The sequence below is a fragment of the Canis lupus genome, chromosome 18, assembly GCF_003254725.2.
Source record: "Canis lupus dingo isolate Sandy chromosome 18, ASM325472v2, whole genome shotgun sequence".
In the NCBI taxonomy this organism is placed as follows: Eukaryota; Metazoa; Chordata; class Mammalia; order Carnivora; family Canidae; genus Canis; species Canis lupus.
Window position 1 is genome coordinate 44,813,045 of NC_064260.1, and position 251,547 is coordinate 45,064,591.

The 251,547-nt window shown below is 46.6% G+C and overlaps 3 protein-coding genes across 4 annotated transcripts; 1 reads left to right on the forward strand and 2 right to left on the reverse strand.

Moving 5' to 3' along the window:
• Positions 1–14,440: 14,440 nt before the first annotated feature.
• ALX4 (ALX homeobox 4) lies at positions 14,441–59,941 on the forward strand. Its single transcript, XM_025451940.3, has 4 exons — positions 14,441–14,968; positions 46,984–47,294; positions 53,082–53,210; positions 55,445–59,941. The coding sequence occupies exons 1-4, from the start codon at positions 14,494–14,496 to the stop codon at positions 55,772–55,774; spliced, it is 1,245 nt and encodes a 414-aa protein (XP_025307725.1). The 5' UTR covers positions 14,441–14,493; the 3' UTR covers positions 55,775–59,941.
• A 5,294-nt stretch (positions 59,942–65,235) lies between these two features.
• EXT2 (exostosin glycosyltransferase 2) lies at positions 65,236–221,874 on the reverse strand. 2 transcript variants are annotated; one of them, XM_049096248.1, is made up of 14 exons: positions 221,699–221,874; positions 212,250–212,815; positions 211,032–211,121; positions 205,895–206,011; positions 192,214–192,409; positions 190,216–190,355; positions 187,437–187,530; positions 151,550–151,681; positions 126,729–126,918; positions 117,549–117,715; positions 89,976–90,119; positions 87,819–87,947; positions 85,334–85,416; positions 65,236–65,543 (listed from the first exon to the last, which is right to left on the reverse strand). In XM_049096248.1, exons 2-14 carry the CDS (start codon positions 212,783–212,785, stop codon positions 65,375–65,377), a joined length of 2,187 nt encoding a protein of 728 aa, XP_048952205.1. In that variant the 5' UTR covers positions 212,786–212,815; positions 221,699–221,874; the 3' UTR covers positions 65,236–65,374. The 2 variants fall into 2 exon arrangements, with proteins under 2 accessions (XP_048952205.1, XP_025307724.1); XM_025451939.3 differs by lacking the exon at positions 65,236–65,543 and adding an exon at positions 78,392–79,147 and having other exon boundaries at positions 221,699–221,872.
• A 10,411-nt stretch (positions 221,875–232,285) lies between these two features.
• ACCS (1-aminocyclopropane-1-carboxylate synthase homolog (inactive)) lies at positions 232,286–249,895 on the reverse strand. Its single transcript, XM_035701260.2, has 15 exons — positions 249,575–249,895; positions 248,636–248,920; positions 246,495–246,554; positions 243,875–243,945; positions 242,662–242,731; positions 242,090–242,156; positions 240,049–240,146; positions 239,446–239,523; positions 238,603–238,703; positions 238,114–238,203; positions 236,349–236,394; positions 236,095–236,236; positions 233,728–233,870; positions 233,467–233,620; positions 232,286–233,335 (listed from the first exon to the last, which is right to left on the reverse strand). Exons 2-15 carry the CDS (start codon positions 248,918–248,920, stop codon positions 233,238–233,240), a joined length of 1,503 nt encoding a protein of 500 aa, XP_035557153.2. The 5' UTR covers positions 249,575–249,895; the 3' UTR covers positions 232,286–233,237.
• Positions 249,896–251,547: the final 1,652 nt, after the last annotated feature.

Below are 251,547 nucleotides of genomic sequence, written 5' to 3' on the forward strand. Positions count from 1 at the left end.
CTCCCTCTCCCTCTGCCCCTCCCCCCACTCACATGCACAATAAATAAATACATAAATAAATAAAATCTTCTTTTTAAAAAAAAGGAAAGATGGAGCCAGGATGAGTGAGGTATCTCCCTGAGAGCTCCCCAGTATGGGCAATGTAGCTCCCACTCGTCCATCCACCTGTGGCAGCTAATAGGCATCATCTGTGTGTAGGCCCTGGAGAGGCACCCAGAACAGCAGGTATAAGGTATCCACTTGTCATCTACTTGGGGTAAGGGAGGAAAGAAAACATATTTATCAAGTGACCCTGACCCTCTGTGTACCACACCTTCCCATCATCTCCTTTCGTCCTCAGAGGCATGTATGAAGGCCAGCATAATCATCCTCATTCATCAGATAGGAACACAGAGGCCCAGAGAGGTTAAGTAACTCACCTGAGGTTGACCAGTGAATAAGTGGCAGAGGCAGGATTCAAACCTTGATGAAAGAACAGTTTTCCTCCACAGAGAAAGTGAAATAAAGCAGCCTGGAAGAGACTACTTCTCCCTTCTGGGGAGGGGTGTGGAGTAGAGGTAGGAGAGGAGGAACAGGACCCCTGCCCAAATTGCCGACCATGCCCAGAGATCTGGGAGTGGCAGGTCGACAGCCAGATCATGTCTCATCCTAAAGAATGAAGATAGAGTACTTACCTATGCCAATCACCCCCAGGAACTTTCTCAAGTAATCCTCTCTCCTCCTCCCCAGGACCCAATTACTAAAGTTACTGCCAGTTTGCAGATGAGAAAACTGAGGTCTCATGCCAGTAGGTGACACAGTGGCAGGGACTCCAGGGTCTGACCCGCTCACTACCCATGTGACTCTCAACCACTGAACTGTGTTAAGTGCCCCTCCACGGCATTGTGGCACTCTGCCATTCACAAGCATGTTTTCCATTCATTATCTCCACTGAGAATCTGAGCAAGCCCTGGGGATGGGTCATCCTGGAAACCCAGGCTTTCTTTGACCAGTGGCCCCATGGGAAGACAAGCAGAGGGTGCCGTGAGGTGCTGAGAAAGAGAGGCTGGAGGCAGGAGACTCCTGAGGAGGCCCCACAGCTAAAGCATCAGGTATCATCAGGACCCCTAGTCTCAACCTCCAGGAAGCAGTCACCACGTCTTTGGCATTTTGGAGTGGCACCTCACCTTTCATTTCCACCTGGAGGCAAAGTAAGGGACCAGAAGGCCTAACTGACCTCTCTTCTGACCTGTGTCTGGGCATAAGACGGTTGGAATACAGCAACTTGGAATGAAAAGGAGGCCAGAGCTGGTTTCCATATGATGCTCAACTATTCAGATCTCTTTTTAAAGCAGTAAATAATTAACTGCTCCCAAAACAGCTGGTTTTGTGAAGGTAGCTCAGATGTAGTGAAACAGAATTCTCTGGCCGGGGCTACTAAGTTCATGGGTCCATTCATTCATTCATTCGCTCAACATTTTTGCCTGATTGCCTTCCAGCCCCAGATTGAAGTGGATAGAATGAATACTTTTCAGGGAGAGTTGTCCAGTGGAGAACAGGTGTGGAGGAAATTCCAGAAAATGAAGCTTCTGTGCCTCAGAAGCTGCTAGAGGGAAGAGAGAAGAGCATTTCAGACAGAACATATGGCATGGGCAGAGGAGACATTCCAGAAAACCCTCTGGGGACCCAGATTGGACCGACCCCGCCAGGGCCTCACCCCAGCTCTCCCTAGAGCTAAGGCCACTGGTGCTTCCTGATAAGGTGTCATGATTTCCCTCCTTCCTTTCCAAGTGTCAGCTCCCCAATTTGCGGGGATTTTATTAAAAACACACAGTGAATGGCTAGGAAGGAGGAGGCATTTCTGCATTCTCTCTTTCCCCACCCTGAGCCCCTATGCTGGCTGGAATGTTGCCATCAAAATAAACATTAAATACGAAATGCTAGAGCTGAGTTATGACTTTTGAGGGTGCTGGGAGAAAAATTTATAGCAACATTACAGTGTTTTGTTAGAAATCTCTTAATGCACCAAAATGGGAAGGTGTGTGTGTTTTTTATTAAAATGTTACACTCTATAAATCCGATCTGCAGGAAGGACACAGGTGACGGCCCAGGGACTCAGCTGAGGGAGCTGTCACTTCTATCTTTGGGGCCGTCCTGTTGCCTAGCTCTGAGAATAACTCTCCCCAGCCCTGCCTGATTCCTCTCCACACTGCTCCCCTTGGGGGCGGGTAGGGGAGGGAGGGAGAGAAGCTTGTTTCTTCTGTCACCACCCCAGGAGAAGCCACAAAGGAGTGTGAAGATCTTTGTGAGATTTCCCTCAGGGTTTGACTAAAAGTTGCAATTTTCTTAAAAGGCGTCTCTGAGCCAGAGAGCCCCTACAGGGTCTTTATGAAGCTTGTCTGACAGGGCAAAATTTCCTGTTGGTCCATTTTCACAAATTTAGATTCCGGCTGATGCTGCATTTTTCAAGGGCTTCTTTGTCAAAAGGCAAAACCAGTTTCTGTCTCTAGCCTTCTGTTCTGGAATGTTCTCCCTCAAAAGGGTAGATGATATCAAGGGGGCAGAAGAGTGGGTCCGTTTTCTTCTTTTAACCGCGTGTGTAGGGAGGGGGGTCCTTAAGGGAAACCATGGACACAAGTGTGGCCTCTTTCCCCTTTGCCTTCCTGACAGCAACATCGCAGGATTCCCTTGCGATGAAAGGAATTAAATCAGAGACTCCTGGCCTAAACAGCAGTCTGGGAGGCCCTGACATTGTATGCAAAATTGGGTGCGCTGAGTGAAATGGTAGCCCCCAGAAGGTATCTCCAGGTCCTAACCTCTGGTACCTGTGAGTATGACTGTTTTGGGGGGACAAAAAAAAAAGATGTTTGAGATAATCCTGGATTCTCCAGGGGGACCCTTATTCCAGTGGCAAGTGTACTTATAAGACACAGAAGAAAAGACACAGGAAAGGTCATGTGAAGATAGAGGTGGAAATGGGAGTTGTGAAGCCACAGGGACCCTGGAGCCATCTGGAGCTGAAAAAGGCAAGGAAGTGTCCTCCCCAGAACATGGCCCTCATGACTCATTGATTTCAAACGTCTTGCCTCTAGAGTTGTGAGAGAATAAATTTCTGTTCTTCTAAGGCACCAAGTCTGTGGTCATTTGTTATGACAGCCCCAGGAAACCAATGTAACATCTATCTGCATCTTTCTAGAAAGAGGATCCTTTGCTTTCATGCGATTACCACAGCGGCTGCCCTCAAACGGTTAAAAGACACCGCTGTGAAATGTTTGCATGAAACTGTAAATGCAGAGTCCCTAATCCTGCAGAATGACGATGGCACCTGTAATTTGGATGAGCAGGACCAGCAAGCACCTGTTACCTGGGCCTGGTTCTCCAGTGCCCTGTTTCATAATCTCTTACACACACACACACACACACACACACACACACTGGTTCCCTGGGTTCTAAAAAAACACCCTATTCCCACCTCCTTGGCTCCGCAGTCCCCTGAGATCAACCTTGCAAATCATTTGAGAAACTGAATTTCTTTGAAAGGCATTGAAAAGGGAAGTCATGGAGGTACAAGGTATGGACTCCTGGCATCTAGTTTGTCTGCCTACTTACAGCTCCATTCTGGTGACAGAACTGAGAAAAGGAAAATATAGGTCCTTTTAAAGTGATGAAAAGGTTTTGGAACTAGACAGAGGTGGTGGTTGTACAACACTTCGAATGTACTATATGCCACTGCAGTTCACTTTAAAACGGCAAATGTAAAAAAAATAAATTAATTAAATGGCTAATTTTAGGTTATGTGAACTTCACCTTTTAAAAAAAAGAGGGAAATAGGCATCCATGTCTACTCTAGGTGCAATAATTAGCAAAGCTCGTTTGGTTCCCCAACTTTATCTCCCAGAAACGGAAACCATGCCAGCTTGGCCAGCGAAAGGGTGAGTCCTGCCAATTATTTTAATTTTTTTAAGATTTTATTTATTATTTATGATAGACATAGAGAGAGAGAGGCAGAGACACAGGCAGGGGGAGAGGCAGGTTCCATGCCGCACCGCATGCAGGACCGTGCCCTGGGCCAAAGGCAGGCGCCAAACCGCTGAGCCGCCCAGGGATCCTCCAGCCGATTATTTTAAAGGAGACAAATCCTCAAAGGATTTGACTGGCCACACTTGGGGACCAGAAGAGTCCCTAAAGGGCGAGGCACGTGGTCCCAGGACCGGACCGGGGGAGGATGAAGAGCCCCGGGAACCTGGCGACCGGGTCATCTGAACGCGATTGCACACGAGGTCACGGCGAGCACCGCGTGTTCCTCCAAGCCGGGCAAATCCTGCCACTGTCCCAACTACGAGTAAGAGCTGGAGTGGAGGGAGCCCCCACCCTCGTGGCGTCTTCCCCAGGAAACAGCAAAGAGCACGCCCATTTCACAGCTGGGGACACTGAGGCGCGGAGACAAGTGACCCAAGGCTCCAAGATCGCGCGTCTGCGCGCAGATCGGGGATTAGCAACCAGTTCTGCCCCGGCCCGAGAGCCCGCGCGTTTTCAACCAGCCCCTGAACAACTCGACCCCAGCCTGGAAACGAATTCCACTTAGAGAAAGTAGCCGACGGGTGCGGCGCCCGCGGGGATGGCAGGGCGGGCGGAGAGCGAGCTCGGAGCCTCACTGCGCAGACGCGGCCGGGACTCTGGCTCCAGGCGGTGCGGCCGCCCCCTCCGCGGGCTCGCAGCTCCCCGGCGTTTGGGGGGGGCGGGGGGCTCCTCTTCCAGCCCGCTCGGCCTCCTTCAGCTCCAGCCCTGGGGCGAGGACCCAGGGAGGGCGCGTTGCACGCATCCGCGGCTGCGCCCCCGGGGGCCTGAACCGGCATCCAAGAAACTCCGGGAAGGTGCCACCACCGCAGGGCCTCGCCTCCGTCCCCTGGTGGCGGCCCGAACCCGGCGCAACGCCCTAGATGTGCTGTGTCTTTTATCCTGACGCCTGCCCTTTGGGTTTTCCAAGTCCATTCACTCCAGTACCGGGGGCGCGGAGTCGGTGCCGCGCTAGGTTCCCCCGAGGGCTAGGTGTTGGGGAGCCACCCGGCCGCGCTGCAGTTGGGCCCTGTGCTCGCGGCGGTGAAAGCCCCCACATCCCCCTCCCCCACCCCCTCCCTCCTCCCTGGGCTAGGGGAGGAGAGGTCAACTGGAAGAGAAGTAGTCCCAGTTTGCCCACAGCTGTGCGCGCCCGTTGGGGTGTGCCCGGGGGAGTGCGGTGGCGGCGAGGCCAGCTGTGCGCCCCCAGGTCCCAGGGAGGGAAGGACCGCAGGCTGAGTGGGAATGAGAGGGTCCAGGTCAGACCTCGGGCGTCCTCAGATACCACCCGACCGCTGGAGGACGTAGGGAGGTGGAGAGGCAGCTAGTGAGCGCAGGAGGCAAGAGAAATAGAATAACCACCACGGCCTAAGCACCTACTATGTGCCAGGCACTGTGCCAAGCTCTGTAACTGTCTCTCCTCCTTCTCTGGTTTCTGGGGTTCCTCAAATACTTCTCTCGGCATTCTCCACTGCCCTGCCCTCCCCTCAACCCTTCCTCCCCCTCCTCCCTGCCAATCACAAGCCTCGGGATTATGCGGATCAGAATGTGCGCCCTGGCTGCCTCTTATGACAGGTGCTAGGGCCAGGATCCCTCCCTCTGGAGAGGCCCGAGGCCTGGGGCTGGCCAGTCAGCGGGGGAGGGGTGCAGGGGAGGCATGTAAATGCCAGCTTCCCACCCCCACCCCAGGACGGTGAGGCCTCCGCCCACTCTAATTGCTGGGACAAAGATACCAGGCCAGGGAGCCCAAGGCACTGAGCTTGGGGGTCAGCCTGACCTGTTGTGGGCAATATGACCTTGGGCAAAGGGTGTGACCTCTCTGGGCTTCCACTTCCCTGGCAGTAAACAGGGGCTTACACCCTACCTTACAGGACAGGGGGGAGCTTACAAAAAGAATCAAAGGGTGTGAGGGAGCTGCTGCTTGAAGGACAGGGTGGGAGGAGCTTGCACTCCCCTTAACTCCCCTTTCACACACACACACACACACACACACACTACATAACTTCCACCAACCACTGGCACCAACTTCGGAATGGCAGGACTCTGGAAGCTGTGAACTCCTTTGGCCTTTTCACTCTCGGTGCTTTGAGAAGAACCTGACCCATCCATGGAGGAGCTGTGGCCAGAGACGAGGATGAATATGGCCCATTTCCCCAAAGGTAGAAGGACAGAAACCCCAAATGGCCATTTCTGCTTCTGTAAGGCTGAGCTATGATGTTAAAATAGCAGATTCTCCAATATGGAAAGGAGACGATTACTGTTGTTACTAGAAAATACCTTAACTGAACATGATCTCATTTACTCTGTACAGCCATCCTGTGACGTGGCTGCTGTGATCACCCCCATTATGCAGAAGAGGAAACCGAGACTTCCAAAGGCAGTCACTTGGCCCACATTACGCAGCCAAAAAGTGGCAGAACTGGGATTCAAACTTGAATCCGAAGCTGGGCTCTGAACCCCTGATGGAATTGCTGTCCTAGCTCCCTCCTCCCTCCACCTCCCCCTTCTCCAGCCCCCGAGACCTCTCCATCACTACCCGCAGACTCCCCAGCCCAGCTCTGTCCCAGAGAACATCCAGAAGCCTTCTCCCACCATCCTTGAGCATAACACTGGGGGAAGTGGGAAGTGTTGGAATTGGAGTCAACACAGTTACCACTGGCTGCCCCACAAACTCTTGGGGCTGGCGGAGGGGGTAAGTGGACAAATGAAACCATAGAGGAGGACTTTGGAGGCCAGGGCCCTGGAAGTTGAGGAGAAGGAGAAATGGAGTTAGGGACCCTGCTTCCCCTAGTGATAGGAGCAGAGTGAGGCAGGTGGGTGAGGGACTGGGGATGTGCCAGGAGGTTTTGGCAATGGTGGGGAACCAAGGGAAAAGGGAGGGTGGCCCAGGGTGGAACTCCAGGATCCCCAGTGGGAGAGAATCAATACGCCAGCTCTTTCCTGCCCCCATAAAAGCCTGCCCCTTTGCCTCTTCTGGCTCCAGCTTGGTTGTCTGTGATGGGGGAGGTAAAGACCACCCTCACTGGACAGGAATCAGTCCGATGCTCCCAGGAGGAGCATGTGGGCCTCTCTGGTGCAGAGTACAGGTCTGAGGACCAGAGAGGACTTTGGGGAAAGCCCAGTTTGGTCCCAGGAGTCAGCTCTGCCCAGACCAGTGGAGTTTAACCTGCTGGGGTTAAGGACTCCTCTGAGACTCTGCTGAAAGTTTTGAACCCTCTCCCCAGAGACAGGTAAGGTACACACAGTGTAAGGGCAGCCTCAGATTCCTCTGGCCATCACCATTGCCACCTCTTTCCCTACATTGCTGAAGCCTCCATTTTCCCATCAGAGAAATGGGCACAGAGTTCCTAGTGCTTTCCCAGAACTCAGGCTGAGCAGGACAGATCCTCTCCTCCCAACAAGCACCTCAAGAAACTGAGGTTTCTGCCTATGAGGTGCCTCAGGATCCCTGTGAATGTGAGGGGGAGTGTTTGGGTCTCTGTCTTCCCAGGACCAGTCTTTTCCAGCCACTTTTTGAAACCTTATGGACTGACTTCCAGGAGAGAAAGGACAGGGAGAAAACAAGGGCCAGGGGGCTTAATCCAAACACCTGGTTGGGGGGTTGGCTAATAATGATGCTTGAGAGAAGTGATTGCAGGTATAAATTAGCCAGGGGTGCATCTTGGGCTGTGCCGGGAGCCCAGAGGAAGCCTTCTGGTTCTGACAAGGTCCCCTCCGGATGGGGAATGAAGGCGGTCGCCCCGGCAGAGTGCAGACCCCCTCTCACCAGCTTTCGAGCCCTATTTTCCGCCTTCTCTGGCCCTCAGAGCTCTCCCCGCGCCTTGCGCTTGGGAGGAGGAGGGCAGGGAACCCGGCTGCGTCGCGGGGCCTGCGCCTTTCGCCTTTCGACGACTGGGAACCCAGCCCGCGGGGGCGACGTCGGGGCGCGGGCGCGGAGAGCGCGGGAGCGCATCTGGGTGGGCAAAGGTGCGCGTCCCGGCTGGAGCAGGCGGCGGGGTGGGTCCTTTGAGAAAACCTCCATCCTTCCCCCTGTTACTTCTTCGACGCCCAAGACCAAGTGTGAGCGACGAGAATTCTAGAACGCCTCGCTTATCCGGCAGCTCGGGAGGGAGCTCGCGCCATTCTCAGATTAATGCAGGACAAGCCCCTGAACGCGGGCTTCCTTTCCACCCCTTGCTCTCCGACCTTATTAAACAAAGTGCAGGAGGTGGGGGAGGCGGTTGCTCTCCAAGACCTCTTCCCGCACCGAATTCCGGCGCGTCCCCAGCCGGGGGTGGAAGGGGGCCCGGGGACATGGGAAAAAGCGAAGCACTGAAACTCGGGGTACAAAGCCCTGCAGGAAGGAAGGGCAGGCGGGGACCTGGTCCCGCGCCCCTCGGACTAGGTCCTCCCGCGAGCTCAACGCTCCTAGGCCACCCCGCTCCTTCCGCAGGGCAGCCGGTGCACCTGGGCGCGGACCTGCGGCGTCCTGCGTCCTGCGCCCCGCGGCCTGGAGAACCTGGGCGGGCAGTGCCACCCTCCCTGCCGCCGTCCGACAGGGGGCGCGGCAGGCCCGAGGGCAGCGCGGGAGCGGGCGCACAGGGTGCAGGTGCCTCCGCGTCCCTCCGCCCTCGGGGAGACCGGGGCGGGGTCTGGGACCCTGGAGGCTCGTGGGTCCGCGCGCGCCGTCGGGCTGCGGATCGCTGCGAGTCCCTCCCGGCCGGGTCCACTCCTATCGCGCACCTTCAGCCCTGGAGAAGTGAGAGCCTCTCTGCGCGCGCGCCCTGGAGCCCGGGGGGATCAAGAACCATTCGACCCGCCGGTCCCCAGAAATCTCTGAGAACCAGACTTTGGTTACAGAGGTCTCCGATGACAACGAAAAGTGATCAGGAGCATGCGTTCTTTTTTTTTTTTAATTTTTATTATTTTTTAAGATTGTATTTATTTGACAGAGAGAGAGAGAAAGAGAGCACAAGCAGGGGGAGGAGCAGGCAAAGGGAGAGGGAGAAGCAGGCTCCCCGCGAGGCAGAAAGCCCCAAGCCGGGCTTCATCCCAGGACCCTGGGATCACCACCTGCTGAAGGCAGACACTTAACTGACTGAGCACCCAAATGCCCCAGGGGCATGGGTTCCGATGTAAGATGACCTAGGTTAGAATCAAGTCCCCTGCTTTGCTGTTGACACTAAGCAATTGCTCCACTTCTCTGTGCTTGGATGTTTTAATCACTGTAAAATAAGAATAATAGTACCACCATGGGGCTATTGTGAGGACTGCAAAGATCTCAATGTGCAAGAACTTACTTAAAACAGTTGTCCAATACATTATTGCCAATACTATGTTATTTCCAGCGTGTGAGGCTTGTGAGCAGGTGTCTGCAGGGACAGGAAGGGATCCTGTGCAAAATTCATAAGATTCTTGCCCTCCCCAATTTATATATTGACTCTTCCTGCCCATTCTCCAGGTGTCCAAAACATCCTTTCATCAGCCCCAAACTTCTGAGCAGTCTTTGTTGCCTCTTGCAATCTGAAGAGGGGCAACTTGGAGCCAAGTAGTCTACACACTGGCTGAGGTGGGTATGCTCCCTATTTTCCTCAAGCTGGAAGTTGAGGCTAGGGGCAGTCAGGAGAAGTCAAGTAGAAGATAAGCTAGTCGGCCACCCAGGGCTAGAGTGCCCAAGCCCTGAGCTCCACTGTAGGGGTGAGAGTAGGGGGTGAGAGTGCAAGGAGGGGGGCGAGCACGGAGGAAAGCTTAGACCAAAGGGGAAGCCTCCACATCTGTCCTTCCCTTTATTTTTTTATTGAAAGGTTGTATTTATTTATTTATTTATTGACACGGAAAGAGAACACAAATGAGCAGAGGGAGTCCAGGCAGAGGGAGACGAGAATTAGGCTCCCCCTGAGCAGGGAGCCCCAATGACTACAAAGACAACAACCCAACAACCCGTTATTGTCAGGCAGGCTGGATCCCAGGACTCTGGGATCAAGACCTGAGCAGAAGGCAGACGCTCGACTGAGCATTCCAGAAGTCCCTGTCCTTCCCTTTGAAAGAAAGGTGTGTCTGCGGTGATTTTCCCCAATCCAAGACCTTCTAACCAACTCAGTCTTACATGCCTGATCTCCAGATTTCCAGCCCTGAGCCACAAGGACTGAGTAGTTGCCCTCTAATGCTGGAGCATGCTCCCCTGCTATTCATTCATTCACTCCTTCAGGCATTCATTCAACAGATATTACTGAGCAGTACTGTGTGCCAGGCACTGTACTTCCTACTGGGGAGAGAGTAGCCATGAACTCACATTCTAGTAGGAAGACAGACAACAAACCAAGTCGATCAACAAATGTGAAAATCATGTCGGATCAGCATAGATATCATGGGAAAAAATAAACGGGCAGATGTGACCGAGCAGTAGCTGGGGTAGTGAAGGAAGGTCTCCCAGAGGAGGTGGCCCTAGGCACTTGGGCTTGACAAAGAAAGGCTTTTCTTTAGCATTTCCCCTTCCCCAGCTGTGTGTGGAGCCCTCCAAAGGGGGAAGCTGCTTGCAGCCCTCAGAGGAGGAGTTTCAAAAGGTAGACTAGAATAAAGGGGACAGGTGAAATGTGCCTGCCAAGGGGTGGGTATGCAGGACTTAAAACAGAGAGCGCTGATGATCGGCATCCTTCCTGGTGCGTAGTGAAATAACTGGAAGCGCAGAGATGTGGCCAAGCCAGGCAAGTTAAGGCAGTCTTCAGAGCTTCAAGACAAAGAGCAAGCAGAAGGAGCATTAGCTGCAGGAGAAATAACCCACCTAGAAGGCAGAGGCTAGGGCCAAAACCTGGCTTCAGTGCCCTCGGAGTTGCCAGATGGCTGGTAACCCTCATAGGGGGAAGTGGGTGGTAGTGGCTTAGCTTTTAGCAATGGAGCGAGGGAGGGAGGGAGGGAGGGATGGACAGATGGATGGACTGACTGGATGAACAAATGACTGAACGCACGCAGAAATAACGAGCTACGCTTATCACTGTTCCCTCCTGAAAGGTGTGTTTTCGGAGGGACTTAGGAGAGGGGGTCTGTGGTGGTTTTCAGGAGGCAAACAACACACCCAGCATGTTTTCATCCCGACACAGGCAAACCCACATGCAAGTACATGCTTCCTCACTCGCACGCCGGCAAGTACTAACTTCTTCTGAGTCCATCCATAAGATAAGATACAGTGTAGAAAGGTAGAAGGCTCTCATCATGGTTCCAAGGACGCAGGACCTTGGTGCACCAAAGGGATTCTAGTTGAAGGCATCAAATGCTGTGCCCAAGTGCCCAGGGTTTGAGATTCCCCAGGTAGCTGGGGAAAAGGCTGATTAATAAGGCACTAATGAAACAGGTGATAAAAGTGCGGATGGGTAGGTGGTGAGAGGCAGTGCTCAAAGAAAGCTTCCTGGAACTGGGTAGGTTTTTTGCATTGAGAGCTGGCAGCAGCGCAAAGGTTACTGGAGAATATTGTATAATTGCAAGGGCACCTGTCTTATACCCATGCATTTCAATGCTCATGGTCTTCCCCTCATGTCTAGGCCTGGAATTGAAGGCGTGGGGGAGAAGTAGAGGGAGGGTTTGCTGCCAGCATGTAAGGTGCTTGCAGGCAGCTTCCGGGGGCATGGAACGGATAGCCTGCTTGCTTGGCACTCCTTGGCAAAAATTCACCCCTAAGCCTCTGGGCCACATGCCGTTTTCGTTCATTCATTCAACACACATTTCATGAGGACCTATGCTCTATCAAGTCCCGTAGGGAACAAAACAGGCGAGGTCACTATTCTTGGGCAGCCCCAGAGAGGTTGGCAGCTCTTAATTTTGTCGCTTGATTCCTGAAGGGGGAAGGGAGAGTAACTAGTTGCCAACAGCTCTGGCTTTAATATTTTATTTCACAAATATCTGTGAGGCACCAGGCATGGCATATGCTGCCCTCTAGGAACCTCTGAGTAGTGAGGTCAAGATTCGCCCTGACATGCGCAACCAAGAAAACAACATGGTCCAAGATAGAGACTCAGCAAATGGGAGCACTAAATACCACCAGGAGACACGAGAAGGCTTTTGGGAGAAAGGGACCCTAAGCTGGACCCCAAATCATTAACAAGACAAAAGCCCCCGAGAATGAGATTGGGAAATTCCAGGTAGAGGTAACCCCTAAGCTACAGGCAGAACTTGGCAGGTTCTAAGAACTGAAAGAAGTTGGGTGGACAGGAGCATTTGGAATGATGGGAGGCTTATCCACTTTTTACTATCTGAGGTTGGAAAATCAGATGATTTCTTCAAGTTTCAGTCTATCCATCTGCAGAATGGGTAGGACAAGATGAGCGTTGTCATGTTGTTCTGGGGTGGCAGGCAGAATGATGTGAGGATGGCTTCTGGCACAATGGGTGCTCAATAAATACAAAATTACTTATATCTGTGTGGCTGATGTCTGCGGGCCAGAAAGCCCGGGTCCCAATGGGCGGAGGGGGAGGGGTTCGGATCTGCGCACCCCTGGCCTAGGTTTTCGGAATATCTTTATTAACGAGCACTTCAAGGTAAGCCACGATAGAAACCAGATGTGGGATAGAGCAGTCGGCGGCAGAGCAAGGAGCAGAGATACCAAGGGAGTGGGGTGGGAATGAGGATTAGCCTGGCTGAAGTTCGGGGTAGAAGCACGACCCTCCTGGTATTTTTTTCTTTGGGGGGAACTTAGGCACAGAAGATTAATTTCCGACCCACATCCCTGGGTCCGTAATGCTCAGGCCCTCTCTCATTTTACTCTGCCCCTCCACCTCTCACCCCATCCGGCTGCCTCGGAGGTGAGTCCTCAATCCGCAGACTTCCCCTGCAGTTTATCAAAAGCTGCTCTAAGTGGTCTCCTTGGAAGGAGTCATTCCCCAGTGGGAGACCCGCTTCCTCCCTTCTTTGCGTTTTCGCTGTCTCCATCCCCACTGGCATCCCAGGACCGCGGAGGGACTAGCCCCAGCATGGGTTCCCAGGCAGCCCCTGCCAGGTGACCGACCCCTCTGAGCCTCAGTTTGTTCACCTAAAACTGAGGATCCCAACCTCCACCCCTCACAGTTGTTGTGGGACAGCGCAGTGGATGACCAACCCTGGGGAAAGGGTGGACGCACCCTAAAAGTTCTACTCCCTTGCTGTGGCTGGCCGCACTGCCCCGAGGCGCGCGTTGCCGACGGAAACCACAGCCCATCAAATCCAAGCCATTGGTTTTACAGTCGGAGACAGTGAGTCTAGAGAGAGAAGAGGCTGCCTCACCCTTACCCCAAGCTGTGTGCAGGTGACAGCGCGACGACAAGGCGTGGCCAGCAGGTCTCCAAACTCCTTGCTCTCAACCCCGTCGGTGGAGAATCCCCTGGGCTGGGTGCAGACGTGAGGAAATCGTGGCTCTGTCCAAGGAGGGGAGGGAGGGGACCGAGCTCTACAGCTTCCGTAACCTGGCCCATCACGGTTTTCTCCGGTATTTGAGTGCACACAGGCCCCTCGACACCCTGACCGACCGCCCTTATAGAGGAGGGAAATAGTTAATAAGACAGAAAAGTGGTGGCGCCCAGAACTCCCGCTTCTGAAGTATGCTAAGTTCCTAAAGGGACCGAGAATGGGGACAAGGATTTGGAAGCAGAAGAAGAGGCACCAGTGGGAAGGCCCAAAGCTGTGCCGACAAATTCGAAGGGAAGTGTCCAAAGGACCCACCGGCAAGGGGAGGCTAGCAACCCTTCTGACTTTGAAAGTGAAAACTTGTTAGGTGTTGTTTTTTATTTGTTTGTTTCTTCTCTCTTTTCTTTTCTAATTTCTTTTCATCTGTCGCTAAAGTCTTGCATGCCCTCCTCCCCTAAGGCGAAAGCTTGGACCCGCCAGTTCTCAGCCTGGTCTCAGGAATCCTGGTGGTGGTGGTGGGGGGGGGGGGTCGGGTGACCTCTCCCTGGGGCCTAGAATCTAGAATCGGAAAGGCCCTCCGGCGCCTCCGGGTTTAATCCCCAGCGAGCGAGTTAGTAGCATCTCCTTAAGAGAGAGGGAGGGAGGAGCAGAGGGCGTTAGGAGAGGAGGGAGAGGGGAGCGGGTGGAGGGGAAGAAGGAGAGAAGGAAGGAGAGAGTGGGGGGGGGGCGGGTGAAAAATTCACTCTCCCTCTTTTCCCCCCTCCCACTTTAAAATCTTAAGAGGGTTTGGGAGATCTGGTCAACTTTCTGAAACATCTGAATCTTCTTACAGCCCTCGGTTCTTTCCCTGGGCCAGCTGCGGGGAGGGAGAAGGAAGAGAGAGGAGGAGGAGAGGAGAGAGGGAGAGAGGGAGAGAGAGGAGGAGGAGAGAGAGAGAGGAGAGAGAGAGAGAGAGAGAGAGAGAGAGAGAGAGAGACGTGGAGGGGAGGAGGAGGCAGCGGAGCAGGCCCGCGCGGCGCGCAAGGCCACCGCCTCCTCGCCTCTCCAAACTCCCGGCCGAGGCGCGCGGTGGCGTCCTCGCGCTCTCGCTCGCGCCCGCGCAGGCCAGGCATGAATGCTGAGACTTGTGTCTCTTACTGCGAGTCGCCGGCTGCTGCCATGGACGCCTACTACAGCCCGGTGTCGCAGAGCCGGGAGGGCTCATCGCCTTTTAGGGCATACCCCGGCGGCGATAAGTTCGGCACAACTTTCCTCTCGGCCGCCACCAAAGGGCAGGGCTTCGGAGACGCCAAGAGCCGGGCCCGCTACGGCGGCGCGGGGCAGCAGGACCTGGCGGCCCCCCTGGAGAGCGGCGCCGGGGCGCGGGGCTCCTTTAACAAGTTCCCGCCGCAGCCGCAGCCGCAGCCGCAGCCGCCGGCCCCGCAGCAGCCGCAGCCGCAGCAGCCGCAGCCGCCGCCGCAGCCGCCCGCGCAGCCACCGCATCTCTACTTGCAGCGCGGCGCTTGCAAGACTCCCCCGGACGGCAGCCTCAAACTCCAGGAGGGCAGCGGCGGACACAACGCGGCCTTGCAGGTCCCCTGCTACGGTGAGTGCACGTGCGGCGCGCTCAGGGCCGGGGAGCCCGGGCCCGGGGCTTCGGAGCGCCGCGAGCCCCCTCGGCTTGCGGGAGGCCGGACGCTGCGCGCCGGGGAGGCGCGGGGCCGCGCTGGGTGGCTCCGGGTCGGAAAATAGGAACCGACTGTTCCGAGGGGACCCTGGGGTCCGTCCCGCCGCCGTCATCTCCCTACGCCGGGGCCTCGGAGCGTACGGGCTGCTCAGCTCGACCCCGACCTCGCCGGCTCCCCAGCCCGCTGGCTTAGCGCTGCTCACGGGGCCGCCTCCGAAGCGGATGCTTCGTCCGGCTCGCGGCGTGCGGCGGCCTACAGGGGCGGCGCGGGGCTCCGGGGCTGCCGAGGCCTCGCTCCCCGAAGGCCCCGGGGCTCCCCCGGCCGTGCTGCAGGTGGGAGCGTCGCAGGTGCCCAGCCCGCTGGGAGCCCGGGGCGCAGTCGGCAGAGCGCGCCCCGGATGCCGCCCGGGCGCGGGGCCCTAGACGCCTGGAGCCGCCGAAGACCCGAGTTCTTCCCTTACGCACACCCCCTACAAGCCCCGCTCGCCGTGGAGAGCAGGCCCGCGGGCGCTCCCGGCGCGTTTCTCCTCGCGAACCTGGCTGGCCTCGCAACAATGGTTAAGGACCGACCCGCAGCGAGGCAGGGAGCCGCAGAGCTGCAGGCAGCGCGATACTGGGGAAAGAGGGAAGCTTCTGGGTCCTGACTTGGGCCCACAGGGAGCCCGCGGCCTAAATGACCTCCAGGCCCCCTTGAGCTTGCAGGCGGGACGTAGGCCTGCGCCCCTGGAGCTTAGCAACCATGATGGAGGAAAGGGCAGCCTGAGGCCGGAGCAGCTCGGGAGCCTGGGCCTTCTTGCCCATTGAATCAGGATTGACAAGCCCCAAGCTGGCAGACAGAAACCCAGAAAGGAGTAAAATATCTTCTCTGGGCTAGGAGCCCTGCGTACACACTCTCCCTGAGGCCTTGGCATTCAGGCAGGGCCCTGGAGATGAGCTGGTCCTGACACAGCAGTGGCTTTGGCTGTTCTAGTCCAGGAAGGATGGAGAGACACCAAGACTGGGGACAGACATGGGACATGGGACATGGTGGAGGCCTTGGTGGCTGGAATAGGAAAACAGCCCATGGCAGACACTTGCTAATATTCACACTAGCTTTGCGGAGGCTCAGAACTAGTTCATTAGTGGCTGTTGACACAAATACTTACACAATCATACACTTGACTACTACACACACACACACAAGCACACACACAACCTCTTCCTCGTGAACCAACATAGTCACACACCAAATACACTCACTCATGTGGCCTCACACAAAGTCACACACTTCCAAAGCCACAGGACAGGCCTGAGAGCAGATTTAGAAAGATCCAGTGGCCTTTCCCCATTTCCTCCACCTTTCCTCCCCACCTTCCCGTTGGAATGAGATCAGGCACTCAGATCACAGACATTCGCGGCTCCACACAGGTGCTCCTTCCACACTGGCGCAGGAAGGGGTTGTCAGCTCCTGTCAGCAGGCACCTGCCTGCCCATGCTACAGACACAGGCTCCCTCCTCCCTGCTTTACCCAGGCCCCTCCTGGTCCCTGTCACTGGAGACTATTAGGTGGGAGCAATTCTCGGCCTGGAGGACTCATGGAGGTCTATTGTGCAAAGCCCAGGGCCTCATAGGCTTTCTCTCCTACTATGATGGATTTTCACGTTTGAAAGAAATTCCCCAGTGAGGCTTCTGAAGAGGAAGAGACATTACAGAAGAAGAGGTCTCTAGCTGCTTCCAAACCTCTTGTTTGGAAAATGTTTTCAGGTCTAGGAGGAAGAGGAAAGGGATGGCCCCCTCTGGGCACCCTCTCAGAGCCCTCCTGGGCTCCCACACACCAGCCTGGCCCTTCCTCCACTTGCATTGACCAGTTGAACCAGTGACTCCTCTAAAACTCCTTTCCTCATAGAGATAACTGGGTAGTCAGTGCCCCCCACCCCCCACACTGTGAGAGCCATCGGCTAGTCTCCTCCAGGTTTCCCCTAAAAGCCCCTGTGCTGTTGGGGACCTGCGGATGCTCTGAGGACAAGCTCTGGGCAAAGCCACAGGCTGCAGGACAAAAGGCAGCCCAGAATCAGCAACAGGACCCCCAACTCCCCTGCTGCCTGAGATGGAGGCACTGCTCAGGGCAAAGCCACAAACAACAAACAGCTCTGTTTATTCTTCTCCTAGCAGCCGAGCTTCCCTGGCCAGGAGGAGATTTCTGTCCCCTGCAGAAAGATTAGGCACATGAAGTCCAAGCTGAGAAACCAAGACACCCAGGGGTTGGGCTGCGCCCTTTACAGAGGCAGGGAGGAGGGCCTCTGGAGTTGGCTTTGTCCAAGGCCAGCAAGCAGGGAAACTGAGGCACACTTTGGTGGCAGATCTCCGCCACACTTGGAGAGTGTGGGGTCAAAAGGGGGTAAATGGAGTTCAACGAGAAAACCTTAGGGTGTTCCCAGGAGCTCAGGGAACGGGCGGGCGGAAGCAGACAAGGCCTCAGCAATAGGCTCGACTGAGGCTGCTGCGGTCTGACGGCAGGTAGCTTGGACCCTGCAACTTCCCTCGGGACTCTGTTGGTTCCCGGGGCTGGGAATCCCAGTTCTCGATCTGCCAAACTGCATCAGCGGGAGGCGAGGCTCCGGAGAGCTCCTCGGGGAGCCACTCTCCGCGTGTCCAAGCGCCCCTGGCCCAGCGAGGTGTAGGCCTGGGGGCAGCGCCAGGGCCACGCTGAGAGCGCGCGGGGCGGAGAAGCCGCCTCTCGTCCCCCAGGGCCCGGCCTCCTGCTTCTCGGAGCTCCCCGAAGTGGAGGTGAGAACCCCTCTAAGTCCGCTGGCGTCCCTACTGCTTCCTGGGCCTCCGTTGCCCCATCAGTACTAAAGTGCCGGGAGCCAGCCGAGCCCGCAGTCCGCGCCGGGTGCGGAGATCATTGCAAGTCTACGAATGCGACCCACGGGTGCGCGCGCGGCAATCTCGGCCTCGCTGGGCTCCGGCCGGTGCGCACTTCAGCCTTGCGAAGTCCTTGCTGGTCCCTGGCCAGTCCTTGGGCCCGTGGGCCCCCAGCAGACACGCCAGGTTGGAGACCCGACTTTTCTCAGTCGCACAAGGAGCCTCCTCGTCGCGGGGTGAGAAGTCCCGCCCTCGCCCCCAGTCCCGGTCGCCGCTGCCGCAGCAGCCGCAGCCCCAGGCCCCAGCCCTGCGCCCCGGGAAGCTTCGGGGAGCAGCCCCGCGCCCTCCTCTTTCGCTTTCGTTTCGGTGCACGCAGGTTTTCGTTGCTAGCTAGCAGCTGGCTACCTTGCCATCCATCGCGCCCCCCGCCCCCAAGAAAGAAGCGCTCACAGCTCAAAGGTCTGGAGACCCGGGCCAGGCCGGAGACCCCTGGGGCGCCGCCGAGGGCCTCGTCCCGGTTTGCCGAATTAGACGCAGTGTGTGAACGCTAAGGGTATTTCTGTCCCCGCACCGGCAGGATCCACACACCACCAAATGTGTCAACGCCGCCGGGGTCGTAGTCAAAGCCAGTCCAAGAATCAGCGTGCGGTTTCGTAGGAGAGAAAGCCGAAAATAAGACAGCGAGGAAGGGACAGGGGAGAAGCAGGCAAGAACCCGGGGGCGAGAGAAAACTTCAGCCTGGGGAGCTGTGCGGTGGCCGACCCTGGTCAACTTTGGAGGAGGGAGCAGAGAAGGAAAATGCTTTTAATGTAGTCCTTTGTTGATTTCCATAGCAGTCAGCAACGCGAAAAGTCCGCCGCAAATGACCTTAACTACGAAAAACCAAAGGCCTGGATGAAAGGTTTAGTATTTTAAATCAATCGATTTGTAGTTTTCTTTATTATAATTCACGTTCAGCACAGTACACAGCTAAGTGGAAAGTTCGAAGAATTGTTCCGTATGTGTACACCCGTGTAACTACCACCGGGATCACGATACAGACACGTATGTGCGGACGAAAATTTTGGGGGAAATTTTTTTGGGGGAGTTGTTTTAAGAAATTTTCAGAAAAGACTTCAGAGAGCTGGAGACACCCACCCCCCACCCCCCGCCCGGGGCGGCGGGCGGGGGGTGGGGGGTGTTTCTTGAATAGGGTGACCCCATCTGCCGGGACATTTGCACTACCCGGACTGCAAAACGCAAAACGAGGTGGCCTCGCTGCAGCGGTCGGGCTGCCCCGGATTCGCCCAAGCCCTGGGCTGCGCAGGCTGCAAAACCGAGCCCAGGTAGGAAAACGCGTTAAAATACTGTGCATAACATTTCGCCAAAGTCCCTAAGGACTTTCGTTTTGGAGAGCAGCTGGGCACACTTTTCCGGGGACATACCTTTATCTGGGCCTCAGCCGCTTTCTTCCAGCCGCTCCGCTTACGGGGCTTTGTTTTGATGGAAAATTGAAATACTTAATGGAAGTACGGTGGCCTTTGCACCAGTGGAGGTGAGGGGAGGCTGGAGTCCGGAGCGAGAGCGCTCCATCTGGGTTCGGGCTCATCCGCAGCCCAGGGTGCCCAAAGCAGCAGGCAGGCAGGCGGCGGGGAAAACTGCCTGCCAGGAGCGCCCCCGAGGCCCCCAAGTGCAGGGGTCCGGGAAGGGGGAATGCCAGGCTTGGTGGTACGAGGCATTTTGTTGCAAGGAAATGGGAGTAGGGGAGAGATTCTGTGACAGAGTACTTGGCTCCCCACACCCTAAGCCCGCTCCCACGCCCCCCTACCCCCCACCGAGGCCCAGGCACTGTTTTGGGTGGGGCGGTGGGAGCCGGGTTTTGGGTCTGGACGCAGCCTGCCAGGCGCCATCTGGCCACGTGCTCCTCCCGAAGCTACGGGTTCTCCGGCGTCGCTAAAGTGACAAGCCGGGCCATCAGATTAGGAAACCAAGACAGCTCCGTGCTGATACTGCTCAGTGAATTCAGGGTTTAAGACACCGGGTCCCCTTGCTCAGCGGCCCTGGGCACCACGCCCTTGGGACTGGTCTGGATTAGACCAGTGAGAAGAGGTCCCTCTTCCAAACTGTGCCCTTTTGCGGAAAGAGGAGGCACCTCTCTCCAGCCAGCAATCCCTCCCAGCCCCAGGCGGGTGCTTATCTGGGATCACAGTTATTCGTGGCCGCCAGGGACCTCCCCTCCTGAGCGGCAGCCCCCTAGAGCCATCTCTGGCTAACAAATGTGCAAATGGGCCACACCCCCACGTCCTTGCAAGATTCTCCTTCCTCATCCAGTCAGGGGTCCAGGGAGCCTGGATCGGCAAATGCTCTGTTGCCTGACAGCCGGTCTCCCTACAAAGGCTGACTCAGTGGTGCGATAGAAGCCTCCCCAGTGTCCAGCGAAGTGTCCTGGGGACCCCAGGCCCGCCCACCGCCCCCCATCATGCCTAGTGCATTCATTACTTTACCAAAGATCATTTTTCTATCCCCATCCAACCCCGCAGGCGCCACTGCCGGCACCGAGGAGGAGAGGGAGCGGTGGGAAGAGAGTTGAGGTTTGGCGGAGGGGAGGTTCAGAGGAGCAAAGCCTGGGGACTTGGGTGGTGATCCGCGGCAGCGAGCAGTTTCAGATTTTGGCTGGAGAGACAGATAGAAAGATCACCACGGAGCTCCACTGCACCCGAAGCGCCTTTTTGGAAAGGAAGGTTTTACTGGGAAATACTAGTGGGGTGTGTGTGTGTGTGTGTGTGTGAGAGAGAGAGAGAGAGAGAGAGAGAGAGAGAGACTGAGGCGCTACCACCCGCCCAAATACCTGTCTTACCGGGCCACCTCACTGCCAGGGCTCCAGTACGCACCTAGGCTCTGAGCTGCTGGATTCCGGCGCTGCTGCATGTTCCAGAAAGAGGGAGAGTTGCGCGGGCTTCTTTGGATTCTGGAAGCAGATTGCCTTAGAGCGGATTCTCCCTCCAAACTGGGGGCTGCGGAGCGTGGGCGGCAGCCCCAAGGCCCTTGCAGATGGACTGCTGGCGACTCAGGCTGGGGCAAAGCAGCTGGTTCTCTGCGTGCTCCGAGGGCCCTGGCGGAGAAGATTGAGAGTCTGTGGAAGGCTTGGGGTTTGGGCGAGGATGCTGAGATCCAGCGTGGCACCCGTGCACAGGGCAGGGCGCACAATCGGGTGTAGACCGCCTATGGTCTCCACTGCTGTGCTCTCTACTCCCTGCGTGGCCTTGGGAAAGCCCCTTCCCCAGGCCCTCCCAGGGTCCAAATTTGTGAAACGCAGGAGTTTGGGCAATTTCCAAAGGCCCTCTAGGGGTTTCTGGGACAGTACCAGTCCGGGGTGGCCTTCACCCCATTTCCCTACCCTCCCCTCCCCTTTACATACTTTCTCACAGGGAGAGATTGGATAGAATGGACAGAAAAGGCTTCCCTGGAAGCAGAAACGGGTCTTGAGGGTTCCCGGAGGTGAGCTAAAGGGCGCAGGGGCAAAGTGAGCTGCAGTCCAGGATAAGTGGGCAGGTGGCCCTGAAGGGCCCTGGTTCAATGCAGGTTCTAGACTCCAGGCTTGGGCTAAAAATATGGAGAGGAGCCAACTGGGGAGCGGCTTGGCCCCACAATGGCCAGGCTGCAGCAGAGGCCCTGGGCTCCCCAGCCCCTCCTCCAGCCTGCTCACGTCCCCTATCTCCACTCATCTTCCCTGTCTCCACACTTACTGAGCACCTACTACGTGCCAGACTTTCTCCTAGAACAGAGTGCCTGCCTGTTGTCCTATAGCTTAGGTCCTATCTTTGGGCGTAATCAATGTTTACTGGCTGGAGGGATGATGGGGAACTGGTGTCTCATTCAGAGTGTGCTGGAGCACAGCTATGGGTTTTATGAGACTGTGCCCAGCGTGACCTCAGCTGGCATGTGTCCCGCCCATAGTCGCTGGGTCTGGGTCCTGCCGTCCACATGTGCTTCAAGGTATGGCCATGTGGACTAACTTATGTGCCCTCCTGTGTGAAAGACGTGCCTGTGCCCGCTGTACCCTGTGCGGGGGAGCTGCATTCATGTTAGGGGGAGCACCTGTGCCAGTTAGGGGCACCCCTCTAGGCCTCCTGTGGCAGGCATAGAGTCAGCTGCCAGAGTCACTTGTGGGAACACAGCAACTGAGCGCCTGTGCTTCAAGGCCTGTGGCCTGCCCAGCCACCGATCGCACCCACCCCCCCCCCCCGAAGGCTGACTCACTGAGTGGCAGGAGAGTCCCCGTGTGGCCGGTAGATGCAGAGCCCTGGAGTCTTCCTGGGTCCCTGGCAGGGTCCACGAAGCCCACCCACACCACCAAGAGGCCTCCTCCAACCCCTCGCTCTCAAATATACCTTCTGTGTAGCTCACTGTGGAAGAGAAACCACCGTGGATGCCATCTTCATGCACATTGCAGGTCCTATTTAGCAGATGAGCAAACTGAGACCCAGAGAGAAGTGGAGCCCTGTAGGCAGGTTAGTGGGAAGGCAGAAAGCACAACTGGGTTTCCTTCCTTCTGCTGCTGGGGTTGGATGAGGAAGGGGTTGAGGGAATATCTGCAGGGCTCAGCCCACCCTCTCCCTTTGCCGTAACCCCTTCAGTAAGTCACACACTCACTGTGTGAGTCACACACTCACCCCTCAAATAGGGCAGGTGCTTGCAGCCCCACTCCCCTGAGAGAAAAAGGCGGACTCCACCGTGAGAGCCTGGGGAATCAGGGCAACAGTAGAGTACTGTGGAGGTCCCGTGGGATTACAGGGACTCATCCCACCTGTGACTTGGCTGGGACTCCGGATCAATGCAAGGCTCTGTAGGACAAGTTTTCTTCCCCGAATGGTGGAAACCATGCGTGTGCATGCCTGAAGGAGTTTGGTGAGGCCACATGACCAATGTCCCTCTCTCTCGAAGGGCCACCTGCCCGGCCCGGGGCATTGGTCATGTCCAGGAGCCTTGGTTCCCCCCCGACCATATACAGCGGATCGCATTGTTGGGGAGGGTGTCCCACCCAGTGTTGGAAGAGACACCAGATGTCTGCTGGCTCAAATGTCCTGTTTCAAAGACAGGGGGACTGAGATGCTGATTCTACTTATTCATTGCTCTTCAAACTTTGCCGTCACTGCACCAGGCCTTGTGGGGGATTCTGAGAAGCACAGGACGTGGCCCCTGCCTGCAGGTCTAGAGTGGGAGGAACTGGGGCAAGTCCAGTTCACTGGAGCTGGTACTGGGATGGGGAAGCCCCAACTCAGGCAGTGGGGCATGCATGGCAGGAGGGGCTGTACACAGTGAGAAGTCCTGCCACCCCTACTCCCAGGTGAGCCTAACCTTGCCCAGTTAAGGGAAGGCTCAGAGATGTTGGGGGAAGTCAGAAGTTGTCATGGACTCTCTGGATCTTCTCTGGTAGCTGAACAGCTCCAGGCTGCCTCGTCCTCCTTTTCTCCCTCCAAGCCTTCTCTGGAGAGCAAGAGATCTGAGTTCAAGTCTTGGCTTTGCCCAGAAATGTGCCTTTGGAACTGTCCCCTATCTCCATGGTTCCACTCAATCTTCTCATTTATAAATTGAGGCCTTTGGGCCTGTCTTTCCTGGGAGGGAGGAGAATGTGGGGATGTGAGGGTGCAGAGAGGTAGTGTCCCTGCAGGTACATCCTGCATGGTCAAGTTCTCTGCTGGGAAGGGTTGAGAGCCCCACCCCCTCACACTATCCACCCTGGAGGGCACTAGGGTATGGCAAATAATGGCAGGGAAGTGGGGGGTTCTAATCAGGTTTCAGAATGGGGATGGAAATTCTGGGGCCTCCCAGGTGTATGGACCCCTCAGTGTCCATGGATCTCCCTGGTCTGCTCTGTGGCCCCACCATCCAGCCTCATGGGTGGACAACTGAGCTGGAACAACTTCACGCCCCCACTGTCGAGAAGGAGCAGGGAAGACAGGCGAACAGCTTCCCTACATAGGTCCCCATTCGGGGCCTCAGTCTCCCATCTGTAAAACCCCCACATGACACTAGACGATTTCTGAGGCCCTGGCCTTCTGTGCTAGTCCGGGCCTGGGATTGAGGCACCGGGAGAGAGGTGAATGGTTCCTCCAGGATCCTCAGATGGCCTCGGGGCCCCACCACTCTGGCCGATTCATTGTACTGAGAGAGGCCCCTCTGGAAGCAGAAGGGTAGTCCGACCCGCCAAAGGGCAAGTCTGGGGCGCCTGGCCTGGCTCCCTGCCTCAGTTTTCTCATCTGCAGGACAGGGACAAGAATGAGGTGAGTCTGGTGGATTGTGAGGCAAAAAGAGGGGCCTGAGTGGTCAGGACAGAACCTCTGTGCTGCTGATACGGTGTGACAACCCACGAGTCCTGAGTGCTCCTGTCCATGCAACAGGCCATGTACCAAATCTTGTGTGTGATTTCGTTGAACCCCAGTCGATTGCTGCCCCCATCAGATAGATCCTCCTGCCATCCTTACTTCACGGGTGCAAACAGACTCGGAGGGATCGAGGACCTTGCCCTACGTGAGACTACTAGGAAGGGAGAAAGAAAGTTCTGATGGCCAGAGGCCCCGAGAGCCTGAAAAGCATCCTTTTGTAGGATGATCCTGATTAGAGTTGAGGCTACTTTAACCCTATGAGATTGGAAGACTGGGTTTTACAGATGTGGCCTCCAAAGAGCTCTTCCCTTCTCCACATAGGAGGATGCAGCGGGTGGGGAGGTCAAGGGTGGGCTTGGTGCTCAGCAGGTCAGAGTTCCAGACCTGACTCTGACCATGGGCACAGCTTCTTCACCTGTTCATGTGTCCTGCTAAGCTTCGGTGAGAACAGGGGCGGCTGGGGGTTGGGGGGTGGGTAGGGCAGCAGGACACAGGTACACAGGTGCTCCAAACCAGCATTAGGGATTTCTCATTGAGTTTCCAGAGGCCCCAGGAACGTACCAGAAACTCTGGTCAGGGCAGGGTGGCGCTGAAGACCTTGCAAGGAACCAACAGTGAGCCAGTCTTTCTAATTCTCTCTTCATTCCTCCTGCCTTTGAATCCAGACCTGGGTTGAAAATCCAACTTCCAGTTCTCTGGCACCCTGGTGGAAAATAGCCTTTTCCCCACAGGGATCCCTGCAGAGCGCGGGGTGTGGGAGCAGAGAGGCCTTGGGTAGCCCTATTTTGTAGGAGCCTGGAGTTCTCTCAGACTCCGCAGTTGGAGGGACACCCCTTTGCCCCACTGTTTCCCCTTGGCTGTCACCTCAGGGGTCACAAGCCAGGGTCCAGGTCTAGAGAGATGAGTACCCTCCCTCCCCACCTGACTCTTGTCCCCAGGTCTCCCCATTCTCTGCAGTGAGTGCTAGGGCCCTCCTACCTGCGGCCCCACTCCCACCTGCCCCCCATTCTGGGCCCCTTGTCCTCCTGGCCTACACCCCTGCGGTCCTGAGACCCATCCCCCAAACACACACACACACACACACACACACACACACATAAGGGATACAGTGCTCTATTCTGGCCAGGACGCCCTCTTGAGCTCACAGCCCAGACAAGAAAAAGCATTTAGACCTGAGCCTGGGGTGTGGTGTAGTCAGCACTGGGGGGACAGCCATGATCACAGTGCACCAGGCTCTGTGGGGGGGGGGGGGGGCGGATGGTGTGGACAGAGAGGCCTAGGGCTCCCTCCTCCCCCTTTGTAGAGAGAACTGGGCATAAACACACCGCTGTGGGAAGTGTGCTGGCCGCCCCAGGCCTCTCCTGTCCACAAATGCCCACAGGCCTGAGCCTGCGTCAGGGAGGTGTGGGGCATCTGGCAGTGAGTGAGCTGACCCCTGACCTCAGGGACCCGGAGGAGCAGGAGCCAGAGTCCCCGGGGAAAGTGTGGAGGGACTGGGACTCTGTGGGTCTGGACATTTGAAGTGGCCTTGGGGAGGTCGAAGAGGCGCTCACGCTGAAGGAGCTGGAACTGGCAGCCTCGGCTCAGCAGGCGCAGGGCTTTAGCTGGGAGAGGACCCGAGGTGTTTGGGAAGGAGCGAGCCTGGCCCGTTGAGGCCTCTGGGCATCGCAGGGAGAGGCCCAGAGCCCAGGCTGAGTGTTCTCTGTGCTACTCACATGGCCGTTATAAAAATGCCAAATCTCCCTAATTAAGGGATAGTTTTTTATTGTGGCAGAATAGCACATAAAATTTACCATTGTAACCATTTTAAGCGAACCATTCCGTGATGAGTAGGTGCCTCATGGAAGCGGAATCACACAGTAGCTGTCCTTTTGTGTCTGGCCAGCTGTAGATCTTCGCTGAGGAAATGAGGATTCGGGTCTGTTGCCCATTTTTGGGGTTGAGTTGTTTGTTTATATGTTGTTGAACTGTAGGAGTTCTTTACAGGTTCTGGAGAATAATCCCTCATCAGATACATGATTCGCAAATATTCTCTCTCATTCTGGGGGTTGTCTCTCACTCTCTGGATAGTGTCCTTCGGATGCACAGAAGATTTTAATTGGATGAAATCCAGTCTATCAATTTTTGTCTTTTGTTGCTTGTGCTTTTGATGTCACATCCAAGAAATCATCGCTAACTCACGTGTCGTGAAGAATTTCCCTGGCGTTTTCTTCTAGGAGCTTTATCGTTTCCGCTCTTACGTTGAGGTCCATTCTGAGTAAGGATCCAACTCTTTATTCTTTCGCAGTTAGATATCCAGTTTCCCCAGCACCATTTGTTGAAAAGACTGTCCTTTCTCTGTGAATGGTCTTGTTGTCCCCTTTGTCATAAATCCTTTAGCCATATATCTGAGGGTTTGTTGCTAGGCTTTCCATTCTGTTCCATTGGTTTGTCTGTCTGTCCCTGGCATGGCCTTCTGAGGTGAAGTCCGGAATCCCAGAATATGGGGAACCTTAAAAGTCATCCTGTTCACCCCCTTTCCTTCAAGCTAATGACTAACCAGCCAAAGAGATCCAGCTCAGGGACACATTTGTTTTCCAGGAACCAGAGTGGGTAAGAAGGGGTGGAGGGCAGAGCCATTGGCAAGAGTGCCAGAATTATGACTTTGGCCTCTGGCTAGGCCCCTGGAAGTTTAGAAGTACCAAGTATGTCAGCTGACCCTCCTGTGAGGACGTGGCCTGAGAAAACTCTCATGTGCTCTTAGGGTCTACACTCCATTTGGACTCCTGAGAGCCCCAATCTGGTACCTCTTCATTCAGTAAGAGGATCCCAGTGCCCCCTTCTGGTGGAGCAGGGATGAACTCCCAGAGGGAAGCCAAGCCCCCATCCACCCCAAACCAGCTCCATGCTGTTGGCCCTGTATCTTTAATTATTTTCTGTTTGATTCCCATGAGAGGGATTTGCTAAGGGGGCTCCCTTGTGAGGCCGGGGCCTCTTACCTTGCAGTGCCCCAGCCCTGGTGACTAGACATAGACCTGCTCAAGCCTGGTGTCCCAACTGGGTGCCCCAAGACGGAGAACAGGCACACTCCCTGGTATTCTTGGAATCATGTAGCAACTGTGTGCGGCCCACGACTAGGTTCACAGGCAGCCCGAAGCTTTAGATGCCGTTGGTTTGGGGAAGCTGGTGTGTCAGGACCTGGGAACAGATGTCAGCCTGTACAGCTGAGGGGCCTTGGGCAAATAAGTTGACCTCTCTGCCTCAACTTCTTTATATGTAAAGTGAGGCTAAGTCTACTACCTACCTTTTAGGAGTACCATGAAAATTAAATAAGATAATATAGGTAAAGAGCTTAGAACAGTCCTTAGAACAGAGTAAGTGCTCAATAAATATGAGCTGTTATTATTGCAAGGATTTTGCTGGAACCCTGACTATGCAAGGCTGATCAGAAACCTTGATAGGTAGTTACAGTTGACTTGGATAAATCAGATTGGAAATTGAACAAATGATTACTGAATCTACACTGGGTGGTTGACAAAATCCTTTAAAATATGGATGAGTGATACAAGGAGTAGAGGCTGGCCGACAGCCTTAGCATGGGGACAGGACAGGGAAGGGTCAAGGAGGGAGAAGGAGGGCACCCCCCACCTCTCAGAACCTACAGCTTGCATCTCCCCAGGTTGCTGTACCTTGTACTCAGGCATCAGGAGCTGGAACATAACTTTCTTTCTTCCGCTTCTGAAAGTCTGTTCTCTGTGTTCGTCTGACAGCATCAGACCAGGAGGTCCCCAAGGGTGGGATTCGAGTGCATTCATTTCTGCGTGGGCTCGGGGCTGAACACAGAGAATGTCAGGCTCAGGGCCTGTCAGGGAGGTTCTGCACCTGCTCTGGGCCCCAGCTCACCCATCTGTGAGTAGGGGAGTGGTGGTGAGCATCACCCATGGGCCAAGCCTGTACTGGGCTCTAGCACTCAAACCCCTCAGGAGGTATTAGTACTCCTAATTTACAGATGAAGAGGTGGAGAACCAGCGAGGGCCAGGTGCACAAGCAGCTCTGCTTGAATTGAACCCAGATGTCCTGAAGCCATAGGGACTTTTTCCTCCTCCACTCCTTTGCCCATAAGGTTAATGCTTATGGCCTTGGCGACCTCATGCCCAGGAGCCCATCGGGCACGATCAGTCATGGGGGAGAGCTCAGTAAGTTGTGGAGTGGGGTGTGCCAGGGGCAGGTTTTCAGTATGCAGCACAGTCTTCCCCTCACCCACTACAATGATGACCACTGTAGCAGGTGCACAGACCCCATCTCCCTCCTGCTTCCAGAGTCATCCTCAGAACCAGGCCAGCCCAGCTCAAGGCCCCATCTGTGGTAGCAGCTCCATGGGTGAGGAAGGAGCCAAGCAAACTCCACCCCCAAACTCATGATAACTGACCACATGTGGACCAGCCTCCTTGTTGGTTCAGCATCAGTGCCTGGACCAGGGTTGAAGGGAACTGCTAACCTGGAAAAAAGTTTCCTGAGCTGGGGCAGGTGGGTGGACAGTGAGGGCCAGGCTTCCTCCCTGAAGACAGGCAGCTGACTCTGGCTTTACCTAATGAGCCCCATGGGACTCAGCCCCTCGGAAAAGATCTACAGAAGTCAGCTTTACGCTACACAAAGTACATTCTCACTGTTTTATGGGATGTTTCATCTCCCAAGAAGTGGTAACAGGTAGAAAAGAGATGAGCTCATCACATATCCTCTGCAGATTAAGGTTTTCTTGGTAGAAGATGCATGCTATGCATTTTATTTTATTTTTTATTATTTTTAAAAAGATTTTATGTATTTATTGGAGAGAGAGAGAAAGCATGTGAGCACACAAGCAGGGAAGGGCCAGAGAGACAAGCAGACTCCCCGTTGAGCCCAAGGCAGGACTCCATCCCAGGACCCCGAGATCATGACCTGAGCCAAAGGTGGCCCCTTAACCACTGAGCCACCCAGGCGCCCCCACGCCATCCATTTTATTTTATTTTATTTTTAATATTTTATTTATTCATGAGAGACACAGAGAGAGAGAGGCAGAGACACGGGCAGAGGGAGAAGCAGGCTCCACACAGGGAGCCCGATGTGGGACTCGATCCCGGGACTCCAGGATCACGCCCTGGACCGAAGGCAGGCACCAAATCACTGAGCCACTCAGGGATCCCTCACACCATCCATTTTAAAGCAGAGACATCTTTGAAAACTTTTTTTCAGTCCCGATGAGCAGAGGTCAATGAAAGGACCATTCTTCAACCAACACATAAATATTGGAATATTGAGGATTATTGATACTTACCTACTTCCAAATTCCAGCCATTTAGATGGAAACGCTTATCAACAGCTTAGACACCAGTATGTTCTAGAAATTTTGAAATCTTAACCATCTGATAGTTATAAAGGTGGAACTTTTTTTTTTAAGATTTTATTTATTTATTCATGAGAGACATAGAGAGAGAGAGAGAGAGGCAGAGACACATGCAGAAGGAGAAGCAGGCTCCATGCAGGGAGCCTGACATGGGACTCGATCCCAGGTCTCCAGGATCAGGCCCTGAGCCGAAAGCAGCCCTAAACCGCTGAGCCACCCAGGCTGCCCAAAGGTGGAACTTTTTGAAGCTGAAATAGAATAATCTTATCCATCTTTATCAACCTCAGAACACTAACTGGCAGGCTTACAATGAATTCAGCCATTAGTTTTCCTTTCTTGCCCAAGGGGAGAAAAATCTTCTTGCTTTTTCAGTTTATAAATGATTCTTTAGGTTTGAATAAACACACTTGGAGAAAGAAAACCCTTGATTTTGGTGGAAGAAGCAGTCTCTGCAGGCCCACATGGTCCTTCCGCTGAGACGTTCATTTGTTTAACAAGATTAATTCAGTGCAACAGGTATTCGCTGGGGGCAGCATGGGTGACGGAGCACAGCCAGATGCCTTCCCTGCCTCTGGTGAGGGTCCCATCCAATGACAGAGGCTGCCCTTCTTCTCTTGCGATGCTTTGTGATGAGCGATTTGATTGGTAGGGGCCCTTAGGGAAGCTCAAAGAAGAGTATGGCAGGGAATTCATGGGGAGGTGGTGATACCAGCCTGGGAAGGTGACTTGGGGCTCACCCAGCTCAAGGGGCCCGACCCCGCCCTGAATCAGCGAGCTCAGTTCTCTGTGACAGCAGCTAGTGGTACATTTCTGGAATGGCCCCTCTTGCCACTGCCCACCCCGGATGCCTTTCGGATGATACAGCTGGTGGAAGGCACTGGATGTTCCCACTGACAAATTCTTGAGCAGTTAAACATTGGGGTGCCCGCCTAGGCAAGTTGTCCAGATGTCACCAAGAGCGTACGGGGGAGTGAGGATTTTATAAGTAGTTTACAACTGACCCGAACGTTGTCATCAAAGCAGTGGTTAAAATTACAATTCTCCTTTCTCCGTTGTGCCTTCACGTTGCAATGTACCTTAGGCTAAAACGTATTTATGGAAGGTCTTTCTTTAAAAAACAAACTATAGGGGGATCCCTGGGTGGCGCAGCGGTTTAGCGCCTGCCTTTGGCCCAGGGCGCGATCCTGGAGACCCGGGATCGAATGCCACGTCGGGCTCCCGGTGCATGGAGCCTGCTTCTCCCTCTGCCTGTGTCTCTGCCTCTCTCTCTCTCTCTCTCTCTGTGTGTGTGACTATCGTAGATAAATAAAAAAATTTAAAAAAAACTATAGTTTTAAGTAAGTATTGAACAAAATAAATCTAACATCTCGTTTTTACTGTGGTTTCAAGCATCTCAGCCCATGGACAGTCTTTGTTATAGATGTGGGAAGTGGGCCCTGATCACAAGGGGACATGTGCAGGTGGGGTGACTTGGCATGGCTCCTGCAGCTGCCCTGGCCTGACTTGGCCCCAAATAGCCACTGTATTAATTTCTCCTGGAGGACTCCCTCTGGTAGAGAGCATGCTGTGTCTCCGGCAGGGATATGCATTCTTGCACTCTGCTTCATTCAAAACTCACAAACGTTCTGGGGTGTGGACAGTATTAGCCTCACTTTACAGGTGAGGAGACCCAGGCACACAGAGGCCAAGTCACACCCTTCAGCAGCAGAGCCACAGCTGGCTTGGGAGCCTTCCCCATAACCTACTAAATTTAGAACTCCCTCCACTTCTTGGGTAGGGAAAACCGACATTTCCTCATCTTTTGTTAAGTGCTAGCAAAGCGTGGCTTCAGGCCATCAAATTGTTGCCTCAAAGCCCCTGCTTTATAGAGATCTGGATTGGCCCCTAAAAATATCCCCCTCCCCTGAGGGCTGCCTAGGTGCCCCAGCTCTGTCCAGCACCCTACACTGTAATCAGTGCCTCCCTCACGACCGTGGGCCTTTTGAAGGAAGGAGTTCTTAATCAGGCTTTGTATTTCCACCACCGGGAACTTTGCGCAGAGCTGGTCCTCCAGAAATGTTGCTGAGTGAATGAATGAATGAATGAATGAATGAACGAACGAACAAATGAATGAGTGCGTGAGTGAGTGAAGTAAATGAATGGCAAAATCAGAAATCAAGTCTGTCTGACTCCAAAGATTTCTCATTCATTTCATTTCGCCTGGGGCAGGATTTAAGCTTCTCCATTTGGCCTGCCTTGGGTCTGAAAAGTGCTATTTCAGTGTCTCCGTGGGGGTGGCTGGGGATGCAGACTTTCTCCCTATTGGTCAGGAGGGATGGAGGAGGGATGGAGGCTCAGAAGGGCTCTGTGGGAGATGTTGAGGGACAAGCCCCAGGCTGTATGGTTTGGTGGAGGTGGAGAGGAGCAAAACGCAGACAGACCACAGGGCTGATTTGAAGTCGGGAGACGGAGATCTTCCCCTAACAGGCTGTGGGATGGCCCAGAGTCTCCACATCCTCCCTGTAAGGTGTTGGGGGGGGGGCGGGGCGTGTGGTCCCCAAGCTCTGGGGCTTCTAGCTGGGGTGAGGGGAGGGCTTGGGAGGCTCCTTCTGCTTCTCTGGCAGTGACTCGACCAGCCAGGCCAGCTCCCTGTAAGGTGCCAGGGTCTCCTCCAGCCATGGGAGGCCGAGCTTGGGGTTGAGACTAGGGCTGGGCTGGAAGGGAGGAGCCAGGAAACTTCAATGTCCTTGGGGAACAGCTAATGGGGCAGGGGGTGAGTTCTGGCTAAGGTCAAGACCCCCACCCCACCATACCAAACATCAAGAGTGTTCAATCATAATTGGGCTTTTCATGAAATTAGTGGATGGGTTGGTACCACTCAGAGGAATTATGTGATTGTTTTTATTATTGTCCCCAGCCCTGGGGGGAGACTCCCGTCTCAGACTCCTCCATGGTAATTAATTAGGACCTGCCTGGCCTGAGAGTTAGAGGTGTCCTGTTTTACCATAAAATGTAGCATGTCTTTGGTTTTCAACATTCAGTTCAAGGCCACACCATCACTGAAGCCTCCCTGGACCTTTTCAAGCAAAACTGACCATCCTTCTTATAGACCCTGCTGTGTGCAGGATGCAGGGCTCTTGCCCTTGGGCCCCAGGACAATTAGCCACTGTTACCCATCTGTCCTCTCCATAAGGCCACGACCAAGGGGAAATGGTCCATAAATGGACACCTGAGTGGACCGAGTGATGAGGGCGTGAAGAGATGCAAACCCAGACACGGTATCAAGAGATGATGAGAAAAGGAACTTGGGGGTGGAAGCTGAGAGGTGGAGGGGACCTAGCCCTGGGTAGAGTGAGCCGAAACCAGCACACAGACCCTAAGGAACACTAGCTAGGGAACTTACTTTTTTTTTTTTTTCCAATTTTTTGATTGTGATGAAAGAGACCTGTAACATAAAATAGTTCTTAAAACTATTTTTTTAATATTTTTTAAATTTATTTATTCATGAGAGACACACAGAGAGAAGCAGAGACACAGGCAGGGGAGAAGCAGGCTCCCTGTGAGGGCCTGATGTGGGACTTGATCCCAGCACCCCAGGATCACGACCTGAGCCAAAGGTAGACACTGAGCCACCCGGGTGCCCCATTTTAAAACCATTTTTTAATTGGGGAATAATTAGCACCTGAACTATTTTTAAGTACACAGTTCAGTGGTATTAAATATGTGAATAATGTTGTACAACCATCACCGCCATTTATCTCCAGAGCTCTTCTCATCCTGGAAAAGCAAAACTCTATACCCACTAACCACTAACTTGCCACCCCCTCCCAGCCCCTGGCAACCACCATTTTCTCTTTGTGAACTTTTTTTTTTAAGATTGTATTTATTTATTCATGAGAGACACACAGAGAGAGAGAGGCAGAGACATAGACAGAGGGAAAAGCAGGCTTCCTGTGGGGAGCCTGATGCAGGACTCAATCCCAGGACCCCAGGATCACGCCCCGAGCCAAGGGCAGACGCTCAACCACTGAGCCACCCAGGGGCCCCCTCTCTGTGAACTTGACCACTCCAGGTACCTCACAGGAGCAGAGGCTTTTCTGTGACTGGCTTATTTCATGTATCAGCCTGTCCTCAAGGTTCATCCATGTTGTGGCATAGATCAGAACTCCCTTCCTTTTTAAGGCTGAATAATATTCCATTGTAGGGAGAGACCACAGTTTGCTTATCCATTCATCTGCCATGCACGTATTTTAGCTATTGTCAGAGGCTTTCTTATAATTCCCTTTTCTTCCTTTTTTTTTTTTTTTTTTTTTTTGAGACAAGGAAACCTCACTCATTCATATCAGTTGTAAGCAAGGTGAAATTATAATGGCCTCAAAAAATAAAGTACTTCTTTTACTTTTAAGTTCCAACGGTAGCTTGACCCCGGCTAACAAAATATGCCTCCTACAGGTCTTAGAAATGCTGCTAGAAAAATCATGTGCTCCGATTGGGTCACCAGGCGCTTCCGTGGAAGTGAGGGTTTTCAGAGGGCTGGAGAAGCAAGGTTCATTCCCAGAGCTGACATCTGCCTTGGGATTTTGCTGTCGGTGTGCAGGCCCATTTGTGAAGGCGGGGATGGCAGTGGCTGCCAAGGACACTCCTTCACACGCCCTGTTCAAATCCCTACTGATGCTGCCTTCAGAAAGGTGATTCCTGTGTAAGGTGGTTTCTTCCCATTCACACCCACATCCTTTTTTTTTTTTTTTTTTTTTGTAGTCCTAATCTTTTTTTTTAATTTAAATTTTAAATAGAGGTATAATTAACATAGAACATTATATCATTTTCAGGTTTACAACATAATGATTTGATATTTGGATATGTCAAGAAATGATCGCCACAGTAAGTCTAGCTAACACCTGTCACCTTCCGTAGTTGCAATACAGTTTTTTCCTTGGGATGAGAACTCTCGAGATCTACTCTCTTAGCAATTTTCAAATATATAATACAGCATGATCCACATACTTCTTTCTTTAAAAAAACTTTTTCTTTGGCCACAGTTTCAGACTAAGAGAAAAGTTAGAAGCAGAGGACAAAGAATTGCGGGTCCTTATTGCACCAAGTCTTTCTGTATTTGTGTGATCCCCAACCCCTCTTGCAGGCTCTCTGCATATACATGCATGTAGTGATTTACACGCACACACACATACATGTTGTTTCCTTGCACACTGCTTAAGAGGGAGCTGCACACACATAACCCCTTCCTCTGAATCCTTCCGTTTTTAGAGGAGAACAAATGCAAAACAAGACAGTGTGCTGGGGAGAGGATTGATGGGGTGCAGGCTGGGGGATGGAGGAGACCCCGAAGCTGAGGTCCCAAGAGAAAAGCATGGGTCCCCATTTGAGATCCCAGATGTTCGAAGGAGTTGTCTTGGGGCTGGCACTGAAGGTGGGACGGTTGGTGAGAAAAGCATCTGAGAGGAGCCGCTTCCTGGGACTCTTGATCTTGTTCTTTCCTCTTGACCTCATCTCCTGGCTGCCCCATCCCAGCCTTGCATGGAGCCTCTGCCCCCCAGAGGCTCTTCTCTGTCCTGCAGAGAAGATGCCCCAGGCAGGAGGTTAGAGCCCTAGCTCTGCCTCTGACCACTTGTAGGTTCTTGGATGAGCCACTAACTCCCACAGGCTGCAGGTTCTGGATGCATTTCACATGGTGGCTGCGTGGTGGTGGCCTGATGGATGATGTCCCGGTCGTGGGTCCAGCACAAGGCCAAGTCACTGGTTTTTCGGGAAAGCGCGCTGCTAGTTCCTTTTCCTTCTTGGGCCCTGGGCAGCCCCCTTCAGCCTCTGGGCCCCAAGAAGACCACCCCCCAGCCAGTGTGAAAAGGACGAAGAGAGCTTCTGTGTGCGGGTGGCGCAGCGGTTGGGGGCTGCTTCCCCTGCCCCTGTGATGCCCCCCGCCCCCATCCAGGAGAACCCACAGACGAGTTGGCAACAGATCTGCCCACAACGTAGAAAGCCAGCTGGGTGAGAAACCACCAGGCGTGTTGGGGGGGCCTTTGCATGGCTCCTTCGCCAGCAGCTGGAGGACCCAGATTCCCCAGGGTCCCCACCAAGGGAGGTGGCTTTAGGAAATAAGCCACCACTCAGTTGCTGGTGACATTCAAGGAGTCCTGTCTCTCTGTGTCTCTGTGGAGTGAGGACTCTCATGAGAGCCCCCGTGTGGGAGTTTTGAGGGGGTTGATTTCAGTCGAGAACGTGAGAACCCCCAGAACTGGAGGGGAAATGTGCTCTGTGGGGAAGGGCAGGGACGCATCTCGTTCATCTCCGCTGTGACCCCCTTGTGGTGCCAGGATAGTGGCAGACACATAGTAGGGCCAGAGAGCTGCTTGTTTGGCAAACCCTCTCAGGTGGGGCGTTGGTCTTGGAGCAAACTTCCAGAAACCTCCGCAAGGCTTGGGGGCCCTGGGGACCACCTTCTGCCCCCAAGGAACTTAGTTGGGACTGCAGTGCCTCCTGGTGGCAGGAGGAGCAACTGCAACCTTGATCCTGGCCAGCTGGGAGTGGGGCTCTGGAACCTTCCAGCAGGCAGGGGACCAGGAAACTCGCCTTGTGGTTGAGCATCGTGTCCCAGGGCCTGGGGACCCCTCCTCAGCTGTGACTTCCCAAGGAGAAGTGCCCCCTCCATAACTCCGTCCCCACTCCCTGGCAGGGAGCCAGGCAATATTTGTTGAAATGAGGACACAGAGAAGCCAAAAGGTCTGTGCAGGGCCATAGTGGCAGCAGGGTCACCTTTGGTCCTTTGTGCCCTGCCCTGTGGCTGGGTGGGTTTTTCATCCCACTCTCCTGCCCCCATGCCACAGCCACCCCATACAGCAGTGTGCGCTGACGGATCAAGGCCCTCCTGGGTCTGCAGCCCAGCCCTGTGGCCTGGATCCCTCCCCTATGAGTGCCCTTGGTCACCCCCCAGCAGGACGTACAGAACGAGCAAAGGCAGCAGGAGCCCAGGCCTGGGTCAAGACCCAGCGGTGCTTCAGGGAGGCCCTGCTCTGGACTGCTCACACTCGAGTGGAGGGTTGGGAGGGCGGGTACATACACAAGCACTGGAAAGCAAGGAATTAGTATTCAAGAGATAAGTCCAGTCCAGGGGTTATCCTTGCCCTGAATCTTGGGAGTCCGGTAAAAGCAACCCACAAAAGAAGGAATCTAACAGAGGAAAGATTTAACTTTGCTAGTAATAAAAATGTAAATTCAAACAAGAGCTCACTTTTTTTTTTAAGAGCTCACTTTCATTTATCACACTGGCAAAGATTTTTGAAACCCGATGACCGCCACTAGCCCTGAAGCAGGCAGGCATGCAAGTAGCTGAGGAACCGCCGTGGCTCCGAAAGACAGTTTGGCCGTGTTTATCAGAGACCTTCCAATGTGAATAGGCTCCAGTTGAGTTTTTCTAGTTCTTGGAGCTTCTTCTAACTTATTCACCATGAGGCACGCAAGATTTAACTATGACGATGTTCATCGCAGGCCTGTTATAATTTCAAACAATCAGAAACCCGGTTACCCAGCAGTAGGGGATTGGCTAAATAGAGCTTGTCCTTCTGGCGGAATAATATGCAGCCGTTAAAAATGATGTGATGGTAGAAGAATAGAGAACAGCATGGAAAGATGTCCTGGATATTGTGTTAGGTTAAAAAAAAGGCGTAGGAAAAACTGTGTCCCCTGGGTGTGTGTTTATGTGTGTGTGTTATACGGTTTTTTTTTTTTCTTGGTTTATCTTCACTTAGCTTATTGATTTTTAACATTTTTCCATATGGAACATGGATAATGATTATATTTGTGTGGTGTTCTGGGGGAGTGAAAGTGGGTCTGTGGGACTAGAATCGAGGTGGCGGGTGAGAGGAGATAAGTCTATACAGCAGGCAGACGTTAGTCCTGTCTGGGCAATCATAAATACCACAGTAAGTCTGATTTGTAAGGTTGGCATATTTAGCAAACAAACAAAAAAAAACTAAACAAGATTTTTTTTAAAAAAAAGCCCTAACAATAAAACCAAAATGCTCCGTTAAATTTGAATTTCAAAGTAACAAGGAAAAATTTTTACTTTCAGTATTTCCCAAGCAGTATTTAGGACATATGTATATTAAAAATAATTCACTGTTTCTCTGAAATTCTAATTTAACTGAACACCCTGTGTTTTATCTGGCAATCCCAGTGAGAGCTCTGGGGGCTAGGGAAAGCCTTTAGAGAAGGTCACGTTATAATCAGATGTGCGTGTCTGGTTGTATTTGAGGGTGGTGGGCCTGACAGCAGAGAAACTCATTGGGAGGTGAACGTAAGCCTGTGGTCTGGAAGCCTCCAGTGCCCAAGAAAACTCAGAGGTATGGGGCACCCAGTTTGTGAGGACAGCGCCCAATCCCCACCACAAAAGTGGCCTTTCTCTGAAGCATCCCTACCCTTCTCTTCTTCCACCCACCCTTATTGGTGCTCATCTCTCACCTCCCAAAATTTCACGGCAGAGTCCAGCACCCTATGAAAGCAATCATGATTTGGGATTCTTCTTGGGGGTTTTTTAGAGATCTTATTTATTTATTTGACAGAGAGAGAGGGAGAAAGAGAGAGAGAGAGAGAGAGAGAGAACAGACCTCCTGCCAAGCGGGGACCCTGGAATCATGACCTGAGCCAAAGGCAGATGCTTAACCAACTGAGCCACCCAGGCACCCCTATCATTTGGGATTTTAATTGCTGCTTTCAAATAGTGTTTTAAAATGATAAAAGCAATTCTTGTTCATGGTGGGACAAATAGAAAATTAATTCAGACCAGAAAAGATAAAAGGAACATCAACCCATATATCTATATTCCCACCTCAGGAAACTTCTAGAATTTTCTAAGGATAGATACTCCATTCTCCTTTTTTTAAAGATGAGACTTACTTACTATAACAGGAACATCCTGCCAGATGCTAAAATGCTGTTCTTTTAGAACATCGGTTTCATTCATTGGCTCATCAAATGTTTATTGAACACCTACTGCCTACCAGCCACAATTAGTAGGCACTGGACAGGGGTAGACAAAGCAAATATATTCAGATATACTTCCCGTTTTATGGAAGGCAGAGAGAGACAATAAACAAAGGGGAAATATCCCAAATAAATACACAATAATGTGTGCTAGATGCCAAGAAAGAAACAATTTGCAGAATAAATATCAGGAAGGATCTTCTATTTATGAAAATAACATCCTTTGTTTAACCAATCTCCTATTACTGGGCATTTTGGTTATTTTTGGTTTTTCCATATAATGAACCTTCTCTCCAGCTAATTCTTTGTGCCCATCCGTAATTCTTTCTTTAGGATAAATTCTGGAAGTGGGATTTCTGGGTGAAGACATGCAAACTTTTCGTTCATTAGGTTTGTTTCGGTTTGGTTTGAGTTTTTCTCTGATATACTGAAACACAATTGCATATTTTTCTGTATAGTGTACATGCCTTTCATTTTTACAATAACGTGCTGCAAAATTAAAATCCGGGGGGTGTATAGTTTTTCGAATCTTCACAGATTCCTGTGCAGATTCACGTACTCCCCACCGCAGCTGGGGTGCAGGATGGGTCCCCATCCTGGCCCTGTGTGGTCAAGCCCTCCTCCCCCCCAGCCCCTGGCAACCAGTGATCTGTTCTCCATCCTCAGGCTGTTGTCTTTCCCAGGATGTCATATGATAAATAAGTGGAGTCATACATATGTAAATTTTGAGTCTGGCTTCTTTTACAGACCATAATGCTGCTTTTGAGAGTTACTTCATGCCTTTGTCTGGATAATACCTCACTCCTTCTATCTCTGAGTCCTATCCTCTTGCACAGAGGTTCCAAGTTTGCTTATCCATTCACCTGTTAGGGGACATTTAGGTTGTTTCCCGTTTGGGATGATTCTGAGCAAAACTGCTGTAAATATTTGCAGGCAGGTTTGGTGTTTTTCCTCTGAAAATAAGTCTTCGTGTCTCCCGGGCCAATGCCTCGCAGTGGAGCTGCTGGGTCACATGGGGAGCGTGTGTCTAATCGTGTAACTGCTGCTCGGTTTTCCCACCAGTGACATGGGAGTTTCCCTTGCTCCTCGGCCCCGTCATCACCTGGTGCCATCGGGTTTTCCACCTCCTTTGCAGTAGGTGCGTGGTGCTCTCTCCCTGTAGCTTGCATTTCCAGGCTGGATGATAGGTGGAGAGTCTTTTCATGCTTTTTTGCCACCTGTATGTCTTCCCGGGTGAAGTGTCTATGTAGATGTTTCATCCACTTTTTTGTGTGTCTTTTCCCTTTTCTCTTTTCTGTTAACTAAACCCCACACTTTATTCAGAGGTCACTGGTTTTTTCCTGATGTCCCTTTCCTGGGACCCAATCCAGGACACACAAGTAGGCCACAAGTCTCCTTACCCTCCCGTGGTCTGTGACAGTCTCTCAGACCTCCTGTGTTTTAAGAGACATTTTTGGAGCTTGTGTTGGGGAGCAGGGGTTCAGCTACATCACCTGCGGGTGGCTGGCCTGAGCACCTGAGCTTCCACCTCCTGCCGTCCTCCGCAGATGGGCAGCTCCCCAAGGGCAGGGACGCCGGCTGCCTCTACCCGGTGAGACCACGTTCCCTGAAATGTCTCCTCAGTTACTGCTGCCCCTTCGGCATTATTTATTGGGCCCGGAGCTAAACCAGGGACGGCCAGGCTGAGCTCCGGATGGAGCCCAGTGGCAGATGAGGTGGGCTGGGGACGTGATCAATGGCTCACCTTTAACCTTCGCCCCTACCCCCACACGACTGTTTGGACAGCAGTGGGTTTAGTCGGTGCCCTTTAAATAGCATGAAAGGGCCTCATGCTGGCCTGTTTTGTTTAAGGAGATTACATCGGCGCTGTGCACTCTGCCACAGGGTGTGCGAGGCCAGCTCACCCGAGAACAGAGCGAGCCGCATGTCCCCCACAAAGCAGATGTTTGGAGGAAAAATAGATGTAATCAAAACCATGGAGGATAAAATTACTCAGACCCCTTAGACATACACTCCATATGCATGGGCCTGTGCACAACTACACACACACACATACACACACACACACACACACACACACACACTGCTCCTATGTCCATACTCACCTATGCGTGTCTGCAGAGTAACGCTCACTTGCACAAATCCCCGTACACAGCAGCACACATCCTACTTGTGGGCCTGCTCACTGCACAGACCCATCCGCAGGCAACCACACATGTGTTCCCCACACCCATTCACAACTGCAGAGTGGTGCCACATGCCCGAGGGCACCCATCCGCGCACACAGAACCAAATACACACAAAGAGGCCTCCAGCACCCTCCCCGCTTCAGAAGTACCCTCTCTTGAAATCACAGTCATGAAGAATTCTAAAAATTTAAAAATCACAGTCACTTTCAGAAATCTCTCAAGGGCTTCTGTATCAAAAAAAAAAAAAAAATGGTTAGGGGGCTAGTGTGACATCACCGGGCTGAACCAGGACAAGCAGCAGAGGGTAAGGGAAGGAAGAGAGGTTTTCCATCTCTTGTATTTCTCGGAATTCCGGCAGAGGTTGGAGGGACCTTCCGGGGCTCCTGACTAGGACTATATCCTTGAGCCAAATGCTTCTACTTCATCAGAAGTGGCTGATGGGAATATGTACCTAGGGCTGTTCGAAGGGCTTGCCGCACCATCGTGGCTGCCATTGCATGCAGACCTTGGGCGGGGCAGCCGTGGATTCTTCTTGATGTTTTGTGTATGCACATGACTCGATTCCTCTGGGCCGTCTGGGGTTTATATCCACATCGGGACATTCCATTGGGAAGCTGCAGATCGGAATTACATGGTCTTGGGCCCCAGAACGAGGACAGAGCCCTCTCAGGAGAGGGGCACCAACATGGTGCCAGGGCTGAGTGCATATGGAAGGAAGGAAGGGGGAAGCCAGGACCTGCAGGCAGGTGGCCTGGACCCCGGGGGCTCAGTTACTGCTCAGCCTCGTGCGGCACGGTGCTCTCGTCCCTGAAGAAGCCTGGCCCTGAAGCAGGGCAAGCTGAGGGTCTCCCAGGGGCCTTTATCCCACTGTGGCCACGTGGTGGGGATGGAGCTGGCTCCCGGCAGATCTGGGAGCCACTTTGGGACTGGCTTCCCTGGATGTTTAAATTCTAGAGCCTCTTCTGTGAATGCCACCTCTTGCTTCTCCCCCTGTCCCCTGACACCCTTCAGTGTCTGTTGGCCGTCTCCCCCTCCCCTTCGGCCAGTCATCCCCTCCTGCTCCTTCCGCTGCCAGCTGTCCGTGGAGGCATTCGTGATTGCAAGCCTCTTTCTCACGTATCCTACCCACCTATCTCCTCCTCGTCTGACAGGATGAATTGGCTCATTCATTTGTTCCACAAACCCTTTCTGCGTGCAGCTGGCTCACAGTAGCACATGAAGGTAGCTGGACAGAGTGAGAGCCCGTAGTATTTGGTTGCTAGAAGTCGTTCACTTATTCTTCAGCAACTTCTCGCTGTACATCTGCCATCAGCCCCATCCTGGGCTCAGCCCAGAGTCAGCGACATGAGTTTCCAACCCTTGGGGAACTGAGGTTCTCTAGCAGGAAACGGACACTCGGGGCTTGATTAGATACTAGTCAGAAACCCAGGCAGGAACTGGAGAGGCTGAGCAGAGGATAAAGGGATCCATAGGGTTGTCGCAGTCTGGGAGGACTTCCTGGAGGAGCTGGCTCTTGCCTGGATCTTGGAGGTCAGCTGGCAAGGAGGGCATTCCAGGCAGATGGCCAGGGGTGCAGGGGAGAGAGACCAATGGGGTCCGTGGTGACCTTTGATCGAGGGTACTTCCTTGTGAGTTGTGGGGTCGTCTGTTTTCAGCGGCTGCCTTGTTGAGGAGGGCGCTGCAGGGCGACTGGATCCTGACCAAGCACCCAGGCCTGGGGCCACCCGCCTGACTCTCCACCCAGCTCCTCAGGATCATATGATTGGGGAGCAAAGTGCTGGCTTTGCCCGGGGCCCAGCACCACCCCGCAGCCCATCCCTGGCACCTCCTGTGTCAGTCTTGTTAAATGTGGGGCCACCTGAGAACAGGAGTCAAAACCACAGCTGTTTAGTCAGGACAGAGGACTCGGGGAGGTGTGGTGGCCATCCCGGGAAGGGCCCTGCAGAGCTGGAGCCGGGACCAGTGAGCCACACTGTCTGAGAGACAGACATGGGCTGGACCTCAGGATGAAAGGCCTGGCTGTCCTGATGGCAGCGAGCTGGCCGTCACCGCAGCCCGCGCGGCAGCACCTGCTGGAGATGCTGCAGGTTGGAAAGAGTTTGCAATAGACCCCCCTCTTCACCCTGAGTCTGGGATCTTCGAAATGAGCCCCTGAGAGGGCCTTGGCTTGTCATTCTGACCCATTGGGTGGGCCATGGAACCTTGGGGAATTGTTCTTTGTCATTGAAACTAGAGACCCGGCCTCCAGATTTAAAGCAAAATGATCAGTAGTGAAGACTGAGGTGAGGAGGCTTTCTTCCCTCTTCTTTGAGGAGCCGAAGCATCTGTTTGCCAGAATTCCTTCCATCCCTAAGCCTTCCCAATTGGCCGACGTTTGCCTGGATGCAGACAGGTCCGCATCCCTGTCCCCTCTTCTCACCACCCCACACCCTCAGGGAAGGCCCCGGTGGTGACTTGGGCAGGAGGGACACTCCACTGGGCTGAGGCGGTGCCACAGCCCTGCCACCCCCCCCTCCGCCCCCGGCTCCAGATGGGGCACAGCCGCTGCATATGCAGAGGAGACTCTGTGATGTGAGAAGAGTCATCCGAGGTGACGGGCACCTCATGGTAGAGCGGGGGCCAAGAGCGGACCTCCAGCTCCTGGTCCGGTGGCCTTTGTGCACACTGTGCTGTCTCCCCGTTTCTCCCCCACTCCTTGGGTCTCAGTGGTACGAGAAACTGGATTCTTACTTCTCGCCATAGAAGACTGGAGGCTCTGCTGTCTGCCCACTGGCTAAGACCAGACCTAGGTCAACACGGAGGGGCTCCTCTCAGGGGCCGTGTCTTCCCCTCCTCATCCTCAGGCTGGTCCTTCTGCCCCCCAGGAGGAGCAGAGCAGGACTCCTCGATTATGGGAGCTCCCTGCATTCCTCTGGCCCTACCCCGTCTCCCCGGGAAAAGGCCCCAAGCCACAGGGTAGGAATAGAGGACAGATCCAGGACCTAGAGGCCGTGCTTTGTCACTTATTAGCACACATTCCCTGCTCTCTCTGGCATGAGCTTCCCACCAGTTAAAACTAGGAGTTTAAGCTGCTCCCTGCAACCCTCGGTTTCTGTAACATGCAGCTCCCCGTGCAGCCCGGGCAGCCCGGGCCCCTGTTGCTGTGCGGGGTGGTCCCCGTCCCAGGCCGGATGCCAGAGGACACTCTGAGGGTCTGTGGGGTCATGGGATGGGGCCTGGAGATCAGTGCAGGAGGGGCAGGGCCTGCCCCCCAGTCTGGCCTCCAGGAAATTGCATAACAGAGATGTTTATTTTTGGTGAGGCTGGGTGGGATTTCTTCTCTTAAAAAAAAAAAAAAAAAACCCAAAACATAAAACTTGTTTGTCTGCCAGCAAGATAAATATCTTCGCTGAAAGCTCTTGGCCCCACTGCCAGCTGCAGTTTGCATAATGTTGTCACTGAAGCCGTGGCGGTCTGCGTGTGCCCGGGCTCGCGTGGGTGTCCCCCGCAGGAGGCCTGGGGGCCGTCACCCTCCCCCTTTGCATCAGCGTGGTTGGTGGCCTCCAGCAGTGGGCTCCAGGCACTCACCTCCACTCCCTTCCTCGGTGCCCTGGAGAGAGAGGTGGGGATGCCAGGCCGATGTCCCTCCCACCTCCCCAGCATCGAGAGAGCCCCCAGGGCACACAGAAAGCTACGAGGAGAGCCAGCCCGAACCCTCAGCCCCCAGGATGTGGACGCTGTCAGGGGACCTGAGCGGGAGGCACTGTCCTGATCCTTCGTGCCCACCGCTTAGACCCCTGCCCTGCAGAGGGGCTCACACCAAACACACGTGCTGGTGTCAATCGGAGCCGGTACTTGTGCTTCTCAGAGGCTCCCCGGAGGCCTTACTACTCTGTGCTTGCGCCCCGCACACGACCGCGCTCCACGGGAGTCACGGCCCCGAGAAGGGCTCCCACGCGTCTCCCAGGCCAGCACCTGCACCCGTCTCTGCACGCGGATGCTCTGGGGAGGGCCTGCCTGCTGGGAAGGCGTCTCCAGGGCCAGAGCCCCCTGCTGCTCGGAAGTCCATCCCAGAACTGGGGATACCATGACGGGCAGCAACCTACGCAGCCCGCACCGCCGTGCTAAGGGCTTTGCTTGGTGGCCTCCTTAATCCCACACCACCCCAGGAGGGAGATCCCACAGGTATCTTCATCCCCATTTTATAGGTGGGGAAACTGAGGCACGAAGCTGATAAGGGAACTGTCCTAGTACACAGCTGGAGTGCAGTATGTGTGGGATTCATATCCTTCACCGGCTCCAGAGACCGTGCTCTAACCTTGATTCTTTTTTTTTTTTTTTTAATTCATGAGAGACACAGAGAGAGGCAGAGACACAGGCAGAGGGAGAAGCAGGCTCCCTTTAGGAGCCCGATGCAGGACTCGATCCCAGGACCCCAGGATCACGACCTGAGCCGAAGGCAGACGCTCAACCACTGAGCTCCCCAGGTGTCCCTCTAACCTTGATTCTGAGGCCAGTGCGTCTGCCCAGGGGGCTCACTGGGCCATTTGGACGCGGACAAGTTACTCCCGCCCCCGCCCCGGCACCCCCGCTGGCCTCCACGTCCTCACCCCTGACTTCCGTAGATCCACCGCTCCTTTCCAGCGCTGGGCGACTGGGAATCAGCCCGCGTAGCCGCGTCCTGGCAGATGGCAGTGGCCATGCACCCAGGCCGCCAGTTTAGTGTGAATCTGCCGGGGCACTCGTGTCAGCGTCCCCGGGGATGCAGGTGGGGACGCAGGTGCCGCCCGGGCTCCTTAATAAATGCACCACTTACCTGGAGGAGGCAGGACCCTGCGTGGGCGGTAGGTGAAGCCCTGGGAGGGGGCGGGGCGTGACCCCTGGCGCTGGATCCTTTGGGGGCAGGGGGTTCTCCACACTCCTGCTGAGCCTAAGCGGGACCAGGCCAGGACAGGACAGGAGGGGCATTCCCGTCTGCCTCGACACTGCCTTCCTCCTCGCCGCCACCCCACTGGGCCAGATGCGGATGCTGAATTAGTTTTCCCTTCTCCGGGAGTCTGAGGCACTGGGTTGGCATTCCCCATATCCAAAGCAAAAGTCCTGGCAAAGGGAATACTTCTAGAAGGAGGAGCCTAGAGTCAGTGGGGGTGGGGATTCAAGGTCTGAGAGATCAGATTGGCTGAGCCAGAGTCATATTATGTTGGTGCTGAAGGGGGTCCACTCTGAGATGATGGCAAAGAGGCTCAGAGATGGAAATGGATCTGCCCAAAGTCACACAGCATGGTAATGGCAAGCCGGGATTATGTATTTTTTTATTGGAGTTCGATTTGCCAACCTATAGCATAACACCCAGTGCTCATCCCGTCAAGTGCCCCCCTCAGTGCCCGTCGCCCAGTCACCCCATCCCCCCGCCCACCTCCCCTCCACCACCCCTTGTTCGTTTCCCAGAGTTAGGAGTCTCTCATGTTCTGTCTCCCTCTCTGATATTCCCCACTCATTTTCTCTCCTTTCCCCTTTATTCCCTTTCACTATTTTTTATATTCCCCAAATGAACAAGACCGTATAATGTTTGTTCTTCTCAGATTGACTTACTTCACTCAGCATGATACCCTCCAGTTCCACCCACGTCGAAGTAAATGGTGGGTATTTGTCGTTTCTAATGGCTGAGGAATATTCCACTGTATATATAGACCACATCTTCTTCATCCGTTCATCTTTCGATGGACACCGAGGCCCCTTCCACAGTTTGGCTATTGTGGACATTGCTGCTATAAACATCGGGGTGCAGGTGTCCTGGTGTTTCACTGCATCTGTATCTTTGGGGTAAATGCCCAGCAGTGCAATTGCTGGGTCGTAGGGCAGTTCTACTGTTAACCCTTTGAGGAACCTCCACACAGTCTTCCAGAGTGGCTGCACCAGTTCACATTCCCACCAACAGTGCAGGAGGGTTCCCCTTTCTCCACATCCTCTCCAACATTTGTGGTTTCCTGCCTTGTTAATTTTCCCCATTCTCACTGGTGTGAGGTGGTATCTCATTGTGGTTTTGATTTGTATTTCCCTGATGGCAAGTGATGCGGAGCAAGCCGAGATTAGAACCCGGGCCTCCTGACCTCGAATCCAGTGGGACGCTGAGAGGGGACTGGCTGAGGGAGGGCCCTTCTCTCTTGCTCAGTTCAGCCACTGGTTTCTGACCTCATTTCTTCCCCCCCTCCTCACCCCCAGCCAAAGAGAGCTCCCTGGGTGAGCCAGAGTTGCCGCCCGACTCTGACACCGTGGGGATGGACAGCAGCTACCTCAGTGTGAAGGAGGCTGGAGTGAAGGGACCCCAGGACCGGGCCAGCGCCGACCTCCCCAGCCCGCTGGAGAAGGCCGACTCTGAGAGCAACAAGGGCAAGAAGCGGAGGAACCGAACGACTTTCACCAGCTACCAGCTGGAGGAGCTGGAGAAGGTCTTCCAGAAGACCCACTACCCCGACGTGTACGCCCGGGAGCAGCTGGCCATGAGGACAGACCTCACCGAGGCCCGCGTGCAGGTCAGTGACGGCGCCCGGGGGTGGTGGTGGGAGAGGTGAGGGCCTGCCATCGGGCCGGTGGCCAAAGCTGGGACCACCTGACCATCCCTCAACTGCACCAGGGCTTTCTTTACCCCAGTCCCTGCTCCAACCAGAGCAAGTCTGCTTTTATCCGCCTGAATACCAGGCCTCTTGCTCTGGCAGGAGCAGGGACAGAAGAAGGAGGGCCCCGGGGGAGGTGCAGGAAGCCTATTAGTGTATTTCTGGGCTCTCTGTGGTATGGGTGTTCAGGCCCTTTCACAGAGGAGAAGATAACTCATCTATGCCCTCAAAAGCCTATCTCTTAGGAAGGAAGCAGGATAAACCTAAAGACATCCACTGCAGTCCAATGGGCAGAAGCAGAGAACAACCCAGCTCTTCATTTTGCCCAGGATGGCTGCCTCCTCCTCCACCATCATAGCTAAACCAGTAGCCCCCTACCACCATCCAGCCATCGAAACACCCAACACAACACAACCCAAACACCACAGTCAACCCAGCCTGACATGGTTCAATACAATCCAACAGAACCCAACACAACACAACCCAAACAATGCAGTCAACCCAACCCAACACAGCTCAACACAACCCAACAGAACCCAACCCAACACAACATAACCCAAGCCAACACATTCAACCTAACACAACCCAACTCATCTCAAACCAACACGATACAACACAAGCAAATCAGGTCACCTTCTACCACACTGTCCTGTTTTGTCTTCTTTATAGAATTTATGACTGGCTTAAATTGTGTTTGTCTCCTCTCACTACAATGTGAGCTGCTTGAGGACAAGTACTGTCTGATTGTTCATCACTGTATCCCTACCAATTAGAGAAGGCTGAATTCAGAGTAACAAGGGCAAAAGATAAATATCTGTAGATTGGTGGACCTCCTTTGTCCAGAGAGGTGTGTCCTCGCATGAAGCTACAGCAAGAAAAGAACCAGAAAGGAAGCAAAGACCTCTGAGAACCCAAAACTCGGGAGACAAACCCATGCTTTAAAGCTCGGGCTTCAGCTTCACATAAATAAATGCCATGCTCAGTCTACTTTTCCAACCAAGAGCATGTTAGAAATGGCAAATAAAGTGTTTTCAGATAGCAGCTTTTCCCCTCCAGGAGGCTGGGTAAGTCAACAGCTTGAGAGCAAAGAGCAGTTGTTGGTTTTTTTTTTTTTTTTTTTTTTTTTTTTTTTTTTTTTTTTTAAAGCAACACATCTCAGCTGGGCTGGCCTCAGCTCAGAAGTGGGTTCGGTGCCAGGACAGAGCCTTCCGTTATCCGCAGGCCCCAAGGGCGCCCCCTGCTGCCTCAGTTCACTAGAGAACCTTCAGCAGAGCGTCCCGAAGGGCATCAGTAAAAGGCTCCTCAGTCTCAACCATGTTCTCTGTAACAAGGCAGAGCAACTGTAACATAGTCCAGAGCCGTTTTCTTTCAAAATGGATCATGCAGAAAAGGACCAGCAATAACCATACATACGTGGCCATCCAGAAACTGCAGGTACTACCCAAAGCGAACCGAAGTCGGCTTGTTTAGCCAGCCACAAGTTCCTGGGGTCGGGCTACCCCCTTCTTAGTCCTGTCCAGTGCCTGCTGAGTGGTTGGGGAAGAAAGGCAGAGCATCTGAGGCTCAACTGTCATTCCAGAAGCTTCCACACACCAACTCTGTTACTTGCATCAGGATAAGCCACCATGTGACCTCATGTGCCTCAGAGTCTGGACAGGAACCCCAGAACCTGGCCTCAGCCCAGCCTGTGAATTGGGAGGAACCGAAGGAGACGGTGAAGAAGGGGGAGGCCAGTTGTGGGACATTCCTGTAGGCTCCGGGTTGGCGTGGGATAGACCTCTGCACATCCTCTGCACAGTGTGTGTTCCTTACAAGGGGATGGGAGTGCCCAGGAGTAGAATTTACTTAGTATCAAGAGAAGGATGGCTCTTCTAGTACAAAGCATGGAAACAACAGTCATATAAAACATTTCTGAGGTGCCATCACACAGCCAAAGCAGAGTGTCCCCTCTGCGTGCATGCACACATACCCATTTATGCCAACTTCCATAAAGGCATTGAGGCAGCTACGATTAAAGACTTAGTTGCATCTGAAAACAAGAACAGTGTCATGAAATAGGAAGGTTATTACCTCAGACGTCTAGGCTAAGAATCATCGTTGCCACTGAGCACGAATTTCAACCCCGAGCTTCCCGGCAGCCAAGGCAGAAAGGGAGATGCTGACATGTCGCCTCTCTTATCATCCAAGGGGAGGATCATGAGAGTATAGAGTGTTAGTGCTGGAAAGGATCATTGGGTCTTCTCATTTGATGGCAAGGAGGAAGAAGCCCACAGGTGGGACGTGATCACCTGTGGCCAGGTAACTCAAGAACGGTGACTCCGTGGAGGTGCTGAGACTAGAATCCAGGACTCTTGAGTTCCTGCACGGTGTTTCTTTTCTTTAGTTTGCTGTGCCAGAACATGGGCCATATTGTTCTGAGACTTTTCTTTGTATAAAGGCAGCAGGGTGGGTGGGATCTCCATGTGCGTCAGACCTCTGGATCGAGCCTGGCAGTGCCCTGAGGTTTGGGGGGAGTGATGGTGGAACCCCCTGCCTGCCTCTGCCGAGTTTGTTCGGGGCCCGTGCTCAGCTGGTGGGAAGCCAGGTGCCTGGCGTAGAGTGGCGGTGGGGACAGGGAGGGGGTGGGCGGCTCCAAGATGGACCTTTCCTGGGAAGAAGCTCGGGGTTTGGCCCTGCTCCAGGGGCTGCAGGGGCCTCTCTCTCTGCTGTCTGGGATTCCAATCTCCGCAGCTGGTGTCTGAAGACAATAAGACAGAGGCCTCCCCGCCCTGGGCCACCCCGCCCTGGCCCCAGATGGGCTGCGGTTACTGAGGCCCCCGCCAAGACGGTTGGTTCCTTGGGGAGAGGCCTGTGCTGAGCAGGCCCAGGCCAGGGTGGGCCGGGAGCGGGGTGGTCCTGGGGCGCGACATGCAGACGGGAAGGCTGGACCTTGTGCTCCCCTCTCCCCCTTAAGGGTGTCCCGTGGAGCCAGGCTGGGGCCGCAGAGCCCCGAGGCACAGAGCATCTGTGGGCAGCTCTCAGAGCGCCAGGCTCCAGGGCCCAGGGATGGAAGGACGGCCGCGCCTGACCCCCGAGCCTCCAGCGTGAGCTCAGAGGGGCCTGAGGATGCCCGGCCGCCACGCGGTGGATGGGCTGATGCCCCAGGAGGCCGCAGAGCCACGGGGCTAACGGGGCTAACGAAGCTCAGGCCCCGGGGCAGGAGAGCTCCAGGCCTGCGCAGGGAGCAGGGCCCAGGGCTGCAGGCTCAGGAGGAGGGGTTGGGCACTTCTGCTGCCCCCCACCTCCCCATCTCTCTGGGTCTTTAACCCTCCTCCACTCCCATCCCAAAGACAGCGCTATCTCTGCGGCCCTCCCCCGCCACTGTCCGCCCAGATAACCCAGCACCCCCACCGCCGCTCCCCCACATTCCATCTCCCCCCACTCTGCCCTTCCTCCCACTTCGGGACCGCTGAACATCCCCCCCCCACCCCCAGCCTGTCCAGAGCCTGAGTGACACCTCCAAGGTCACCCCTCCACCTGCCGCTCTGCCCTCCCCCCGATGGGGCTCCCTGCAAACTCCCCACACTGGCGGCCACTGCGACTTTTCCTCACCCTCTCTCCACACCCCCTTACCCCCCGGAGAAAGACCGGAGCCATATATCTTGATGCCTCCCGTGGGCTTCACCCCTCCCCCTGGCGTCCCCCCCAGCAAACCCTGGGAGGCTGAGGAAGGAGCGGAAAGACGGAGCTAAGCCTGCAGGAAATTAAACATGAAATGAAAACAAGCTCCTCTGATTCATTCTCTCATCCTGCCCCCTGCCCCCCATTCCAGGCCACTGATAAAGGGGGATCCCGTTTCAGCGGCGCAGAGAGGAGACCCGATCCGCCCTTGGCTCTCGGCAGGCAGCCGGGGGCCCGACCCCAGGAGCCCCTGGAGGGGACGGGCCGGCAGGCTCTGGAGCAGGGGCCGAGTGCTCCTCCTGCGCCCGACTCAAGACGGGGAGGCGCAATGACTCTCAAAGCCATGCCAGCTTCTGTGTGTGTGTGCGCACGCGCGCGTGTGTGGGTGTGCGCACGTGACACTTGTGCCCGCACACATGTACCGCCGGGACTAGGGAGGGAAACTGAGGTGCCGCCCCACGCTCTCCCCACCCCCACCCTCCCCACACTAACACGAGACACACACACCCCAGCTTTGATGTCTTTTAGCAAAAGACAGCAAGAAAGGTCAGGAGCTATAAACAAGTGTGAAGTCCTCTTAAAAGCTCTCGGACAGCATTTCTTACCTCTCACCTGCTGCTCTGTGAGGCACCACCCCTGTGAGGACCCCCTTACAGATATTGGCCCCATTTCCCAGATACAGAAACTGAGGCCAGCGGCCATGCGGGAGCTAGGACGGGGCTCTGCTGCCCAGCACAGCAGAAGCCAGACCAGGCGGAGCCAGCTCCTTCTCCCTCTTCTGAGGATGCTCCGTGCTCTCGGCAAGGCTGCTGGCGGGGAGCCTTTGGGGTGGGCCCGCTTGCACCTGAGTCCACCAGCAGGTGCACTTCCAGCTGATAGAAGCCCCCATCTGGGGATCTGAGGCCTGCCCTTGACTCAGCCTGAAGCCACTTCTGGTCTGGAAGCTGATCCCTTCCCTTCTCACACCCCAGATCCCAAATCATGGGCAGGGGTGGCAGGCCCCAAGTCCAGCTCTTGCCCACAAAGCTCGGGAAAGTTCTCACCTGCCGGAAATGTTCTTGCACAGGGAAAGGACCCAATGACCCCCACTCCCCATCAAAGACCACAGCTCATACGCCTGGATCAGGGACCACCGTCCCCCTCCCAGGTCCCCAATTAAGGCAACGCCACATCTGTCCCTGCTCAGGGACAGGTGGGTCTTCACTCCTCCTCAGTCAGGCCAGATCTCGCTGTGGCCACCCCTACCGAGCACACCAAGGGCAAGCCCCTCACCCGGGCATCAAGGCCCTCCACAATCTGACCTCTGCGTCCATCATTCTTCCTCTCCCACCACCCACCAGCAGGGCAGCGCGGCCTCCTGGGGTCTCCTGAGTGGGCCCTGCTATTTCTGCAGTCAGGCCCGGCCCAGCCCCCTCCACGAAGTCATCCCTGAGGTCCTCTGCTGCTCGGCTAAACCCCTGTTCCCCACGGGACCTTTAGCACAGGGGGCTTGAGGGGGGAGGCTTGCCAACACGAAGGCTGCAGAGAGGACTCAGGCAGGTAGGAATTCTTATTCTGGGCCAATGGACTGGCCCCCCAGGGAGCTTGTGGAAGATGATACCAGGTGTGTGTGTGTGTGTGTGCACGCACACGTATGCATGAATATCCAGAAAATGACTTTCCAGAGGAGCCATAACAGCTTTTCTCAGGTTCCCCTCAGGTTCCCCTTGGGAGTCTGCAGCCCGAGGCAGGTTGGGCCACACTGTTCCAGGGTCGGTTAGGTGACTGCTAGGATGGCCAGCGTCACGTTGTGTGGGTGTGACACTCGCCTGCTCCGTATTCTGAAGCCTGGAAAGGTGAAGTCTGGCCCAGGGTCCCACTGTGGTTAGTTGGGGGTGAGCTGCCTTCCAGACTCTGCACTGATGATTCCGGATTGTGAGGCTGGAGGCTCAAGGCTGAGGTGGACCCTTTCTGCAGCCCCACGGCCCAGCCCGCGCGGTGGAGGGCAGAGGGCTCCAGGAAGTGACATGTGCTGCCGACCTCTGTGACGACTGCTTTGTCTTGCAGGTCTGGTTCCAGAACCGGAGGGCCAAGTGGAGGAAGAGGGAACGTTTCGGGCAGATGCAGCAGGTTCGGACCCACTTCTCCACGGCCTACGAGCTGCCCCTCCTCACCCGAGCGGAGAACTATGCCCAGGTGAGGCCCTGCCCCAGCTGCCGCCGCCAGCCCCCAGGCCCTGGGAATGGGCACCTCTGGGCCTAGCCCCCCACCCCTCACCCCGAGATGGGACTCTCCAAGCCTGGAACAGGTGTGCGCATGTTCGTACCAGAAGGTGGGGTGCTGGGATCGTTTCTACCTAGCCTAAGTGTTGGCCCAGGCTTGGCTGAGCTTCAGGAGGGACATGCTGGGACAGAGAGGGTGGCTTTCTCCTCTGCCATTTTTACCACTTTTGCTGTGGGCCTCAGAACCCAGGCTGGATGAAGACCGGGGCCTCAGGAGCCATTTGGAGTGTCTCCTAGGAAAGCAAAGTCTGGAAAGCTGGGGGGCACAGGGCAAGGCTGTAGTGGCCATGGAGGTCTGGGTCCCCGACGGGCTGGCCTCCGGCCCTTTCTCACTGCAGGCCAGCCACGCACCCTCTGAGCCTCGGTTTCTTCCCTGGAAAACTGAACACGATACAATACCCACCCAGCTCTTTCGTGAGGTGGTCAAAAGGCCGAAATTAGACAACGCAGGAGTACTTTAGGGACCAGACAGCTGGATAAAGGTCGCTCTGCGGCTCTCAGCTTTCTGAAAAGGCGACCGTGTCCCGTCCTGTCAGCCTGTCCACATTCTAGTGGCATTGGGGTCTTCAGTGGGGATGAGAAGTAGTGTGAGGAGCGGCCGATACCCGGGGCACTTGCAGAGATGTCTTTCTAGCTAAGTCAGCTCCTCACACCCACAACCTGCTTGGCAGAGGTGACCGTTCCGTCTGCTCAGGCCTCTCGGGGGCAGTGGCAGCGTGGCGTCAGCCTTCAGCTGCAAGCCCGGCTGCGCCCAGCACTCAGCCAGCCGCACAGGCCTCCCTGCTTCCTTTAGACCCACTGCCCCAGGGCCCTGCTGTCCCGCGGCTCCTGGGCGCCCCACTCAGACCAGCTCTGTCCCACCCCCTGCCAGGATTCATGGGGCAGGGGCAGGGGTCAGGCCTGGGGTGAGGCTGAGGAATGTGGGGTGTCACGCTCATGCACATACACACGCACACACACCTGGTCCTCAGCTCCTGCTGCATATTTTCATCTTTCTTCTGGCTCCAGAGGATGGGCCTCCAGCCTGGCTCCTGGGTCTGAATCTCTGCTGCCCGAGAGGAGGGAGGGGGGCAGAGGACCAACACAGGGTGCGCTCATACCTCCCGCCTGCAGCACCACCTATCATACATGCTGGTCCTCTTGATGGAGGGAAAGGGAAAGGCCTCTGATTCCCCAGCACCCCAACTGGGAAAAAGGTGGCCAGGCCAACCCGTGGTGACAATGCCCTGTGGGAACTGGGGGCAGAGTTCCCGCCTCATTGGGCCTCCAAATGCCTTCCCTGAGTGGACTACAAACTCTGGGTGGGGAGAGGGGGAGCAGGCCAGCAGGAGCTGCTTGAGCACCACCAGTAATCACGGCTGAGAGGTCCTGCCCGCCTCAGGTGTGCCTCCAGTCCACCCCCACCTGCTGCCTAAGCATCTCCCTCCCTCCCTCTCTCTCTCTCTCTCTCTCACACACACACACACACACACACACACACATGCACAGGCCTGTGGATATCCAGGCTGGCTCCATCCACCCACTCACGGGCACTCGGCTCACGGCCTCCTGAGGTGGCCCGTGAGCCCCTTCCATTCTGAATAAGTTCTGAAGCCTCAGGCACACAGGCCTTGGAACCTCGGCCACTGGGTCTCACAGCTGGGAGATCAGGCCCCACGGCCCAGCCCTGCCCCCTCCACGCCTCCACCCACAAGCCCAGAACTCTCTGAGTTCGGGTCGGTTCCCATTTCTCAGGTACCTGGGATGCCCCAGGCCCAGTGGGGAGCCACAGGTCAGTAAGACACAGCTGCTGACGTTAAGGGGGCCATGGAGGGGGAGACAGAGTCTGCCCCCCGCACCTGAAATTCGGAAGCCAGCTGGCTGGGGCGGGCCTGCCCTCAGCTGCCGGACCCTTGATGGAGTTTGGAGTTCAGTCCTGAAAACAGAAATTCTAACATCTGGGAACAGAGGAGCCAAAGCCTAGAACCCCAACCGTCCCAGGTCTGGACGGCCACGAAGATTTTGAGATGCTCCCAGGTGAACAGTCCAGAAGGACTCCCTCCGTCATGATGAGGGGCTGGTGAGCGGGGCGAGGTCATCCGGGGTGAGCGCCCCCCTCTGCGCCCCACCCCCGCCAGCCTGTGACAGCTCTCCCTTCGCTCTCTGCAGATTCAGAACCCGTCCTGGATCGGCAACAACGGGGCTGCCTCGCCGGTGCCAGCCTGCGTGGTGCCCTGTGACCCGGTGCCCGCCTGCATGTCCCCTCACACCCACCCCCCTGGCTCGGGGGCCGGCGGCGTCACCGACTTCCTGAGCGTCTCCGGGGCGGGCGGCCACGTGGGCCAGACGCACATGGGAGGCCTGTTTGGAGCAGCGGGCCTCAGCCCCGGCCTCAACGGCTACGAGCTCAACGGGGAGCCGGACCGCAAGACGTCGAGCATCGCGGCCCTCCGCATGAAGGCCAAGGAGCACAGTGCGGCCATCTCCTGGGCCACATGACAGGGCAGCCCCCGGCCCATCCCCACGCCCTCCCCCACCTCGGGGCACCGGCCACGCCCACGCTTTCCAGGCCCCCAGCCTCCCGTCGGACTCTCCTCTTAGGAACCTGGCCTGGGCCAGGGGCCTGGCCCTCAGCACTTTCAGCCACCCCAAGTGTGAGGCCCCGCCGGCCGCTGGGAGGGAGGGGACAGCCGGTCCCGCCCTCCCCGGTACTGAGGCCGAGGCCCCTGCTCCCGGCCCAAGGCGGTGGAGGAGGCCAGGTGGCCGAGGTTTACAGCTTTGCATCCATTATAAGCTGAAGACCCCCTCTCCCCACTGCTGCTCCTCCGCCCCGCCCGGCTTGAGGGTCGAGGCAAGGATCGATCCCCACCCAGGCCCAGCAGCGGCCACGTGCAGCCACGTCCGTCCTTCCCTCTGCTGTGTGGTCCCCTGGTCACCAGGCCAGTGACCTGTTCTTCAGAGTCCTGCAGAGTTGGCCTCCTACCCCTCCCACCCCCTTTCGTCCTAAAAGCCCCCCAGAATCCAACCTCCTGGACCCAAGACACCTGCCTCAGCCTCACCCACCGTGCCTGTGCCCAACCCACCTGGAGGGATGGACAGAAAGGACAGGAGCTGGAGCTGAAGAATCCTGCTGTCACCCAGCGATGCTGGCACCTAGGAGAGCGGACAGTCCCCGAGGGGGCGTGTTTGAGCTCCCTTGCACCCCGAGATTCTGCATCTTGGCAAACGCCGCAAGGGGAGGACACACCGCCCACTGTAACCACAGTGTTGGGAGAAGAGAAGCTTCGAGAGAGAGGAAGAACTTCAGGGAGGTGTCTGGGAAGGGACAGGGGCTCAGGCACACACTTCCACTCTCCTGACCGCCCGACACCCCACAACCAGCAGGATAGCCTGTTACAGCAGGCAGGTCTGGGCAGCTTTGTTCTCCAGCCAGCCAGGCCCCTGGAGGAGGACCTGGAGACGCTTGTCCCGTCCCCCATCCACTCTGGTCACTTGCCAGGGCTGCTGAGCAGTGTCCTGGTGTGGAAGGACGTAAACACGTCGGAACACACAAGCGGGGCCTGAAGTCGTGTTGGCAGAGGGGGCAAGAGCAGCGTGCAGAATTTGCTGACAGAGGGGGGCCCACTCTTGGCCCCTCGGCCCTTACACTGCCTCAGACTGCCTGTCCCTCGTCAGCCATCCCAGGAGCGGCACCAGATCTGCCCAGAGCCTTCCTCGGTGGGTGCGGGCTCCTGATCTCCCAGGCAAGGCCAGAGACAGCCTGCTCTTGCACTCCTTCCCTAGGGAATCCCAAAGCTCAGCTCCCCCTCCAGCCTCGAGAAGGGCTCTTGGGCTACACACCCCTGGTCACTCGCCCTGTTCCAGGTGGGGACACGGGGCAGGATGCCGTCCAGAAGCAGTTTCCCTGCCTGCAGGAAGGGGCCTCCTTCCAGGGTGGAACTGCACATCTGTCCCATCTGAGATGTGAGGCTTGAGTTTTGGCACCAGATCCACCTAAGCCTGTGGCACAAGTACGTGCCCTCTGGGGAAGCCTTCAGAGGCTGAGAGGCCCCTCCAGGCAGCCGCTGGGGAGAAGTCCTCCCCCTTCCCTACCTTCTCCCTTGATCCTGTCCGGGGAAGAGGGCGGAGGCCAGCAGCCTTGGGGGCCTGCACTCAGGACAGCCCGTTGGCTTGGGTGGAGGGTGGGACGCTCAAGGTTTAGGAGGAATCCCAGTCCTCGCCTCTGCCTCGTGTTCTCATGTGCCCTGGAGGCAGGACTGGGGAAGGATCTGGCTTTGGGCGCCCTTGGTCAGAGTCCGACCCCTCTGTGAACCGTAGCTCTAACATCGATCTTCTAGAAGTGAAAAGCATCTTGGACATGGAGTTAAATGTTGGTTTTTAAATGTTCCCTATATCTGAGGATCTTGGAAGGGTGCTTAGGAAGCCTCTTCCAGTTCTGAGGTTCACTGAAATAACTCAGGCTCCCCAAATCTAGGAAGGGGAAGAGAGAAGCATTTAAGGCTGGGAATAGTTCCCAGTCTTCCCCTTCAGGGCGCTGGTGGCTGGCAAGGACAGGGGAGGAACCCTCACCATACGTTGTGCTCACCCAGGGGGGGTCAGCACAGTGAGGTGGAGACCCCAGGAGAGCCCCAGAGGAGGAGGGGACCGAGAGAGCAGGCTCTAGGCGGATTCTCTGGAAAGGACCCTGGGTGCTCAGTTCCCCTGTCTGACTGCTTTCTGGCTGGGCTAGACCCAAGTCGGATAAATTTCGACAAAAAAGCCTCTAACAGAGGGAAGCCCTGTGGCCCACCACACAGCCAGGTATTTATGATTCAAATGTCGGCATGAACCGTGCTGGATCACCCCCCACGGGGAACTGCCTGCCCCAGCCCCCCAGGGCCTGCCCAGTCCTCTGAGAATCCTTGAACCTAGGGGTGGGAGGGACTTGGAGACCCTGTACTTAATAGGATCCCTTCACAATGAAGATGAGCAGGTGCCCGCCCGGGGAGGCCGGAGCGGGGAGGACCACCCGAGGAGTGGGGCGCACAGGTGGTGGGGCCTCACGCAGCATCTCAGCTCTCCGCTCGAGGTCCTCCCTCTCCTCAGCCTTCCCTCGGGTTCCTTCCCGGTGGGTGGCTAGGCCCAGGCCCGGGATGGCAAGAGGCGTCCCCGGAGCACCCCACAGGCTGTGGGGGCCCCTCCAGGGCCAGCTGGCTTCCTGGGGAGCGAGGTCTCAGGAAGGCGGGCAGGGAGGGGAACCAGGTAGGCCCGTGGCTCAGTGCTAAGCAGATAAGCTACAAGAGGTGAGGCTTCCCTTGGGCTACTCGCCCCAGATCTGCACCGAGACGGAGGTGCGAGCCTGAGGGAGCCAGCCACCCAAGGGCAGCCTCCTCGACCCGGGAGAGCCTTGACCCCGGCTGCGAACTAGGCCGCGCGGCCAGGGCCTGACCCCAAGGTGCTGCTACCGCCCTCAGCTGCCCTCAGTGCTCCCAGGGCATGGGAGGAGAGGGCTCTGGGGGCCACAGAGAGGCTTGTCCCCACGTCTCCAAAGGCACCTGAGGGGACAGGGGCTCTGTAACCTTTCTTGAATCCTTTCGACTATACTTGATTCTTGGCTCTCACCACCGTGCCTCCAGCTCCAAGAAGCACGGTGGCCCAGGTCGGTTCAGAGACGCTGCAAGGGGATGGGGACAAAAATCGCGAGGTGGGTCCCCAGCATCCACTGCAGTAGCCACATGGGGCCCAGCTCCAGCGCCACCCCACCCCCCACCCTCTTTCTGGTGGGGCAGCCAAGAGGAGCTTTTCCATGAAAGCTACCGAGTACCATCCCCAGGTGGCCGCTCTGTCTCCGGGGCCTGGTTGAGGGGAGACCATCTCACAGGACGCTCTGGGCCCCTGGTCTCCCCGGTGTGTCAGGGGCAAAGGCAAACAAGACTAGCTGGGGGAGGATGGTTGGCAGACTGGCCCCCAGGATAATAATCCACGCCCCTGAAAGAGAAAAATGAGAAGACAACGAGAACCCTACTTGCAAAGTCACAACAGCCCCCCTTCGCCGAGGATGCTGGAAGGAGGAAAGGCATTCAGGCGAACCACACGTGGCCTGATCTCGCCCTCCCCTCACCCCCCACCCCCCCCACACACACTTACACACATAGAGCTAGGCCTTTATACTACTGATTTTGAAGGACAGCTTTCAGTGCCTAATAATCTGTTTGGATGTGCAGTGGTTGAAAAGAGAGCTGAGCACTACAAGGAACGTGAACCTCAGCCAACAATGACTGTTCTCATTGTAAGATATTTTAACCCTGTATAAACGCAACTTTTCCTTTAGCTTAACGGCCTGGGGTGGAATATTAAAAATATATATTAAAAATACGTTAAAATTTCAGAAAAATGTATAAAAAAATGAGGTCAGTTCCATAAAGTTTTACTGCCTATACCACCATGTAACTACATTATAGCAAAATATTAAAAGAATCGTTTCTTGCCTTTTTAAAGTAAGTTATTGCACTTACATCTTCTTTGGGAGGGGAGGAATCTTGGCGAGAAGGGGACCTAGGGCCTAGGCATGGGGCCAAACGGCGAGCGGGAGCAACCGGGCACTCCGGAGCACCCTTTGCTGGGCACAGCCCAAACTGTCTGTTTGGTTGGTGTTTGCAATAAACTCCTTCTCCTTCCTCCTCTCAACTGGAACCTGTCTGTTTTGTTCCTGACTTGTGACAGATGAAATGTGATCAGAGGGGCCTCTGAAATCTCACATTAATTGAAGTCGGCAAAAAATACTAACAGTGCCCTTTTGAACTGCTGACACAGAACAGAATGGATTACCAGGGCTAGATTAACAACAGGTGGCCAGGGCTCCTGCACGGAGAGGGGGGTGCATGGCCTGCGAGGGTCTGGGACAGCCCCCCTTCATCCCAGAGGTCCTGCCCGCAAGCTGCACAGCCCACAAGCTGCGAGGGACCAGAGTCCACCTCTCAGGCATCACAAAGGGTCACAGCAGCTCCTCTGCCTCCCACCATCTCACCCCCACCATGGCTCGGGTGTGCTCAGCCCTGCCCATGCCCGGAGGTCTTCACGGTGGCATAGCCAGCCCCTCGGGCACTGAGCGCCAGTCTGGACTTCCAGGGGCTGTCCTGCAAGCAGAGAGAGCCGGGCCGGGGAGGTCGGGGCAGGGAAGCCTGGCTGCTTGGGCCAGAGCACAGGACAGGCTCTACTCCTCAGCAGCTGAGGGAACGTGCAGGAGATGTGGCCAGATGATTTTTACAGCAAACTCTAGAAGCCAATTACGAAGCAGGGAAGGCCCACAGAGTAGGTGCTTCCTTGCTTTCCGACATGAAGGTGACTCAGGGAAGAGGCAGTTGGCCTCCAAGGGACCCCTGTGTGGGGAGGGGGAGCAGCTCTCACATCGTGGTGGGCAAGAAGCCTGTCCCTGACCAGGTCACTGGCGTGGGGGATACACACAGGCTGTAAGCGGATGTGGTGCAGTGACATAAAGGACGATGATCGTCCCCCAAAGAAAGATATTCCCCTCTGGTTACCAGCTGGGTGTCCACCAGGAAGGTCTTTCCCATCCTCTCCTTCCAGCTTTTTAAGTGTTGCTTTCTCAGAGCCACAGCTCAGATCTGGTACCTGCGGTGAGTGAGGTCGTGTTCGGTGTAGACCCAACCTGGTTTTAGGTTGGTCTGGGCTGGGCATTTTGTTGTTGTTGTTGTTTTAAATATTTAGTTATTTATTCATGACAGACACACAGAGAGGCAGAGACACAGGCAGAGGGAGAAGCAGGCTCCATGCAGGGAGCCCGATGCAGGACTCGATCCTAGGACCCCAGGATCACGCTCTGAGCCGAAGGCAGACGCTCAATCACTGAGCCACCCAGGTGCCCTGGGCTTTTATTTTTGAAGAAAACACCTCTTGGGCTCGGTCACGGCGGCACTTGGAATCTCCATCCCCAGTCCCTGCCGAGTCCCCAGGCAGGAAGCAGAGAGGGAAGCGCCATGGGCTTGGGTGCTGCCCGGTGCCTCTGCTCTTGGCCACGGGACCTGAGCACCCCGGCCTCCCGGAGTCCAGGTGAGTGCTACGGCCCAAGCGCGGGTGGCTTGACAGGGTCATCCAGGGGACCTGGGGACCCGGGGAGACGAGGCCAGCGGGCCTTCCTCCAACACGACCGCGGCTCCACCCTCCAGAGCTGCTCACTGTCCCCCACGCCCCGTGGGGCCGGTCACTTGGCCACATGACCAGATGCGCCGCCTGTTTAGAATGCCCGCACCCCCACCACCGCCAGCCGCCTGCACCCGGGGAACCCCTGTTGGTTCTCCGGGGCTCCCTCCCAAGGGCGACACACCGTCTGTGAAGCTCTTCCTTAGGTCCCGCCCCCAGCCCTACCTCCACCCAAGGTCAACTGCTGGCCCCTCGGGGCTCCGCAGAGCTGTCGCTAATACTGTTGCAGCACATAGTCTACACGTTGTCTGATGGCCCCATGGGCCTAAAAAGCTCCAAGGAGAGACAGGTTGGTTCTGTTCACATGTGGATGTCTCAGAATGTCCTCAGTTGAGGAACCGAGAGAATAAACGGGAAGATGGGAAGGAGGTGATGCTCTGGTTCACGAGGGGGGAAGGGGAAGGTCAGAGAAGGGATTCACGTAGAGGGAGCTGGGAGCCGGCTCAGGTCCCCGGGGATCAGCCAGGAGGGGACTCAGAGCCTCCACCTGGCCGTGGGCCTTGCCCACCCTGTCTCTCCAGCCGTCGAGCGCCCTCGAGGCCCTCGAGGCTTGCCAAAGCCAGGACGGGGAGCCTAGCCTTTTAGTGTGTCCCTGGGGTTGAGCCGGCACAAGGCCAGCTCCCCAAGATGGCCCGGGGGTCTCATGTCCGAGGGTGCTCATCTCAGACCTCTTCTGCTGAGTCTTGAGCTCAGCCCCTACTGTCCAAGTCACCCCTGGAGAGTCCTCATGCCCTCTAAGCCCTCCACACCTCCACCTGCCTCAGGGCAATCCACACGTGCCCCCCTCGTGCCCCCTCCCCCCAACCCCACAGAAGCTGCTCGAGCCTTCAGCTCCTCACCCACCCCACTACCCCAGGTCATGCTGCAGGGAACAGTGCTGCCCTGGGGGCGCCGCAGGCTAGCTGTCCATTGATCAGCAGAACCCCCGACGTAGCTGTGGGGGAGCAGGGTGGTGCCGGAGCGGCGGCCCTCCTCCTCCCTCCCACGGGCCCAGACTTGCATGCTCAGCTGCCGAGGAACAATAGGCCCTCCACAAACAGCCCGTTCCCCAAAATAGGGCCACTGCAAACTGTCTGTGTACTCAGAAGTGAGATGCATGCCAGCTCCAGAGACAATGGGGTGTGAGAGTTGACATTTTCCCAGGAATTCTGTGATTCCAAACAGATTTTTTTTTCCAGCTCAACACAGACCAACAGGCTTGAGGAAGGCAAACTTCCGAAAGGAGCTTCAGTTTATGACCATGTGCACACCATGTGTTAAGGTGTTGCCTTAAGGAGTTGGGAGCAAACCCACTGTGGGGCCTGCATGAGATCTCCCTGTCGGGGCCCGCTGCAGATGCCACATCCCTGGGGCTTCTCCGTGGTGGCGTCTCAAGCCCCTTCCCCATCCCTTCTCCATCCTCTACTCGCAGCGGATCTCTGCGATATCCAGGCTCTGCGAGAAAGACAGGAGCTCCTGTTGCCGTGACCGCAGGCCAAGCTATTACTACGAAGAGACAGGAAAGAAGTGCATGGGTGGGCAGGTGCGCGGGCAGGACAAGGGACGGGATGCGAGCTGTCGTCATCCTGATGAAGGAAGAAACACAAAGTGGCCCGTATCGCCTCTTGAGATAGGTTTGGATGGAAAGCTCTGCTCAGATGAGAGCGTGGGAAGGCACAGGCCTGGAAGCCTTGTGGTAAAGCGAGGCACAGGAGACCCAGGTTTGTTTGTTTGTTTGTTCTTTAAAGATTTTATCTACTTATTTGACAAAGAGAGAGCACAAGCAGGGGAAGCAGCAGAGGGAGAGGGAGAGGGAGAGGGAGAAGCAAGCTCCCCACCGAGCAGGGAGCCCGACATGGGACTTGATCCCAGGACCCCGGGGTCACTACCTGAGCCCAAGACAGCCACCCAACTGACCGAGCCACCCCAGCGCCCATAAACCCAGAATTAACAACTGATTTTGCGACCTATTAGCTCAGTTATCTCAAGCCCCTTCCAACTTTCCGCTGCTTCACCTGTAAAATGGGGACAACCAGCTCTCTTGCTTTTCTTACAAAGTGGTTATGAAGTCAAAAGAATTAGAGCATTTGTTTTTGTTTTAAAGATTTTATTTATTTATTCATAAGAGACACAGAGAGAGAGAGACAGACAGACAGAGAGAGAGAGAGGCAGAGACACAGGCAGAGGGAGAAGCAGGCTCTGTGCAGGGAGCCCGACGTGGGACTCGATCCCAGGTCTCCAGGATCAGGCCCTGGGCTGAAGGCGGCGCTCAACTGCTGAGCCACCCTGGCTGCCAGAATTAGAGCATTTGAAACTAGTTCAGAGCTAGCTGTCCACACAGGGGGAGTCATGCACTCTGGTGTCTGGGAAGTTGCCATACTGGGAAGCATAAGAAGCCCCGATATTGGACTGAAAAGGGGGTGCCGGGGAGAGAGCTGGTGGGGAGCAGTGTGTGAGTGTGCTCAGGCTGCCAGCACAAGACACCATCACACTGAGTGGCTTAAATCATGGTTCTTTTCTCACAGTTCTGGCGAAGGCGAGAAGTCCACGATCAAGGTGCTGGCACATTCGGTTTCTAGTGAGGCTTCGCTGCCTGGCTTGTAGACGGTCACTCTCTCCCTGTGTGCTCACGTGGCTTTGTCTCTCAACTCGTGCAGAAGGACTTCTGGTGTCTCTTCCTTTTCTTAGGAAGACCCAGTCCCATGGCATTAAGATCCCACCCTTAGGACCTCACTTAACCCCTATTACTTCCTCATAGGCCCTGTGTCCGAACCCAGTCACACTGGGGGGTGGGATGGGGGTTAGGGCTTCAATACAGGAATTTTGCAGGCGGACACAATGCAGTCTCTAACAAGCAGGGTGGCTGGTGTGTGACATAGGAGGGGAAGGCACAGAAATGATGAGGGCTGCTCCTCCCCACACTCATGACCCAGAGGCTCTCAGCAGGTCCCAGCAAGTTCCCAAACAGGGCCCAGCAACATCTCAACTCTGAGCCTTGTCGCTTATGTCCCGAAGTGGCCACGTGCCATTCCTAGCCCCTGCTAGGAATGCCTACTCCATGGCATCGCCAACCCAGACCCCAAAGCGGCTGCCAATGACCAGCCAGCTCTGATCACATCCCTAACCCTAACAGGCAACGGAGAAGCCTCTGCACGGCCTACACATAGACATTTCAGCTCTTTTATTTAGGCCTAAATGCCTACCCAGCCTCATCTTTTCTAATGCCCCAACCCGGACTCCAGGTTCCTGCAAATCCAAGACATCCATTACACTTTCCCACATTTTAAAAAAATCATTTTATTTCATCATGATTTGTGTGCTCTTTAATCTCCATCCCCTATTTCCCCCACCAACCTCCCCCCTAGTAATCATTGGTGTGTTCTCTATAGTTAAGAGTCTGTTTCTTGGTTTGCCCCCCCCTTTTTTCCCCCTTTGCTCATTTGTTAAATTCCACATGAGTAAAATCACATGGTGTTTGTCTTTCTCTGACTCACTTATCTCACTTAGCATGATACCCTCCAGCTCCATCATGTCATTGCAAATGGCAAGATTTCATTCTTTTTAATGGCTGAGTAGTATTCCATCACACACACACACACACACACACACACACAAACACACACACACACACTCCACACCACCTCTTCTTTATCCATTCATCAGTCGATGGACACTTGGGTTGCTTCCATAGTTTGGTTATTGTAGATAATGCGGCAATAAACACAGGGATGACTGTATTCCTTTGAAATAGTGTCTGCATTTTTTGGATAAATACCCAGTAGTGCAATTCCTCAATTGTAGGACAGTTTTATTTTTAATTTCTTGAGGAACCTCCATACTGTTTTCCACAGTAGCTACACTAGTTTGCATTCTCACCCAACAGAGCAAGAAGGTTCCTTTTTCTCCACATCCTTGCCAACACTACTTGTTTCTTATGTTGTTGATTTTAGCAGGACACTGAGAGGTACGAGGTGGTATCTTATGGTAGCTTTGATATGCATTTCCCTGATGATGAGTGATACTGAGCATCTTTTCATGTGTCTGTCGGCCATCTGTATGTCTTCTTTGGAGAAATGTCTGTTCATGTCTTCTGCACATTTAAAAAAAAAAAGATTTTATTTATTTATTCATGAGAGACGCAGAGAGGGAGGGAGGCAGAGACATAGGCAGAGGGAAGCAGGCTCCATGCAGGAAGCCTGATGTGGGACTTGATCCCAGGACCCTAGGATGACATCCTGAGCCTAAGGTAGACGCTCAACCACTGAGCCTCCCAGGTGCCCCTTCTGCACATTTCTTAATTGGATTATTTGTTTTGGGGTATTGGGTTGTATCAGTTCATTATATATTTTAGATACTAACCTTTTACCAGATAGGTCATTTGCAAATATCTCCTCCCATTCCATAGGTTGCCTTTTAGTTTTGTTGATCGTTTCCTTTGCTTTGCAGAAGCTTTTCAATTGGGTGTAGCTCCAATAGTTTTTTCCCCCTTGCCTCCGGTGACATATCTAGAAAACTATTGCTATGGCTGATGTCAGACAGATTACTGCCTGAGCTCTCTTCTAGGATTTTTATGGGTTCAGGTCTTACATTTAGGTCTTCAATCCATCTTGAGTTTATTTTTGTGTATGGTGTAAAAAAGTAGCCCGGTTTCATTCTTTAGCATGTGGTGGTCTAGTTTTCCCAACATCCTATTGTACGTTCATTCCTCCTTTGTCGAAGATTAATTGACCATATAATCGTGGGTTTTATTTCTGGGTTTTGTATTTTGTTCCATTGATCTATAGGAGTCTATCTTTGTGCTACTACCATACTGTTTTGATTACTACAGCTTTGTAATATAACTTGAAATCTGGAATTGTGATGCCTCCAGTTTTTTCTTTTTCAAGATTGCTTTAGGGACGCCCGGGTGGCTCAGTCAGTTAAGCATCTGCCCTTCAGTTCAGATCATGAACCCAAGGTCCTGGGATAGAGCCCCCCCCACCTTAGTCTCTCTGCTCAGGGGGAGTCTGCTTCTCCCTCTGCCCCTTCCCCCACTCATGCTCTCTCTCTTTTGTGCATGCTCTCTCTCTCTCTCTCTCAAATAAATAAAATCTTTAAAAAAACAAAAAGATTGCTTTGGCTATTAGAGGTCTTTTGTGGTTCCATACAAATTTTAGGATTACTTGTTCTAGTTCTGTAAAAAGTGTTATTGGTATTTTGATAGGGACTACCTTAAATCTGTAGGCTGCTTTGGTTAGTATGGACATGTTAACAATACTCTTCTAATCCATGAGCACAGAATACCCATTTTTTGTATCTTCTTAATTTCTTTCATTAATGTCTTGTAGTTTTCAGTATGTGAGTCTTTCACTTTCTTGGATAAATTTATACCTAGGTGGGTTTTTTTTTTTTTTTTTGGTGCAACAATAAAATATAGTCCCGTTATAAATTGATTTTGTATCCTGCAACTTAACTGAACTTATTTATCAGTTCTAGTTGTTTTTTGGCAGTCTTTAGGGTCTTCTATATATGGTATCATGTCATCTGCAAACAGTGAAAGTTTTATTTCTTCCTTACCAGTTTGGGTGCCTTTTACTTCTTTATGTTGTCATAGCCAACAGAGCCACAGCATAGCCTAGCCAATTGCTGTGGCTAGGACTTCCAGTACTATGTTGAATAAAAAGGGTATGTGTGGGACATCTTTGTCTCGTTCCTGATCTTAGGGGAAAAGCTCTCACTTTTTCACCATCGAGAGTGATGTTGGCTATGGGTTTCTCATATAAGGCCTTTATTATGTTGAGATACTTTGTTCCCTTTAGATACTCTGCAGAGGGGTTTTATCATGAATGGAAGTTGTACTTCGTCAAATGCTTTTCCTGCAGCTATTGAAATGATCATATGGTTTTTATTCTTTCTCTTGATGTGACATATCACATTGATTGTTTTGCAAATATTGAACCACCCTTGCATCCTGGGACCAAATTCCACTTGGTCGTGGTCTATGATTTTTTAAAATATATTGTTGGATTTAGTTCACTAATATTTGTTTTAAGATTTTATTTATTTATTCATGAGAATGCACAGAGAGGAGAGAGAGAGAGAGAGGGGGGCAGAGACACAGGCAGAGGGAGAAGCAGGCTTCATGCAGGGAGCCTGACGTGGGACTCGATCCAGGGTCTCCAGGATCACACCCTGGGCGGCAGGCGGCGCTAAACCGCTGAGCCACCGGGGCTGCCCTGGTTCGCTAATATTTTGCTGAGGATTTTTGCACCACACTTTCCCATCTTCTTGTTTCCTTTCACTCGCCTCAGATCAAAGGGCCTGCTCCAACTTATCAACACACCCCTATCCACTTAGTGTCCATCTCCACCTATTAATTCTCCAAAGCCACCTCAAGCGCCACTTCCTTCCCCAAGTCAGAAGTGATTACACTCTCCTTCCCTAACAATTCACCCTTAATTGTGCACTTATATAGTAGATAGGATTATACGTGACTTATCTCCTGTATTTATTAATTCCACTTGAAGGTAGAGATGGTATCTTCTTCACCTATTTATCTGTATCACCTGGCAAAACATCATAGCTAGCATTTAATGTTAGCTGGATGGCTGGCAAGTCTGCATTCCACATCAAGAACATATCAGAAAACACTGAATTAAAGCAATGTCCTGAGGCCCTAAGCGAACATCCAAGTTAAGAAGAGAAAGGGATACCAGTCCACGACAAAACCAAAGAGCTGTGAAAGGTGACAGTATTTCATCAACACTTTAAAAATAATCTTTTTTTAAAGATTTAATTAATTAATTAATTCATTCATTCATTCATTCATTCATTCGAGACACAGAGAGTGGCAGAGACATAGGCAGAGGGAGAAGCGGGCTCCATGCAGGAAGACTGATGTGGACTTGATCCTGGAACCCCAGGATCATGCCCTGAGCCAAAGGCAGACGCTCAACCACTGAGCCACCCAGGCGTCCCTAAAAAATAACCTTGAGGTATAACTTACATAATCAATTTTAAGTGTAGAGTTAGATGAGTTTGGACACACACACGTAACCATCACCATATTCCACCAACCCCCAAAAAGTTCCCTTGTGACTCATTCCAGTGAATTCCCAGCCTCAGGCAACCACTGATCTACTCTACCACTGTAGATGAGTTTTAGCTTCATCAAAGTTTTATATATTTATATGTGTAAAAAAACATACTGTATGTATGTACTCATTTGTGTCTGGCTTTTGTTCACCTATTTTGGAAAATCATCCATGTTGTGTGTCTCAGTCATTCTTACTTTTATTGCTTAGTTGTATTCCATTGTGTGGATGTACCACAATTTGTTCATCTGTTGAACATTTGAGTAGTTTCCAGTTTTTTGGCTATTCTGAATAAAGCTGCTATAAACATTTGTGTCCATGTCTTTGTGCTTCCTGTTTTTTTAAACATACATTATGCAAATTATACTTATTTATTCCTCCCCTATTTTTTGAAAAAAGTTTGTATAAGATTGGTATTATTCTTCTTGTTTGATAGAATTTAACAGTAAAACTATGTGGGTTTTTCTTTGAGGGAAGTTTTAAATTGTGGATTTGATTGGTTTAACAGATTTAAGACTATTTCTAATTTCTATTTCTTCTTGAGGTTGTTTTATCCCTTCATGTCTTTCGAGGATTGTGTCCATTTCACCTAAGTTGCAGAATTTATCGTATAAAGTTGTTCATATGTATTCCCTTTTAATATTTTTAGAATATGTCCTCATTTTGATTCCTGATACTAGTAATTTATCTTTTTTTTTCCCATGAACCGTATAGAGCACTTATTGATTCTTTCAAAGAACCAGTTTTTGTTTGATTTTTCTCCATTGTCCATTTTCCATTTATCTCCACTCTTCCTTCTTTCTTCACTTTGGACTTAATTGGCTCTTCTTTTTCAAGTTTCTTAAGGTAATTTCTTAAGCTTAGATAATTTAGTTTTTCTTTTTCTTTTTTAAAGAAGTTTTACTATGTAAGTCACCTCTACACCTAATATGAGACTCAAATTCACAACCCCAAGATCAAGAGCCACATGCTTTTCCAATGGAACCAGCCAAGTGATCTGATTTTAGTTTTTTACCGTGACCATTTCAAACTATAGATCTCCTAATACTCCATCCCACACACTTAGATACATTGTGTTTTCATTTTCATTTTTTTTTTAAGATTTTATTTATTCATTCATGGGAGATACAGAGAGAGAGAGAGGCAGAGACACAGGCAGAGGGAGAAGCAGACTCCATGCAGGGAGCCCGACGTGGGACTCAATCCCGGGTCTCCAGGATCAGGCCCTGGGCCAAAGGCGGGGCTAAACTGCTGAGCCACCGGGGCTGCCCTGTGTTTTCATTTTCATTTAGCCCCAAATATTTCTAATTTCCTTTGTGTCTTTATGAACGCATGCATTATTTAGAAATGTTATTTCGACCTATTGAGGTCTTCCACAGATACGTTATTCAATTCCAATGTGAACAGAGAACACAGTTTTTGTGTTTTCCTCAAAATTTACTGAGACTTATTTTATGGTGCCATGCATTTGTGGTGCATGTTGCATGTATACTTAAGAATGTGTAATCAGTTATTAGTGAATGAAGTGTTCTGTAACTATCAATTAAGCCAAAATAGTTGATAGTATTATTCAAGTCATCTGTATCTTTCTTTTTTTTAAGATTTTACTTATTTATTCATGAGAGACACAGAGAGAGGCAAAGACACAGGCAGAGGGAGAACCGGGTTCCATGCAGGGAGCCCAATGCAGGACTCGATCCCGGGACTGCGGAACCTGCGCCCTGCGCCAAAGGCAAATGCTCAACCACTGAGCCACCCAGGCATCCCTCATCTGTATCTTTAGGATTTTTCTATCAACTTGTTCTATTAGTTACTAAGACAGTGGGGAGCCTGGATGGCTCAGTTGGTTAAGATCATGACCTTTAGCCCAGGTCATGATCTGAGTTAGATGAGGGGATGGAGCCCTGCTTTCAGCCCCGCATCAGGCTCCCTGCTCAGTGGGGAGTCTGCTTCTCCCTCGGCCTCTCCTTCTCCTCTCATATTCTCTTTCTAATAAATAGTCTTTTAAAAAAATTAATAGTTGAAACATCCAAATATAACTATAGATTTTCTTGTTCACTTTCAGTGTTGGTTTTTGCTTTATATATTTTGAAGCATCGTATTTCAGTGCCTAATTTAGGACTGTTTTGTCTTCTTGATGGATTCCTTTATCATTATGAAATATTCCTCTTTCTCCCTAGCAATATTCCTGCTTTGAAGTTAATTTGGTCCTGTATTGATATAATCATCTCCACCTTTCTTACGATTCATGATTGTCTAGTAAACTCTAACTGTATTTTAGTGTTTTCCTTAAGATAGTATTTGTTTTTGCTGTTTAATTCAAAATTATAATCTCTACTCTTTCATTAGAATGTTCACATTTATATTTAATGCAATTACTGATATATTTGGGTTTAAGTCTATTATTTATTTGTCCTGTTCTTTACTTTTTTTTTTCTGCCTTTTTAATTAAATATTTTTCTGGAGTTCCACCTTCAATATTGGCCTATTAGCTATGCCACTTTTAAAGTTCTTAGTGGTTGCTCTAGGGTTTACAATATGCATCGTTAATTTATCACAGTCCATCTTGCAGATACTTTCCCAGCTTTCTTCCCAACTCACCAGCAATTCTTCAGTCTCCTTTTCTAGGTTTTCCTTTTTTCCTCTATCTATAAATGTTAGAGTGGACCTAGTAACCAGGCCCTGGTCCTTTTCTCTTCTCTACCTATACTGACTCTCTGGGCAATCTCATCTAGTCTCATGGTTTTAAATCCCATCTGTATAGTCAGTCTTAACTTTTACCCTGAGCTCTAGATATCTGCTTAAATGACACTACCAGTTGGATGTCCAAAAGGCATCTCAAACTTAGCATGTGTGAAGTAAGGCACTTGATTTTCACTCTCAACACTTGAGTTCCCTCACCCCTGCATAGTCGACATAGTCCAGCTAATGGTATCACTCTGGTACTCAGGACAAAAACCCAGGAGTTGGCTGTGAATCCTCTATTGTTTTCTTCTCCTACATTCATCAGGAAGTCCAGTAAGACTGTATTCCCAGTATAACTTCTTACTGCCTCTGCTACTACCATCCACGTCTAACTAAGCCACCATCTCTCACTCAGGCTCCCTAAAATAGCCTTCTAATTGATTTCCTTTCCTTCATTCTTGTTCCATGTAGCCTACTCTCCACACAGTAGCCAAAATGATCTTTTAGAAAAATACCATTCAGATATCACTGCTTTTGCTTAAAACCTTCCAGTGTCTTCCCATCACACACAAGAGAAATCTAGAATCCTTTTGGCCTACATGGTCCTAACACAATCTGGCGCTGGCCTACTTTTCTGGTGTCACCTCTACCATGCACTCCACACTAAATACACAGGCGTTCTTGTTGTTCTTAAAAGAAGCTGAGCTTGTTCCTGCCTGAGGGCCTTCGTGCTAGCGCTTCCCTCTGCCTGGTACCCTCATGGTTCACTTCTTCTCAACATTTACATCTGTGCTTAAATGTCACTCTGACCAACACATCTAAAATACCTCCTCATGCCCAAGCTACTATCTCTCCTTACTTTATTTTCTTCACAGCATTTATGACTATTTGAAATTATATTCCTTTACTTGTTTTGGTTATCTTCCTTCTTAGAATGTAAACTTTTAGACAAAAGTGGGCATTTTGTTCTGTTCAATGTAGCATCCTCGCATGAAGAACCGTATCTGGTACATAGTAAGTGCTCAACAAATATGTATTGATTGAATGAATCCATCACATCAGGCTTCTTGTTTAGTCTTTTTGTTTTTTTGTTGTTGTTAAAGATTTTATTTTATTCATGAGGATACACAGAGAGGAGAGAGAGAGAGAGAGAGAGAGAGAGGAGAGAGGGAGAGAGGCAGAGACACAGGCAGAGGGAGAAGCAGGCTCCATGCAGGGAGCCCGATGCGGGACTCGATCCCGAGCCCCCAGGGCTGTAGGCGGCACTAAACCACTGAGCCACCGGGGCTGCCCAGGCTTCTTAGTTTTTAAAGGAAGAGAATCTTTAGGAGTCAGCAGACTAAAAATACTTGAGTGAAAATTTACTTTCTCTTGGTCTCTTCTCTGAAAGTGAATTAAATTTTGTTGGCACAATTTTCTTCATTAACAGACTTCAGGTTCAGGTTGTCTACAAAAAGATTTCTCTACTGACTTACCAGGCTAATCCATCCTGAGGAGCAGATGCTCTTCAGGCCAAGTTCTGATAAAGCTGTGTCCTGCCCATAATCTTACTGGGTACTTTTGATGTGTTGTCAGAGCCTGAAGGAGGCAGAAATCACTCCTTAGGAAGTCCTAACTCAGAAGGTTTCCTAGTTCTCAGACCTAGACACAGCATGTGATACGCTGCACTGGACTGCCAGATGTTTCCTTTCTAATCCAATGTTGTCCTAGGTCAACCTCTCCAGTAAGATGGTGTGGCCATGGGACTAAAAGGAGCATCAATCTGATATTCATCCTTCTAACTTCTGAAGAAAGGCCAAGATACAATTAGCAAGTGGAAGACGCTATGAGAAGGGCGGGGGGGGGGGGGTGGAATCCCTGCATCTCCCAAGAACTGGAGAAGATGGTGTTAATGGAATCCTCATTTGGCCAAGTTGTCAATACGTTGAGCCAAACTGGTGACAAGAATAAAGCTGTTAGAAGAGAAGTTATTGGGACTATATCCAGAAAACAAGAACAGAGAGTAGGCACAGGGTAGGCAGAAGGGAAGAGATGAAGTAACCCTTCAGGATCTACTAGAGAAAGACTATTGGAAATCCTATAGGAGCTGCTGCCACCAATGCACAATTTTTGTTAATTACCTCAATTGTGGCTGTTATCCCCTTAATGAGAAACACAACTTTACTTCTAAGCAGGCAGTGAGGCTGGCAGAAAGCTGAAACCTGAAAATCAGCAGATACAGGGCTGCATACAGACCTTACTATTGAAATTAAGCCACATCCAAAACACAGGGGTAGGACTCCAAATAGCTTCAGACAGCAGCCAGCCATGCAGGGCCCTCACCAGGCACCGGATGGACGCTCTCTGGACTCGTCAAGAGGCCCAGATCCCAAGTGCTCATTTCAATAACATAAGAAAATAAACATGGGGCTTATTTATAGCACAGGAAAGGGACTGGGGCAAAAGAACCACTCATTTGGTAATCCACCCTGACGGGGCCAGATAGGATCCAGACCCCCAGGCTCTCTGGTAACAGGGTGAGCAGAAATAGGGGCCGGAAAAGGGCCGGCTGCCAGCATCACCAGGTATAACCTTGTAAAGGCCTTGGTTAAGAGAAGGGGAAAAGATCTCATACATCATTCCATCTTACCATACCAGGCCTAAGTGCTCTTGCTACCTTGTTTCTGGTTGAAGAAATGAAGGGACAGGAGTGGACTCTCTCAAGGCCAAGGGAGTCTGAGTTCAAGGGAAGGTGCTATGAGAAGAGGAAATGAAAATATCCTTGTATCCTCCAGGGACCAGAGAAGATGGTGTTAACAGTCTTCATTTACAGCTAGGATAAAACGTATGTGTCGAGTCCCAGGCCACTGACCGGCTCCCACCATCTTACACACCTCAAGAACTCCCGCCAGAATTGGAGCGCCTGGAACTCAGAACAGTATCTTATTCAACTCTCTATTTCCTAGACCTGGCACAGAGTCTAGCAAAAAGTGTATTTTGATGAATGAATGATTAGAAAACCCTAATGACTGAATAAATGCTCTCTTATCCCACCTGGGTCAGTAACTAGCCAGTTGTCCTTCAGTTGGCATTGCCAGAAAGTGAGATGCTCCTTGAGTTTATTCTTGGGCATAATTTCTAGTGATATAAGTTGGTGGCTATAAATAAAAGCCCACGTAGACATATTCTGAAGGGAAGACTCTTATGGTGGCTTCCATAGGAAAACCCTCTATACAGAGTGGCTGGTGGTTTGGGGCTAAGACATATGGATTCCAGTCCCTGCTCTGTTGGCAGCTCTCACCCCATGTGCAGCTCCTGAGAGGTTGCAGACAAGATGGAGCTTTGCTGAGAAGCCTCTAGTAGACACAGCTGCCCGAGAGCTCTCAAGAGCCACGCAAGCATCCTTCCCCTTCCTCCTCTTCTGCCTGACAGCTCTGTACCCTTTAGGGGGACCGGGAAGAAATGCAACCAGGGGCCCAACCAGTGGGGAGTAGAAAAAAAAAAAAGAAAAAACTACCCTGGAAAGGTTGTAAATTTGTGGAAGCAAAATACCAGACACAGATGCTTGGTGACTCAACTGTTTCTTGAGAATGAAAGAGGCCTGGAAAGTTGGGAGGGAGGGAGGGAGGGAGGGAGGGAGGGAGGGAGGGCCCCCCCCCCCCCCCCCCCCCCCCCCCCGTCCTGTGTCGGCAGCAGTGGTGAGCCTGAAATGAAAAAGCCATGGCACAAAGGTACCTGTGCAGACCCACAGCCCTCCCTGGGAACCTGGAAGTCACAAAGCCTGAGGCTGAAATCCCTGACAAGTCCATCCAACTTTGACAAAGGTGGATGAGAGGCTGTGGGCTGAATTTAGAATGTTCCCGCCATAAAGGAAGGCGAAACCTTAAAACTGAGAGGACAGTCCTGCCTAACTTTGCTCCACCAGGAGGTCGATGAAGCCTGTTCACAGATTATCAGGCCGTGCTTGGTTGGTTGGCACAACGGAGCCACAAGCTGTACCCGATTTTACTCAGACACAGGAAATGGTGGGTATCTAAGCCCTGGAACAGGAGCCCCAGAGCTTAGAACTGAGCAGGGCTGAGGTGAGTAGACCAGCCCCTCGGTTTCATTTGCCTGCAGGCCCTGCAGTGGAAAGCTCAAGTTGCTTCCAGAGTCTTCCTGGATGGCAGCTGCCTGCCAATACAGTGAGCACTCCTGCCAGAACACCTCCTCAGGAAATGGCCGAAGAGGCTTCGGGCCAGTTTTGCACTCTGTCCCCGCCTCTCTGTGCCAGGGCTGCTTGGGGAGCAGCCTGCTGCAGCTGCTTCTGCTGCAACAGGCTACCTGGGCCACAAGAGACGGGAAAGGGAGCCTACCCCAAAAGAAGCTAACAGCCCCAGAGCAAGGGGGACCCATCAGGCTCAGGATGGGTGGCTGATGGGAGACCTCCAATAGCCCAAACCTCTCCCTCCCAGCTGGGCTCCCATGGGACCCTCTGACTGGCCAGCCATGAAGTGTCACCAGACTTGAGCCACTTTCCAAGTGGCCTCTGCCTTCAGCTACCTCTTAATTCTACTGTCAAAGGGTCTTGAATGTTACCCCAGCAATCACAACTTTAGAATCTGTGGCTAGGAACCTGTACCTCTCAGTGGTAGGAACATTCCTGCCAGAGACCATCCCAGGAGCTGCTGGGGGCACACAATTATTAGTGGCTCCTTCGGCAAATGACAGTGAAGAGGCAGCTTGCCCTTTCCGGCTCCCAGTCCTGGTCAGCACACACCAGTATGATGCTCACTCCCTTTCAAAGACAGCGGAGAAACTAGCCCCCAAAACCACAAGTTGGCAGCACAGTTGGAAGTACATAAGGCCTTGGCAGAGAAGCCAGGTAGTCGGAGTCTTGAACTTCATGACACTGAGTATGGAGAAGAGACAGTATCGTATCGCATCATTTGCAGGAAAGAACCAGAGGTTCTGAGAACAGAAGTTGTTATTTTCCTCTAATTTTCCTTGAGAAGGAGGTTCTTGCCTAAACACGTGTAAGGCTTGCTAAATACACGAGATAAGAATATTAAGAACTATGTGATGGTAACCAGTGAAAAAGTGTTTCCAACCTGCATTCCAAGCTGGCTCATCCCAATTAGGTCCCTGGGGGCAAAGGCAAGTGACTCAGTGCACATTTGGGCCAGGGCCAGGGCCAGCTCAGGTTCATCTTCTGTACAGGCCAGCAGGATGCAATTTCTTAAAAAAGATTTCTTAATCTAAAACCAGCTGTTGTCTGTTGTAGGCCAGAACATGACATTTTAATTAGCATTATTGTTCCGCTTCTGAAACCAGGCTCTATGGCATCCCAAGGGCAGATGATCCCAGCCCAAGCTTATGGGTGAGGCTTGCTGGTGAGCAGCTTAGAAATACAGAGAAGGGCGTGGAGTCCCCAGCCCCCTCGGAATCCATGAATCATGACTGCTTGCTATATTCCTGCCCTGAATTTCTCCTTGTGACCTGCACCACCTGTCTGTCCATAGGTAGAAACTTTGAGGTTTCAAGTGCCTGGGATACAAATACTCATTCCATACTGCAAGTCGTTTCATGCTATGTTGCTGGATCTAATCTGCAATACTTCTGGGGGTTGTGAGGCGCCTTACATGGAGTTTTAATGCCCTGAGAAGTCCAGTGACTCCTAAGAAGGTGACAAAGTCCTACTAACACAGCTACCAGGGGCTCCCAATCATCTTGGATTGAAGTGTTCCTCTTCCAAAACCAAAGGGCTAACAGAGTTTTTAAAAAGAAAAGAGAAAGAAAACATTTGTCCTCAGAGAGGGAAACCTGGATTACACACCAGCCACTAAGGCAGTGGATTCAGTGACGTGAATAAGAGCAGAAAATCTCAGGGGGTGAGGCTGAGGGGACGACACGCATACAACGTTGGCACCGTTCTCAGCTGCCAGCAGGGATTTAAATGTGAGGACCAACCCCACCACCCACCCTGAATCTTGGAAAACAAGCTAGGGAAGGAGGGCAGTACTCACTGTCTGTGACAACAGAAAGCCCCTTCTCTTGGTTTCTATCCTACCACCCCCAGGATTATGACTATGAGACTCAGTGCCTTCCCGTGTCCCCTCCTGGCCAGAATATAATTATTCAAATCAACAGTATTTATTGGGCACCAGTGTTTGAATGCAGCACGGTGGACATATCACAGCTTCCGTGTCCACACCTACAGCCTCGACGGGGAGATGGCATTTCGTCCTTTCTAACACAACAGTCCAATGTTCTCACATCTCATTGTGAGAGAAGATGAAACTCTCATGATTCCTGTTTTTCAATTCTGCTACTTCTTAAAGTTTGTTTTGACCTCTCAAAGTCTATGGGAACACGTCTGAAGTGACTCTTGTTAAAACTACGAGTTTAAAATCTATAGCATAGTAACTATTCACCTTCGTGTCACTCGAGAACAATGGGTGGTGTATTAGTGACTTCGACTGGCACACAGCTAGGTTTCAGTAATTATAACCATATTCCAAGCAAATTGTTATGTATTTTGTGTTCTGGGGACATATGTTATGGCTAAAGCCCAAACTGTGGCTAATCTTAATATTAGAGCCAGATAAATCTGGTTCGAATCCATAACATCTAACATTTGCCAGAGTAGATTTGTTCATCAACGGGGCTTAAAGAGGTATAATTCACACATGTGCAGTATTACTAAATGCTGAAATTTAACGATTTAAATATACCGGCAACTATTGCAAAGCAGTTGTTATAGTCGCATTTAACATTAGCCAGAACCTCCCTGGCTAACATTAAGTTTACATCGAAAGAATGAGGGAAATTTTGGCATCCCCTTGGGGTGGGGGTCACAACTCCCTCGACATTTACAACATGGCACCAGCTAGAGCATCAGAGTATGGCTAGTAGAGGCCCTGTGCTTTCCCAGAGAACACCTATAAAAAAATCCATTCATCTAATCAAGAAGCAAACAGATTCCCTTGGAGGTTTTCGAAGACATCTTCTCTTAGAATGTTTATGGTTTGGGGATGTTCTACTTGATGCACATGACACCAGATATTTATCCTGGCTCCATATCCTCCCAGACACGGACGGTAGACTGGAATTAACCAGAAGATGGAGGTAAATATATTAAAAAAAAAAAAAAAAAAGAAAGAAAGAAAAAAAGAAAAAAAAATTTCTTGGATTACCAATAATCAGCATTTAACACATAGTATAAAAAGGAATAAAAAATTATTTTAATCATATCAAAAAGCCAAACCAAAGAGGAATGGTTCATGGAACTTACAGGATCCCAATTCAGTACTCGGTCCTCTGCCTACACATGGGTCCAGTGTCCCAGGACCCAGGGCATATGTCAAATCCCACTAAGATGTTGGGATTTTGCACCAAATTCTTGGTTTGACTTTTCCTCCTAAGAACTCAATTGATTTGAAGTAGCTAAAGGTAAGCTATGTACGTGGCTCCCCAAATCTAATATGGCCAGTAGGTTGGTCTTCTCCAGTCTTAGGGGCAGTGACTTCTCCTCTAAGATTGTCCTATTGGAATTGCAAACAAAGGGCACCTGAGATTGAGAGCATGCCACAAAGACTTCCATTTGGCATATTCAACAAGAGCCCATTGGAGGTGATAAAAAACACTAGAACAGGGTGTGCACCACTCAAGGTGCTTAGATGTTCTCTTTAGGTTCCGGTTCTGGTAGAAGCAGGTTAGGTGTCACAGTCCAGCACGTCAATTGAAGATCCCCCACACCCTGATATCAGAGTGTCAGGGAGGCTGTGCTCTCCTCCTCCGTCCAAGCTTAACATTCAGGACCCCCGCCAGGGGCCTGTTTCATAAGCTGCCGATGTTGGGGAAGCTCTTTAGTTTCTCAGGAAAGTCATCTTTGTACAGGACAGGGTCTGCTCGGTGCTCCACCACCTTAAGAGGCATTGTTCCAAAGACTGAAGCAAACTTGTTGATGCACTCAGACCTGAGGGGTTTGGGGAGGGGAGGCAGGTGATGGATGAGAGGGGAAGGGGGAGGAAAACAGAAAACGTTCAAGAGGCTGACAGATGAGAGCAAAACACATCCTATTCAGCATCAACAAAAGACATTCAAGCATCCTCAGGCTGCTCCCAGGTTCTTGTAAAAGGTAGGGAGGGTATGGGCAGAAGAAGGGATCTGGGGGAGCTGTGACTATTGTTCAGGGGGAGAGAGTGAACCAGGGATGCTGTCTGGAGGACATGGGCCCGCAGAGGTCAGAAGAACTCTTCCCCTCCCCCACAAATTCCAGTCATTCTTCCCCCTCTGTACAAGCAGGCCTCAAACCAAGGTGGATTAGCTGCCAACCATTCTTAACCCCGTCTCCGCCAGCTAAAGAGAAGGCAAAGGCTGGAGAGGAAAAAGGCACCTGGATCTGAGCTTCAGCGAGGACCGTACACCTGGAGCAAGGAAAGGTAAAAGAAGGTAATGGGCAGTGAGCCTCACCTCCAAACAATAAACCCTGCACTCATTCAACCAATTTATTCACAGTGATCCTAGAACTGCTGGCCAGCTGAGAGCTGGCACCCAGTTCCCTTGTCAGAACGTGTAGGGACATGGGGCTCAGTGATAGAACAGGCCATAGGCTCTGCAGGAGGGGAGCCGGGGGTGCCCCTGCCGCCATACCACCCCCTGAAGCCGGTGAGCAGCCTCCTCCGAGGTGAGCAGGTTAGGCAGGCTGGTGGGAAATGGTTCTGGTCAATCAGGCCAACTGAGTGTGACAGCTGGGAGGACGCTCCAGCATCCAGACCAGAGGGGAAAAACAAGCCTGCAAACATGGCTTTTGAAGTGAAGGGGACCTCCAGGATGGATTTCAGAAGGGTCAGTACTGTCTCCCCTCAAGTTGGGCCCAGGCAGCTGAGAGCTACAGTAAGATCAAACCCATTAGGCAGAACCATTAACCCAAGAGGGGCTGGATTTCAAGACACAGATGGGAAGTCTCCTCTGTCTTGAGATACTGGAAGCCTTGTTTCAAATTATTTTAATCCACAAGTTTTTGAATCTTTGGAGCTTGAGGAAGAAATCAATTAATAAAGAAGCCAGTCATCAATTCTCTTCTCTTGGTCATTATGTTTCTAAAAGAATGTGTTACCGTGTCATTCGAAGCTCTTCTGGCTAATAATACCACTGTCCAGCACCACAAAGCGACAACTACTATGTATCATAGTTCCAGGCTATGTTACAAATGCCCTATGTAGATCAGGAACCCACTCCACCAACCAAAAATGCCACAGGGTAGGTCCTATGATCATTCCAATTTTACACTGGGAAGACTGAGGCACAGAGAAGCTAAGGAACACATCCAAAGGTCAGATAACATCAATAAAAGGCAGAGCCAAAGCCAGGCAGTCTGGCTCCTGAGACTAAAAAATCTTAATTATGAGATGATATAAATGTATTTATGAACATAATTCCAGAGTCCAAATGGAGAGGCTGGAAATTAACCACTGTTGAGTACCTACTATGTGCCAGACAATTTAAAAATATGATTTCATTGATTCTTTAAGGCAGCCCCCTTGAGGTATCCAAGGGCTGGTTTACAGTAGATTCCTATTAAGGGCCGAGCAGTGAAAGCTGAGGCCCAAGGCCCCAGAGTGGAAATGATGCAAGAGCTGGGTCTCTACACAAGGCCCCAGAGTGGAAATGATCCAAGAGCTGGGTCTCTACACTGGCAGGAGAGCCTTTGTGCTTTCCATCACACTACCATAACTCGCAGGTAAGGGACTTTCCCTCCTGCTGGCAGTCTTGTGAGACTCAGGAGGTGGGCGTCCAAGGGGATCCCGGGAAAGTTGGAGGAATCTCCACAAAGCAAGTACTGAGCAAGCACAGCGACTTCCCTCTCCTCCAAGTAGAGGGTCAAGGTGGCGGCAAAGTCAGTCTCTCCAAGGTCTTACTTTCAGGAGCTGTTCTGCCAATAAACATGTACGGATTCTTCCAGTTTCCGGTCATCACGCCCGTAGACTCTGGCCAGCAAAGCCCAGCCTCGCCCAGCACAGGTACCAGTGAGCACACATTAAAGAACCGTGGCTCTTGGCAGAGGACAGTGACTCCACAGCCCGTTGGAGAGTACCGAGGACAATGCCCCCTCTATACCTAGATCTGCCAACAGGGCCGAGCCACAGGCAAGAGGCCACTGGGGGCTCAGGCCAGCTGACTTGTTGACAGCTGCCCCTGGCTAACCCAGGCCTCCTGAGTGCTTCTTTCTCTCCACACAGCCACTGGAGAAGCCGCTGGCCACTGAGTGGTAAAGGTCCTTAACTCTCCTGCCAGGTACTAACAGGGTTTCCCACTCTCTTTTCACACAAGAGATCTAGGCTGGGCAACAGGTTGGGGTAGATGGTGATTTTGGCTGGTTGCTGGAGGCTCACCTGAGTTGTTCCATCAGGGATCCAGCCATCTCGTCAGTAAATGCTCCCTGGGTTGGTTTTCTAATCTAGTATGAACAGGCTCAGAAATGCCAATGTCTACCTCTGAAGTGCTGGAAGTGTCTGGGGGAGAAAGGACTAACGGTTTTCTGTTTTCCTTGTAAACACATACAATTACCTAAAGTAACCTGGAGCCTTTAGGACTGTGCTGGAGGAAACTGGAAGGAAACTAATGTTGCCCAGCATCGTGCTACAGGCTTTCCAATATTATTACTGCATTCATCTCCAGCACATAACACAGTGTTCGGTACAAAGACGCTCAATAGGTATTTGTTGAACCCATGAATGGACACTGTAAGTTTGATAGATGTTAATATATCTATTTTAGGTGATGAAAAGACCAGAGTTCAGGATAAGGCAAATCAGTTTTTCTAAGTCAGACAGCTACTAAATGGCAAACCCATAATTTGAACAAAGATGGGACTGATTCAAAATACAATGTTCCTTTTCTTAAGAGCAGCACTGTCTGCCATATTGCCTTAGCCTGGTGAAGCTACTGGTCAAAATGAACAGTTACAAAGTCTTCTGGTTTTCTGGTTTGTAAAGAATTAACAGTAGATCCTGGAAATGTCTGCTGGGCAGTAAGAGCTACTCTCAGACACAAACGCGATTTCTGCTTCAAGACCCCAAATATGAGAATAAATAAACTTATTAAACCATAAGACCTAACAGAAGGTCATAACTTGCAACGCGGTTAACTTCTTTCACTGTTTTGTGCAAAATGTGAATTCTGGAAAGCGAACCATTAAAAAAAAAAACCCACAACCCAGCAAATGAACAATTCTTCAGTTGTAACTCCATCTCTTGGTCTACCCAAGATGGCTTAAATCATACCTTCCTCCCTCCCGATTTAAGTGCCTCATTTAATCATTTAGTGATTCAATCTTTAATCCAAATAGTTTTGCTCCCAGTTTCTGATTTCAAGACTGATTTCCTCCGTTCCCTCTCAAATTTCTCCAAAGAGTATTCTACATTCACTAACTCCACTTCCTCACCACAGACTCACACTCCATAACCCTTAAGCCCCATCACTTCCTGGCATTATTTTTTTCAAGGTCACCACTGACCATTCATGTCAAAGACCTTTTCCCAGTCTGCGTGTTCCTTGCTCCTCCCTTGCTTCTGTGCACTGCAGACCGTGGTTCTCTCATGGCCTCACCGTGGCTGCTTCTGTTCTCAGTTACTCGTTCTGCCTCCTAAATGTCAGTTTCTCAAGATTCTGTCCTTGCCTTTTCTCCAGTCAATGGCCACCCCTGGGCAGATGTCTTTTCAATATCTACCTTTGTTTTCATCTTCTTCCTGAAGTCTAGTTCCACATTTCCAAATGCTTGCTCCGTATCTACATCTCCACATCTGCCTTATTGCTCTCCAACTTCAGCCATGATTCAAATCTCCTCCTGTCCTCATTAATCACACTGCTGAAGGTGCAACCATCCACACCGCCTCCTCCTTTAACTGGTGTCTCCTCCGAACTATATCATTCACACTGCTGACGGTACTATCATTCTTCCTGACTTAACATCTATGCTCCCACCGTCAATTCTCTCCCCATAACCTCAAGTTCTAGCATATCCTCCTTTGCGGAGAAAAAAAAATCTCTTACAATTCAATCCATCCCTTCCTTCCTACATGCAATTTAGTTCAAGCTTTCCAAATTTGTTTTCTTCAGTTCCTTCATCTCCATTCCATTCTGTACACTACTTCCAAATGAATCTCAAAACAATACTCTGATCAAGCTCCCCTGTTCAAAAACCTTCAATGGTGTACCAGAGCCTAAAGAAGCAAGTTCAAACTCCTTCACTGGGTAGTTCTTTAGGGTATGGCACCAACAGGCCAGAATTCTACACTCTAGCCAGACTGGACTCCTAACTGTTTGCCAGATACACCTTCATCCTGCTGACTGGAATCTTCAAGCACCCAGTCTCCCCTGCCTGGGATCTCCTCTTCTTGCCCAGGGATCCTAATGATCTTTAAAGGCTGACTTCAAGAGCCATCTTTTACAAAATTATTCCTAGTAACCGACCTAGCGAGAAGTCATTTCTCTTTCCTCCAATCAATTATAACATTTGGAGCCTCCCTTATGGCACTTATCACATATAGCTTTGGATTGTTACACACACACACACTTACACGTGTGTGCATATATTTGTCGTTGTTAATTATAAACTCTGACAGAATCCAATTCAAGCCTAACAACATCTGGGCAGTCACCTAATCTATTTTCAAAAGCCTATTCCCAAGAGGAAGCCCCCACCTCTCCCTTAGATACTTTCTTCAATGTTTAATAATAATAATATCTAACTTAAATCTCTCTCACTGCATGTTAAGTCTCTTTACATCTGCTATCTCGGTGGTGCTCCAGAATTGTTGTTTGGCTTTAGCATGAACTTCCAGGCCATTACCAGGCCAACTTTTCTTCCTAAAATTTCTATCTTATACCATATAACCTCACCATTTTCACTCAGCCCAATCAATTATTCAATTGCTTCACGCTATGAATTCTCCCAAACACAAAGAATGGAGGTAGGTTTAATAATAATTTCAAGTACTCCAATATAACCATAATTGGGGTCTCTTCTAAATGAGCTGTGACAGTTACTATCGCTGCCCTTGGCTATGTAATTCCTATGATACTAGTGACAGATGTTTCCAAAATCACAATAATGTATTATTTCACATGACAGTTGATAAAAGTCATGTCATTTGGGTAAGATATTTATATATGAAAGGGTAAAGGATTATTTAGAGGATAAGAATAAAAAATAAGGAGAAAAATGCATTATAGAAGAACCCAGGCCAAGTGAAACAATCTTTTTGTACAAAAAATCCTCCAGGCATTAAGGACTTTAACATGGCTGATACACTTCAGAAATGGATGCTGCAAGAAGATCCATCTGAGCCCTCTGGAAACCCAAACTAGATATCTTATTCCAAAAGGCTACTCTCACACTCTCTGAGTGCACTCTGGTCCCTTGACAACAGAGCACCTGGATGTCCAAGCTTGCTGACCCATGTAAGGAGAATTAGGTTTGGTTCAGGAGATGCCAAGCTGGGGGACCTGTGGGATACAACTGAGAACAATTAGGTCTACTATAAGATTATCATGGTCCTCAGGGAAGATGTACACGCCTCTCACTTGTTTTACACTCACCTACAAGGCTCAGTATCACATTCCACAGAAAGGTGTGCTTGATGAGTAACTGACCAAATTGGGATAAAAGGAGTACTTCAGAGCTGCCCTCTTCTTTTCTGTCTCTCTGTAAAGAGCTGTGCTTTCAATTCTGTTCTTGGTAGGTCAGGAAAGGTAACTTGTCTCTGGGTTTGGTTTAATGCTTTCTAATCAAGCTTTTATTGTCACATGGAGATACTATCCAGAAAAACAATCTAGTATTTTCTTGGAATTAACTATCTTCCACTCAAATGACTGTGGATAGTTAAATGCTTAGTCCACATGGAGAATCCGACTTCTGGAGCTTAAGGCCAGCTATATTTTTAAGACCCTTCCAGCCATTACAAATTGAGTGAGTAGCATTCCAAATTAATTCTTTGGGTGACCTGGGCTTGAACTAACCCAATTCCCACAGTGCAAAAGGAGGTGACTATGGCTACCAGCTGCTGTCCTTATATCTCCAACAAGTCCCATAAACAGGACCAAGGCAGGAAATGGGGATCAGAGGCTAGGGCAAACTTCTGGTTAGAGGCTCACTCACCTCTCCACCATGTGCGTCTGGTCAAGTGAAAGCCCATCAATGGCTGTGCACTCAGGACACTTGAATTTTTTTCGTGGTGTTACCTGCCAGAGGAATAAAAAAATATACCTGGTTGTTAGTGCCAAGGACAGTAAAATCATGTTTGTGACACCACTGTGCACAGTGGTGCATCTGCTCTGTAAGCTGAGCTGCTTACTCCTCCCACACGTGTGCATGCGCATGCGTGTGTGCACGCGCGCGCACACGCACACACACACACACACCTCTCACCATTCCTCCATTCAATTCTGTCTGGCTTGGCCAACAGCACAACTCACAAGGGCCCAATAAAAAAGGCTTGGAGGGCTTTTGCCTTCTGTAACTGGAAAGAAGTGGTGATGACAAGCTCCTTAATTCCTGTTTAATGACTGTTTTCTCACTGCCAAGGTCCTTGTATAAACACCATTTGTTCTTGCAGCCATAAGGGCGATGAAATACAGCTTCCCATAACTTTCACCGTAACCTTAGTTCCAACAGGCACTCTTTTTCGTTCTTCCAGCTAATGGCAAATGCTATGAACAGCGCCATGCTCTTGAAGATGCCAGGTTATTTTGCAATTCCCTTCGATCAGGAAAAAATCCAATGGTCCCCCTCACCCTTGGAATTCTTTTCCCTGACTCTCCCTCTTGTTCTCCCAAACCTTAAACTTCTAATGGTTTTCTTAGCAAACCCAGGGAGACTGTTATCCTAACCTAGTGAAGCTAAGTAAACAATAGAGAGGTGGGGGGTGAGGAGAGAAAGCTAGATAACTAAGGCCAGGCTAAGAAGCACACAGATGCCGCAACGACTGTCCGGAGTAAGCAAGCACAGCTAAAAATATCTTGAAGCACATCAAAAAGCAATTTTGGAGATAAGAGGGGTTCCTTTAAAACTTAGTTTTGTGGTTTACATGCTTTACTTTCTCTTGCAGTGACTGTTGACTGAGTTAGAGCGCTGCAGCAGGGTGAGGCCTGGGCCAAGTTTACAGAGCTCAGACAGGGACTCTTCCTCTCTCCCCGGTCACTTCAGTTTAATTGGGCTTCTCCCATCAGTTCATAGCATGAACAATCAGTGGGGAATGCCACACCACGCTTCCAATGTAAGCTTCCAGTATGCAAAGATTCCAATATAGAATCTGGCCTAGAAGCACTGCCCATTTTTATATGGAATTCTAATCCAGAAGGAAAAAAGGTTAGGATGATTCTACTCATAAAAAAAAAAAAAAAAAAAGAAAAAAGTAAACTCTCTTTGTTTCTGGGGATCTGGTTTGAGCAAAATCTATGTTTCAGGAATAGACACCCATTTACAGATAAAGAGATACTCATGTGATCCTTTTTTTTTTTTTTTAAGATTTTATTTATTTATTCATGAGAAACACAGAGAGAGGCAGAGACACAGGCAGAGGGAGAAGCAGGCTCCCTGTGGGGAGCCCGATGTGGGACTGGATCCCAGGATTCCGGGATCATACCCTGAGCCAAAGGCAGATGCTCAACCACTGAGCCACCCAGGCATTCCCCCTTGTGTGATCCTCATGTACTCTCAGCTTTTAACACATTATGGAAAAGGTGCTTTTAAAAACTGGTGATTGATATTTAAAAACAATGTTTAGAAAAACTACAGTTATAACTGTACAAAGATGTACTTATCTTCACAATGTCTTTTTTTTAAGACTTTATTTATTCATGAGACATAGAGAGAGGCAGAGACATAGGCAAAGGGAGAAGCAGGCTCCTTGCGGGGAGCATGATGTGGGACTGGATCCCAGGATTCTGGGATCACGACCTGAGCCAAAATCAGACTCAACCACTGAGCCACCCAGGTGCCCCTCTTCAGTGTCTTTAAAAAATAAAAACCGGGGATCCCTGGGTGGCGCAGGGGTTTGGCGCCTGCCTTTGGCCCAGGGCGCGATCCTAGAGACCCGGGATCAAATCCCACGTCGGGCTCCCGGTGCACGGAGCCTGCTTTTCCCTCTGCCTGTGTCTCTGCCTCTCTCTCTTTCTCTCTCTGTGACTATCATAAATAAATAAACATTTAAAAAAAATTTTTTAAAAATAAAAAAAATAAAAATTAAAAATAAAAAATAAAAAATAAAAACCAGCTACCTTAAGAAAGATGTAAGTTGCATTCTTTAACAGATCTAGATTCCAAATCAGCTTTGAGAATATAATTAAATTTTTAAAACATGATTTGTAGATTGACCATCACAGCCTTTATCTCTGATACTGGAGATTAAAAACTATAACTAAAGAAACCATATAGAAAAAGAAAACATGTTTACATTATCAAAGCCTAGCTTCAGTGTTAAAATGTGACTACATCAATCATAAAATCTTAAAGCTGGAAGGGAGCTTAAAGTTCATATAATCCAATGCTTCAATTATACTTATCAGAACTTCTCAGGCCCAGAGAAACAGAAATTTGCCCAAGATCACAAAGTTAGTGGCAGAGCCAGACCAGGATGTCTTACCTTGATGACAGCTTTCCCCGTGACGTTAGCCACCAGGAAATTCATGGCAATGTCTTCACAGTTCATATGAGCATCCACCCAGTTCTTGATATCCCCCGGCATTTTGTAGGTATATAGATAATTAAAATACTGTCAGGTGAGACAAAAAGAGGAAAGATTCAAATAGCACTGTCCCATGGTTGATAGTCAAAGGGCAATTTACTCATGGCATGGGGACAAGCCTTCTCTCCTAGGATTACACAAGGCTGTAAGAAATAGTAGAATGCTTTTGGACAGAAGACAAAGAATCTTTAATACTGTCATTCTTTGAAACGTCACCTATTGTAGAAGAGAGATAGGTTGTGAAGCCCTTATAGGATGCAGGCCCTTCAAGCTCATATATCCTATGTTTGATAAATAAAATATCAGCCAGAGACACACTACACACTGACCTCTACTCAGTTCTTCACCTTGAGCCACAGTACTCCATCTTATGTTCTACTTTCTGTCCACAGATTGCAAATAGAAACAGAGACAAACTCATGGCAAACTGACACTACAAAGGTGTGCACTTTTTAAAAAAAATACAAAATGAGGCAATTATTTTTTTTTAAGATTTATTCATTTTAGAGAGAGAGAGAGTAGGTGTGTGTGTGCACAAGCAGGGGGAAGGGGCAGAGGGAGAGGGCAAGGGAGAAACAAGCAGGCTCCATGCTGAGCACAAAGCCCAACATGGGGCTTGAACCCAGGACTCTGAAATCATGACCTGAGCTGAAATCAAGAGTCAGACGCTCAAATGACTGAACCACCCAGGCACCCCCAAATGAGGCAGTTTTGAAGCTGCCATAACCGACATGTATGAGATAGTGCAGAAATTCATGGACAAGGGGGAATGTACACAGTATATGACCATAAACCCCAAGAATTATAAACTTATTCAATTATTGCTAAGAACAAAACCCATTTCTGGACTGAGAGCCCTGAAAAGTACACAGCAGCGCTGAGAAACCAACATGCAATCAATATAACACAATTCTGTTAAATTAACTACACTGGGCCGGAGAGAGAAGCAGATGTTCTCCTGACATCAGTACCTTGTACAACTGATGACAAGGGACAAGGTATTATAGTCAATTCAACCATACAATCCCAGGAGCACTCTACCATCAAACTGAATATTCTAAAGTCCAAAGCAATTTCAACCTCTCCCTAATAAAAAAAGTAAAAAATGTGAAGTGATGATTCTCAGAAGAGAGGAAATACAAAAGATACAAAAGGAATTTCAACCACCGTGGTCAAATCATAGTGAAAAGAGATCCTTTTTCAATTATCAAACCAGCTCAGTTTGATTTTCCTTTTTTATATATTTCATGCAAGATGGGTTATAGTAACATAGTTTTATATTTTGTCGGTGGGAATGTAAATTGGCACAAACAATTCTGAAGAAAACAGACATATATATAATTTTAAAACCTCTACAAAATGTTCATTCCCTTTGATATAATTCCACTTCTAGAAATCTATCATAATGATCACAAGTACAAACAGTTATGAAAATGGATATTGATCACTAAGCATTAGAAATTAAGCATTATCTAAAATAGCCAAAAAAAAACCTGAGACAATCTAAATATCCAGTGATAGAAGAATAGTTACACATGATTTATGGATATTAGTAGAATACCATAATAGCAATTATGTTATGAAGGAATGTTGATGTTAAAGGAACTCATAATACATGCAAAAAGCAGGCTAATGAGAATGTTTACACAGAATAGTATATGTAAGTAACTAAGTTTTCTCCAAAGGCAAATTGGAGAAAACACTTACACAATAACAATGGTTATCGCTAAGTGATAGGACTACAAATGACTTTTTTGTATGTGTGTGACTTTTCTTATAAGATAAAATTTGTTATGAATTTTCCCTATTTTCTATTATGAGCGTGCATTATTTGCATAGTAAGAAAAGTAACAAAAACCACACAACATAGCCTTTCTTTCTTTAACTGAAGTATAGTTGACACCCACTACAACATGGCCTCTGTAAGCTCTCTGAGTAGGACATTTTTTCCTACACTCGGCAGAAATTCAATTGGGCCACGCAGCACAAGTGTCATGCATGCAGTTTTGTCACTTCAGACCCACATGCCCCAGCCTGCCCCACCCCCAACCTTACCTTGTGATAAAAAGCTGCCCCCGTGAGCACCATGGATACCTCGTTGGTCCACTCAGATTCATACTTCCACTTACTCATCTCGTGGTCCCAGAGGTGCAGACGACCTGGGTAACCCACTAAGCGGTCAGGAAACTCCCGCCAGACCTGAGGGGAGAAACACATCCACAATCACTTCCCAGTTCAGACAGTGACCAGGCACAGTGCTACGTTACCCAAACGGTACAGACAGACTCCCCAGAGCCAGATCTTGACCAGCTAAGGCTGAAATGGGCTTCTGAAGATACTTCATTAAACAGGGGCTAGTTACTCTGTCAATACTCAAAGTCAGATGTGGATTCTAATTTCCTCCAAATCCCCCTGCCATTGCTGGGAAATTTCAAGTAATGTAGTAACGGCTCACTAAATTGGGCCAAGGTATGCAATCTCTCAACACATGATTATGGAAACAGGTTCCATTCATAATGTACGCACATGTGAAGAATACATGGACTCCTGCAACTTGACGGTCCTCGGTTGTTTTTTTTTTTTTTTTTGAAGATTTTATTTATTTATTAGAGAGAGGGAGAGAGAGAACAAGTGCACAAGTGGGGGGAGAGGGGCAGAAGGAGAGGGAGAAGCAGACTCCCCACCAAGCAGGGAGCCCAATGTGGGGCTCAATCCCAGGACAATGGGATCATGCCTGAGCTGAAGGCAGACACTGAACCACCAACTAAGCCACCCGGGTGCCCCTTGACTGCCCACATTTGCATTAAATTTGGCCATTGTGAAAACTTAGTCTCTGTTCCTAAAGATTTATTTATTTAGGGAGAGAGACTGAGTGAGTGAGCGAGTAAGCAGTGGAGAGGGGCAGAGGGAGAAAAAGTCTTAAGTGAACACCACACCCAGCACATAGCCTGACATGAGGCTCAATCCCATGACCCTGAAATCATGACCTGAGCTGAAACCAAGAATCAGACACTTAACTGACTGCACCATCCAGGTGCCCTAGAAAGTCTGTTTCTAAAAAAACTTTTTTAAAACTCTAATTCCCTAGAGAACACAGCCATCCTTATGACCTCTTAGAAGCCGCATGTAGAAAGAATGTGTCTGATTCTATAATCTATAACATACTGAAAACAAAAACTTGATTTCCATATTTGGGAAGACTCTTAGATACAGTTTTGTGAAACAGAATCTGGTATACTGGGGATGGGGTACTCCCAATACTTTCCTCGTGTATTTCTATATAATTTAGTTTAACCTTTAAAGAGGAAGTTCATGCCATTAAGAAGTATGGACAACTTAGTAGCTGTTCATGGTGCCACTTCTCAGCAACCACGATTCCTCATCCTTTACCAGGCCCCTAAACAACAGAACTCCTGAGGGTCCAGTCCTGTGCCCTGGTCTCTTCTTTAAACAAGTTGAATCATTTCAGCTAGTTTCAATCATTTTTTAACACCTTCTATAATCTACTGATCTCTAAATTCGTTTAGCCCAGAATGTTCCTGAGATAACCAACTACTCAATATCTTCAACTGGATAAACAATAGGCATCTCAAACTTAACATGTCCAGTGCATGCATACTCCTGAGCCCCTATCCCCAGATATGCCATTCTCTTAATCCTCTCCATCTCAGTAAATCGTCTACCCAGACCGCCCCAGCCCAAAAGCCACTAGTCAGTCTTTATTCCTCTACTTCTTTCTTCCCCACACCCCATCCATCAGCAAGTTCTGCTGGCTCTACTTCTGACCACCTCTCACCAACTCTCCCAGCCCACTCTTGAGCTCAACCCACCATCATCTCTCACCTAGATTGTTGTTAATAGGCCTCTAACGCCTGTCCTTGCCTCCACTCTCACCCTCCCAAACCATTATTTCCACAATATCTCTAACAGGACTATTCCTAAAAGAATATTAGAATACAGATGGTCCCTAACTGGCAATAGTTCAACTTATGATTTTTCGACTTCACGATGGTAAAAAAGTAATATGCATTCAGTAGAAACCTACTTCAAATTTTTTATCTCTTCCTGGGCCAGCAATATGTAGTATGATCCTCTCTTATGCACCGGGCAGTGGCAGCAAGCTGCAGCTTGTCCGCCACACAATTGCCGACAGTCAATAATCAGTACACTTAAGATCATCCTGTACTCAGACAACTATTCTGTTTTTCCCTTTCAGTATTAAAATAAATTACATGGGATACTCAATACTTTAATATTATAAAATAGGCTTTGTGTTAGATGATTTTGCCCCACTTTAGGTTAATGTAAGTGTTCTGAGCACTTTTTGCACTTTTTTTTTTACTAAAGATCTTATGTCTTTGTTTATTTCAAAGACAAAGAGGGAGAATGAGCATACAAGCAGGGGGAAGAGCAGAGGGAGAGGGACAAGCAGACTCTGCACAGAGCCAGATGTGGGGCTCAATCTCAACTCTGAGATCATAACCTGAGCTAAAATCAAGAGTCAGATCCTTAATTGACTGAGCCACCCAGGTGCCCCAACTTTCAAGTTTACCGGGGAACCCTCTGGTAAAGTGAAAAAGATCTAGTTGAGGGTATCTCAACCAACAGGCTGTGTGTTTGTGTGTGTGTGTGTGTGTGTGTGTGTGTGTGTATGTGTGTGTGTATCTTCATTATATATTTATTTTCATTATATATTTACCCGTATATAGACATATATATATATATATGTCATATGGTCATATGCTACAGCAGACAGATGCTTCCCCAACACCCACATATCACTGAGTCCACGGAGGGTGCATCATTGCTTTCCCAAGGGCAGAGCCGTGTGCCAGCACCTCCTGCCCCTTTTGTAGTTTGCTAGGGATACTGTAACAAAGTTACCATACCACATGGCTTAAAACAACAGAAATCTAGAAGTCTGAAATCAAGGTGTTGGCAGGGCCCTGCTCCCTCTGACACCTATAGGGGAACCATCCTTCCTTGCTGCTTTCTAGCTTCTATGGCTGGCTGTCAATTTTGGGCACTCCTTGGCGTGTAGGTGCATTAGATGCATCTCTCCTAACCTTTGTCTTCATACAGCCTTCCTCCCTCAGTGTGTATGTGTGTGTCCAAATTTCTTTTTATAAGGATATCAGCCAAAGTGGATTAAGGCCTACCCTAATGACCTCATTTTAACTCCATTACTTCTAAAGAGATCCTATTTCCAAATCAGGTTTCTTAAGGGTTAGGATTTCAACATAACTGTTTAGGAGGACATACTTCAACCCAACACCCTCCAAAATCGTCAAGAATTGTTCCACCCCTGAAACAAAACAAAAAAATGGATTCCCGCTGACCAAGAATAATAGCCAAACTCCTTAACACCCCCTAAAGGGCCCAGCCAATGTCCAGCCTCTCCTCTCACACCACATTCTCCCACTTTTTGGTGGCCTTGCTGTTCTGGAATCATGACCTCTTCATCTATTTCTTTGACTGGAATGTTGTCCCAGCACTTCAGAAAGCCAGCCCTTGCCCATCAGTCAGGTCTCTGCCTAAATGTCACCTCCTTTCAAAGAGGCCTTTTCAGACTTTCCCACCCAAGGTAAACACTGTCTCCCTCCCAGCCATTATTCATCACATCTCCTCCCTGTCCTTTCCTCCACCAAACTTCCAATCTCTTGAAATTGTTTCAGTTATTTATTGTTTCCTTATTTATTACGTATTTTCCTCCCACAGAATTTTATCTCCATGAAGACAGAGGCTTTGTCTTATTCACTGTGGTTTCCCAAGCACAAAAAGCAGTGCCCACACAGGACAGTGTTCCATAGGCACACGTGGAACGCAAGATCTCAGGAGGCAAAAAAGTGGACAATAAAGAAGGGCCCGAAGAGCCTTTCTCTTTCCCTCGCAGGCAGAGCTAGTGTTCTCCTTAATTCAGAAAGGAAGTCAACGACAGTACTGATCAACGGTTACCATTAATAATAATGTGATCTCCTTGCGCGTGAAGATCACAGTAATAATTCACCATCACTGAAGCACATGTTTTAAACTGCTTTTCCAGAAGCAGGGAAGCGATATTCGCTGTCATTACACCGTCCTCCCCAGTCCTCCTGTGATCATCCACATGCCTTTACGGGATATCTGACCCGGGTCTTGAGCATGGTCTGGAGTTTCCTTTGTGTGACACCGGTTCACCTAACAGATCTCTCAAACCCACAGCCTTGGCCTCATTAACACCATGTTGTACCCAACAGAGTTAATCAGCCACAGCCACCATCATAAAAGCTGCAGACAAACGAAGCCATGTCGAACATTTCCTCAGATGTGTGAGGCTGCTGCTGTGTTCCTACTCTGGGTTTGGATTTCAGTAGATTAAAATAATATGATACTATTACGGTTTTACAGAGCCCAGAGCAACAACATAGCATGTGAGCCAGGGCTTCTGTTTGGTTTGGGGGCCTGGGCACACGCCATCAGATGCACTGCCAGTTTCCTTCTGTTGGCACCGGGCACCTACCTGGTCCAGTCACACTGGTACCCACTCTTGGCTTCCCCTCCATGGAATTAAAGAGGTTCTGCAAGGGTCCAGGCACAAATAACTACACACGACCCACTGAGGTGGGCTAGTTGGGGGGAGGGCTGGAGGGGGGTCGGATAGAGAGGCATCCATGGGTCACACCCCTGATGGACGGAAGCTGCATTCTCCTCCAATCCATAGCTATTCTGAGGCAACAAAGCCCTCCAATCCATACACTCTGCCCCTGTTTGCAAGAACCATAATAACATCAGCTCAGTTTTGGGCCAAATGCTGTTAGGATTTCAATCTTCTTCCTATTAGCTGAAGCCATTTATCAGACTTCTCTCCACAGGGACTTAATTGGGTGGTGCTGGGTCACAGAATGCTAAACTCCGCTGTTCGAAAAGCATCCGAGGTGTCCTGGATTTCAGATTCCTTTGGAGCCGTGAGTGAGCGCTGTTCCTCACGCGGGGCCTCTCTGCCCTTGACTTACTCCAGGCAGCTGGATACAATCAAGATACCATCCTTGTCACTTCATCTATAACTCTGCAGCTGACTACGGGATCAAAACGGAGTGGAGCTGAGCAGGATGGGCCCTCTCTAATCGAGCCCCAGTGTAGTACGAAGTCGATTATGTAGACAGTAAAGCATCTTCCCAGCCAGAAGAGCAAGAACTCAAATTCCACCCCCTCTCCTCCTGACTATCCACCTCCCACTCTAATTCAGCTTTTTTCTTTTTACCTCAGGGAAATGCTCTGGGGTCAGCCTTTTGTCATTACTAACAGATGCCTTTATATATTGCAGTGCGGGCATCTAAAACTTCACATTAAATCCCTAGAGCTCTGTAACAGTGCTCCACTGGCTATGCGCAGGTCACTATGCCACTACTCGATTGTTTGCCTGTACTGTTGAAGTCCTCCGTATACACCAATCTCATGTATTTTTAATCATGCACAAGTTTGAAGACAGAGCCTCTATTAAAACTCTATCCCTTAAAAAAAAGAAAAAAGAAAAAGAAAAAGAAAAAAACTCTATGCCTTAGTTAAGGGCTTAGCAATAATTTAATGGTCTTTACATTTGGGGCCTATTTCCACATCACTCTTCAAATGGAGACTGCAACAACATAATACCATGCTCTAACTGCTTCCTTCCACTCTGATGTTTACAATCTTGGTCCTAACCACTTCTTATGGAAATCTGCTCTTCTCTGGACTCCCAACTGCCCTCCCTGAGCTCTCTGCAGAGTTATCTATTCTTTTTCTCTCTTTCTCTTCTTAAACTTCCAAGGTCTTCTGTGGCTTCCCCATGCTAGGTGATCAAACTAAGATCTTCTACCTTTGTTTCAAAGGCAAAAGAGGCAACCTAGATTACATGCTACGAAAAAGTGCACCATGCGGACCTGGTCAAAGTGGATGATGAAGGACTAGCTCTGCCACTGAGGAGTTGTGCAAGCGACCTGCTCAGGTTGCCCTGCTTTCATTTTGCCATCTGCAAAAAAGGGGTTGGATTAAGTGACTTCTAATGTCCTTTTAGGGCTAAAATCTTATATATTTTTCCTTACTAAGAAACTAACTCGTCAACTGTGATCAGTTGGAAGTTATAAGCTTCTAAAGTACATGGCCTGCATTATTTAACTTCAGTTTAAAATGCCATACACATATGAGTACCCAATAAATGTTCCTGAAAAGAGGCTAGCTAATGCACTATATTCTAAGCCAGCTCAGAGAGTGCATTTTAAACCCCGGGTGTGTGCTAACCATAGTCAGATTCAGGAAACAGACCAGGGAGGGGAGAAGGGGGAAGGTGTAACAACAGGTGGTGCCCATCTGGGATATACAATTATGAAATCATGGGTCAGCTTTAGGAGAAAAGTAACTCTCTGAAGTGGCTGCTATAGTCATCACACTTTCAAAGGCACGGTTCCACAGGGATATTGCTACTGGGTGAGAGGGATACCATATGGATCAGGATTCAGGAGCCCAGAGACAGACTAAGGAGTGGTGAGGGAAATGCAGCAAATACAGATCCAAGGCGCATCAAACCGGGCCAGGGTTTCACCTCTCTCCCTGGTGCATGCCCCCTGGGTTGTGTCAATCCCTAACCATCAAAGTAGAAGAGAACTCTAGGAGCCAGCCTGAACCCTGTGGTCATGCGTGTCTGGGTCAGCAGAGGCAGAGCTGCAAGGAACCCAACTTGTGAATGTCTTTGAATTAGTGGCCATTCTTTCCCCAGGCTTGTCTCGCCTGCTGCCCAGATGGGAAAGGGCAAGCTGGCTGCATTCCAATTCCTAGCCAGTTTTAACAGAAGAGCCAGTTATCAGATTCACTCTCAGCCCTCTGGGAACAGAGCTCACCTTTTATATTTGGCATTTCCTGAAACAAAGTGGAACGGAGAGCTCCAGCCTGATTGGCCTTATTTTCAGCTCATGCTTTTAATCACACTGGCGGTTGGTAGTTTTTGTCAAGGGGGTGCTTTGCAAAAAGCCAAAGAGCCTCTGTCCATGCCTGAGACACAATGAACTAATTGCTAATGCTAGACATCTAGTGCAAGGGAGCCCTGCAGGTGTCACTCCGAGTTCCCTAATGCTGATTGGTTTTGACAAATAGATGTACACACTGTGCTAAGTAGTAAGATTTACCTGTTAGATCACTTCAGTCTGCCTGAGAAACCTTTCCAACCCAAGACAGGGGTCTGCTTAAAATAAGCCGCACAGGAAAGCCAGGATCATGGAAGGCTTCTGGGATTTGGGCAGCAATCCTATGTGCCCCCATCTGGCTGAAGGTTCATGCCTTGGTTCCAGGAGACATGCTCTTCATTCCTTTCAAGTTCTTTCTTTAGGCTCAGGGCAGTGATGAAGGCAAAAGAGACAGGCTGGCATTGGCCAGAGTTGATAGAGGAATGTGTGCTGTTAGATCTTGCAGTGGTCACCACGATCCAAAAGGCACTGCTGGAGAATGTGGTTTGAACACCTTCTCCTCATCCTTACCTGTGCCAGCTCACCAGATGGTGCAACCAGGTGCCTTCTGCAGATGGTAAGGAGAAGATTCACACTTTCTAGCCTTTTGGGCTGCTGCCCCCCTGCCCATGTGACCTCAGAAATTTGCAGCAAGAGACCATTTGGAAGACAGAGTTCATTCAGTCCGACTCCCTCATGGTACAGATGAGGAAACAGAGCTGGAGAGGAACTAGTTCTCCTAATATCACACTCCTACTTCAAGTCTAGACTCAGTCCTAACTCCTAGGCCAGGCATCTGTTTGTGAAGTCATGGGATTCCCCCACTCTTCTGAGTCTAAAAAGCACCTCAGCTCCCCAAGCTCAGTCCCTCACTTGGGAAACAAGGTCAGGTGGGAATGTCTGAAATCATATTCAGAGTTCATGTTCGCCACCAGTACTTGTGCAGACACAGGAAGAGTCAATTGTGCACACTGTCCAAGCTGAAAGTAGAATGGGGTAAGGAGAGGAGGTGGGGAAGTCCACAAAACCCTTTGCTCCCCCTTGGTACTTGTCTTCTAAAAGCTGAAGGCTCTCCATGAATGCGGTTCCCATTTGGAAAGAAAGCCACATGCTCGCACCATTGAGAGAAGGAAGTCCTGTCAGCTGTGCACCAATCTAGTGGGATCCCACATGTGACATCCATGGGCCCACTAGAATCTTGTAATCTGTGAGGCTCCAGGACAGAAAAGGAGATACAAGCAAAAGGCTGCTGAATAAAAGATTAAATTTAACACTATTTTTTGTGAGGCAATGAATCTCCCGAGAGATAATAACAAAGGGAAGGACAGATGTGAGTTTGAGGTGACAGGAGAAGGATGGGATGGGTCACGACTGGGTCGTGGGTTTTCCAATCTTGCATTCCTTAAGACCCACTAAACATGAAATCATTTGTATTTCCATAACCCCAGCTCTGGGGAAGGGGTACGATTTCTAAGTCTGGTCCCAGGGGATTGTTCAATGAAGTTAAAAGAAGAATAGTGATCATAAGTCAAATGGCTACTCTCTTTAAATCCCACATGAAAAAAATAAAAAATAAAAATAAATAAATCCCACATGAGTGGAAACAAAACTTTAGTAAATAACCATGACCCAGCCTTCAGAATTTCAAGTTGATTTTGGTGAGGCTCAATTTAAAAGATCGGGGACTAAAGATCTGAGCTCTGTCCAGCAAGGGGGGAAACTCTCCTTACTTCAAGTCACTGCCCTGGTGACTTCTACCACTTGCCATCAGGGATGCTACTACAAAATGACCAAAACCCTGTTTCTTTCTCACTGTGCAAAGGGAAGAAGTAGCACTGACCATACTCTGTAATCCTGGCTAAAGCATCAATGCAGTTCAAAAATGATTATGTAATGAGTTCATTCAGCATAATGCCCTCCCCATACATCCGCTTAACCCCCATAATCTCCTAGTGGGTAATCAAGCAGTTGAGGGAATCTTTCAAATTATTTATTTATATCCCAAGCATTTCCAAAAAATGACTTGGGGTGGCTTACAATATAAGGGAAAAACTAGAATAAAGTTCAAACTGTCAAAAAGAAGGATGTTCTCAACAGCATTTTTTTTAATCCAGAGCTGTTCCATCTACCTTAAAAATATTAATCCTAATATCAAGTTTTAGAAAGGCAATCGAACAGCAAGCTAAAATCATCATTAAAGCTTAGGGAGAGAGAGATCTGAGTAGTCCTATTATTAATTATTTATGCATTCAATTCAAAGATACTTACCGAGCCACCACTATTTTTTTCCATTAAACATTTTGAGATAATTGCAAATTCAAAAGCAATTGTAAGAAATAAATGAACAGAGCTTCACCCAGTTTCCTCCTATGGCAATAGCTTGCAAAACTAGTGTGACTTTACAACACAACATTGACACAGTTAAGATACAGAGTATTCCTGTCACCACAAAGCTCTTCCTGCTGATCTTTTAGAGACATCCTCCCCTCCATCCACAGGCAACCACTAATGTAGTCTCCATTTCTGTAATTTTATAATTTGAAGAAGAAGACTATATAAATGGAATTACATAGTATGCAACCTTTTGGGATTGGCTTTTTTTCACTCAGCATAATTTCTTAAAATTATAACTTATTTATTTTGCAAGAGAGAGTACACACAAGTGCACACAGAGGGAGGGGCAGAGGAAGAGAGAGAGAATCTCAAGTGGACTCCACACTGAGCATGAAGTTTGACACAGAGCTCAATCTCACGACCCTGAGATCATGACCTGGGCCGAAGTCAAGATTTGGATGTTTAACTGACTGAGCCACCCAGGCGCCCTTCACTAGGCATAGTTTTTAGAGAGTTTTATACTTCAAAGAGAGAATACAAAAATAAAGCAAAGATCTTGTTACTTAGGAGCTTACCATTTAGAAAAGCTAATGTCATTTGCATAAAAAGCTAGAGATGAAAGAAAGCAAGGATGCAGTTGAAAAAGCCCCCCCCCCCCCCCAAAGAGTTAAGAGGATGGTAAGATTACTTCTGGGTTGGGGTAGGAAAGCAGGGAAAAAGGAACAAGTGGAGAACAAGGAAAAAGTTTTATGGATTTCATTTTAAGAATAAAGTTAAATTACAAAGTGAGGGTTGAGAATCCCATTGTCCCCAACCAGGTAAGTAGTTAGTATGAAATTATTCTTCCCTAGGTGTTTGGCAGGCCAGCAAGCAGACCTCTACTTGGATTCTCTCACTGAATATAGAACACAGAATCATTTAACTTTGAACAACTCCTTATAATTTTACTCACAGAATATATATATATATATATATATATATATATATATATATATATATATATATATATAAATTCAAGGTCCAAATACATTAAGTTCACTCATTCAGTCAATATTTACCAAATATCCACTATGTGTCAAGCACTAGGCATAGAGTAGTACATAGGGCAGACACAATCCTGCCTGAGTGGACCGCTCTAAATTAGAGGAGCTCTGCAATCCAGCCCCAGAGATCTAGGCCCCGGGTGTAATTAGCGGCCTGGCTGTACAAATGAGTAGAGTGTCAACATGAGAGCCGCAATCCTCAAATCTTCAATCTAACTCAAAGGCTGGTTGGGAACCTAGAAATTAATGCTGCCAACTCCTGATCCTAACCAGTCAGACAGTAGCAAATATACCGCGATCACGATTAATGAGAACCCCAGGCACCAATTTTCAAGCACCAAGAAATGAATATGACCTAAGAGGTGAGCTATAAACATCTCACTGACTGACTGGTCCACCTTGCCTTCTAAAGACTCATTGTTCCCAGTCATGACAGTTCTAAAGCCAGCAGACTATTCGGATCCTTTAAGCTTTCTTCTTATTCTTCCAAAATGTGCAATTGCTCTTTAATGATGCAGCCATCAGCAACCACTGCCTCAAATTCATGATCTCACAAGCAGTTTTACAACTGGCAATGAAGGATGCAGCTTCACGTTGGGGAACAACATAGAATGTTCTCTGGAAAGCTACAGACGCTGTCCCCCTGAGAGCCCCCGGAGCCGGAGCCGTTCACAGCCTGGATGCCGCCTCCGCTTTCATTTCCCCTGGCCCCATGCCAAGTCCTGCCCACACACCTCCCTGAAGCAACTCTATCAAAATCAAGGCAGATAAGCAGCCCATGCAAGACAAATTCCCCATATCCCCAAATCATGAGCTGAATTCTGAAGCTCTGAATTCCTGGAACAGCCAAAGCCTGTAATCAATCCCAAGAAGACAACAGGCAGCTTTTGGAACAATAACCCTCGAACATATGGATCCTTTCAGGTTGGAATATCTTTGCAGCTATCTCCATTTGAATGGGGGAAGGGAAAGTATGCATATTTAAACCATCAAGTGTATCGACACCTCTTTAAAATAACTATCCCACATCATAAGTATCAGTTCTTGAGGAGTGGGGCTCCAAAGCCAGGTGCACCTAACCTGGCTGCAGACAGGAAAGATGCTGGGGTACAGTTGGGGGGCACGCAGCACCTGGAGTAGAAAGGTGGGGAGAGCACCAGTACTGCCTGGCGCAAACAAAGTAAATGCTTATGGAAAACATACTGAAACCACTCACCTGACTTATTTGGGATGGAAGTCTGTGAGGAGGAGACACTCTTGGATGATAAGATACACCAGCAGGAAGCATGTTCCCGCCTCTTCAGAACAGGGAGCATTTGATGTTTCATTAATGGCTAGGTAAATAAATTCTGAGCTTGTAATTTTAATTTGCTCAGTGGGGAAGAAAAAAGCGTCACTCTATTGTAATTCCCAACTGGGCACTTTTTTAAACGCTCAGATGTTGCTTCAAGGTTCAGCATACATATTCGATTTCCTTCCCTTAATATTTGTTTGCCTTATTCTCCGGTGGGGACTGGGTGCTTTAGAAAAGTTCTGAGAGGTCAAACTTCACTGCGGCTCCTCTCAGCACCTCCATGGGCTCCTGGCGGCGGCTTCAGGGGTCTTCTTTCAGCTCTTGCTGTAGCGGTGGCCCACATGCACTGCTTCCCCGGCTCCCGGGAGCCTCGGGTGTAAATCAGTGCAAGCTGGAGATAGGATAGACCTGATAGATTCCCCAGTTCTCCTCCGGACTGAAAACAAGGAGCAATAAGAACACCCTAGAGAGAGAACTCTCTAAGAAAGAGCCACCCACCTTCGACCACACTCTTCCACGTGTCTCCTTGGACACTCTGATCATACTTTCTGGGCAGAGGCGCTCACTGAAATGGGCTGTTTGGCCCGTTTCTCTTCTGAAGACAACAGTTTCCATAATGCCCATTCTTTGGGTACATAAGAAAATTGAAAAATGGAAGACAGACAGATGTCTTTTTCAAGATTCAATATTGTGCTGATATTATAGCCATGCTCAGGAAAGGTACTATCACTCACTCAGATATAATAGTATATAATATATAAGGTTCAAAGAACTTACAGTCATCTACTTCTCTAGATACTTAATGAGGAGGGCATATCGTACAAGTCATAAGACTTGTGTAATTCTCAAAAGCTCAGCTCTGGCAAAATGGCTCTAGGTATACTGTAAAGCTGTAGTGTCAGACCCAGCACAAATGCTGTGACCCAGAACAGCTTTGGCAAGGTTTGAGTCTTTGCATCCCAAAAATGGGGCCAGCTCACTCTGAATACTAGGGCTAGTGGTCATGTGGATAGTCCATCATTCAGGGGACAGAAAGAAATGCTGGAATCTCTCAGTAACCCACTGGATCAGATTCTGTGAAGGCTCAAAGATCTAAGTCAGCCAAAAGGTTAAAGAATGGAAATCTACGGTACTGGTTCTTTCTGAAGGCTGAGACACTTCAAAAAATTAGATTATCCACCCACTACAGGGATGTCCCTTGCATTCTGGGCCTCCTTTAGGGACGCTCCCTATTTATTAGCTGTGGCTATGTAAGAACTGAGTTTCTTGGAGCCCTGGATGAACCCAAAGGGTAAACCTGCCCGAAAGCCCATGGCAGGATGAGACAGGCAGTTCCATGTATCATCAAGAAGAACTTTTCTGAAGACAGCCTCCTGGATTCCCAACAAACCTGAGCACATCTTCAAATTTAGGACTCTGGCTTACATCTAGGAAGGAAAGCAGTTAATTTCCTATCAGAGGGACCATAACCACAAGTCTGCAAGAAACAATCTTTAGACCCAGTCCAACACTTGTTTTACATTTATTTGCTCCTCAGACCCAGTATCTGTGGCACTCTCACTGGCAGAAGGCTTGGAGAGAAACGAACAGGCCAGAGATAGTCATTCTTTTTAAGTTGTCTGCTGGCTTTTACTTTTTTTTCCCTTTCTCTTTTTTCAAAGATCCCATTTATTTGAGAGACAGTGAGAGAGAGAGAGAGAGAACATGAGTGAGGGGGGACCAGAGGGAAAGGGAGAAGCAGATTCCCCTCTGAGCAGCAAGCCCAACACGGGCCAATCCTAGCACCCTGGGATCATGACCTGAGCTGAAGGCAGATGCTTAATCAACTGAGCTACCCAGCCACTCCTCTGCTAACTTTTAGAAGAGGTGATTGTTGTCTATTCTATAATAAGCTGTTTTCACCTCTCAGCTCCTCTACCGAGAAGAGAGAAAGTGGGATAGTTTACTTAGAATCACAGATCATATCATCTTTCTGCTCTCCCTGGAGTATATAGGTATGTTAAACCTTACTAATTCTGTTTAAAATATAACTATTACATAGAGCCTCAGCTCTGGAATTCTCCAATTAGCCAAGCTCCCTCATTGCAAATTAAATGTGAGCTATAGTAAGCCCGTCTTTTCCTTCTATTTGGTTCTTTCATCCATTTGAACCTTAGGTCTATTGACTTTCCACCTCCATCTACCCAGCTTTCCCTGTCTTCAGTGTCTGTTGTTTCAAATTTGCTTGGACCAGACACCTTTTTATAAACCTATAATACCTCTTTACTGCCTTAATCTTTTCAGCTGGCCCTATATTGCCTGACCAACCTAGTTTCCAGTGTTAATCCAAACACAACTTCCACCCTCCTCGTATCAGTCTGCTTCTCACTGCCTCATGTGACCATACATAGCACGCTCATTCTCCTATTGACACCTTTCCTCTTGGTTCTTCTTATACCAGGGGAACCTACTCAGAAATGGTGTTATGTTCTCCAGAAAAAAAGTGGGGCGTTCTATGCTATTTTGCTGTCTTGCCATGATTCAGTGAATACTTGTAGTCAACAACTATTCGTTGATACTTGCCATTACCTTAGGTTGTTGTGAACAAAATAATATAACGAAATTCTCATAATTTATTAGCACACAAAAGCTTCAACCAGCCTCTGCCAGCTACAGGATACCCAGGCAGTAAGAGAAAGGCATCAGCATTTTGTGTTCCTAACACACAGTCATTCTAAGCCAATTCCCATCCCCACATGAAGTACTGACTTTATAACCAGTATTTTAGCCAAGAGCGTTCCACATCTCTCAGGTGAAAAATGTTCAACACTTAAGTGCTACTAATAATTTTTATGGTTGGAAATGAGGATCAAAGTATGAAAGGAAAAATAAATTCACGGGTTCATACACTCAGCCAAGTCCGCCTGGCTCATTTTCTGCCACATGTTTTAAACGCTCTTAAAGGCGGGGGAGGGGAGGAGGAACAAGTTGCATTTTATTTCCCAGCTCTTTAGGTCTGAAGTAAAAGCAGACAGACTTGAAAAAAAAAAAAAAAATCAAACACTCAAGTAACACTATACACTGCTACTGCTCCCCCAGGAGTTCCTTGCAAATGAGTATCAAGAACTCAATAGATACTTTCCTGGTAAAATACATAAACAGATAAATAAATTATCCCAGGCTGAAAAGAATTTCCACATCTGGTAGCTCACTAGAGCTTGTCAAACAAGTCAGAAACACGCAGGGCCAGAGAAGAGCATTCTTTCGCTCCTGATTTCAGGGCTGGAAAGGGAATGTAACATTTCCCAAACTTTCTGCCTTCCAACAGGGAATATGACCCATATAAACAGGCAAATGACCCCTGTGTTTTCTTCCAATTAAATAAATAATGATCCCCAGTATTAGGTCTCGAATCCAAATGTCTGTAGGCTCAAATCACAGCCACTGGAAGAAAAAACCTGTCTCCTACATGGCCTGGCCTCTCCTCCCCCAGGCACTCGCTGGGGTGTACCTCCAGGGGAACGATGCCCATTTCACACCTTACAGAAGTAACCTCAGTTTCCTAAGTCATAAAACATCAGGTGACAGGATGATCTCTAAGGTCCCTTCACATTCTGACACCGTGTTTCTTTTACACAGCCTTCCAGTGGGAATGCTGGGGACAGTCACCAGGCACACAGCGATCCCGAACCTCCCACCCAGTCTACACACCTCAGGAGATGAGGTTAGTGCTACCTAGCCGTGCACTAGTAAACCACCTTCTGGAAAGGGGTTCTGGAGTCCACTCTCTCCTACCTCTTACATTAGCCCCATGCTTCCTTCTCTCACTTCAGGAAGCATGCAGTGTGCAAGCTGCCCTTTGGTCTGTGCTTTGTGTTCCTTAAGCAAGCCCTGGAGCCCATTGCTTTAATGGCTCTGGTCTCTGGACATCGATGCTTCCACCCCTCTAACAAAAGCACTGCCTTAAAATGCTCTCACGTTTATGAAAACCATGCTGGAACTCTGTGCCTGAATACATGTGAGGCCTCGGAAGAGGCATCAGCAGAACCATGACCAAAACAGGCCTCAGCTCACCATCCTCTCTGCTCTGGCTGTCCTCTATCAAAGTAACTGCCACATTCTCCCTTCAACTCCTGGTGTGTGGCTGCCCATCATCTCCCTGTTACACAAGGGAGCAAAGGAGTTTCCCACTTTCTATGCACAGAAGTTTGACACTTTTTCACATGGAACTACACTATACCGGTCTGCCTATGCTTCAGATTCATTACACCCAAAGGGATTTCAGGAAGTCATCTGGTCTAGTCTTCCATCTCCTGGCAGCACTAGTAAAACCACTCTAGATACTGGAAAGACTGCTGGCTTCCTCTTTCTGAAAAATTCCCAGATGGGGAGATGCTTCTGTCTCTCCAGATTTCTCAAAAAATTCTTTGGAGCCAAAGTAAGAAAGGTCTGTTGCATGGTTCCTCTTTGGTGCCCACATATTAAATGTTTAAACTATTTTTTTTTTAATTTAAATGAGGATAACGAATTTACTACAGAAATGATAAAGGCCATGGGGGAAAAATAACAGAAGAAATGGAGATGCCTATTTTGGAGAAGAACAAGCAGGGCGATATTTTGATTCTATTAAAATTTAAAGTTTAACTACAGAGAAGAAACTGGTGATGACAGCGGGGCGGGGGCGGGGGGAAGATGTGGAATGGGGAAAATAAGTGATGGGGATTAAGGAATGCAGGGGGTTTTTTATGGAAGAGTGGAATGACTAATTATATTGTCCACCTGAAAATAATATTACACTGTATGTTAAATAGCTGGAATTTAAATAAAAACTTAAAAGTGCCAAGATAACTAATCTTACCTAGATGACCTCATAAGATCATTAAATCTAAAACCGCAGGATGTAAACTCTTTTTAGGTGCATGCAGAACATTTACCAAAACAGACCTTTCACTAGACCATATAGTCACAGTAAATTTCAAAACAATGAAGCTGTATAGAGTATCTAACCACAGGAGAATCAAATCAGAAATCAGTAAGAAGGGACACCTGGGTGTCTCAGCAGTTGAGAGTCGGCCTTCAACTCAGGGCGTGGTCCCCGAGTCCCGGGATTGAGTCCTGCATCAGGTTCCCTGCATGGAGCCTGCTTCTCTCTCTGCCTGTGTCTTTGCCTCTCTCTCTCATGAACAAATAAATAAAATCTTTAAAAAAATCAATAAGAAAAAGATAACTTTAAAAATTGGCAAAATAAATAATATACTTTTATATGACTATGGGTCAAAGAAGATATTATAATGGAAATTTTAAAACATTTTAAACTTAAGGATAACAAAAATATGACAAATCAAGACTTGGGAATATGCCTAAAGCAGTAATTACCCAGAAATTTAGAGCTTTAAATGTATACATTGGAAAAATAATTATTGAGATCAATGATCTAAGCTATCAAACTGAAAGACTAGGAGAATAACAGCAACTCAAACTCATGAAAGCAGAGGAAAGTTAATGAAAGACAAAACAAATAGGTAATAAGGAAAAATTAACAAGATCACAAGCTGATTCTTTGCAAAGATTATGGCACTGCTATAACAGGACTGACCAAGATGCTGAAACACCAGGAGTGAAAAAGAGAACATCATTGCAGATCTCCCAGATTTGAAATAACAGTAACATAATATCCTGACTTTACAGCAATACATTTTATAGTTCAAATGAAATGAAGAGATTCCGTGAAAAACATAATTTATCAAAACAAACACAAGAAGAAATGGGAAGCCTGAATAGTGCTGGAGACATTAAAAAGACTGGGTCTGTGAGGAATGTGCTAGAGTGTTGGCAGAGAACAAAGGAACACCGGATGGGTGGGGCAAGAGGAAAGTTATAAATATCAACGACAGTCTCAGGACCAAGCAATAGGCCCAGAGACTGTAGCAGCAAGGAGGCATATCTTCTCCTTTCCTTCTCTCTCTCCTTTTTATTTGTGCCCATTTATTTGTCTCCTTTTCCAATTACTATTTTACATAATAATTACTGCCACAATTTCCTCAGTTTATACAATACACATAAATTTATATAACTTACTCTTTGGGGACACCTGGATGGCTCAGCGGTTGAGCATCTCCAGCTCAGGGTGTAATCCTGGGGTACAGGATCCACTGATCCCCCATGGGGAACCTGCCTCTTCCTCTGCCTATGTCTCTGCCTCTCTCCGTGTCTCTCATGAATAAATAAATAAAAATTTTTTAAAAAATAACACTCTTTGGATGTCTGTGGTTTCTTTAGTTTCTCGAATCTGCGAGTTTAACATCCTTTGCCATTTGCCAATTCTGGAAGTTTTCAGTCATTATTTCTTCAAATATTTTTTTCAGCACCACATTCTTTGTCTTCTTCTGGGACTCCGATGATACAAACATTATATCTTTTGTGATTGCCCCACAGGTATCTGGGGCTCTGTTATTTTTTTTTTCAATCCACTTTCTGTTGTTTGAATTGGATAATTCCTATCGATTTACCCTTAAGTTCACGATTTCTTTCCTGTTGTCTCCATTTACCAACCAAGCCTATCAGTAAGTTTTAAATTTCAGTTTCTGTAATTTTCAGTTCTGAAATTTCCATCTGGTTGTTCTTCATACCTCTGTCTCTTTTCTGAGACTTTCTATTTTTCCATTTGTTTCAACAGTGCTCATAATCACTTATTAGAGGATCTTTTATGATCATGGTTTTAAAATCCTTGTCAAATAATTCCAACATCTATGTTATCTTGGTGTTGGTATCTGTTAACTGTCTTTTCTCATAAAAAATGTGACTTTCCTCAATCTTGGTATGATGAGTAATTTTGGATTGCATCTTGAACACTTTGAATATTACTATGAGACTCTGTTCCTTTTAAATTTCTCCACTTGAGCAGGGAGTTTAGATTCAGAATGTATGCCCTGACTTCGTGGGCTGTGGGCTGAATAACAATTCAGTTTTCAAAGACTTGATAGTGTTCTTCTGGTATGCCCATCTTGCATGGTACCATTACCCAGAGGCTAATTTTTGAAACCTCATTGGTATTCCACACCATTGTTTGTTTTTCAGTTTTTGCTGAATTCCCAGTTCTATTCATGGGTTGCTTTGAAGGGAGAGATGGGAGTGCCCCAGGACTTCACACACACATTTGAAGAATCCCTTTCACTGCCTCCTCCTTTCCTTAATCTTCCCTCCAACTCTCTGGCTGGCAAGAGATGAGGTGCTGCTTCCTCACTCTCCATGGCTTACTGCAGTCTGGAGATGATGGACAAAATTCTTGCCCAACAGTCTCTGCACCTGCCTCTTTGCTGACACTTAGTGCAGGGCATGGGCAGTGGAGAGAGGCGGGCAGGGAAAGAGTCTCTGCTCCTGTTAATGCAGGGTGAGGGTGGTCCACAGGGTTCTGCATGACAACCTCCACAGTCACAGCATCTACTTGGCAGGAGTATGAATGGCTTCTTTCACGGTATCTGCATGGCCTAGAGTGGTATAGTCTTTAAAAAGGCTCGATCGTAGGGCTGCCCTCTTCCCAGTCCTTGTTTTCTTGTTGTTGTCATTTTGTTGTTGTTGTTGTTTGTTTCTATCTGTGCCTATGTTATGGCCTTCTCTAGTACTGAGGCTGGGGTTATACAGGAGAATGGTAAAGAGGGAGAGAAGGAGAGACAGGGAGGGAAGGAACCAAGGAAACTCATTGCTGGGGCAACCCTCAAGTCCTGAGGTCCCTAGCCAGCCTTTCTTTTTTGAGGAACAGGGTAGAATGTGCTTATTCAAGCTCATCCAGAATTGGAAGTCTATCATTTATTCACTAAGTTACAGGATACTCAAGTAGACTTGTGACTAAATTTAAGAAGGAATTAATAATTACCCAGAGATTGATATGACTATTGGGACTTTGCATCTTCCTTTTTGGGGGAGAAAATGGGAGGTCTTTCTATGTATGAAGGACAGTTGCATCCTCTTATGGAAGAATAAGGTTATTAAATATTGCTGTAAGGAAGCTCAAACGTGTAGAAGGGTGTGAATGGACACAAGTAACCAAAGGTGGGCAGGCGGTGCTAGTTATTAAGTTGTCGTCTTGAAGCCTCAACTCTCCTTTCTAAATTCTGTTTTGTGATGCTGGGGCCAAGACTGCAATTATTTCACTTTTGCTAGGTTCTGTCAATGGGGGCACTAGAGAGACACTGGAGAAATGAAGAAGGGAATTATTTCCCGTCTTGCCGGCTTTTCCCAGCGGTGTGGCCTTTTACCTCAACAGGAGATGGTTCTAGGCATTTCCAGCATTCCAGAACCAGCCTCATCTGGACCCTCAGAACTACTAACAGAAACCAACCAGTGGCCCTCTACCAAGGTCTAAGGCCCAGAGCTGGGGGAAGTGGGGTGGACTCTCTTCCAAACATGTAGGTTCTAATGATCCCAGCCACTTCCCTCCTTTCCCTTGTTCCTCGAGTCCTGGAGTTATTGCCTCTTTACACTTTCAGTGTCCCCTTTTGCTGTCTCAAGCTCTCTAACACCCTGTATTAGAAATTTCATATATTAAATCCATTCTACTGAAACAATTAGTATGGACTCTATTTTCCTGATATATTCTTGTTTGTGACTATTAGAATAACATGGAAAATACTCAGTTGTTTTCATCTTCACCCCACAGAGATTTCAACAAATGGGTCTGACTGGTACACAGTCAAAAATAAGAACAGCTATATAATGATTATTATAATTCTATATAATTTGTTTTCTCTATGAGCTCAGTTATATAATGAAATTTTTATAGGTGACATGGTACAATGAAAATACCACTAAACTCAGTTTAAGCCTTATTAGTGCCGCCCACTAACTGGGTGGCACTGGGTAAGTCACTTACTGGCTTTATGTAGCTTAAGGATGGCCCTTACCCATAAGCAAAAGAGAGCAAGCTAGATTATTTCTAATTTTCTTTCCAATCTAAAACTATAACTTTATTCTCAAGAAATCACCAGTAAAACCATCTAGGCCTGGAGTTTCTCTGTAGGAAGATTTTGATAACTTCAGTTTTTTTTTTTTAATTTTTTAAATTTTTTTTAAGATTTTATTTATGTATTCATGAGAGACACACAGAGAGAGAGAGACAGAGACACAGGCAGAGGGAGAAGCAGGCTCCATGCAGAGAGCCTGACATGGGACTCGATCCCAGGTCTCCAGGATCAGGCACTGGGCTGAAGGCACTAAACCGCTGAGCCACCCAGGTTGCCCGCTAACTTCAGTTTTTTAATAGTGAATTATATACATTCCATTTAATTTTTATGTAAGTTGTAATTTTCAAAGAATTCATACTTTCATGAAAATTTTCACAATATTCTATTAGTATTCTTTTATTAATGTCTCTAGGATCTAAACAATCCTCCTTTAATTCCTTTTCATTCCTAACATTGATAATTTATGTTCTCTCTCTCTCTTTTTTTTTTTTTTTTTTTTTAGTGTTCTGGCTAGGGGTTTATCCATTTTGTTAATCTTTTCTAAAGGTCAATTTTTGGATCTGTTAATTTTCTCTGTTGGTTTGTTTTTCTACTTCACTGACTTTATTAGCACTTATCTTTGCTCTTTCCTTCTAACTTGCTTTAGGTTTAATTTATTCTTCTTTTTCTAAGTTGTTAAAGGGGAACGAACTTAACATGATTGCTTTCAGACCAATCTTCTTTCTTAATAAAAGCATTTAATGCTATAAATTTCCTCTAAGAACTACTTCAGTTGCATCCCAAAATTTTTTTCAGCATTAGAATGTACTTTACTTACAATAAAATCACCAATTGTAAGTGTTTTGACATAGTCATAAAACCACTATCACAACCATAGTATAGAACATTTCCATTGCCTACAAAGTTCCTTTCTATTCTTTTGATGACAATCCCATCCCTCTACTCCTGGTAATACAGTTTTTTCTACTCTAGAATTTCATACAAATGGACCCACACAGAACATACTCTTATGTATCTGCCTTCATTCTCTTAACATAATAATTTTAGGCTTTTTCCATGTTGCTCCATATATCAGTAGTTCATTTCTTTTTCATTTCATTTCAGTATTCCATTGCATAGATTTTCCACAATTTATTCCTTCATTTGCCCGCTGATATATATATAGTTCTCTATCTTATGAATAAGGCTATGAACAATGAGTACAAGTCTTGGTGTAAAGACGTATGTTTTTATTTATTTTGGAGGCTGCATCACATGTGAAGTATATGTTTAACTTCATGAGAAACTGCCAAACTGTTTTCCAAATTAGTTGTACCAGTTTCCATTTTTACCAATAACATATGAGAGTTCTAGTTGCTCCACAGCCTCATCAACATGTGGCATTGTCAGTCTTTTAAGTTTTTTTAGCCATTCTAGAAGGTAGGTCATGGTAACTTTTTGTGCTTTTATTTTAGAATTGCCCTAATGACTACGATGTGGAGAATCTTTTTATGTTAGTTTATATCTACACAATTTCTTTTATGAAGTAACTCCTCAAACCTTTTGCCCTTTTTTTTTTTTTTTTTTTTTACTTCTTTGTTTTCTTCTTGAGTTGTGAGAGTTCTTTATTTTTTGGATATTTTTATTTTCTATTTTTTTCTTAAAAAAAAAAAGATTTATTTATTTGAGAGAGAGTGGCGGGTGGGCAGAGGGAGAGACTCTCCCAACTCGGAGCTCAATTCCAGGACTCTGAGATCTTGATCTCAGCTGAAACCAAGAGCCAGACACTCAACCAACTGAGCCACCCAGGAGCCCCTGTGATAAAGATACAAGTTCTTTATCACATGTAGGTTCTGGAAATATTTCCTCCAATATATGACTTGCATTTTAATCTTCTTAGAAGTGTCTTTTCAAGCATTGTTGATTTCGAAGAAGTCCAACTTATCCATTTTGGTTTCTTTTAAGTCATCTACTTGTCTCCTATTTAAGAATCATTTTTATCCTAGATACACTATGATTTTTCTCCTCTGTTTTCTTCAAGAAGTTTTATAATTTCAGTTCTTACATTTAGGACTAGCTAAATTTTTATATACAGTGTGTGGTAATGGTCATGATTTATTTTATTTTATTTTTTTTTGACTTAAGGATATCACATTGTTCCAGCACCACTTAGTGAAAAAGACTGTCCCAACTCTCTTGAACGGACTTGGGTCCTTTGTTGAAAATTAATTGACCATACATGTGTGTTCTATTTCTGGACTCTTTATTCTGTCTCACTGATGTATATTTCTAAGTTGACAATAATACCACAATGTCTTGATTACTGTAGCTTTCTAGTAATTCTTAAAATAAGGTAGTCCTGAAACTTGCTCTGCTTTCCCAAAATTGCTTTGGCTTTTCTTCAGGTCTACTGTGTTTCCATTTCAATTTTAGAACAAGTTTGTTCATTTCATTTTGTTTTTAAGATTTTACTTATTTATTCATGAGAGACACAGAGAGAGAGGCAGAGACACAGGCAGAGGGAGAAGCAGGCTCCCTGCAGGGAGTGTGGTGTGGGACTCAATCCCAGGTCTCCAGGATCATGACCTGAGTCAAAGGCAAATGCTCAACTACCGAGCCACACAGGTGCCCCAAGTTTGTCAATTTCAATTAAAAAAAAATAAAGAAAGCCTTCTGGGATTTTGCATGGGACTGCTTTGAACCTACAGAAGAATATGGGGAACACTCACACCTTAGTAATAGTTAAGTCTTTGGATAGATCGATATGGTCCATCTTTCCATTTATGCAGTCGCTCTCCAATTTCTTTCAGCAATGTTTTATGGTTTTCACCGAACATGTTTGGCACATATTTCATTTCATTTTTCAAGCATTTCATTTTTTACACTTTTGCATGAAGATAATTTGTTATAGCTTTTTGGAAATATAGTTGACATACAATAAACTGGATCTATTTAAAGTGCATAATTTTATGTTTTAATATCTGTATACACCAGTAAAATCATCATCCCAGTTAAGATAACGAACATCTCCATTTCCCCTAGTTTTGTTGCCCCTTTGTTATTCTTCCCTCTTGCCCTTCACAGCTTGACCTTCCCTATTCCTATGCCAGGCAACCACTGATCTTTCAATCACTAAACATTAATTTGCATTTTCTAGAATTTCATGTTAATGGAATCATAAAATATATTCTTTTCCATCTTGCTTCATTCACTCAGCATTATTTTTAAATACATGCATGTTGTTGTATGTCTCCATAGCTCATTCATATTTATTACTGAGTATTATTCTATTGTATAGATATACCAGGATTATTCATTCAAATTTGATAGACACTGGGTGCTTTTCCTCCAGTTTCCAGCTATCACAAATAAAAACTGCTATGAATATTGGTGTATAAGTATTGTGTATACATATTCTCTTATTTCTCTAGGGTAAATCTCTATGAGAAGAATGGTGGGGCCATATGGTAGATGTATGCTTAACATTTTTTTTTAATTTTTATTTATTTATGATAGTCACATAGAAGAGAGAGAGAGAGAGAGGCAGAGACACAGGCAGAGGGAGAAACAGGATCCATGCACCAGGAGCCCGACGTGGGATTCGATCCTGGGTCTCCAGGATCGCGCCCTGGGCCAAAGGCAGGCGCTAAACCACTGCGCCACCCAGGGATCCCTATGCTTAACATTTTAAACTCCAAACTGTTTTCCAAAATGGCTGGATCAAGATTACGGATCATGGGAGAGTACATAGGCAGGCCAGAATAACTTATTTCATATCTCTCATATGCATTCTGGGAATAAAAATTTGTTTATTCATCAAATATTATGGAGTAACCCTGAAAGGAATAAACTGGATTAGTCATGGACGATATAGCAATGAACAAGACAGCCATGATTCCTGCCTTTGTGGGGCTTACATCATAGAAGAAAAGCAGACACTAAACAATATACTTCACAATTAATTATTTGCTTACAAAGAGGCAGAGAGTGCTCTGAACCTAACCTAGTCTGGGAACTCTCTGAAAGCTTCCTTGAGATAGCAACATTTGAGCTGAGTACTGAAGGATGAGTAGCAATTAACAAGAGAGAATCCTAATACTCTGTGCTAAATACAAGAAAGTAGCTCTGGTTCCAACATAACTCCCCTAAGATGTAAATTTTTGTTAACAGATTTGTTTATTTACTTAATCAGTCAGGCTCCTCCCAATTCCTGCATGAAATAGTCTTAGGCTTTGGAAAAAAAAAAAAAAACAGGATTCAGGAGCACCATCATCTTCTGTCTTCTGACTCAACACAAAAATGGGTATCCTCTCTAGAACAGAAATGTCCCCTCTGAAGAATGGAAACAACAAACCACCTTTCTCATGAACCATGGTGGAATCTTGAGGGGAATCGCAAGACTAATCATAGTAGCTGCAATTGTAGCAGTTACTGATACAACGTCTTATAAAATGTCTTGTTAAGTGCAGAGCACACTGCCCACCACATAGAAAGTACAGTTTCTGAGCATTTTCCTTCCATGTGGGAGGCACTGTGTAACTTTCTAATGTACATAATAACCTAATGAAGTCACTATCATTACTGCCACTTCATATAAGAATAAACTATCACCCAGAAAGATTAAATAACTTGTCTGTGGTCGTTAACTGGTCAGTGAAAGAGTAGAAGGCCCAGAGCTTTCCTAACATTGTCCATTAATTACTATGCAAGAAATAACTTTTACAAAATTACCCTAAAGCACCAATAGTAGGGATGTCTGAGAAACCTATTTGTTTACCTTACCCAAGATAATTCTGTGAAAGACAACAGATATGCTCCTGGCTCTTAGTGTGAATTTTGCAAACCTATGGTCTCTGACAGGATAAAACCCTCCAGGGAGACAGGGGAGACAGTATAGTGTAGACACACTGGAACCTACATTCCAACTCTTCCACTCATTAGTTGTGTGACTGCAGGCAAGATATCTAGCTTTGCTACACCTTAGTAAAGAAGGAGAAAATAATAAACATCTTGCAGGTTTGGGAAAAGATCGTTAAGTAATGTCTGTAAACAGCCAAAACATTCACTGGAATATGGAGGGTAGTTATGAAAGTTTTCCTTACACAGGATCTTGAGAAGATTAATGGAGATGAGGTGTTTTCTTGCCCACCATTCCTCTGATATGCAATTACTTCCTTCAAGGTGACGTGGAATCAAACACAGAACATCAGAGGAAAGAGGGGAAGAGGCGTGAAATAAACTCAAGATTGAAAGAAATCCCAGAAAAAAAAAAAAAAAGAAAGAAAGAAAGAAATCCCAGGTTTCAATATACCTGAGTATCAAGGTTTCAACTCAAGGTCGAAAGGAATACATTAGTCTATCTTTCTTTTACTAGACATCATTTAGTCCAATTGAAAACATTGAAGAGGGAGCACTCTGTCCATCTTGGTTATATCATTCCAAATGTTCCCTTTTCCACCTCCCTTTTACCACAAAAATAAACAGGTAAGTATAGTCCAAAGCCACTATATGCAACAAACAGAGAAAACACTGGCAGAAAAAATTGGTCTTTTTGCCAGAGTTGGCTAGAGAAACAAGTAGGTAATTGGCTTTCTTAAAAAATGGGAATGATGGTGTGCTAAAAATCATCCAATACCCTAGATGTGATCATGTAAAAGATAACTCTGTGAATGAGAATAAACCCAAAAAGATGATGTATGTTTTATTAGACACTCTCACACCTTTCGTTGGCCAGTAACTACACTGACCAACTGTGTCTCACATCAGCCTAGTTCACAACAATTTCTTTTACAGTCAAATGGAGCTACATTAAAAAAACAACAATAACAAACCAGAAACTTGGTGGTGACGATGGTGAGGGGGATTCCTGTTTCTTTCCCCTCAAAATCCACCTTTATTTTAAGGGTTAGAAAATAAATTTCTCTCTCTTTTTTTAAAAGATTGATTTATTTGAGAGAGAGTGTGTGTGCAAGGGGGGAGAGGGACCAAGAGGAGAGGGAGAGAATCCCAAGTGGACTCCCTAAGCACAGAGCCCAACGTAGGGCTAGATCCCACAATCCTCAGATCATGACCTAAGCTGAAACCAAGAGTCAGACGCTCAACCGAGTCGCCGAGGCGCCCCCCCAAAATAAACTTTTATAATAAATATAGAATACACAAAATGTATTCATTTAGTAAAATCTGAGTACCAAAGGGCTTCATAAAATACAACTTCATTATCTGTCTTTTAATGAAATCTGAGTACCCAATGGTTTCATATAATACAATTTCATGATTTATTAGAACCTCAAAGTCAGCAAACTCTGAGTCAGCCAGAGAAAATGGCTGCCCCTCTCTCAGGGGCAGGACGAGTGAAGGGGACAGATTTCACCACTTTCCCCCGTGCTGGCTGAGGCTAATTGATGCATACTCTCTGTTCTGCTTGGGTCCCAGGCCTCTGCCTGCCGCCGCCATCAGGCCTCTCCCGCACATCCTCCCTGACAGAGCTCATCAATTCCTATTGCCTCTCACCAGGCCTCGGCTCTGGCACTTTCCCCTGGGGAGACCTTTACTGGTCTCCATACTTAACCCCTGAACCCAGCCTCATCCATCAGCCACACTGAATGAACGGTGATAGAGAATGTTTCTCCCTGAAGACAGGCGGCCAGCCTCTCCACTTAAACCTCAGAGAGAAAGCCATCAACCGGGTCTGCTTTCTGTTGGTTAGTGCCGCCAGCTTCTTCGCTTACTGACGTTTTTATTGTTGCAGTGCCCAGCTGCTTGAGTCAGGGGAAGCACTCTTCAAGGAGACATCAATTAAGTGCTCGTTACATGCTATAGATGCTCTTTTGAAAACATCCCCTGGGGCTCTCCTTGGGAGTTCCCAAAACGAGTGGAGGGCACAGTTGTCATTCTGGAAGAGGGTTTCCCCCAAGTTTTAAAGAACAGCTTCATAACCCACGCTCCTATGCCGCACCTTTAGACTCTACTAGGATTTAGAAACTATAACTTTAGAGAACGTCACAGAATACTCTTCATCAGGAAAGACAAGCAACACTAGGCAAGAAATATCAACTATGTAAATAGACCGTTTGAAACCTCCTTACCTCATAACCAAACTGCAGCTCGTCAGAGGTCAGCATGATGATATCATCATCGATAGCCAGGACAGCCTCCGTCTCGATTTCATCATATGGGAAGAAACGGTTACTCAGCTTGTTTTCAGCAGTCCTCACAACTTTCAATGGAACCCGGATTTTGGGCCAGAGAGAATCTAGGGGAAGGATGGGGAACAGGATGAGGCATGTATTACTCTTCTAACTCCTGTGAGGAGATGAAATGGTAAAAGCACATCACATATGAGACGAAACTTCCTTCAGTGGCTCCCATTAAATCTACACGTATGACTGTTCAAGGGGGTGTTCTTACAAAGGCACTGTTATAAAATTTGGTAAGTATTTCTGTCCTAAGTCCTTGCAACACTTCTAATTCTCAATACTATCTTCACCAGAATGCACAAATGGCTTCAACTCACAACTGAGACAGAGAAGCCAAAAGACTTGCCCAAGATCATGACAACAACAAGAGGGCAGGAGTCCACACAGTCTCATTCTCAGGCTCATGGTTTAGTATCACAGCTCTGCACCTCCCCAAACTACCTTCAGTGAGGTACACTCCAGCTCAAGACATGCCTCCGCTCTGCTGGCAATTACAAAGCATGTACTCTAGATGTCCGCCCCAGTGTGCCAACCTCCACAATGCAATCACAGATACCAATGCTGCTCAAATCCACCCCTCAAAAACGGTCTCCTTGTACAATGTAGGTTTCTTAACTTATAGCACGTTATCCCCTCAACAGCCCCTTCTCTCTGATTCACTGGAATTGGTTTCTCATCACGAACAATTTACAGAGTAAATATCAAATTTCTACGTCCAATTATGTGGGATTTTTCTAGTATACTGAAGAAACGCCAACCCATGACTTGCCTTACATTTTTTCCCATTCTACTTTGAAATGATTGAAGTGATTCAACCGCAGGTTCCTTATTTTAAAATGTTGCATTTAGCACAGCATGAAATTAGTACCTCTTCAGTACAGTACCCTTGTCCATAAACGTCAGGGTTCTTTACAGAGGATAGTTTGTTCTTCACACAACATTTGTCAAATGATGACGGGAAAGCTAGGTATCAGACTGCTTCCAAGAAGCCCATCGTGTAATTGTGGAAAGATCTAGTTTGCCTGAGTCTTGCAGCCCCAAAATGCCTGTGGCCATCCCAAAGTCACAATACTGAAGAGAAGTATGGGGAGGGAGAGTCAGAAAGGAAAAGGCTGTCTGTACTGCCTGCAGATGAAATATCTTACTTCTGTCTATTTTATAGTATATCCAAGGAACACATTGTTGGGACGCCACCAGGGTCCCGGAAAAAGCCTGCATAAATGGAGGCCCTGTAATTAAGACATTCTGTCTTAAATAAGCACAGAGCCTAAAACAGAGGTCAACTCCAAAAGAAGCATGTTTGGAAAAAAAAAGATGGAACACCAAAGAAATAATCCTAGGGGCCTTTTAATCAATAACCGTAGTTAATTATAGTTTCATCCCTGGCTCGAGGAGCATAATTAATCAATAGCTTTGGAATAAGGTAGATAGGGACAGGACTCGAGACTGAAGACTATGTCCCATGTTACCTATGGGGTGTCAGCAAGTCCCTCTCACTGTCTTCTAAGAATAAACGGAGTGGGGGAGGGCCTTTATTAAGCAACTAATATATGGCACACACTTTGTGGATGCAATGTTATCCAATCCTCCTGACAACCTCCTGGGGCAGGAATTATTGACAAAGCAGTAGTTACAAGGCTCTGAGAGATTAAGTAATTTGGCAGGGGTTACAGAGCTACTAAATGATAAGGCCAGCGATTGAATCTAAGTCTGTTTAGCATCAAAGGCCAAACAGAACATGTACCATCTACTGCAGTGTGAAGACCTCATGCTTCTCTAGACCTGGGGCAAAACAATGAAGCTCAACAGGTTTTCCAGCAGTCATCCTTATTCTTGTTTGCTTCCCCTCCTCTTCCAGATAAATGCAACCCTTGGCCATAAGTCTACTTTCCAAAGTCTTATGAAACATAAATTGTAATATCTAAAACGCAAGAGGTTATAGCTCCACCTACTACACTAGACCACCAGTTCTCAAACTTTCTGGTGTCAGGATTTCTATATGCTCTTAAAAATTGTTGAGAACCCCAAAGAAGCTTTCTCTGGGATATGCGCGCACTCACACACACATACACAATTTATTTGTATGAGAAATTAAAACTGAGGTAATTTTAAAACACAAGAATACACAAGCACATCCCACTAGCCAATAGAGTGATGTAGCCCATGTCATGTAGCCTCTGGAAACTTCTGACCCCTTGTGAAAGGATAAAGAGTGGGGAGTGGAGAGGACTTGGCATTACCATGAGGATAATTTCAACTTCAAAGGCCCCCTGAAAGGTACTCATGGATGTCCAGAGGTCCCTGAACCACACTTTGAAAGGTTTTGTGTTCAGAGTTAGGTATGGTAAGATGGGAAAAGTTCCAAGAAGCTGGAAAACAGGTGGGGGGAGTTATAAGGACAGTACAGGTACTTGAATCCAGGATTTCTACAGAATGTTTAAGGAGATTAATGGCGCCAGTTTTCAATGTATTGCCTCTCAGCTTCAATTTCACCCATCACTGCCCTGTTTCTCATACTAGAACTAGATCCAGTAAATATTTGCCCTCCACCAACTAGCTTGACATTAGGCTTTGCCAGTAGAGGGTGCTGGAGGGACACTTGGGAAGGAAGGGGGTGCTTTTCTTCCTGGTTCAGGAGTGCCTCTTTAACTTCTTGCTCCTACAGTACTTGACCAGAAGATAGGCAGCAGGGGCACTTCTCTCTACCAAGTTTAAGTGGCATCCTCAGGGCAGTTCTGTGAAAGGTCCTGCAGACACCACCAAGAGCAACTAGCTGAGCTCCTTCCCATGGGTGGTTCCCAGGGAGCTCCACCGAAGCCTTCAATTTTCCAGCAAGCTCAAGAACGTGCCCGGGTAGCTAGCTTCCTGTTGAATTTTGTGGGTACTGAAGGGGGGTGGTTAAGTTTGTTTGCCAGAGTTGGCCTGTGGCACCTCAGCAAACTTCACTATGCAGTGGGCTACAGTCACATGCTGTCCAACACAGTCTGAAACTCAGAGCTAGCTGAGGAAGGGACATTCCCAAATTTATTTCCTGCTGTCTTTACAGTTTATACCCCTTAGTCACCAATCACCTGTTACCAGTTAATAATTGTTTCCATTAAACCTTTATTGTTCTGGTTACTGTGTGGTTTCTGTCTCCTACCTAGGCCTTGACTAACACACAGGGTATCAGGAGGGCTATTAGATGATAGGGGAATTTTTCTCTATGACATATCTCTCAAGTTAGAACCATGACCAATGGCTGGGTGGAAGTTACAGGACAACTAATTTAGACTCAAAATAGGCAAGAATCTTCTGATGGAGGGATGCCCAGCTGGCCCAGAGGAGCATGTGATGCTAGGTCTCCAGGTTATGAGTTCAAGCCCCATGTTGGGCGTAGAGATTACTTAAAATAAATAGGGGAGCCTGGGTGGCTCAGTTTGTTGAGTGTCCAACTCTTGATTTCAACTCAGGTCATGATTTCAGGGTCGTGAGATCAAGCACCACATTGGGCTCTATGCTCAGTGGCGAGTCTGCTTGAGGATCCCCCCCCCTCCCCACCCCGCCTCTCACCCTGCTTGTGCACATACTCGCTCTCAAATAAACATTTAAAAATAAACAAATAAAAATGTTTTTAAAAAGAATCTTCTGATGGAGAAACAGATAAAATGAAATGATGAAATGCCTTTATCAATTTATTTTTTTTTTTAATTTATGATAGTCACAGAGAGAGAGAGAGACGGGCAGAGACACAGGCAGAGGGAGAAGCAGGCTCCATGCAGGGAGCCCGACGTGGGATTAGATCCTGGGTCTCCAGGATCGCGCCCTGGGCCAAAGGCAGGCGCCAAACCACTGCGCCACCCAGGGATCCCGCCTTTATCAATTTAATGTGTGCTTTTACTTGAAATGTACTAACTTAGGTCAGATTTCTACTTGACATCATATGAGAGACCAAATAGGACGCCTCTGAGGTCCAGGATTTCATGAGGCTGTAATATATCATAGAAAGAACAGTTTTTAGGAAGAGCTTTGAATCCCAGGTGTAGTCCTTACTAGCCATGGGGTCTTGAACGAGTGAATCACTTTTAACCTGTTTCTTCAACTATGAAGATAGAATAGTAACGCTATCTTCCCATGGCTGACTGTGAGAATGAACACGAACATGAATGCACTTAGCATGCACTTAGAATGCACTTAGCCTGGCCCAGAGGAGACATCCACTAAATGTCAGCAGTACCTTCCTTTGAACATTTGTGTCTATTTACTGAACCAATGGACTTCTAAACCTTAGGTGTAAGGGTGGCAAAAGTGGTACATGTTAGATCTGGCACATTACTCTGATGATCCAGTGGCATGCCCCCAGCTAGTACCTTCCATATCCACTTTCACATAAACAGGATCCCTGCCAATAACCTTCTAGAACTGAGACAATGGAACTCACAAATGAAACAAAAGAACCTGGAACCTTTTCCATGTTAACCTCACAAAGTAACAAACAGCTCTTCTTTTTGCAATATAAATACAGAAAACAGGCTAGCTGCTTTAGTTAAGTGTGAACATTCCTCTACCCTGGATGGGATTTGGACTTTCACTTGGCAAGTGGATACAGCATGTTCAAACCACAAATGGGTTTTCCACAGTTGTTACCTATACCCAAAGAATTACCTGCGACAATCAATATCCACAGAGAACTAACTTGGCCCTGCCCTATAAAGTCTTTGATAGGGAAGTTTTAGAATGATGAAGACCAAAAAGGATGGCATGGGGTGAAGAAGGAAATGTGAGTTCTGAGGTAGGCCTGGGTAGCCAAAAGCCAGGGCAAAAGCAGTCTCCATCTCAATGGTCAGCTGCACCATCATTACCACAAGACAGCCCTCTAAATAGAATTTCCAGTTTTTTGTTTTCACATTTTCAAATAAAATAGGCCTCCAAGAAAGGGAACTACCATTCTCTCAGGCTTTAGCATTCCTTCTGTGGAGAACAGAAATCAAATTACTGTAATTACTGCCTGCCCTAAAGCAGGTAATACCGATTGTTTAAAAACTTAGGACAGAAGCATGCGGTGAGAAAGAAAAATATGGGTGAGAAAAAAGAACTTTTTTCCCCCCTTCCATTAGTGTTTTCAGAAGAACAGATTTACTTTTCTGTCTCTGAGTCCCTGACAAGACCTAGTTCTACATAATCCCAAATCAGAGAACAGACAAACACGATGATTTTCCTACCACTAAATGGTAATTTAAGTGGATACAGTGGGCCTTCCTGTAAGGGGCATGAGCTCTGGATCCACAGAGAGCTGTGTTCATTTCTGGCTCTGCCATTTGCAGCTCTGTGATTCAGGCAAATTACACAACTAATCAGGGTTTCATTTTTTATAAATGAGAATGAGAACAGCTTCCTTGCAGGTCTGTCATAAGGATGTGATAATATGTATAAAGAATTTAGTACAGTTCTATTCCTGGGATTTAAAAGGTATATAATACATGGTGATAAAAACATCATTTCATCTTTATCTTCATAAAAGAGTTCTTGTAAAGCTTGTAAAGCCTTATGGCCTTCACTTCTCTCCTGACAACCTGAGGAGGTGTACACAGAAAGCTGTGAGGTAGCCCCTTTAGGGTGTGGAAGGACATAGTTCATAGCCAGAGACCTTCAGGCTCTAATTCCATTGCTGAGGCCAAATGGGGTCTCTTTTCCCTTACTCCTTCTAAATTCTAAGTGAAATTCTAAATTCTAAATGTATTCAAACTAAAACAGCATAGCCTTGTACCCTGTGTCTCATCCTGTGAATCTGTAGCTAGCAAAATAAAAATGTCACCTTCCATCCACACAACGTAGTCTGAAAAACGGGTTTTTTTAAACACATTGCCGAATTTATGAAAAACAAACAGCTGAGCCAGGTGACCTGATAACTTCACAGTTAGGAACTTTAGCCTAGCTTGAAGGAGAAAAAGAACTCCTTGTGTTAAGGATTTTTTTTAAAATGTGTATTGATTAACGGTTTGCTCCATGTTGGATGCCAAGAAAGATGTGAGCAAAGAGAATTTTTCCTCCAACTTGGCAAAGGTACTATAAAATTATCAGGTTGACTGCAGATGACCTCACACCCATCCTGGCAATCACTGTCACAAACACAACCACAGATCAATAAAATAAATGGCCAGATTATCTCCATACAAACCTTGAGCTCACCTTAGGAGTGCTCAAGCTGCTTGGTGTACGGAGGGTCCACATGACCTTAATTCCTCATAGTCCCTGAATTCAGCTCAAAAGAAGGCAGCTGTTGCTTCTACTGCTCTGTTGCCTCCTCTGGAATGACCATCCTGACACATTCAGCCCAGGCCATCCTGCCTGCTAACAACTATGAAAGTCATAATCTGAAGCTAGGGAGCTCCTGAGGTCAATTCAAATTTAACCCTGAAATCAGCTAAAACAGAAGGCTGAGTTAAACCTATATGAGATGTACAATGTAATAGCTTCCTTCACAGGGAGGCCGGGGGCCAAGCCAAACAACCTCTATATCCATCAAGTTTGGAAATTGAAGAGTTGGGGAGGAGGAAAGCACTGGCTTGCCTTTTTTTTTCTGACAGAGCTCAAAACCAATGTGACGAAAGCTCACTGGAAATTTCTATTGCCTAGTCTAAGTATTTACTTAAACTTCAAACCCAGCAATTTAGACTTAAATGTAACCAAAAAGAAAAAAAGCATTTGGTTGGAGAGTGAAAAAAAGGCGTTGGGGGGGGGGCGGGGGGTGGTCTCTGCCTGCATGAACCCTCCCAGCAGCAGACATATTCACCACAATATTTATTTTAGTAAATGTAGAGAAAGTGAAAAACATCACTTTTGCCTCTAATATTTCAAAGCCTTGGACTTACTTTTTAAAAAATATATATGTGTTACTAATGCCATACATACAGATTCAGATGGCTTTGCTGGCATGAGGGCCAGAGCTGACAGCCCCATTTACCAACTGAACAAACACCCCACAGAAGATTAAACATGGTTCATGCTCTCCCCAAACAACCACATTGCCAGAGCCTGAGCATAGACTTAAAAACCACTGTTAGAAAAAAAAGCTGGTTCAGTCTCTAAACGTGTCAAAACTGGGGCCTCGTCAGTTGAGGGCTCGCTTTCCTCCCTGGAGCCAAAATATTTCAAAAATAAACTAAGCTCCTGGTCATAAAATTAACCACTACATTTTAGCAGGGTCTACCAAAAATTAAAACTGAACACCCAGCTCCAAAACCTAGGTTCGTGCTACTGCTCTGTTACATCAGTGTCTGGGCTTTGACCAAGAAGGTAGAACATGGTTTTTCCCTTCTCACCGTCTGCGATGATACTCGCCCCAAAGAAGTGACTTGAATTCACAATAAATCATTCACCTGAAGCCTGAAGTGGCTAACCAAGGTTTCGAAGGAAGGAGAAGCCTCTTTTGCATGTAGCTCCAGAATCTGCATCTGTGCCTATCTGGGCGGGTGGGGTGCTGATAGGCTCCCTCTGAAAGCTGGCGGCCCCTGTACCTGGGAATAAACGCTTGAGTGTGAGTGCAGCACAAAGCAGTGAGCTATTCCAGATCTGAAGAGGGATACGCAGCCTTCCTTCTCAAAACACGACTCATTCTTTTTACGGGAGACACTACAGAGCAGCACCAAACCATCTGATTCACTTCCCTCCGAGCAAGCTGGCCAAGGCCCTCTCTGTGGCCCTCTCCATGGCCTTCTCCGTGGCCCTCCCCATGGGCCTCCCTGCACAGCTCCTGTTTATCGCTGCCTTTCCTTTCCTTCCCGTCCAGTTCTTCCTTCTCCTCTGTTCCTTATTTTCCTTCTACCCCTTTCCTTCTCCTTTTTTGAGAGTCAAATAAATGAAACAAACAAACAAAAACCCAGAAAATGAGATGCTGGGAGGAAAACAAACTTGGCATAAAAAGATACTTAACAAGAAAAAGTACTGCTCTCTGGAGCGTAAAACAGGACTTTCATTTAAAGCAGCCATTTTGTTTACTCAAACTATGGCTCCCTAAATAGAGAACGCATATGACTCCCTCAGAGAACAAACATTTTCCCACTAAGGAAAATTTCTTAAACATCTCAGGAGGAACTAAAGAATTTTCTAGGGGCAAACTCTGATTTGTCTACAGAAAATGTTCTTTTCCCTGCCTAAACTCAGAGACCCACTACTGCCAGTCTCCAAGGTCGACTATCCTGACTTCAGTATTACCAATGAAAAGGGAACAGCCATAAAAAGTGCAGATACTACTGTCAGGTAATAAACTAGACCTTATCGGTGACAGTGGTGCACATTACAAACTTCAAACTCATTCCTTGCTCTAATCCATCAGAAACTTCCTGGCTTTAATAGGCTATAAAGGGCAGGAGCTTTGAAGTCCCTGGGATTAGGATCAGTAATAGACAGACTGAATGAGAAACTAAATGCAGGTGGAACATACTCTATGCGTCCTGAATGAAAAACAAATCCAATTAATCAAACAGTCCTCAACCCTAGCTGCCAGCGCCAGCCAGCAGCTTACAGGGGTGGCCAAGGCAAGGGACAAAGCGATTAAGGATGAACCAATGGGAACCTGAGTGAGCACTCACTTTAAGGAACAGATTCGAAGCCTGAACAGGGCATCTTCCGCTGACTATCCTAATTAGAAGTGAGGCCATCCTCTTTTTTTTTTTTTTTTTTTTAAGAAAAGTGCAGTATCAGAGCTGAGATAAGGAAAGAGAAAACTAATGCCTTTTAAACTGAGTTTTCCTATAAACAAATCAGCTGAGATGGCTGAGGGAAGCGGAGATCTGTTTTCCCAAGGCTGCTGGCCTTTGATCCCACTGATTCCTAAGCTCTCAAACACTTGTGGCTATAGCACATGCCATGGGCTTGGAGTTAAATGGGCCACCCTAGAACAAGAATGAGATGACTGAGAAAACTGGGGTCACACTGCCTCAGAAATGGGATTGTTGTTGACAAAGGAGGAAAATTCATTTAAACCTAAGGACGCAAATAATTTGGCCATCCAAAATCGATCCAGCTGAGAGTTGCACTAACACCCAAACCAGGCCTTTCCTGAACATATCATTTTCCCACTCTTCTTACCTTCTGGAGGATTTTTATTCTGGTTATTCCAGACGACTAGCAGCTTGGATAGACTGGGCACCTTGGACACCTCAGTGATGACCCGGAAGAGGCTCTCCACTCGGTCATAGGTGAGGACAATGGCAGTGAAACCTTGCGACTGTGGTGGGATCAATGGGAGGAAGAGCGGGTTGCTCACACTGCCCCACTTCTGCAAGGCAACAGAGTAGTGGGGGTTAGAGAAGGATCTAGTAACAATGGGGCTGATCTCTTTTTCACCGCTGTCAATAAATTAGAACATGGGAGATTTGGTGGCTTTTACCATGACAAACCCAAGAACTAAAGCAATTATTCCAAGTCTTCTGTTCCCCAAACTTTAGCTCTGAGGCCACTAAAACAGCAGCAGAGACTTTCTGTAGCTGAGAAGAGATTTTTAGTTAAACACAGCAAATTAAACACGTACACTGATCTCCAATCTCCCTCAAGCCCACTCAAGTTACAGTAGATACAAAATACAAGTGCACAATGACAGTGAAATGAGAGAAAATACAACACCAGATGAGCAGTATCGATGGGCTTCAGAAAGATGGGGAGGGACAAGAGAAATGGCAGCAGTAGGGCAGGAAAATGAGGGCAAGAGCGAAGCTACCACACAGAGGGGGCCCACAAAGAAAATAAGTCCAAAGTGTTGAATGTCACAAAGGCTCATAATAAATAAACTCAGTGGGAACCTAGTGGGGTAAGAGGAGGGGCAGGGTTGAAAACAGGAAGACTGGTTAAAAGTATGTAGAAGGAGCAAAAGAGACCCAGATCTACAAATCTCCCCTTCAACCAGCCACTCCGCCAGAAACCTCTTCTTGTTGCCCATCCCTGCCAGTGGAAGGAGGTATATCCTCTGAGGACCTGAAGCTCTGGATATGGAAACATGGCCAGAGCAGAGAGGACAATGCAGGTGAAAGTCTACATTCTAAATGATGAGCCACCCAGCCTTCTTCCCCTCCAGGTCCCCAAACGCTGGCAGCCACATGGCTAGCTGGCCCTTCCACTCTCTAACAGTGAAGCCTTCCAGGTAGGAGGCTCACCCTCACACATAGAGCTGTTTTCTGATCAGGTTCTCAGTGCTTCCTTGGTAATCATGAACAGATCCTAGAATCAATCATTTCAAGAACATCTTCAGGACAATGACAAAAACCAAATGGACATATAGAAAAGAAGGAACTCAGAGGAAACAAAGACAATAGAAGGAGCAGAAGGAAATTAAAACAACATCAACAACAAATTATATCCTCAGGAAGAGAATTTTTCATCCATGAAATAAGAATAAACTGCTATTTTTATTTTAAAAGATCTGTCAAAGAATAGGAAAGAACTCTTGGACATTAAAAATATGATAGCTTAATTAAAAAAAATTGAAAGGAAAAGGTAATATATTCCAGTCTCATGAACAAAAAGGCAAGATGAAAAATGGAAGGGAGAAGATGAGAAAACCCAGGAGGTCCAACATCCACCTAATAGGAGGTTCCTGAAAAAGAAGACAAAGAACATAGAAGAAATAAGACTATCAAAGAAATTAAATAAATTCTTAGGACAGAATATAGAAGAGACATGAATTTTCAGATTGAAAGGGCCCAATAAGTAATTAGCACATTGAATCTGAAAAAAAAAAAAAAAGACAAAAGCAAAATAAAACCTATCAAAGCACATCACTTCTGACACTGGGAAGAAAGAGTGAGAACATATAAAATGCAAAAATCTAGGCAATGAGTTCTCAACATGAGTTCACTCTACATTCTTGCAACTTCTCTGTAATTCTGAAATTTTCTCAAAATCAGGTATAAAAAGTAATGAAGGAAATTCAATTTCTTTGCTACCATTAAAACATTAAGTAACTTTTAATGCAGTAATACAAGCAAAAATACTTTTGTACTGATAAGATTGTTAAAACATTGTTATATTTTAAACAGCTTTTTTGAGATATAATTCATATAATATACAATCTTCTCATTTAAAGCAGAAAATGGTTTTTGGTATATGACATTTCTTTTAAACTATAGTAAAAACAACACGAAACCTGCATTTTAGCCATTTTTAAGTGTATAGTTCAGTGGCATTAATTATATTCACATTGGTAGGTTATTATGTGAAAAGCCCAGGACCGAACTTCAGCTCTGCCAGAAGGTGGCTAAACATGAAATGTCCTGCCTGTTATTCTGGCTGCTTATTCTCTTGTCCTCTGGGATTCCCAAGGTCCCCCATCAACTTCACCCTTATCACTGATGGACACCCATCACCACGTAGAGGACAACAGCTGTTTGCCAGATGGAACAGTGTGGGACAGGAAATGTACACAAACACATGGAATCCACATGGGATGGGAACTCAAGAGACTGAATGGGATTCCAGGAGTCCTAATGTAATCAGGATATTAAAGCCAAAATGTCCACAACAGGCCATAATTAGATTTCACAGCCATGAGACACAATAAGATAGGCTGTCTTCTCAGTGCTGACTTTCTGGTTCCATGACCTCACACTTTGACTTTAAGCTGCAGTCTCAGGAATGCACCTAGATTTTAGCACTGGTGCCTTAGCATCTTATCACATCTGTAGGAACCCCTTTTAGTTTTCTACTGCAAATCTTATTCTATATTCCTGATCCTTATGGAAATGAAAGTCAGCAAGTAGCCCTGTGCTCCAGACACAATTAATCTTGAACCCACACGGCATCTCACCATCATCATCCCAATCCACTCATTTACTCCTCCCAAAACGATACTCTCTTCTGCTTGAAAAACACCATGTTAAATGGAAAAGACACAAAAATAGAGTTTTTGAGGATGGGTGTTAAATACTGCAATGTGTGTGAAAGCTTTACTGAGCACTGACTAACTGTCAGACACCGGGCTATACAAGCAATCTCTCATCTGAGCCTCACAACAACCCCTAAGCCAGATACAGTTACTCTCATTTTACACATGATGAAAGTCTAGGGTTGAAAACACTGAATGATGTCTAATCATTTGCTTTACCAGTCAAAAAAAAGAAAGGGAGGGAGAGAGGGAAGAGTGAATGATGTTATGATGTTCAAGGTCTGGCTTCAGAACACCCAATGATGAAGGCCCATGGCCCTTCCTCACACCCTCCTACTCTGAGTCCAAGGCAGGATCAGCATTTTATAGAATCTGGAAACTGGAACTGTGGGGAATGCTAGAGTTTATTATTTCTAACTCTTCTCTGAGACAAAAATGCTGGAAGTTCTTTATCTTTGATAATCACATATGGGCCAATAAGATAGAGCCCACCCTAAACACTACGATTTCAGAAAGTATGTGTACTAAAACACACCAAATACATAACATTGACACAAAGGAAACACATAAATTAAAAAAGGTAAATACACCTCTAACACAGAAGGAAAAACTATTAAAACTCCAACAAAATGGGGTCTGTTCTTTGGGAGAAGTGGGGAATGCCAACACACTCAAATGCCTGGATGACATTAAAAGGAGGAGAAAGTTCCCTGAGAGATGCGAAGCTGGGTTTCAGAAAACGAATCCCATGGAATTTAAACACAGGCACCCCCTGAAGGGCATCACAGCTCTGATTTCAAGGCCTTGCCAGGAGAAGGAACCAGACTCTCTGGCAAGAGGACCGATTTGGTCTCATCCCATTTGCCAGCTCCATTCGGGAAATGGATGACTGTGGAAGAGGAGGAGGAGAGGTAGGAAGGGGTGGGTGGGAAGCAGACAGTCACTTGTCCTGGTGCTCAGTTTTTCCATACTACTCACTTGCATACCAGATAGGGCTGAAAACTGGGGAATCAGAAAAGACAGTGTAAGGGGGAGAGAGAGCAGGCAAACGAGCATAACAACAAGGTCTGAAATTCTACCAACACTTCTCCATAAAATACAGATGTTGAGATTTACACAGACGTAACACAGAAGCTGTGTTATTTCCTAGGACACAGGCGTGGTGCTTTACTGTAGGATATGCTGACAGGGTTGAGGCAAATGACTTCAAAACAGGAGTTGGCCTACTTGGGGGTCAGTTTGGGAATCACGTGTCCTTAACATGAATCTAGGCTCTTTAACTTATTCAGCTGTACGATCTGGGCAAGGCGCTTAACCTCTCTTGTACCTCAGTTTCCATAATTGTGATAATGCTACTACTTTTCCAGGTATGATAAATAATAATGATAATAATACTTTCTAATAATGTTAATTATTAACACTTTTAAATTATTATTTCTTAACAACCCATGGGTTGTTAATGAAAGTAAAGGGTTAATACATGTAAAGTACCTCACACTACAAGCATTCGATAAATGGTAGGCAATGGTGGATCTTGTGGGAGTAATCGTTTTTCTGGGCTTTACTTTCCAAGTTCCTACAAGTGGGATGGCAATTGTGAGGTCTCTTCCAGCAACAAGTCTAAATGAAATCCTTCTTCCTTTCTACATTGACCTTATAATGCTTTAGGGTCCTAATTTATCTGGATTCTCTACCTCTACTTCCTCTCCAAATACACTGTTTTTTATTTTCACAATTTCCTCTTTTCCTTCCTAGTCTTTATATTTTATCCTGAAAGCTCCATGAAAGCAAGAGCCATAACTGTTATAACAGTTAGTACCCAGCCAGTGCCTAGCACTACTCAATAAAAACTTGTTTAAAATGAGAAAGTTAAACCCAAATGACCCAGGTCATGTTCTTTCTGCCCTCTTTATGTATGAGTGTAGACAGGAGATGTACACTCAAATGACTGATATCATGAGTGCTGAAATAATTTCCAACTTAGTTCATTTTAAAGCACTTACCGAGAATCTTATTGTGCCAACTATTCTGAAGAAGTGCAGGATGAGGATATTTAACAGAGTTTGATTCTAGGCCCCGCCATTTACTAATTTTGTGATGTGTAAAGCTACTCCTGTATTAATTTCCTCATATGTAAAGTGGGAACCATGATGGTTCCTATCTCCTAAGGTGATAATGACAAAATGAGATCTGGCACATAAGTAATGAGCCAAGGGCTCAGCTCAGCACAGAGCTGTATGAACTGTAGCTTAAAACAAACACAAAAAAGTCCAGTTCTCCCCATTCGTATTCTTCTTACCTGCCAAAACACTGGCATCAGCAATTCAACAATCATCCCTACCAATGGTATTTCTGGTGCTCATTCACTCAGTCAGCATTTCCTGAGCACATACTATACACCTAGAAGAGTGTTACAGATGCCAAGACAAACACAGGCCTTCCCCTCAACGTGTTCATAATCTGGTGGGGAGGACAGCTAAGTAGAATAACCAGTACTGTCACAAGGTATTCAAGTCCCTTGGGAATATAAAGGTCTACACGGTGGTCTCTACTTCCCTGGAGGAGACGAGAAGGGGACCACTGCGTGGTCGGCAAGAGTAAGCAGGCGAGTGCTCCCAGCAAACTGAGCAGCCCTGCTTAGAGGGGCTCACAGGACAAGGAGAGAAGGAAGGAGACTGGAAATGAGAGGGACCGGCCAGGCAGGCCAACTGCCACAGCATAAAAGCCTTGAATGAGGGAAGGTTCTTTAAGTCACATGATTAGCTTTGTGATCAGTTCTTTCTCGTAACTTTCTTTCCCTGATTACTGTTTTACTGTTAAGTGATCATGGCTACCTTTAAGTTCTATTTCAAAAGGTCAGAAATAGGAAATGCTGATCTGCAACTAGGCTTCTGTGCCAATTGCCTTTTCCCTCCTCAAACATAATCCCATTTGCCTTTGGAGCACAGTGACAGCGTGGAGAAAGGCAGCTTTAATTGGGGTATGTGCCTTCACACAGACACTCCACTCCACTGGGCTAAGGTCAACAAACTAACCCCCAGAGAAAAAAACTTAGTGGAGAAGGACATTTCAAAAACAGCATTTAGTCACCTCTGAAATACCTTTAAGAACTGACCCCCTGCTGGCTGACCAAAGAGAGTGTCTACAGTCTGGGACCTCTTGACCCCACTTTCTGCAGGAAATCAAGCAAATTTAAACCTCCATAATTTACTCAAGACTCTAACTTCTGCCAGGGAAAAGGCAAACAATGCTGGCAATTAACTGTTGCCTGATTAGATCTCCATCATGGCAAGATAGGGCATGAAACCAGGCACCCAGCCTGGTGACCTGAAAAAAAAGGCAAAGCCCACCCCACCTATTACACCCAAACTGTCCGAATCTTGGTTATCAATAATACCACTTTCAAATCTACCCAGTGAAGCTGTTCACTCAAAGATGGGAGGAGAAGTGTGTATCATTCTGACAGAGCACTGGCATTTGGCCAAAATACCTTGTCCATCTCTCGCCCATCCTCCCAAACTTCACTTCTCATTCCCACAACAGATATTCATTATAGAAGCTTCAATAAGAAATCCAGATTGTTAAACTGCAATCACATAAATGTAATCCATAGTAGCTACGATACCAGCCAGCTTTAGGAAAGTTTCTTCATATTGCTTATTCTGGAAAGCCCTGGTCGATGAGCTAGCAGTGAGCAGACTACACAGCAAGAGAGTCGTGGGTTTGGGTTTCAGGATGCCTGAAAGAAAGGCCCTGGGAGGCTAGGCGTACTCAGCTTCCAGTACAAAAGGGTTTCCTCCTTCAAGAAAGAAATTCAAACTCGAACTAGGTGTATCTTTAGCAATCTCACACAAAGAAGGTTGTCTGGCCCCTTCCTGTAATCTTGTTTTGCCTTTTTGTTTTCTTTTGTTTTAGTTGAAAGGTCATGGAAGCCCTTTATGAGCCTAACCAAAACCATTCTAGCCAGGTTACCTACCATACAGAAAGTGGAGGAGGGTAGGGAGCAAATAACCTTTGCCAAGCATTCTGAAATGTCCTTGCTGGAACTACTTGAGGATTAGAAAATCAAGAGTGAGGAAAAGCACATTCCATTACCAACTGAAGGGCTCTTTCAACCTAAACCAACTAAACTCCAGACAGAAGAAATCAACCTCGAAGCAGGATGGTTCAAAATTTAATTCCTATTATTCACCGTATCAGAAAAGTTTTTAAATGTCACTATGTCTAAATTCATGTGACAAAAAGAGCACTAGGAAAACTGGAGTGAACCCACATTTGCTCTCACTGGAGGTATCTGCCTAAGCAGAAAAGTGAGAATTCAGAGGAGAAAGGAAAGGAGAGGACAGGCTTGTTATACAGAAGCTTTTCAGCCCCTGGTAATGAGGAGTCTTACCTATCCCTACCTTGATAGAAAGGGCAGTTTTCCTGCTTGTTTTGAAGTTATCAACCCCTACCTCAATGTGGTTTCAATTATGAATTACCAGACTAAAAGGGGGGAAAAGCTTTGATTTATTCTTTTTTGCTCCAATTATGCATGATGTGTTTCCACTGAAGATTTTGAAAAGTATTTCATCATGCCTCTCATCCTGAAGTGGTCAAAGGGCAAAACCAAAAGGAGTTAACCCTTCTGTTTCTCCTCTAGGTTCAGACAGACTACCTACCCATGGATATAGGGCAAGGCCTCTAAAGCAAACAAAGCCAGGAAAGGGTTAAGCATTAGCATCGTATTACTAACGTGCATAAGGGTGGTGTCCCCTGTCCAAAATGGTGAGATGATATTTATGTTAATGGTTACTGGGAGATTTGAAAGGGGCAATCAGTAACGTGGCCCACGTTACCTTAGCCATTAAACCTCTACAGCCCCAACTACTGGCAGCACACATGCCACTGGGCATGCGCTGTCTCAGGAAAGCAGAGGCACGGAGATCTAACGCCCCTTTTCTAGCAGGCTCTCCTAGATGGAGGGAGAAAAGATTCGGCTGCAAGTCTGAAGTCTACTCGTTGCATTATATCTCTAATTCATTCCACCCACAAAAAAGAACTCATTGTTCACAAAAAATAACTCCAATGGCTAAATTTCACTGACTTCCCATTAAATAGATACATGAAAGATGAAGAAAAAGCAAAGGCTAGAAATCCCCTCCGTGCTGCAGACTTAACTAATAAATTATCAACTTAAAATCCCTATAACTGACTTACATAATTTGTTCATATATACGGTGGAGCTGGGAATGAGTCTAACCACATCCGAGGTATCAGGCACTGTGACTCGCTGACATCCAAAGAAACTGAGCCAGAGACACTAATTCAGGTCACAGGAGCATGGGGCAAGGAACTTCTCCCAGTAGTCTGCCTCTCTTCTTCTAGAGGAGCTTAAGGTCTTCTCTATCTTCAGTGTACCTCAGTTTCATTATGATGATCCTGCTTGTGGTTTCTAAGTCTTCCTGAATCTGAGGTCTGCCAACATTCAACAATTCTGGAAAGTTCTCAGCTATTGCCCTTTCAAAGGGTCTCTTTCCACTCTCCATCTTCCCCTTCTGGAACTCTGATTAGATTCTGCGCTTCTGTTTTCCATATCATTTCACTTTTTTGTCTCTTTGGGTTGCATCGGAACAGTTTCTTTGAATCTAATAATCTAATCTAATCCAATAATCAAAGTCCTTGAAGGTATGTTTCTGCTGGTCTCTCAATCATGATATTGCCTTATTTCTCTATGGTCTTGTGGATTTTAACTGTGAGCTGTTCATTTTCCTTAGACACTTTATTTGTAAGAATTATTTGAGACCTAGATGGAAGATCAATTACTCAAAAGAGGGTCTGAATCTACATCTACTGGTCAATATCAATTCAGGGCCACTTCCTTATTTTTAAGATTGATTGATTGATTGATTTGAGAGAGAGAGCAAGCACACACAAGTTGGGGGAGAAGCAGAGGGACAGGGAGAAGCAGGCTCCCTGCTTAGCAGGGAGCCCGATGTGGGGCTCAATCCTAGGACTGCACCCGTTTTATGAATTTGGACTATAAACCATGTGAAGGTGGCTTGTAACTGTATTTCAGCAGCAGGATCACTACAAACCTATTTCTCTTTACTCTTTCACTGAAAATACAGTCTTTCAGTTTTCTGGCTCCTCCAGGAAGCTCTTTTTAGATTCCCCAGTGTGCACAGGCCATAGCCCTTCCATCCTATCCCCTGCATAGCAGAAGACCCAGGTCACAAAATGGCAAAACTCACCACAGCCAAAGCTGACCCTGGCTCCTACTTGCCCACCAGAATACCAAGCTTCACTCTGTTTAGTGAGTCAATGAATATCTTACTTTCATGCCAGCTTAGCAATAGGTTAAAACTGCTTTATGATACTTCATCTAGTATGTCAGTTGTTCAGATGGGAAGGTCATTTAGCATATCTAATCTATCATAAAAACAGTGACAGAAGTCTTTCTCTATTCACACTGTCAATCTAATTATTTACTGTTGTGTTTCCCATTTAATTGGGGTGCCACATTTGTGTGCAAGATAAAAACACTTATGAAAATATGGCAATATAATAGATGGAATGATGGGCTGAGAATCCTCTTCAGATTCCATTTCCTCTTTTATAAGATAGAATGATGGAGAGGTGGACCTTAAGTAAGTCACACTTCTTTCCTCTATAAGAACAGAGCTAATAGAATGTTAACTGTTGGGGTTTTAAGTATTGAGCAACAAAAAATACATAATAGAGCCTATCTGGGTACAAAAACAAAAGCCATCATCCTGAGAATTTCAATTTTCCCTACCAGGGTCCTATCTAATTCTAAAATTTGCTTCCATGTGATAAAGTATTATACTAGCAGCCTTATGTGAACAACACTTTACTTTTTATGGTGCTATACCACTTACAAAATGCTTCCACGTATATTATTTCATTAAGATCTCATAATAATCCTGTGAAGTAAGTAAAAGCCCCATTGCACAAATAAGGGTAACAAATTTCAAAGCACAAGATCAAGTTAATAAATAGTCTTAAAACTCAAGGTTTGATTCCAAAATGTCTTCTTCAATGGTCTTGATTAGTCTTTAGTAATCAGCTACACTATTCTTCTGAAGCTGTTATTATCCCTAAACCCAGTCCTACAGATGAGCAAATTGCTGCAGAGAGATTCTGTAAGTAACCTCAAATCACTCAGCTCATCACCAGGAAAGAAGGGATTAAAATGTGCAGTTCAGGAATTTCTGAGCTATAGTTAGCTTACTGAAGACTCACAGGTTAAACCCATCTGAATCCCTCTCTGAAAATTCCAGCTATTATCTGAGTTTTAGCTACTTCAATTTTTTCTTTATATAGCACTGAAATTCATATTTGGCTAAATGCCCGCTCTCTTCTATAAAGCCAAACTACTGTCAAGAAGAGCAGAAAGGGTTGCCACTGATTGCTTTTCAGGTAGTAGAGGAAAAAGTTGACATTTCATCCTCCTTTTGCTTGGAAAGGAAGCCAATCATTTATAAGAACCCTTGTCTGGCTGTGGCTTCCATCAGTGGGATGGATAGAAGCCAGTTAAATGGCTCAACATAAGCCATATTAAAAGAATTTGGAATGAGGAAAGAGTGGGTTCCATATGCTGATACTTTTAATAATTCATGAGTTATATCAGTCTGCAAGTAATAAATTTCACTAAATATATCTATGGTAAGATAGTTTAAGATACTGCTAATCAGTTAAGTGGGTGAATACAATAAAATAGGGGCAAAAATAACATATCATTGATTTTATTGGTTCATAATTCGATATATTAAAAATAACAGTTCAGCTGTTGATAATTCAAAAGACAGGGATTATTTTTAAAACATGGTCTTTAAACACACAAACATCATCCTTGCATCTGTAACTTAATAAGTATACTGAAAACTCTTCAGTGAAAAAGCTAGTGATTTATTTGATTCAGATAAACAAGGCTCATCTGTAATCCAAAGCATTCAAGAATGTCAACACATTCTGTGCTGAAAGTGCTGAAACCACCACTTCTCACAAGAGGTAAAACAAATTTCTGATTTCATCTATCTTATAGTTGAAATATTCTGACAGAAAGAGAGCTTCATTCTCTGGCCCAGGATAAAAATATTTGCTGGCTAGCTATATATAGTATGGAAGAAGACTTCACCAGCTTTGTAAACAGAAACTCTTGAAAAAAGATTCAGTCACAGCTTATGGCTTCTAAGCCAACACACCAACACAGGTATGACCAAGAAAACCAAAGCTTTTGGTGGTTTTGAGCTGACAGGAGTATACCACCACCATTCAAGATGATACAATGTGGAAAGGATCACCTCTACAATTCAGTCATTTCTCAATTCTTCATTTCTCTGGAATTTCAGTAAGGCATATACTTTGTCTACTTTGTTTTATTTCCACTTCCTACTGGAAAAAAGAAAGGCAGGAACCTAGAAGGGCAAAAAGAACAGGCCAGGAGACAACAGTGGACAAGAATTTAACACATTTTGGGAGGTAAAACAGATGAAGTTTCTTGCTATATAATACACAGAAACCTAGGATAGAATATAACTCCTTTTCAATAGATAGCTGAGGCCACAAGAAATGGGAAATCCCAGGCACCAAAACCAACAAGAAAACTGCAATTGGGAGCTGAAAGTGTAGGGGTGGGTGCTGTGGAGCCCTGTGGAGGGCAGAGGGAGTTGCTGGGTGACATAGGGATTTGACATCCACTCAGTCAGAGGCACAATGGCTCTGGGCACAGCGAATAAGGAAACAAGAAGTGAGGCATGCACACAAAGATAGAATCCTTCAGTGAAAAGGTGGTCCAGAATATCATCCCCTCATAGATGGAGGCGATAAAAAACATTTATCTTTTTCAAATTGAGTCTGGGTTGGGATGCTTTCAACAGAGACTAGCCCTCATACAGGTTTGGTGTTTAAACAAAATTGACAGGGATCCCTGGGTGGCTCAGCAGTTTAGCGCCTGCCTTCAGCCCAGGGCATGATCCTGGAGTCCCAGGATCAAGTCCCACATCAGGCTCCCTGCATGGAGCCTGCTTCTCTCTCTCCCTGTGTCTCTGTCTCTGTCTGTCTCTCTCTCTCTCTCTCTCTCTCTCTCTCTCTCCCTCTCTCTCTCTGTGTCTCTCATGCATAAATAAATAAAATCTTTTTAAAAAATTAAAAAATAAACAAAATTGACATCAGTAGTATGGAAACTTCCTACTGAGACATTAATAAGTGATTTGTCTCCAGCATAACTTTGGAACACCTAGCAGAAGCCAAAACAAACAAAAAACTAGAATGAACAAACCCTCTAGAGTAATACTCCCTTGCCCAGGTGGCAAAGATTACCAGAGAAAGCCTTCTTGAAGATGAACTCACATTCCAAAATTCTAAAACATGGAAGGAAACAATGCAACAAGAACAGGCAGTAGACATATGACAGGAGCAGACCTTGCAAGAAATTTAAAAATTGGGTAACTAGAAAATATAAGGTATCTCAAATAATTAAAGATACAAAAGAATGAATTTAAATCATAGTTTTTTTAAAAAAACACTATGAAAAAAAGACCAGGCAGACAGATTTGAACTATAATAGAGTTTCTAAAACTAACCACTGAAATTTAAATCTCAATGGATGGATGAAAAAGAAATCAGTCACAGCTGAAGAGAACAGCAAAATCGATGTGAAAAAATTATCCAGTGTTCCATACAGAGAGATAAAAATGTGGAAAACGTGAGGGGGAAAAAAACCTGAAAGACATAACAACAGGATGAAGGAGGTCTGACATGTATTTAACAGGAAAAGGAAAAATAATAATCTGTAAAAATGACAGATAATATTCAAAGAGTAAACAACAGAGAGTTTTCCAAAACTGATTAAAGACATGAGAGCTCAGGTCAAAGACAAAATAATCACTCTCAAAAGCAGATAGAGAATGGGAATTACAGAATCACCATTTAGCAACCACTACAATAACTGATTCAGGCAAGAAATCATCAATGGATACTACAACCAACTGGGCAAAATTTGAGAAGCAGCAGGGTATTTACATGGTCTCAAAGCATTTCCCCACAAGACTCATTAAAAACAAAAACAGTAACTTTACACTGGAAAAATCCAGCCAAAATCTGTGATTGAAGTTAACATCATGGGGCAAATTGACATTATGAGTCCTCCAATGTGATGCATTGAGAATGTATTATTTTTGTGATATTCTAGTCAAAAATTCATAATTTGAATTTTGACAACTTCAAATTGAATGCATATATTGATACAAAAGTATCCGGCAAATCCAAATCACAAAATAACTAACACATTCTCTTAAAAAGCATCAGTGTCATGCAAGGCAAAGGAAGACTTTGAGAAACTGTTCTAGAGTAAGGAAGCATGACAACTAAAGTAATATATGGTCTGGAATTTTCTTTTGCTATAATGGACTTTAGGATAATTGACAAAATCTAAATAAGGTCTGTAGATTAAATAATAATATTACATCAATGTTTATTTCCGATGACTTTGATAACTGTACTGTGATTCTTTATGAGAAGCATTTGGGAGTAAAGGTGTCATAACTACAGCTTTCAAATGGCTCAGGAAAAAACACATAAATAAAAATGTGTACATACACATATATACAGAAAGAGAAAAGAATAGAGAGAATATGTAAAATATTAATATTTGACAAATACGGTATAGCAGGTACAGAAACTATTATTTTTGGAACTTTAAGTTTGAAATTATGTCAAAATTTAAAATTTAGAGAATTTTAGGGCTGTTTAAACAAACAGCAGATAGAGCAATATAAACCACCAAACAAACCAAAAAAAAAAAAAAAAAAAAAAAGCTATACTTTCCAAGGATGACTAGAAGAATCATAAGAATCATAAATTAGAGGTCCTAGGGAGCACCCAGGTGGCTTAAGTCAGGTAAGTGTCTGACTACAGCTCAGATCATGATCTCAGGGTCCTGGGATACAGCCCCATGTCAGACTCTACACTTACTTACACTTACTATGGAGTCTGCTTGTCCCTCTCCCTATTCTCCTCCCCCCTCCCACACACTTTTTCTCTCAAATAAATAAATAAAATCTTTTTTAAAAAATTGTAAGTACTAGGTATCTAGGAAGAAGGGACTCTGAAAACAGAAATAAGGAACATTGGTTCCCAGATCCCTTAAACTGACAGGCACAGGCAGGCCAACAATCCTCTCCCAGTCCTCCCTTCCCCCCCTGCCGCCTTAGCAGGAAAAGGGAAGTTTATCCTCTGGAGAAAATGAATGAGAGAGACTCCACAGTCAGAGACCCAAGGCACTGAAGGGAGGGTGAGGCACCACGCTGAATATGATGGATTAAGTAATCATCTATAAAATAAAAAATGAGAACCTGTCTCTTTCCCCGCTCCACTCAGCTCCTCAAATGTTTGCAACCCAGACACTACCCATCCTCCCCCTGAAGGCAGAAAGATTATTCTCTGCATCAATGAACTGATCCAATACAAATAACCCATGAATACTGACATCTGGGCGAATGATTGGGTCTCCATTCTCTTAGCCTAAGTAAAGCCCATCAGTTGATAAGCCTTACAGAGAACTCCCAACCAGCTTTCAGAGTCTCACTTTTAAATAAGAGAAGACAAAACAAAAAACAAAAAAAAAACAAAAAAAAACAAAATTTAAATAAATAAATAATAAATAAATAAATAAATAAGAGAAGACTGTGAAAAACATAAAGTATTTGAAAAAAGTTACCAATACGAAAGAAAATAAAGAACTGAAAAGAGAATTCAAAGCAAACAAACAATACAAGGAGCTAAAGAAAATCACAGTATCTTAAGAGAGAAAGTACTATATCCTTACAACAAGAATAGGAAGCTATAAAAAAAGATTAATTAGAAATCAAGAAAAAGGGGTACTTGGGTGGCTCAGTCAGTTAAGTGTCCAACTCTTGATTTCAGCTCAAGTCATAATCTCAGGGTCCTGGGATCAAGCCCTGAGTCAGGCTCCCTGCTAAGGGGGGAGTCAGTCCACTTGAGGATTCTCTTTCTCCTCTCCCTCTGCCCTACCCCTTGCTTGGTTGCTCTCTCTCTTTCTCTCTCTCTCTCTCTCTCAAATATTTTTTTTTATAAAACCAAGAAAAAGCTTAGAAATTAAAAGTAAACAAATTTTTTAAATCAGAAGACTGGTTAGAAGGTAAAATTGAGAAAACAGCTAAGAAACTAAAAAAAGATAACTGAAATTAAAAGAGAGATGATAAGTAGAACAGAAATGATAAGGAAAATAAGACTCAATCTAACACATTCATCATTTAGGTTAACAGAAGTTCCATAAAAAGAAAAAAAAGAAAACATGGGAATAAAAAGAGATCTAAAACATGAAAATTTCTCACATTGGACCTCAATCTCCAGCATAAGAGGGCCCAAATCAGTTTCTACTGAACAAAATAAACCACTCATACCAGGCACATCATAAAATTTCAGAACACAGAATTTCCCAAGAAGATAAAAATGTCACACAAATTAGAATGACATCTCACTTTCTGAAATTAAAATGGGAAACTTCAAAAACAATGGAACCATCCTTCCAAAATTCTAAAGAAAACCCATTTCAACCAGAAGTTTACACTAGTAGTTATTAATCAAATGCGAAATAGAATAAATACATTTTCAGACATGAAAATTTATCTTCCAATGGTCCCTTTCTCCAGAAGCTGTTGGAAAAAATAAAACAAAAAAGAGAAAGATGTTAGACCCTGGAAACAAAGAATTCAACAAAGGAGAGGGGAAAAAGGGGGGAGTTCCCAGAATCATAGTGAACTGAAAATTTAGGATGACCAATGCATAGGAGACCCAGGGAAGCAATCAATCCAGACCAGAGCTTAAGATGAACTGCTATAGGAGAAAAGCGAGGGAGGTAAAGAGAGGGGGGAAAAAAAGAGACAAAGAGAATGAAAAGGAAGAGGAAGGGAAATCCTATAATTTACTTATGTTTGACCATTTTACTCTTGTTGGAGAACTGAGTAAAAATCAGTTAATGATAGAACATGGAAAACTAAGAGGGAAAAAAAGCAGTTATTAACTCCCCGGAAAATAGAAAGTTGTACAAGAAAAAAAACACATAATCATGGTTTACCACTTTGTTCAGCTAAAAACACCCAATAAATACTGCTTCAATGAAAAATGGTGATACAGCCCCACTGGTAAGATGGGAGAAAGGAAATGTGTAAAGAAAGAGGAGAGAAAAGAGACAAAGTACTGACCCAAAGGAAGTAAAAAGATAATATCTATGACTGAGAAATTAAAAAAAAAAATAGCACTCTAAGCATTTGATGGGAAGATAGGAAGATAAATCCCAGAGGAAAGCTGTAAGAGTTGAAAGTAGTTGCCCCTTGGGAACAGGCCTCAATTTTAGTTATATGCTTTATCTTACCATTTGAATTTTGAACCATACACATGTTAAGCTATACAACTTTTAAAAATGTAAAACTAAGAAATACAGCTAAGATAAAAAAGAGAAGCAAAAATCAAGAATCAACCTCTAGTTGGAGCAATGGGGAAATTTTTCTACTCTGCTGCTGCAACAACCCATTTATTAGAAAATTAAACTCAAATATTCATTAATTGGGAGGCATGTAACTACCATAGGATATTAGAAATGAAAACAAAATTCATTATACTGATGTTTTAATACCTAGCAACTATATTTTCCTAGTAACTTCTACTATTGAATCATTTAAGCACACATCAAGGGAGAATTAAAATGGTCCCCGCCAAAGGGGAAAGAGAATATGTGCTAATAAGTGATAGCTGGGGCAAGTGCCAAGGATGACTGTGCCAAAACACTCAATATGTTCTTATTTAATCTGCTGCCAGATCAAGCATCCACAAGACTCCAAAAAACCATTCTAGTCACTGCCCTCCTACCAGCTATATGATGTAAGGAAGTAGTCAGGTTTTGATTCATGAAAGCAAGAGCCATAAAACTGGCCTCTATAAAAGCAATGGAGGTAGGACTGTATCCAGGGAACCAGCATGTGCCAATTCACCCACCGCCACCACCACATTGGCCATGTATCCATGGCATGTGTGACATAGGTGTATGAGTCTCTCTCTATTAGAAGGATATAGTGTGTTCACGCAAAAGATCTAATGGACACAATCATCTCGGCCACACCCCCAAGCTCATCTTTTTATTCCTTACACACCCTCCCCATCTGGATCTGGCTTGTGACCTCTTGTTTTTTCCATTTTCTACTCACCATCCGAGTGAGCCAAGTTCTTTGCTTGGGGCCCCAGATCAAGCTCTTTGGATCTTCCTGCATCTCTCCACCCACAGCCCTAACTTAGCTTTCTTTATTCCCTAGCTACTCATGACCTGAGACTTTCTAGCCAGTTTCTACAGAACAGTTTGGTGGCAAGGTCTACACAAACAAGGGAAGGCTTGGAATTCATGGTAGTGTACTGGAGCCATTGTATAACTGTGATCCTACAAATGTGATATCTCTAAAAACAAGACTTCAAAAAGCTTACATGTATGTGCTTAAAATTCAAGCTTAAATTTCCAAATTCCATACATACTTTAGTCATATCTAGGCAGTGGGAGGAAGAAGAGGAGAATAAGCCAAGCAGGCCTCCTGGGGGCAGGGTAGGCTTTCAAATTCCAGAGAAACATTCCACAACCTGGAAGTTAAAGGGCACGGAGCTGAGTTAAACAGACTGTTAACATGGTATCTCTTCGACTCGGAGCTCTGTTTCACGCATGTGAGCTGGCGCTTCTTCAGCCTGCAGAGTGATTTATTGCTTGGTAGTGTTTACCACTGAGTGATATTTTCAGCTGCTTGTACAACCACAACATTGGTGAGTGGGGGCTGCCGTCTGGACATCTCGGTGCAGCCAGCCCTGAGTACTTCATGGGGCCAAGACAGATGCAGTCTGAGCCTTCCTTAGATGCTTTGGATCCAGGCCCAAGAGGTCCTGAAGAGGAACTGGGCAGGAGGAGAGGGAGAGCCTTCTCCGGTGGGTGAGTTAGGACACACACAGTGAATCAACCCCACATCAAAGTACAGTCCCTGGACTAGCAGCACTAACACCATCTGGGAACTTGCTAGAAATGTAAATTCCAGGACCTCACCCAGACCTACCCAGTCTGTGACATGGGGTGGAATGGCAGCAATCTGTGCTTTAACAGGCTTTCCAGGAGATTCTGGTGTGTACTAAGTATGCACTCATCTCCTTGAGAACTTACAGGAGCTACCGGCAAGCTCGGACACCCTTTACCTGCAGCTCTGATTGCTGCTCCTCACTGGGTGAAAAGTGCTAATCAAGTGCTCTGATGCACACTCCCCCTTACCAATCCCTTACTGAGACTTGAACGTGAGGCTCCTAGAAGTCGAGATAAGTATATAATCCTCATCTGTGGTCTTGCTCACAGCTAAGTCGCCCCTCTGGCTAGATTTCACAGGAATAAGCTCTTGTTTTTCAACCTCTTTCTTATGTTGGGTACAATAGTCCATGTTAAGCCACTTCCCCATTTTCCTCATCAATTTCTGTGAAAGGCCCTAGGATCCCTGCTATCTCTCCTTTCTACTCTAGGTCCAATATGGTCAATGCAGAAAAGGGAAAAATGTGACTAATCACGTCTCTTGATTAGTGTTATTTAGGATAGCAAATTTAAAAAAATACAAAGTGTCCCTCAAACGGGACTGGGTATATAAGGTTATGACATATTGATAAAAGGGGGTACAACTTTTCAAATCACATCATAGAAACATGACCTGGGAATACATTCCACTCTCCAACATAATTTTAGGGCCATATTATGTTGTTTTTTAAAAATTGTCACTAAGAGGATATGGTTTTGGTGGCACATGCCAGAAACCAAAAACTCAGCCGAATGCATCCCCATATCACATTGAACTCACTTGCCTCCATCTCTGTCCTCCAGACATGCTCACATTTGGCAGAGAACCAGAGGTAAGGCAAGAGAGGGTAGCTGAGGAGCTCCCCCACTCCATCGGCTAGGCCCAGATGTAAGGATGTACCTGCCACAGGTAAGACCACAAATGACACTAACATTAGAAGTGATACAGGTGTGGAGTACTTGGGGAGATGATAAAGTTTTACTGATATTTGCAAAAAAGGGAGAAAAATGAAAGCATGGAGAGACCAAAAAGACAGTGAAATTCAGGCAGCCTAACCATGAGGAGCTAAGAAAGCAAATTGGTAAAAGCAAACTCATTGTCCACACATAAGGAACCTTAACTTGCTGAGAAATTCCTTCCAAGGACAAGAAGCAAAACAGAGGACCAATCTCTCCAAACCAGACAGGTCTGCTACTTTAAAGTTATGCTCAAGAATTATTTTGTCAAACTTTTTCAAGTTTTGAGAGTGCAGCATAACGTGGGTAATATAACCTGCCTCCTACCCAGTTAGAGATAAAATAGGCAAATGTCATCTGTGACACAAACACTTGGGTTTTTTTGGTTTGGGGGCTTTTTTTACATTAAACTAAGGCAGCAGCATCTGGAAGAATAGGACTCTCTGCTCTCACCCCTTCCTCTCTGCTCTGAGCAAGCTGAATGCGTGGCTGGCTAGAGCCTCTGACAGCACTGCTTTGAAAACATCAGACCAACCCTTGATTTACGGACCAAGATCCACACCTACTCCCACCTCGGGATGTCTGATATTGTAAATTTGATGGAATCTAGAGGGGAGACTCCCCTGAAGGCTGGGCTCACGGTAATCACATCTAGAGTAGGTTAAATATTTCCAAAGGGGAGGGGAAAAGTTAACTGTAAATAAATCAGTGCTACTCAGACCTCCTGTCAGTTGCCTTCACTGAAGATGCAGAAATGTACAACTCACTGCTTTAAATCAGGGCTCTCAGCACCTGAGCTCCTAGAAATGTGGTGAGCACTAAATTAGCCTGAAAAGAACAATTTAAGAAGCTAAAATAAAAACAGAAGCTGTATTTTCCAGTTGCATATCCAGATTTAAGCTTTTTATACTTACGTTCTTTTACAAATTGACAGTCCAGCACGTTGACCATTTTGTCCCACATTAAAACACATCGATTTCAAAACTACAGAATTTAAGGTACTGTTTTTCCCCGGCTCATAGTCTTATGAAACACAGAGAATGAAAATACCAACCACCTATTCTTATTAGACTTTTCTTAGAGCTTTAGATAAAAGTACAGAATAAAGTCCCACCCTTTCCACACCTTCTGGCTGGGTCATGACCATCCCATCTAAACGAATTCCCCTGCAGAGGAACAGGGGTGGCATTCTTCGTCCCAAACTTATGCCACATACTTGGAATAGTGGAAATGCCTCAGCCTAGAGGAGGAAGCTCAATGGCTCCTACAAAATTCTATAAACAATTCAAGATAATCAAAAGATCTAGGTTCTCACTTGTTTAGACAACTTGCCAACTATATGACCTTAGACAAGTCATGTACTGTGAGTTTCACCATGACTATTAAGATGGGAAAAGAATCTATCACTTTCCTCACCTTCCCAACAGGGTTTACATCAAATGAAACAGTGGATATCATATTAGCAGGTGGGTGAGTCCTGGATGGCTCATGTCCTGGGATCCCAATGTTCCTCCTTTCCCCTGTCCTTCCCTCCCTCCATCCCACCCTCCTTCTGTCATTTATACGTCAAGAGCCTCCTGTCTGAATTAGAATGTCCTGGGTAAAAGAAAAAAAAAAGAATGTCCTGGGTATTACAAGAAATACCAAGATAGCTAAGAAATTCCTTTAAGGGTTTAAACTCTATAGGAAACTGTGTTTCTATGCATGTTAAGCGATAGGAAAGAAACACCTATAACATGCTCTAAGAGTTACAAATTGGAAAAGACTACTTCCTATTTAAGGCAACCAGAAAACCTCAAGGAGAAAGGGGTATATGAGCAGGTCACTGAAACCTGGGTAAAATGTGGACAGAGGTGACAGTGGAGAAAAGCATCTCGGCAAAAGGACCAATAGTCACAAAGGAACAGAAAAGGGAAAGCATGGAGCATACATAGGAAGGACAAGGTTGTGTTGCCAGAATCTAGAACTCCCTGAAAGAGAAGAGAAGGGAATGAAACCAGAAAGACAGGCTGGAGCCAGACTGAGTTTGGATGCCAGTATCACCCTCACCCATGACCCCCATGTACCCACTCCCTACCTAGATAAAATGCCCCATATGTCTCACTCCCCCTAACTGCCCTCATTTGTCAGTTAGCACAATCACTTCTGCCTGCCATCCCTCAAATCTGCCCCATACTTCTCACCTGGGCTCCTGAAACTGGGCCATGCTCCTACCCTTGTCCTGCTGCAAGGGATCCATTTTCCATGCTGATGTTTGACTCTCCATACTGAAGGCATGGAGAGCCCGAAATCCCAAAATGCAATCTCCGTCCCAATTTAAATTACCCACAGCTAAAATGCCAACACCTTTGTGACACTGGAGGTGTTTGGGGTTTGGGGCCCTCTCCAGGCTTTCTCTTCTACCCCTCCCTCATGAGCCTCCTTCAGTCCTGCCCCACTGACCTCCCTGAAGTTCCTTAAACTTGCATGCTCCCCAGACCCTCTGCACCTCTGAATTTGCTGTTCCTTCTGCATAGAACCACCATTCTCCTCTTTCTCTGACTAGATAACACTTCCCTTCTCTTTAACACTCAGATCATCATTTAGCCTTGTGCTGGAAGTTCTAGCCAATGCACTTAGATAAAAGAAAATAAAAGGTTCAAGTACCAGAAAAAGGAGGGAAATTTAGTATTGGTACATATGATTGTATAGGTAGAAAACACAAGAGAATCAACATTTTAAAAAGTGAAACAACTGTAGAATTCAGTAAAAGAGTAGTTAACAAGGAGCACCTGGGTGGCTCAATTGGTTAAGCATCTGCCTTGGGCTCAGGTCATGATCCTGGGGTCCTGGCATCAAGTCCTACATCAGGTTCCCTGCTCAGCGGGGGGCCTATTTCTCCCTCTCCCTCTGCCCTTGCCTCCTGCTTGTGCTCTCTTGCACTCTCTCTGTCAAATAAATAAATAAAACCTTTTTTAAAAAAGTAGTTAACAAAATTTATATTGAAAGCCAATAATGTATCTTTATACAATGGTAACTGGTTAGAAACTATAATATCAGAAAGCATTCCTTTATAGAGTATAAGAAAGGTAAAATATCTTTTAAAAACTTAATCTGGAATTGTGAAAGACTGATATAAAAACTACTTCAAAATTCTACTAGGAAGGGATGCCTGGGGCAACCCTGGTGGCTTAGCAGTTTAGTGCCGCCTTCAGCCCGGCGTGTGGTCCTGGAGACCTGGGATCAAGTCCCATGTTAGGCTCCCTGCATGGAGCCGGCTTCTCTCTCTGTGTGTGTCTCTGCCTCTCTCTCTCTCTCTCTCTCTCTCTCTCTGTGTGTCTCTCTCATGAATAAATAAAATAAAATCTTAAAAAAAAAGAAAAGGAAAAATAAAAAGAAGGAGAAGGAGGAGGAGGAGGAGGAGGAGGAGAAGAAAGAAGAAGGAGAAGGAGAAGAAAGAAGAAGAAGGAGAAGGAGAAGAAAGAAGAAGAAGGAGAAGGAGGAGGAGAAGGAGGAGGAGAAGGAGGAGAAAGAAGAAGAAGGAGAAGGAGAAGGAGAAGGAGAAGAAGAAGAAGAAGAAGAAGAAGAAGAAGAAAGAAAGAAGAAGAAGAAGAAGAAGAAGAAGAAGAAGAAGAAGAAGAAGAAGAAGAAAGAAGAAGAAAGAAGAAGAAAGAAGAAGAAGAAAGAAGAAGGAAGAAGGAAGAAGAAGAAGGAAGAAGGAAGAAGAAGAAGAAGAAGAAGAAGAAAAAGGAAAAAGAAAAAAGGGACACCTGGGTGGCTTATAGGTTGAGTGTTTGCCTTTGGCTCAGGGCATGATCCCAGGTCCTGGGATCAAGTCCACATCGGGCTCCCCATGGGGAGCCTACTTCTCCCTCTGCCTGTGTCTCTGCCTCTCTCCCTGTCTCTCTCATGAATAAATAAATAAAGTCTTTAAAAAAAAATTCTACTGGAAAGACAAATCTTGCTTCCAGATAGCAAGACCCATTGCAATTTAAATTCCTCAAAGGCATGGATCTTCTCTGCTTTGTTCCCTAATACAGTTCAAGTACCAAGAACACTGTTTAGAAAGTAGAAGCTAGTGAGAATTCAATATATACCTACTGAATGAATAAATGCCTAAAACAATCTAAAAATTCACTGTGTCTAATAAAATACGAAAAGGATTTGTACATGATATCTCTGACAGAGATATCAACCTTCCACCTGAAAAACCCACTTATAAGACCATTTTTTACCTAACAGCACAAATTCAAGTACTCAGGGTTACTGAAGGCATGGAGAGCCAAATAACCAAAATATTTTTGGTGGAACTATAAGCAGGTATAGTCTTTTGAAAGGGTAATTTACTAATGTCTATCAACATTCGAAATATTATTTCTCAGCTGAAATTAATACCATTCAAAATGTGTATATTTTTCAGCTGGAATTCTATAAATATATTCCCATATTTTAGCAAACATATATGAAAATACATCTTGTATTACTATTTGGAAATGGAAAAAAATAAAAGCAATCTAAATTTCTATCAATAATAGATCTGTTATGTAAGACAGACCTAAAACAATGGAATACTTAAAGCCATCCTTAGAGCTAAAGGACACCTATAGAGAATGAAGTGGAAATAAGTCCATGATCTATTCCTATTACAGTAAAAAAAGGCAAAATACTGAATACCATGTGTAACGTGATCTCGTCTAAAAATTACATACGTATGTTCATACATGGATAGAAGCACTCTGGAAGGTCACCTCCAGTGATGGATCCAAGGGAAAAGAAAGACAGAAGGAAACTCCCTCAAGCACAACAGAAAGGTGTCTGTTTTTGTTGTGCTGGATTTTACCACAAGTATGTATTTTCTTCCTCTCAGGACAACCCATTTCAGGCAGTGTCCTGGCCCCTCCCAGCAATGGTGCCACCTCCCGACTGGCACCATGGCACTCTGGACACCACCCTATTACAGGACTTCACATACTCCATTGCCTACTCACTGACTTTCCAAGTTAGCAGAGAGCTCCTCTGATATGAGGGACTTGACTTCTTTTTCTGCATGCCCAGCCCCTGGTGGGGTGCCTGACACACAGTTACCACTTAGTAGTGGCAGGAGGGAGGGAAGGAGGATCCTATATGAAGATTAACCAGGCGGTTGTATACACACTATTTAGAGAAGGTGAAATCAGGAGACCAGGAGGGCTGGCCAGAAAGATAGCACTGATTAAAATGAAGAATGGACTGAAGTCTAGTTCTCTTACATGAAAGCCTTGAGGCCTGTGGACAAGGCAGGCGGGTATGATCCAGTGCAGCTAGGAAACAGTAATTTCCAGTCCCAGAGCTCCAGGCACTTTCCATGAGAAAGAAGGTGTGGCCACTGCCACAATCCCTACAATGCCACACTTGTGGACTTATGACCCGTCAAGCAAGGAAGAAGTCCTGAGAGCAGCTTCCGACCACCCCAACTGTGCTGGATACACCCAGGGGCCTCAGCCGGTCTGGAGCAAGTCTTGACTATAGCCATCCATAATGCCTCCAGGTCCCTTTTGCTGATTATTTTCCTCACACAGTGAGGGCAATATTAGTTGAAATCATCTATGTAAAGCACTTAGCACAGTCCCCGGCAAAGAGTAAGCACTCAAAATATAAGCTATTCTGATTAAGCTGCTTACAGGATCTTTTCAAGAGTTCTAAGCACCACAACTGCAGAAATCATCAGGAAGTGTTTGATTTCCAACAAGAGCCAGGCCTCCCCATTTATCTCTGCAATAAATAAGCATACTGTCTTCCTAAGCACATTTAAAACAAACTGGAAGCTGCTGCTTCTGTATTTCTTACTTTTGTTATCATTTCAAAATTAAGCCGACTGTCGGCTAGCACACTCTCATGTCAGAAAGCTAGTATTTAAATAAATAAACTTTACACACTCAGTACGTCTTTCTTTGTCCCATCTTGACATCTGGACCATGGCTGACATGGTTAGCACCGGAATTCACTCACCACAGTGGGAGGGTCATTCCATTCTTCATAGGAGAGGGCAGCATATGGATAGATGCGGTCATTGATAATCTGTAGAGTGGCCAGGGCAATGGCTTTAATTGACTGAAAGTACGCTTCCCAGAACCACCGTGCCTGTAAAGAAAACAACGCTATGTTCAGAGAGCAAGCGAGACACAGTGGAAGAACTAGATATGCTCTATCACAGCCAGCTCTGGGTCTGAGTAATTCCTTTATTCCCACAGGGAGGGAGCCTACAGCGAATGCTCCCTGCTGTTTAAGCCAGCTGCATCAGGAGTGTGCATTTATCAAATGGAGTCAAAACAGTGTGAGCAAGTGAAATGCACATTGGGTTCAATCTGGATATAAGAGAAACCATATCTTGATGAAAATATCAACATGTTATACCAGAATAAGTTATAGTCCTTTTTTTCCTTACATAAAGTGCACAAACCTTAAGTGTACAACTCAACAAATTTTTAGGTATGTACATACTCGTGACTATTACCAAAATAAAGATATAAAACATTCCAGGACCCCAGAAGACTTCCTTCTATCTCCCAGGCACTATCTCAATCATCCAAGAGTAATTATTATTCTGATTTCTATCGTGTCTGCTACTGAATTTTCACACAAATAGAACCCAAATGGTATTTACTCTTTTGTGTCTTCTTTTGTTAACATTTAAGTCAGGTTTTGGTATCAAGGTTATGCTGGCCTCATAAAATGAATGGAAAAGTATTCCTTCTTTTTCTATTCCCTGAGACATTTTATGTAACTATTCTATGCAATTATTTCTTTCTTGAAAGGTTTAGAAGAATTCACCCGAAAGCTATCTGGGCTAAGTGTTTTTGGATGTGTGAAGGTTTTAAATCATGGATTAATCTTCTTTCATTGACACAGGTTTATACATATTTTAATGAGTGTGTCAGTTTCAAAAAGTATTGAGGAATATGTTCATCTAAATTGTTAATTTTTTAAAAGATTTTATTTATTTATTCATGAGAGACACACAGAGAGAGAGGCAGAGACACAGGCAGAGGGAGAAGCAGGCTCCATGCAGGGAGCCCGACGTGGGACTCAATCCCAGGACTCCAGGATCACGCCCTGGGCGGAAGGCAGGGCCCAAACTGTTGAGCCACCAGGGACCCAGGGATCCCTAAATTGTTAAATTTATTGGACTAAACATGTGCTAACATCTATTCAATGCCTGTAGAATCTGTAGTAATATATCTCATTTAATTCACCTTGCATTTGGTTTCTTGAGACTGAAGTTTAGGTTACTGATTTTAATCTTTCTTCATTTCTAATATATGCACTTAAAGCTATAAGTTGACCCCTATGCACAATTTTAAAAGACTCTTACACAATTATATACATTTTCATTATAATTTAGGTAAAAAAATAATTTTTTATAAATATATTATTTAATTTCTAAACACTTGGGGATTTTTTTTATTTATCTTTGTTACTGACTTCTACTTTGATTGCACTATGGTCAGAGATCATGTGTTATTTAAAAACTTTGCCCTTTATTCCCGACCACATTTAAGCTTTTCTCTATCTTTGGCTTAGAGCAATTCACCTATGATGTACCTAGGTGTGGGTCTTCATGTTTATCCCACTGAGAATTGTAGAGCGTCTTCACTCTGTGGTTTGATGGCTTTCACTGTTTTTAGAAAACTCTTAGACAATAGTTCTTCAAATATTAGTTCTGTCACACTCTCTTCTCCTGGGACTCTACATTTTCACCATGCCCCATCTGTCTCTTATTCTCTTTTCTATGCTGCCATCTGGATATTTTCTACTAATTTTTCTCCTGGTCCAATAATCCTCTGTCTTATGTGTGTGTCTGTGTATGTATGACTAAACTGCTATTAAACCCATCTATTGACTTCTCAATTTAGTTCATATATTTTTCAGTTACAGAATTTCTACTGGACTTTTTTAAAAAGTAGATTTCTTATCTTTGTTGAAATTCTATTATTTTATTGAGCATGGTTCCTGATTGATAACTCTAATATCTGAGTCATCTGTGAGTCTCTTTCTACTATCTGTATTTACTCTTCATTTTGGTCATCTGGTTTCCATTTCTACCTCTTAATTTTTTATTGGGTACCAGACATTCAAGTATTTAAAAACTGCAGAGGTTCTGGATGTACCAGATATCTTCCTCCTAAGAGTATATAACATTCTTGTAGAAGACACAGAGAATGCACTTTAATCCTCAGTGGCTGGTTTTAAGTTTTGCTAGGGCCAAATTTTTTTGGCCTTTCCTAACTCTTGCAGCGTAGCCCTTTGGAGCCTTCAGATAAAGCCTGGGGTATTTATCAGGACCCCTCTATCCTGGCAGGCCTCAAACACCAAACTCCATCTCACTAGCACTATATATGGTTGCTAGAATGTTTGCACAGCTTGTTAGGCTCCCAGCTGCTTCTTCCTGCGGGGAGTCTTGGGAGTCTTGCTCTGATCATGTGCACCTCAGGAGCTGGCAAACACTTCAAGGAAAGACTGCATGCCAATTTCTGCTTCCTTCCCTGTGGTTCTCGTCTTACTAGGATACTGTCCTTCAAATCCTGGATGCTTTGGGACAGCCCCTTATTCCAATCTCTCAGCCCGATGGGACTGCTGCTTTCTGCTCAGACTCCAGAGGAAACACAGCTCAGTGAGCCTCCCTTCTCTCAGGAGCCATGGTCCCTTAAGCACTGACTGCACGGATTGCTCTTGAATGCTTCTATACTGCTGCTTTATCTATTTTCATAAACTTTTATACTTCTTCTTTCCCTGGCTGGAGGGTTACTATAATACCAGCTACACTGTCACAGCCCGATACAGTCTTTTGAAAGAAGCTGGTTTCTTGTCCAAGCAGAGTTCAGATTCAGTCCCCAAGAAAGCAAGATGCCGGTCTAGGTGACCTGTCTGTCCAGCATCGTTCAGACCTGTGATTCCACTCAAATCAGAGGCTACGAGAATTTCTGCAAGGGACTGAACATGTGACAACGTAATGTGAGAAATTAGAAATACAACCAAAACAGGTGGAGGAAAAAGATGCTTTCTAGTCTACACCAGCCAACTTTGGTTCTGTTTCCCAAGCAAGTCCTCCATTCGTAAGGGAAAGCCTGCAACACCTGCTGAGGTGTGTGATGACTAATCTCCCCAAGAAGTATAAGAAGAGGCAAAGCCTCACAATGAGAATTTCTCCTACTCAAGGAAAACCTGACAAAGATTTGTCAACCAAGGGCATCTGGCTTATGCTGTCCTGTAGTGTGCCATCTGGGTATGGCCCAGTGGCTGGATGACTGCCTGCCACTGCTTCTTAGATATACCCTACTACTCACTCCAATCTCATTCCTGCTTAGTCATGTTGCTGCTGTCCTGCCCATCATCTAGCCGAAATACTGACATTTTATGAGACCTGAAAGAATCTATCTTCCCTGTAAAGCCTTTACTGATCACCCCAAATACCAACAATCTCTTTACCAGGAAATCCCACAGCACTTAGAGCCTTTATAGGTTGTTTCTGCTATCTACTCTTCTAGAATGGTTTTCCTGTTACTTCAGATGACCACTATTCTCTCTTCAGCTAGACCCTGAGTTTCATGGATGTGGAAACTGGGGGCCTTGGTTTTTGTTTTATTAGCCTCCTTGTAGGTGTTAGGATGACCTGTTGCAAATGCATGTTTGTAGGCATGATCTCATTTGCTCTTTAAAATCAGTGTGTTGCTTACCTGGTGCAGTTTCATTTTCTATATAAGGAAACCAAGATACAAAACACGTTAAGTGGCAGGGTTACAAATCAAACCCAGGATCTTTCCCAGCCCATTCTAGAGTGCAGGAGTACCAGCCACACTGAGGTTTAGGAAACAGTCCTTCCTTAAGAAACTGAAAGGCATAAAAATTCACTAGGAAGCAAGAACCCACACATAAACACATACATCTTCAATATTTACCCACTTTTCCACCCAAATGGGTCCATCATATATTCTTTGATTTTAAATCACATCCAAATTAAGCTACATTCAAACTTAAGCACTCCAAAGCTTTATGTTCACATTCAATCACCATGGAGACAGCAGCCTTTGGGATTTAAAGGAAACAATGATTGGTAACAAATCCATCTAGCATACCAGCCAAAGGCACAACTGTAGGACAAAGCTTCTAATTTAAGTTGTCTCAAATCATCTCGCCCTGTCCACCAAATTGTAATTCACTTATAAAGGAAGCAAGCCTGGCCAATAATCACAGCTCAAGTATCTCTGCCTGAGGATAAGTGAACTTCTCAAGCTTAATTATTTCTGCAGGACCTCGGTAACACCTTGTAGTATTTAGAAGGCATTATAATTTACGGCCCCTCCAGGACTCAATATCAGCCACTCATCGGCAGAGAGGAAGGAGTTTCAGCTACGCAGGCAATGCAGGAAAGCACCGCTGTTCCCATCCAATAAGCAAATACTTATTATGTTTTGATTTCCTTTTATCCCCTAAAACATGGGCCACATTTATCACTTCCTGAAATGCTAAACGAAGGTCTCTTCAGCAGCTACGCAAATTCCTTAGTCACTTAACCTTGTGGAAATTGCATAGCTGAAGACTTAAGTCACAGATGCATTGGTCATACCAACATAATCTTGAACAAAGCCTCTAATCTTTCTTCGTTAAACATATGCCACCGTAATTTTATAAAACATGCAGATTTCACCAAAAAAAAAAAAATGCAGATTTCAAAGCATAAGAACCACAAAGTTCCTAATGCTTTCCAATCATGAGAATTCTAAAGTTCCTAAAGATCAGGAATTGGCCCAATTTAAAGCTTTCATAAGCAAAAAGGTATTTCAAATTAAAACTGCTACCTCAGTTTATACATCAGTTAACTGTGATTAATTTCTTTGGTTTTCAGTAACATAAAGCTAACAGGATGAGCAGTAATAAGTGTTTAAAGGAAGCCAAGGCAGTGTTGTAAAAAAGCTATGAGCATGTGGAACAATTCAAATTACTTAACCTGTGTTTGGTGAATCTGCAAGATGGAGAACATACCACCTATCTCACGAAGCTGTAAAGATTCAATGATGTCTATAAAGCTCCTCATTCAGTACTAGTGCAGAATAGACAATGAGAAGATGTTAGCTCTGTCCTCAATACTTACATCCACCCTGTCCCCTTAGGGTCTTAGTCACTTACATTAGAACACATTCAACACTACTTTGAGGGTGAAAATGGATGGAGAGGAAGAAGAGAGAATGGGACCCCAATGTTGCACTCCGTTCATCTTAATTCTTGAAGACAGTAAAGAAATCCAACCGGTCAGAGACAAGAGTTAGAAATAATAAAAACACAAAAATGGGAGTGACAGAAGTTTGTACTGAAAAGTTCAAGAACCAATAACATGTCCCCTCTAGGTAATCTCCTAGCTTCCAAGGAAGAGGACAGTACTTCTCCAGGAACCAGGAGAGTGGGAACACATCTGGTTTTGCTCACCACGAACTCCCAGCTTTGGCACAGTGCCTGTCAGAGAGGAGGCAGTCAGACACTTGTTGAAAGAGCGAATCCACTTACCACTACTCCCTCACAGGCATGAGGCACCACAGGCATCTCACGGAAATTTCCAAATCTTCTAAGTACCAACCCATCATTTAACAACAATGATCACATCTTGTATACAAAATGTTAAAACATGGTGTAATGGGGACATAGATTTGAGGGAAAAGAAGGCAAACCTATTTGGAGGTGGGACAGCAAGGCAGAAATAGGACAATAGTGTCCCTCTATGTTTAGTACAGACTAGGTACAAACTCTGAGGGGAAATAAACAGTTTCTAAAACGATGCCATGTAAGTTTGCTACCTAGGAGTGGTCAAGATATCTAACAGTCCAAAGTTCATATTTAAGAACCCCCACTACCCCAGAGTCATCCAAGAGCATCTTCATCCCAAAAGTACAATGAGGGCTCTCCAGTGCCCTCACAGTAACCAACTTTGCCCTGCCCTTCTCACCAGAACTTCCTGAATGTGACCCCCATCAATGGTCTCCTTTCAGCCTGTTAAAGGAGTTTCCTAGTGAAAACCACACACACACACACACACACACACACACACACACACCAAACAATAAACCAGCCAGTTATGCTTCTGTCCTGAATTCCAAGTGGTAGTAACACTGTCCAAACACCTGACAATAACAAGTACTTGTGGATCAGTACTTGCTTGAATGCTGCTGTGTCCCTGCCCCAAACCCACTGGTTGGTCACAACAGAAAGCATCTGCTTCTGCTTAGGAGGTAAGCCACAAGAGAACACGGACCCCACCATAACAATGACAAAAACCCACCAGATAACCCATTAACATCATAACTATCTTAGGCCCATCAGAGAGCTGTGGTCATGAGGCAATCAGGGGAGCCCGAATTTCAAAGGGTGACAAGCTCCTCTAGGAGCAATGAGGCAAATTACTCCAGCTTTGGAAGATCAGAGAAGGTAGAGGTGCTGCAGTAAAAGCAGCCAAAGAAACCAGCCAAAATATTAACAAATTCTTACAACTGAGTGTGGGTTAGCAGGACCATTTGGAAGCTCTAGACACAAGGGGAGTCTGCAATTCCCTTGCAAGCTCCTTTCTGCTGGATGTTGTTGAGAAAGACCGGAGCAGGGAAGGAAATCAAAAAGAAGACCCCTCGGTGGCACAGGTACACACTCTGCCCATTTTGTGGACATTTTTTCATCCAAAGCAAAGTCTTAAATTGCCGGGGGAGAAGCAGGAAAACCTCCCAGGCTCAAGAGGCAAACACAGAGGTCCCAGCTGCGGGAGAAGGGTAGAAAGGCAGCCTGTCACTGGGGATGGGTAGGAAGCCTCCAGCTCCCTTCAGACCACCACTGAGGGAGGGATCAAAGCAAAAGCCTCTGCCCCTACAGGAGGGGCAGAAAATTCTCTCGAAGCCGAGACCCCTGGCAGTAAAGAACAGAGCTGCCACAGGGAAAAGGAGCAGAAACCTGAAAAGCCCCACCTCCAATACCCTGGCAAACAGATCTGCCCACGACTGACACTGGGCCAGGGGAAGGGAAAAGCCCACCACTCTCACCATGAACCTGGCACCCCATACAAGCAGTGGTTGTCCATGGCTCAGGGCAAAAGGCCTCCTGTGTGGCACAGGTGAGGCAGGGCCTGCTGAAAGAGGAGGGTGAGGGTGAACTCTGAGGGAAATCCCAGCACCCTGGCCCCACATGGAGCACAAGGCAGTGGCTGGCCAGCGGCACCACCTGATATCTGAGGTGTGCTGAAGGTAAGCCAGGCAACAGAAAACACAAACTCGGCCTCTCATCCATTAGGCCGGTTAGCCCCGTGCCCATTTCTGCACGTGGCATTTACTTTAGGGCAGTTTTTCTACACACACTACCATTCAATCAAAATTTACCAGAAAGAAAAAAGTAAGAGAAAACAATCCACTGTCATAATATAAAGCTGTCAACAGAACCAGACCAAAGATAGCCAAGCTATTGGAACTCTTAGGGACTTTAAATAACTATAATTAATAAGTTTAAGAATCTGGTGAAGAAGGTAGACAACCTGCATAAATGACAAGAATATTCGATAGAGAGATGACAACTACAAAAAATAACTAAATGATATGCCAGAAATAAAAATGCCAGTATCATAAATGAAGAATTCCTTCGACTAGCTTCTCAGCACACTAGAAATAGCAGGGGAAAGAAATGGTGAACTTGAAATGGAAAGTTATCCAAACTGAAGTGCACAGAAGAAAAGGAGCAAAAGAAAACACAGATCCAACAGCTGTAGGATGGGATAGAATATTCTGATGTGATGTGTCTGTAACTGGAGTCCCAAAAGAAAGGGTGGAAACAAGGCAACATATATATTTAAAGAAATAATGGCTAAATTTTCCAAAATTAATGAAAAACAACAAAACACAGACTTGATAAGCTCAGAGAACCAAGACATTAAATAAAGCATTCACCTTCTCCCTCAACAAGTTAAAGGAGCAGCCATACTCTTAAAGATGCAGAATTACTTCTGTATTTTTTTTTTTTTTTCCAGGAGACCTGAGCTATGGGAAGCTTCCCCTTGACACACTAGCATCGAAGGAACCATTTATTTCAGGTTCAGGGCTGGGAGATATTTCCAGGCCTCAGGGATTAATTTCTCAAAGCTGTGTCTGAAGACAAATCTGAAAACTTCCGAAGTGATTCCAAGTCTTTCCAAACACACGTACCAAGGCTCATTATCTCCTTCTCATTGGTTTGCTGTGACAAAATGTGACACATGAGCATCCCTGCCTTTCCCAAACCTTCTGTGCAGCACGCTCAGGGCTAGACTGGTTCCTTCCCTCACTACCTTGCTGGAAAGGTGAGAGTGCCGGAGCAGGGGGCCTGATGCCCTTCCTGGACAACCTCAACACATCCTGGAGGCAGCAGGCACAGGCTCAGGTCATCCCTACCTGACAGCTGAAAAAACTCAGCAGTGATGTCACATTATATAATCCAAGCATCCTAACTGCTAGTTGAGAACTACTGTGAGCTTGCTGGCTTCGTTTTTTCTTTTACTCCATTTTTATAAACATAAGAGTTACATGAAAAAAAAATACCAACCAAAGTGCTCAGAGGCGCTTCTCATGGACTAAAGGCTTTTCTAGAGTAAAGGAAGTTCACGAACATGTGGTCCACCTTCATATAACAATTCAACAAACAATAATAAATAGAATTTACTTTCTTTCAAATAAGAAGAGATTTGTGAAGCAAAAAAGGTTAATATACCTAGAATTTATCAACACTACATTTTTTCCTTTGCTTAATAAATATTTATTTTGTTAATTTCATTGCATTTAGAATACCTTAGAACAGAGAACACAAAAGGGTTTTTTTTCACTCCCTTGTTCATGAGCCACTTTATTTGCCCTCTCCAGCTGCATCCTCAGCCTGAGAGTCTGATAGATACCTCTGGGGCACTTTTCCACCAACCAGTACAGCTTCCCAATCCAATCATCTCAGTTACCTGAAGCGGCACTGCAGTAGCCCACATGTGCCACACTCACTGGAATTTGACAAAAGACAAAACCACAGATCTCTGTTCACGTAACAGCAGAGGCCATTTCGCAATTTTTTGGTATACGTTCATCTTTTTTTGTTTCATTACCATGCAAAGTGATAAATGCTTTTGTTTTAACTTTATTCTGAAATAATGTGAGGCTTCGAGAAACAATAGAGGCATAGAGGGTTCCCGAATATCCCTCAGCCAGCTTCCCCTGACATTACCATCATATAAACCGGGTATAATGGCCAAACCTAGGATGTTCACATGTAGTTAATTCCCTTCACTAACAGATTTTTCTTTTCAGATTTCCCCAGTTCTCCCCTAAGATCCTTTTCCTGTTCCAGGATCCGGTCCAGGAGACTGCACTGCCTTTAGTTGTCACATCTCCCTAGTCTCCTCCAATTTAAGACAATTTCTCAGTCTTTCCTGTTCTTTCATGACCTGGACACTTTTGGATAGTACTGGTCAGGCATTTCACAGAATGTCTCTCAATTTTGGCTGGTCTGATATTTTTTAATCATGAGACTGAGGTCATGGATTTTGGAGGATAGTCCAGAGGTGATGTCCCGTTCTCTTCCCATCATATAGGGAGACATATGCTACCAACATGACTCATTACAGAGAAGTGAACTCTGATCACCCGGTTAGAGTCGGTCTGTTGGCATCTCCACTGTAAAGCTGCCATCCCATTCCATATTCTATTAGATTAGAAGCAAGTCACTATGTTTGGTTTGTTTTCCCAGGGAGGATAATTAAGCTCCACCTCCTAGAGAAAGATGTATCAAAGAACTTTCACTATTCTTTGAAAAGATTAAAAACTGTAAAATTGTATTCACTGAGTATTACTACTACTATTCTTCTTCTTTCTTCTTCTTCTTCTTTTCTTCTCCTTCTCCTTCTCCTTCTCCTTCTTCTTCTTCTTCTACCTAGTTTATGGACATATGGTGTGGCATTCTATTACAATCCTTAAAACCATGGGGATTTGTGGCTCATGGAAATACTAAAACATTTTCTTTCCCCATTAATAATTTCACTAAATAAAAAACTGACATTTGCCTTAAGTGTTAAGTGGATGCCCAATCATATATCTCATCTATTTAAAAGAGGAAAACTCATAGCTACTTTTTATTTAAAAACTCAAAGATGAGGGCAGCCCCGGTGCTTAGCAGTTTAGCACTGCCTTCTGCCCAGGGCGTGATCCTGGAGACCCGTGTCAGGCTCCCTGCATGGAGCCTGCCTCTCCCTCTGCCTGTTTCTCTCTCTGTGTCTCTAATAAATAAATAATCTTTTTAAAAAACTTAAAAATAAAAAAAATAAAAACTCAAAGATGAAATCTACTGACCCTGCAAATATTTCTAAATTTCAATTGCTTCTAGTCTCATATTTAGCTTCACTCTGATGTACACACAGAATTACTGTTCAAAATTAAAGCACCCAACTTGATCATTTGGAAAAAAATGAAACAAAGAAAACTAATAGAATTAATAAGAAAAAAGAAAAAAGAAAGGAATTTGAAAAGAAATCCAAGAGCTTTCCATAGATTGGCTGTTAAGAAAAGTCTAGAGAATCAGCTAAAAACCTATCAGAGCTAGTAAGGAAATTCACTAAAGTAACCAGGTACAAAATATTTTTTTTAAATAAACAAAACAAAACCCCAAACTATTAAATCTCAGCAAACTCAGCAAGATTTTACACATAAAGAGCGTGGTGGCAGGGCCCCTTCCCTTACCCCAACTTCTCACAGTACAGATAATACTTAGTCCTCGTGATAGACAATAGTTGCCTCCCCAACATCCATTATCTTCCTCATTTTTACTAACAAAATCAACTTAAATATAAATAGTCCAGCCTTTTTTGCAGCAATGCAAAAAAAACGTGCACTTTCCTAAATAAAAAGATAAAGTCTTACTACATGAAGCCTTCTGGCCTTTTCCCTTGGACCTCTCTCTTCTGCTTACTTGGAATGCAAACACGACTGGTTGAGATTGAAGCAGATGTATTGTAACTGAAAAGAAAAAGTTAGCATGCTGAAGGTAATGGAGCAGAAATCCAGAAAGAAACCTGCTTCCCTGATGGTATCACTGAATCAGGACACCTCTCCTGGATGACCTAATTCTGGGTTTCTTTCAATGTGAGACGTTTAAACCCTGATTTCCTTAAGCAATTGTTAGCGGAGTTTTCTTTTACATTCATCTAAATATTTTCCTGTTACTGTCCTCTTACATCAAAACCATAAATATGGACTTCATTACCTTAAATACAAAATCGATAATTATTTGTAGATGATAGGATTTTATATCTAGAAAAATCAAGAGAATTGGCTAGAAATCTATAAAGTAATTACAAAATCCAGGAAGGTAAATAATTATGAAATAAGCATAATAAAATCTATAGTTTGATTCTACTTTTAGCTAGGTTACAGAAGATCACAAAAGACCACCACCTACACCCCAACAAGAAAACATTTGACAAAGTAAAAATCTGAATTTTCTTAGAGCCCAATCATTTGTATTCTAAAACCTTGTTAAATTTACCTACTAGTACAGTGCTTGTAGATTATTTTGGTCTTTCTGAATATATAACCATGTCACTTCCAAATGAAGACCATGTTAACTTTTTCTTTTCCAACTTTTATGCGTTTTATTTATTTTCCTTTTGCACTGCCTAGGACCTTCAGTAAAATACTGAATATGAATGCTAAAAGTAAACATGCTTGACATGATCACAATCTTAGGGGAAAGCATTCAATATTTAATCAGTAAGTAATATGTTAGATGTAGGTTTCTCATAAATCTCCTTTATCAAATTGCAGAAGTTCCTTTCTATTCCTCATTTAGCAGGTTTTTCTCAAGCATGGCTGTTGAATTTTATCAAATGATTTTTTCCTACATTTGAAGGATGATCAAGTGGGTTTTCTACTTCATTCTGTTAATGTGGTAATTTACATTAACTTTTCAGCATCAAAAAAAAAAAAAAAACTTTTCAGCATCAAACCAACTTTACGTTCCTGATCTCACTTAGTCATGAGACAGTATCCCTTTTTTATATGCTGCCAGATTCAATTTTACTATTTTGTTTAGGATTTGTGCATTTTGTGAAAGTGGGATAGCTGCCTAGCACCAAAAATTATAAGATGCACCATTATTTTATAGAACACTAAGAAAGAAAAAGCATAACACCAAATTGTAATACAATCCTGACATCGGAGATTTTAAAATCTGAAAAAAAATACAGGACGGAGAATCAATTAAATATGGCATAAACTTTTTCACTTCACCCTCCCAACAATCCTACAGTTAACGTATCTCCAGTTTACAGACAAGAAGACCAGGCTCAGAAAGATTAACGGTAACTTGTCTGTGGTCACAAAGCTTTTAACTGACAGATCCAGAACTCAAAACCACTTCATCTAACTCTGAAGTCCATGTTCTTTTCATCATGGTACTGACGAAACCACAGGCTGCCTTAAAGGATAAATCCAGAACTGCAGCTATGCTTTGAATCAGGTTGGGTTTAACCTGTTAAGGTTTATCTCCAATATAAGTTTCTCTGAATGTTATTAACTAAACAGAACATGATTCCCAATCACCAAGGCAGTATCATTAATAATACCACATGTTCAAATTAAGCGAGAGAGGCCTTGTATATTTAAGAATGATTATGTGTATGAAAGCAATAGGTCTCCCAGGGAAACCAGGGATTGCGCTGTATAATTAATGATGTATCAGCTGGAGGACAGCCCACGACGTAAGGCTTTTTTTTTTTTTTTTAACTTAAGGCTTTTGTCTGTAGTATCAACTTTATAAAGGTAGTAGGTAGAACAGATTCCAATTTATTCTATTCTGCCATTAAATAGGAAATAAATGATGCTAAGTCATTTAACTTTCCAGATCTCAATTTTCATACCTTACAATTGACAGGATTACATGATGCTTAAGGGCTCTTCCACACCTGAAATTCAGAGAGATGGAAATTCTAAAAAAGAACTGAAAAGAAATGCAGGACAATCCTTCAAAAGTCCTGTACCAGAAATGAAGAATGCCTATGACCATCAGTATGGGATGGACAGGGCTGAGGAAAAGACCTCTGAGCTTGAGGATATAACAAAAAAAACTAGAACAGAATATGCAAGGATTATGGGATATGGGACAACCATAAAAGGTGTAACATACACACAATATAAATACCAGGAAAAATAAAGAAAGGAAGAGAAGCAGTATTTAAAGCAATAATGACCAATTTCTCCCAAATTAATGTCAGACACCAAGCCACAGATTCAGAAAACACCAACTGGGATAAAGACCAAAAATAGTGCTACATCATACTAAAACTTCAGAAAAATCAAATATTAAAAAAACCTGGAAAAAGAGAAAAAAAAAACCTTCGCCTCTATAGGAACACAAGGAACAATTACATCCAACTTCTCCTCAGAAATATTTAGAGTGAAAAAAACCCCACCACGCTAGACTTCTATACTCTGGAAAATTATCCTTCAAAAAGCATTTTTGAAAAATAAAGAATTTCTCAGACAAACAAAAACTGAGGGAATCTGTTGCCCATAGTCCTGCCTTGCAAGAAATGTTAGAAGAGGTTCTTCAGCTAGAATAAAAATGATACAGGTCAGAAACTTAGATCTATATAAAGAAAGGAAGAGAATCAAAGAAGACATAAGTGAAGATAATATATAAACTTTTATGTTTCTTATTCCTAATTCACCTAACAATTTGTTCAAAATAATAACAGCAACAAATGTAGTCCAATATGTATACTTATATATAAACAAAATGACAACAATGATACAAGGAACAAGAGGAGAGAATTAAAATTTATATTGTTAACATAAGGTACAGAGAGTACCCTAGACTTAAGGTGGTTTGACTCATGATTTTTTTTGACTTCACAATGGTGTGAAAGCAATATGCATTCAGTAGAAACCATACTTTGAACTCTGAATTTGGATCTTTTCGCAGGTTAGCAGTATGCGACATGATACTCTCTTCTGATGCTGGGCAGGAGGGAGCCCCAACTTCCAGTCAGCCACAAGATCATGCAGTAAACAATCGATACATTTACAACCATTCTGTTTTTCACTTTCACTACAGGATTCAATAAATTACATGAAATACTCAGCACCTTAATATAAATATAAAATAGGCTTTGTGTTACAAGATTTTGCCCCCTGGAGACTAATGCTCTGAGCACGTTTAAGATCATCCAGGCTAAACTGTGATGTTCAGTAGCTTAAGTATATTAAATGTATTTTCGACTTATACTTTCTTTCAACTTACAGTGGGTTTACAGGACATATCCCCCATTGTAAATCAAGGAAGATCTATACTTCCACTATCTCTGAAGCAGAAAAGTGTTAAAGTGAACTTGGATTTGATATAAATGTATACGGCAATCTCAAGGGCAACCATTAAAAATGTTTTTAAAAAGTTAATTGCAACTGATATGCTCAGAAAGTAAAGAAAATGCAATCATGTACTCAGTTAAAACCACAAAAGACATAAAAAGTGTGCAAGTCTGGGGTGCCTGGATGGCTCAATTGGCTAAGCAGCCAACTCTTAATTTTAAGGGTCTAAGGGTCCTGAGATGGACCCCCTTTTGGGCTCCATGCTCAGCAGGAGTCTGCTTGAAGCTTCTCTCTCCTCTCCCTCTGCCTCTGCCCCTTGCTCATGCTCTCTCTCTCTCAAATAAATAAATCTTTAAAAAAGTGTAGAAGTCAGAAACAGGAACAGGAACAAAAGCAACATATAGAAAACAATAATAAATATGGTCAATATGCATCCAACTATTTCAACAATCACTTTAAATGTTAATGGTCTAAATATAACCATTAAAAGACAGATTGTCAGAGTGGTTCAAAACCAAAACCTACTGTTTATGTCTATGAGAAACCCACTTTAAATATAATGACACATAAAAGGGGCGTCTGGGGGCAGCCCCGGTGGCGCAGCGGTTTAGCGCCGCCTGCAGCCCAGGGAGTGATCCTGGAGACCCTGGATCGAGTCCCACGTCAGGCTCTCTGCATGGTGCCTGCTTCTCCCTCTGCCTGTATCTCTTCCTCTCTCTCTCTGCGTCTCTATGAATAAATAAAATCTTAAAAAAAAAAAAGGGGGGGGTGCCTGGATGGCTCAGTCAGTTAGCATCTGACTCTCAATTTTGGCTCAGGTCATGATCTCAGAGTCATGGGATCGAGGCCCATGTTGGGCTCCATGCCGGGTGTGAAGCCTGCTTAAGATTCTCTCCTTCTGGGGATCCCTGGGTGGCTCAGCGGTTCAGCGCCTGCCTTTGGCCCAGGGCGTGATTCTGGAGTCCCGGGATCATGTCCCATGTCGGGCTCCCGGCATAGAGCCTGCTTCTCCCTCTGCCTGTGTCTCTGTCTCTCTCTATGTCTATCATGAATAAATAAATAAAATCTTTAAAAAAAAAAGATTCTCTCCTTCTCCCTTTGCCCCTCCCCCACCGTTTGTGAGCACCCTCTCTCTAAAAAAATACGTGAAAAATAAAAAACAAATAAAGAAGAATAAAGAGGACCTTCGGCTCAGGTCTTCATCCCAATGTCCTAAGATCGAGCCCCATGTCAGGCTCCCTGCTCAGCAGGAGTCTGTTTCTCCCTCTCAATCTGGGAACACACTCACTCTGTCTCTCTCAAACAAATAAAATCTTTTTTTTTTTTCAATTTTTTATTTATTTATGATAGTCACACACAGAGAGAGAGAGAGAGGCAGAGACACAGGCAGAGGGAGAAGCAGGCTCCATGCACCGGGAGCCTGACGTGGGATTCGATCCTGGGTCTCCAGGATCGCGCCCTGGGCCAAAGGCAAGCGCCAAACCGCTGTGCCATCCAGGGATCCCAAACAAATAAAATCTTTAAAAAAAAAAAAAAAAGACACATAAAAGTAGAAGGATGAAGAAAAATATACCATGCTAACACTAATCCAAAGACAGTGGGAATAGCTGTATTAATTTCAGAAAGAGTAGATAGACTTCAGAGCAAGGAATTACATAAAGAGGGCATTACATAATAATAAAGGGGTCAATACTCCAAGGAGACAATAAACTTTCATTAATTTGTATGCACACAGTAAAAGATCATCAAAATATGTGAGGCAAAAATTGACAGAACTTCACAGAGAAACAGATGAATCCACTATTATCGTTGGAGACCTTCTATCAGAAACGGACAGATCCAGAAGACAGAAAATCAGTAAGGACACAGTAGAACTTCACCGTACCATATAAGACTACTTTCTCCAACATCAGCAGACTACATATTTTTCTCAAGCTCACATGGAACATTCACCTCGACAGCCACCTTCTTGGCCATAAAACATAACTCAACAAATTTAAAAGAATAATAATGCCAACTCTGATGCCACAATGGAATTAAATTCGAAATAGTAACATGGTGGATACATGCCATTATACATTTGTCAAAACCCACAGAATGTAAAGCATCAAGAGTGAACCCTACTGTAAACTACTGGGCTTCGAAAACTTGCTTAGAACCTTTCCCCTCGGCAGGCTACAGAGGACTTACTCCTTGAAATCTAACTTTCTCCACTCCTAGCATCTCTGCGAAGCAACTCTAAATGTAATGCGGTCCTCCTGGCCCTGAGATGAGGAGGCCTTTGTCCAATCCTCCTGTTATGTCTCCCAGCACACTACCAAGAGTTTCTGGAGGACAAAAGGTGTGGCCCACAGCCCTGCATGAATACTCTTTAATACACAACTTCCCCTTCATGTAGCTTACTTCTACAAGTTCTTGATCTCATTCTTACATCCAGAACTATACGAGCCACTCACTGGAAGGTCAGGTAAGCAAGCAAGGACTCACACAAGGACTCATATCCTAGCTCTGCAACAGAGCTGGCTAGGAAATCCCCACAGGTGCACACACAAGCATACCTCACCCACTGGAAGCACAGATTTCCTTCTGTTCATCTTCAGCCCAGGAGTCAGGTTTACAGGCAATGACTAAAGACTGAGGACACAGTTCCCACTCGTAGTTACCAGAGAAAACAGCCACACCATATATTCTTCAATAATCACAAAAATGCAAGGGAGAAGTCTGAAAGCTGAAGTCCAGGGCAATACTTTCTGATGGCAAGACAGGATGCCTGCCTAAGTTCAGAGTTTTTCATTATATAAGGTGTCTTTTTCAAGGGCCAACATCTATTTACAAGTTCTTTATAAGCTCACCTGGCATCATGTTACATGGTTGAGTCCTATAAAGAGTTTAAAAACTTGAGTTATCAACAGAGAAAGGATACAGAGAAAAAAACTAGAAGATAGGATGAAGAGAAGAAAATGAAAAATGGAGATTCCCAATCCCTTTCTTTCTCTAGGTCATGCAAGAGGTTAGAAAGGGAGAAGTAAATGCACAATTAGGTGGAAAACAGAAATTGAAGACAAGGAGAAGCAACCTATAAGCTACAAGGATGTCCCAAAAGACATACTTCTCAGTGTAAAAGTCAAGTGCCCCAAGAGAAAGGGTGAGAAAAGTGAACTGAATGCTCACCATTAGTTCTGTGTCCAACATTCCTGACCTCAAATGATGCTCATCACCATATCACCATCTAACACATATCCCACACACAGCAATGTAAGCACCATGCAGGTGGGGATTTTCACCTGTTTTGTCCCCAGCACTCCAATCTAGATCTCAGACAAAGCAGGAGCTCAGTATTTGTCAATTAAACCAGGCACTTGCTATGAACCAGGCATTGTTTTAAGTGCTTCTCCTAGATTAACTTACTTAATCTTCACAACCAAAGGACATCATCCCGATTTTACAGATGAGAACAAGGAGCCACTGAGACGTTCATGGGGGTTTACTGGTCCTGCTTTTCTCTTAAATTTCCTGATTTCACACATGTAGAACTAGAGCACGCACTGAGCTGCTGATGAATCAACCCACAACCTCAAGATTTCCTACCCCTAAAAAAAAAAAAAGATTTCCTACCCCTCCATGATGCTCAACTTTTCCAGAAACCTCCCTTTCCCAGCTGCATGCCTACATGCTTTTCACCAATTTAAGAGAGGCATTTAAACTCTGACCCAATACAGTGGCAGGAACAGTTAAAGTTTATCCTGAGTGATGTTGGAGGACCTCTCTGAGAATAACTGTATAACCACGAAGTTTCCTCAACAACACTTAGGGAATAGCCGTCTAGACAACATAATTCCCACCTTCGCCCTGGATCTTCCATTCATTGTAACACAGTCAAGAGTTAGTCCTTACCAGAGATTATAAAAACAAACATAATAAAATGGACACATCTCAAGGCAAGTGACTTATTCAAAGTCACATACTAAGCACCACTGGAGAGGACAGAATAAAGGTAGATGCACACAACTACCACCTGCCTTTTGCTGGTACCAGATGTGCCTTTCTCCAAGTCTGATGCTCAGTTCACAATTTCCCTGAGAGTTACTTTCTTTGGAGGTGGACAGAAGTGGTGGGGAGGGGGTGGGTGGTAGGGGAGGTGTCCCTCACATTACCTGAAAAGTAACCTTAGCTGCTCAGATGAAAGAAATAATTTCATTAAAGAGACATGTTATCTCTCAGGTCCCAAAATATAAGATGTCAAATGTACCAATAACGTTAACAAATCTGCTATAGAAAAACAATGCAGACTACAAGAAAAAAAAAAAGTGAAAGTCAATAAAACACAGACATCTCCTCTCTTTCAGGCCTAGCCCATTGGAAATAAATGCACCTAGCTGGCTTGTTTTAAAGGGGTAGGGTAGCAGCAAACTCTGGTTTACTAATGGATCAACAGAGCAAACTTCTAAAGAGATTATTTACATGCTTTACAAAAGATAAACTGAGAAGCTCACTGTATCCTTAGTTTTTTGAACACCATGTGCTCTGGTTATTAGACAAGGAGAATTCAATGCTCTGAAAAACATAAAAATAATATAGTTAAAGACCATGAACTTAACTTGGCCGAGGAGACATGGTTTCCATTATTAAAAACAAAAGTGAAAAAACAATTGTTCAACAAATATCTTCTTTATTACAATCCACCACTAAATTAACAGACCATCCACCTAATTCTGAGGCTAGAATGTGCGTGTGTGAGTTGAGGTAGGGATGGCATGGATCCTGATGACTTATTTCGGTGAGGCAACCAAGAGCAGGCAGGGACAGTTATGAGAATAAATTAACAATTTCTCTTTAGGGATAGGAATCTGTTATTTTCATACACCTGTTTCCTCTGCCACATGCCGTTCCTCCTGCCTGCAAATCAACCATCTTCAGTGACAGAATTTTTATTTATTAAAGATGAAAAATCACTTTAGCACAAATAAGAGGTTTTCTTCATTATTAAATCTTTTTAAAATTCTCCTAGCATTTTTAAAGTCCAGAAATGGAATGGGACGCCTGAGTGGCTCAAGCGGTTGAGCATCTGCCTTTGGCTCAGGGTGTGATCCCAGGGTCCAGGATTGAGTCCCACATCTGGTTCCCTGCAAGGAGTCTGCTTCTCCCTCTGCCTGTGTCTCTGCTTCTCTCTGTGTGTCTCTCATGAATAAATAAACAAAATCTAAATAAATAAAGAAATAAAGTCCAGAAGTGGGGCACCTGGGTGGCTCAATGATTGAGCGTCTGCCTTTGGTTCAGGTCATGATCCCGGGATCCTGGGATCGAGTCCCACATCAGACTCCCCGCAGGGAGCCTGCTTCTCCTTCTGCCTGTGTCTCTGCCTCTCTCTGTGTGTGTGTCTCTCATGAATAAATAAATAAAATCCTTAAAAAAAATAAAGTCCAAAAGTTCTCAACCTATACATAATCCTGCACTTTTAACCTTTCCATTCCATAGAAAAAACATGAATTGTGATTCTCAAAATTTCAATGAAAAAAAAAAAAACAACCTCACCTCTAAGAACCTCTCCACTGACACAACAAAACAAAATAAAAACCAAGCTTTTACAGGGCTTAATAAACTCTTTTAATTATATCCTTGTCACCCTGTTGTGATGAAAGAGTGTGACAGAAGTCCTACCTCACTGACTGGTGTCCAGGGCAGAGGCACTTCGCAAATTCTGAGTGGAGCCCACCAGACCACTTCTCTGTGTCCTGGTGTGCAGTGGAATGATGTGATGTGTAGGTGGCACTTAAAGCAGTTTATGCTTCACCCCCTTGCACTCCCTTTCTACAGTCTTACCTGGTCAGGAGCTGAGAAGTGGATTAGGAAAAAAAACATCTCAGAAGTGGAGTCCACAGTAAGGAGAGAAGCTCAATTCAATGGAGCCAATTAAATGACAGCCACTTTCTTTGGCTCTTGTACCTGATATAGACACTGAGGGACAGAATGATACCCCCTCAAAATTCATAGAGGGACAACATGTAAAGAAGCAGCAAGAGGACAACCACTTGCAGGTTGGGAAGAGGGCTCAGGGGAAAACCACCTTGTTGACACCTTTATCTTGGTCTTCCAGCCTCTAGAACTGTGAAAAAATAAATTTCTGTAGCATAAGCTACCCAGTCTGGAGGGTTTTGTTACAGCAGCCATAGCAAACTAATACAGACATGAATAGACATTACATACCTCCCCCTTAAGACTACTGGCTGCTCAAGAACAGAGCCATAGCTTGTGCAGCTCTCAATCATGTAGAGTATCTTACACAACATGGGCATTTTATAAATATTGTAGATTATTATAATAGAACAAAAGGTGCTCTAAACAAAGAAAATTAGAGCTTTATAAATAAACTTTATACTTTTCAATCACATGCCACAAAGTCTTTCTAATGTAAAATCTGTCACTTATACTGTGTAAACTCAGGCCATCTACTAGCCTCTAAGGTTTGCCCTCCTGCTTTATTAATATGAGGAAAATAACGCTACCTCATCAGATTTTCAGAAGGAAGTTCCCAATACAGTGCCAAACACAGGTGTTAAAATAAAAATGTTCCCCTTCCCTTTGCCAACTGGGAATGTAAGACCACAGAACAAGACAGTGGTAAAACCAGGCCTGGCTCTTCTAACACCTAAGTACCCGCTAAAAAAACCAATCTTTGCTCTGAGGCAGAAAAAGACCTTGCCAGAATGTCCTTTCTGCTAAAGATTATCAATAATATTTTATTTGAATTCTAGAAAAACAGAGGACCTCGAAGAGTCCATTTTCTCCTTTTCTAGGCTAAAGGCATCATGAGTAGAAGAGACCTGGATTTGCCTCTCAATATTAAAGCTTTTACTCCTGTTTCTTAGAGAGAAAGCCGAGCAAATGTGGAGGGTGATCCATACCCTTTCTATGTCTCCCTGTAAGATCTAGTTTCCCTAGAAGGCCAAATGGGATCAAGAGGACAGTGAAAAGTATAACTAAGCTATCTCACAAGTGGGGGTCATCAAATCTGGCAGCAAAGATTGAATATTTGAGCCCTGTGACACTTGTACCATGCCATCTTCACCATTAATTATGAACCCAGACACCAAAGATGGCTATGATTTGCATGTTTTAGCATGCAATTTAAAAGAATTATTTCAAAATAGATGCTACTTGGAGCAAGTCAGAAGACAAAGAGGTAAAAGAGTTTGAAAGTAGGGGAAGAAAAAAAAAAAAGAAAGTAGGGGAATACTTTGTGAACACTTGTAGGGAATGCTTGAATGTTATGAACGCCTATCCTATGGGAAACAAGAAGGGATCCAGGAAGAAAAAGGGGTACTCTGAGCCATGTTTCTTGACATATGACAGACAGCTCCTGAAATAGAAATCCACAGGTTTCAAGTCTCAGGGGTATCACCTTCAAATATATCAATGTTCTAAGGGTGGATCAGTTTTCCCAACTGCTGACGCCCCGCTGTGAGGAGAGATCCCAAGCAAAACACAAGCCTCTGACTGGGAGCCTTTGAGGTAGCAGGAGCCATGAGGAGTTCAAAGGCAAGGCCGGCCAGTGGCTTGTACTTCCAAGAGCCATAGGGGTTAAAGGTTACTAAAGCAGGAGCCACTGACCAATAAAACTATGCTTGGTCAAACCTTCTCAGCAAAAAGACTAGAGATTCATTGCTGCTGCACCGTTCCCTGAGCTACCCACATCTCTGAATCCTACTATTCCTGAGGTCAGATCAGGAGCTGCTTTAGTGGTTAGCAGCTCACCAACTCTCTTTCCCAGCTGCTTCCACAGAATAGCTGAAAGGTGAATTGGAACACTTTAATCAAGATTTGTCACCAAAAATAAATAAGTAAGAAGACAACATGGGCCAACTACTTGTACAGGAATCTGCCTGGGGTGAGATATCCTGTGCTAAAACCAGGAGAATGTGAGCCTAAGTTTGTTTGATTAGAGAAGGCAAATGTAAAACAAGCCTCACTCCAACCAGGCACATTGGAAAGGCTTGCCCCACTTTGATTAAGACACACACAAACACAGTATGCAAGGGGACCAAGAGGACAGATGGGAAGGCATACTTCAGGGCGATGTTCTCTCCTCTGCCCTGTTTCCCACATAGTGACAATCCAACTACAGAAAACTAAGGAGATCTTCTTTGGCAAGTCTTCTTTTTTGGCTGCAGATACTAACTGAGCAGACAGTCACATGTGAGCCCTTTCCACTGTCCCTACATGTTCACAGAAAAAGAAAAATTGAGGAGAGTATGGATCCAATGCCATTTATCGCTATTCCACATGACCAGGGCACGAGAACTCTATAAGCTGCTTGCTGCTGGAAAGCTCCATCATCTGATTAAGGATTATTAAAACAAGCTCTCCTATTGATCCTGAATGGAAACCCCATACATTCTCCAAATTGGGACTCTGAACAGAAGGAAAATTTGAACTAGCTACACTTGCTTTGTCAATGGGTCTCAATTTTTCCCCTGCCCCTTCTCACCTGAAGGATGATATACACCCATGAGTAAGAGTAGCTGAGGTTCATCACAGCAGGAACTTTCAAGAGAAATTCATGTCCCTGTTCCCTGCCCTCTCCCTACACCCCTGTGCCAGAACGCAGTTAAGAACTGACTGGGAGGGGATCCCTGGGTGGCTCAGTGGTTTAGTGCCTGCCTTCGGCCCAGGCCGTGGTCCTGGAGTCCCAGGATCGAGTCCTGCATCGGGCTCCCCACATGGAGCCTGCTTCTCCCTCTGCCTGCGTCTCTGCCCCCCCCACCCCCCTCTCTCTCTCTGTCTCTCATGAATAAATAAAATCTTTAAAAAAAAAAAAAAAAAAAAAAAGAACTGAGTGGGAGTTCGAGAGGTATGTGAGGTTTGAAAATCCCAACATGGAATTCTGATCCCTCCCTTTGCCTCACAGTGAAAAATCACTACAGTAGCTGATGAAACAGTTAAAATCTTTCTACCCTATGATTTCCAATCTGCAGGTTAGGCCAAAAAGATTTCCAAAGATTATGCTTGCTGTTATGTCATATTCAAAGTCACCTACAACTCATTAGGCAGAGATTTGGGGAATATGGATTTGTGGTTGTTCGTGGCTCCAGGGAACCCACTCAGGTCCACTGCTCCCTACACACTACACCACAATCCACGAGCATGTTATTCAGACATGTCACCACTGTCTAGGTCTTCCCATTCTGGTCAAATGCCAAAACACCTCACAGATGAACTCAACCCTCTCAGTCTGCAGCTTAGAACAAGAAAAACACTCAAGGATCTTTAATACATATATAAGATCATCAAGACCTGCTCAAATTAACCTGAAAATGAAAAATACCTCAATATGCATATGTATTTCACTTATCTGAAATATTTTAATGAAAAGTATTGGAATCTGAGAGATAACAAGCTAACTGCTGTCCTATTTAAGATTTTTTTTTTTAATTCATTCATAGAGGCACAGAGGGAGAGAGAGGCAGAGACACAGGCAGAGGGAGAAGCAGGTTCCATTCAGGGAGCCCGACGTGGAACTCGATCCTGGGTCTCCAGGATCATGCCCTGGGCTGCAGGCAGCGCTAAACCGCTGCGCCACCAGGGCTGCCCCCTATTTAAAGTCCTTATCAAAATGAGAAGTACACATTGAAATATAACAAATTAGCCTTAAATTACAAGGACGAAGATAACTCTATTGCCAGAAATGGTTCACATGGAGCTACATCTACACCAATCCTAACCTGATTTAGCATGAAACATCTTTAGGTGAAGAGAAATGAAATAAATATACGTGATTATAGTCTTAGAACAATCTTCCCAAGAAGAGTAGCATGGAATTATAAGATTAATTGTGCTACTATAAAGTCAAAAACTATGCCATGCCAAAAATAATTATGCAACCCCAAATCCTTCCAACCTGTGTGATGCTGAGGGAGATCGAATATATACATACATAAATATATAATAACTATATTAATATCTATAAATATAGGCAGAAATCCTATGGATCACTTGAACCCTTACTAAAGACCTGGATATAGTGCTTTCTTTACCAAACAATCAATACTTGATAATTGACAAGTTATTATTTTGTAAACAAACTTAAATATTTTTATAAACAAATATATAACAAATTTACAAGAGCTGCATTGGGTTTCCTGTAATAAACAATTATTTCTCAGAAATGCTTCACGAACAGTCCCACTCTGTGGGAAACCAGCCCCAAAGAGTCAGACAATTTTTATATAGGGTGCAAATTAATATTTAACACTTTTATTAGAGAGGCCATTTCCTGAAGCAATGTCCCATACTGGGGACTCATTACCGAGGATTAACCCATGTTAACTCCAGAGACAGCTCTCTAACCAATGCCCAAAGGAAAATGACCATCCCATCAACCCTGATCCCTCAAAAAGGCTGTGCAATGATTATTCATAATCACGTATTTAGGGAGAACTTCCAATATACTCAAATTATTTTTATATAACTTATTCTTCATAACTTAAATATTTGCAGTAAGTTTGTTAAAATTACACCATACACAAAACACCCAGTTTGATAAACTTCTTAACTAATTTAGTCCCCAGAAAATGTATTAAAAAGTAGGTCTATCGCTTTGGAGTTTGGGGCATTTTATTTTGTTTTATTGCTCGTTTGGTTTTTATACCTAATTACTCTCCCCACAGGAGCTACATGAGCAATAAAACCAACCAGTATATTTTTATTGTTTGCTCAATGAAAATCATTAATCCTAGATCAACAGCCATATAATTTGACGAACTTACTACAAAAATTCCTCCCTTTTGCCTCAACCTCAAGTGGCTATTTTAAATTGAACACACTTGCAAAACTGCTCATGTCCAAAACTCTCTGAAAAAGGAAAAATAATGTGTTTGGTGCCAAAAGGGCACGCAGCACTTAAAAACACATATCCACTGGGTTTTGCTTATCGTTACTAAGGTCTTCCTGAAGGCTTGGGTTAGAAGAGCTGGCAGATAGAAAGCACATCCTGAGGGCATATTCCACCCACCCCAGTCGCTCTGGAAATCAAGGTTGGAAAACTGAAAGGAGAAGGAGGGCAGAGATGCACTTTTTGAAACGCCTGTTAAAACATTCTGGTCAGGAGATGCCAGAGATTTTGCAGCTCCCACCAAGCTGCTGGCCTTGATCCAGGTAATGGTTTTTCCTTCCTCTCAGCTGTCTGCTGCGGGAGTTTTCCAGCAAAAAAAAAAAAAAAAGAAAGAAAGAAAGGAAAAGTGGTAGGGAAGAGGGAGGAGTAGCTTCCAGTTCCATTCCTCTGTAACTGAGAGGGTAAAAAGGGCCAGGCATGGCAGGCTGACATTTACGGAGGGCCTGGTGTTTCCACGCAGCACTCGGGGAGGATTACTGGGGGTTAGCAATCTGGTCTAAGAGGGGCAGCAAAGCAGAATGATGAAAGTCCCTTTAAATTTGATAAGTGATGCTGTGGGCAAAGATGTGTGAGCAGAGGCCCAGCCACTCAGGCGGCCTCTAGAAAACAGGTACACGGTAAACCTGGCTCCCCTAGCCCTTCGGGGCTGCCCAACTCACTTGCCGAACGAAGCTTGAAAACACAAACTGCCAGTGCAATGGCACTTTCTAGTCAAGGGATAAAAATAAAGGCCCTTGGAAAATCCTCTCTTGCCTAACCCTCACCGCCCTGCCTCCACCAAGAGAAGTGACTCTTCTGGCCAACGGCAGGGTTCTGGACCTGCAAAGGTTAATGATCTTTTACCTCCAAACCGCGGACGCCACGCTACCCCATCCCTCCTGCCTGGCATTTTTCTTCAATTTTAATATCAGAAGTTTCACACGCCTGCCGGAGCTCCTGGACTCAGCAGAAAGACCCATATAGCTGTCATCGAACTGATAAGAACTTGAAAATGACTCCGCGGGGCCTCTTTATAAAGAAGAGCCAAAGAAGCCCATAAAGAAACAGGGCAGGGGCCACGGAAACCAGCCGCTCACACTGCTTTAACGTGGCATTAAAATGAGCTACAGATTTATGGCAGTGTTTTAGCCCCTGGCCCAAATCATCTGGGGGATGAAGCTCTCGTCCCCACTCTCCAGCGGGATTTTAAATCTGGGATGGAGCTGGCCAGAGAGGAATGGGGGAAGGGAGGCAGTAGGAGGAAGAGAGGAAAAAGGAAGAGGCAGAGAGTACCAGGAAAATTATATAACAGAACTCAGTTCTTTTCAGGGAGATGAGAACAACAGCTATTTCTGCGAGCTATCTGGCCAGTCCTCTTAAACTCTCATACAAATTCCCTTTATTTTTAGTTCTTACCCAGTGAACTCACATTCTTCAACCCTTCACCACCCAAATGTCAATTCTGATTGTAACTTTTCTCTTTAGGTTCATTTCTTTTTGAATTTTCCAGTTTAAACAATGAATAAAATCATCATTTGGCAGAGAATACATTTGAAGAGAGGAAAAAAGATTCAGTATAAGTTTTTCTCACTGGAAAGAAGAAAAAGTAATAGTACTTTATCCAAATGTGCCAGTGAGTTGGTTTTTTTTTTAAAGGCCAACTAGAGAACCACTGATTTTAATCAACCATTCTGATCCTAACAGAAAAACAGAGAGGTGAACCGCCTTCCATGCCAAGATATAGAAAGTACACCAGACCCACAGGAATAAATTCTGTTTCAAGTTTCCAAGCCCAGAAGCAAATGCATAATACATCCATGTTGGTAACTCACTGTGGTTCCTTAAGACCAAACTCCAAACCAGAAGGCTCCTTCTAATACTCAAACTCAAACCCAGGCAGAGCAATTCCAAATAACTGCCAGCATGGAGCAGGCCAGAACCCAGATGCTTTAATTATTTCATGTCATCATCAATAATACTGCTCCATGGTGTTATTAGTCCTAGGTCTGAGATAAGAAAATGGAAGCTTCAAAAAGTTAAGTAACTAGCCTATAGTCACAAGTTAGCTTTTGCAGCACAGTTTAGGATTTGAATTCAGGTCTATTCAACTCAAAAATCCACATGCTTGCCACTACCAACATGTTTCAAACTTTCTGGACTGGGACCCACACTAAGAAACAAATACATTTTATACTGCAGCTCACAAGTCATCTACATGTATGGCTAAAATAGAGGGAAGTATTTGACTTTATTGGGTAATATGCTGATATTCTCCTTTCTATTATATTTTATTAAAAAAAAAAAAAAAAAGAGGGGCAGCCCCAGTGGCGCAGCGGTTTAGCGCCGCCTGCAGCCTGGAGTGTGATCCTGGAGTCCCGGGATCGAGTCCCACGTCAGGCTCTCTGCATGGAGCCTGCTTCTCCCTCTGCCTGTGTCTCTGCCTCTCTCTCTGTGTGTGTCTCTCATGAATAAATAAATTTTAAAAATCTTTAAAAAAAAAACCTCAATTTAAAATGTAATATGTTAAAAAAAAGAGAGAGAGAGAGAGAATGCTAGTCATCGCCCACTAAATTGACTTCATGATCTAACTAATGAATCATGACCCTCGGTCTAGAAAATACTGTAGTACTCAATGTCCAGGCTCCCCCACCCCCACCCGAAATCATCAGACAGGAGTCAGGAGACCTGGGCTCCAGTCAGGCTCAACCCTGGCCCTAACAATTCATTCTCCAGATCACCTGAACTCTAGAGCTTATGTATCATTTATAAAATATGAGGAAAGGGTTGAACAGTTTTGAAGGTCCCTTCCAGCTCTTTGATTTGGTTCTCAATCTCCTTAATGAATACTTCTTTTCCCTTCCATCACCCATCATTATTCTCCACTTGTCACTGACCTTCCCTGCCTTCTACTTCTCACAAAGTTTTTTGCCTTTGGGGTTCAAAGTCCCTGCTCGATCCACTCCATCTTACCTGCTGACTCTTTCTCATAGAAGCCACCTCTGGGTGGAGGTCAATACCCTCCCAGAGCACCCTGTCTTCCTGAGACTACCCAGTTGTGAAGATTCCCTTCACCTCCGATCTATTCCTGACTCTCCATGGCACAACTGAATGACAGAACTTCTGACCTTTTTAGTAGGTATATTACTCAAAGTACTCTTCCCCGGCAATCTCAGGGCCTTTCTTAAAGACAGGATCTTTTAAATAAAATCTCCCTCAACAAGCCTGTATAATACTAGGAATAGAGCAGGTGCTTAATACAGATGTATCTGATGTGTTTGCATTATGAAATTAAAGACTCTAAAAAAAATAAAAATAAAAAAAATAATAAAGACTAATTCTCCTAAATTTGGAGAATATTTAGGTGGGCTGCTCTAAGAAAAGTCACTGAACTAAAGCTGGCACCGTAGTAAGATAAGTGAGCATTGACAGACCAGGTTCCACACATGACTCATTTATGTTTGCCCGTGGACAAGGTGTGCCAGGATTGCCAAGGAAAGCAGCTTTATGGTCTCTCCATCTGGACTGTGAGGATTTAAATCTCAGAAGCTATACAAAATAACTGCAAATCAGCGCAAACCTTAAAGACAGGAAAATTTATTTACAGGCCCTAGTGTACTATAAATTTGAGACAGTTCTATTAAAATGCTTTTCTTGGCTTCCCATCAGATACTTGGCAAAAGCCTTTTTCCAATAAGGTTCTTAATACTAAAGTTGGGGGGAAAAAAGTGAAACACATAAAAATGCTCTTCCTTAGGAGTTCCAATTAAATGAGTCCTTATTTTATTCTGCTTTAAACAACATACATTAACCAATCTCTTTTATAATATGGATTTATATGTTCAGGAAAACTCAAACACAGAGAATCCAGTGCCACTGAAAAGAAATTTTAAAATTCAGAATATCCCATAGTGACCCCACTTCAATCCCAAAGGCTCTCCCACAGGCCAAAGAGCCCAGCTTTGTGTCAGAACCACGGTTGTCTGTTTTGCAGGAAGAATTCCAGGGATCAGGTCAGTGTGTTTTGTTTAAGGGCAAGCAATCCAGTACAAAAGCAAAGATCGGGAAACAGAGCTCAGAATGACTTGTCGGGGCCGGAGAGTGGGGGAGAAAAGGAGGCAGGGAATATTTGGCATTTTTTAAAAGCTGTGAGAGTTCAGTTTATGTATATAAAAATTTTTTCAATTTCACAGGTGGGGGGATAAAAGTGACAAGCATTACAGTATTGATTCTGGAAATCAGAAGTGAAATATTTTCCATATTCTTCATAATATATTTCCAGGGATGCATCCAGCCCTAAATGCCTCAAGCGACCACTTTTTTGAGAAGACTATCCAATAAGCAGTCATCTTGAATTATTGGCAAGTTCATCTGATTTTTTTTTTTTTTTTTTTTTTTTTTGCCTCAATCCAGGCCACACAGTTCTGTGATTTGAATAAAGCTGTGGGCAGCAAAAGAGAGTGTGCTCCCTGTCGGTCCCTCACATGCTGTGCGGTCTTGGGAGGATTACTTTACATGCCTTTATCCTCAGTGTCCTCACATTAAAACATTCAGATTATCTGTCTGCCTGCCTATCTCACTACTGTGTTTAAACAGTTAGCTCTGTAACCCCATGTGCTGGGGGTGAGCAGGGGTGGGGAGGTAGTGGACAGGGACAGCTATACAACTGGAGACAGACAAGACAGTCAAGCCACCCACATGGGGAACCTTCAGAGAACAGGCTGCCAAGGTTTCTAGACATCTGAGGGTTTATACCTTTCACTGAATCACAAAACACTTTTTAAAAATAAAAACCTTTTTTTACTAAGTTTTTCATTTTAATTCCAATAGGATGAACATGTAGTGTTATATTAGTTTCAGGTATAAGATACAGTGATTCAATAATCCTATACATTACTCGGTGTTCATCATGGTAAGTGTACTTAATCCCCATCACCTATTTCCCCCACCCCTCCCCACTCACCTCCCCTCTGGTGACCTTCAGTTTGTTCTCTGTATTTACTTGTCTGTAAAAGCAAACATTTTAGATAGACTCTATAAAAACTTTATATAAGTATATTATAGTATATTTATATAAGTATATTACATTAAGAACCACGATTTTAAATATATATATGTTACACAAAATTTAAGCCTTCACTTAAAGATTCAAGGGCATCACCAAGAAAAGCAACCTCTGTATTTCCTCAGTTTTAAGACACCCTGTCAATAACAGCTTTAGGGGAAAAAAAACAGAAACCATATTCAATGTTCAAACTGATGGCAAGTCTCCTTTGGATGTCAGAAATCCAAAATACGAAAAACAAACAAACATGTACTTCTTTGAAGCAAGGAATTCTGCTGTCTTACAATGACGCACCCAGGATATAGTAAAGCCTGCAAAGCTGCCAGCCATATATCCAATGTACTGAGAGTTCTATTTTTGAAACAGCTTTTCCATCTTTGCTATTCACACCAGACTGGCTGATGACCCCTCTCAGAGACCCTTCATATTTGTGATTTCTAAGCTACCACGACTATGGAAACCAGCTAAGTCGCTGTGTTGAAATCCAAGTCTTGTTTTAGGGGCCGTCCTGCAGACAAAGTGCGTGACCTCTGCTGTGCACACACACATGCACTGCTATGAGCTCTGTTTCACTCTCTCCTTTATCATAGCGAGGCCTAACTACAGTCCTGGTCGGTGAGGGTGCCACATGGCTGGGTTTTATTTTCTTAAGTAGAACTGTTTTGTCTTTTTCCTAATCAGTCAATTATATCTTCAAGTACTCCTCAGCAGCACAGATATTCGGTATACTTACTAGGAAAATATGAAGGCCAACTGGGATGGGTCAGTATAACAGACGGAAAAGAAACCGATTTTTTAACTCACCCAGGCTTAAAGGCCAGGGAGAAAAGAAGATGCTGACTGTTTCTGCCACCTCAAAGGCTCCCAGTCAATCGAGTACAGAGAAGAGTTCAAAGGCAAGGCAGGCTCCTGACTTCCACCTCCTAGTGTGGCTGAGGTTAGAGGTCACTGCTGGTGGAGCCACTGACCAATAAAAGAATGTTTGGAAACTCCACTCAACAGATAAACTGCGGATCCATTTACGCCTTCCTCCCTCTCCACACAAACATTTCCAACTATACAGCCCCGTGTACACCCGGCCTTCCAAGGGCCTAGGTTGCTTTCATTTCAATTGTCGTTCAAGGGTGACTAGGGATATGAAAGCTCCTTCTGATTACAGAAAAATACTCAGTCGCATACTTCTGCCTGTCTTCCAGCATAAGAGAGGTGGTGGATAGGCCTCTCCACCTTTAAGAGCTACCTCAAATGCCACCTCCCCAATAAATCTGTCCCTGACTTTAGCCCGTAACTGTTCCCTTCCATATCAGACCCCTAATGTACTTTAGAAAATGTCCGCCATCTTCTCAACTTTCTTTGTGCTTATTCCCATACACCACCAGGTCTTAGCGGCTGAGGATCATAAATTTAGGATTATCTCCCCTTGAAAAAAACAACACTCAATTAGGACTTCACTAAATTAACTAAATTAACTAGTTAATTTAGCTCATAGGACGATAAGAGGCCAACTGATAAGTTGGCTTTATACTGTTATATAACTCTCACCCTCTACTAATAGAAGAAACTGGTTTTTAATTTACCTACAAAGAAAATCAACAAGCTCCCCCCGACCCAGCTTGTCCAATACCATGTTTGCCAACACTCTTGTCAGCAATCAGGAGTAGATAACTTACTTTCTGTAGGCTCTAGCCTTATCCTTAACTTTGTGGCTGCTTCAACATCATATCTAAGGTCGGGAGGCAAATTTACTTACTTTTCCTTGTGAGGCAAAGTGTCTCTCTCCCTTGGTGCATCCTTATGCCCAAGTCATGATGAAGACTTTCACTGCAACCCCCGCCAGCCACACTGTGGCCTCACTCATCCCGAGCTCTAAGCTGCAAAATGTCACTATAATACTTCCATCACCAAGATTGCACCCCCAGACCGCTGGAGCCAATCAGAAACATAGCTCTGTTCCCTCTTCGGACAGCCAAAATCCCATGCCCGGTGCTATTTCTTCCTCATCTGAAAGAACCAGTCTCTAGAGACCGACTACTGAGGACAAAGCCAGGGAGAAGTACCTTAGGATATCTTGGAAACATTTATGCTGTCCCAAGGAAAAGGAGTCACTTAAAAGTAGATGGAGACCCCTGCTGGCTGCAACTGTCCCTGCAACTTCTCAAGTTGGTTTTCAGCTGCTGAGCAAGAAATTCAGACTATTGCTCAGACTCGGCTCATTCTGACCTATCAACCAGGGGCTCTAAGCCATCAACTACTGATATGACAGGATTTCCCTAAACTTTTACATCTGTCTTACAAACAGATCCAAATCTGACCTCCCTAAAAAGATTCACTAAGGTGTAAAAACTTTTCAGAACCAAGTGTGTGCCAAAGCCACTCCTGCCAAGATCAGGTTAAATCGATGGATGGTAAACAGAGGGCAAAATGACAAGCAGATTCTGCAAAGGGTCCTAGAGAACAAAAGAACTCTCGCTAGTGTTAGATAAGACCTTCACTATCAATGGAATGGTGGTTCCCGATCAAAGCAGTGTTGCCCCACATGGGACATTTAGCAATATCTAGAGACATTTTTGATTATCACACCTTGGGGAAAGGGTGTGCTATTGGCATCTAGTAGCTAAACCTGATCATCTTTATACCTCTTTGGGAATTACTTCAACCAGCTAATCTCACTTTTGGTTGAGATCAGTCCAGTCTAGAAATCAGAGATTGAGAGAAGAAAAGAGGTCATTTTGGGAACACAATATTCAGGGAAAGGGGAGCAGGACTCCATGGGGCACTGCAGTGGAGAGCATTAAAAAGTCTGAAAGCAGCGAAGAGAGGCATGAGAAAGCAGAAGGAAAACTTGGAAAAGGAGGCAGAAAGTGCCGAGACTGCCTTTCTGAACAAGTTGACACAATGTGGATGCTCACCACTCAGAGAGGTAAATGGGCCTCAGGTCTAGAGGTGTGTAGCAAAGACATGGCCACTGGTCATTAATGCTGTCAAGGTCAGTGATATTCTTGCTAAGGACAAGAGGTTCACAGACTTTTTAAAACAACTAAACAGAACATGAGAGAGGATCTAGCCAATCCCATCATTTCATAAAGGAGAAAATGAAAACCTAGTGAGCTTTGGTGACTTATCAGTGTCATATAATTCATAGGGACAGAGCCATGGCTCATATCCAAGTCTTTTGACTCCAAGTGTATCTCTTTGAACCCAAATAACCTCAAAGTACCCCATTTTAAATGACCTCTACTCATTCCATCTCAACGGATTTATGATTTCTGAGCCTGGACTCAGAAACAACCAGCTGTGCTAGTCTCAGACCTGTGGTTCCCCAGCCTGCTCTGTGGAATAATGGTATTCTATAAGCTAGCAGTGGGAGCTCTGCCCTGAAAACCAAAGGATTCTCTCTCCCAACATGATGATGGTGGGTTTTTACTTGGCCTTGTCAGACTGGAATCTTAAGATGGTGTCTGATTTGGCAGATGACTCTCTATTTAGTTAATAAATCAAGATACTATATAAAAGAAACAAAAAAAAAAAAAAAAGAAACACCCAGAGCTTGGACACCAGAACTCTTCTTCTGTGAAAAGGAACACATTCTTCTTTGAAACTTATAAGAACCACAGGTTTAGATGAAAAATCTAGAGCTCTCCAGATGGACTTTCTAATTGACTGAAACTCAGATAAGGCTAGTACTCGAGTAATAACTGAGAAGCTCAGACACTTAAAATGAACATGAATAGCTCTGAAAAAACAACGGGGAGGCTAAAACTCAACTGAGATTAGTTTTGTTTTTTAAGATTTTATTTTATTTGAACAAGAGAGAATGCACACAGAGGGAGAGGGAGAAGCAGACTCCCCACTAGGCAGGGAGCCCAATACCCGGATAGAGGCCAGGACCCCAGGATCATGACCTGAGCCGAAGGCAGATGCTTAACTGAGCCACCCAGGTGCCCCTGTGACCTGTTTTCCAATCAGGAAGTCAATGTGTTTTAAAGATGAGGTCACTGAGATCCAGAGGAGGCAAATCCTTGGCAGAGGATTTTCACTGACGGCAGAGTCGGTGCCCGGCCGAGATGGTGCTGAGTGCAGGCAGTCTGGGGTACTGCGTGACATGGCCATCTCCATGGTTTAAAGCAATAAAAGAGGGTGGACTCAACACATCTGCTAATTTTCACTGCCTCCTAAAACCCTAACATGACAAATTTTGAAAAAAGAATACACAGTCACTCTAAGATCAAGAAAAAGATGGGAGAAGAGCCTTAGCAACAAAACGCAGAAGCTGAAGAGCAGAATGAGCCATGGCACCTGACTCTCTGGGCCCAAGAGAGCTGCTGAGGAAAATCAGACCTTGGGAAAACCCAAGGTCGTCCACTGCAGCACCCCAGGTGGGGGCAGAGATGAGGCGGGAAGGAAGAGGACAAACTGAACACATAATCACAAAGCGGTCAGAAGGCCCAATTCCCACCCATCCCACACTTAGGTGACTACCCTGCCCTTACCCAGACAGAGGCCTGAGACCCATTCCCTGGACAAGGTCACAGGCAGGCTCTCCACCTGGGGTGGAGGTGCCAGACAGAGAACAGAGGAGACACGGGACAGTCACAGACTCAAAGCTGAGAACCCTCCAACCCTCTCTGCCGTTCATCTCCTACAAAGATTATTTTTACAAAAATAAAAACCTTAAGAATCTACTTAAAAAGAAAAGAAACAGGGATCCCTGGGTGGCGCAGCGGTTTGACGCTCTGCCTTTGGCCCAGGGCGCGGTCCTGGATATCCGGGATCGAATCCCACGTCAGGCTCCTGGTGCATGGAGCCTGCTTCTCCCTCTGCCTGTGTCTCTGCCTCTCTCTCTCTCACTGTGTGCCTATCATAAATAAATAAAAAGTTAAAAAAATTTAAAAAGAAAAAAAAGAAAAGAAACAATTAGCACATAAACCAATTTGGGGTGGTCTTTTTAATTTTTTTTTTTTAACTTGACATTTCAGCCCAACTAAATTTCGTTCTGGACAGAGAAAGGAAAGAGAAGCAGGACTATCCAGGACCCCCAGTGGCATGCTTCAGACAGAAGAGAGCAGCCCAGGGGAAGGGGTATCAGAAGGAAAGAAAACCAGAAAGTGAGGCAGGGGTGCAGTAGCTGTTGCAGGGCACAGGGGTGCTCAACGAGGGAGGCTGCTGGAACTGGGGACCTAGGCCAGCTGATAGATATGACAACATTCTCCTGCATAACAGCCACTCATGAAATGTCCCCTCTTCCAGGGCTGCCTTACTCACTACAACTATCACCTGCTGAGAGAACCACCAGCCAAAAAGGTTCAGATTTGTGTCTTGAACACACTGCTACCCTATGACCTTAAAACAGAAAAATGTGGGCTTACCTCAGCAGAGCTTTTAAATCTCTCACAGTTACTATTTAAAACCTCATTTGATGTGACCTCACCTGGGTCTGCTTTCCCTCTCCTCAGTCTGGTGAGTCGATAGAGTGCCTCACGCATTCAGCTCTGTGGATGTGTATCCCCACCACACAGGCCACCCTTCCGACCACCCATGTCACCTCCCCAGCAGGCCTGCCCAGCCTCTTACCTGCCGCTGCATTTCTTCAATCTGCCTTTGCGGGATGCTCTGCAAAATACTGTACACATCTGACATCTTTTCTTCCGGCACGACCACAGATGCTCTAGAGACAAAAGCAAAATAGTTTCTATACCCAAGCCCCTTTACACACAGCACCTCTACGGACCTGTCTCGTTGCATTCTTCTGAGCACAAACACCCACACTCCCCTTCGGTCCGCATTCCTTCCAGTGAGTGGCTCCCTCGTCCTCCTCCTCTCTCAGGGCTGACCTTCTCAAAGGAGTCCTCTCACCTGCTCTGTCTCCTCACCTCCCTCCACACCACCCGTGTGTCCCAGCCATGCTGGTGCCCTTTCAGCCACTTCAACAAACCATGCTTTTCCCACCAGAGGGTCTGTGGGTATGAACTTCCTCCTGCCTGGTGCACTCCTCTGTATCTTCACTACCTGCTCTGAACAGCAAGGACTTTTCTCCTTTAGCTATCTCCTCAAATCACTCATTCAGCACGTTTATGGAGCCGCTATCATGTGCCAGGGACTCGGATTAGAACAGTGACCAAACCAGACAAAGGCATCTGGGGCTGAGTGCCATGAGAACACCTGCAGGAGAGCATTCTAGGCAGAAGGGCTAACAAGCAGAAGGCCCCAAGGAAGAAGAAGCATGCTGGGAATGATATGGCAACAGCAAGGAGGCTGGGGTGGCTGGAGAATAGTAAAGATGGAGAATACCAGGAGGTAAACAGGGGAGGGAGGGGCACAGCAGACCACACCGGGCCTTGCAGGCTACAGTAAGGACTAGACTTTAACTGAACAGAAAGCCATTAGAAGGTTTTAGGCAGTGCTGGCATCATCTGATTAAGTTCCAACAGGGTCATTCTGCCTAAAGTGTTAGTAGAAACTGCAGAAAGCCGGGGCAGAAGAATGGCTGGAGACCATCACAAAATACAGTGGAAGAGCTGGTGAAAGTGGTGAGGCCGTAGCTGGCAGCAGTGGCCGGCAGGCTAGACATGCGGGTGAGGAAGACAGATGGCTCAGAGATGAGCCATCCGCCGGGGCACTTAGCAGGGTTTCCCATTATGTTTGTACCAATTAACTTATTAAATCTGAAACCTGCCCCCAATCAAGACTAGTCTGTTAGGATGGAAACCATGTCTGGTTCCACACCCTGAGCACCTGGTACACGGTCTAGCACACGTGGTACTTAATAAATATTCGCTAAATAAATACATGATTTCTACTCCATGGATGGGAAAACTGAGGCTCAAAAAAAAAAAAAAAGGAAAAACGATTTGGCAAGATCACAAAGCTAACCAGTGACAGGGCTGGTTACCTGAACCCAGGCCTTCTGGCTCCAAGTCCAGAGCCCTTCCACCACTTATCCATTATTACAGCTACCCAAGCCGGTCTGGATTCACTCAGAGTACTGCCTCCACGAAGCCCTCACCAAATCCACTGCCGACAATGGTGTTTGCATCCTTCTAGCGTTTCTCCTACCATTCCACCCAGCCGGGTTGTGTCTCATCACAGTAGTTGGTCATTGCTGGTTTACTTGTCTATCTTCCACCACTAGACTAGGGGCTTCCTAGAGGCAACGTTTGACCTTGATCATCTTTGTATCCCCATACCTAACATGGTACCCGGCAAATAAAGGGCCTTCAACAAATGTCTCCAAGGGTGCTTAAAGGACTGAAAGTGGCTCAGCACCTCTCTAAGATAAAAAGAATTACACAGCCTCATCTTTCAGGCTGAATGAGGCTCCCCCTCTGTTCTGGGCTTCCACCACCCCCTGTGTCGGCATCTACTATGGCACTTGTCACACATTATTAGAATGCTTGGTTTATCTTCCCCACAAGATCCCAGGCTCCTTAAGAGCAGAGACTGCATTATTCACAGAAGATTTTCCAATAACTATGAGATGAATGAAGGTACCCAAGAATGAACACCACTTACATTGTTCAAATACCTATGGTGATCGGACAGGAAGGGAAACATCAGAACAGTTGGGAGAGGAGAAAGTAAGTATCTGAGGCAGAGTTAGCTGAGAGGTATACACAAAGGGGGCTAATTTTCAATGATCTTTAACCTTCAGAGTCCTAGGGAAATGAAACGACACGAGACAGAGAGCTCTGCTGTCCATTACAGCCATAACCGAGCGAGCGGAACCTATGTTTGTCCATCTGGGCACTGGGAATGTTTCTCTGTGGAGGCACTCCCCCTCCAGCTAGTAACATTATGCAAATTCTGTAGCATCTCTAGAGTAGCATTTCACCAGTGTGGCTACAAATCACACCCACTGAGCTTTGATGTGCTGCATTCCTGAGGGTAAGGCCCAGGCATATTTTAAAGTCCTTCAGATGAATATACTCTGCGGTTACAGTGGAGAACCTCTGCTCTTGACCAAGGGCTGCTAAACATCTTTGGTAAAAGGCCAGATAATAAATATTTTAGACTTTGTGGACCATATAATCTCTGTCACAACTACTCAGCTCTGCCATAGTAGCAGAAAAAAAAAAAACAGCCAGTAGATAATTATGTGAGTGAATGGACATGGCTGTGTTTCAATAAAACTTTATTTACAAAACCTGGCAGCTTCCCATATTTGGCCCAAAGGCTTCAGTTTGTGAACACCTGCTCTAGGCCACCAGACTAACTCTTCTGATGGAAAATACAGTAAAACACTCTACAGAAGTAGTTCCCAAACCTCAGTAGGCATTACAATTACTTAGGGGGCTTTCAAAATCTAATATACACAGAATCACTGGCGTAAAGTTTATTAGAAGGTAACACTCACCTCTTCCAGTCCAGAACTTCAGAGAAAGGCAAAATATAGGAGTCTGCAATGACAACCGGGACACAGCCGGCACGTAAAACGTCACTCAGTACCGCCTGGCCCAGCCGAGCACCACGAAGGACCACACAGAAAGTGGCCTCCTGCAGGAACACAAGCAGAGGCAGGGGATTACAAATCAGTTTCGCTGATCCACTTACTCTGATCCCTGCAGACCATGAAGTCCTCCTGAGGGCTGAAGCCAAGCAATACTGAGACATCCTGACTGCAAATGCTACCAGATAAAAACTCACACCAGTGGAACTGGAAAAGCTCAACTGGCTGCAATGCTTCATATTTTCCACTCTTCAGTGTCATCCCAATGCTGCTACTGGTGGCATCTGAAATGTCCAGAACCAATGTCCAAGTCTTTTTCTGGGTGCTCAATAATGTGACGTCCCACAGACTGGTCCCTTCCAGCCCCAGTTGACTATGCAAACACACCATGGCATAGGGGTTGAGCCCCACTTAGAGCACTTACATCAGCCTACCTCATAACAGAATTATTTTGTCTGGGCATTCAGGCTTTCTAGAGGACCCCCTAGAGGGAAGCTATCAACTCTCATCCTTCTACTCCTCATGGCATCGACCAGTGTGCTCTGCACATAGAAGACATTCATTTTATAAATGCAATGCTTTTGAAAACACACAGATATGTTCTTCTTGGAACAATAAATCAAACAGAAAGCAAAATCTCAAAAAAATTCTTCTCCTTTCATTCCCTCAAAACTAGTCCCTGTGGGGAACATTTCGGAAAATGACAGATGTACAGGAGGACAGTTACAACAGGTAAACCGAAATAAGAAACAACCCTATCTCTAACACTCAGTTTCTCCCAGTTTTTGCCTCTTCAGAAGAAAAAAATATACTTAAAAAAAAAAAAAAAAAAGCCCACTGTTTCATCTTTACAGCTAGAGAAAAGGCAGGCTCAGGGGAAAAAAAAAAAAAATGTAGAGAAACTCAATATGGCAAACTCCTCTGGGGATACATGAGAAAGCAGCAAGGGCTGAAGAAGAGAATCAGTCATGGCGCCTAGAGGTGCAGGTGGACAGCTCAGCCTGCCCTGAAGAGTCGGCATCCAGATGTGGACACACGTGCTGATAACCATTTTTCCTGTCTAGACAAAGGTTACTATAAATACTCCTGCTCACATCACCACTGTTATCAGTCAGACATTCCAGAGGAGATGCAGCACTTTTTAAGAGAAAGTATTTTAACAATCTCAGCATGGGCCAGTTCTCCTAGGAGATTTAAAAAAAAAAAAAAAAAAAAAAAAAGAATCACACCAGCTCCTTGCTATTTCTTCTTGAACTATTTTAAATATTTCAGGAAACAAAACTCACTTTCGCCTTTCCTAGCCCCCATGCCCTTGGAATGTCAAGCATCTTGCTTATGCTTAAAATATCCCCCAAAGGACTATTCTGTCCGTGGTTATGGAAATAGTACCATGCCCATGACTTAAGTAAAGGACATACTGCCAGTAGGACATGCCGAGGGTGGCAAAACAGCAACAGACAAAACAGTAACAAAAAATGAAAATCTCCCATTCCCAGCAAAAGGTGACTGTAGCCTTATGGGCCAGCATGCCAGAGGATACAAGCTGCCACCTTAAAGAAGGGAATTTCTCTGGACGGGCTTTTGAATACAGGGTAAAAGTAAAATACTTTTGCCCACTCTGTCCATGTGATTTCTCTGCAAACCCATCACAGTTGAGATTCTGGAGTGTTACTGAATATCTGAAAGGAGCAAGAACACTCCCAGGCCAAGCAGCTCTGCACAAACGGTACACCAGACGCTGACGCACCCGAGGGCCCATGTGGCTGGTAAGGAGCCGTAAGTTTTCAGCTCCCCGAGGTTAATTCTCCTGGATGCATGTGGAAAGCAAGGCCTCTTGCTGGGGTGCATGTTACTTCATGAAAGGGACCTCCACCAGCTCCAAGGGAGTGAAGGACAGATGCTCACCTGCAGCACCTGGGGGTAATCGTAGACCTGGTGCTCCCGGCAGCGCTTACGGACTGACAGGACGCCCTCTGAGAGGTTGGTACATTTATCCAGTACTAACACTGACTCCCCGTGTTTGGCCTGGATGGCTTCCAGGTCTTCTCTGTACTCGGGGTGGACGGCCATCTGAGAGGACAGCAGGAAGTAGCGCCGGGGACTACAAGAGAGCAAAAAGTGTGACTGGAACGCTGCTGCCGGCCTGCTGGTCAAAGAAAGATAAACTTGGATGTTACGCTTATGGCAGTAAGTGGATTCTCACCAGCCACCGCATCCCTCGATTTTCTGGAAAATTACACTCCGTGGTGTTGCTCAGTACTTACAGTATTATACACCATAAGAACCTAAGGTATGATTCAGTCACGTGCAATCTTTATAAATATTTTATTGGGAGAAGTTGTTCATGCTGTGAGGAGATGCTTGTCATAGGCCAAGCTTGGAGAGCACGTTATAAATACATGTGTGGAAAAAGAGAGAAACTGGCTGTTTGGAGAAGCATCAGCGTGTTATCCTAAGTTATATCTGAGGATTCAGATGGGTAAAGGAACTGAGAGCTGGCTGCCTTGCTCAAATAGGAAGAGAGGGAAACAATGGGCTAAGTACCGGCTGTAAAACCGGAGGGGGTAAAAGGACTGCTTCTGGGTGCTGAATGGCCTCCTCCGGCTCTGGAGATGCTGCAGTAAAAACAGCCCCTTATCCCCAAGCCCCCTGGACACAGGAAGACTGAATTGGTGTTGAGAACAATAAGTGGGAAAAACTATCTTCCCCAAAGTAAGGAGCCACTCTTAACATCTGGATAGCAAGGATGTCTAAAAGAAAATGGAGTGAAGAAAGGATTTCTGGGGGTCTAGTGCCATTTAGATCTCCATAAGAGATAAAAATCCGAACACAAAGTTAGTAAGCCAGAAGTCAAGGGAGAGTTTTAGGGTAAGTCATTCTCTCCTGGAAGGCAAGATTCTCACAGGCAGAGAGGTTACACAGCATAAACACTATACAGATTGAGGGACTACTGCGATCACCATCAAAGAAATGAATAATATAAAGCAAGTTCCAGGAAAAAGTGAAACACCCATCAGACCAAGAAGCAGTAATAACATGAGTCTACCCCACACTAGACTGCACCAGGGAAAGTTCTGGGTGGGGGGTCGGGGGGTGGGCATACATCTCATAGGCAATGCCACCAGGCAGGCTGATACAAGTCTGCACATAAGAAAGACCAAAACCAGGCAGCCCAGGTGGCTCAGCAGTTGAGCACCACCTTCAACCCAGGGCATGATCCTGGAATCTAGGGATCAGGTCCCGTGTCGGGCTCCCTGCATGGAGCCTGCTTCTCCCTCTGCCTGTGTCTCTGCCTCTGTGTGTCTGTGCCTCTCTCTCTCTCTCTCATTAATAAATAAATAAAATCTGAAAAAAGAAAGAAAGAAAGAAAGAAAGAAAGAAAGAAAGAAAGAAAGAAAGAAAGAAAAAAGAAAGAAAAGAGAGAGAGAGAGAGAGAGAGAGAAGAAAGAAAGAAAGAAAGAAAGAAAGAAAGAAAGAAAGAAAGAAAGAAAAGGAAAGAAAAGAAAGAAAAGACCAAAATCTATACTGACCCCCATCTCTCTTCTTTTTTTTCTTTTTTTTTTTCCTTGCTTTGGGGAAAAGGAAGGGTAATTTTTTTTTCTTTTTTTAGTTTCTTAGACTTACTTGGAGGTTCTAGCTGGAGAATGCCTTACCCATACATCCATAGCCTAAGAACAACCACTCTGACTGAAAAGGTCATCACATTTTACCTAGCACTAAGCTTCAGGTCCCAAACATAGACCAATGAGTGAAGCAGGGCAGCGCTCCCCTTGCCAGCCAGCACAGCTACAGAAACTCCAGAAACACACAACACACCCCACAGCCAGATGGCCTTCCAATCCTCAGAACCATTTCTTCTGGTAATTCCTTTAAGCAGCTGAACTACAAGCAAAGGGTACTTACCTTGCCACAGTTAAGAAAGAAAAGGATGTACACATTCCCTAAAACCTCACTGTCTTAACTAGCAATCAGCCACATGAGACCATTAAAATTAAACTTAAAATTCAGTTCCTCTGTCACACCAGCCACATTTGAAATTCTCAATGGCCATGTGTGGCTAGTGGGGTACCTAAGAGCAGAAATACAGATGATCTCCCACCGCAGAAAGGTCTATTTGATAGAGCTACCCTCAATGGCCACTCAGATCCAGACACCAGGGTAAAGGTAAGTGGAGATAAGAAAGATATGGAATAGCAACGCATCGGGGAGCCAGTTTGGATCAGCCATACAGACTGGTTCCTCTCATCCTGGACAATTTCCCCCTAAATTACAATTTATTGAACAATATGCTGAATATTTATAGCTGAAAGTATTCCTTCTAGACACTGAAACACTTTTGGATTCTATTCCCAGCCCTAAGCCTCAATAATTTTTCTTTTGTAAAAGCATTAATTTTTAGATGGATGACTTCGTGATGGAAAGATCATATAAAAGAGCACTTACAGGGTGCCTGGTTGATTCAGTTGGTTAAGTGTCTGCCTTTGGCTCAGGTCATGATCCCAGGGGCCTGGGATCCAGCTCTGCGTTGAGTTCCCTGCTCTCTGCTTCTCCCTCTCCCTCTGCCTTGTGCTCTATCTCTCTGGCAAATAAATAAATAAAATCTTAAAAAAAAAAAAAAAAGCACTTGCAGATCATCTCAAAGTGAATACCATCTCCCTTCAAAGTATTTCTGTAATCAAACTTGTCTGGTTAAACAAGAGAAAGACTTATAGGCAAACTCACAAAACAAGCAGGGTTGTGGGGGGGGGATTCAAAGATTTTATTTATTTATTCATGAGAGACAGAGAGAGAGAGGCAGAGACACAGGCAGAGGGAGAAGCAGGCTCCCTTTGGGGAGCCCAGTGTGGGACTCGATCCCAGGATCACAACCTGAGCCAAAGACAGACGCTCAGCCACTGAGCCACCCAGGTGTCCTAAGACAAGCAGGGTTTAAAACCACCTTAACAATTAGAGTTATCTGGAAATGAAACAGACTGGGGTTTTTGTTTTTTTTTTTTTCAAGTCAGAAAACTTCTCATTAACAAGTCACGGTGAAATCAGCCATGCATTAAGTTAGGGCCAAATGACCTTTAAAGGTCTTTCCGATTCCTAAGACACTGGTTCTACTATAGATTTCATGGGGCAATGGTTATTTGCTGGATGTTTCTGGAGACTTTCTATTTAAGTGGAGCTGCTAGCCTAAAACTGGCAATGCTCTACGCCGTGTAGAATAAGAACAGACACGATGGTACCCAGAAAGGTGTCCATGCAGAACGGCGCAAAGTGTTGGAGTTCTGGAGAGAAAAGAGTGATTCTGCATGGCATGGGTGGGGACAGAAATGGCGCACCTGGAATGCTGAAGCCTTTCTAGGGTGAAGGATTCTACTGAGGGAAGAGCTGGGAGGTGGCCCAATGCAGAGTATGAGAGCCCTGAAAGGGTATCCAAGGTCTCTGCACTGGGGGCAGGGGTAAAAGCAGCCATGGCAATCCAATGGGATAAGAAGGTTAGGAGGGCATGTGGGAATCCCAGAACAGAGTGTTAGAGCCTGGGCAGGCTGAATAGGGTGCTATGTTGTAGGAAGGGGGAGAGCAATGGCACTATCACCCCAGTATGGGGTGCTGGAACCCAAGAAGGCTGAGGAGGGTATCTGCTGGGGCAACTGGGTAGGATATAGCAGCAGGGGCACAACGTGGGGGACTCAGAGTCTGAGTGAAGGTGAAGAGGGCATCTGTGCAGTGATGGAGGCCATGGCAGCACAGAACTTTGGTTATGTGCAAGAGTAGATCAAATGTAACGATACTGAGGATAAATGAGAGCTAAATTTCTCACTGTCAGAGAACAGAGTTACAAATATGCAAAAGGAAAAAAACAGAATGCTCCTGTAGGGCAGGATGGAGTTGCAGACAGGGATATGAATGCACGGTTTTCAATGTCCAGAGATAACACAGAGACTATCCATCTACACAGACACAGAAATAAATACAGACGTTCCTGAGTAAAGAAGGACTTTGGCTGAGTTTCAGCATCAAGAAACAAAGTTGTATTTTAGATATTGGATCACCAGGGTCACTGAATCCCTACTCTACCATTACTCCATTTTCAGCATAAATGTGCAGATGTGCATAAGGGTCTAGAAACATTCCCTGTCTGCCTGCTGGTTCTCCCTGACCTGACAGATGGCTGATGGAGTGTGCCCATTTTAGTTTTAAGCAAACAAAATCTTAAGGTGGATTTGTTTTTCTTTTAAGGACTGAAATTACTAGTTAGGACTTTCATGTTTCCTCCCAGCAGCGCTGATATTTAAGTTTAAGTAAAATCATGCTGAGAACTTGAAGTCTCCCTCAATAGTAACAGTTGTAAACTCCCAATTTAGTTCCTTTTAGAGAGACAAGGACAAGAATTCCAGCTGAGCCCAACACAGCTGTGAGAAGAAGCTATCAATAGCAACAATCCTCAGCTTCCCATTGAAAAAATATTGAGAGAGATTTAAAATAAAAATAAAAACAAAGCTCTCACTACTCTATGTAGCCCTCAAGAGATGTGGGAATTCCCTTAAGAAGCAACTCTCACAAAGAACAACAAATCCAGAGCGTGGCCATAAGGTCACCCACCCTGCCTCCTCCCAAGTCCCTGGAAAGGGTGATGAGTCTGGAGTCTCTCTTTGTCCTTTTTTTTTTCCTTCTTCTTCTTCTTCTTTTTCTTTCAGAGAGAAGGGAGTGTTGCTTATGAAAGAAACATCAAACTTCTGGGCCAAACTGCAAGCTGGAGGGAACTGGAGCGCGGGTCCTGCTGAGCTGAGCTGTAGAAATCCACCAATTGGCCAGCAGGGGGAGGATGGCGCCCCAGGCAGCCTTTAGCTGTCTTCCCTGTCCTCACACATCTACTCTTCCTCCTTCTAGTTACTGGACACAAAATTCTTCAGAGCCTGAGAGCTTAAGTGATTTAGTTAAAGATCTTAATTTCAGGGATCCCTGGGTGGCGCAGCGGTTTGGTGCCTGCCTTTGGCCCAGGGCGTGATCCTGGAGACCTGGGATTGAATCCCACATCGGGCTCCTGGTGCATGGAGCCTGCTTCTCCCTCTGCCTGTGTCTCTGCCTCTCTCTCTCTCTCTCTCTCTCTCTGTGACTATCATAAATAAATAACTTTAAAAAAAAAAAGGATCTTAATTTCAGTCTAATTATATATAAAAACTAGGAAGATTAAGTTACTAAGAAAATACCACCACGATAGCAGTTTAAATCTTTGAAAGTAATCACCTGAAAAGAATTTTTACTGTTCAGAGGTGGTTAGTTCTGTTTTTACTGAATCTTTTCCTCTTGGTAGGTTTTTTCCCTAGGTCAAATTCTGAAGGGAAAGAAGAGTCCAAACCAATATAAGAGAGCTAGATTATGCTAGAGAAATTAGATAATAAAGCGAGGAGAGTTCAAGCAGTCTTACTAAAGAAAGGCCCAGAGACAGCCATGCTGAAGGGACAGACCTGACCCTCCAGCTTGCTCTCCGCAGCACTGCTGACAGGTGGACCCCACAATTCTCTGCTGCACATTGTGCACTGCAGAGATTCACCACACCTCCGGCCTCCACTCACCAGATACCAGGAACACCCTGTGCAGAACAGTTAACACACTAGGTCTGACTGCCCTCCTCTGAAAGGCTGGCTCTTGGTTGGTGTTTTAGGGGAGCTTCTCCCCAGAACCCTTCCTGTGCCCAAACTGTCTGTACAAACAATATGGTTTATGTTAAACACTTGCTTTCTTTCTGGAAATCTGAAACGTTGGCACATGCCAAGCAGACAATGCGCATGTGATTACCTCCCAATGAAAACCCGGGGTGTGGAGCCTCTAACAAGTTCCCTGGTAAGCAACATTTTATGTATCTTGTCACCAGTGGTTGCAGGGGGAGTTAAGTACATCCTGTGTGACCGTGTGACACCACTGGAAGAGGACCTTTGATGCCTGCACCCAGTTTCCTCGGACTTCACCTCATGTACCTTTTCCCTTTGCTGACTAGGCTTAGTTTCCTTTTGCTACAATAAATTATAGCCATGAGTATGACTATATATTGAGTCCTGAGCTTCTCAGCAAATCATCGAAATTGGAGGTGGTCGTAGGGACCCCAACACACACACACCCTAAGTCAAAACAGTCCAAAAGGCACCACATATTGCCAAATGTCCGTGGGGAGACAAAAATGAACCTCCCTCCAGTGTTGAGAACCACGAGCCTAGCTATGCTTTGTCTAAACAGGCCTTCAATAAGGATTTGATCTGAACTGCAGTGAACTGAATTAAATAGTTTCCAAAACAACTTCAGAGGAAAAATTTTAAAAAGCAGAAGGTTAAAAAACAACTTTCAAAAACTACACAACTGGTTTATTTATTTATTTTTTTACACAACTGGTTTAAATTTAAATTTAAGTAAATGTTCACAGAAGCAGACTGTAGAGAAGTAAAATCTTTTTTCTAGGTTAACTGACTTTTCTCCACTATGAGAGTTTTATATTAGAATATCTATTAAAATGTATTTATATTATAATACCTATTTTATCTAGTGCTACATAAATATTCCAAATTAAGATCCTAGATACATGACAAAAAACTTGTACCACCGGAAAGAGTACCAGCTGGGCTCACTCACACGGATCATTCTTTCTCTTTTTTTTTTTTTTTTTTTTTGTTGTTGTTTTTTTTTTATTTATTTTTAATTTTTTTTTTAATTGGTGTTCAATTTACTAACATACAGAATAACACCCAGTGCCCGTCACCCATTCACTCCCACCCCCCGCCCTCCTCCCCTTCCACCACCCCTAGTTCGTTTCCCAGAGTTAGCAGTCTTTACGTTCTGTCTCCCTTTCTGATATTTCCCACACATTTCTTCCCCCTTCCCTTATATTCCCTTTCACTATTATTTATATTCCCCAAATGAATGAGAACATATAATGTTTGTCCTTCTCCGACTGACTTACTTCACTCAGCATAATACCCTCCAGTTCCATCCACGTTGAAGCAAATGGTGGGTATTTGTCATTTCTAATAGCTGAGTAATATTCCATTGTATACATAAACCACATCTTCTTTATCCATTCATCTTTCGTTGGACACCGAGGCTCCTTCCACAGTTTGGCTATCGTGGCCATCGCTGCTATAAACATCGGGGTGCAGGTGTCCCGGCGTTTCATTGCATCTGTATCTTTGGGGTAAATCCCCAGCAGTGCAATTGCTGGGTCGTAGGGCAGGTCTATTTTTAACTGTTTGAGGAACCTCCACACAGTTTTCCAGAGTGGCTGCACCAGTTCACATTCCCACCAACAGTGTATGAGGGTTCCCTTTTCTCCACATCCTCTCCAACATTTGTTGTTTCCTGCCTTGTTAATTTTCCCCATTCTCACTGGTGTGAGGTGGTATCTCATCGTGGTTTTGATTTGTATTTCCCTGATGGCCAGTGATGCAGAGCATTTTCTCATGTGCATGTTGGCCATGTCTATGTCTTCCTCTGTGAGATTTCTGTTCATGTCTTTTGCCCATTTCATGATTGGATTGTTTGTTTCTTTGGTGTTGAGTTTAAGAAGTTCTTTATAGATCTTGGAAACTAGCCCTTTATCTGATACGTCATTTGCAAATATCTTCTCCCATTCTGTAGGTTGTCTTTGAGTTTTGTTGACTGTATCCTTTGCTGTGCAAAAGCTTCTTATCTTGATGAAGTCCCAATAGTTCATTTTTGCTTTTGTTTCTTTTGCCTTCGTGGATGTATCTTGCAAGAAGTTACTATGGCCGAGTTCAAAAAGGGTGTTGCCTGTGTTCTTCTCTAGGATTTTGATGGAATCTTGTCTCACATTTAGATCTTTCATTCTTTCTCATTACAGACATCTAGTCACAGGGCAGCCCTGGTGGCTCAGAGGTTTAGCGCCACCTTCAGCCCAGGGCCTGATCCTGGAAACCTGGGATCAAGTCCCACGTCAGGCTCCTGCTTCCCCTCTGCCTCTCTCTGCCTCTCTCTCTCTCTCTCTCTGTCTCTCATGAATAAATAAAATCTTAAAAAAAAAAAAAAAAACACAACACTGAGGCTAAAATTAGTAAGTCAGGAAATGATAGATGTTGGTGAGGATGCAGAGAAAGGAGAAGCCTCTTACACTGTTGGTAGGAAAGTAAGCTGGTGCAGCCACTCTGGAAAACAATATGGAAGTTTCTCAAAACGTTGAAAAAAGAGCTACCCTACGACCCAGCAATTGCACTACTGGGTATTTACCCCAAGGTACAAATGTAGTGATCCAAAGGGGCACCTGCACCCGTGTTTATCGCAGCGATGTCCATTAATAGCCAAACTATGGAAAGAGCTAAGATGTCCATTGACAGATAAATGAATAAACAAGATGTGGTGTGTATACACACACACACACACACACACACACACAATGGAATATTACTCAGCCATCAAAAAAATGAAATCTTGCCATTTGCAATGACGTGGATAGACCTTGAGGGTATTATGCTAAACGAAATAAGTCAATCAGGGAATGACAATTACCATATGATTTCACTCATACGCAGAATTTAAGAAACAAAACAGAGGAGCATAGGGGAAGGGAGAGAGAAATAAAACAAAATGAAATCAGAGAGGGAGACAAACCATAAGAGACTCTTAACTCTAAGAAACAAACTGAGGGTTGCTGGAGGGGAAGTGGATGGGGGGATGGAGTAAGTGGGTAATGGGCATTAAGGAGGGCATGTGATGTGATGAGCACTGGGTATTATATGCAACTGATGAATCACTAAACTCTACCTCTGAAACTAATAATACACTATATGTTAGTTAACTGAACTTAAATTTTAAAAAGTAGTAAAGAAAAATTTTTTAAATCAGCATTGAACTATATCCTTTTCTCCAGTCTATGATCCTCTGTAAGAATTATTTTGTATTTTCATCTTGATGAAGATCAAAAAAAAACGTGTATGGTCATAGTTTTGCTCATATTTAATGATAAATACTGCTAAGAGTTTTTCAATGTCCAAGTGTTTATGTAGTGGGCTAATGAGAAGAGAGGAAGACTTAAAATGTAAATCATGTAAAACAAGCAAAATGAAATGCTAATTGCAGAACCTAAGTGATGGGTATACAAATATTCACTGTACTGCCAAATTTTTAAATCATTGCTGTCTGGCTTTAAGAGTTTCATAAAAAAATGTCGGGAAAAATATAAATCATGCATCTGCACCAGATAAAGATAAATGATGTCACAATAGGCTAAAGGGAAGCTTCCTAGTCATTCAAACAGGAAAAAGTGGTAAAGAGAAGTACATCATCACCCCCACAGGTAAACAGCATAGGCATGCCAAACCCCCAAAACCATAATTAACTCTACACTCACCTCAAAAGACACAATTTGGTTTTAAAGAAAAAGCCTCAGCTATCAAATTGTTAACGTGAACATTATTAGTTTTGTAGATTTGTTTGCATTTAATTTGTAAATCTTTTTTAATTTTGAAGTCATATAAGCACAAAGAGTTTAAATTGTTTTTCATTTGTACTTATTCAAGTTGTATTACTAAAAAAGTAATTAAAATGCAAGGGAGGGATCCCTGGGTGGCGCAGCGGTTTGGCGCCTGCCTTTGGCCCAGGGCGCGATCCTGGAGACCCGGGATCGAATCCCACATCAGGCTCCCAGTGCATGGAGCCTGCTTCTCCCTCTGTCTGTGTCTCTGCCTCTCTCTCTCTCTCTCTGTGACTATCATAAATAAATAAATAAAATAAAATAAAATAAATAAATAAATAAATAAAATAAAATAAAATGCAAGGGACCTTGAATAGACTAAAAACCAAAAACAAAACCTTAAAAAAGAACAAAGTTCTCACACTTACCAATTTCCAAACTTACTACAAAGCTACAGTAATCAAGACAGTATGGTACTGGCATAAGGATAAACATATAGACCAATGGAACAGAATAAGGAGTCCAGAAATAAGCCAATCTATCTCTGATCAACTGATTTTCAACAAAAATGCCACGATCATTCAATGGGAAAGAACAGTCTTTTTAACAAACTTTTTTTTTAAAGATTTATTTATTCATTTATGATAGACACAGAGAGAGAGAGAGGCAGAGACACAGGAGGAGGGAGAAGCAGGCTCCATGGAGGGAGCCCAACGTGGGACTCGATCCCGGGACTCCAGGATCGCGCCCCAGCCCAAAGGCAGGCACTAAACCGCTGAGCCACCCAGGGATCCCCATTAACAAATGTTGTTAAGACAACTGGATATCCACCAGTAAAAGAATGAAGTTATAGATCCCTACATCACACCACATATAAAAATTAACTAAAATATGGCCTCTGGGTGGCTCAAGTCAGTCAAGTGTCTGACTCTTGATTTCAGCTCAGGTCATGATCTCATGGGTCGTGGCATGGAGTCCCACATGGGCTCTCTGCTCAGCAGGGAGTCTGCTTGAAGATCCTCTCACCTTCTCCCCCTCCCCCAACTCCTGCTCATGCTCTCTTTTTCTAAAATAAATAAACCTTTAAAAAATTTTAACTCAGGGCAACCCAGGTGGCTCAGCAGTTTAGTGCCACCTTTGGCCCAGGGTGTGGTCCTAGGGACCTGGGATCAAGTGCCACGTCAGGCTCCCTGTGTGGAGCCTGCTTCTCCCTCTGCCAGTGTCTCTGTCTCTCTCTCTCTCTCTCCCTCTCTCTGTCTCTCATGAATAAATAAATAAAATCTTTAAAAGAAAAAAAATTTTAACTCAAAATAGATTAAAAAAAAATTTAAGGGCTAAAATGATAAAATTCGGGCAGCCCCGGTGGCGCAGCGGTTTAGCACCGCCTACAGCCCAGGGCGTGATCTTGGAGACCCGGGATCGAGTCCCACGTCAGGCTCCTTGCATGGAGCCTGCTTCTCCCTCTGCCTGTGTCTTTGCCTCTCTCTCTAGCTATGTCTCTATGAATAAATAAATAAAATCTTTTTAAAAAATAAAAATAAAAAAAATAAAATGATAAAATTCTTAGAAGAAACCACAGGTTTAAATTTTGTGATCTTAGTCAAGGATTTCTTATGCATGACACCAGAAGTATAAGCAATCAAAAGAAAAACAGATAAATCAGACCATCAAAATAAGACACTTTTGTGCATTAAAGGACACCATCAAGATAATGAAAAGACAACTTATAGAATGGGAGAAAATACTTGCAAATCATATATCTGATAAGTATCTAGTAACTAAAATATATAAAGAATTCTTACAATTCAACAAAAACCCAATATAAAAAAAATGGGTAGATGACAAATAGCCAAAGCAATCCTCAAAAAGAAAAACAAACATCATGATTCTGGATTTCAAGCTATATTACAAAGCTGTAGTCATCAAGACAAAAAAATTAAAAAGTCTAGTCAAGAAACAGGAAGACAGGAACAGACATTTCTCTAAAGAAGATAGAAATGGGAGCACCTGGGTAGCTCAGTGGTTGAGCATCTACCTTTGGCTCAGGTCGTGATCCAGGGGTCCTAGGATCAAGTCCCACATCAGACTCCCCACAGGGAGCCTGCTTCTCCCTCTGCCTATGTCTCTGCTTCTCTCTCTGTGTCTCTCATGAATAAATAAATAAAATCTTAAAAAAAAAAAAGAGGAAGATAGAAATGGGTAACGCTCTCCCTCTAAGTAAATAAATCCTTAAAAAATAAAAAATAAATAAACCCACTGGAGTATACACTTTAAAAGAATGAATTTTACGGTAAATGAATTATATCTCAATAAAAAAATTTTAAAATAACAAAATAAAAAGTCAACTCTAACAGAAAATCCAGAAAGTTGATTTAGGCAATAAGTTCATGAACTATTTATTCACTCTTTGTACTTGCCTAACGGTAGAAAAATGTTTCAATCTCACCTTATCTAAATAACAAAATTTGCTATGTCTAAGTAAGTTAGACAATTTGGTCACCAGGCTACACAATACAACACACATACACAGCAGAGAAATTTCTTCACTTCGGAAAAGTTCTTATTTCTCAAAGAATCCATAAGGGCTTCTAAGCGGAAGTTTGGGATGCTTTGCAAACTATTTCCTTAAGACTCATTTCCGGGGGCACCAGGGTGGCTTAGTGGTTGAGCATCTGCCTTTGGCTCAGGTCGTGATCCCAAGGGTCCCAGGATCGAGTCCCACATCAGACTCCCCCAGGGAGCCTGCTTCTCCCTTTACCTATGTCTCTGCCTCTCTGCATCTCTCATGAATAAATAAGTAAAATCTTTAGAAAAAAAAAAAAAAAGATTCACTTCTGAGACCAAATGCTATGTGTGAGTTTTTAAATCACACCCTGTATGACATTTCTAGTGTGGCAATATACAAATCAGTCAAGTTCATAGGTGAGCACATGGCACACAAGAATACTATCATTATCATCATGTTTGTTTAAAGCTTATTGAGATTCTGGGCAGCCTGGGTGGCTCAGCGGTTTAGCGCCTGCCTTCAGCCCAGGGCATGATCCTGGAGACCCGGGATCAAGTCCCATGTCAGGCTCCCTGTGTGGAACTTGCTTCTCCCTCTACCTATGTCTCTCTCTCTCTCTTTCTCTCTCTCATGGATAAATAAATAGAGTCTTAAAAAAAGAAAAAGAAATATAGAAAAGCTTATTGAGATTCTTACCATGAATTAGCCCAATTTTAAACAGACCACATCAAAAAATCCTAGACAAAATGCCCTGCTCATCCATGGTCTTTTCATGTATTCATTCACAAGCCAACAATATGAACCAATAGTGTGACAGGCACAGCGAACATGGCAGTCAAAAAACAGACCGGGTATCAGCCTCACTGCACTTGCAAAATCCAAAATCCCAAGCAGATAGGCTGTAAGCAAGTCATTTCAATATGGCCTAGTGACTGGTACACAAGGAGAAGTGGAGGCTGCTATGGGGGCATAAACCAGAAGAACCATTCCAGGGGCTAGGAAGGTGCCGCTAGAGTAAGCAGTACTCGAGTTAAAACCTAAAAGACAGCAGGTCATAAGTCTGATGAAGATCACAAAGAAGACCTCCAGATAGTGGAGAGTATTTGCAGCCCAAAAAAATGAAAAGCGCAATGCTCATTCTAGGATAAAGGTGGAGGGAGAGGTAGAGATGGAGAGTGGTCCTGTGCCAGAGGGTCTTGAAAGACATTTTAAGAGGTTTGGGCTTTACCCAAAGGGAAATGGGAAATGAACAGCAATCGGGTTGTGAGGACAGCAAGATGAGAAGCAAGGAAACCAAACAAGAGGCCATTTCCATGATCCAAGGGAGAGATGACAGTCACCTGGGGTGGGATGGGGGCAGAGGAGATGGAGAAGTTGGCAGATCTAAGAAATATTTAGGAGGGGCAATCAATAGGACTTACTCTTCTGGTATAGGAAGGAAGGGAGAGAAAACAGTGAGGGACACCACAGAAATTCAGGATTTGGAAAGCTGGACAGACAGCACTGTGCACTCACTGAGCCAGAGAAAACTGAAGGATAAAGGCCTGGCGCAAGGTGGGGAAGGTGGCGGACTCCAAGCCCCTGGCCTGTAACTGAGGCTTCGGTGCCGTGGAACCCAGCAGGCGGAAACTCGCTGGCAGCTCACAGCACCCCTGGCTGCACTGAATGCCCCTTACCCCGGTCCTTTCTCCGGAAGGTCCACTTCAGCTGACAGCGGGCTGTAGACCGGAATGCTGACGTCATAGCCTTGTCGGTAAGTCCACGTAGAGAAGCCACCACCAGCCAACAGAGCCCTGAAAGTACAGGATTTTGTCAAAGAATGAGAAAGGTCTTCATTCTGATAAGCTCTGTGGGAAGAGATAGGAGTAACCGCGTCAGTAATAATATTAACAAAGACCTGTATTCTGAGTCACTTTTCTCTAAAAACACCGTGCTCAACGTTTTACATTCACATATCCTGGACATCAGCTGCATTTGATCCCTGAGTTAACAGCCTTCTTCTGGGGTCCAAAGTAGTCTTTTCTTCTTTCTCATTTTTAAAACACACCACAGCCCAGGGGACACCCTATGAAAAGTTCCTTTGCTACCTTACTCAAATCCCATTCACCCCTCTCCAAAGCCATACCCCACTCCTCAAGACGCACAACAGCAGGAACAGACAACAGGTCTGCATGTGAAAACTGGTTACAGTAGTCACTCACCCACCCTCTGGCCTGAACCCCAGGCGACAATGGGCACAGAAAGCAGCGGCGACGGCTAAGTATTTCATCCCATGCTACACACGCCCCAGCCTCTCTGCAATTCCTGCCCCAGGCAGGTCTTTTCAGTGTTGTCCAAGAGCTGCATGTGAATCGTGTGGTCTCCACCAGCTCTCACCTCCATTCCAGCTACTCGCTCCCCGTACAGGAAGCAAGAATCCAGGACTGGACCTGTAGTGCGTCCCATGCAGTCTGAATGCACTAACTTTTATTCTCCTTAATTAGAAGCTAGGAACATACTGTTTTAATTGAATCCAGCAAGTAGTACAGTGACACTTCATCAGAGAAAGGAAGCAGGTGCATATCACACCAACTTTTACTGTTATTCTGTCCCTGGGGCCTCAAACCCATCAAAATCACTTACTGGGGCAGAGTTTTGCCAGTTCCACGTACCGCACACTCTGAGCCAAAATGTCTGAACTGAGAAACCACATTTTTTGCAATATTGATTGCTACCAATCCTCTCCCTGCCCTGATGACAACCTACATTCCCGTCTAACATGACCAGTTTAAGTTCAAAGATTTTCCAACCACCCCTGGAAATCCCAATCTGTTTATTTAAGCTTTATGAAACCAAGAATTGGTTAGTGAGGTAATGTGCAGGCTAAAAACCTCTCCAGCTGCCAGTCTACTCTGTAAAACTTACTATCCTCAGTACCAACATACGGTCCTATTTTTCCTAACATTCAGCAGTGAATCCACCCAACATGAATTTGGACCAGTTCCATGACAGCAAGCAGACTGTATGGAACCCCATGACCTCTGTGCCGAGAAACAAACATGGATCCAATATACAGGGACCAAGCAGTCCAGGTAAGCCAGGGTAGTGGGTGATTAGGTAATTACAGCCACAGCCCCAGAGGAGAGGGGAAGGCGCATGTGACAAGAAAGGAAGCAGGTGTGTATCACACCAACTTTTACTGTTACTCTGTCCCTGGGGCCCCACTGGTACTCTGTTCCAGAGTAGGGTGGGGGTTATATACTGGTAGGAGGAAAGCACACAATCTGAAATACTTCTCATGTCACCGATCATCCACATGAGATCTCCACTTGGAACTTCGGCAAGACCCAGGACTGCAATTAGCCAAACAGACCTCACACCAGCCCTCCTACTGATAAGATTTTCTCTTCAAGTCCCCGTATCATCATCTGCCAAGGACTCTATAACATTATAATAGAGACAAGAGCGTAAGCTTCCCTTACTTTAGAGAACACATGTTTTGCATTGAGTGAAAAGTGCATTTCTGAAATGCACATTGTTTTCCTATTCTGTATCCCAAAATCAGAGATCAGGTCCAAAGCTGCAAGAGATTGAACAGAAAACTTGTAGCTAAAAAAGCATTAATCTGATAATCAGACTTATGCCAGGCCAAATGTTATGCCACTCAAAGTGTCCTCCAGCACTTTAAGCATGTTGCAAGCCTTCCTGGCACTAGTACATCTCCTCTGTCAAGGAGCCCTCCATGTGGCCTCACACACTCCATTGTCCCTGCTCTGGGCTATCCTCAGATGTTCTCCTAGTTTTCCTCCTGAGTGTCCACAAGGCCTAAACACAGTTCGTCTGCAAGCTCATCTTTTGCTTTTCATTTGAACCATGCAGGTAATCAGGCCTGCAAACTCCTCAAATATAAAGCTTCATATTTTGCAAAAAAAAATTTGTTAAACCTGACCAATTCTATATGTCATCCTTATTTGTTTACTGAATCAAACTATAAAAAAAAATATGTATGAGACAGGTAAATCTAAACAATGGCTAGCTATTTGTGGATATTAGATTCCTATTAATTTTTAAGGTGTGAAAATAGTTGTACTATAGTTATATTTTTAAAAATCCTTTATCATGGAGAGATTCAAATGGAAATATTTACAGATGTAATGATGTAACACCTGGGATTTGCTGCTAAATAACCTGGTGGGGAAGTGAGAAGGAGTACAAATGAATGGAGACCAGCCTTGAGTTGGTAATTACCAAAGCTGGACAGGGGGGTATGGGTTCACCACTCTAGTCTCTTCTTTTATACAGGTTTGAAATTTTCCATAACAAGTTAAACAAAACCCACACAAAGTTGAAATCTGTGAAAAATATGTGCAAAAAAAAAAATAAAAATCTAGCATTATAATAATATTACAGAATATATATGAGAAAATAAGATTGGTAAAGTAAGGCATTGAAGAGGTATAATTTGCTCCCACTTAAATTTCACACATCTGCAAGTATATATATATATGTGTGTGTGTATACACACATATATATATACACCTTTGTGTATAAATCCATAGGAAGAAAGCTAGAAAAATACATAGTATTAAAGGAGAGTGATTAGCTTTCAGTAAGAGAGTGAAAATAGAGGAGGATTTGAAAACATATGTTCACATTTTACTCTTTATAAGCTTACACATTGTTGCAATCTTGTTTAAAGAAAGTACACGTGTATCACGTGTAGGGTTTTTAAATAGTGAAAGAGAAATAAAAACAGATTTAAGTAGCACAAAAGATATATATGCTGAGCAGACATTTCCTTCTGTCCTGGTCTCTGCATTTCCCCAAGTAAAATCATTCTCAAGTAATCACATCTATGACCTTAGACTTCAAGAAACCCTTGAAGTAATCTAATCTGGCCTGCCTGCCTGCTTTCTAATTTCCAAATACTCCAATATCCAACCCCTGCTAAAACCATTCTGTCCTCACGGTTCTTGCCTCCTCTGAATCCAGGAATGAGGACAAGTGATAAGAAAAACTCACAACCAGAAGACCACCTAGGTTTCAAAACAAAATTCCCCACATGCACAGATAAAGGAGGACTACACAGGGATTCATTACTTGTATTGGACTGCCTAGAATCACTTACAACAATACATACACAGGGAAAAAGATTTAACCTTCCTGATCCTTAACACCTAAGCAATAGCAAGAACTTAAACTTCTTCCGGACTACTTGACACTTCCCCGCAGAGAAATGAAATCCCATTTAACATGTGCACTTGATAAAAATAAAATCCTTCTCCCATGCAAATACATATACCAAAATGTCAGCAAAAAGTGAAATGTCCCAAACAGAAATAAGCCCTTCTCAAAATAAACCCAGAGCAGCAGGTGAAGACACTGCATTCCTAACAGCTTTTTCTTCCCTCCTCTGTTCCCTAAAGTATTTTACTTTCCCAGAGCAACCAAACCCATGAAACAGTAGCCCAGTCAGGAATGCTGGGGCGGACAGCCAAACTGAGGGCTCCCTTCTATTTTAGTGGGTTTTGTGCAGAAACTGTGTGGCCTGACTGCCCTCTATCGACCAACATGGTTTCTACACCAAAGGTGAGGACCGGTCCTCCAGGAGGTCTCTTCTAGTGATAACTGTATTTACAGATAGAAACGCAACACTGACTCTGCGTAATCTCTTTAAGGCAAAGAGGGCTTGGGTTTAATCTTCCAGGGAAAAGTAGTACCAAGCACAGATTTTCATAAATGATGGGGTCAGCCTTTAGGGAGCTGAGAACACCGCTGGCCTCAGGCTACCCTCTAACCAGTAACAATTTTAAGAGTTAAACATCAACTGTAAAAAAAAATCACTTATGGGGATCCCTGGGTGGCTCAGCAGTTTGGCGCCTGCCTTTGGCCCAGGGCGCGATCCTGGAGTCCCGGGATCAAGTCCGCGTCAGGCTCCTGGCATGGAGCCTGCTTCTCCCTCTGCCTGTGTCTCTGCCTCTCTCTCTCCCTCTCTGTGTCTATCATAAATAAATAAATCTTTAAAAAAAAATCGCTTATGAGTGAGTTCTGACATCAACTTACAACACTGCTGCACCTGGCATTTTACCTGGGACCCCTGGCTTGAGCCTCACCTTTGTGCTGTCCTCAATGCCTTGAACCCAGTACTCGGAAAGGAACCTCACGTGGCACCTCATTCCCGAGCCTTCTGGGAAGCCTCCAGACCAAGCAGTTCCGTCAATGTGGGAAAGGGCTGATAAACACAGCAAGCAGACCTAGAATCATAATCCTGTGATCCCAGCCACTCCACACCACACATGCTGTTTGGAAGGTTTCAATAGGAAGAGAAGAAGGAGAGAAGTGTGTGGGGGCAGGAGGGAAGGACCCCACTGACTGAAGCAATGGAGAGAACATGAACTGGAGTGCCCTCGTTGCTCTGACACTACAGGCTGGGGGGTCATTTGCATACCTCCCTTCCCATAGTAAACTGAGGCTCTACTTTGAGCCAATGCTCCCCAGTTCAGACAGAGCCAACACAAGCCAGCCATGAACCAGGCCTTGGAGGTGGAGGTGCTGCATTAAGAAGAGCAAAACCCAGACTGAGGGAAAAAATCCATTTTTTGAAACCCTATGCTACAATGTAAGTTCTAGTTGGTTCTCCACAACAGATTTAAGCAGTCCCATCTCACTACATCTATGTTTCAAGGAGGGCAATGCCTAGGACAATTTCTTTAACAAACAATTCTGATTACATAGTGTGTCCCACTAGGCTTAGAAATATGACTTCACATGACAGAAAAGGTCTTTCCTTAATCCTCAGAAAGCCATCACAGGGACAACCCCAAATACACTTACCTGTCTCTGGGGACATCCAGAGCTGTGTTATAATCTGGGGGACCTCCAGGCAACATGTTGAACAGCAGGTGGTTTGTACCTCGATCCCACCTATTAAGAAATTAAACATGTAGGCGAATTCATGTGTCAACTATGGGAAGACATAAAAACAAGAGTCAGTTACTGGATGACAAGTAGCAAGTATCCCCAAACCCAAAGAGGGCTACTTCTCAGGGGTGTAAAGTAAATTCCTAGAAACCGCAAGAGTTATGTCAGACGCTAGCCTGGCTCTTCTAAAGAAAACAGATGGAGGGACGCCTGGGTGGCTCAGCAGTTGAGCATCTGCCTTTGGCTCAGGGTGTGATCCCAGAGTCCCAGGATTGAGTCCCACATCGGGCTCCCTGCATGGAGCCTGCTTCTCCTCCCTCTCCCTATGTCTCTGCTTCTCTCTGTGGGTCTCTCATGAATAAATAAATAAAATCTTTTTTAAAAAAGAAAAAATGGATGTGTATTTTGAGCTTGGCCACTACAGAAGTGCCTATGATAATGACATCATTTGATTAAAGGAACAAAAAAGAAACGTAGAAGGCTGGTTAAAAATACATCATGGAACATGTGTAAAATGGAATGCTATACAACCCTTAAAATTATATAGTAAAAAGATGTGAAATTATTTGGAAATATATTCATAACATATTAAGGAAAAAGGGCAGCACAAGAGTATAGAATGTGTAATCCCATTTTTGACAAAATGTGTATGTACACGTCCATATGCAGGTACTTCATACAAAAATGTATATATACATGCACATGTTTATATTTTTTATACAAAAGCCACTGGAAAGTAACATCCTAGAGGTAGCACCATGCAACCAATCTCACGTTCTTCTTTTTGCTTACTTTTATTCCCAGACTTTTTTACAGTGAACATGTATACACATAAGTAATGAAGGGAGGGGGAATTTCAATATAAAAGGAAGGCAGTGATATGAACCATCCTTTGATTTTAAATTCTAAGATGTTGGGAGCCCACAGCAATAGCACCAACTGCTTTTCATTGGTACAGAGGCGAGGTGCTTCCAGCACTGAATTTGTGCTACAAGTTGGTCACTCCTACACATGCCGTCCCACGAAGAAAGAACAGCTGGAGGCCAGCTCAAGGGAGAACCATTCCCTCTCCATGTTCTTCCCTGTAGTTCCCCAAAGGACCTGGCCCCCGTCTGTAAACGTTCTACATACCTAGAGAGCTGGGCCAACGCTTGTGCTGTCTCCTTAATGCGAAGCGTGTTCTGGTTAAGTACGTCGATGGATGGGACAAACAGGCAGGCCCGGTTGATGTCATCAGTATAGTAGTCGCTGTCTGAGATGGCCATGAGCAGTTCGTTATATTCTCGGGAGATGGTGTTGCTGACTGGGACACCGAAGTCATCCACGTACTTTTTCAGAGAGTAGATATACACCTTGATTTTGTTCTTTGGGTTGAAGCCACAGCGGTAGACATCAAAACACGTGTGCATTCTGCAACTAAGATCGCCCCGCTCGGGGATGGGACTATCGGCTGGCAGCCTGACCACTGGCACGTCACGGACACTGCGCTTCTCTACATTCCAGTCACTGGAGGACTCAATGGAATGGGGCCAGAACTGAAACATGCCAGTGGCAATGAGGCCCAGCAGGACAATGGAGAAGAGGGTGATGTAGTAGATTCGGTGCTTGGTCTTCATTCTTGGGATAAGGGCAGGACCCCGGATGTTGTACTTGACTGACGCACACATAATGACACACACAGCCTCTTCCTCCCACTCCTAGTTCCAGGAAGAGACACAAGAAAAATGAAGTAGTTAGGGCAGCAAATGATCCCTGAAAGGACTTTGACTTTCAGCCTATTTCTTTCCCTGATGTGGTTTGAGGATATCATGAAATGGGATTTGACCCTTCTTCTAAACATATACAAGTATATATTTGTATATTAAATATAGCTACATGCTATATTTAGTATTTAATACTACACATATCAAATACAAATATTAATAAAGTATAACTGTATCCTATAAATATATATTCAATAAAAGCGTAAGTTGTAAGTGTATGGGGCATAGGAAGAGGGGCACTAACCAAGGAAGAAAAATCAAAAATAGAATAAAAATAGCTGTTTTGGTTTGTTTTGTTTTTAAACACGTGGCTAGGGACGCCTGGGTGGCTCAGTGGTTGAGCATCTGCCTTTGGCTCAGGGCGTGATCCTGGAGTTCCGGGATCGAGTCCCACATCGGGCTTCCTGCATGGAGCCTGCCTCTCCCTCTCTGTCTCTCATGAATAAATAAATAAAATATTTTTTAATTAAAAAATTTTTAAAATAAACACATGGCTAACATACAGGGCACCTGGGTGGCTCAGTCAGTTGAACATCCAATTTTTGGCTTCATCTCAGGTCATGATCTCAGGGTCATGAGATTGAGTGTCAAGGAGTCCATGTTCAGCAAGGAGTCTGCTCTGCCTCTCCCCCAACTCCCTAAATAATTTTTTTAATCTTTAAAAAAAAACACTTGCCTAACATAAACTGATGCTTCGTCTGGACAAACTGACTCTTGGTTATTCTAAAATCTATTTTCATTCACTTATTCGGTCAACCCTGTGATGAGCGAGTACCTACCATGCACAGTGCAAGAAACGAGGAAGGAAGCAGGACCCCACCTTAAGGGAGCTTTCATTTTACTAAGGGAGGTAGGACAAAACTCTAACAAGATGCAAAATGTAAAAACTGCACTAGCAAAGTGTCCATAAAGTGCCAAGGGCTGTTAGAAAAGATACTCTTTAATCTTTAAAAAAACATATACAGTGATGTTTTATAATGAAGGTGACAGTTGACATATTCAGATGGAACGAAGCAATGAAGAAAAGCCTAGGGAGGAGATCCCTGGGTGACTCAGTGGTTTGGCTCCTGCCTTCAGCCTAGGGCATGATCCTGGGGTCCTGGGATCGAGTCCCACGTTGGGCTCCCTGCAGGGAGCCTGCTTCTCCCTCTGCCTGTGTCTCTGCCTCTCTCTATGTCTCTCATGAATAAATAAATAAAATTCTTAAAAAAGAAAAGAAAAGCCTAAGGAGATAGGGAAGGAGGGAAAGAAGGAGCAACGTGCTAGGTCAATTTCCAAAGACTGATGTCAACAATTCTTCACATCTTTTTTTTTTTTTTAAGATTTTATTTATTTATTCATTCATGAGAGACAGAGAGAGAGAGAGAGAGAGAGAGGCAGAGACACAGGCAGAGGGAGAAGCAGGCTCCATGCAGGGAGCCCGACGTGGGACTCGATCCCAGGTCTCCAGGATCACGTCCTGGGCCAAAGGCAGGTCCCAAACCGCTGAGCCACCCGGGCTGCCCAATTCTTCACATCTTTGATGTGCATGCCACTTTTCTAATCAAAAGGTAGAATCTCGGGATCCCTGGGTGGTGCAGAGGTTTAGCGTCTGTCTTTGGCCCAGGGCGCGATCCTGGAGACCCGGGATCGAGTCCCACGTCGGGCTCCCGGTGCATGGAGCCTGCTTCTCCCTCTGCCTGTGTCTCTGCCTCTCTCTCTCTCTCCCTCTCTCTCTCTGTGACTATCATAAATAAATAAATAATAAAAATTAAAAAAAAAAAAAAAGGTAGAATCTGGGCAGCTCTGGTGGCTCAGCGGTTTAGCGCTGCCTTCAGCCCAGGGCATGATCCTGGAGACCCGGGATCAAGTCCCACATCAGGCTCTCTGCGTGGAGCCTGCTTCTTCCTCTGCCTCTGCCTCTGTCTCCTCTCTCTGTGTGTGTCTCTCATGAATAAATAAATAAATAATCTTAAAAAAAAAAAAAAAGGTAGAATCTATTTCTCTTCCCCCTGAATCTGGGCTCGCCTTGTGACTTGCTCTGACCAAGAGAATATGACAGGAGTGACATTCTCAGGCTTTTGAGCTTAGACCTTGAGAGACCCTGCATCTGCTCCTTTTGTCCTCTGGGAACCCAGCTGTCATATCATGAGGACACCAAGCTCCCAGCTGAAGGTAACCTCGGGGAGACCCCAATGGAAACTGTATACAACAGACAGGAACCATGCCCAGCAAGTTCCGCTGCACACCCCTAGCAAATACATAGTGGTTATTGTTGTTTAAGCCACTAAATTGTGGGTTGGTTTGTTATACGGCAATACATGAATGAAACAGCCAATAAGCATCCCTGGCTGATATAAAGAAAATTCTTAGTCCTCCACTGAAAATACACTTTCCCTATAGATCACAACTTAAGATCCTTACCAAACACAAATCTGCCCCATCTGATGTCTAGACACCGTGTGGGGAGGGAAGAGCCATGGGACTGTGTCACATGTCACAGACTCACCATGTCACTGCGATAAGCTGCTTCCACATGCCATATGTCAGAGTCCCAGCCTACAAAATGGTCTCATTCTACTCACTGGTTTTTCAGAAAAGCTATTCATAAAAAAGGAAATAACTGAAATGTTCATAAACCATCTTAAAGGTTAGCAACCATTTTTACTTCGGCTAAACGAAGCTCTCCCCAGTCACTGCCCACGTGGCAAAACTGCATCCTGCCTAGCTGGCAGGGTACGCCAAGCCTTGATTATTGCCTTCATTACCAGTTCTTGGGCAAAATGTAAATAAACAATCACCAAAAATTTCAACTCCTATCTCTTGAGACTATGAGGTGGAACATAAGAAATTTGTCACAGATTAATGCATGAAAGCACATACATTTGAAGCTTAAAAACTATCATCTTTGGGGAATATACATCAACCATTCATATACGCTCATTGATGCCAGGACAGAAGTATAGGCCTGAGAGTGATTTCACTTTCTCTGTCATTCTAACAACCAGCTTGCCCCTGCTCCCTACTCCCTCCAGGCCCCTTCACAGCTTTGCCACTCTCTAGGTCTCTGGGAGCTAGGAGATAGGAAGTCTCAGGACAAATGCATGCAAGGAGCTGCACATTCCACTTCCCCACAGGCTCTCAAGGTATATTTATACCTTGAATCAGTGCTTCTCTAACACCCAAAGGGTCGGAATCTCGGGGGCAGCTTGTTGAAACAGAGTCCTTGGCCCCAGTGCTGGGGGTGTGTACCAGGAGATCTAAAATCAGGTCACAGAGCAGCTCCCGTGGCTCAGCAGTTTAACGCTGCCTTCTGCCCGGGGTGTGACCCTGGAGACCCAGGATCGAGTCCCATGTCCGGCTCCCTGCATGGAGCCTGCTTCTCCCTCTGCCTGTGTCTCTGCCTCTCTCTCTCTCTCTCTATGTCTCTCATGAATAAATAAATAAAATATTTAAAAATAAATGAAATGGATTTTTTTTATAAACAACAGATTTTATTTTTTTATTTTTATTTTTTAAGATTTTATTTATTTATTTAGGCGGTGCTAAACTGGAGCCACCCGAGCTGCCCAAGAAATCCATTTCAAATCTCCACCTCCCTATACCTCTGATCCTTTCCTCAACACTCTAACAAGACAGTTCTGGCATCTCCACCTCATTTACCACAGGCCAGGCCCTACGGCACTACTGACATCTCGAGCCAGATCATCCTTTTCTGTGGGGAGGCAGAAACAACCCCCAGTTTTGACAACCAAAAATACATCCAGACACTGCCAAACATCCCTGGGGAGGCAAAATCACCCCTACCTGAGAACCAGCGGTACAGATTGTTGTCATGTCCAAGTTTGAAGGCACCTGTCCAGCAGCCTATTAGGACTGGCTCCAGTTGCTCTTGCAAGATTATTAAATCCCGAATCCCGAGAAGATGCTCCCCAAGCAACTCTACGGTCCCCCACCACTCCACTCTTCAGCTGACACCCTCAAGATTCACTCCCACACGTGTGCCCCCAGCTCCTGCTGCTTCCCATGAGCCATATCCTGCAACTCTTTTAGTACAAAAGCTACCTGCCCAGCAGCAGCGACTATACTTCCGCACAACACTGGGATCCTGAGGGGAGGAGGCAGATCTTGAGGAAGATAAGGACCATCCTGCAAGGCAAGAGCCTTCAGTGAGGTCTTTGCAGAATGTCCGGACAAAGAGAGGTGGATACTTCTGCTGGCCGAGAGGATCCAAGGAAATCTGGGAGTTCAGAGTTCTCAATGCTTCCACCAAATATCTCCATCTCAGGTCTCCCCGCTGACTTTAGCAGAGGCAACCTGCCAAGGCTGTGCATGGGGCCTCCTCTGCAGCTCTACCATAATGACCATAATTCTGGACCTGATTTTCAACAGTCTGCCATCTGGCTGCAGGAGATATGACCACAGAGCTTTCTGTCGCTCATGGTGTGCACTGGGTTGGTAACTGGCTGATCCGAGTCTGACCTTACCTCAAGGCTTGAAGGAAGATGCCAAGAGACAGCCAAGTCCATGAGCCTTATCGTTATTGTCATTGCCCATATACTGCTCACGTACTAGATAGAGCTACTGTACTAGCCAATGCTTTCCTTCTACCTGAATCCCATCCCACCCACCATGGGCAAGAGTTGTACCACTGTGATGCTAGAGAGTACCAGGGGTTGTCAACAGCAGCACAGGGGTCCTTGTTGCCATGAGGGTGAGAGATTCCAGCTTTACAATACTATTCTCAGGGTCGGCTTTCTAGAGCCACTTCTAGCACCAACTGTCTTAGTTCATGTTCTGCCAAACTAAGAAAAAACAACTTGAAAGCAGGAAGCTTACAGAAGATAAGTCCAGAACGCCAGAGTGAGGGACACAGGAGAGGAGTCAGGGGAGAATGGATAGCCATGAGGGTTACCATACTGAGCTGGGAATGGGGCTCAGTATGGGGCTCTGCAGAGCCATGGAGAACACATCTCAGAACTGTCTCGTTGAAGGATAGGAAGCTATGGCATTCATCTATTGAAACCCATCCCCTAGTGGTCGGGGGCTATTCCCAGATGTAAACTCCCATATCTGAGATATGCCTACACAGCCTAAGCAAACTCCCACAAGTCTCTGCCAAACAGCTGAGAGAAGGCAGCCCCGGTGGTGCAGTGGTTTAGTGCCACAGGGTGTGATCCTGGAGACCCGGGATCAAGTCCCTCATCAGGCGTCCTGCATGGAGCCTGCTTCTCCCTCTGCCTGTATCTCTGCCTCTCTCTTTCTCTCTCTCTCTCTGTCTCTCATGAATAAATAAATCTTTTTAAAAATCTTAAAAAAAAAAAACAGCTGAGAAATATGGTGAGCCCTTGAGGTATAATTAAACTATTTTAAAATGAGGCACCTAGGTGCCTCAGTCATTTAATGTCCAAATCTTGATTTCAGCTCAGGTCATGATCTCAGAGCTATGAGATCAAGCCCCACACTGGGCTCTGCATTCAGCAGGGAGTCGGCTTGGGATTCTCTCTCCCTCTGCCCTTCCTCCCTGCTCATGTGCTTGCATTCTCTCTCCCTCTCAAGTAAGTCAGTCTTAAAAAAAAAAAAAAAAAAAGAGGGGAAAAGCCTTAAATGAAAAAGGAAAGAAAAGGATGAGAGATGGGGCAGGGGAGTTCCTTACTAAGTGGTGCTTTAGAGATAGAGAACCTTCTTGGTGAGCATCCATCTGCCTTTCACATATATCACAGCATTAGCCATGTTATATTAAGTATTTGCAAGTCTGTCTCTTCTACTGGTTCTCATTTTCTTATAATCAATTTCCACACACTGAAGCAGAGAAGGATGTATGCCCCCAAAACCATCATCCAAGAAAACAAGCCATGATCTTCCCATCCAAAGAGGACACTCACTACTACCACTACATTCGAAGCCCCTGACTCTGAGCATCTCAGAAGAGGACAGAATGAAAGGAGTCTTCTACTAATTAATGTTCCACATAATACCATAACCTGGATGAAACAAGAATTTCACAACAAAGCCCTACAAACGTTATCCTCCTTAAAACATACCAAACCTGTCCCTGCAAAACACTGGAATCATCTGGCCAGCTGTCAAGCACTGAGTCACTGGAAAAACCTTTAAGTCCACTCTACTGTCAGGATGAGATGCATTTTCTGTTCCTGGAATTATTTATTCCTAAAACGTGCCTGAAAAATCTTTCCTTGGTGCTTTATGCTACATCCAATCCAACTAGTCCAATCCTTTGAGTCACAATAATTGTTTGAAACTTTTTAGAAAAGCCCTCAGAGTTGAACTCCCAGGGCCACTGTTATACTGGAACTTAAGCCCACTGTGCCTGAAAACAAACCAAATATTAGCAAAAACAGGAATATCTGTGATTCATTGCCTTATCTGATAGTGTTCTTTATAATTAAAGTTATAATATGGCTAACCATCCCTAAAAAAATGTCTCCAATGGGAAAAAGAAAAGTATTTCTTTGTGGGAATTATACTATAATTAATACAATGTATACAATAACTAATAACTAAACTTTATTGAGGACTTACTACATGTATCTGTTTTAAACACTTTGTGTTAACTTATTTAATCTAACGGTCCCATGCGACAAGCTGTTCTTAACCTCATTTTATAGACAGAGAAAGTGCAAGGGGAAGGCTAAGTAACTTGAACGATGTCACAAAAGTAGAAAATGAGGGGGCAGCCCGGGTGGCTCAGTGGTTTAGCACCTGCCGTTGGCCCAGGGCATGATCCTGGAGACCCGGGATCGAGTCCCACTCTGGGGCTCCCTGCATGGAGCCTGCTTCTCCCTCTGCCTGTGTCTCTGCCTCTCTCTCTCTCTCTCTCTCTCTCTCTCTCTCTGTGTGTCTCTCATGAATAAATAAATAAAATCTTATTAAAAAAGAAAAAGAAAATGCGAAGGCTAGGATTTGGAGAATGGCAGCCTGACTCTGGAGCCAGAGCTGTTAACGTCCATGTCTCCCCTCATTACCCATAAAAGCCTAGATCTACCTTTTTTCACTCCTCAATTAGCAAAGCCAGTATAACTTGACGGACCCAAATCTATCTATTCATGCCATCACATGCAACCAAGAGGCTGAAATCAGCGGAAGTGAGGAATGCTGGAAACTGAGTCATCTATTACTGCGAATAGCCTTTGAGCTCTGAAATTTGTTTTTTTTTTTTAATTATTTATTCATGAGAGACAGAGAGAGAGAGAGAGAGAGGCGGGGGTGTGCAGAGACACAGGCAAAGGGAGAAGCAGGTTCTGTGCAGGGAGCCCGACTTGGGGCAGGCGCTAAACCGCTGAGCCGCCCGCCCGGGCTGCCCTGAGCTCTGAAATTTACAAACCAAGACCAGGTCAAGGCCTTAGAGCACTCGACGGACTTGTAAGAATTAAAACGGGCCTATTTCAAGGCCTCTTCAGACCAGTAAGCCAAGGACCCTTCTGGATGAGCGGCTCCCAGTTCAGTCGCACCAAGCACCGAATCATCTGGGCCTCGAAACTGTAGGCAGAGCTGGTTCTCCCGAGGCTCCAGCCGATGCCCCGGGCCCGGGCACCCCGGGCCGCCTCCCCACGCAGTCCTCGGTCCGCGCGGGGGGCACCGCCCGGCGTCCCGCGCTGCAGGGGCTGCCCCAGGCCACCGGGAGCGCCCGTAGCCGCCGCAGCTCGCGGGGAGGGGGGCAGCTGCGGGAGAGGAAGCGAGGGGGGGAGGGGAGGGGAGGGGCTGCGCGGGGAGGGGGGAGGGGGAGGGAGGGGAGGGGGCCGGGAGGGGAGGGGGCCGGGAGGGGCGGGCTGCACGGGGAGGGGGAGGATGCGGGCTGCGCGGGGAGGGGGGACGGGGAGGGGGCGGGGCTGCGCGGGGAGGGGAGGGGGGAGGGGAGGGGGAAGGGGATGGAGGAGAGGCGGGGCTGCGCGGGGAGGGGGAGGATGCGGACTGCGCGGGGAGGGGGGAGGAGGGGCTGCGCGGGGAGGGGGGACGGGAGGGGGCGGGGCTGCGCGGGGGGGGAGGGGAGTGGCGGGGCGGGGCTGCGCGGGGAGGGGGAGGGGAGGGGCCGGGAGGGGCGGGGCTGCGCGGGAGGGGGCCGGGGCTTCGCGGGGAGGGGGAAGGGGAGTTGCGGGGGGGGGGGGCTGGCGGGGGAGGGGGAGGGGCGGGGCTGCGCGGGGATGTGTAGGGGAGGGCCGGGAGGGCGGGCTGCGCGGGAGGGGCGGGCCTGCGCGGGGAAGGGGGCGGGCTGCGCGGGGGAGGGGAGGGGGGGAGGGGAGGGGGGAGAGGGCGGGGCTGCGCGGGGAGGGGGAGGATGCGGACTGCGCGGGGAGGGGGGAGGAGGGGCTGCGCGGGAGGGGGGACGGGGAGGGGGCGGGGCTGCGCGGGGAGGGGGAGGGGAGTGGCGGGGCGGGGCTGCAGCGGGGAGGGGGGAGGGAGGGGCCGGGAGGGGCGGGGCTGCGCGGGGAGGGGCGGGGCTGCGCGGGGAGGGGGCGGGCTGCGCGGGAGGGGAGGGGGGAGGGGAGGGGGAGAGGCGGGGCTGCGCGGGGAGGGGGAGGATGCGGACTGCGCGGGGAGGGGGGAGGAGGGGCTGCGCGGGGAGGGGGGACGGGGAGGGGGCGGGGCTGCGCGGGGAGGGGGAGGGGGAGGGGAGTGGCGGGGCGGGGCTGCGCGGGGCCGCGCGGGGCCCGGCACAGGTGGGCAGCGCGGCGCGCGGCGGGCCGGGGAGCGGGCCGGGGGCCGGGCCGGGGGCCGGGCCGGGCGCAGCTGCAGGGCCCCGCGGCGGGAGACGTCGCGAGCCGCCCCGGCTGGGTGGGGTGACCCGTCGCCGCCCTCCGGCCTCCGCGCGGCGCTTACCTCGGCCACGCTCGCCTCCCGCTCGGTCACCGGGGCATGTCGCGGAGCGCGGGCCACGGCCGCCCGGGAGGGGTCGCGCCGAGCCGCCGGCCGCCACCGCCGGCGCCGGGTCCGCGCGAGCGCTCGGGGAGAGCGGCGCCAGCGACCGGGCGGGGCGACGTGACACCGGGCGCCCTGCGCCTGCGGGAGCGGCCGGGCCCGCGCCCCCTGCTGGACAGGAGGAGTCAGGGCTCCGCTTGCGGCTTCTCCCCGCTGGAGCTCCGCCCCGAAACTCTTGCGCAAAAAGAAAAAAAAAGCTCCGAGGGAGCATTGCTCTGCACTCGAAATCCACAAATCCACATGCCCGCAAGATGATAGGAAATTCAGTGCACAACGGCAGCCTCGTTATAATTAAAGAAACTGCAAAAATTAAAAAAAAAAAAAGGGATCCCTGGGTGGCGCAGCGGTTTGGCGCCTGCCTTTGGCCCAGGGCGCGATCCTGGAGACCCGGGATCGAATCCCACGTCGGGCTCCCGGTGCATGGAGCCTGCTTCTCCCTCTGCCTGTGTCTCTGCCTCTCTCTCTCTCTCTGTGACTATCATAAATAAATAAAAATTAAAAAAAAAAAAAAAGAAAGAAACTGCAGGCCCGAACGGCGGGGCACCATGCCGCGCTTACAAAACCGACACAGATGTAAACGCTTTATCACAACGAGTGCTGCGGGGCCTGCAGCGTTCCTCCAGAGCAGTTCGGCTGTATCCCTCGCAGGTGAAATCCCCGCCACCTTCCCGACCCGTCCCTCTGCATGGAGCTTACCCTATGGCTAGTCTCAACAACGCCTACCAAAAATACCCATCACAGCAGCGTTCCAAACAATAGCTGAAAACTGGAAACAAAATCAACGACGGGAAGTTTTATAACAATCCAAATAAATTGTGGCTATAATGGAATCACGTAATAATGCATATATGTCGGTAGAGAAATACCTCGAAGATGTGTTAATATGGAAGCATGCTCTAAAACAGTGAGCAGGGGGTCCCTGGGTGGCTCGGCGGTTTAGCACCTGCCTTTGACCCAGGGCGTGATCCTGGAGTCCAGGGATCGAGTCCCACGTCGGGCTCCTGACATGGAGCCTGCTTCTCTCTCTGCCTGTCTCTCTCTCTCTCTCTCTCTCTCTCTCTGCCTATGATAAATAAATAAATAAAAATAAAAAATAAAACAGTGAGCAAATATGGTCCCCTTTCTGTAAAATATGTATACGAAAAAAAACAGGAGAGAGAAAATATGCATGCAGATGTCTATATTCAAGCTTATGTAATTTTTTTTTTTTTCTGGAGGGAAACCAAGAAGCAGAAACTGTTTTGGAAGGAGTAATGGTGGAGCTAGAAATGGGGAAAGAGACTTGTTTTGTCTCTTTCTGTATTATTTATATGATCATGTGTTATTTATATGATCTGTGTTAATAAACACAGATCTAGGCTTATTATACATGCACAATAAAACCCCTATCCTACAGCATAAGTAGAGCCTAAAAATATTCAATCAGAATGCAGAGTTCTGTAATTGGGAGGTTAATGAGATGACCCCACAGAGCCTGTGCAGTTTACAGGTAATTGTCCACAGAAGCCGAGTTCGTTCTGGGCCCAGCTGTGCCTTAGCGCCATCTGGTGGACGTTGTTACTTTATAGGCTAAATAGTCTTGTGCGATTCTGAGTCTGGAGACTTCCAGCAGCAACAGTGATTCCAGGAATATTCTTGTGAGTTAATGCCTGCTTGTTAATGATCCAGAGATAGTGGGGCGAGAATATTCTGGATATGGGAAACCCACATTTTGCTTCTTCACATCCAAGAGAGCATTGCTCTGCGCTCCAAATCCACATGCCCCCAAGATGATAGGAAATTCAGTACACATGCACTCCATTTGATAACTGTATAGATGGAAAGTATTTTATTTTCTTGTCTTTCTTTGTATTAAATATATTTATATGTGTATATATATATATATATATACACTTTTTTTCACTAACCATTCATTAAATGAGGACTTTCTGTGTTAAAGGCCTGCAATAGGCACCACCTCTGAGGAACCTGCCTTTCTTGTTTACTTTTTATAACCCTAGACACGCATAGTGCCTGGCACACAGTTAAGTACTCGATGACTATGAATAAAGGGTGCCCAGACACTGGGAAGAGCTCAGTAGAAAGAAGACAAATGTACAAGATTAGGCAAAGCAGAGAGTGAAAAATAGCCTGGGAGAAGGTAAACAAAGTGCAACAGAGTTCAAAAGAGAAAGCAATCACATCCAGTTGCAAGATGTGGGAAGACTTCACACAACTAGTTAATATCTTTGCTGGTGGGATGCCTGGATGGCTCGGCAGTTGAGCATCTGCCTTGGGCTCAGGATGTGATCCTGGGGTCCAGGATTGAGGGATTGAGTCCCACATCAGGCTCCTTGTGGGGAGCGCTTTTTCCTCTTCCTGTGTCTCTGCCTCTCTCTGTGTGTCTCTCGTGAATAAAATCTTTGCTGGTCCTGGCAGATATTTAGGATTTGGGCAGGTAGAGAAGTGAATAGGGCATTCCAGGCAGAGGAAAAGCACAGACATGAAGCAAAAGATGTAAAGAAGGAGAAACCATCAAAAAGACCAAGTGTTTTTTAATCCAGTGTAACTAGAACTATGTGGCTACATTTCTAGGGGTAGAAACCATTAAGTGACTGGAATTAATAAACACAGAAGCCATGATTGTAGAGGCGATACAGATGCTAAAGCAGCTGAGGATGACAACAGAGAATGAGAAAGAGCTAGAAGCCAGGACCCAAAGTCTCTGAGAAGGTAGAAAAGTTTAGCGGTCAATGGTTAAAAGAGGAGAGGCTGTAGAAAGATGTTTTGTGGGGCACCTGGATGGATCAATGGTTGAGCATCTGCCTTTGGTTCAGGTCATGACCCCAGGGTCCCAGGATCAAGTTCTACATCAGGCTCCCCACAGGGAACCTGCTTCTCCCTCTGCCTGTGTCTCTGCCTCTTTCTCTCTCTCTCTCATGAATAAATTAAATTTTTTTATTTTTTTTTTAAATAGACTTTTTTTTTAATTTTTTAAATTTTTATTTATTTATGATAGTCACAGAGAGAGAAAGAGAGAGAGGCAGAGACACAGGCAGAGGGAGAAGCAGGCTCCATGCACCAGGAGCCTGACGTGGGACTCGATCCCGGATCTCCAGGATCGCGCCCTGGGCCAAAGGCAGGCGCTAAACCACTGCGCCACCCAGGGATCCCAAATTAAATTTTTTTAAAAAGATGCTTCGTTACTCACATTGGAGGTATAGAAAAAAACAGAGACTGCACAGATCCCCACCTACCCAGGAGGTTAGGGAAAGCAAAAGTGGGAGTTAGAAAAGGCATGACTTAGAAGTGGCATCGTCAGGCGAAAGCAAGGTTACAGCAGGAGGAATTGCTAGCGTGCAGTCGAATCCTCGGTTTGCCACTTGCTTTAAATGAGGGCGGTTTGCAAAAATGGAGAACAGTATAATATCCAAGTTAAAAGACTCTGAAAGAATCGTCGTGTGGCATTTTATGTTGACTCAGCTTCAATGACACTGGCAGGCAGCCTGGAGAACTAGAAAACACTATCAAGACCAGATCATAGAATGAACAATCTGTCTGATGGGTAGCTGAGCTCACAAAAATAGTAAAGAAAATATACAGGGGCCAGAAACAAAGCTACCATAAGAACAGTGAGTGTTAAAGCCACAACTAGGGCATGTAAGGTGGCGAGTCGACCCCAAGAGGCTCAGGGAAAGCCAAGATACTGAGGTGGAAGGCTGGAGAATAGGCTCAATGTCAGTTAATGACAAACCAAAAAACTGTCTGGGGACGCCTGGGTGGCTCAGTGGTTGAACATCTGCCTTCGGCTCAGGGCATTATCCTGGGGTCCTAGGATCTAGTCCCGCATCAGATTCCCAGTAGGGAGCCTGCTTCTCCCTGCCTATCTCTCTGTCTCTCATGAATAAATAAATAAAATCTTTTTTAAAAATCTTAAAAAAGAAAAAAGTCTTGTCCAGAGAGTGGAGAAAGAAGAGTCTCTGCTGAGAATCTTTAACATCAGGCTTCACAACAATGTGGGATTTGAGTTTATACCTACCAGCATAATCCAGAAAGCTCCAAGCCTAGAGAGTAACATCAAGTATCAACAACCCAGGTCGGTGGCACCTGAAGAAAGACACATAAACCCACGCTGAAGGGTCTCGCAGGCTGCCCAGGATCCTGGCAGATAAAACTGAACAAACATAAGCTCACAATCCAGAATGAGCATATGATAAATTAGCCAGTCAGAAGAAACGACAATCAGCACACATTTTACCCTCAAGAACCATAGATAATTGGATTATGAGAAATAAATATAAACTAAATAAGTTTGTGGTGCTCAAAGACTTGAAAGATGTAATGTAAACATTAGAAAAAAACAAGATGATATTTTTTTCAAAAGACCAAGGAGGTTGGGGATCCCTGGGTGGCGCAGCGGTTTGGCGCCTGCCTTTGGCCCAGGGCGCGATCCTGGAGACCCGGGATCGAATCCCACGTCGGGCTTCCGGTGCATGGAGCCTGCTTCTCCCTCTGCCTGTGTCTCTGCCTCTCTCTCTCTCACTGTGTGCCTATCATAAATAAATAAAAAATTAAAAAAAAAAAAAAAAAAAATTTAAAAAAAAAAAAGACCAAGGAGGTTGAAAAAGTACTAAACAGGGATCCCTGGGTGGCGCAGCAGTTTGGCGCCTGCCTTTGGCCCAGGGCACGATCCTGGAGACCGGGGATCGAATCCCACATCCGGCTCCTGGTGCATGGAGCCTGCTTTTCCCTCTGCCTATGTCTCTGCCTCTCTCTCTCTCTGTGACTATCATTAAATTAAAAAAATAAATAAATAAAAGAAAAAGTACTATACATAAAAACCAGGAACTCAATCCCTAAGTTAAACAGTAGATGAGACACAATTAGTAAATTGGGATTTAGCTCTGAACAGACTACCCAGAACGCAGATTGAAGAGTAAACAAAGAGATGGACCAAGGCGTTAAAAGAGAAGAAGGACAGGGACCCCTGCATGCCTCAGTGGTTAAGCATCTGCCTTCTGCTCAAATCATAATCCCGGGTACCAGATACCGGGATTAAGTCCCACATCAAACTCCCCGCAGGGAGCCTGCTTCTCCTGCCTGTGTCTCTGCCTCTCTCTGTGTCTCTCATGAATAAATAAATAAAATCTTTTTAAAAGAGAGAGAGAGATGAGTGGGTGAAGAAAAGGAGATATATACACATACAAGGGAATATTTTTTATAACAATTTTTTAAGATTTATTTATACTAGAAAGAGAAAGAGAGCAGATGGGAGGGGCAGAGGGAAAGAGAATCTTAACCAGGTTCCACACCCAGCACAGTCCTACTCAGGGCTTGATCTCACGACCCTGAGATCACAACCTGAGCCCAAACCTAGAGTCAGAAGCTTAACCAACTGTGCCACCCAGGTGCCTCCATACAATGGAATATTATTCAGCCATAACAAGCAACGAAATCTTGCCACTGGGGACAACATGGATGAACCTCGAGGACATCATATACTAAATAAGTCAGGCAGGGAAAGACAAATACTGGGTGATCTCTCTTACGCTGGAATCTAAGAACAAAAACAAATTTTAGAAAAATAAGCTTATATGGGACACCTGGGTGGCTCAGCGGTTGGGCACTTGCCTTCCTCTCAGGTCATGATCCAGGGATCCAGGATTGAGTCCCACGTCAGGGTCCCTGAGAGGAGCCTGCTTCTCCCTCTGCCTGTGTCTCTACTTCTCTCTCTCAGTCTGTGTCTCTCATAAATAAATAATAAAATCTTTTTTAAAAGTTACAAAAATAAGCTTATAGATATAGAGGATAGGTTAGTGGCTGCTGGAGGTGGGGGTGGAAGGTGACAGAAATGGGTGAAGGGGTGAAACATAGAAAGAAAAAAATTAAGTTGAAAGAAATCAGGGAATAATAATAGCTATGGCCAGTGATGGGGAAAACGTAAAGGCAGGAGAAAGGAGTGACAAATAATCATTTTCCTTTTATGCAAAAATCATAGTTCACATATACTCAGGCAAAAAAAAAAAAAAGAAAGAAAGAAAAAAACCTCATTAAATTACAAAGCAAATATACAATAGAAAGCATTAACAAAAGTAATAGTTCATTATAAAAACTAATAAAACCAGCAAAATCGATAAATCCATTATGAGGTTGGCTATTCATGACAAAAATAAAAGCAGACAGAGCAAAAGCTACCAATATCAAGAATGAAAAAGGGGTGGGATCCCTGGGTGGCGCAGCAGTTTGGCGCCTGCCTTTGGCCCAGGGTGTGATCCTGGAGACCCGGGATTGAATCCCACATCGGGCTCCCGGTGCATGGAGCCTGCTTCTCCCTCTGCCTGTGTCTCTGCCTCTCTCTCTTTCTCTCTCTCTCTCTCTCTGTGACTATCATAAATAAAATAAAATAAAAAATTTAAGAATGAAAAAGGGGATATTACTACAGAGTGGGGGGAATAAAGAGAGAAAGAATGTACTATTGATACATGCAACAATATTGATGAATCTCCAAACATTAAGTTGGACAAAATAGCCCAGACACAAGAATGACCAACTGTATGGTTCCTTTGAGAAACTGCATGCACAGAGAGTGGAACAAGAACAGCAGTTGCTTATGGGAAGACTCAGAACATGGAATTGTTCTATTCCTTGATGGGTTATGGGTTACACAGATGGAGATAGTCATCAAAGTCATTGACTCTTACAGCTAAGACCTGTGCAGTTTGCTCTACGTACACTTTACCTCAATTTTTAAAAATTAATAGCAATATTTTAGCAGAAGCTCAAGAGATGTCTGAGACCAGTACTAGACCTAGATGGTATGTGTAACTCTCCTAGGGACTTAGCCTACATAGATTTCTTTGAAACACTTCCAAAGTCCTTTATTGGAAGCAAGGCCAGGAGCCGCTCTGGGAGTGGGGTCCCAGTCCCAGTCTATGGTGCCTCTGATGCTGTTCCTGATTGGGACAGGTGGCTTCCACGGATGGGCTACTTGGTTAGCTCCTTCAAGAATTCCCAGCCCCCCCCCCCCCCCCCCCCCGGAGTACTCATGGGCCTTGGCAGGGGACACCAAAAGAGCTGACGTCACTGTCACGATGCCTGAGTCCCAGGACTCGCGATGTGAAAGTTAAACTTTGGAGCAGCTGGAAGCTGGGGAATCTTCAGACCGGTCTGCTCACACACATACTGGCTGAACTGGTCCATGGCTGGGGGGTAGGGAGGATTGCCTCCCCCATTTCACTGACACGTAGGCAGCTACTACTCGGTCCCTTATGAATTATTCCTCAGACTCTTTTTTTTTTTTTAAAGATTTTATTTATTCATTCATGAGAAACAGAGAGACAGAGAGGTAGAGACACAGGCAGAGGGAGAAGCAGGCTCCACACAGGGAGCCCGACATGGGACTTGACCCCGGAGTCTCCAGGATCAGGCCCTGGCTGAAGGCGGTGCTAAACCGCTGAGCCACCCGGGCTGCCCTCTTCCTCAGGCTCTTAATGCAAACACAAATGCCCTAAATTTTCACTTAAACAGTGATGGAATTCAAGGAAACATGGTGTTAAACATTAAACATCCTGTTGATAGTTGTGTGGCATTAGCACCATTAGGAAAAATGCCAAAAAAAAAAAAAAAATGTCAGCATGAAAAGGGGAGGTTCTGTTTGGCTTGGTCTCCGCCCCAACTGGGGTTGCCATGATTCTTCAGAGCCATTTCTGGAAGAAGTGAACAAACTGACAAACAGCCTAGGCTTAAACTAAAGTACTCGTCGACAATGTCACAGGACATGACTATAAAGGAGTGAGAGTTAAATGCTCTGAGGTCATTTCCCTGTTCAGGAGGAGGAGAAAGAAGATGCTCAGAGTATGAATGTGAGTAACTTCAGAGAATCTGGTGAAGTGCTCGCTTGGAGAATACAGAGAGAACTCCTAGAAATTGGAAGCCTGACAAATTTGTTTTTAAATAAGTGAGGGAATAAACGACTGAAATGAAATGCAAAGGAAGCACCAGAAAACGTATTCTCTTTCCTGTCTCTAGAAGTGTGTGGTGAGGAGGTGATGTGTGGAGCTTCTGGAGCCATGCTGACACCATGAGGAAGGAAGCCCAAAGGGGAAAAGTCAGCGCACTAGGAGGGCAGAGGGGACAGATGAATGGAAGCCGGGCTCCAGCTCCAAGCACCGCATTCTCCTGGATGGGCAGATAGTTGAGGTAAGGTCAGTTGGCCTCCTGGAACAGGAGACGTGAATGCTGAGGAAGAAAGAGTGTCTATCCTTCTGACACCCTGTAGGTGTCTGCTACAAGGACCATGGCCCTCGGAGCTGCCTGAAAGCCGTCTTGCCACCCCCTGAATGGAGTGTACTTGAAAATGAAGCCATATAGAGGAAGCTAGAAAGAGAGAACACGAAATTTGATGGCATCATTTGAACTCTTGGCTAGAGCCATACCTGAAACATCTACCCCTCCCCTTCTTGGTTAATTCAATAAACCCATCCCCCTTTTGTTTAAACGTGAGCTACATTTACCATTTTTAGTTATCATTTGCAAACAAGTCTTGAGTAACAGAATAGCTGAGGAATTTTCAATGATTGAAAAAGGGAAACTTATTCTTTTGCCATGGAAGACACTTATCCTTGTAATTGCCAACAATAGAGGGTTCTTGCAAAGACTCACAGATAACACCAGGGAAGTGTCTGACCATGTTGGTACCCAAACCCGGACCCGCATCTCAGGGTTGCTGGGGAAAGTAGCTTGAGCTCAGAAAACAGATGGTGGATGTGGTCCCCCTATCATATATACCCTGTTTTGCATAGTTCCCTGACAGTGTTGAAGCAGGTGGCTATTCTGGGAAGCAATCTTAGGGAACAGTGAGATTGCAATGAGCCTAAGAGAAAAAAAGCCTGTCAAGAGGTGTGTTATAGAGCAGGCTACTGCCGTTGGGACCCGGGGCTCCATCCCAGCCCGACTCTTCGAGAAGCTGTGCAGAATTGAAAAAATAATAATAATAAAAAATTTAAAAAGAAGGCCAGGGCAGCCCCAGTGGCTCAGCAGTTTAGCGCTGCCTGCAGCTCAGGGCGTGATCCTGGAGACCCAGGATCAAGTCTCACGTCGGGCTCCCTGCATGGAGCCTGCTTCTCCCTCTGCCTGCATCTCTAACTCTGTGTGTGTGTGTGTGTGTGTGTGTGTGTGTGTGTGTGTGTGTGTTTCTCGTGAATAAATAAATAAAATATTAAAAAAAAAAAAAGAAGAAGAAGAAGAAGGCCTGCATAGCAGGCCACGTGCATGCAGGGGTATTTATCTGCTGGTTACTGTCTCCCACGGCTTAAGGATCACCCCAGAAGTGTTAACTCACTTAGAGTTCTCAGTCTGCGTGTGCCCCATGAGGCTGTGAGAGAAGCCTAGGGACAATAAGTGACATTTGGAGCAGCTGAGGTGGCCCTGGGGCTATGCTCATGCACAGCTGGCTGGCTGTTATAACAAGCAAAGCAGGAAGGTGAGCATAAAGGGGGACCTGAGACAGGTGTCCAGACCCATACTCCAACAAAGAGATACACATCCCTTCACACAGCACCAGCCAGCTGGGATTGTAGGCACCCTGCTTCTGCCAAATGAAACAGATGGACTAGGTTCAGGTCCAGATTCATGGCTCAGTCGGCCTCTGCCAGGAAGTTACCTTGGATTCCCCCTAAAGAAGAACTAGGAGTCATTCCTCTGAGAATTCTAAATGCAGTGTATCACATGGGTCCCTCCTTGGGGGACCCCGAACAATGATGGCAGCATCACAACAGAGGTTTTTGAAGGGGATGCAAAGGGCTCTCAACGTGGCCCTTCTTACTCTGACCCTCTATAAAACCTAAAGGCTTTCCAGTGAATCACCGAATCCTAGTACCAGTGTTTCCTGGAAGCAGGAATAGAAAGGAGTGATACTTGGCCAACGACTGAAAAATCGTTAAAGGTGCTGACGATAACAACACGAAGCCTGGTTCTGAAAAAACTCAAAGCATCTTGCTGGCACCTGGTTTGGCAGGATAAAAACAGCACAGGATTTGCAACCACACTGACCTGACTTTGAATCCCAGCTCTGGTACTTTCCAGCTACGTGACTTTGAGAACATCACTCCATCTCTTTGAAACTCAGGGGAGATCTCACCTCATCTCTCAAATGGGAGATAATAATTTATCTTTTTTTAAGATTTTATTTATTTATTCATGAGAGACACACACAGAGAGAGAGAGAGAGAGAGAGAGGCAGAGACACAGGCAGAGGGAGAAGCAGGCTCCACACAGGGAGCCCAACGTGGGACTCGATCCCAGGTCCCCAGGATCACACCCTGGGCCGAAGGCGCCGCTAAACCGTTGAGCCACCCCAGGCTGCCCTCTAATGGGAAATAATAACATCAGCCTCCCAGGAATTGTCAAAGTTAGAAATAATGCACATCAATTACCAGCACAGTGTCTGGCACATAGAAGGTATTCAAGAAAAGACAAGGAGAAGGAATGAACGAATGAAAGGCAGAAATGTAGAGGAAAGCAAATCTTTTATCAAATGTTATGGTTTACAGAATACATACACTGACACTCTGTTAACACAGAAACAAAGAAAGAGAAAGCTTTTCTACATGGCAGTGGAGACACCAGAGAAGGGGCCTTAGCACACAGCTTTCAGGTCAGTTCAGAAAGCTCATTTGGGCTCTGAACTAAAGCACCCTGAGGATGGCATGAATGGCCCTCTATATACTTAGGGTGGAAAGGCAAGCCTTGGTTTGAGGTCCAGCCCCTATCTTCCCACCTTCCAACAGTCATGGCCAGATCACTTGGGTGTGAGATGGTCCGTGCAGGCAGCTCCTTGCCAGGAAAGAGAAGGAGGAAGAGCATCCCAGAGGCAGAGAAGCGCTTCCCGATCACCACCACAGAGTCCTGTTCACCGTGGTCCACCCAGAGGCCTGTCCCGGGTCCCAGGTGTCCTGTGGGCCCACATACCCTAACATGGGGAGAACATCTGAACATAAGGAAGTAACTCCTTTCTCCTGGTAGTTGGGAAATTATCACTCTTGTTTATTTCTGGGCAGTAATCATTCTTCTCTGTGTTGTCCCTCTGACTTGTCCTCCGCAACGAAGGAGGAAGGAAGGTGCCATCAAAAGAAGGTACCAGTTGTTTTCTTTCCATGTCCTCAGAGGGGCTAACAGTTGTGGTTAGGAGCAGTCACGACTCCTCCATTCTGTAAATTACTCACAACAGAAGCTTCTAGTGTCTCCCAGTCGTGTTTAATAGAGGGAGAAGGGCCAGAGCACAGCACAGCTGGAGGAGTCTCTCACCGCCTCTGAGAGAGGCAAGAAATGGTTCTTCTTCAGGGGCGAGGCCACGTCGGGTACCCTCCTGCCAAATGCCTCATCCACCACCAGTCTTCGCAGCCCCAAGTAGCTCAGATTGGCGGTGGCTGCCAGGCCCTGCAGTCACTGGGCGATGACCAGCTCACCTGTGCTGGCTCCTTGGCTCCTGGCTCTGACGGGAAGACCGGGCTTCTGCTGCCTGGGATTTGCCCTCAAGCACCTGCCGGACCCTCTGCATCCCTGGGGAGGAGAAGTTAGCACCCTGGCTGGGGGGCGGGCAGGATGAGCCAGCTGAGGCTGCTAGAGCCACAGGTGAGACGAGAAGAGGGAGGACAGAATGAAGGGCATGGTGAGGAGGTGAGGTCACTCACCCAGGCAGAGGCGGTGGGCCTTGTCTGAAAAGACCAAGCGGAACCAACCAGGCTCTTTACACTCGAAGGTTTTGCCACAGGACAGCAGCACCTTGTTGTCCAAAAAGCAGCGCCAAAGCAGCATTTCCTCCTTAAAGGTGGCCTCGGGCAGGTACTGGGAGGGTGGAAGGGGTTCAGGCTGCAGATGAGACACCCCTACCCCTCCCCTGCCAGAGAGAGAGGCTTAAATTCCCTCCCGGCCTACAGCCCCACTTGCATTACCTTCCTCAGGTCAACCCAGATGAAGAAGCCTGCCCCACCGCTCAGGAAGGGGATCCCCAGGGCCCGGAGCTCCCCTGTGACATAGGTGTGGGCAGCCTTGAGCCGGGCATGGTTCTCAGGCAAGTACACCTGGTTGATCCAGTCTGTTTGGGTGAAAAGAGAAGCCAAAAAATAAATCTCTCATCAATCCTCCACTCTGTCCCATGAGTCTAAATGGTAACAAGAAAAAGGCCACGAGGGACACCTGGGTGGCTCAGTAGTTGAGCATCTGCCTTTGGCTCAGGTCGTGATCCTGGGGCCTTGGGATCAAGTCCTACATCGGGCTCCCCACAGGGAGTCTGCTTCTCCCTCTTCCTATGTCTTTCTGTGTCTCTCATGAATAAATAAATAAAATCTTTAAAAAAGAAAAGGGCCACGAGCTGCCAAGACCCTTTCTCCAGCTGGTTGATGGGGAGGATGGGAATATTCAATGTCCAGTAAAAAGCCCCCAAAATCCAGATACCTGGCCTCACAGCTCCCAGCCTGCAGACTCAGGAGTCCCTCAGGGTACAGACCCTGACTGAAGGATGGCCCACTCACACAGGGATGCTTCCGAGTCACAGAGGCTGCAGTTCAGATCCTGGCCTGGCCACTCACAAGATGTGGGGCCTTTGGCTACTTCGCCTCCCCGTCCTCATCTTTTTTATTAACTTTCTCTAGTGTCTCATTTGATGAAGTTTTGGGTTTTTTTAAATGATTTGACATTTCTTTTTTTTTTTTTTTTTTTGAGAGTGAGTGAGTGAGCAAGCTCGAGAGTAAGCGAGCGTGCAAGCAGGGGGAGGGGCAGAGAGAGGGGGAGAGAGAAAATCTCAAGCAGGCTCCACACCCAGCATGGACCCCAATGCGGGATTTGATCTCACAACCCTGAGATCATGACCTGAGCTGAAACCAACAGTCAGATGCTTAACTGACTGAACCACCCAGGAGACCCCCATTTGATGAGTTTCAACACATGTACAGATCTGTGTCATCATCCCCTGCAAGCAGGACACCAAACAGTTCCCTTGCTCCAAAGAACACCCTCGTGCTGTTTATAGTCACATCACTCCCCTGCCCCCCCACAACAATGGGTCTGTTCTCCATCACTCTGGCTTTGCCTTTTCCAGAATGTCACGAGAGGAATCCTACAGTCATGCCATCTTGTGAGACTGGCCTCTTTCATTCAGCACAATGCCTTTGAGCTTAGTCTGTGCTGCCCTAGATCTCACTGTAGAGTCGTATTCCATTGTGTGGACGTGCCACACTTTGCTCCCTCATTCATCCATGGGAGGACATTTTGGGGTGCTTCCAGTTTGGGGTGATCGTGAACAAAGCAGCTACAAATATTCCCATAGTGAATATTTGGTTTTGAGTGACCATATGGGTAAAGAGCTAGGAGTGGGATTGCTGGGCCATTTGCTAAGTGTATGTATAACTCTGCAAGTAACTGCCAGTTGCTTTGCAGAGCGGCTCTGCCACTTTACATTCCCAGAGCAGCGCGAGAGTTCCAGGATGTATAGGGTTTAGCACGTATAGGGTTTAGCAATTCAAGAGATGAAATGCTCTTGAGGATGCTCTGCATCCTCGCCAACACTTGAGGGTGTCACTGCTATTTTCAATTTCAGCTGTTGTAGCAGGTTAGAGTATCCAGCCCTCATTTCCTCATCTATAAAATACCAGGGAAAATACAGGAATATCTGCTTCCTAGGATTCTGGAATGAGATGGCGCGATGAGAATATCTAGCTCCAGTTACAGATCACCTTTGCTGGATCACCCCAAACTGGAACCTTGCTATTAAGACTCAGTATCTGAGACCCTCATAGGCAGAGATGCTTCCATTATAACCGTGTTCCCTTTGTAGCATCTACTCTCTTTTTTCAAATGCTCACAGATGATAATAATGAGTTCATGTTGACCAAGTAAGTGACTCTTATATGCCAGGTACTATTTGAGTTGACAAATCACACTAACTGAGGTTTGGGGAGGTGAAGGAAATGGGCCACACAGCCAGGAAGTGAGCAAGCCGTTTAAGAACCCAGATGTGGGGATCCCTGGGTGGCGCAGCGGTTTGGCGCCTGCCTTTGGCCCAGGGTGCGATCCTGGAGACCTGGGATCGAATCCCACATCGGGCTCCCGGTGCATGGAGCCTGCTTCTCTCTCTGCCTCTCTCTCTCTCTCTCTCTCTCTCTCTCTCTCTCTCACTATCATAAAGAACCCAGATGTGGTCCTGGGGCTCTCGAACACCACCCTAAAGTCTTCTCATGCAAGAGGCACCCATGATCCCTGGTCAGTTCCTGACCAACTACAACCTCTCCCCCATTCTCAAGGGCCCAGGCCCAGGCAGTCACCACGGTCCTGGAGCAGCTGTGCCATCTGGTACTGGACCAAGCCACTGAGGCCATGATATCGGCAGAGGGAAGCCACCGCAGTGGCCACATCCCTGTTTTCTGTGTACAGCGTGCCAAAGCGGAGCCCAGACATCCCGAAGTCCTACAGGAGAAAGGCACCCTAGGCAGTGGCCAGCCCTCCACAGAGGAAGCTGGTTCCACCCCCCTCTCTGCCCTCCCACCTCCCTGACACCCAAGGCCAGCCAGGAACCTACCTTGCTGGTCGCCCACATCACATGAGTCCTCTGGGGGTCAGGCAACCTGCAGAGAACAGTGTGGGAACAGAAGCAACACAGATCCACAGAGGCTCATACGTGTTTGGCTGAACAAATGAGGAGATGGATGAATCTAGTTCTGGTTCTGTGTGAAGCCCTGGTTTCATCTCTTGAATTGCTAAACCCTATACGTGCGTCAGAGCAAGGATCAGCAAACTACAGCCTGCACGCTAAACCGGGCCAGAGGCCTGTTTTTGTAAATAAAGCTTTACTGAAACACAGCCATGCTTTCTCACATACATCCTGTCTGTGGCCGCTTTTGAGCTATAAGGCAGAGTTGAGTGAGAGACCAAAGGCCTATAAAGCCTAAAATATTTGCCATCTGATCCAAAACTATTTGCCAATTCCTGATCTATAGCTCAGCTCAAGCTCCATTTCCTCAGACTTTCTCTGACCACCTCCCAGTAGACCAGGCCTACTGGGGACCCCAAACAGATCCCCTCATGCCTCCCCAGACTTCCCCTTTTTAGCACTTACAGCCACAATCAAATGACTGTGTATTTAGCTACTGCTAAAATGTTTTTTTCCTGGGGGCACCGAGGTGGCTCAGTTGGTTAAGTGTCTAAGTCTTGGTTTTGCCTCAGGTCATGATCTTGCAGTCATGGGATCAAGCCCCACATTGGGCTCTACCCTCAGCATGGAGTCTGCTTAAGATTCTCTCTCCCAGGCAGCCCGGGTGGCTCAGCGGTTTAGCGCCACCTTCAGCCCAGGGCATGATCCTGGAGTCCCAGGATCAAGTCCAACGTCGGGCTCCCCACGTGGAGCCTGCTTCTCCCTCTTCCTGTGTCTCTGCCTGTGTCTCTCATGAATAAACAAATAAAATCTTAAAAAAAAAAAAAAGATTCTCTCTCCCTCTCCCTCCTGCTCACTGTCTCTCTCTCCCTCTTGCTCTCTCTCAAATAAATAAATAAAATTTTTAAATGTTTTCTCTGGCTAGAAATAAAAGTTCCACGTAAGATGGGGCCTGTCTTTCTCATTCACTGTTGTCTCCCAGCACCTACCACAGTGGCTGGCACAGAGTAGATGACAAGTTGCTATTTCTCTGTGTCTCACTTTCCTAATCCATAAACAAACAGGAGTAACAACCATCCACTTGGCAGAGCCTCGTGAAAACCAGCTGAGAGAACCAATGGAAAGGATTTCACAGGGTCCAAAGTTCTGAACAAATACCAAGAACTGTTAGATTTGCTCAATGTCACATTTACAGACTTTACAGATGATCTGGTCCAAGAGTTTCCAAAGCTGTTTCAACCACAGATTCTTGGCTTGGACTAAATCTAATGAAAAAGCCCAAATAGCTAGAAGTGCTTGGCACATGCCTGGGGCTACAGACGGATTTGCTGAATGAATTAGTGAGTGAGTGGATGAATGGATGGATGGATGCATGCATCCATGGGGCTGAAGCTACTCTGCAGATAAGGGGAACAGCAACGGAGACCAGTTCCCACCCTTGCAGCCCTCTCCCCACCACCACCCCTAGGAATCCTATGGCCTGGCCCCTCCTTGGAGCTCTCAGAGAGGCCACAGAACAATATGAAAATCCCTGATGTAGCCCAGCCATCCCATCTTCTCCTTAGAGGATCTGAGGACAGTGGGACTAGCTGGATGGAAGAACTGCCCTAGGACAGGTCACATCCTATGGGCCACGCCACAAGGGGCCAGGAGACCGGGGTTGGCAGAGTCGGCTGTGGCAGGGCAGGCTCACCCTTCCAGGCTCAGGACACTGCAGTACGCTGCTGACTTCTCAAACACGGACAGCATGTAGACCTCATCCACCATCACATGCAGCTCGTGCCTGGAGGGGCAGGGAGTGGGGAGGAGACGGCTTGGTCTGGAGGCCGAATGTGTCCCCCAGGGTGGGGAGGCAATGACTCAGAAATCCAAGAGGACCACAGTTGAGCCCAAGGTTACCAAATTTTTTTCCAGACACACATTTCTTGCACCTTTTTTTTTTTTTTTTTCAAACAGGAAGCCAGGCATACAAAGCAGATGTCAGCAGGGCTTTTGAAGCACCGTGGAAGAGGGGCCTTGGGTACCTCCACAGAAGAAGGGTACCATGAAGCGCCAAACAGTTGTACAGACAGACCCAGACTCAAGTCTGGCTCCACTCCTCACTTTGAGGGCCTGTCCCAAAGCCCCCATCAGTATCCTGGTCAGCCAGGATGTTTTGAGGGGTGACTGTGGGGTGCCTCACCTCTTGGCAAATTCCAGGTAGTCCCGCAGCTCTCCTGGGGAGTAGATGTCACCCAGAGGGTTGTGGGGATTGATGAGGATGAGACCTTTGACCTTCACACCCTGAAACCATCAGTGGGACAGAAAATGCTCAGCTCCTCCTGAAGGCCAGAGCCCGAATGGGGCCGATTGCTGGGCAGACTCCCAGGGAAATGTGATGGGAACAGGTTCATGACCCAATGTGACGCAAACAAGGGCAGAGAATTAGGTATCTGCAGCAGATATACGTATGTGCAAATGTGTGGACCAGGAAAGAAAAAAAAAAAAAAAAAGGCAGAGAACAAAGCCCAGAGGCAAAAATGCCCAAACGCCAGTACAGGTTGTCTTTGTTGGTAGAGTAATGGATAGGGGTTTTCCCTTTTAGAATTCCCACAGTAGGCACTTACAACTTTAATGACCATGGCAGGAAAGAAGCCATGGGAGTAGTACTTGTCTCTGTCTTTCTTCAGTAGGCCCCCACCAAGTGAGAGGGGAATCACGTCCTCGAATCACCAGGGAGACTGATGCACTACAGACCCCTAAGCCCCACACTTGACCCACTGAGTCAAAATAGGGTGGAAGAGGGGTGGAGGTGTTAAGCTCCCTGGTTGACTCTGTAGACGTAGGTCTGAGTCTTGCTCTAGTGGGAAGACCTTCCATGGGTATGCTCCTGATTGGCCCCCCAGAATGGTTCCCTGTGACCATCTGAAACCCCAACCCCGTCGAGGAGGGCCAACCTTGCTCCCAGGATGAGATCGGCCACAGGAAGTCTGCACCCTGCTCAGACCCATCCCTCCCAGCCCTGGGTTTGATTCGACTCCCAGACCTCAGAATGAGCTCTTTGCAGGGCCATCTCCAGCTTCTCCACTGTGAGCTGGAAGGGACGTGTGTCCAGCCCAGTGACCTGGGGAAAGATGGAGAAAAACCAGCAGCCAAATTCACCGATCCCCCAAACCTGAACTTCTGGGATCTCTCCTGTTATCTCTAGCCTCCTAAGAATAGTCTCTGAAGAAACTCTGACAAGTTCACTCCTCCCAGTGCCCCCCTTCTCCACCCCATTATATCAGGGACATCTCATCAGTCAGAGTGGGGAAGAGCCCCCATAGATCCTCTGACGGGATCCAAGAACTTACAGGCTGAGGTCTGCTTTGCCCTGTCCTCACCCCGCCATTTTGCTGTAGTCTCCCTGGGGCTGCCCTTGGCTTCTACCCTAAACCTGGAGACCTCAGAGCCAGGACCTGGGGAGCCCCAAGGGAACCCAGGTTATGGACAGCCATGGGCAACAGAAGGCTCTACTCCCCTTCCAGCCATAACCCCAGAGCCCTCAGCATGGACTTCCTCCCATGACTCCCCTCAAATTCAGAGACAGGAAAGTCTTCACCTCTAGGAAGAAGGCCCAGGCCTTACCTGGGTTCTCAGGAACTCTTACCTCACTGTCCAGATGGACACAGACCAGTCGGACATTGCCATAGAGACAGACATGCTGTGTGATGGCTCCATAGTAAGGGGCGGGGATCAGGAAAGCCTCTGAGGGCAGGAGTGGGCCAGCGCCTGTCACCCTGTGGCCAGAACACCCAGTCCCCCATCCACAGGCTCCACGTCCCTCCCATCTTTCCATGCCTTTGGGAGAGCATTGGGGGTACACTCCATCTTTCAACTCCCAAGCTCTTTCTAACATTTGGATTCCCTGAGATCAGTCCCTTTTCTGATCATCAGTAGCTAACGTTTACTGAACACTTACTACATGCTGGGAACTGGGCTAAACGTGTATTTGTGTGTTATCTCATTCGATCCTCGCAATCACTCTATGACATCAGTACTATTCTCACCCTAACTTTACCAAGGAGGACACCAAGCCTCAGAGGATCCCACTGAAGCTCTCCACCTGCTGAGCCCCTCCAAGCACAGACTGGGATCCAGTGAGTTGAAGTTGCTGGGGGATCCGGGCAGCTTCAACAAACGTGACAACATACAGAGCTGCCCAAAGATCAAGTTTGTTCAGGAGGAGTGGACCCTCCCTGTACAGGGGACACGCAAACACAAGGCTGAGCCATCTGGCAGGGGTGGGAGGGGGATGTCATGCAGAAGACTCTCGCCATGGATGGGGGTGCTGATAATGACCTCCAAGGTCTACCCTATTGCGGAGGCGGGCATTCCTCCAGTTCTGAAGAGGATGCATGGTCAGGCTGCCCTCCCTTCCTATCTGCCCCACTCACAGCTCTGGGAGGGGCAGCCTCTGTCCTACATGTGCCCTACCCCAGCCACAAGGAGTGGACCAGATGTAAACCAGGGACCCAAGGGAGCTGATCCGCTGGCGGCCAGACACCCAGCACGTGCTCTCTCCCATGACGTCACTCCGGGAAGCAGAGACACTCATGAGATGAGGAGGTGCATCTGAGCAGATGGAGCTGGGGCAGCTACCCTGGGCCACGTGGGAGGCGAGGAAGGTCCAAAGAGAGGCTCGCATGTACAAAGGGGAGGAGGAGGGACTGCACACCCCTGTGAGAGGTGGAGAGGGTGACACTGATCCCACTCTTGACGGTTCTCAAATGGGGAGGAATTGCCTAGCCTGTCCTTGTGATGAATCTTCATCTTGTGGTTCAAATCCTGGTTCTGCTCTCTCACTATATGAATTTGACAAGTTACTTAACTCCCTGTGCCCTGTGTCCTCCTCTGTGGAACGGGGAAGGCACAGAGCCTGGCTCAGAGGGGAGAAGTGAGGATTAAATGAGTCTATGTGTAAAGCCCTAGGCCAGTGCCTGTAACATAGCACGTGGTCAGTAAACTCTACCCATGTAATCACCGTCAGTGAAGCTGGAGTGAGTGGGCCTCTATTCTGGCGACAATAACCCCTGGCCATGACCCGCTCTCTGGCCAACTATGGCTCCTGTAGCAGACGCTGCTGGCTGCCTACCCAACAGCCATTCCAGTATTCTGGCTAAGAGAGCACCAGATTTCCCGGATATGACCTGCAGTAAGTCTGAGGAAGGTGGCCTATCCCTGGCCCTTGGGGATGAACCACTTTTGGTTTCAGTCAATTGTGGTTCTTATCCTGTTTGCCAGGGACTGCTTGGGGAATGGGTTTGTGAGTCAGTTCTGGCCAATAAGACATAAGGTGGGCTCTGCTGGGACTTTTTGGGGGGAAGAGTATCTCTCCTGCCCCCTGCCAATAAAAAAAAGACACAGGCAGGACACAACCTTACCCTTTCTCCCTACTTTAGACCCACTGTCATGAAAGGACACGACAGCCATCACATGAAAGGAAAAACCAAGTTCATCACAGAGAGAAGGCCAGAACCCTGGCATCATGTTGACCTCCTCAGAAACTGCCAATATCCGAGTCAAGCCCTGATTAAGCCCCCTGCAGTCTAGTAGTCTATTATGGCCGAAAGCATCGCAAAAGACAGGCAACTGTGGACACTGCAGGCATAGGGCAGCGCCCCGTGCAGAGCAGGCCGTGGGTCACTTACCCCCCACCTCACACAGCACTGTGGCCAGAGCAGAGAAGAGGGAGGCACAGCCATTCAGAACAACCACCTAAGGGTGACACATCCGTGTGACAAAGATGAGTATCTGTCCAGGAGGAACAAGGATCTCCAGCTGCATCCGGGCTAGCGGTTGTGAGGGTAGGGGAACAGGTCCCATCTTGGTGCCCTCTGTGGCTCTGTCATGGCAAAGCCACCAGGAGAAGCTGAAGGCCTCTCCTGCCTAACAGCCCAGTGCATCTGTGATTTATTCTTTGGACTGTGCTCTAGGTCAACAGAGCAAGGGAGAGGGGGCTGGCCACTCCAAGTGTCTTGCCTCAAGATGTGGAGGCAATGAGGGACCATAGAACAAACTGGAACAGAAACTGTATCCAAATTATATCCCCTAAATATCTAGGATGAGGAAGAAAAAGGGAGGAGGTATTCCTAATTCCACCTGGAATCAAGTCAAAACTGAGTGAAAGGCAGATCCCAAGCCCATGCTACCCCTACCCACTGTCAAAAGTTGGGGGAGGTGGGCAGAGGAGCAGGGGAGAGCAGAGCAGGGGGCTACTCACGTTCTCTGGTTTAAGGGGTGCAGGGCTCTTGCAGTAGAAAGACAGGAATCTGGCCACTTCCTCCCGGAGACTAGAGATCAGACAGAGATGGGCAGTGCTCGTCATCCCCGACCCACAGCCCATCCCAAAGCTCCTCTGGTCAATCCTCACCCAGATCCATTATCCTTCTCTGGCTTCCCACGAGGGCAGCAGGGTCAGTGTGGCCTCCGCATCTCAGGCCCACCAGCCCCCCACCTCACCACTACCTACACGCATGCAGACTTGCATTCTCTGTAGTTCTAGGACAGGACCCACCACCTAATCCGCAGGCCTCCAGGATACCAAAAATAACACTCCATCCACATGTAGCTCTAACTAATAACAATGCTATCATAACAATAACTATCGTCAGAGTCACTGTTGCTAAGTGTCATTGAGCATTTACATTATGCAGGAGTTAGGAGTTACTCAGGGAACTTTACTCCTTCAATCTTCCCAACAATCGTACGATGCTATTATTATTGTCATTCCCATTTCACAGAGAAACAGGCTCGAGGGAAATCAGTCACTTGCTGCTCAGTGGCACAGTTCACTCCCAAGCCAGCGGGCTGTCTCCAGGGCCTACCATCCTAATTACTGCAGGAACATGCGCTTTGGAATCAAGTCCTGCTTGGCCACTCACTGCCCTTTAGGACAGCAGCTGCCCCTAGCAAGTGCTCAGTCAGTACAAACCCCAATTAGCATTATTTACCATGTCGCCTCTTACCAGGAGGAAATGCCCTAGCCGGCATCCCATCCCACAACACTGATTCTGGTTCATCTAAAGCCACTGAGAGCATGGCGACAAGGGCTCCATGCCCGAAGGCCCCCCACATGCCTAAGACCCAAGAAACCAAGCTAGGGAGCTCCTGAGCTGGGTGAGACGACCACACGCTCTCTCCCTGCAGATGCTCCAGGAGACCCCACGACTGCCAGGTCTCCAGGACAGGCCCTCAGCCTCAAGCAGGCTTTCTCTACCTGCCATATTCACATCTGGGGCAGGGTCATTATTTGTTGTGGGGGCTTTCCTGGGCATCGTAGGAGGTTTTGCAGCATCACCGGCCTCTACCCAGGAAATGCCAATAATACCTCCTTCCCAGTTACGATAACCATAAGTGTTCCCAGGTGTCCCTATGTCCCCTGGGGAGCAAAACCACCCTGGGCTGAGAACCACTGGCCCATGGCAACTACTTACAACAGATGTCCCCTCCAGTCAGGGTACTGCAGCAATGATGGCTCGACCCGCAGCATGTCACTCTGACTCAGCTAGGGACAGAGGGAAGAGTGGGACTGAGTATCTGACTCTCGATTTCTGCTCTGGTCATGATCTCAGGGTCATGAGATCGAGCACCTGACTGAGCTCCTTGTGGGGCTGCTTGGGAGAGTCTGCTTGGGATTCTCTCTCTCCCTCTCCCTCTGCCCCTTCCCTTGCTCATATGTTTGTGCTTGCATGAATGAATGAATGAATTAATTAATTAATTAATATACAAACATATATATTTAAAAAATTAAAAACCCAGAGGGGTGGATTTGTAGAGGCAGTGATAGACCATGCTACTCGGCTTCTCGTTGGGGTGACACAAGGGGTCCTAGAATTGGGTGCCATCCCCTCAGTGTTGGCTCCAACTTCTGGAGGGATTCAGGCCATTGTGTTCCTGGCTCAGTTCAACCCTATGCTTTGGAAAATGTGGCCATTTTGGGATGCCTGGGTGGCTCAGTGGTTGAGCATCAGCCTTCAGCTCAGGGTGTGATCTTGGAGACCCAGGATCGAGTCCCACATCGGGTCCCCAAGCATGGAGGACTCCTTCTCCTCTGCCTGTGTCTCTGCCTCTCTTTCTCTCTCTCTCATGAATAAATAAATAAAATATTTTTAATTTTTTTTTAATGCAACTGTTTCTAGCAGCCTGGGTGGCTCAGCAGTTTAGCACCGCCTTCAGCCCAAGGCGTGATCTTGGAAACCCAGGATCAAGTCCCACATCGGGTCCCCAGCATGGAGAACTCCTTCTCCCTCTGCCTGTGTCTCTGCCTCTCTTTCTCTCTCTCTCTCTCTCTTTCATGAATAAATAAATAAAATATTTTTAATTTTTTTTTTTTAATGCAACTGTTGCAGCAGCCTGGGTGGCTCAGCAGTTTAGCACTGCCTTCAGCCCAAGGCGTGATCTTGGAAACCCAGGATCAAGTCCCACATCGGGTCCCCAGAATGGAGAACTCCTTCTCCTCTGCCTGTGTCTCTGCCTCTCTCTCTCTCTCTCTCTCTCATGAATAAATAAATAAAATCTTTAAAAAATGCGGCTGTTTCGACACCATCCCCACCCTGACCTGATGCTGGGTAACTCCCAGAGCATCGCACACACAGTGCCAAGGAAAGCCAGAAGTCTTGAGAAGGGAACCAAAGGAAGAAAGGCAATCAGCCACTTGGACACAACTCCAGCCTTCTCCCTCTCCCCTTCTGCCCATAGAGCTGCCCTGTCTAGTCGAAGGCCACTAGCCATGCGTGTCTGCTGAGCACTTGGAGTGTGGCTTGCCTGAACTGAGCCAACTCACCGGATTTTAAAGACTTGATATGAAAACTACGTAAAATATGCCAATTTTTTACATTGATTACATGTTGAAATGGTCCTATTTTGGATATATTAGGCTAAATAAAATATATTCCTCAGATGAATTTACCAGTTTCTTTTTACTTATCTAACAGGATATTTTAAATTATATATGTGGCTCACATTTTACTTCTGTGGGTCAGTGCAGCAGGGAACTGGTAGGTAGACCATGCCTTTTGAGCCCCCTCCCTATATGTCTCTCCCCTTAGGTCTTAGATTTGTCTCCCTTGGAAATAAGTTCCTTTGGGTCAGCCGTCACTCCCACCACAAGCCCAGACTCTGAGTCCGTGGCCTTGGAAAACACATTTATCAGGCATATTTAGTGGTTTGCTAAAGATGGCTCACACCAGCTCAAGAAATCTACTTAGTAAGTTTCCAGGAATTTTACAGGCTATGCTAAAAAAATTTTTTTAATTAAACTGTATAAATGTACAAATAAGTACACTGCATTAAAAAACACCAGTAATAAACGAAGGTAATAACTAAAACATCACTACTTCTGATTATGTCACTACATTCCTACATGTGCTCTTGAGGTTATTTCCATCTTTGTGTCTAGATGGTGGGGATACTACATAATGGGTGCCACAACCCCTTTTTTCCCAACTTTGTGTGCAGAGAGGTCATACCCGTGGCTTGAAATCAGCCACAGTGGAGGTATTTACACTATGGGAATTGGCAAAAGCGACAAATCAGAGTCCTCCCTACCCCAGAGCCAGTTGTTAAATACTGATCACACCCCACTGAATGCTCCCTATCCCACCCCCACCCCATGAGAGCAGGACCCAGCCAGCAGCGGGAGGGACTGAGTGTGGGGAAGAGGTGAAGAAGCAGGATCCAGGGATCCCTGGGTGGCGCAGCGGTTTGGCGCCTGCCTTTGGCCCAGGGCACGATCCTGGAGACCCGGGGTCGAATCCCACGTCAGGCTCGCTGCATGGAGCCTGCTTCTCCCTCTGCCTGTGTCTCTGCCTCTCTCTCTCTCTCTCTGGGTGACTATCATAAATAAAAAAAATAAAAAAAAAAAGAAGCAGGATCCAAATAGGGAAGTGACTCACCCAAGATCACAGAGGTTGTCCCTGAGACGGACCTGGAACCTGGGTCTCCTGGCTCAGGCCAGGGCTGCTGAGGCAAGCAGCAGGCTCTTATCAGGGAAGTGTTCCAGGGAAATCCAAGAAAAGACAGTCCCTGGGAGCTGCTGATGCCACTAGGACTTACCCGTCTGGATAACAGGTCAAAGCAGAGTTTATTCTCACTGGTGCCCAAGTTAATGATGCCCTGGAGACAGAGAGACGGAGGCAGGGTGAGCACAGCCCAGGGGTCCCAAAGGATGGCCCGAGGAGCACACTGAGTCAGGAAAGCAAAGAGGGAGTAATCCTGCCCCTCCAAACACCCTTCCTTGTCCCACCTCCACTCAGCTCCCTGGTCCCATCTTCACATTTCTAAAGCTCTATTAATGCCATCTCCTCCAGGAAGCCTCCCCAGAACCCGGCCTAGAAAGGTACATCTTTTCTTCTTCTGGAACCCAAAGCTCTTGATCTGTTGCCCTTTAGAGCACCCCACTTAGTCTCTGCTTCCAGGTCACAGGGACCAATGTACATGCTTTATCTCCCCCACTGGATGATCAGATCCCTGAAGGCTGGATGCATGCCTGAGACACCACTGTATCTCGCAAGAAGATACATGTTTACAGTACAAGAGAATGTACAAAGTAAAGCAGTGCTGCAGTACCTTCTGCAGTAGAACAGAAACAGGGATACCTGTCAGCCAAGAAGGGCTCCCATGGGAGACCCCGGGCAACCACACAATACTTTGATCCCACCCACGAGGCAGTGTCTCCCAGGACCTGGAGGGGGAAAGGCCCACCTCAAGCTGTCCCGCAGAGTCCCCAGGGAGGCTCATGCACTAGAACTGCTGACCCCTGAGAAACAAACCAGTAGGCGCCTCTGCTTACCATTAATCTGTCCACAAATCCTGCCACTTCCACCTTCAAAACAGGTGGACAGCCCAGTCCCTTATCACCCTCCATGGCTAAGACCCCAATGGAGCCACCAGTGGAGCTCCCCAGTGGAGTATCTCATCTCTTTTCTTGCAAAGGCTGCCCTCTTCCCTTGCTTGCCTGCACTCACCCTACCCTCTACACGGTAGCCACCCCCCAAGGCATCTTCTGAAAACCAAAATTAGATCATACTCCTCCTCCTCCCAACACCTTTTATCTTGCTCTGTCCAAACTCAGAAGCCTGTTGGCATTCCATGAAGCCCCACAGGGTCTCCACCCACCCCCCAACCCCCCGACCCCTGATCCTTCTGACCTCATCTCCTGCCAGTCGCACTACATTCCAGCCACACTGGCCCCTGGGCTGTCCCTTGAACTCATCAAGCACAGATCCACCCTGGGGCCTTAGAACCCACTCTTTCCTCTGCCTGGAACATTTTCCCCCAGGTCTCTGCAGGGCTCACCTTGACAAGCAGCCCCTCAGATGGCTCCCAGGGAGCAATCCCCACCTCTTGGTATCCACACCCTTGTGTAATCCCTTCTCTGAGACTGTGGGCAGAACCTAGTGACCCGCTTCTCAGGAGGGGCAGATGTGACATCTTGTAAGAACAGGTTATGAGGTCTACAGCTTCTATCCTGGGTACTCATGGTGTCTCATTCTCTCTTGGATCACCTGCCCTGGGGGAACCCAGCTGCCATGTCATGCGTGAGCCAGTCCCATGGAGATTCCTGTGTGGCAAAGGACCGGGCCTGCCAACAACCACGTGAATGAGCCTGGAAGCTATCTTCTCTCCTGCCCCTCAACCAAGTCAAGCCTAAGATGAAACCATGACCCTGGCCTCACTGCAAGTTCATAGAAGATTCTGAGCCTGAGGCACCTGCCCAGATCCTGAACCCCAGAAATTATGAAATGTTTCCTTTCAGCTGCTGAAATCTAAGTTAATTTGTTACACAGCAACAAATAACTAATACGATCCTTCATATTCTTCCCGTCTCCACTTGAAATGTCACCTTAGGGAAGTGGCCCTCTGTGACCACCTTACATAAAACAGCAATATCCTCAGACTACCCTACCGTTCTCTATCCTCTTTACCTGGCTTTATAAGTGGCTATAGCACTTAGCACCACATATTACAGGGATTTATTTTTTTTTTTTTTTTGCCTGTTCTCCATCTGCCTCCTCCACTAAAACAAAAATCCATCCATGAGCACAGGAACTTTGCTTTTTTTTTTTTTTTTTTTTTTGCTCATAGCTGTAACCCCAGCATCTAGAACAGGCTAGGTGCTACCCTCTTGGTCAAGGTAGGGCATCCCACCCTACAGTCTCCCCTTGGGTTCCAGTGGAGCTGGGGGTCTCACTCACACTGGGGTTCTTATCCTCATCATACTCGTCCATGTGGTAGGTTCTGTAGCCCTCCTCCGCTGAGTCCCAGAACCATTTAATGATGCCTCCTCTAGAGGACAGGTAGGAGTTGTTAGAGGAAAACATGGCAGCGGGATCGCCCACCGCACAGAACTCTGGCAGCTTCTGGTCTGGTTTTCTGGAGCGTTCTCTTTCCAGACCATCCCCATAATTACTGTCCCGTGTGGAGGCTGAGCCCAGACCAGTGGCAGGTGCCCTGGATTCTTCCTGAGGCAGAGTGAACATCTGCAAAAAACACAGAAGCATTCAGGGACTGAATTAAGCATTCAGAAAAGAAGGGCTTTTCACAGTAGCAAAACTGAATGGGGAGTCATGAGGCCCTTCCCATTCTCCATAGACCCCTTCCTTTATGTTTAGTTCACCCTTTCCTGTGTCCCTTACCAGTCGTAGCCATGTGTGCAATGTCTTCAACAACTCAGTTCTGCTAACCATCTATTCAGGGCCAGGGGACTACCCTTGCTACTTTTATATGAATGTAACCTTATAGCTGCTTTCGCTAGTTTTACATTTACGGGGTTTTTCATTCTGCAGCCTAAGGGATCATCATCGTTCCTTTTCCGTTCTTGCTGACCTCAATTAAAATAAAAAAATAATAATAATAAAAAACAGGTTAAAATTTTCTGACTCAAAGCAGAAAGAGCCTGGAAGCCCAGGGGCTTTGCGGTGATGATGTCAACAGGGCTAAAGGGCAGGAGATTGCCCGGTGATCTGGCGCGGATGGTGTGTAAGGACTAAGGGCAGGACTACGGGGCGGGGCGGGCGGGGCGGGTCTCCCAAATTCAGGCGCAGCCAGGTGGAGGGGAGCACTGGTGCCAGGGGAGGGGGGTCTCCTCCTGCCAGCGGCCGTGAGCCCTCCACTTTCCAGGCCGGTGTCCTCACCTGCAGAGCGCGGTAGAAGCACAGGGCAGCGGAGCCTATAAATGTCACGAGTCACGGTGGGGGTCAGCCCTGGTGGCGCAGCGGTTAGCGCCGCCTTCAGCTCGGGGCGTGATCCTGGAGACCCGGGATCGAGTCCCACATCGGGTTCCCTGCATGGAGCCTGCTTCTCCCTCGGCCTGTGTCTCTGCCTCTCTCTCCCCCTATGTCTATCATGAATAAAGAAATAAAATCTTAAAAAAAAAAAAAAACGAGTCCCCGTGGGCTAGACGCTTGGAACAGACCCTGGCTCCAGGCTCCCCGACCCCCGGGGCGCCCCGGCTGCACACTGCGCCCCCGGACCCCGGACCCCCGCGGCCGGGCTCTCCCGGGCTCACCCCGCGCCCCCCGCGGCCGGGCTCTCCCGGGCTCACCTCGCCCCCGCGGACGGCGCAGGCCGCAGCACCCGCAGCGCGGCGGGAGCGGGGAGGCAGGCGGGGCGAGGCTCGGCCGCGGCGGGAAGGCGGCCTCGGAGGGCGGCGGAGCCTCGCGAGACCAGACGCGGCCGCCCCGGGGCGAGGAAGCGCGAGCGGCGCCGCCCCCTGCGCTCGGCGGGCGGTGCAGTGCGGGGTCGCGGCCCGGGCGGCGCTGGGGAGGAGGCGCGGACGCCCGGGCGTGACCCGCGCGCTGCCGGGGGCTCCCCGACCCGCTGAGCGCCCACCCGCCCTCGGAACCTGAGGCCGCCGCTGGCCGCCGTCTCCTCGTCTGGCTCGACCTCCCGGCCTCAGTTTCCCCATTTTGAAGCCCTTAGACTCACGGAGGCTACTCGGCCAGTGCGTGCCTGCTTGCACTCGTGGAGAAGGCTCGCTGGGTTAAAGCGAGGGCATCCTTAAAACATCCCCCGCCCGGGACGCCCGGGGGGCTCAGCGGTTGAGCGCCTGCCTTTGGCCCAGGGCGCGATCCTGGAGACCCGGGATGGAGTCCCGCACCAGGCTCCCTGCACGGGCCGGCTTCTCTCTCTGCCCCTCTTTCTGTGTGTGTGTGTGTGTCTCTCATGAAGAAATAAAATCTTAAAAAAAATAAAAATCCTGCCCCTGTGAGAGTTTTTCTGCTGGCATTTGAAATTCACCTCCTTTCGCTCCATGGGGCATTTGTTGAACTCTGACACCGACCCTACACGTTCTGGGGCTTCCACAGTGTGTTAGGTTCCCCAGGCCTGTGCAAAGCCTTGAATAGGAAAAGTCTCTGTTCCCCATGAAATAAGCAGGATCCCTTAACACAGGTTGGGAAGACTTGGTGGTCTTCTGGCCACTCCACTTCTTGTCTTCTCTTTGGCCTTGCCAGGAGCATTGTGGCCTTCAGCACCTCTCATGACTTTGTTGGTCCTCTGTGTTATGTTCTGTACAAGCCAGTTCTCTCCATTTAAGTCATATTCTGTTTAATTCCGATAAGTACTCTTACCAATGCCTAAAAAAAGAGATTACTGGGCCATGGAAGCAAGCGGCAGGGAGATTCACCCTCAACCCCGACACATGCATTGGCCCCATATGGGAAGACCTACACACATACAATTGCTATAGACTATGATGGCTGAGTTCCAAAGGATAAGTCCTAGTTAGCTTGTGAGACGGTGGAGTGTTGGAAACAGATGCATTAGATACGGCCTTGAAGGTCAGGGTCACTCTGGAACATTAACAAACTGTAACAGATCTAACAGGATGAGCTTGCAGGGCTTAGGAGAAAGGCTGGAGACACAGGGAGGGCTCAGGTCATGAATCATTGTAAATAAACCATGTTTAGGAATGTGGACTTCTCACCGATATGGAGAGATATATATATATATATATATATATATATATATCTCCATATCTTTCTCTCTCTCTCTCTCTATATATATATATACACATATATATATTAGTCCCTAGAGCAAACAATTTTTTAAAAAGTCAAACAATAAAAAAAAAAAAAAGTCAAACAATATAACCAAGAAGCCAAAA

Excerpts from the sequence above, each read along its gene's own strand:
- EXT2 (XM_049096248.1), bottom strand. The coding sequence starts at position 212,785 with ATGTGTGCGTCAGTCAAGTACAACATCCGGGGTCCTGCCCTTATCCCA. Across the intron at positions 190,356-192,213 it reads ATTACCCCCAGGTGCTGCAG|GAGGCCACTTTCTGTGTGGT; the intron begins GTGAGCATCTGT and ends GTGTTCCTGCAG. Across the intron at positions 87,948-89,975 it reads GGGCAGCTTTTTATCACAAG|TATTTTAATTATCTATATAC; the intron begins GTAAGGTTGGGG and ends CTCACCTGACAG.
- ACCS (XM_035701260.2), bottom strand. The coding sequence starts at position 248,920 with ATGTTCACTCTGCCTCAGGAAGAATCCAGGGCACCTGCCACTGGTCTG. Across the intron at positions 236,395-238,113 it reads AGTGTCCTGAGCCTGGAAGG|GTTGCCTGACCCCCAGAGGA; the intron begins GTGAGCCTGCCC and ends TGTTCTCTGCAG. Across the intron at positions 233,336-233,466 it reads GGCCCACCGCCTCTGCCTGG|GGATGCAGAGGGTCCGGCAG; the intron begins GTGAGTGACCTC and ends TCTCCTCCCCAG.
- ALX4 (XM_025451940.3), top strand. The coding sequence starts at position 14,494 with ATGAATGCTGAGACTTGTGTCTCTTACTGCGAGTCGCCGGCTGCTGCC. Across the intron at positions 14,969-46,983 it reads CTTGCAGGTCCCCTGCTACG|CCAAAGAGAGCTCCCTGGGT; the intron begins GTGAGTGCACGT and ends CCTCACCCCCAG. Across the intron at positions 47,295-53,081 it reads TCACCGAGGCCCGCGTGCAG|GTCTGGTTCCAGAACCGGAG; the intron begins GTCAGTGACGGC and ends TTTGTCTTGCAG.